Source organism: Oreochromis aureus, linkage group 19, assembly GCF_013358895.1.
Source record: "Oreochromis aureus strain Israel breed Guangdong linkage group 19, ZZ_aureus, whole genome shotgun sequence".
Classification (NCBI taxonomy): Eukaryota; Metazoa; Chordata; class Actinopteri; order Cichliformes; family Cichlidae; genus Oreochromis; species Oreochromis aureus.
Window position 1 is genome coordinate 12,521,350 of NC_052960.1, and position 287,555 is coordinate 12,808,904.

The following is a 287,555-nucleotide window of genomic DNA, read 5'->3' on the forward strand; positions in this document are numbered from 1 at the left end:
TGTTGTCCTAACTAAGATTTTCTAGCGAGCATAACAAAGATTATCAACTTTTGAGTAGATTTTTTGAGTCGAGGTTGGGAACGGTGGGAAACCCGTAGGTGACTGGCACACGCGTCGTGGTCTGAATAAGTTTGAACTAGACCAAACGAGTCTGAGCAGACTGTGTGATAGTGGTTTGTCGATGTGTTCTGAACTGAAAACCTGCTAAGAAACTTTGAACAAACGTGGCCAAAATTGGATGAAAATTACAATTTTTCGACCATTACAGATTTTACCTGGTCTGAAGTTGGAGTGTATTATTTGACCATTTTTGGACAGGTGCGGGAGCTGCCGCCATTTGCCCTAGCAGGTAAGCTAACGACATCTGTTATTAGGATTTTCTACAAGCGCTAGGCTGCATCCTCCTGAGGACCCAGGAGGGTGGAACGAGTAAAGCACTGAAAAAAGCCAAACCTGCATATTTAAGATCATGTTTAAGCTAGCGAAGGACCGCGGGGGTTGAAAATGATATGCCAGGAGTTCGCTGTTCTCGCTGCACTCGAAGCAGAAAATTTTGCAAAATGTGTTGTCTTAATAAAGAGATATCATTCTCAATTTACACAGCTACATAAAGGCTTTGTAAAAGTTTACTTTGTGACCCAGAAAGAGTAATAAGAGTAATATTAAAACTAAGTGGCTGCCGCCATTGTTGAAACTAAGAATCGGCTGGGCCGCGCTATGAATTCTGGCATAGGGTGGGCCACGAAGGATACACCTGACCCATCCTTCAAAGCTGTGGAAAGTATTGTATTGTTTTGAGAGCCTTTTGTTGGTGGAGTTAAGTATTGATTTTATGTACAATTCCACGCGATCTGTACGGTCCGACTTTGCACGTGCGCAGTCGTGAACATTATATTGAAATGTTTCATTATTGCAAACATTTTCTCAGGCCAATCCAGGAGAGATGACCTGCGCTGTTTTCCTCTGAGGAGGTAAGACTGTCCTAATTTATTTATAATTTAATTATTATTCAAATTGGGCATGATTTATACTTATATTGAAGCAGTACGGTATTTGCTGGGGTAATGCATTGGCCAACTTTATTATCTTGTGCTACCACTCCAGTCAAGGCCCTTGCCAGTGTTATATTGAAATCCTTACCCTGAACATTTCTGCCAGTACAAGAAATTAGAAACAGAAAGGCAATCTCATAATTTTGACAGCATCTAGAAATAGGACTTCTATAGTCTGAAAACTAAGGCAGGTCACAGAATCTGATTGGTCACAGATTTTGGTGCAACTTAGAACATAATATGTATTTTCATATTGATACTGGGTTTTGTGGGAATTCCAGTGCAAAAGACGTATTCATGAGAGATTTTTGAAGTAGGTAGGTTTTGCTGTTGATGGCAGACTGTCCAAGACAGCTACCCAGGAATTTTCTGTGCTGAGTAAATGACAATATTTTGGTGAATGTATTGTTTAGATATCTGAACATTTCATCGGATCACAAGCAAAGACCTCCTGGGGACCTTCAATGCATCCCTTGACAAAGTTGTGCCTGGCCTGCTGAAACTGTTTGGAAGACCTGATTTGGATGAACATGGTGAGTGATTGTGTTCCTTATCCTTTTTAATGTCACTTTTCTTAACAGAAACTGAAAAAGATGTTGACACATAGTAAAAATGTGTAAAAATGGTTCTTTACGTTTTGCGTGTTGCTGGGTCTGACCTGTGCTTTACTCTCATTACTATGAGAGTTCATTTTGCATTGTGTATTTGTTACTTCCATTTAAAATTTTGTTTTCCACTGAACCTCTTTAGACATCCAACACTGTGTCCAACGGGCACTGAGAGGCCTGCCCATTTTCCTCAAGACAAGATGCAACAGAAGTGCTTAGTAAGTACAAAAACTAATGTAAAACTAATTGCTAAGATGTTTTTAAAGGATGAGTTTATCAAAATGGAAATGTACAAGTGCAGTCCAGATAATTTTATAGTGGGATTGCAGTTGTCATAACTCTCACTTTTTTTTCTGCTGAGCAGCTGCTGGGCATTGTTAGTGGTTGTTCCATAGCAGAAAATATACAAAACTCACAAGGTGGCATTAATTAAAAAATAAGCTTTTTCTTTTTTAAAACCTCCATGGGTCAAACGACCAGCATGGTATAGAGGTTAAAGTTAAAATCTTTAGAAATTTGTTTTGTCTTTAGTTTTTCTTAGCTTTCAATAATTCTTATTTTACTTTTCTTCAGGACACTGACATTTTGGAACCAGTGTTGAGCGGTGCATCAGTTGCCATCCTCACCATCCTACAAGATGCGATGCTGATACGTCTGTTTCGTGCTACATAACATTTCTACTGCCCTGGCACACCTCTTTGGCCTTCTGTATGCCCTCAACATTGATTACCCAAAGCAGATGAGTTTTACCTTTGAAGCAATTCAGGCCATCTTATTTGGCCTGGTCGGACAATATGGTGAAGTGGATAAATCATTATTCGAAATGTAAATTTTAGTCAGATGAATCTGTATTGAGAATATATGGTAGTATTTTAAAAGATTTGTTATAGTGTTAGTTTCCTCTTTTACCTTTTAACTTCCAAGTTCAAAGTAAGCCTGTGTAAAATGTCAATGTCAAAGCATAGGCAATAGAACCCTATTTAATGCAATAGTTATGTTCAGCTTTTACAAATAATGCATGGAATTATTAAGTTGCTGGACACTTTTCTTTTTTGGTTCTTTTGACGTTTCTGCTGCTCCAAAAGAAACTCACGTTTTTTGTTTGTTATTTTTTTTTCTTTGGTACTTTTTAGAAATTCACCCTATACCCATATATTTTTACTGAAAAGCAAAATAAATAAGCTTTTAGATAACATTGAATTGTGCTTTGGCCAGTTTTTCAAGTATGACAAAAATTCTGTTGCTCCAAAGTTTGACATAAAACCCTGATTACTGTAACTGAGTTATCCTGACTGTCTTAGAAAAATGCAGAACTTGTAAAAAAGTCAAAATGTGGTGTTGGGTGTCTGCCTAAAGATCTCTGCCCTTAGTGAGGGATCAGAACTTGTAAACAAAGTGTATTTTATCAAAGTAATAGAATATTATGAATAAATAATAATGGAAAAAGTTTCTTTTTTTTGACTGCTTCTTCATTTTATTGTATTTTTTTTCTTTGGTACTATTTATAATTATATATATATTTTTTAAAAAGCACAATAATATTACGACCCCTCTGTGGGCCAGTCTGACAAAAAATTTGTTGGACATAAAAACCTGATTCTGAGTTATGTAAAAAGAATCATGACTTATAAAATTCTATTTTTAAAGTTTGTCACAGTTGGGGAGTTATCCCTGACTGTCTTAGAAAAATGTAAAAAAGAAATGTGGTGGGGTGTCTCCTAAAGATCTCTGCCCTTAGGAGGGATACATGGTTTTATACGAGGTCACAGTTGGGGAGGGGGCGAGGGTATTATTTTCATTAAATAGCTTCAAAAAATAAACTATATTTAATTTAATATTTAAAAACATTTGGGGTCCGTATATTATCCAGAAGAGTCCAGTTGTTGAATAAAGAACAGTAACGCTGTCGTATGACGCTGTTGAGCTGCATTATGGGAAATGTAGAGCCCAGGAGTTATGGAGCTTGGTGCTCCAGACAACTAGAAAGTCATGATACTTTTCCGGTCTTTTAGAAACATCACATCTCTTTCTTTCCCCTCTTGATGAAAGTCCCAAACTGCTGCAGTATCCCTTTAAATGAGCCTAAATGAATACTGTGCTTTTTCCTGTTCAGTGTATAATATTGGGGATTATAATTCAGAGTAACAGCGGTATTAATAATAGTAGTGCGCCTTTAACCAGCGTGCGTGCGCACATGCGTAAAGTGTACTAGTAGGTGGTCGCGCATGGCATCTCCGTGCCTGCTTGTATCTACTGTCCTCTGCCGCTGGGTCGCTGACGATGCCGAGTGGAGCGGGGCGCCTCTACGTTTCTGTGTGCGGCTACAACCGCAGTTGCGAAGACTGAAGTCGGATGAGACGGGAGAGGGGCTTGAAAAACGACGATGGATGGTCCGAGCTGTTTCTCATCGCCCGGACAGCTTTAACATCGGGGGAAACGCGTGGATTTATTAAAGGTGAGAAGTGGGGCTGTCCAGCACGGAGGAAATATCCCCCTTATTCGCCCATAGCCACTTACATCCTCCCTATCTGATGCTGCTGCTGCTGCCACCGATGATGATGATGCTCTAAACACAACCTGCGCGATTTTCCTCCGGTAAAGGCCAATTCCCCGCCATGTATCTTACTTGGCTGTGGAGACACCAGTAGGATTTGAAGAAATGCAGAATTGTCATTGTTTGTTAACCAAAAAAATACAAATTAAAAAAAAATAAAAAATAAATGTATGGACATCACGACACACATTCCCCACTGCGGAAATAAGGTAAATAGGCGGTTAAATCAGCAACATGGCTGCGTTGATGCTCTGCCGTCGCTTCAGAAGTGATTTTTAAGTGTTGCGGTGCTGCTCGGCGTTAGAATTAAGGCTCGTAGAAAGGGAGAAGTGAATGATATCAGCGGCGGAGAGATACTGCAGTAACCGAGTCCTTATGTTGACTCGCGTCAAAGGATGTTGTCATTACCTTGGAGCTGAAGGTGCGGTTACAGTAAAATGCACCTTTCCAGGCCTGTGATGATTACTACACAGTCTGACTTCACTGCAAGCATCTGACATCCAAATTATTACGAGCCTGTGATTGTTTATGGGGAAATGAATACATGGCACTAGCTAGAAATCCCATTGATCGGGACCGGTGAAACAGTGATCGCACCGACTGTGATCTGAATGTGCTGAATTTATTTTGGCATGAATTATTAAAAACTTCCATCAAATAATCAACTTAACCGTTAAACTGTCATCTGCTTACAGGCTCTGATTACACGTCTGTGAACACGAACTGCCAGTGTGCAACCCTTGTTGCATACTCATGAATTTCAGCAGTTACCTCATAGGGGGAATATTTACAATGAACCATTGTGATATTTTGCTGACATGTCTCTGCTGGGTCTTCCACTGCATAACAAATGTTTTTTTAACCATTTCGCCAAAGGGCAGTCGTGCCTCTTTGACATATCTGCTCTAAAAATGCCCCCAAAGCTTTTTTTTCTCTCTATTTAGAATCACAATTATGATATATAATTGGTCTAACTTTATCCAAACTACCGTGCTGTGCCAGCTCCAAAGACATGTGATGGTGTTTATAAGCACTGAAGCTGGTTTTTGACTATTGCACAGAGTGGTTTATTGCTGCTTGTGAAACGAGTGGTTGTTGTCAAAGAGCTGAAGATGAGTCATTCAGTTGCTCAAAAAATTTAATTATTTGGAAAAAATCTGACATTTCGTTTGGTTTTTCAAGCAAACATCAGATTCCCACAACTGGATTTTCTGCTTTACTCAACCCGCTGTTTAGGAAGTGGGAGGTTTTGCTTGTTAGAAAGCCAGGCTGTAGTTAAAGATATCACCCAAAGCTGTCGTATGGCAAAAATATTGATTGAACATTTGAGAAAAATATCAGCAGATTGTTTGATGTTGAGAATAGTCTTTAGATGTGGCTCTTATTATATTAATATCTATTATTTAAAACTTAATTTCAATGAAACGTCCCCTTTAAAAATCTTTGCTGGCTCTTGTAAGCAGCACGGAGAAATGTTCAAGACAAGGGAGAGGTGCAAGTTTGTGACTGGAAATAGGCTCTGTCATAACACTAGAGATCAGTCTGTGTAAAACAAGGTTGGATAGAAGTGAAAGCAAAATAAAAAGGGGTGGGGTGGGGGGGGGCTTCTTGTCTACACACTTCGAACCTTGGCTTCTATGGTTTGCTGATCAGCTGAACGCCCTCAATTCACCATGAGAATAAGTAATCTAAACATGTTTGGGATACTCTTGAGTCCTTGGTCCCAGGGACACCCAGTGCTGATCGCTTATTGGCTATCCCTAATGTGCTCTGTGTCCGTCATCATTAAGTGGTTCCTTTGCAGCTCAGTTGGTGTCATTAGCCCACAGGATGCAGTCACTGCTGAGCGGGATGTCATAGAGAATTATCATTTGCACAGACCACAGGCACTGGAGTGCTCCCTAGCTGGCTCACCAGTATCTCTACAGGAGGCGATGGGAGGGTTTAACAAAAGCACAAAGTGAGAGTTAATAAGTCCTTGAAGGAGGTAGACAAGGGAGGCGTTAATTACTTATTTAAAAGTCTACTACATTTTGTCAGCGTGGAATAGCTCATCTCTCGTAGTAATGGTGGCGTCGAGTCAATATCAAGACACCCTCGCTGACCTTTTTCAATTTGTTTTTCTTTACAGGGTCAACGTTTAGGGCTTCACTTTGTTGACATACAGTGTGCGGCAGGTAAGTACTTTTAAAATCAGTGAGAATCAGTGTGTATATAATATGTCACATGTAAAGCATTTCATATAAGCGCTTGGTAAGCAGGAAAGGATACGGTGTCCATGTGCAAATTGTCTTCACGGTAAATTATTTTTGTCAGATAAGAAAACAAGTCCAAAACAATTGGTGGTAACGGTAAATTAAAATGTGTTTGAGAGAAGTGACACTGTAAAGAAGTGACTGGAATCACAACATTAAAAGCCATGGAGACGCTTTTGAAAAATAGTACAGAGAAAGAAGTGAATGAAGTAATGAAGCCTGTGTTGTTTCAAAGGGGGCTTTTCTTTCCCTGCTGAGCTGAGGAAAAACACACACCAGCAGTGAATCCTGTTTGAAAATGCACAACAGAGTCAACAGTGAAGTTGAATCAGGCAACAACAGTTAAAGATGTTCAATAGGCAGCTCTTCTTTGGTATCAGATAATTATTTGGGGGCATTGAGAAATATTTTTAATCTTATTTACGTGCTCATGAGTTTAGAGCTAAATAGATTTTGTCGTCATATTTTAAAAGATTTGTAGAGAGTGCAATTTCCTTGGCTTCTTGAGATTCTCTTTCGAAGAACTGCAATAGACAGCATACTTTTCTTTAATGCAAAATTTTATTTCCACTAGTAAAGAATTGATAAGATTTAATAATTTTGCCAAACTGCAGTAAGTTACACTTACTCTTTCATTGCTCATACCGAGCCTGATACTGATAGCTTTAGCTTTAGCCATTTTGCCTTTGCTGCCTTTTTAAAATATCCATGTTCAGCTTGGTGAGGGGGATTTAAGTGTCTTATTAAAATTGTTGTTCCATTTTGTGGTGATTTATTTTGGCAAGGTTTGTGTCTTCACCCATTAAGATGCTAGCATATGACTGTTTGCCTATGCCATTGTGGTCTGGCCCATAATAAGCCATATATGTACATGAGGCTGACTGGCCGGTCACCTGTCTGGGCAAAGAACACTGGAAATCAGCTGATTCTGGTCTCTTGTTGGTCAGTTGGCGCATCTCTAGTTATTTCCACTTCCCCCAAGAGTTAGATCACGTAAGTGATCTATACCATTCTTACATTGGTAAGCTAGTATAGCCATAAACTGGTAAAACTGGCTATGCAGAAATACTGGAATACTATATATAAATATCCCATATGCAACCCACCCTAAACTACAACATATTCTGGTAATTAGTGAGTTTTAGAAGCTGGAGAGCAAACCATTTCCACATTTTCAAATCTTTATACTAAGCTAAGCTATTTGGCACCTGATTGTAGCTTCATATTAAACCTACAAATGTGAAAGGATTTTTTTTTAATTTTTCCTTAAATACCCAATGAAAGAAGTAACATTATTCTGACAGTGTTAAACTCTTCCTTTTAATAAAAGTCACCGTTCTGACACGGCTATTCTTTTACCAAGCACACTCTCAGTATAATGTATATGTAATTTCTTTTCAGTTTTCTGTCCCTTCTCAGTAATAGCAATAAACAAGTGAAATTTCAAAGCAAAATCATCTATATAGTTGACCAAGGTTATATTGATGACTAACGCTGTCCTTGGTGCAGAGGGGAAATTGCAAACTTTCTGCTGGTACAGCCCTATTCAAGGGTTCATCTGAGTGTTTCAATAATTCATTATAGCCACATAATGGATCACTTACTGTGTGTCCTCTACTGGTAAAAGTAATTTAGACTTGAACACCAGATCTTTTTCTATTCCGTTTTATCCACAAAAATCATCTATCTGTCCTGTATATATCTGCATTTTCTTTAGTTGTATGCAAGACGTGTAGTTCATTCGAATCCTTCTTAGTCCTATCTCTATGACTTTTGACACTGAAATGAGTTGTGTGTTGCATTTATTACCATGCTGCTGTGCAGTAAGCGCAGTAAGAGTAAGTGCTGCATGCACTGGTGTTTGATGTGCCACAGAATGATCGAGGAAGGCAGTAAACGAGGCAAGGCCATGGTGGAGAAGAGACAGCTCTTCATGGAAATGAGTGAGTGGAGTCGACTGTGAGAGATGTCTTTTCGCTATCTCATGTAATGCACAAACATGCATGGTCCCTCACGTGTAATTCCTCCCACACAGAGCGTATCATTGATTAAATAAACATTCAAAAAGCTTTAAGTGATATTTTTACTTTGATATCAGATTACATTTGTCAGGTATAGATGATTTTTTGAGACTGCGTTTCTCTTATTTTTCAGGAGCTCAAAACTTTGATGTCATCAGACTGTCAACTTATAGGACTGCCTGCAAACTTCGGTTTGTGCAGAAGAGATGTAACCGTAAGAAAAAAATGTCACCTCTTTTCAGCCGTTATAACACCAGCAGAAACATTTGTTTCAACATGAATGCAGACTTGATTGATTGTATTCTGTCTGTTTGCCAACCCCCCTCACAGTTCATCTGGTGGATGTCTGGAACATGATCGAAGCCTTTCGTGACAACGGGCTCAACACATTGGACCACAATGCTGAAATCAATGTGTCACGACTGGAGACTATTCTGTCTTCCATCTACTACCAGCTCAACAAGCGGCTGCCCACCACCCACCAGATCAATGTGGAACAGTCCATTGGGCTCCTGCTCAACTTCATGGTGGCCACATATGATAGGTATGGAATAGGTGCACAACACATGGTGTTGTTTGGATAGAAACAACAAACAACAAAAGAGTAATGGCACAGCTCTTGTTTAGGATCTTTTTAAGATAATATTTACCAAAGGAGGGTGGCACATTGGAGCAGTGGTTAGCACTGTTGCTTCACAGCAAGATGGTTCATGGTTTGAATCTGCAGGCTAATAGCAAATTCAAGATAAGTGTAACTGCAGGAGTGCAAGAAAATATACAAAATGCATGCAGTAAAAAAAATTCAACAAAACAACAAGCAAAGATGAATCTACCATGAGTTTTGCAATAAATTTTAAATAGTTTTTATAAATAGGTTAAAAAGACAAAAAGTGGCTACAGATTACTGGATCAAGTCTACTAATGTAAAACATGTGGAAACCTCACATTGTCACAAAAGAGAAGCTGAAGCCATCAGCTGTTTGACATTGTTGCTTCAAATCAGTTTTTAAGTAATAATCAATTCTTAATCAGTTATAAAATGATTTGCTTGAAAAAAAAGCTTTTTCTTATTTGAAAGAAGCGTAAATGATGATCTATACAGTACTGTGGAAAAGTCTTGTGCCACTCGTCGCTCTCATTTCTTTAGTTGAATTTACCAAAAATTCCAAAGATAAAACAGTTTGGCTGGAATAAAATAGTATTTTTGCACCAACAAGGTGATTCCCAAAGAAAACCTGGCATATCTCATACAGGAGGGAACAAAAAGACCCACCGCCATACGATATTTTCAAAATATTTCACTTACAATACAATTTTATTAAGAAACCACCGAGATTGAAAACAGAACCACTGAGAGACTAACAGCACACAAGGAGGCACAACAAAGCGCAAAGGAAAACACAGGGCTTAAATACACTAGTGAGTAATGAGGGAATGGGAAACAGGAGGGAAACACAGCTGGGACTAATCAAACATAATGTGACAAGGAAAAGCAAAATAAGATACGCTGCACACGGGCCAAGGACTATCAAAAAAATCAGGAAACACAGGACAGGTGCGGACAACGCAGACTTCTCAAGAGGACACGGCTGAAGACAGATGACTAAACATAGATACAGAAAAAAACCTTAAGAATTAGGAATCACAAAGACACAGACTTGACACTGACTGAGGAGACACAGGGAACACGGAGCACAGGAGGAGCACAGAAACCAAGAAACTAGAAATGATAAATTATGAAATCAAAGACTATATAATAATTGAAAATACAAAACACTGGGTCACCGACCCTGGACTGTGACATAAACTTTGTCACCTGCGATCATTCTGTTATCAGTCTGGCAACTACATACTCTATCGAGCTAAGTGTTGGATTTAGTGTAAATTTGTTCGGCTAACATTATCTCAGGATGGTCATGCAGTTGAGTAGTATTCCCAGGCTATTTTCATGTATTTATTATTTATCTATTTATTTTCATTCTTTTAACAAAAAAAAAATATTGATATTTCATGTCCCTGGGTTAATACAGTATCGCCATGCAAAAAATCACAATACTGTGCTGGTTCGATTTTTTTCCCACCACCCCAAATATCTCAGCAATTAAAGTTCAAGAGAAGAAGGGACCGTTCTAAAAATGATCTACAGCAGATCAATGGTGTCGAAAGTCATCCCCTTAATAGAAGAAAAATTAGTAAAAAAAAAAATCCAGCAAAAACCTTACACAGGACCCGAGAGATACACTGGAGCCTGCAGATAATCCACTGTTTGCTAAAGCCTCAAAAGAAATGGTAGGCTGGCTGTCAAGGAAGGGAAACTAGGATAAAAGACTGAGGTGTGCCAAATTACACAAGAACCGGAATGAAAATCAGTGGCAACAGGTCTTGGATTCATATGATTAGTATATATGGAGGAGGTCAGGTACAAAAGTATCTGCAGCGATCTGTAAAACACAGTACAGACTCTGGCATGGTTTGGGTTTGCATTTCAGTCAGTGGTTTTGGGGGATCTTCCATCAAAATTGATGGAATTATGAACGTAGAAAAGTACCACCATGCAATACCATCTAAAATAATCTGATTAGCAACAACTTCATTTTTCAGCATGACAATGATCCCAAACTTGCCAGTAAAAGCATACCTGGATAGAAAAACAGTGGAAAACTATCAGTCATTTGGAGTGGCCTCCCCAGACCCCAAACCTCAGGAGAATTAAACAAAATGGAGCCAACATCCAAAGAAGAACTTAACTTTGAATGTCTTTCGGGAAGTCTGGAGAACTATTCCTGACGACTACTTAAAGAAATGACAAGTAAGAAAGTTCAGGTTGTGTTGACGAATTTAGGTGGTCAAATGAAAAACTGACTTTCAAGCTCATGAATAAATCAATAATTCTCTGCAGCTTTTCCCCCATCTTCTTGGCAAAATCTATAGAAATCTGAGGTGGCTCTGGACTTTTGCACAATGCTTTTTTTGAACCTTTGTTTGCAGTTTTAAAATTCCAACCCATAAATCTTCACAAATCCACATTTCTGACTCTGTGATTTGTCACACTAACAGAAAGACTGCCACCTCCCAAAGATTTGCTTGGCACTTCCAAGTGTTCTCCTTCTGGTTCGTGTTGTGTTATATCTGATTAATATTACCAGGGGAGAACATTTCCTGTAGCTGCTTAACTTTCAGGATGTTAAATAGACACTTATACATGGCTGAGTTATTTCCAAACATAATTAAAATACAGTAAAGCCATTACTGGCACTTAGACGGTCCATGGATCTTGTTTTCAGAAATCCCAGAAATACAGATCGGTGCAGAGGACAGAGTATCAGTGACCCAGCAATTGATGAAGAATGTAAAATGTTATTAACTTCTAGTGGGTTCAAAATCAGGAAATTAGGTAGGTATGGGTGAGGATAACAAAAAGCTAGCTAATAATTAAGATTTTTCATATTTTATGCATATTTACTTTTTTAAAGGACCCTCTCTATGTAGCTTATCAATCATAAATGTTAACATATAAGCTGCCTTGTACCGGTCGACAAAGTCTGGTAACCCTGGAGATGTTTTACGGTATGTCCCTCCTCTTAATATCCGCTCAGTGCTCCAGGGCCCAGACACAGTGCATCCCGAATCAGGGAGGTTTATTATTGACCGTAAAGCACTCTCTCATTATTGTACCTTGTGTACTCAAATTGATTGGCCGCTTGCCCTCTCCATTCAGGGATCCATTCAATTGGTTTACTTTTATCTGTAAAGCCATTCTGGTCCCACTCTGTTGTTATTCATGCTCCCGTATCTCTGTGAAACTTTGTGGAAACGACTTGCTGCAATCACAGGAAGCAGTTTTGCTATCTGTCCCTCAGGTCCAAACTGAATTAGGCAGGAGAGCTTTCATCCACTCTGTTACCTCTGCTCGGAAGCAAGAGCTAAATGAATCTCAGACGAAACAAGCTGGTCTCGCTAGGCAAGTTAAAACGATTTATAAGAAGAATAGAAACCTAATAAACCAGGTGTATAATTATTTGTACGTCCACGATCAACCGTAGTTTAAGGTTTAGTTAAAGATTCTTGACATTTTGTGCACCAAAGGATGCAAAATCAACACTGCAGTCATATTTTTCAATTATATTTTTGTTCGTACTCCTGAATGTTAGTTTTTCCTCTTAAATCACAAATCTTCAGGTTAAATTAAAAAAAAAAAAAAGCATGAAAAGCATAAAAAGCTGCGATCATACAAAAAATTCCTAGTACTGTAGGAGCAGAATAAATAAACAAATGTATATTTTATTCATTTTGAATTCAACTTTCTACTTCTTGGAATGCTTTATTTTTATTTCATAGTATTCATTGAACTGATAACGCTTTCCACTTGCAGTGAAAGCCATGGGAAGTTGACAGTTTTCTCAATGAAAGCCATGCTGGCAACAATGTGTGGAGGGAAGATTGTTGACAAACTACGCTGTAAGTACAATTTTGACTGCTTTTTTTAAAAGCTGATGTCTTGGTTAATTACATATACCAGGGTCTGCATGTAGTTACTCAATTTAAACACACAGGGGCACTGCTGGAACATATATACAATATTCATTTATTTTTAATGCATTAACTTTATGCTGAGTCTGTGTACCTAGGATCAATAGTTTCCATTCACATAAATGTCAAGTGCCGGTTTGCATCCTGTTTTTGTTCAAAAGTAAAATGTGACATTTGCTTTCTCAGATATTTTCTCGCAGATCTCCGACTCCAGTGGCGTCATGGTGTTTGCAAAGTTTGATCAGTTCCTTCGGGAGGTGCTGAAACTCCCCACAGCCGTGTTCGAGGGCCCATCATTCGGCTACACGGAGCACTCAGTGCGGACGTGCTTCCCTCAGCAGGTAGGAAGAGAATTCTGAATCAGTTTTCTCCTTTACTTTTTTCAAAGTCTTCAGTGCTTTACACTTCTTGTTCAATGCATGCATGTGTGTGTTTGTATCTAGAAGAAGATCATGCTGAACACATTTTTGGATGTGTTGATGGCAGATCCTCCCCCACAGTGTCTTGTGTGGCTGCCGCTCATGCACCGACTTGCTAATGTTGAAAATGGTAAGTTTTCCCAAACCAAATTTTCCTTGAGAAAAGAATAATAGTTCACTATTTTTAGACATTTCACTCATGGTAAGATTTTATAAAGTGAGTGAAATATCATGAAAAACCAACAAGGATATCCTGTTATAAGAAAAGCCAAAAGAAATCATGAAACCACCAAAGTTGGCTCCAAGACCAAAATCAAGACCATGACAACAAATTGTGTAAATAAATTATAAATGTACTTTCCCATTGCTTATTTCTCCAAATGAATAAATTTATTATCTCTCTACATTTCATATGCTAATGGGAGGGGGGGGGGTCTTAAAGATGTGTCATAGTGTCAACTTTCTAGCTATTGGTTGTTACAGAAGTGGCGGAGTCAACTCAGAAGATCATTTTTAATTGTCCTTTATCTGTAAAGCATTGACTAATTTCTTAAGTAAATATAGTGGAGTATAAGGTGACATAAAATTGCTATACGTAAAGTATCTGAATCTTTTTATTATTTAAAACAAACCAAATACAGAAGTAGCTCTGAGATTAGCGATGTCACCACTCTGACAGGAAAGTGTCTTTGTTTTCGTGTTTATCCACTCAGTCTTCCATCCGGTGGAATGTTCTTATTGCCGGAGTGAGAGCATGATGGGTTTCCGGTATCGGTGCCAACAGTGCCATGGCTACCAGCTCTGTCAAAGCTGCTTCTGGCGTGGCCATGCTAATGGTCCCCATAGCAACCAGCACCAGATGAAGGAGCACTCGTCTTGGGTAAGGGGAAAAGGCTCTGATTATTTCTAAGTCTTACATTATGCTGTTCCCATTTCCATACAATTGAAAAGTCAATATCTCTTCGGTCTCATCTTGACTGATTTTATGACATAGCAACCATGTCCCCACATTTCTCGTCCTTTCAGACAAATTCAGCAGGGATTTAATGGGGTTTTACTCATCTTGGCAAATAAAATTGTATTGATTGAATTTACTATGTTGCTGCATTCCCCCAAAGCTCAATCATTATGTTATAAATTGAAACATGGGAAGTCGTAGGCACTGGATTCCGAACCCATTTCCCATACCACTTGGATTTTACACAGAGAAGAATGACTGCTCTTGTAGCCTGAGGACTGGAATGACGTGCCGGAGAAAAACAAAACGCTTTTTCTCTGATATAAAAAAAGAAAGAAAATTATAACGTGGGGTAGGTGGATGCATCTGTTTGGGATGTTGTCCTGCTTCCCTGATAAGTTTGTATGATTTGTACGCACATCAGTGAAATTATTTGCTGCATGCCATTTGGTTTGCTGTTGCCATTTGGATGCTTTTTCTGTTCACCTCTGTCCTGATTACCTGGCAGTATTACTGGCTATGTGACAGAAAAAAATGGACGCTCATCCAATTTTCAATTGCTCTCTATCTGCCTCCAAGTGCAGTAAATGTATTTTTCCTATTTTTATTTGTTTGTTAAATCGCAAGTGCAACATTGAATAGGCAAGGACATGCATTTTTATTCCTACACCACATCTCACTACGTTGTGCCAACATTAAGGTTCGTAGCAAGAAAAAGGAGTGCTGTTTACTACAGCGCTGCACGTCGCTCCGATTTTCGAGAACAAGGTTGATGTGCAGAGCTGTAGTAGCTACAGACGGATGTGTTTAATCAGTCACACTAAGAAAATACGGGAAAGAACTTGAACTGTATCATTTTTTTATGTGCATAAAAACAAAATAGCATTTCTGCTTGCCCTAGGGAAAATAAACATGTAGCTCAACATATGAGGACCATAATAAACATTAATAAATAGAATAAACATTGGTCCTTAAAAATATCTGGATCATATAAAACATGGTTAAAAAGCATTTAGAATAAAATCTTTATAGCAGAATAAAATGCTTCTTTACCTTCTTCCTGACTGCAGGTGAGAAAACAGGCTGTGAGATAGATGGCAGGGATCATTTATGATGCTGTCACCTGCTGTTTTCACAATCCGGTTCAGTTTGTGTCTTTCCTCAGACCTGCTGTTTCCAAACCAGCAAGTGATGCAGGACATGATTATGCTCTCGGTGGTGCCTCTGTAATAGACTGTCAGGGGTGGAGTGGTGAGGTCCCGCTTCAGGTTCAATGTCCTCATGTTACAGAGGAGATGGAGACAATGTTTTACCTCCTTAATGAGGGCTGTGGTGTTGTCGCTGGAGTTCAAACCTTCCTTCAGATACACTTCCAAATACTTGGTGCACTTTGCCCGCTCTAATATAGATCCACTGATGGTCAGTGGTGGGACACAACTGGAGGTCGTCCTCCTGACATCCATGATCATGTCCTTAGTTTTGTCTGTGTTCAGAGTGTTGAGGTTATCTGGTAGAGTAGGATCATTAAGACCTGATTGCACAGTGGGTTTATAGCCTTCGGCTGTCTGGAACCCAGCCACAAGCGCTGCATGTCCTTGTTGTTTGTAAAATGATTTGACAGTTTTTCACATAATGCCTGTTTTCAGTTGCTTCTTCGTATGCTATAGGCTGAGATGTTTCCAGATGGTAACTCTGATCCTCAGTGGTGAATAGGCCTCAGTTGTCAGCTGTGGCTTGTCACCAAGTGTCTTGACAGTTCTGATAACAGTCACATCGTCTGTGCATTTGTTTACAAATTTAGTGACAGCATCTGTGTATTCCTAGAGGTCTATACAATTCCCTTGATGTAGCTGTGTCTCTAAAAGTCCACTATGTGCACTCAAAACTGTCCTGCAAGGATGTATTAGCTTCATGATGCCGCTTTCTAATATCTGACTTGCTGGAGGCACTTGGCTCAGTCTTTGATGGTGGTGCAGAACATGAGGGCAGCAACAATAGCGAGGTGTGCATGAGGAGTGACAAGGTGGGGGTGGGATTACATCATGGATCAGGTCTGAGACCCTTCTTGTTTGCAGTGGTGATGGACAGGCTGACAGATGAGGTCAGGCAGGGATCTCCAAGGACTATGATGTTTGCAAAAGACATTGTGATCTGTAGTAAGAGTAGGAAGCAGGTGGAAGAGAGCCTGCAGAGGTGGAGTCATGCTTAGAGAGGGAGGTGAAGTTGAAAGAAGCAGTGAAGGTGCATGAACTTAAATACTTGTGGTTAACCACTGAAAGCAACGGACAGTGCACAAGAGAGGTGAGTGGAGATGAGCGTCAGGGGTGATTTGTGACAGAAGGATAGCAACAAGAGTGAAAAGAAAAGTTTATAAGTTGATACTGAGACCTGCATGGTTTAGAGAAAGTCGGTGAAAAAAAAAAGACATGAGGCAGAGTAGAAGGTAGCTTAAGGTGCTAAGATTTTCATTAGGAGTGATCAGGAGGGACAGGATTAGAAATGAGTACATCAGAGGGACAGCTCAGGATAAGCACTTTGAAGGTAAAGTTAGAGAGGCACTGAGATGGTTTGGACATTTGGAAAAGAGTGATAGTGAATATATTGGACAAAGGATGTTGAACATGGAGCTGCCAGGCAGGAGGAAAACAGGAACACCAAATGATGTAGTGAAGGAGGACATGCAGAGGATTAGTGGGGGCCGAAGAGGATGCTAGAGAGATGAAGGCAAATGATCTGTTGTGGTGACCACCTTGTACCACACTAAAATATGTTAAAAGCTGTTCTAACCTGCCAGTATGAGAAAATATGATATGAGTGACTTCAGTTAAGAAGTTGAAGTATCACTCATCAGAAACATTAGGGATAGTACTGTATACTTTTCCCATATAATTCAGAATTTCCTAAAGAGTGAAATACAAGTGCTGGAAATCATCCTAAACCATTGGTCAGGGTAGCCAAACCTAAATGTATTTGTTATATTTTGAAGCTTCTTCCCTTATTTCTCCTGAATGAAGCATTGCTGTCAAGCTTCACTGCAGTTTTTCAGCCATTAGGATTAAAGAATCCACCAAACCTGCTCAATAGAAGCTTTTACTGAGTATGCAACAAGTACTTCTCATCCCCACTTTTCCCACAGTAAACAAAGTCTTGACCTAGTTATGTAAATGACTTCTAACAGCGCAAAGCTGTTTTCACTACTCCAACACAGTCACAGCAGTCAACAGAACTGCAAAGCTAACCGGTGCATTGTTTGTCATGCCTAACTCACAGAAGTCTCCGGCTAAAAAGCTGAGCCACGCCATCAGTAAATCGCTAGGCTGCGTCCCCATCGGAGAGCCGCCACATCCCGTATTCCCCGAGCAGGCCGAGAGACCACAGGAGCTCACCCACACTGTGTAAGTACTCTTCCCAATGCATTTGTTCCTGCTCTCTCTGTCATTACTGAGGGAACCCCAGCAGATTTGTTGATTAACAGCACGGCAAGGATCAGTATGCTCATGATCTATAGTCTGCTACCGTCATGTAACTGCCTCCATCTTTCCATTTCGCTGTCACCACATGACTGATAGTGCGCCATCCTGCTCAGACATCTCGTCCCTGATTATTTGCTACCATGGAAATGCTGATATACTACACAGATTCAGCCGCTGCTGCCGTTAAGCTCAGTCATCCTCATCAGTCTGTTGGCAATGAAACAGGGACGATGGTATAAATCTCAGATTCCAGGCTTTGAGGCTTTGGGAAATGATTATAGAAAATGCATTATATTCTGCTGGTGTCCTAAACCCCGAAGACTCATTTACATTTCAGCTGAAAAATAGTACTATTAACATAATCAATTCCACCACTGAGATACTTTCACGTAGTCCACAAAACTCGTCATCGTTGTTGCACTGAAACTCTGACGCTTTTTGGTCTCCACCAAGACAACATCTAACTGTGTTTTGAAGTATAAAAACAGTGGTCCATGGTTGTTCTTGTCTATGGCATTAACAGGATTGCAGGAAATCTCTCAACTTTCTTATTTGAGCTTTCGACATTTCCCATAGCACGTTTCATAACAAAATCCCGCTTCATATTCCAGTCACGACCATAAATCTAAGCTGTCTGTATATCCTTTTGCTGCTGGCAAGTGTCAGTAAGTAACTGATAGTGCGCTGCATCACAGGGGAGAAAGGAGCTTCGTGAATACCAAGAAAATTGACACAACGTAAATACATTCACATGATTTCCTGTTTTACCCCGATTCGCTTTTATATCCAGGCTCTGCCCACTGCCAGGAGGCTTTTTCTGCATTGTGCCCAAACTTATGCATTTAAGATGGAGTTTACATTTGCATAAATTTACAATTCATCACAACAGGGGGAGCCAACTGTCGACCCGGATGTTTTCCTCCTACTGAGAGATAAGGCGATTGGATTAGCTTGCACACTATAGGCTGTGTAGCATGAAATTACTTCACACAAGTAGATTAATATTGATAAAAAATAAAATTTGTGGCTAAAATATATTTAGAATTATGTATCTCTAGGCGCCACAGGAAGTCGCAATCCATATCTATATCTATCTTTTTTTTTATGATGTTGATTATTTCAGACAGTGTAGTCACTGAGAATATGGAGTTCTGTCACAGCGAAGCCAGCTGGGGTTTTTGTTTAGAGCTCTAAAACCGGTTTTAATTGTTGAGTATTTTCTGATGCAAACTAAAATTTGTAGTGAGAAAAGGCCCTTTATTAAATAATACTGAATATAATATAGCTTAGAGGAAGTTATACTATGATTATTTCTACTTTTTATAATTTTACTTTTAAGTCTTAATAGCTTATTGGGCTTTAATAAAAATTATGTTTGGCATTCTTTCTTTGAAATTCCAGGAACTTATTGTTACGATCTCCTTTGAGGGTTTTAAACACAAAGTGCATCCTCATGCTCTTGCAGATGGCATTTTCAGGTTGCTGAAACTCTGTGTGCGTGTTTGCTGACTTTTAGGATAATGGATGTGACTGTTGACCCCTTCTTTTTATATCTTTTTGTCTCTATTGTTATGTCAGAAAGGGCATTTACAAAAAAAACATCTATTTTTGGTTCCAGAAATGATTTTATGTTTTGATTTGTGTGGTGATGAAGTAGCGCCTCTCATCAGCTGTGCAATGAAAAGAAGCTTTTAAACCTGACAACCCTTCAAAATATGTATTCATCAGCGACTGTCATTCTCAATTTTGGTTCAGATTAAAAGCTCCAAATTTAACTGTGCAGGTCTTCAAAATAGCAGGCAGATACATCTGCAAAACAACACACAGGGGGAAATAACAGAGTGTTGTTTAGTTCTTTGGAATATGATCCTCAGTATGAAATTATACATTAAACATGACACTTAAGTCTGCTTATCTTTAGATGTGAGAAAAGTACTAGCATGGCTCTATCTAATTATAACAAAATCCAGAACCTCATTAGCATTTTATACGTTACACAATTACTGGACACTTTATTAGGTACACCTTGCTACGACAGGTTTGGATCCACTTTTGCCTTCTCAGCTGCCTTAATTCTTTGTGGTATAGATTCAGCAAGGTGCTGCGAGTATTCCTCTGAGATTTTGGTCCACATTGACGTGATAGCGTAACACAGCTGCTGCAGATTTGTCGGCTGCACATTCATGAAGGGAATCTCCCATTTCACCACATCCAACAGGATTTCTATTGGCGAGATCTGGTGACTATGGCGATCATATGAGTGCAGTGAACTTGTTGCCATGTTTAAGAAATTAGTTTGAGGTGATTCAGTTCAATTCAGGTTCATTTATATACAGATAAGGACAATATTAGCCTCCCTCCCTGAAAATTTCTTAGTTTTAAAGTATTTCCCAAGTGCCTTTAAACAGAACAAGGAATTTTTTAACACAGCTTTTCCAAACATCCCAGTTTTATTTTGTATGCTTACTTTATTTTACCCTGCACACAGAAACATAATCATAATTCAGTAATGTTCACTTTGGTCTTCTGGAGGTAGTTCTTCACCAGGAGTGAGGTATGTTTGGGGTTATTGTGTTGTTGGAAGACAAAGTGATAACTCAGACCCAGTTTTGGTGCTGACTGTTTGAAGTTTTCTTCCAAAATCTACACATATCCTTCTTCTACCTTTCACCTTCCACCTCACAGTTCCAGATGCACTGCAGCATCCCCACAGCATAATACTCCCAACACCATGTTTCACTGTGGGGATGTGGTTCTTTGGGTTGTACACGTCTCATGTCTTTCTCCAAGCACAAACAGTGTCAGTATGACCAAAGAGCTCTAGTTTTGTCTCACCTGATTAAAGGGAGTGCTTCCAGTATTTATAAGTATCTTTCTTGTTGTCCTTAGAATACTTCAGGCTTGAAGATATCTTTTTTGTAGAAATTGAGTTTTTCTTGGTGTGCAACCTTGCAGTATGTTCCTGTGGAGGGTTCAAGTGATTTTCGTCTTTAAGACAACAATTGCCAACTTGGCTAAGTCATTCACTAGAGTCTTGGCAGTTGTTCTGGTGTCTTTTGACGCATCTCTTTATTTCCAGAGTCTTTGAAATCTTTCTCTTCCTGCCTCTGCCAAGCTTGTGCCGTACTGTGTGGCTCTCTTTGAATTTCTTGATGATACTTCTCACTCCAGTTCTTGACACTTGGAAACGCTGCTATAGCTTTGCATATCCATCTCCTGCTTTGTGAGTGCCAACAGTTCTTTTTTTCTCAACTCCAAACCGATTTCTTTTGTTTTTGGCGTGATGCTTTCTCAAGTGACAGCTCAAACCCATGCCGAAGTTTTTATACTGTGTGCAAATTTGGAGATAACCCTCAGTTTTAACTTAATTGTACAACCTTTACAAGATTAAATTTCATCAATACACAGCAGTAGTTTGTGCAGTTGCTTAATAAAAAGGTCAGTTCTCCAGAGTGACAAATAATATTGATCATGGTAATTGGTAGATGTTATTTGTTTTGTTTTTTTCTGAAATAATGTGTCTAAGAAATAATTTCTGGTTTCTAAAAAAAACTAGTATGTATAGAAATTCTATGTTAAAAATCCCTTGCTATGTTAAAAAAAACACTTTCCTCATCTGTAGTGCCAAATCACAATAACAGTCGCCTCAAGGCACTTTATACTGTAAGTTAAAGACCCTACAGACCCCTCCACGAGCAAGCACTATGTGATGGTGGGAAGCAAAAACTCCCTTTCAACAGGAAGAAGCCTCCACCAGAAGCGGCCTCAGGGAGAGGCACTCATCTCCCTCCACCAGTTTGGGGTTAAGTGGAAATAGGGAGACAGGAGAAAGCCAACTAAGAGAGAGAAGGCTAAATAGTAATGACATACTGCACACTGCAGTGGTAAAGAGTGAAAAGAGGTAAGTGGAAAAGAGGTGCTCAGAGTATAAAAATTACAGTTAGTGGCTATGAATAGAGCGGTACTTCAACCATGTTTCTTCAGTAATTATGAAGAAGCAGCTTTAAAACTTAGCTTAACTTAGCATAAATACCAGAAATGGGGGAGCTAGCTAATCTGGCTCCAGATGAAAGTTGAAAGTTTAAAAGCCTCCCAGCACCTCTAGAGCTGATTAATTTACATCTGTGATGTTTAATAAAACATAAAAACTGAAAAATAACAGCTATGCTTTGATGTTATATGATATTTGTTGTTTGGCTGTAAGACAAGGGCAAAATTAAATTGAACTGTACCGTTAAATCCAACATCAAATTGTAAATCTTATGCCCTCGTTGTAGCCATGAGCCATGAGTTCTGCCACTAATGGAATAATTCTATTTTTTAATGGGCAGTTTAATAAAAAAAAAATGATGGGGGAACACAGCAATTATCTGCATACCATTCCGAGTTCCCTGCTGGCTATAGAAATGGATCCCTCAGATAATTAGTCACAGGAAAACTGCCAGGCTTCTAGTTTTATTCTACATTGACTTCATTTTACTGGGGATGCATAAGAGTGAGAGAAATGCAGTGTTGGAATACTAAAACTATTGCAGCTGCTTGCCAATTCTGATGAATGTTATTTGTGAAGAGATGGTGTTTCATATCATAAAAGCAGGGGACATACATCAGTGCGATCTCTTAGGTGTGCGTGTGTGTGCGTGTGTCTGTGATGGCTGACGGAGCTTCTGTGAGTGACTAATAATGGCAGAATCAGGCTAGAGCGTCAAGTTTGATCAAAATGCCCAAATCGAACGGACACGAGTCTCCCAGTTGTCCAAACTCTCATATCATCTTCAGACAAAGTGCATCTATTCTGAAACTATTCTGAAATATTTACTGGCATCTGAAAGCAAAGACCAACAGTGAGCTGAGCTGTGAATTTCTTCTCTCCACTCAAACTGTCAGCGAGATTCTTGGGGATTTGTGTTTTAGAGAGGAGTTATAGGTTTGGGATGCACTGTCTGTCTCAGAAACTTTAAATCTAGGATGCGGCTTCTTACCTTCAGACTTAGCACCGCTTCTGCCAAAAGACTTTAAGCACCAAAACAGACTAAGAGTCAAAAAATAGGCATCTTGCCGTACTTTGCATTTAATGTGGAACACACTCTGTAGGCTCAAATTCTCTCTTCCAATGTTTAATATTTAGTAACCAATTTTCCACTCTCTATATAATCCCTAGAAATCCATTAACATTTTAAAATGCTTTCCTCTGTTTTATGCCTCTTCTTCTTTTTCTTTTTTTTACTCTCCAGGTCAATGAAAATTCCATCAGTGTCATTAAAATGTAGAGAACAGGCATATAATTCACTTCACTGAGAGCGTGATCCATTGGGTTTTTATGGCCGAGGTACTGTCAGCCTCGCGGGAAATAGGAGCACAGCAGGAAAGGATGCTTCACGCTTGCTTATTATTTTTAGCCGACTGAGGACGATTGAAGGCAGCCGTGCATCCGTCCTTTTCAGAAATAAGACGAACGAGTGTGCATGAGGTGCCACTGGACTTAATTTTCCCAGTACCCCCTCCAAAGCCAAGTACAAAGAGCACGTGGTACATTGTCATTCGCTGCACGCAGGTAACACAAAGCTTAGCGCATTGCAGACTTTGATCTCTTAGTGCCTAAATGTTGTGTCAATTCACTGCTGGTTGACCTCTGAGGCGCCGCCCGAATGTCTGGCCTGTGTGTCCTTAATCAGCGTTTAGGGAGTCAGTGAATCACAGCGCTGCAGACACTGATGTGAACGAGTCGGGATGCCTGTTAGAGTTCATTCTAACATTTAGAGGAGAATGAAATACTGCTTTACATAGGAGGAAGTGTTTTTTATGGCACCCTGCTGTTCCACAGGAGTTATATTGGTATGTTCAAAAAGGACTGATGATTACTTATAGAAGGCTAGCTGTGAAGAACTTTGACTTATGTAACTCACTAAAGGTAAGGGGAAGAGTAAGGATATGTAAATGCAATTATAGTAGAAACTAAAATATTTGTGCTTTTTTTTTTGTTTAGAGGTTGCAGAGGAGGTATTTTGAGCAAAAGGCATTTCCCCCTAATTTCCACTGTGTTAGAGAGAGGTGAAGAGAGGAGAGTCAGAGCAGAGAGCTTCAGAGAGGAGAGTGAGCGTGTGCGAGACACACAGAGAGACAGAGAGGGAGAGAGAAAATCTACGTCGTCATGAAGTCACGTGACCGCTGAGTTTCCTTGGAGACAACAGCAGTGTAATAGTGAGATGCTCGCCTGCTCAGTTGAGGGCAGATTAGGCATCTGGCAACAGCAGCAATTGGATGTATTTTGCCAGCCAGACAGGTGCTTTCTCTCCTCACAGAGGTAAGTGTGGCGCCTCGCTTCCTGTCCTCAGTCTGGAGCTCACCTTCAGGGTGGATTCTTGTAATGTGATTAAGAAAAGAGAGGTAAACATTTTTCACATGCGCTGGGATTTTAGCCGGAGTGTTTGTGAGGGAGACTGGAAGGCAGCGCGTGGCCGTTTAAGTAGTCACACTTTTGCTTTCCTGTTTATCCTAATGCGTGATCCAGAAATTAGCAGTGCTGTGGTTGTGCAAACGGCCCCAGAAACAAATACTCGGACTTGCGTCTCTTACGACCCCATTAGGCAACTCTTGAGGGGCATAAACGTCTGAATGAATTAATAATTGCAGTGTGTCTTCAAAAAGAACACGCTGACCCCCTTGAGCACCCACGTTAATGCGAGGAGCATGCATTTAGAAGTACTGCTGCATTTTTTCATATATTTTGTGCTGATTTCTGTTTTTAGTAGCTGAGTAATATACAGAACTGCCTGTGCTGTTGATGCACTTTGTGGGGGGGAAAATGTGGCTTTTTTGCACAATGTAGATATAAATAGTTTGATTTGGAAAAAAGAAAAAAAGAAAAGCTGATTGGACAAATAATCTTAATAAGACACAGTGCTCTACATTGCATTTGCTTTTATGTGGTAATGAGTGTTTTAAATAAAACAGTTACAAAAGAATCAAAGCTGATAACTACACAAAGATACTGGGGATGCGTCGACAAGGATTTGAAAATCAAATGCTTTCCTCTGCTGTTTTCTGTGTCGGATGTGAAGCTGAGAGGACCTGAGATGTGCAGAGTGATATTTCGGCGCGTTAATGAGACTCTGTGGTCCGGGGGTTTGGACTCCGATGAGTTTGCCACTGATTCAGCCGCCAGATGGACCCCACTGCTTTGTTTACTCTCACAAATTACCTCCCACAATGTCACCTTTGCTAGTTTTTCACAGACTTCCAGTTTAATTAGATCTCTTGTCTGCTGCTCTTGCTCTTGCTCATGTTAATTAGGTTTAAGCTAATAGCCCAAAAACATCTAAATCGCTGTTCCCGGAATAGTCAATTATTTTGCAACAATTTTAAGTTAACTGGAGTACAGCATGTTGCTTTTTTTTTCTGCAACACACTCAGTGGTTTATAATGATCCTCCTGCTTCCCTCCTCACCCTCCTGGTACAGTTGGATTAAACTGAAGCCAGGATCGCTGATTCATGATTATTAATAAAATGCAAATGCCCTCTCCTCCATTCCCTGGTGACAAGCACCACAGGCCTCTGCAGCGCAGCATTAAAGACCTCTAATCTTGTCTTTTAGTCAGCCGAAACCAGCGGCCAACAACATGAACGACACAATGCTCATGTCCTCTGGGGCACCTACTCCTACTAAAAGGTAAGCGACCCTCAGGCCTGGTGTCATTTTGAAGGTGCTATTCGTGTAACATCTTTAAAAGATGACCAGACGTCACTTGCAGTTACACACTCTGGCTGTCAGTTCTTCTTAACACAGGATTCAGTTGGTTTCGGGTTTCCTCCCATCAGTGGAAATAACAGAGGGCAGTCACTAAATCAAACTACAGATGTTATGTGTTCCTTCACACTTGACACGCATTTCTTTTTTTTTCTTTTCTTTTTTTTGCATCCGAACAGCATTGCCTTGTGAGTATTTTTAGAGGAAAATTTGTTCCGCTGTCGTGAAGAATATGTGAGCACTCCTACTTAAAGGGCTGATTTGACAAATAGATTATGATAGAACTGGAGCCTTATCATGTAAGCAGATAGCAGGCGAGGGCCCCGTGAAAGCAGCCTAATTGTCCTCTTATTTCTGCCCCTCTCAGTTAAAGGCCACCTCAATTATTATTTACTCACAGTGCTAATGAACCATTGTGGTTATGAATTCAATAACGGAGAGCACTCCGAGGGAGCTGTAATGTATCTGCACTCTCTCCCGCAGGTCTGTGCTGGTTAAATTTTCCTTTTTGTGTTCACAATCTCTTTATCATATCTTTCCAGCAATTTGTGTTTGCAAGACAGGCACATTAGCAGACACGCTACAGTCCACTGTAGAGAATGAATAGAGGCATGAATATCAAACCTATTTAGCATGCGGTGCTTGATTGAACTCTAAAGAATTTATTTAGGAATTCAGTGTGCAGTTTAATGAAGTCCTGTGGATGCTTTTTCTTTTTTTTTAATCCACTTGTGCTTCTCCAGGCTGAGGTATCATACAATACTATGCCAAGGACCCTCGCAGCTGAAGGGCACCTTGTACAAAAGGGTCCAATGATGTGCAACTAGATTTAGCCCTAAACTGTGTTTTTAAAGGGACGTGTTAATATAAGCCTGTTTTTCTGTTTTAAAGATTAGTCACTTCACCTGGTAACAAAGTGTAATTATTTAACCTTGCTAAAAGCAAAGTAGCAATCAATACCGGATTAATTTTCTTTGCAAGATCAACATTTTGTGCAGTGCAGTCTTGTCTATGTGGCTTGATGGTATCGAGATTACAGCTGGTTTGAGGGAAGCCGACAAGATAGGGTCACCCGAGGCTGTAAACAATACCTCACATCCAGACCTGTGGAGGTCAGTGGAAGACATTAGGTTTTGCAGCATGGGCAGGCGGAAGGCGACACTCTCCTGAGATTTGCTTCACTGTGGCAGCATTGAAGAAGCCCGATAACCTTTGTCTTGACATTTTGCTCTGTGAGTCATGGCTGTATGGGAAGATGTCATGCACCAAAGATGCTGTTGCCTCGGAGGGGTCCTAACAACCACAAAGCTGCCATTTTTAGGGCAGGAATTGTGCATTGAGCCATTGTGACGCTTCTAAAATAGGTTGTGTTGTGAGTGGCAGTGAGGATATCAGTAGGCAGGTCAAAGTGGGTTCATATTATTGTATTTGATAATTACGTGGCACTAGCCTGCCTGCTTTCTTACTAAGGATGTACGAGTCAAAGATGTTACTGTTGAATAATGGAAAGCTCCTTGTGGCTCTGCTTCAGTTTGAAAGCCCCAAACTGAAAAGCAGCACCGGTGCAGTCCTTGTTTGTTGACTCTTTCAGATTTTTTACTGCAGGGAAACAAACAAAAGAAAAAACAGAAACAGAACTATAAGATGTCAGGGAGGAGAAAAAAAACAGTGCGTGTTGTGCTCCTAGTCTCCATCACAGTGTGCTCTCTGATACTGTCTGCTCTGCTGACAGGGCATCTGCTCTCTTCCACATCTCCCTCTCACACAGCAATATCTCAGCATAAGCAAGCAAACCAACACCCAGCAATTTAGAACTTATTAGCCATATAGCAGCAAAAAACAAAATGTTGTCTCAGACTCAAAGGGCATTAACTTAGAGTCAACTCACTATTGACCAAACGTCAGTATGAAAGCACTATTGACAAGGCAGCTGTAGTTATATGTGATTTATGAACGGCTATTGCTTGCTTAACACTGAAGTTGAGAATAGTTTTCATGAAGTAGGCTTACCTGGTGTATTTAGTGAGTAAATTTAACAAAACAGATAGAGTTAGGTCCATATGCATTTGGACAAAGGCGCAATTCTTGTCATTTTGCCTCTGTACACCATCGTTGTATTTTTTTAGTCAAGCATTTAAGCATTAGACTGAAGTGCAGATTTTCACCTTTAATTTAAGGGGTTTAAAATGTGTACAGAATAATGGACAGCTTTTTACAGGCTTGAAAGTAATCAGACAAACTAACCTAATTTTAAATAAAAGGATTATTAATGGCTGTCTGAGTTCTTGAACCAGTGGGAATCACCAAATGCTTCATTTCCTCACATGACATGCCCTACCAGGCCTTTGCTGAGTCTCTGTGCATTCAGATTTGTATTTATTAACTAAAAAAACATGTTCTGTTGGGTTGAGATCAGGTGACTGATTTGGTCAGTGAATAATATGCCATTTGTTTAACCTAAACTGTTAGGTTGCTTCTGCAGTTTGCTTTAGGCCATTATCTGTCTACTATAAAACACTGTCCTATTAGGCTGAATCTGAGCCGTGTACACTTAAGAATTCATGCTGATACGTCTACCAGCACTTATATCATCAGTAAACACTGGCAGTTTTACTGGCAGCCATACGTGCCCATGTCATAGGGTGCCTCCACCATGTTTGACAGATGATGGGATATGATTTGGACCCAGAGCTGTTTCTCTTCTTGTCTATACTCTTCTCTGCCCATCACATTCGTACAAGTTCAATTTGGTTTCATCTGTCCAAGGAATTTTTTCTTAGAAGTGTGGAGGCTGTTTTAGACATTTCCTCGCAAAGTGACCTTTTAGTTCTTGAGTGTAACCAGTGGTTTGCATCTTGTTGTGAGCCCTCTGTAATTATATGTGTCTCTTGATTATAGACTTTGACAATAATACACCTTCATCCCTGAGAGTGTTTTTGATGTAGGGTGCGAAATTTTCTTCTCTCTCTGATAGATTTTGATTTTTGGCTGATGATAGACTCCTTGACTTGTATCAGAATCTCTTTGGACCTGATATTGAGATTTCCAGCGAAAAGCGTCCAAGTGTTCAACACTTGGGATTTAGGCGTTAGATCTTTTATCCACTTAGATTGTTGTAAATAACCAGGAAACAGGCCTCACCTAGTCATGAAACTGCTCATAATCCAATTGTCCAATTAATTCTGAGTCTCTGAAAATGGCAAACTATGTATAAATGGCTGAATGTCCTAAACAGCTGATGGAAAGCTTTTATTAAACCCTGTGAATTAAAGCTGAATGTCTTTATTTCAATGACATATTTAGTGTTTGGTTAAAATCCAATGTGATGGTGCCCTAGGTAAAACTACAAACACTGCGTCATTGTTCAAAAACATATTAACGTCACTCTATCGTACTTACAGTGGTTGGCAAATGACCTAATGTAATGTTTTGCTGTTTTTTTTATGGAAATTGATGAATTTACTCTAAATCATATATATTGATATTAGTGCTGTAAACATTTGATATCCAAAATCTGTCACTTTAAAGTCATTCAGTCTTTATTTATAGCAGCATCAAAGAAACCAGGAATCTGAACTCAGGGCCTGCCCACGCTGAGCGGCAATAGGTAAACATGACAGACACAGTGGTGTCTGAGAAATTGTGTTTGAGTAAAAATGCTTACAACTAAAATAAGTATCTGGGAAAGATGCCAGCTTGGAGCGCTTAAAGGTAGTTCATGCATCTCTGTCTGAAACCTGGCTCAGGCCATCAGGTGGTGCCAAGAAACTCCCTGAAGAACAAAACACTGGAGCTGCTTCCAGCCTGAAGATTCACCCCAAACGGCTCCCTGACGTATGTTAATGCACTACTTTAATTCTACAAGAAGCCTCAGACTCTGCCTGTGCTTTGGCCTGAGGACTAGAAGGTAAATTATTTAGAAAGTGCCCCACTTAACAAGACATTTTCAGAGATCTGGCTCAAAATGAATGCTATGACATGTTGGTTGACTGATTTTTCCTCTAGTGGACCAAGTTTAATCTCCTCCAGTCAGGTGACAGTATCTAGAAATATGCCAAATCATACAGTGACTATTTAATGATGTAATCAGTGAAATTATGGGAAAAAAACATTGGAAAAAAATAGCTGAAATGATCTCATTACACTAGCAGCTTTATGTATATAGATAAGATTCAAACACAAATGTTAATTAAGAGGCTGATTATCAGTCCTTTTGAGGCCGTGTGGTTGCTGATGCAGTGGGTTTGAAGCCAGATTGGGTTTAATGGTCTTAATCATCACTTACTCTCAGATAGCGCCCAACTCCATATCAGCTGTCCTTCACTCTTCACTGCAGACCGCCTGCCGAGAAAGAACAGCATATGTCCTGTCATCTGTCCGCACCATATGCCACACCCATGGTCATTTAAAGTCTTGCGCCTTATTTGACATTTCCAGTCAGTGATGAAATGGCCAGAATGGGCATTGGCACAGTCACAAATGCATTTGGCATGCTGCATTCTCTCTTATCCATCACAGTTCATTGTTATGACCAATTATTGTACCTCAGACTGTCTATCAACACTGCAGTCAAAGCCAAGTGTCCTTTGTTAAGGTCACCTTAATTATGAAGTTTTGTTTTCATGCAAATTATTTTATATAATCACTTGCGCCATGCAATTTTTTTTGTTCCTTTCCACTTACATAAGCGCTTTTGACATTTGAGTCACTGTTGCTGTCTATGCTTGTGTGCATGTGTGCACGCGTGCATGATGTGTCTTTCTATCTTTGACTTTGGGCAGTGTCTTGGAGAGTCCCAGCCGGCTAGATGAAGAGCATCGCCTCATCGCTCGATACGCTGCCCGCCTGGCAGCTGAGGCGGGCAACTCCACAGTGAGTATGAGACCCCATGGTGGGCATCAGTCACCCTGTATTTCAGATTTGATGCTTTGAAGTTTTTGTCAGGTTTTCTTCATCAGCACAGGGAACTTGGATTTTGAAACTGAAATGTGAGCTTTTATTTTCCATGACTTGTATTTGTTTTAGAAAGATTTAAGGAATTTTTGCTTTTTGGCAGAGCGCTGTAGAGAAATAGGCAGGGCATGTGGGGCAGTGAGCGGGGAAATATCTCAAGTTGAAGGTCAGCCAAGCTGGGAGTTGAACCTGGGACTTTGCTGTTCGGGGCATTAAAATCTCTAAGCAATGGGAAAAGTGGCCCTTACGTTGATGACTTTTCTAGAAATACAGTGAAGTAAGGAGCACATGTCATCTGATTAAAAGTTCTAATCCTTTCTGTGCTGGAAACATGCTAACAGCAAAGTGTGGCTCAATTATGCAACAAATACTCCTCAAGCCAGATTCCTTATCACAAATACACCAACTGCTGGCTCTGTTTACTCTGCAGCCAAACAAAATCAGGTTCTCTTAATAAAAACTGCTTTCTGATTTTATGCTCCACTAGTCGTGAGCTGGAAGAGTACAACTCTCTCCTTCTTAACTCTTTCATATTCCATTGCTACCTTTTAGAAATTTAAACCAAAACCTCTACAAGAAATGGAAAAAAATATGTTTTGAAGGCACATTTTGGTGAAGAAAAATGGTAACGAGGATGACACATACATGCTTCAAAATAAAAACCGCCCCGCTGGTTTCGCCAGCTGAACTCTTTTGTTGTGAAGCAGCAGCAGTAGATTTCTTTGTTACTGTTTGTTATATATGGAAGGGATAAAGCGACGCTGTGGTTCTTGTTTATGCTGAAACATAATAAGTCTCCAGCAGAGCATCATTACTGCTCGCTGTGGTCAGGCGCGATAGCTGTTTGTATTTAACTTTTGTTCTCCCCACCGTGTTTTTAATACTGTTTTATGATAATTTTGTTTTTCAGCAACAATGTCCTCCAACAGATCTCAGTTTCAACTTTGATGCCAATAAGCAGCAGAGGCAGCTGATTGCAGAGCTGGAGAACAAAAACAGGTACAGCTTATCATGCGACCATTGTTATACATGTGTGACAGGTGAATCATTGATTTGATTTTTTGGCTTGTTGGTGGTAAAGCAGTGATGCATGATTTTGTTGCACTCATTTGCTTTCTGTTACAGCCTTTAGTTGAGATGATGATCACGGTTGTTATATATGTGTGCTAAAAATATTACAACGGTGCACAGCGTGGCTAATCAAGCTGTTCCTTTGAAAGTTTCTCAGCCATCTGTAATATTAAAATGCTGCTTGCATGTGAATGCATCAGCAGTAAACCCATTATTAAATCTTTGTCCTTTGACTCATCTGAGTACAGTATGTAAACGATATGCTTTTCCTTTCACATTTTAAATAATTTCAAATGCAAGTTTTGCATTTAAGGTATTTTTAAACCGACATGTGACAACACTAGCATGAGTAATAAAGCTCACGTTTCATCTCTGCTGTCTGCTATATTCAGAGAGATCCTGCAGGAAATCCAGAGGCTGCGTTTGGAGCATGAACAGGCCTCTCAGCCGACACCAGAAAAAGCCCAGCAGAACCCCACACTCCTGACCGAACTACGACTCCTCAGGTATCGCCCTGCCGACACCGATACATCACATATAACATCATCATTAAGGGGTCAAAAAGATAAATAAATAAAAACAAACAAAACCTCAGGGTGGTTGTACCTTTTTGGACTGAACTCATTCTTTACGTAAAATTAATGTGTGCCTAATTAGGGAGCATTAGCTTCCACAACAGCATGGACATTTGTCATGCTGGCAGGACACCGAGACCCTTGGGTTCAGTTGCTGGGAGAGAGTCACCCTGTGAGGACATGTTACAGCACTTTTTACCTTGAAGGACTCCTAGATTGTGTCAACTGGCCTAAATAATGCATCAGAGGAAACATTGCAAGTCAACAGTTGTGCCAAAGGTTCAAATCACATGTTCTTTTAATGTTTTATAGCTTAACTGTTTAGCTACTAAATTAATCTTTAGTCATTCATCCATTTACATCATGTTTTTTTTTTTTTTTCAGTTTTACTCCCCACACGGACTCTTTTTGGCATGTTAGTGTTGATAATATTTTCATAATATGGTAATTATAAGGTAATTTCTGTCTTATGTCACATAACCACATTGTCTCTTACCATTAAACAGGTTTTCAGATATTAATACGCTCTCTTAGTATGTTTGCTTTAGGGCAGATATCATCAAATGGTAAATATTTAACAGCACAGTGTTCTGTGTGGAGCTGTATTTGGACTGAACAGATGTCATATTGCATTTATACAGCCACAGGATGAAGAACAGATAACCGCTGCTTACAATCTGTAAATGTTTGTAAGTTTCTTATAGGACAACTTTAGCTATACAAATGATTGCTACTGTGCTTTTGTTTTTCAATATACAGTTACATAGTATGGACACCAGGGGGTGATAAAGAGCCAGAAGCATAATTGAAAAGAGGCCACAAACAGTCACAGAGTCATGTTTTTATATGTAAAATAATTATTTTTGGAGCATTTTTTGCGCATGTACTTTATGAAAAGCAGCAAATCAAAACTTTATTCTAAAACAGACCTTGGAACAACAAAGAGCACATGAAGAATAAAAGGGAACACTGGGGCTTAATCATAGCAAGAACAGAAACACACACTAGAGTCCTGTTATTTGGCATCCAGGAGTCTTTGTTTCCTGGATGCCAAAACTTGAAAGAACACATATTCTGTTAGCATAGTTTTAGTATCAGGATGAGGGTTAATGGCTGGATTTGACCTTCATGACTGTAGGTTGGCACACTTTAAGGTGTGACATTAATGTGATTTTTTCAATATTGAGGAAACATATTACCTAATAACGACGGTTATGGTGCACATACTTGATGCAAATGCCGTGGGAGTCTATATATATTAGAGACTGCCTGCTGGAGTGGCTCTAATTGATCCGAGGATTATTGGACCTAAAGGCGAGTCTGTCTCCCAGACACAAAAATAATCCCCTCACTTAGCTGTTGCCAAAATCTTCAGGAAGTGCATAAGTGTATGAAATAATTTGCTAATAGACTTTGATGAAGTCTCTGAAATAGACTTTATCTGAAATGCTTTCAGTTTCAGATGACACCGCCTTCTTTACAGAATATTTTCCAGACATCTTTTGTTGTCTCTTTGGAGTGTAAAGCAAAGCACTGGTGTAAGATTATGCCTTACAAATAAAACAGAAATCCATAAATCTCTTGTTCTCCTCTTTCCTCGGCAGACACAGGAAGGACGAGCTGGAGAGGCGCATGTCAGCCTTGCAAGAGAGCAGACGGGAGTTGATGGTGCAGCTGGAGGGTCTCATGAGGCTGCTAAAGGTAAAACTTTCACCTGCTTGGAGAAGATTTATCTCCAAGTGGGGAAATATAATAACCCAGAACAGAACATAGATATTAACTGTCCTAAATCTGCTGTTATTCTTTTATATTTCGCAGGTTTTATCAATGATATTCTACCTTAAATAATTAGGCTTTATTTGATGAACTGAAAATTTCCTTAAATCTTCAAAACCAAGACTGCAGTAATCTTATGTAAACGTGCCATGTGGTGCATGCAGAAACCCCTTTCTTCTTCTTTTATTGCTTTAATTCTGTTGCTCTCACTCTCCTTGCTCTCTCACTCTCTGCTTACCTTTGCTGGCTGATAGGATGAGGAGCAGAAGCAGGCTGTAAGTTGCCCTTAATTCAGTTTGCAAGGCTCAATACCTGCTCTAGTCACATCACTTAGTCCACTGCTCCCCTCTCCACACAGATGTGATTGAAGGAAGCGTTTATAATAGATTTTAAGACGACTGTTAAGAAAGATGATAGGATTCCACTACCTAACACGATTACACTGATCTAGTTGTCAAACTGATTCTGCTCCACCACTTCCTTGTTAGCTTCATGCCAGAGCGGTAGAGGCACAATCTTTAAAATTAGTTTTCTAAACCAGGCGAGTTGAGAGAACTGTGTTTTTCTTGGTCCAAATGTCAGGGACCTGTTCCTTTCATTGGCGCTAACAAACTCACTTCTAATATGACTGCAGTCTGGCTGGCCATCTGCTGCCTGGCATGGAGCCATCAACCCGGGCCTGCAACAGTCCCAGAGACACACACTGATCCTTTCTCTATGAGATATAGCTCCCAACTCAGCACAAGCCCCACATGCACACCTACGCATGGTTCTCATTAACCCTGTGAATGCAGTAAAGGTGTACTATAGACAGACAAGGTAAAGCCAACCAGTATAGCTTTACCATAAGTTTTTTTTTTGGGGGGGGGGGGTTGTGGCTTTTAGCCAATATTTTGTTTGTTTGTTTGTTTGTTTGTTTGTTTGTTCTCCCAGTAAGGATTAAGTTCTTTTGGTCACATCTGTGTCAAGATTTATTTCATTAGAACTCACCTTTAGAAGCAAAAAGGTTTCCTAAAGCTGCAATCTGTGATTCCAATAGAGCATCATCTATTTAAACTGGTTGTTCAAGAATTTGATTAGTTGATGTTAGGCTGATATTTAGGCTTCTTTGTTTTTTTTCCTCATCTTTCTGTAGATTCACTAAAGGTTAGCAAGCATAGATTCCATGTTTTTCGCTTATTATGCTTCTGGAAGAAGATGCCTGGTGACACTGGTCAGCTAGTGTCTTTGTACCTGCCAGGGTCAAACACATAAATATCAGAAATCAGTCCTGATGTAAATGTAGCCAGTCTCTTCTTTGAGTTTATCTGGTTGTATACCTCTCCAATTTCAACTTTGCTACTATTTTGAGAGCGCTCCCTGGAAGTTGTGCTCTACCCTCTTGCATGTGAACTTTCAGCATGTGGTTCCTACGTTTGGAGGTTAGGTTATGTGCTGAGGATTACCGTACCTATCATAAATGGTTTTATCCATTGCAGTCACAGTCTGGAGGCTCCCCTCACTCTTCTCCCAGCCACGGTGCGGGCTGCTCAATGCCTATGCCCATACGTTCCACCTCGGCTGGGTCCACCCCAACTCACACACCACAGGACTGCCTGGCAGGTGTGGGAGGGGATGTGCTGGAGGCCTTTGCTCAGGGTGCGTCTGAAACCAGTAAAACAAAGAGGATTTGAAGCAGATTATACTTACACAAAGTTACACTCTAAGACTGGTCATTTGATGTGTTCTTCGTTCTCTGTTCCTCAGGTGTACCTAGAAATCTTCGGAATGATCTTTTAGTTGCTGCTGACTCAATCACAAACACCATGTCGTCACTGGTGAAAGAGCTTCACTCAGGTTAGTCTGGACCAAACAGGTTTTTAGCTTTTTTTTTGGCCTTCAGTCCTTTTTTCTTATCTTAAAAAAGGCACTCCTGTCCTCTTTGCATTTTCTGCTATTGCAGCCTTTTGTGCCCAAGTATTTACATAAGAAACTGCTGTCACTGAAATTTAGTTTTTGTTTTTTAAAGTGGACGATGGCGGAGAGGATGAGGAGACCAATATGAGGAATGGTGGAGACAGAGGTGAGTCTAGTAATAGTAATTATAACGATTGGCCAGGATCAAAATATGCAATATTTGGTTTCTTTTTTCAGCTGAAGCAGAGTGAAGACCAAAAGTAGGAATTATAATTATATCACATTATTAAATACATACAGGAGTAGTTGTATGTATGCTTAAAGGAGACAGTGGGATGATTGTTAACTGTCTTGTACAAGTACAATATTTATTCAGTCACCTTGTGTTTCATAGATAAGAAGATAGTAAACTCACATTCATTAAGGCTGTCAGATAAGTCAGATGTTAGCAAATAATTTAGGTTGATGGTGTGCACTGTTGCAACATAAAATCAATCAAAATTTGACAGGAAAATATAAAATTACTGCAAACACAACTGTTTCTTACTCCATAACAGTTGCAGTCGACTTGAGAAACAAGTTTCCTGAAGTACAAGTGCTCCCTGCAAATGGAGAAACAGCAGCTTTTGATGACAATGACTGTGTTGTTTCTTCATTTGTTGGATTTGAATGATTGGCTCCAACTAAATATTTGCACGGCACCTTTATCAGCCAAGAAAAATATACTTGTTTGGCTCTTCGAACTGGGCTCCTTCTGCCACACTCCATCCAAAAGCAGCGATGCACTGTGGCGCATTGCCACGACTTTTTTTTTCTCTTTTTTTTTTTAACTAATTCATCTAGACTCTTCGGGCTGTCAACAAGCTCTTCTGTTTGTGTATCCAGGCACAGTGAGATTACAGAAGCACTGAGGGAAAGAGAACACCATCCCATCCTGTAAGGACATACAGTCATTAACTGGGAAGAATCAGCAACAATAACAACAACAACCCCCCTGGCATTAGCACGTAGAGTAATGCATGCTGTAATCTAACAGGATTTCACTATGTGAAAAAAAAAAAAAAAGTTTCTTCACACCTTGCTGGTAGCAAGATGTGTATAATTAGCAAGTATGTATGTTGTCCTGTAAACAAAAATGCTGTAATTACCCAATGATTTCCCTCATGACTGCTAAGGAATGGCTTGCTGTGCTTTCTCTCTCAACTGTTCCACCGCAGCAGATCATTCTGTATATAAGATTCTGTACACACATGACCTTGGGAATGCCCCGACATGAAGGCGACCTGCTGTCACCACATGTTCCCTGTCATTGCTTTTTGTATGATTAGCACTAGCATTTCTTTTTTTTCTGTTTTGATATTTTTTGCATGACGTTGCACTCGTGTCTTGATAAAGGTACTGTACCACACTATGCCAGCTCTTCGTGGGTTTATGATGACAGCTGGAGTGTCAGAAGTGTCCTGCCTCAGAATTCATGCTGAGTGTGTTTACCTGCACATCTGTATTCTGCCACTCTAGTCTCCAATAGCAAAGACGCTCTATGCTCTAGTCACAGCCTGGAGAAAAGCTTCATATTAAGGAATATTTCATTTCCTTTCTCGTAGTGCTATGAAAGGATTGAGCTGGGACAAAATTAGATTAATCTAGTATAAAAGCTGGAGGAGGGTTAGCGGGTCTGTCTCAGGGAATTTTTTTTCCCTGGGAAATGGCTAACTTAGCTTTGTCTGGGAAAAATAAAATAAAATCACCAGATTGTTTGGTATTTGGTTGTTGTTTCTATTTTTCTTTAAACGAATATTTAAAAGCAAGCATAACCAAGTTAGCTGTTGAGCGCCCGCTTCTAGCCAACAATACTGGCTTAGGTCTGAGTCACACAGGTCTAGAAACCAGTCAATGAGCCCCTGGTTGCTAGCCGAAACTAGTTGCACATAAGGTGATGCATCAAAAACCTTTATCTGGCTACCTGTAGTTTGCACTGAAGATGGTAATTTGTCTGCAAGCAACAGTGACGCTGTGAAAAGTGTGAGAAAAAAAAATCAAAGTTTCCTTATCGTCTGCAACCAACACATTTCAAAAGACTTTTACTTTGATGGCAAAAGTTCCCCATTTTTCTGGTTTCTGTTTTACTATAAACAGTTTCGCTACAGCTTGGTGAGTAGTTTGCAAATGTTTGCAGACAAGTCTTTCATGCAAACTGCTGGTGACCATGGCAACCTTTTAGCGACCATGGCGATTGCAAGGATTGCAGTTGTTCTGCATTTATCTTCCAGACCAGAGTACACATGTGACACTGATTTTGATTTTCTCCTTTTGGCAAGAAAGCAAGCAGATGTAGTCCCCAGAAGGCTGAATTTTTCCTTTAATCATTTCAAAAAAATCTTGGAATGAATAAGGAATAGCATGGAACTATTACCTCTGTTGTTTCCAGAATATCAGGAGCATGTAAACACACTCGCTGAGTCTATACTATTCTGCTGCTAATGTGCTCTCAGTGAGCAAACCCTTGCAAATAAAGAGGGCTGTGCGCTTACAAACCGAGGGGCTGCTCTATACACAATAATGAGCCGAGCCTTGTTTCCTCCCAGTGAAAACTGAACCACCTGAAGGGCATTGTACCGCTCAGCACAGCATGGTGCCTCCTTGCAAATGACACTGACTAGCTGGTAGCCTCAGTATTTATTGTTTAAAGCAGTGTTTCCCAACCACTGTGCCGCGGCACATAGGTGCGCCGTGAGAAATGATCAGGTGTGCCGTGGAAGATTATCTGTTTCCACCCGATTATTACTCTAAGCGACTAGCAGAACTATTACATTCTGTTCCACTAGAGGGCAGTACAACTACCTGCTCTAATTAAATGGGTTGCCCTAGCATGAGTAGTGGTCAGAAGAAAGCAAGAAAGGTATACTGGGGACAAACCAAACCAATATCGCTATGCCCGGTGGCGGGGAAAAATTATCAATATGCTTTTTTGTGACATTTTTGTTTGGTGGTGTGTCGTGTGATTTTTCTAATGGGAAATATGTGCCGTGGCTTCAAAACATTGGGAAACACTGGTTTAAAGTATAGAGAAGCACCTCAGGATGTTAAATAGTAATGAATTAGGCACTGACTTTTAGTTTTGAGTTACAAAATTTGAGGATTTAAGGTTTTAGTGAGCAAGTAGATAATGTTTTAATAGCTTTAGTTATTTCGAGAATATTGACAATGTGTATGTGCAATGAAGGTAGGTGCTCAGGGACTGCAGAGGTAATTTAGGTGAAATGTGATGGTAACATGAAGAAATCTTTTGCCACAAACTAAGACCAGTGTTAATTGAAGATGGAGGATTTAACTGCAGAATAGTGCACATTATATCCACTGTTTAAGTTCTTTGACTTAGTTGTGGTCACTGGTTTTGTTGAAGTTTCCCAAAATAGTTTCACATTTTACCAAGTCAAGTTTGTTTTATTTAAGAAAGAAACTATTCAAGTAATCAGTGAAGAATAACAGACAGCAATTAATTGTGCTGTAAAGGATTTGGATTTGAAGAAGAGGAGATTTCAGTGAAGCATGTCGTTGAATATAGATTGTCTGTGTGTGAATTTGTACTTTTTGTGGAAAAGCAGAGTGATCCGCCTGTTAAGGAGGCAGCTGTTAACATGAAAGGAAGTTTATCCTACGTCACTAGTAGAGCGAGTCTCAGTTAATTTGACATTTTTGTCTAGCTCACTGTTTTGTCCTTCTGAGTACCCATTCATCTCAAATGAAAACAGGCAATGTCGGGTTTTTAAGTAAATGCTTGATTGGTAAACGTTGGTGAGCAGTTTAGGAGGGATGTGTTCAGTCCCAGAAAGAAGCGCAGAGTAAAGTCTGCCTCAGTTGAACTACAAAAAGTGTGATCTATTTATTTACATTTTTTTTTTTTTGCTTTGAGATTTGTAAATTAAGCCTGTGCTATAAGCTAAGTATAGGGTTTGAACAACCTGTTACACTGTGTCAAGAAAAACAACAAAAAGACACTCCTCTGTTATTGTTGTTCTTAATGTGATGTTTTTCATTAAGTTCTCTTTTCTGCTCTGCGTTGTCATTACTGTTATTATGGTTTACAATATTAGTGGAGTATAGTTATTGTAATGATTTTGTTGGAATAAGGATTCACTTGTATAATTGCCCAAATATAATATATAGCAGGTGCCGTAAATTACAATTCTGGGACCCCTGCTGTCAAAATGTTCATCCGGCGTCAAAGGTCCCAAAATTACAAAAATGCAGAGGTAAAAATTTAGCGAGTTACTGTCTTCCCTGTCATTTCAACCATGCATTCCGGTGCAAAACTGAGCTTTCCGTTTGTTCTTTCAGTTCGTGCCTGTAGCTGTTCTGTAGAGTGCTGTACAAAGTAACCATTCAGCAAATACTGTCAGCCTTTATGTCAGTTTTAGCTTTTGATTTTATTTATTTATTATGTTCTGGGGGAAACTTACTCATGCTCAGCCTTTACATTTGTGCCAAACTGTTTGCAGACATTGTGTGTCAAATTCCAGGTATATATCAAAGTATATCTGCATTAGTACGTTGTTGCTCATAGTTTATTCACAGAATGCCTGAAGATGTTCGTATTTAATGATTTCATCCGCTGGGAAAAACAAACAAACAAAAACAAACTCATATTAAATATTTCAGAAAAAAAGATAATTAAAAAAACCACACACACATTCCAGATCTACTGATAGAGAGTCAGTGATGTCATTTTAACCAACGCAGAGGCAATACTGTATGTATATACCCTGTCAGACCTAACTCGGGGTAATACAATTATAACATAGCTGGTCACACAGAGGTGCATACATCGTGATCCTTTTAATGTTTGCAGAGAGACAATGTGTAACGAGGACAACCTCGGCGACAACGCTCCCCTGATGTTATTTATCTATGTATGTGTTCTGTATGGTTATGCTTCTGGTACCCATTGTTTCTCATGTTGATTTTACAAAACAGAGTTTTATGTCACAAAGCCACTGTCTTTTGTAAATAAATCAAATGTGAGATATATTAAAAAGATTTAAAATATGGCTGCGGCTGGTCACGTGTTTTTTATTAATCATCACTGGATGCATACATCAGCTATGAGTGGTGGCAAGTAACATGTACTCACTGGCAAATGCTCATTAACATGCATCTCTAATGAGCCAATCACATGGCAGCAACTTAATGCATTTATGCATGTACACATAGTCAAGATGACGTGCTGAAGTTCAAACTGAAGCGATTTAGGTGACTTGGTTGTTGTTGCCAGGCTGGTTTGAGTATTTCAGAAACTGCTGGCGTGCCGTCTTTTTCTCACACAACCATCTCTAGGGTTTACAGAGAATGGTCAGAAAAAGTGAAAATATCCAGTGGGTGGCAGTTTTCTGGGAGAAAATGCCTTGTTGATGCCAGAGGTCAGAGGAGAAAGGCCAGACTGCTTTGAGGTGACAGTAAAGCAACAGTAGCTCAAGTAACCACTCGTTGCAACTGAGGTATGCAGAAATTTGCATACAGCATGTCTTACCTAGAAGCAGATGGGTTACAGCAGCAGAAAACCACACAGGGTGCCACTCATGTCAGCTAAGAACAGGAAACTGAGGCTACAATTCACGCATAATAGAAGCATCATTCATAGCAACTCTCATCACTACTAATTTATAGTAAAATTTCTTACAAAAATCTCATTTAGTAATTTTAGTTAGCGTTTCATTGCTGAATTTTACATAGCAGTATTATTATTTTTAATTAGACTACTTTTTCCAGCATCACTACTAATAATGCCAATTAAAAGAATAGGGGCAGTAAAAGTCTTAGGTTTAATTGCAACATAGAAACATTAAGATAACTGCTTTTGAATCCTGAAATGTACTTGCAAGTTTGTTGCAGTGCAAATGTTGAGCTGGGTTTCTTTGATTGCTTTTTTTGTCTAGTTTGATGTTCACACTTGTAAATGAGATCATTGTTACACATTTAAAGTTTTACTTCCTTTATTTTAACACATTAGTGGTCAAGACACATGCTGTTATGCTATTTTAACATGTATTTCACTTAATACAGGAAGTATAGAGTTCAAGGAAACAGAGAAACTTTGCAAGTAATGTTGATCACATCCCTTTTATTTAATATGCACTTCATTCATGCAGAGTAGATTAGAAAAAACGTTTACTCCAACGTGTATTTAAGGACAAATCATCACTTGCTGTCTCATGAGTATTTCATCCTTTGTTAATATAGGTAAGTCTACAGTGTAATATCCATCCATCCATATTTTACTTGTTTAACAGACTATTTTCTTTACATCTCAGTTACTGTTTGTTTCTCCAACCTTACACAAGTATTTCCAAGTTGCAGACACAAGAACGTGTGAGTACCCCTGATTTGAATCTTTTGTGTGCGACCACCTTTTCTGCATCTTCTTTTAAACAAGAAGCAGAGAAACAGAATAACCCAGCAAAAAAATGAAGCCCAGCAAACTCTAAATCAAAAAGAGTGTGGCCTTTTTCCCGATACTTAAGGCGTAGATCATATCAAAAGCTATGAAGCTGACATGAGGTCGGGACACTGTGACCTCTCAGTAGCCTCCTCTTGGGGTTTCCACGAATAGGCAAAGGGTGTCCACCAGCCAGCAGCACGCTGCTTATGTCTGTAGGTCATGTGCCATCGTCTTGCTGCTGCTGTCCTCAGATGAACCACTCAGTCCCACTGATTCAATGAGAAAGAGGAGCCATTGCTACTTCCACATCAGTGAACCACATCCGCCTGCTATGCACACATGTCCTCTCTTCCTCATTGCCCCTGAAAAGCCTTCAAGCTGCCCCAAAGGGATTTGTTTGGTGAACATTTAGCCTTCCTGGAATCTGGCATTGAGTGACTCCGATAGATGGTTGTTTGCAATAGTGAGGTAATAAAATGAAAATGATAAAACCACAGACAGATGAAGAATTCTATGTGGACTATAGTCCCAAACATTTTGATATACTGCATGTATTTTTGCTTATTTAATTTAAAATGCATTTGAAATAAAGTGAATCTAGAATGACTGGATATTTAGGGTTTGGCTTAGACCTTTGCACTGTTTTTTTTGTGGGTTTTTTTTGTTTTTTAAACTCAGACCTTTGTCCAGCTTCTCTTTTAATGTGTTGTTTTGCCATCTTAATAAATCCTACTAATGTGACTCTTTACTGCCATATAAAGGATGCTAACTGTTCCCAGGGGGCAAATTAAACAAGGACTTAGAAGTTACTGAGTAAAACCGAGCAAAGATCTCAGATACTAAATGTTAATACCTTTTATATTGTGTACTTCCTTCTCCTTCCTCCTTCAGCTGAGCCTTAAACGCTCATCATGAATTATCCTACTCTTACATCTCTAAACTTATTTTTATTTCCTTTTGTTTGATGTTCTGTTCTTGTAATTTGCATTTAAAAGCCTTTTTATTATTATATTATTATTATGTATTAATGCATAATGTAAATGACTTTAAATTGTCTTTGTGTAAGTAAACTTTATTTTACAGGAAACGTACCAAACTTTTTTCACAGAAATTACTTTTGATTTGTCGCAGCCTCCACTCCAGCGCTTACAGGCATCACAGTGAAACTTTGAACATTTTATTAGTCCCAACTGCGTTTCGCCAGTTGAACTGTCTGCTTCTCTAAAACTGTTGGTTTGACCAAGAAAGGATTGAAGGATACTGTTGTCCTCCCATCCCTGATTAGATACCAGAGACGAAGCATCGCAGGTACCAATTAGTGTACAGAATAAGAAATCTAGGACAAAAAAAGAATGAAAAAGGAGTCATAAATGTCTAAATCTAACAAAAGCACATTTATGAGAAATTTGAAGGGTCTCACACATCTGCACTTACACAAACTATATGAACAGACTGCACAGGGAATGTTACAATCCATAAATATGTAAAAAAAAAAAAAGTGGGGCATTAAAAGAAAAAGTCTACACCAGCGTCAAGAAGTAAAACACACATTGCAGTTTAATTAAAATAGGTATAGATGACACAAGTGTTACTTCACCAGACCCCAAAGCTGGCTTCAGGCATCAGCTAATTACATGGCTGCTTGGGGCCCCACAGCCACCAGGGGGCCCATAAAAGAAACAAAATAAAAACTAGGAAGTCTCTCCAGGTTCCTGTGTGTGTGTGTTTTGTCATTATTTTGTATTACACATAATACTAATTTGAACAAGTTCAAGCCTTTGTGTGTTTCAGTGCCAAATCTAAAAATGCAACAATCATTTTTAAACAGGAAACGGCTTGCATGCTTGGTTGTTTCATTTTTCTCAACTTAGTATTTGTGCATTTTCACACATTTAAGAACTTATCTTGCATATTTTCCCAGTGTGTCGCTTTTACATGCATGGCCTTTCAACAGCTGCTGGTGTTAGCTTTAAATGATCAGGTTCATCAGGTTTTTGACATGTGAGATTTGGACAATCTTTCAAATATGCAATGAGCAGAAAAGGAGATGGGGACTGCACACACACATAAAGGACAAAACCGCTCAGGACTGGTTATGACTGCAAGTGCATATTGTCATTTGGCACAGGCATGCAGAGACTCTCTAAGGGGCAGTGGTGAAAATGTGGATTGGTTTACTGCTTATTTTTACCCTAAGGTCACATCACTGGGGCCAACCAGAGCAGCACTTAGGGGACATCTGGGCCATTAAAATGTCTCTGGTGTAAAATCAGTTTAGAAACTCAGCATAGTATTGTTCCAATTGTGCAATAATGCGTAGACCTGTAAATAAAGTTATAGAGGCATCCCTGCAGCCTTGTGGTCTTCAGTGCACACAGTGTGGTAGCATGAGTCCCAGCCTGAATTATCTTTGTTATACAGGATTCCCCTTTACCGGTCTCATGTTAGAGTATAAGGTAAAGGCCAGAGTTATCAAAGACTTGCATTTCCAATTGAGGTTTTTTTTTAAATTTCACTTTGAGTGTTTGTTTTCAATTCAATTCAGTTTAGTTTCATTTATTGTCCGGGGGGGATTCACAGTCATGTAAACATTACAATGTACACAAATCTCAATAGACGCATTCCCCAAATTTTTGTTTAGTTAATTATAATAGCTTTGGTAAATACTCAAAATAAACAAATGAAGGCATCCCAAATGTTCGGGGGATACATATGGAGTAGGGCTGGGTTTCAATTATCGATTTTCCTATTAAAAGTGATTTTAGCTTGAATAATGCCAGAAACGCCAGAATCTCAGGTTAAAGCTTTCATTTTAACAACCACCAAACAGCTAAAACAGCAAATGAGAGCAGATAAATGGATTCCACACAAAGACGTAAACACAAAGCGCAGACTCGAGGCAGAAAGCTGACACCTCATAGATTTTGATGGTGCAGGTTTCGTCACTCTGACCAAAATTCACTGAACCAGCAGCAAAAGAAGATCAAACTACGCTTTAAAGTTGATAAATATGGTCATTAATTACTCTTATTTTTGCTGTTTTGCTTCCACCACGATAAGATGGGAAACTATTCTTGAACTACACTGTCAGAGAGAGAGAGATGTGCAGGAAGTGTGATTTTAAATCTCAGTTTTCTGCAATATTTTCTTGCTTATTAAGCACCAGTCTATCGCTGTGTACAGTGCTGTCTGTCACTGTTTTTTTTCCCCCCAAAATTGAGAAAGCCTAATTTCTGCTTTTTAGTACAGAAGAAATTATTTTTAAGGTGTTTATCTGAACCATGCCATGGAAAATCTCCTTCATGTTTTTTTTAATGTGTTTTATCCTGTTACTTTGACACAAAGGCACCTGCTGTGATGCTTACACCTCTGATGAAGTCTCAGACGTGTCAGTACTGATAAATGATCAGAATTATAATATTTCTGACTGTCTGAGGCAAAATTTCCCCGATTCAAATCAAATCGAATCGGGACCTTGTGAATCGGAATCTAATCGATTATAGAAATCAGCGACGATACCCAGCCCTAATATCGTGCAAAAATGTAGATATTTGCAAATGTGTTGAGTCCACGATATATGACTGTTTCTAGGACCCAGAGAAAAGCAGGCACACTTCAGGCCCCTGCAGTCAGAGCGGCGCATCTGGAAGAGAGCTGGCCGGCTGGGGAGGTGGAGGACGGGGAGAGAAGAGGAAGGAGGCTCCGGGAGCAAGCGAGACAAAAAGGGTCAGGCCTGGGACTTGGGAAAACCGGGTAATGACACACAGTGACTCACGCATGTAAATTTGTTTAACCCGCCACTAGCAACCACGCAGGAAGGGTAACCTTTATGTGAACAAAAAACGTGAACGACCGGAAGGCGCTCGATGGAAATGGGGAAATAGCGATTTAGGGTTCGCTTTTTGCAGATGTGCTGATTGGACGTCGAGATGTGAACTTGACCGGGTTTGGAGCACGGAACCAGCATCGCGGCTTCTCAAAGCTGTGGCCTCATTAAAGGAAATAACGGGGGGGTTATCCTTCAGTGTCCGTGGCCTGTAAAAGATCCACAATCCCCTGGGTCATATTGCAGACTTCCCCTGCTGTAAAAAGACGTCTAAAACTTTGCAATTTTTAACGCATAGCCGGTTGAATAATATATGCACATCAGTCGATCGTAGTATGGTGTAAGCGTGTGGCCTGATTGCAGGCTGATGGCATGGAAATGCGGTGACACTGAACGCCTGTGTGGCCTTATAATAAATTATTTTTCAACATTAACACGTTCTGGTTGTTGCCTACATTTATTTTTCACGAGCGAGGACGTAAATCCGGTAGTGTGTTTTACATACAGCATGTTTTAAATAAATCACAACCGAGTGTCATCAGTCTCCTTTTAGCCCTTAGATTCAACACATCCTGTATGAATATAGGTTTAGGGTTTTTTTTTTTTTTGTTGTTGTTGTAAATTTCCACGAGTGCAAAACAGTGTAACTGTGGCTTCGCTTTGCGCGTTAGGCAGACCGCTGGAGTAACTTTAACCCAGAGTCTCACGATGGAAATGAAATATTAATGAATTTTGAAAAATATACCCACAAAAATACAAGTATTTTTGCGCTTAGTTTGGAGCATCGCGCTCTTTATTTTCAGGCTGTATGGGCGCACGATGCACCCATGTCGTCTACTGCACAACACACATTCATGTGGCGTAAAGGGGCCTGTAGGCTATAGTGGCCATACAGTATCTATAGAAGCCTGTGAGGGTCCTATAGCTACATGACGTGTACTCAGCAAAGAGAAAGCTGATGCTGGGGGGTAAAACAACTTCATTTTAGAGAAGATACATAAAATATGTCACTGGATTATCTAGTCTGCATGGAACTAAAGAATCAACACATTAAAGACAAACTTGCTGAACAATCTTACCATTGCTTTTCTTCTTTCAACTTCCAGGAGAGCAGGAAGAAGAGGGGATCATCCGTCATTGCTTTATTTTCTTTTAAACTTTTCTTCCTTTTAACGTGAAACGTCCATATCTACACTACCCATCATCAGACATTACCCATAAGCTCATAAGACTCAATGATGCCGTCCAACACTGTCACCAACACCACCACCACTGCTGATTCACCTGGAAACCCAATGGTAAGAAACACGTGCGTGATAACAACAAAAATGCGTCACTTGACACGCTGCGGAATTTAACTCATGATCTGGTGATTTTAAAAAGATGTCGGAAGGGTTTCTGAATCACTTGACTTGAGCTCAAGATTGAATTGGATTTGATCGTCCATCACTGAAAAGTGCTTCTTTTAATGTCTTCGGGAGCACTGATTTAAAAAGACATTATTCATCCCTGAGTTCGTCCTGCAGTGATATAGCATGCACTGCCTGTTTGTATTTTCATATGATCTCGGCACGGAGTATGTGTACATGAATGATATTTTTTATAGTTTTATGACTGTGCTGTTACACAGATAGAGCCTTAAAAATGAAAGGAAGTGGACTGGATTGGTTTCTATAGTCACTTCAGGCCAAAACCAATTCAAATCTTCCTCAATTTTATGATTCCCGTTAATCATTAACCCACACTCACTAATCTGTGCAGTCCAAAGAATTGCTAGAGCAGACCTCACTGCAATGAATTCCTTTATTCAGTGAATAAATAGGCACATTTTTACAGTAGAATCCAACAGCACGTGACGTGCCTTGTCACCTTTCATGATGCAGACGCACTCGTAATTTCAGTCCCTGTGTAACTGCAGCATCACCTGTGTGGCAGCGATAGCAGCGGCACCGAAGAGGCTGTTGCGAGGTGCAGCTGTATTCTGTGACATTTACTGGTATAATGGTGGTTGGTGACGTGGGCGTTGGCTGGTGTAGGTTGAGTTGGAGCTGGAATGGCTCGACAGCTCTTTTGCTGGGGGGATCTGTCCTCTTCTTCTGTGTTCCCATTACACAGTACTGCCCTTAGTCTTGTTGCCTGGCAACAGACATTGCCTTAAATAACTGGCTACCCAGACGGAAATAGTGCAGAGATATTGACAATGTAGTAGGGTTCACTCCAGGCAACAACAAATTATATTCCAGGCTTTTCTGTTGTTTTTCTCAGAAAATATTAGGGTGAAGCTGAGTGTGAAAATGGCGTGTTGTCCTCAGTCGGAGGACCTCAGCCTGAGCTCTCTAACAGAGAACTGGAGGAGCGGTGTGCTGTGCTGTGCTGTCCCTGCAGAGATAGCCAGGCACCACTGAATTGTGTCATCCATGTAAGTGGTTCCCAAATGAGCCTGCACACCAGGCTGCACTCAAAACGTGCTATTATCTATGCAAATTCTGCCGCCCTGGTAGGGAAAAACCGACGCACCAGGCACTCTATTAGTGATCGCACAATGAACTGGAACCATCATCAAAACACATTCTCTTACAAAAGGTTTCAAATCTACGTGTAAAATAACTGTTCAAATGCTTATCTCTAACAAAAATGTCATCATTTTCATTTATTTTATAACCATTTCTTCCAGTTTTAATCCTCTGCCCATCAATCAGAGCATCATTTACCTTAATTATATCTATTTCCTTATGCAAATTAGTTTATCTCCCAGGAGCATTGATGGCTATGGCAGACACTGAGGGCGAAACGTGGCCAGACGGTTGAAATAACTGCCTATAATGATTAAAAACCCTTGCCCTTAAATTATTTAGTAGACCTTGTGGTACTTTTATGGTATTTTTTTTTAACATATCAGTATTTCATCAGCACAGAATCGGATGAGTTGCAGATTTTACTGTAGCACTGACTCAAACCCAGAATGTCACAGCTACCAGGTCCTTAATGAAATATGCTCAACACTAAGGCTACTGTAAAAACTCACTTTGCATACTGCAAGTTTTTTTTTCACATGACAAGATGATTGTTAAAGGGCAGAGTTTGTATGGCTGAGATAAAATTGTTCCTGTTTACATCATTTTCTGAGAAAATGAAGGAAATCCTGTGCATTTTGGTTTAACATATGAGGTTAATTTTTGATTTTCGAGACAGCAGTTGAAAGAATAATTAACTCCAAGGCCCAGTTAGCAGCTTGTAATTTTTTGCCCAAATCAAGAACCCCTTACCCCCAAAGTGTTTAAATTTGAACATTTAATTGACTTTTGAACCCTTTGTGCTGATAAAAGGATATGATTTAATTAGATCTGATGCTGAATGGATCCTGTGGCCTCATTTCCTGTTCTTAAATTCCAGAATAAATTTTGATACTAGAGTATAATCTAAAAGGTAAATGTTTTCATGTAACACCAGGGTGGAAAACCAGATGAAATCAAGCACTGTAAGTAAAAGACGTGCGCATGCACTTTGAAGCAGCTTGTTGGTTTGTGGGCTGCTTAGTCTCATTTTGCTGCTGCCATCTTGTTTTAAAAGAAAATGTAACAGGAGCATATATGGACTCAAATTGCTTTTTTACTTACTATAAGCCTCACCCATTTACATGAACATTCATAGAAGTGCTTTTTTCTATGCCTAAACACTTATGACTTAGCATTCATATCAGAATCAGAATCGTGTTTATTGGCCAAGTATATGTGCAGACACATACAAGGAATTTGGTTCCGGTAGATGGTGGCTCTCAAGCACCGCAATGTAAAACACACACACACACACACACACACACACACACACACACACACACACACACACACACACACACATGTGTCTATATATACATTACACATGCATACACATACATACACAAAGCTGTGTAAACCAACTATAAATAACCAATCTAAACTTACATACATAAAATACAGAAATGAAATGAGGTGGAATGAATACTACAGAATGTACATAAGGTGCAGTTGCAGTCTGGCAGTGGGAGCAGTGAGACAGGTCAACTGTTTAGAAGGGAGATGGCGAGGGGAAAGAAACTGTTCCTGTGTCGGGTGGTCCTGGTCCGCAGGCTTCTGTACCGTCTGCCAGAGGGCAGCAGATCAAAAAGTCTGTGTCCAGGTCTGTATCCAAAGAATACATCTGGAGGAACCTGGGGTTCAGTATCTTGCCCAAGGATGCTTCGAGTTGGAATCAGGGATTAAATCTTCCAAAAAATAGATGACCCACTCTACCTCCTGAGCCACAGCCAATCCCCCCCCAAAATACCACTCTATAGGTCAGCAATAAATCCTAAAGCATACCCTGCTTTATTGTTAATTTACTGTAAATGGAACCATAATTTAAAAAAAATGAACGTCATGCTGTGTTAAACAGCACCCGAAATGAGTGAATGAGGTCATAAACTCAGTAGGAGAGTGTTTACTGAGGTCATAAATTGAGTGAGAAGTAGGCTCACTTACTCATAGATTATACAGCAAGTCTTCTTTTTTGCAACTACAAGAGTCGCCTCCTGCTGGTCATTGTGAAATAATTAAGGTTAAGGCATTTCCACCTTGGATTGGCTTTTCAGTCCCAGAGTTATCATGCATTCTGTTGGAAGCAGGAAGTCAGAAACCCAGAGTTCCCAGTCTCTGAATATTTAGCTGGAATGCCCATTCAAGTCAACGTGCCACTTGGAAAGTTGGAGAATTCATGCCAGCGCCACTTTTTCACATAAACGGAATTGAAATGGCAACTTGTAATCTGTACAATCACTCTTGTGTATTTATGACTCCCTAAATAAGCCATACATAGAAAACCCACCAGGCTCTATCCATGAACGCGTCGCAGCCTTCCACTCCATGTATTGCTGAAGGATTGTGTTCATGGCATCACCTTCTTGATGAAGCGCAGACAGCTCAGGTATGAAATAAATCCCAGCACTGAGATCCAACATCAAAGGTTAAAGGAATGCCATAATTGCTTTTATCTTTAATTGCAGTTTGATACTTCCAAGGGATGGATATGAATATGTCACTAATGGGTCCATAGTCTGCATAGCGCAGTAATTCTGTGTCATATTGAAATACACTAAATCAGACTGCTGTTACTCTGGTTTGCTGCTTCTTGAAGTTATTAATGTTTTACACCACTTTACCTCCGTAATTCAGTAACTCCTCTTGCTAGACTTAACTCCACCCATTATATAAAGACAAAAGCTTGCACTATCTCATAGTAACATTTTATCATGTTGTACTACGCCATCTCACTAGAGATTAGATATACATACACTTATCAACATGTCAGCAGAGGTTGCAGAATGCCTACAGTGGAGAGACCCCGTTTATCTTTGATGGAATTTCACATTCAATTTGATAGAATTTCCCATTCAATACTGAAGGAATTTAATAAGGACCCGGCCCTCCATCCTCCACCCCCCCCACTGCAGCTGTCAGGAATGGCGTTGCACTCTCATTTGCATTCAAACCTGGTACTGGTGGTTCTATTCAGTCAATATTGAAACTCAAAGCATCTACATTAGGATCATCTTTTCTCCCATCAACCCCAGGGGTACTTGGTGATGGCAGACATGGGGCTTTGTTCATGGGGGTAGACAGTTTTATTAATCAAAGGGAAATTGCAGCAGGGGAAGGTGGGGGCCGATCTATGTCTTTGTAACGGTGTCAAGAGGGAATTGTCTGTGGAAGGTCAGCGCTGCGTCCGCGGAGCTTTCACTTCAGCCTAGTTCAAAGGAATGTGTCATTCAGTTTCTATCTGTCTCATTGTCCACTCAATCAAAGACACTGGAGGACCTGCTGCAGTCCTCCCAAATGTTCAAGTGTTTCACTGTAGTGCAGTTGTCTCTGTTTCCTATAGATCTAGTATCACTTGTGCTGCATCTTTGGTGGAGGTGAAACTGCCATCTAGCTGATTGTACACAAATATGCACTAATTAAATCCTTCAGTGTTATGTGCATCTTTACCCAAACAGCTGCAGGTACTCTGTCTAAATTGTGGGATGCTCTTTTTCTTGATAGGGTGAGAGAACAATACTGGACTCGGACCTGATGGAGGAGAAGTCACCTAAAAGTAGCAAGCCTGGAAGAAAACGCAAGCAGTTTTCAGTGAGTGTTGACATGTCTAAACAAATTACATTTGTCCACGCGTGCATACTTGTTTTGCAGTGATTAGGTCTGATTCAACAAACCCAAAAATAGGATTAGAAAAATATTTGCAGATGATGTGCCAGAGGGCTTGTGTAAGTAAATTTAAAGCAGCCTGGAGTTAGTATTAATACCTGGTATAGTAACACTCTACTCCGAATCAAGGCACCTTAGTAAGTGCTTTCACAGCTGTGTGGGGGAATTGACCACATGTACCAAATGCTCAAATGTTCACTGTTGCTGTTGTTGTAATTCATCTCTGAGTGAGACAGCCACTCCTCTTTGTCACATATCAGCCTCCTCGCTGACTTGCGTCGTTTCCTGCCTTCAGTGTCAAATGTCAAAAGAAAAAAAAACCTGCAAAGAAATAAATTTAGAACTCAAAATGGGTACTTCAAAGGTTCAAGCTGTCCAACCACGACTGAAGGCTTGCTGTTTCAGAACTGAAACTACTGAACTGAAACCCTCCTGGAAGGCAGAAGGACAGATGGCTGCCTTTTCACCTTCACATACTGTAGCTGGCCAGTCATCGCGTGAAGTGCTTGTCAGACTGTTGGTTTCAGAAGATTCAGCCCTTTTCCAGCATCGTCAGAACGATGTGTTTAACCATCTTACCAGTTTCAACATGATCGTTCTTGTGAATCCCACCTGGCCATATTCGGTTTCATTCGCTGGTATTTATAAGCTCGATGTACTATGTGAATCTCATCATTTCATTCAAGCAGAAAGATTATAATGGCGGAAATGACTGTGAGGAAAGCCCATCTAAAAATGTGCGATATTATCCGAGTTTGAATTATTATCACATCTTCCCATCGCCGTGTTTTTGCCTCATCGTCAAGTAGTCGTTTATCTGTACGCCACATTATTTTAGGCATGTACCAGTTTATAATGAAAGCTCTTGTTTTGTCTTTGCACATGGCACCTATAAGCAGTTTCAGTAGAAAAACAAGTGTTATTTTACCCTCAGAAATCTGTTAACCTGTAAGACACAACGTGTACTCCTTTGTACTCATGAATAAACATGACATATTCTTGAACCTTGTTTCCAAGATACATGCATGCACTACACTAACACCATTTGCAGTCTGTTTGTGATGCCTTGTGTAGTTAAAAGCTCCGATTTAATAATGACTCTAAGGGCCAACGTGTTTCTGGGTATTTTTTCTTTCCCTGAGATGTTATCATTTGCATAAGCTTCTGTTGAAAATCATCTTAATTAACTCTCACTGTGCAATTAAACAAACCAAAAAGGAAAAAAAGGATTAGACAAATATTTACAGATAATGTATGGTTGGAGGGGATATGCCAGAGGGTTTGTGCCCCTGTATTTAAAGAAGCTGAGGGGTGGTATCAATAACTGATTAAGAAAAGCCGTACGCAGAATCGGGGCGCCTCACTGAGTGTTTTCACAGCTGTGGGGCATTGACCGTGTGTACCAGGCGTTCTGCTCACATAGATGTTTCACAGTTGTTGTTGTTATTCTCTGAATAAAAGAGTCACTCAAATGCCTGATTGGCCAACTTCAAATGCTGTCAGAAAGCCTCTTTTAATTCTTTTGTTTGACTCTTTTGAAAAGAGGCTGACATGGAACATTGGTTTTAAAATGTTGTTTTCCATGCAAATTGTCAAAAGCTGAGTGAAAACAGAAGGTAATTGTTGGAAAGGATAGCGTAAACAAGCCTCTAGCCCTCTTCGTATGTTGCGTTTACCCACATGGACAAAGACAGTGGAGAGAAATTCTCAGAAATGTCCTTTCTACAAAAGTGTATGTATTTTATCAATGCACACTATATGGGTGAAAGTATTGGCTCGAACCTCTTAATCTTTGAATCTTAGCCCCACTGCTTTTGGTGTATAAAATCAAGCGCCTGGCCATGCAATCTGCCCTTACAAACATTTGTGATTGCTCCAAAGTGAACTCGACATATCAGTTCTTGAAATTTCTTCCCTCTGAGATATTCCACAATCACTTGTAAGCTGGAAGCTCTTAGTAACCAAAGCAACTTAGCCGTAGAGCAGGGTCACCGAGCGCTGAGGCGCACGAGTCACAAATGCTGCAGAGTTCTGGCTTTAATATCATAGTTGAGCCTCCAGGTTTCATTTGTAGGTGGCCCGGTACTTTTGTTCTTATTGTGTACATACTCACTCATTCTGATCTTTACATATATTTGCGTTCAGTGTTCAGTGACAAGATTAATATACTAGGTAACAAAGTGAGTATGAAACTAAAGTCATCAGGATGTTAGCATAGCTTAGGAGCTGTACACAGATAGCCATTTATATACTGACTATATTATATGTATAGAATAAGTTTGTATAAGGTGTGTAAAGTCTTTTTGATAAAATACTTGCTATAGCTTAATTCTTATTGTACAGACATGAGAACGTAGCACTTGGCAGGAACGTGAATAAACAGGTTTTGTTTGAAAAGATGTTGAGCTAATCCTTTAGAAAACCTGCCTGAACAAAGTAACATGACTAAGCTCTTTTTTAGGGCACCCAGCTTTTTTATCGCTGCACTGCACTAGTTTCACTTGAACTGATGGATTTCTGAAGTTTCAGGCTAAAATATAAAAAATCCAAACAAAAACTTGCCTGCAAGAAAACGCCTGTTGCCTGTTAAATGTGATGATTAGTTTTCTGTTAAACAGATCAATCACTGGAGTGGTATTAAAAAAAACAGAAAATAAAGAAAAACTCCCATCAACATCTTAATATTTGCTGTTCGGCTAGCTTCAAACAATGATAATAACAAGTAGAAAGGCAGCAAAATCCCTCTATTCATTTAACAGTTTCCAGTTGCTGTTAATAGAATAACGTAAGAAGTTATCAGCCGGTGAAATGAATTATCAGCTCATATTTTCAGGTGTACATCTGCATTTAATTTTGATTTCAATGTGTATTTTTAGAAACCTTTATAATCACATTATTACTGCACCTAGTTCTATGAGGGCGTGTGAGTGTAATGTTGTAGCAGTAAGTTGGTTGAGGTAGTTAGTCTTTTTTTTTCAACCTCTCTCTCTGTCTAAGCTGCCTGATTTATCAACTGTGACTTTTGACCTGTAGCAGGGGCCGCATGTTGTTAACTATGTCACAAATCTGTTGCGTAATTCTTCCACTGTGAGTTATGTGTGTTGCTAGCATCTGAGCATCTGAGCATATGAGTTTTTTGGGTTTTCTTTTCTTTGCTTACTTCTTTTTTTTTTGCATGTGTAATATTTGCTTAACACCCACACACACACACACACACACACACACATACTGTAACCTCGTTTTTTAGTAGTGAACTGAGTCAGAATATTAATAATGTCTGAGCTCTGGGTTGTTTTCATTCATCGTGTCAAGCAGATTTACTGGAGAGCTGTTCTTTGTAGGAGTGCAATTGTTCAGTTTACAGTTAATTTGTTCTCAGTTACTACAATGATGAAGTCGTTTAGAGTTCTGCGGCCTCTGAAGAATGCTTTGAAACCGACTTTGGCTTGCTGTAGATTTGTTTTACGATTCAGAGCAACTTCCACTGAAGCTTTTTTTTTTTTTTTTCTTTTGCCTGTCTGCTACTCATAATTTGCATTGCATCCATTACACAGACATTAAAACTTGATTTAAGTTGTGTTTGCTTATTCAGTCTGTAAGAATCAGATTACGGATTTGATCCTTACCTTCCTGGAGAGGATCTTTGCTCAACGTCGTCCGATGACAGGCAAGCCTCCTGAGGCATTGCTTTCCCCCTTCCTCAAATGCAAACTTCTGTAAATACCTGCAGATGAAAGTTTCAGATACTGTCGTAACTGCTGACAGTCTAATCTCACAAGTCATGCTCCACTTTCTCCCCTCAGTGACCCTGTAGTGGGACTGTCTCACTAACTCTGTTTTTAGGGCTATTTTTAGGCAGTAGCAAAGGCACTATTACATTGCTTCAAACATTTAGGACTTTTCTAGGTCTTCTAAGATAGTTGGTGTTTTATTTAAGGATTGATAACTGAGTTCCTGCCATTGAAACTTATTTCAGCTTCAGGTCAGCTCTATTTGAATTTACTCCGCTTTATAGAATGAAATACTTGACTGGGCGTTCCAAACAGGCCGGAGAAAAAGCCTTCCCATTGTCAAACAGCCAACATTCTCAACATATTTCCGTGCTGCTGTAATGATGAATACATGACTACAAAAAGTGCACTAGTGTACCTGATGAACTGTAATGTAATCCCTTCCCTTCTTGCAAGTTAATGGCTGTACAGCACATTTACTGGCACAGCTTTGAAGTTTATAAGTTTGCCATAATTCACTGATTAATACGTGCGGAGCTGAGCTACATGTTTGATTCTGTCCAGAGAGAGCGGAGGAAATTTAATTAGGCTTGTCTAATATGAAAGAGATGAATGCTTTAATTCACATTCTCTTTGAAAAAGGCCATTTAGCCACCCCTGAAAAGTGCTTATCCTGACACGGATAGTGCCAACTGTTTTATTGTGGTTCGTTCAGATCCACTGGATGATTTGTTGTAAATTCAGAAAGGTTGTGTTTATCTCACAGCCAGCTATCCAGTCATATTTCATGACTGCTGAGGCACAACACTGTTGTACACTTCAAAACATCAATTTGTAGCATACAGCTGTAAGAATCTTTAAGGATGATCGATCATCAGGATGTTAACATTTCAACCTCTCCTTTCCCTTCCTGCAGGTTGAGAGCCGTGGCTCTCTTAAAGACAGTGCGAGTGTAGGCCACAGCTACACTATGGCAATGGCACAGGTCTTCAATGGGGACATGGGCGGGATCAGAGACAGGATGCCTGATGCCTGCTTCCCGAAACAGGAGAAGCGGGAAGTCGAGAATGGGATTCCCAGAGACCCTTCCTCTTGCCGTGCGGAGGACAGCTCTCAGGGCCAGAGCCTGAGTCATCCTCAAGAGAATGGATTCCTGTCCAGCCGGGAAGAACAGGACTTGGAGAAAGCCAATGATGACTGCCTGATGACGCCGCGCAAGAAACGAGGGAGGCGGAAACTGGAGCGCCCAACTAAATGTAAGATTTTGGCCATTTTCATTTGGGGTTTTTTGTTTAGTTTTTAGTTGAGGTTTACTATCTTTTGATCAGTCTTGTGTGGCTCCAGGAAGAAAAAATCCTGGGCGTGTGACAAGTACAAGATGTTGAGTAATGAACTGTAAGTGGATGTCAGACCAAGTAGGTCGACTGATGCTGCCAGGATTAGTAACACTGAGCTAGAAGAGGTGCCTTCATGCTGCTGCAAAGACTAGTCTGCAAAGCAAATCGGTAATGATGTCTGTACTGTTAACATTTATGCGAGACACAATATGCAGAATGTTATGCATGCAATATGTCACTTATTTTGCCTCAGTTTGGGCTACCAAATGCTTTCAGTATGCAGAAGCAGTTGGCATTTAAAAGCTCAGCGTGCTCCATATGACAAAAATGAAATTGCCACTGTAATGAAAAAAGAAAGGGATAATTACCAGATAATGTAGTGAAAAGGAGAGTGGATCACTTTACATTTATTATGCTATCCTCTAAGTTAATTACAATGTGCTGTTTTAGTAGGATATAAAAGAATACAAATTTAATTTACCCCAAAGGATTCGACTCATCCAGCAGTTCATTAAAACATCAAAACGCAGACTACATGTACCAGCAGCTCTGACAGTATGAATTCACAAACTAATCTTGAAGACAACACTTAATTAAAAATTTAGGGAAAATGCCCAGATGTTTAACTTTTTAATAAGACAAGAACAGGCTCTGCTCCGAGTGTGCAGTTTTAGATTAAAGAAGCAATTATTTATTAATCTGTCTGTTCAGTTTTTCTAATAATTTCTCCATGCACAAGTAGTTTCTGCTGCCAGCGTCTCGAGTGCGAGTGTTTGCTGCATTTATTGGACTTTGGGAGGTACAACGTAACAGACAAAATGATTAGTGCATGTAATTTATTACTCTACTCATGTTCATTTTGAAAATATGGTCACATTAACAGTTAAAATTACCAGGATTAAATCGTTTATAATAGAGGGATGCAAGAAAATTAGGACAAAAAGTAAACGTACTGAAGAATGCCTCAAATATTTATTTTTCAGGGAATAATTTGACGAAATAATTATGGCAAATATAATTATTTTGTATAGATCAGATTTTTGTTCTGTTGGACTAAGTCAGCACCAGTCGCAGTGCACCAGGATAAAACAACCATGTAAAAGCGATGTAAATCAGTGGGGCATTGTTGTGAGAAAATACTGCTGACAGGTAGGTTTTAGGCCAAGATGGAGATTAACCATATCACTTAGCCCCCCCAAAACACCCATCACAGCACACATGCACTCCATTTTTTTGTCCTATCTCTCCCTCAGCCACGTGCCTCTCCTGCTCCGCTCTCAGTCGGCAGACACACTGGCTATGACCTTGATGAGTGCAATAAATAAATCGAGGGGAGGAGCAAGTTCTCTCCTGGCAACGGGCCTCTGTTGGGAGCAGGCAGGTCTCTGTTGTGGCCACCTCCCTGTCGGGGGTCCTGCCAGGTGGATGGCTTTGTGCCCAGAACTCTTTACAAACTGAGTCTGCACTCTGCATACACCTGATCTGTGCTTCTAGGATCTGTTACTTCACTTCCAAGCAAAAGGCAGGAATATGCATGTTGGCTGCAGGTGAAAAAGGGTCAGATTTCTTAAAGCTCAGTCCAGTGCCGCTCACCATTAGCATGGGACGCAGATGGCATGGAAATCTACATTTCTACCTTAATGATGGTAATTCTGTGATAAATCATAAAAGTGTTTTGAGCCAACCATTTTCTTCCGCTTATTTGATTCAGGGTCGTGGGGAGAACTAGCCTATCCCAGCTGTCATAGGGCGAGAGCCAAGGTACACCATGGACGGGCTGCCAATTTGGTACAGGGCTAACACAGTGAGACAATTTAATTCCACTGAGTTTTTTATATAGTGCCAAATCACAACAGTTGCTTTAAGGCGCTTTATATTGCAAGGTAAAGACCTCAGAATAATAGAGAGCAAACCCCAACAATTAGACGACCCCCTATGAGCAAGCACTTGGCAACAGTGGTAAGGAAAAACTCCCGTTTAACAGGAAAACAACTCCAGCGTACCAGGCTCAGGGAGGGGCAGCTGTCTGCTGTGACCTGGACAAAAGACAGGATAAAAAACACACTGTGGAAGAGACCCAGAGACGGACAACCATTTACACTCACATCCACAGCTGATTTAGTATTACCGGTTAACCCAGAATGTGTAAACTTCACACAGAAAGGTCCCAGCTGGGACCTTCTTGCTATGAGGTGACAGCGCTAATCAATGCACCGCATCTAATTTTTACAGTGAGGAGAAGCCTTAAAAGTAGACTGTATGAAGTGAAAACTATTAGGGAGTATACTATAAGGGACTGCATGAAGTTAAAACTATTGAAAAGCACTTGACCAGTCTATCAAAAGGCTAATATTACTGTCAGAAAAAGTGTTACTCATGCCTCTGTTCAAAGAATGTGTCTTTTTTGAGTACACCAATTTGAAACCAGTGCAAAGTGCAACATTAAAGCACTGTTTACAACTTTAGTCTAATATAGGAGCATGCTAACTCAGAAAATTAACAGCAGCTTTGTAAATTCCCAGTGTTTCAGTGACAAATGTGTTTCTAATTATTTTTTAAACATAAAGACCACATAAAGAATGACCTAATCTCTAAAATTTTGAAAGGGTTGTCAGCACTCTTTTCCACGATAACCACTTTTAATGAGCCCTGTGCCGTGATAATCTAGAGCGAATTGTTAAATGTGGTAGTTTGCAGGAAACAACCCTTAAGCATTCCTTTCCACTTTAGCTGTGTAACAGAAATGAAAGGTCTCAGCAAAGTTTCCCTCACAAGATAAGACCAGTTGTCGACATGTCACCCAGTTTGTCAGACAGAGGAACTAGGTAGTGTGATAAAGCACCGTTAGCCACAAAGTCAAACAAACAACCTTCACAATCAGATCCTCAGAGTAGAGGTTTGCAAGCACTCTGCAAGTCCTTCAAAATCTGCAGCAGATGTTAGCGACATAGCTGCATCATGGTGTGCACCAGCAGCTATGTGGGATGATACTGCAGAAAGTTTGCTTGAGATTTTAAGATTTTTGTTTATCAACATGGAGAAAGGACGGTCACATTTTACAGCAATGTGAAAGCAGGAAGGGGTTATGCAAATACTCATGCATGCGCATGTATGATGTTAACATTTACCTTATTGCATTATACTCAACAGCATATCAGACTGCAAAAAATCCCAAAACAATCCATGCAGGGGGCTTATTAAGGTTTTAACTAAACATTTAAAATGTGTTATCCTTTTTAGAGTGGAGAGACCTTGGTGGGGGGCACTGTGGTCGATCGATAGTCAGCTAAACAGGGTTTCTGTTATCCATCTGGAGGGTACAGGAAGGACTTTAGCTCCAGCAGGAGTTAAACTGAGCTCCAGCAATACTAGAGCTGGAACCCACTCAAACTGGCAAAGTATACTCTCTGTGGGCAACATTAGCCAGCTCCTCATGCAAACCCACTGACCTTGGCAGTGTGCATGCCTCACCGATTTGTTATATAGTCACTTATTCCCGATGAGGACAAGGAGACCAGTAGAGAGGGGTGGGGTCAGGGTGTGGGGGGGAGGGTGGCGGTGCAGCAAGCTCAGCCACACATGGAACCAACTTGAAGAGGCTGCTAAGAGAGCGGACTATTGTTTGGACAGGTTTGCAGGGTACTTCACTAACAAGCCAGTTTTGGCTGTGCAGAAAACACGCCATCAAAAGTTGTCCTTAACCTCTTAGGACTCAAGTGTTATGATAGTGTTTGGGCTTTAAAACAGCGGCTAGTTATGTGTACTCTGGCTGTGCCATCATGCTAATTCAGGCCACAGCTGCCTCAATGTTGTGTGTATGCTGCCCCGGTGTAATATCACTGAGCCAGGGCGCTTTTAGAAACACGTGCCTTCATTCAGATTAAACATAGTGAAAGTAATACACGAGCTTCTGGTTTGAGCTTCTGTGATGAAGCTGATTTTGGCTTGCTTATCAATGTTTCTGCAGCCACTGTGGCAGAAAAACTTTTCATAAATCATGAATCCCTGCTGCCAGGCTAGTGTTTCAGTTGGGTGATATCCATGCTCACAGGCTAACCTCTCGCTGCTCCGCTGAACACAGGCAAACAATGCCTTTTAAGAATGAATAACATGCCGTTGTTGGTGTGCACCCCCAGACATTAAATCATGGCCAAGTTAATGGGAAATCCCAACTGGAGCTTTTACTGTGTTTGAAACATTTTTATTAGACTGCGGTTTCAGTGCACGTTTCAGCAAATATTTTCAGTGCCATTTTTGACAGCTTTACCCCGCTGCTGTACCTCTCACTTACGGTTTCGCAACTTCCTCTGTACAGTTAGGCACTCTTTCCTGTGCAAAACACTGGACTTGCTGGTACTCTTTAAGCGTCTTGAGCAGTAATAATATATCAGCGGTGGGTAAAGCATGATGATTTCATGTAATTGCGTGAATGTTTTTACAGATTTTTAAAAAGAAGACTAGAATTTTCCAGTAGTAATGTGGGGAGGTTTGCATTTTTGGATCAAAATGCCATAATACAGCGGTTAGAGCTTTTCTTATATGAATATCTCCTCATTTGTTGGCAAAAATAGCACCCTGAAAACATTTGGCTTTTACACTGAGTTTCTGCCCACTTAAACCCACATATATCCATGATTAGTTGTGTTTTTGCTTATAATTGAAGGACTATAGTTGTTAGATTGACTCATCCACTTAAAATCTAAACATTGCTCAAAATTCTTGAACGCTTGCTTGTTTACAAAGATTCTTATTACTATATTATTACTGTAGCTGGTTATAGTTTGACCTACTACTTACATTTGAACTACTTTTTGTGCTGTTGTATAATTTAACGTGTGATATCATATTCTAAAAGCTGTACAGTGGCAATCAGACATTTTTAACTGCTGCATGAATGTGGTCTAGTAAACCGTACTAATAATCTGTAGGAAGTCCCACAGAAATATTATATCAAAACTGGTAATACTCATTTTTCTCATTGCCATGGTTGCATGAGGGATTTCTTGTCTATAGTGTTGGCAGTGTTAAAGCCAGCTTGCAATTTTGGGGTGTCCAAGACGATGGGAATCCCAAAATGGTGGTCTTGTGTTGTACAGCGAGAGGCGTTCAATGTTGGCCATCGTAGAAGTCTTGCAACCGAAGATTATCTGGGACAAAAAAAATCTGACAGTGTCTAATATTTAGGACATTTCTGGCACAGCTTCACCTATTTCCAAGGTGTATGGAGATAAGCAGTAGTTTAGAGAGGTTGACAATCCAGCAAAACGTGTGGTACTTCATTACGTATTGGTCAAGTAAGCACTGGAGCTTCAACCTCTTTAGTGTCTTCCAACCAGCCAGCAGGAATGCATCATGAAGTGATGTGTCTAAATGGTATTAGTGGATTTTAAAATGGGCTAAACCAAATGACTGGGCCAACCAAGAAGGAAAACTAGTTGAGTTGTGGCAGCAGCAGCGTATTTGTATGAAGTGTCCCCCCAGCTGTTATCCTGACTCCATCATGAAGAGTGTAGTGTGGAAAGGAATTAAAAAAAACCCAAACAATATATTTAAAATGGACAACTGAAGATAGGCTTGGAAAGGCGTATCAAACAGAAGTTTATTAAACAGGTGTGTGCAGGTAACCGTGTAAGTGTGTGTGTCTGTGTGTAGGTGTGTGTGTTTATATGTGTGGACAAAGATATGACGCTGCAGTTATTTTTTGGATAATTTAAGATGTCATTTGGACTGCGGCCAGCTGGCCTCAGCCGTCAGGTTTTCTTTTTATTCTTTTTTATTTTTCCATTAAATTGATTCAGTGGGGTTTATTAAAACAGTTCCAAATGTGAAAATAAATCTTTTAAAACTAAGAAAAAAAATAAAAATAAAATAAAAATAAAAACTCCTACCGAATGAACTGTGAGGTGAAACCCTCCTGTTAGCTGTGAAGTCAGGAATGATCTTTGAATGCCCAAACTCAGCTTTGACAAAATTGTACTCAGCTAAGGTACAAAGTAAATTATTCACTCCTCAGCTTTGGTACACAAAATAGGAGGCTGTTTTTTTTCCTTCCAAATAATGTTGACAAGTACTGGCTTTTGTGTCTCCTCACTACATACATCTCCATCTACACAAGACAACTGCAGGGAAATGAGACTCGTGTGTTGATCCATTTCAGGCTTTGGAGATTGGCAGGGAGATTATATACAGCCCCAGAGTCACAGACGTGAAGCAGTGTACTGTTGCCTTCAAAACTCACTCTCAGTAGTTAGGGAGGGGCCATGTTAATGGCAGCCAGCTGTGTTTCTCATGAAGGGGGGATATCAGGTCAGAAACACAACATTTGCAAGTAATCCTGGCCACCCTCCATCCTCATCATAATTTGGACAGGCCCTCCGAATGTTCGGAGTGGCTATGGTATCTTTCAGCAGTTTATTAACTTGACTTTAATTTGATCAAACACGTCATTTATGGGGGTCAGATTAATAAATGTATAATATGGCTCATTGATGGACGAGAGATCACTGAAGCTCAACACTGATACAGCGAAAGCCGATGCCAGCTCCCTCTCTCTTATGAATGATTCAGGCCATCCATTGTGTCACTGTCTTCTCTCTAGATGTGGAGCACAAGGAGGAGGATGGGAGTGATGCATTAAAGACTGAGGTAAGATTTCTGTCCTGTTGTGTCTTTATTCTTTGGTTAATGTAGCTGAGGTGCCTGTCACACGTTGCAGAAGTGTAGCTTCATTTATTGAAGTGGGTGAATTACCTTGCTTGTGTCAAACCAGTTTCAAACCGGTTGGGGTCTGAACTGAACATGGCATTGCGAACTTTTTTAGCAAAAATGAGAAGCTATTCCTTTAAACTTACTCATTAACCTTTTGCCACATGCCTTCCCATAAATGGAGCAAAGAAGCCTACACTGTATCAGCACCATTACACAACTGGAGGCTATTAGTTTTCTTGCCTTTGGACTTATGAAAGAAATGGTACCTAATGGTGTATAAATTTGAAATATCAAATACACTTGGGAGCTTGTAGTATAAGTCGGTATTGTTGGCCTTGGGTCTGTTAGACACGGTGACATCATTTCTTCCTGCCTGACCAATCACCAGCATGCGAGACATCATATTTTTAGCAATGTAGTTAACCCCATCATTTTAAGTTTATTATTACCCAGTTGTTACCTAAATTCTTAATTTGCAGGTTGTAGCGACAGATCAGTCATTTTACTACAAATCTGGATGCTTCCTTATGACAGAAACTCTCAGAAGAAGAATCAAAAACAAATAGCTAACTTTTTTTTTTAACGCCTTAAACAGGGAGGTCGAGGCAGGCTGCGAGGGGGAGTTGGTTGGGAGATCAGCCTTCGTCAGAGGCCCATGCCCAGAATAACCTTCCAGGCTGGTGACCCTTATTACATTAGCAAGCGGACCAGAGAGGAGTTGCTGGCCAAGTGGAAGATGGAGGTGAGTACCCCAGCTCTGTCCCAGCCACCACAGACGGCAGGATGAGTGACAGGCGTTGACTAAAGCCGCCAGGGTAAAAGACAGAGCTCGTAGTGCATTCATGCTCTGCCAAGTGTATTTGATGGGTCATTTGATATCTCATGAAGGTACCATTTATTTCAGTGGATTTCCAGGCCTTTCTGGCTCAGTAGGCTCCTGTGTCTCCTGGCTTAGTTCTTGTGTCTTGCATTTGCAGAGAAGAAATCACACACAGCTGTGTAAATCGCATCCGTTTGGTGTGTTGATATGATTCATGCCTCCTGGATGAAAATGTGTTAAATTTCGATTTGCATCATTCTGACTGCTTTTGGTGTGTTGAAGCGGAGCCAGCCAACGCAGTCTCCTAAGGACAGATTCTCCCTCTGTCTTTGTTAATATCGAATGTACTTTAATTGGTTAGATCAGACTAAGTTCAGATTCAAAAAATGGTGTTTAAAAATTAAAGAAGTCCAGTGTGAGGATGATCTTGTAAGAGTAGTATTTTCAAAGCTTTCGCAGATGCTTATATATGGCACGGGTTCATAATTTAATGGGAAAGGATTCAGGAGTAAAAAAAGTCATTATCAGCATATTAACCCATTTTCTTCCTGTGTATTCAGTCAAATAGAAAAAATTGTGTATTATAGATGCACTTCAAAAAAAATCTAGCAATGTATTTGTAAGGTTGTTAACAACTTGATGTGAAGACACTGTTTGACTCTGCCCACCATCTGCTCAGCTGTGCTGTGTACTCTGCTGTATGTGCTGCAGAACGTATTATAGACAAAGTCAGAGCTCCTCTGCTGGACAAACACCAGCCGACTTTACTGCTTTGAAACGTAATCACAGTAGCAATCATTTCATCTTTCAGCCCAACAGTTGCAGAGTAAACTTAATTTGTATATATAGCTATATGTAGCACTAAATCATAACAACAATCGCCTCAAGGTGCTTTGTATTTTAAAGTAAAGCCCCCCTGACAGTATTGCCAAATCAAACATACTGAGCAACCAGCTGTAGCAATCCCTATTGAATAATGGGGCAGCCGAAAGTAGCTTTTATAGTGGCATGTAAATGCATCATGAGTCGAAAAGAAGCACTCGGTGCATCATGGGAAGTCCCCCAGCAGCTTCAGTTGGTAGCAGCATAACTAAGGCCTCAGTTGCACGCGTCTTGAGACAGGTTGGCAACCCCCTGCCAATCTCCAGTCAGTAGAGAAAAATGTGTATGCCCTGACAGGTTGCTGAGTGGTTCCTCAAGGTTGCTGGCTGTTGCTGGGTGAGATTGGATGCAAAGAAGGTGCTGCATCAAAAACCTAATTGGTTTGTTCAGCAACAGATTGCTGTGGATGTGGTTGCATGGATTTGCAAACATGTGGTTGCAAAACTTGAAAAAGTTCTACTTTTGCAAAGTGCAAAAGTAGAACTTTTGCTATTCAAGTAAAAGTTGTCCCTTTTTGCTGAAACCAATACGCTTCAAAAGACGCAACTTTTACTGTGAAAATAAATGGTTCCCTTTTTATTGTTTGCATTCCACTCTTCACAGACTCCCTATGGTTTAGCATGTAGTTGGAGTGCTTTTAGACAAGTTGACCTCTTCTGTATGGGCGACTGCAGCGAAATACTAGCATCCAAAGCAGTTGTCATCATCTTTTTGACTAATTACATATATATTTTTTCTGACCAGGCGGTCGCCATTCAGTCTGGGGATTAAGGGAAGGTCCAGGGTCACCAAGTACAGCGCTAACTATAAGCTTTATCAAATATGATAGCTAGAGAGCATGTTTGTTTACCAAATGCAAACTGGGAGGTGGTTCCACAGGCAAAGTGCCTGAAAGCTGAGGGGTCTGCCTCCCATTCTACTTTTAGTCTACACTCTGAGAGTGAAATGCTCTAATACAAAAAAATATGTTGGAGGCTGATGATTCAGGACTTTGTAAGTCAGAATAAGGATTTCAAATTCATTCCTGGATTTAGAAGGAAGCCAATAAAGAGAAGCTAAAATAGGAGACATATGATCTGTTTCTATGGTCCCTGATAGTACTCTTGCTGAATCAAACAGCATTTGCAAACCAGGAATTTCCACTTGTCTAATTTTACTGTTGGATGATGTTGCATTGTGGTACAGTTGGCCTTCCTTTTTTTCTTATTTTTGCCAGAACCAGTGGCCACTTTCAAATAAAGGAGGGGATTTTTACGCAGGTTTTATGAAGACCTCTGTGCTACCTGTTAACAGATTTCAAACAATATTTTATATCCATTTACTACACTCAGAACAATCACACAGCTTGCTCTTTTATCTTCTGGCAAATATTTTAGCCTTGATTTTTCTTTTTAGAACATTTATCATCTGTGAATGATGATAGATCATCCTTTATCATTGTAAAATTCTCCACATTGCTTACTTAATCCTCATAGTAATGTGATGGCACGTACCTTCATCTGTTACATAATGGGGAGTCTTCCATTTCTTCTGGTGCTCGCTTCTCCCTCTGCTCTCCTCGGGACCGTAAAAGTGTCTCCAGAGAGAAAATATTGCCAAATTAGTCCTACGAGTGAAATGTCATAAAATACAAAGTGGGTAGTTCACTTTTTCCAAACAGAGGTGGATTCTCTTGAAGAAGTAGCTGTACAAGACAGGGATTTACGGGGATTTGCAAGATGCAAATTTTGAATGTACCTGCTCCCCCCCCCCTTCCCCATCCTTTTCTTATCAGGCTTTTTGCAAGCTTTGAACTCATTTGCATAAAAGGGTGATTTGTTTTGACATAAAAGCCCTTTCTTGATATGATTCATATCCCGTAATTTTGGTTCTGCTCTTGCTACAAAGATCTTTGCTGTTGCATTCTGCTGCAACAGGGGCCATACGGTGTTGAAAGGCTGTCTTGCACTTTCTCCAGGATCTCTGTTTGTTTCATTTGCCCTGTGTTACAGTGGACTTCTCGGTCTCTCCCTCTCCTTTTCCCTGCTCCATTCTTCCAAGGACCCCTCCCCCAGCTATGGAAATGAACTCTGTGCTATGGATATGAGGGTGAAGATGAGGTTTGCAGCAAATTTCCAACCCTGCTTGCAAGAGAGCCTCTTGGCTCCTTGCCAAAATTTTGCAAGTCCTCTCTAGCCAACCAGCGTTCCTGTCGGCAATCACCTGACCCTGAATTCCCAGACAAAGAAATGTTCATGCTTTCTTTTTTTAAGCGATCTCTCCTACGCCAAGAGTGGGGGTGGAAAAAAAAACTTCAGCCCCACACTGGATTATGAGGGTTGCACGCTGGCGTGTATGGGTATGTGCACTGCATTGTTTGTTTGATAACACAGGGGGATAGTGTGCATGTCTGATTAGCCTGCTTACAGCGAGGGGAATATGCTGACTTCAGGTATTTCCACGAGAATTGTTGTGGACCATCTGCTCTGCACGGCTTAAAGGGAAACGTCTCTTTAAAAAGGAAGAGGGAGCAGGGAGCTTTAGCCGTGTTTGGGAAAAAGTTGCTTGCCATGAAAAAAACTTTTTCCCGTGGGTTGAATGCTTGCTCAAACTATTTCCTGCTTCAGAGCAGCAGCTAGAAATGTCAGAATAGCATTGTTTTTAGAGGTGAAGTATATTTAACTTAAAAAAAATGTTTGTTTTTTATTTCCTCGGTGCCGGTATCCTTCACCTTACATAACATGCACCTAGAAAAAGGGTGAAGTGAAGTTGTTGTGTAGGCCTCAAAGCCCTTTGCTTCCTATCTTTGTGCACTTTGTTCTGTTTGACTCCTAACATAGATTACTGTAAAAACTCAATCACTTAGAAATATTTTAAGTGTCTTTAGAGCCTCGTTGGGTTTTTTTTTTTTTAACAACTCCAGTTGTGGATTAAAGGAGAACTTGATTTATGTATTCATGTGTAGCTCTGTAAAATTCCTAATTATCTCTTAAAAGGATGTAATACAATGGGAAACAGATGGCCTTTTTTAAAATGTATTTTTTGGGTGATGTGACCCCCCGCCCCCCCTCTTCCAAGGACACTCATGTTGTGGGGATCAGTGCTAAAATCAGCCTAATGAAAGCAGTAGCCACTAAACATGACATTTGTGCATTTTTGCAAAGTATTTCCATGCTAAAAGCTTTTTCAAAGCTTAGGATCAGATTATTCTCCATTTGGAGTTAACTACACCTGTTGTGGCTTTAGTTTTTATTATTTCGCTGCAGTTCTGCTCAGCAGATAAGCTTAGGTCTTTGCACTGAAAAGACATCTCACTGCATTATCCATCACACAGTCACACAAATGAGTCCCCGCTGTGCCTCCCCTGCCTGTTGCGCATGACAGACTACTGCATTCAAAGGTCACACTCTTTTGTGTTGTTTCAAAGGCTCAGTGTAATTTTTGTGACAGTGTATTTCATCTAATGTTTAGGATACCTGATTGCTTTGACTAAACGGCATTTTTTCTTGAAGTTTTAACACGCTTCTCTCTGTTATCAGATTTGATTTTGTCTTTGTAGCTGGATCATATTATTTTTAACATGCACAGTGCTATTTCATCTCAGCAACTGCACTTTTAAGTCTTTGACCCGTAAATACTGAGAAGTCTATAACTTGTAAAGTTAATAACCATATAATAGACAGTTGCTGACTGCAGCTATGCAGTAAAAGTGACCTTTTTGTTAACAAGTGCTGCCAGATTTGATAGTAAAGTATCATCTGCACACCCCAGAGACCAATATCACTTCTCTTTTTTTTTCTTCCTCCATTGCAGTGCACTCTGTCACCCCTTGAGCCCTCAGGGTATCATGCAGCATAGCCTCTAAGTCCGATTATCCCTTATTGTGCGCCCAACATGTCTCCACAGTCTGCCAGGGACCTGCAGAGCTTCTGTTTTCTCTCTGCTCAAAACAAAGTCCGCAATCACTGGAAGCTTAGTCTTGCATGATACTTTTTAACATTTAACATAGTTTTTGGGAGGGTGGGGGGAGGGGGATTGTGTAGTTGTTTTCAGCACATTTATTTTGCTGTGTTTTTACAACTACAGTATGTCTGCTGTCATTTTTGGTATTGTTGTTCAGCACAGCGTGACAGCGGATATATGGTATTTCTGGTATCTGGTATTTCTAAGCTGTCAGTGACGGGCAGGCGTGTGTAAGTGATAAAGACCGCATTGTGTCTCTGCTACCTCCTTTCGTATTTTCCCCTTTAGACTCTGAGGGCCTGTCTTGCTGGTGGAGCTGCACACACACTGTGAGGCCCCCAAAAGGGGGCAAGACAAATATCTGGTTCTTATAGCCACTGTACTTTCTCTCCTCCCCCCACTGGCATTTTCAGCGTCACTTTCTCATTGGCTACGAGGAGAAGGAGTCATGGAGACAGCCGAGTCCTAAAAACACAAAAAAGAATGCAGGAAAAAGGTGCTTCATTGGCTTTTACAGATAACTCCGTATACCTGCAATTACCAGTCAACAAATATGAAGAAACTCAGTGCCAGTTTAATTCATTAAACCTCCCTTCCAGTTACTCTTAAGTCAGCTCATTTCGTCACACCTACACCAGCAACTACCCTCCTCACTTGCCCATAACAACACAGATTATTCCACCACAAACTATATCAGCTTAACTGGCATTTGGTAGTTTTTGCAGTTTACCAACTGGAACCGCACATTCACGCAGGGCTCTCGAACACTAACTTCAGTGTTCTTGTACTGGAGCCAAGAGGCCTAACACATATGGCCGAGGGCTTTGAACCATCCATCCCACACTACAGTACAGATATTTATAAACCACAGCAGAGCCTCTTGATTGAAGAGCACATGTTTCTACTCTTCTGCGCCGACACCCCTCCCCATGCTCGGCACTACCTCCCCTTAAAGGCGCTATTGTTTACTAGTCACACTGGGGGAGAGGACGGAGCGTTGTGCTATACTCTCTCTCAGCCTCTCTGCTGTTTGACTTTTTTTTCTCCTCTTCCCACAGAGCCTCTGAGTGAGATATGAGAACCTGAGAAACACTTGAGCAAAAGTAAGCACAGCTGTGCAGCACTGCTCTCACGTGGAGCCTATAGTATGACCAGCACGTGTTTACATATGGTACTGCATATATTCTGTGTGTGACAAAGGAAAAGAAAGAAAGGAAGAAGAAAGTTAGCACGTGTTTGCAGTACAGTTCTACTGGGTGTGTGTTTGAGAGAGAGAGAGAGAGAGAGAGAGAGACATCAGAATGAGTGCAGCTGTTGGGGATTTACTGTGAGAGGCTTAAGTCCCGGCTGTGTCTCGTCCTCTCTGATCGACCTAGCGGTTCAGTGTCAGGTACCACAAACCAAGTGAACGCTACACTGCAGGTCTGTACACTATAGAGTTATTGTATACGGTGTTGCTGATGAACAGGTCTCACACACGGAGATAAAGACGTGTTTGCAGAGGCTCCCATTCTGCATTTACACAGCAGAAATGAGGCGTACCTCTTATGTTCTATAGCTAAATGGCTTCAAATCCGTCAGCCTCTGTACGGCTATATCTATATCTGAGGGAAACATTTCATGCATGACCAGATTTATGGAAGACTGGGCTGCGTAACAAATTGTTACCCTTGCGAGTAAAAAAACAGTGTCCATAGAACTTGCTGGCACTTTTACATATTTTTTACCTCTTTGAAATATTGCTTCTATATTTCCTTGAGGTTAGTAAGAACCCCCCCCCCAAAAAAACCCATCACACCACCCCCTATAACCAAGCACTTTGTGACAGTAGGAAGGAAATACACTCTTTTAACATGAGGAAACCTTTAGCAGAAGCAGGATCAGGGAGGGGCAGCCATCTGCTGCGACCGGTTGGGCATGACGGGAGGAAGACAGGACAAAAGATACACGATGGGAGAAATATTTAATCATTAATAAAGATTAAATGTGATTTAGTGATGTATAAACACAGGTAGTGAAAAGAGACTGAATGAGCAACAGGAAGACCCCCTAGCAGCCTAAGCCTGTTGCAGCATTACTAAAGAAGGGTTCAGGCTCACCTGATCCATATCTTGCAATAAGCTTTATCAAAAACGAAAGTTTTTAGCCTAATCTTAAAAATCGTGAGGGTTTCTGTCTCTCCAAGGATTTTTAAGATACGGCGGGACTTCTGCCTGTAATTCAATTCTGAATTTAACAGGCAGTCAACTATGTGAAGCTAAATTTTGAAGAAATATGGTCTATCTTTCTAATCCGTCTACACTCTCGCTCTCCCCTTCTTTCGCTCTAAACTTTTGACCAATCAGAAGTCCCCTTCTTTCTCCTTCTTCCACTCTAGACTTTTGACCAATCATCGATCAGGACGAATTGCACTACAGTATGGTCCATCCCCGCTGCAGCGTTCAGGATCAATTGAAGGCTTTTCAATGAGTTTTTAAAGCAACCTGATTATAACGAATTACAGTAGCTCAGCCTAGAAGTGAGGCACAGGTGACACATCATTTATCTACCTTTGTTTATTTTCAATTAATTTTTTAACTTGAAAATGTCAAACTGTGCCTATTATTGTGGTTTAGGAATGTTGCAAATAGATAAATACTCACTTAAAGGACGTTGGTAAATGATTAAGCTTCAGTTTAACACTTCAGTAGGTTGTCGATCAAACACAAACCACACAGTGTTATCAGGCTAAAGGGTCGCACACCCATGTTTGGCTTCAAAGCGTGGGGGTTTCTGCTCTCATAGCCAAGAGATTTGCTATATGAGGATTTGGTTCAAATAATCTAGATTTTTCAGAGAGTTTTGAGGAATATTGTAGTCAATGAAGTTAAGACAGCAAATATTTGCAATCTTAATGTTTCATCATTGCTTGGCTGATTTTTTTTTTTGCACGTACCTTGGATTCCTGGGTTTCCTGTGCTTCATTATATATCTTGACAAGTTGGTGGGGTATTAGTTAAGTTATTAGCTAGTGCTAACATGCTGAAAAAGACGGCTGCTATAAATAAAGTATCACTCACCAAAACTGGTGCACAGAATTCTTGAAAAGGTACAATTATTTGCACAGCAAGTCAGTATTTGTCACACAGTTGCATGAAAAGACACAAAATGAGAGACGCAGGTGAAGTCTGGAACATAGCTAGCTGTTACAGCTGCGTCCACCTGTGAGTCGCACTGGCCACGTCCCTAATTTTAAAGCTTAATAATATTTAAAACGGAGGTGTAAACAAATCAGATCCTGCACAGCTGGTATGAATTTTTCTATAAATACCAAAACCATGTTTTAACATGTGAGGGTATGGTTATTGAGTTGCTATTGGAGCCAGCCTCAAATGGAAAATCCAGAAAGTGTAGCTTTGTGCTCTTACTGGTTAGCTTCATCACAAGTGGCTTCTTTTTCTTCTTTTTTCACAGTTATTCTTCAGCTGTTTGTATTAATATACATAAGTCTGATTTGGTCACATTTATACATTTTTTTTGTATATTATATATTTTTAAATCCTCTAATAGTGTAAATTCCTGATATCTTGATATCTAGCTTAAACTTACTTAAACTCAGTGACTGCACGCATCATGTCCTCATCTCTGTTATCACTTGGCTTTGTTTCAGGCAGAGAAAAAGGCCAAACAGATGTCAGCAATGAACGCGATGAAGGATCACGAGGATAATGAAACAGAGACCCGGAATGAAGAGGTCTCAATAATCAAACACCCACAGCCTTCAAAGCAGCAGCAGCAGCCGCAGCAGCAGCAGCTGCAGCCGCAGCCGCACACTAAGTCTCAGTCACAGCCTCAGTATCAACAGCAATCGCCGCTGGTGCTGCCACAGCAACAGCAACAACTGCAACATCAGCAGCCACCTCAGCAGCAGCAACAGCAGCAACAGCCTACTGACCCAGCTTCCCCCACTGTGGCCACGACCCCTGAGCCTGTCGCCATCGAAGGAGAAGACAAGACATCCCCCAAGTCTCCAGACACTGAGTCTGAGTATGAGGTAAGATCATTTTGTTTTTCCCACTGACTCGTGTCTGGTTGTAAGCTAACCGGCTGTCTGTACTGGATAAAGGATCCAGTTGACGGTGAGGGTTCATCTTTATCATGCAAGGTAGTCGGTCACGTTCTGGGAATGTATTCATTTCAGATATTTACATAATTTCCTCTGGGATTATTAAGAATTCTGATTTTGACATCTGCAAACTTTAAAGGGCAAACGAAGCATTCAAATAAATGACAGGTTTTTAAATATGCACTAATTTAACGGTTGTTTAGAGTAGATATGTGTAAATCAATTACTTAATTCGCCAAATATTCAGCCTATTTTCATAAGCCATACTTTTTTCACAGTTTTCTCCCACATAAAAATCCCTGGCCTTGTTAAGATATTTTATGGGATAGTGAGTTTAGCTTTCTCAGAAAAAAAAGAAAGTGATTTGTGATGTTGCTACAGTCACGATTTTCATATAAACTTTTTTATCTAAGCGATCTAACCATCCCAAAAGTAAAAAATATCCCTAGACAGGCTGTTGAAAAAAGGTTTCACAACTCTGCCCACAAGTCAAAGCAGAGGAGATGATTTGTCTTTTATTTTGGCTGCAGGACGGTCGTGGTTTTGGCATCGGCGAGCTGGTTTGGGGGAAGCTCCGAGGATTCTCTTGGTGGCCAGGCCGCATCGTATCCTGGTGGATGACGGGACGTAGCAGAGCTGCTGAGGGAACCAGATGGGTCATGTGGTTTGGAGATGGAAAATTCTCAGTGGTGAGTCTCTAGAGCCAACATTAATATTGCTGTTAGGTCATTTTTTTTTTCTTCTTCAAGCAAAACAGACGTCTGTTTATAGTGACAGCCACAGACTTTATAATGAGCTTATTGGTTTTATTTACTCAGCCAGATGATCCTTTAGAATACAAACAGAAAACTCAATGTCCGGAAAGTTTTTTTACCTCAACACGATTTCTTTAAACATGCGGTGTAAATAATCATTTATTTTTATGTGTATTTTCACAGGTTTGTGTAGAGAAACTATTGCCTTTAAGTTCCTTTAACAATGCCTTTCACCAACCAACTTACAACAAGCAGCCCATGTACAGGAAAGCCATCTACGAAGTCTTACAGGTGAGCATGAGAGCAAATTTTAGGGCACAGCTTTCGTTGTAGTTAAACCTTTAAACTTACGCAGGGAATGTGTGTGATATTCATATTTTTCACATGTGTAAAGTAACAGTTTACATTTTTATGACGTGTTTTCAATCTTTCATGTAAAGATTTCAATATCTGCTGTGCTATTAAACCAAGGCCTACTGACACTTAGCTTGGCATAGCATAAAGACTTGAAGCAGGGTTGAAGCAGCTGCAATGGTTCTTTAGAAAGGCCACGAATTGTCTGTTTCATTCAAAAATGTGTGTGTCTTTTTGCAGATATAGAATAAGAAGTAACTTTACTCCATGTTCCCCAGTCTTTCAGGAAGAGGGTCTTTAAGAAGCTTTATGAAAATTGCAGAAACGTTCCTGCAATTACCATAATTTGGAGAGCCAAATGCAAAAAAAAGAAAAGAACTAATTTCAAAATAAGTGCTCTCAATGAGAAATTCAAGAGCAAAATTATCCAAGACGCCCCGCAGGCAGAGCCCTCTCAAATTATCCACCCATTTTAGGCATAGTATTAAACTGAATGGGACTAAAGGATCTTTACTGTAAATATCATAGAATAAGAATACATTTTTGGTGAAAAACATTTTGAATGTGTTTGTAGGTGGCTAGCAGCCGGGCAGGAAAAGCCTTCATGGCCTGCCCTGACAGTGATGAGACAGAGACCTCAAAATCCGTGGAAATGTTAAACAAGCAGATGATTGAGTGGGCTATGACAGGATTTCAGCCCACTGGACCCAAAGGCTTGGAGCCACCAGAAGGTAAGATGACATCACTATTTTAACCCTTTTTATGACCCATCTGGAAGAGTTAAAAATTGCTATATCTAATGGCATAGCAGATGTATTCTATACACTTGGTAATTAAAAACATCCGTAACATTTGCTGCAATATCAATTGTTGCTTCTGTTGTGCACCCCAGAGGAGCGTAACCCATACAAAGAAGTTTATCCTGAAATATGGGTAGAGCCAGAAGCAGCAGCCTATACACCTCCTCCAGCCAAAAAGCCTCGCAAAAGCACAGCAGAGAAACCTAAGGTCAAGGACATCATTGATGAGAGAACACGAGGTAAGGTGCCTCATTTATTGGCTTATATTGGAGTCATGAACTCTTTGTCCGGCTCCTTGGGGAGGTTGCGGCGGTGTTTTACATCACTATAGTGGTCTGGGAGGTAAGGTATGGACAAAAGATCCATTAGCGAGTGATGTGAGAAGGCGAAAAGATTCAGGTTGCTCGAAAGACAATAAGTAGATGCTATCTAGAAAGACGGTGCCCTGTCTTTATTACAAGTATAACTCATCTTCCGTCTATTGTCTCTTCCAAATGACAAAAGAAGAAAAGAAGTGTAATTCAATTCAGTTTTATTTATATAGTGTCAAATCACAACAACAGTTGCCTTAAGGTGCTTTATAATGTGAAATAAAGATCCTATAGTAATACAAAGAAAACAGAGGAAAGTCCAACAATAACATAACCAAATCTGTATTTTGACTGACCCATCAAAAAGTCTGTTAGTTACATTATTTCTTTAACTCTCATGAAAGCATTTGCGCTGTCGGGCATTATCATGATGACTGATACTTTAAGTGGTTTCTGACATGTTTGGCGAAGAAGTTTTATTTGCGCGATACCATCTTAAATTTTAGTTTTATTTATATTTTCCTATATTTTTCTGAATTTACTTCTAAAAAAAATGAAGGAACTAACACAGATTCCTTTACCCTTTATTTCTCTGTGTCAGAGCGACTTGTTTATGAAGTGAGACAAAAGTGCCGCAGCTTAGAGGGTAAGTGAAACATTCTCTGTGTGCTCTTGCTTGTAGCAACCCTGAAGGGCCTCTCGGGAGGCACCGACACACCTCTTATTTGTACCTGTTGTTGACGGGCAAAGCTGATGAAATGCATGCATCTGTGTTCACAAAATAACAATGAGTAAAAATGAGGAAATGGGTTTTCTGTTATTTCATCTACCTTATTAGCAGCTTTGTTTGTTTTCTCATAGCCTGCTAGCCAAACTAACTAGATCTAGACCTACAGTTGTGGTCAGATGTTTACACACTCTTATGGTCATGAATAATAATTTGGGGCTCAAACATATACATACACCCCCACTAACATCTCATTCAATCTCTCTTAGCAAGTTGCAGCTCAACCCTTCTGAGCCATCAGCAAGCTTCTGGAATAATTATGGCTGTATATCTGACTGGTCTTCTAGGTGGTATTGACAGAATTAATTTAAATTTGTTGGTTTTCTGGCACGGACCCATCTTTTAAACACAGTACACAAATTTTCAATAAGGTTCAGGTTGAAGCCTTGGAAAGGCCATTCCAGAAGCTTAATTTTAGCCTGCTTTATTCATTTTAAAATCAGTTTTGATGTGTATTTGGGATTGTTGCCATGCTGGGACATCCAATTATATCAAAGTTTCAACCAGCTGTTGATTTGAGGTGGAGTTAAAGGATTGGGTGACGCTAACACCATGCTTGACAATTACCTGACAGCTGGACAGCGAAGTGTTTCTAGGTTGAAACACTCACCTTTACTACTCTAAACATGCTTCTTGCTGTTGTTGCCTATCCTTTTTTTATGCTGGCAAAGAGATCACTAATGAGAAGCTAACAGGCCTTGTCAAGTTAAAAGACATTACAGAACCTTCAGCACCAGTTATTCAAATATTTAAGTGAGTGTGTGTATACTTCTGACCCTGTTTAGATAAGAGAAAATCCAAAATAAAGTCAAACTTGTGCAAAGATGTATGCTGTGCAATCATCTCACTCTGGAAAAATAACAGGAAATCATTAAAAGTACAAATTACCCTTCGTGTCCCATGATGAGCGTATGGAAACTTATGACCACAACTGTATCTCATACATATTCAAATTGTTTCATAGAGGTGTGAGTTCTGGGTGCTCACTCCTCTCAGAGCTCTGCCTGTTAAATACTAACATGGTGTTTCTCTTACTGCAGACATCTGTATCTCCTGTGGAAGTCTGAATGTTAGCCTTGAGCACCCTCTTTTTGCTGGAGGAATGTGTCAGAGTTGCAAGGTAAGCAAGGCTTAGACTTGGACTCAACTAGGGTGTTATTAAAAGTCACAGCAAATTTCCTAATAAACAACACATATTTTAAGCAGCAACTGATGTGACCACGTGCCTTAGAGTATATTTTGGATATTTTTTGCAGAACTGCTTCCTAGAATGTGCTTATCAATATGACGACGATGGCTACCAGTCATACTGCACTATCTGCTGCGGGGGACGAGAGGTGCTCATGTGTGGGAACAACAATTGTTGTCGGTAAGGTTTCTATCATGAGAGCCTGTGTTACAATTACATGGATGTGCATGGAGTCTGGTAGAACTAGATTTAGTCTACATATACAGCTACACATTACCTGACCTGAGCACAGCCTTTTTTTATAGTTTTGATATGCTAAGTGGTTGAGACAACAGTTGGATTTTTAAAACCATAGCTATGAGGGATTTTCTTGGTGCAAAGTTGACAGGAAGGCAACAGTAACTGAAATAACTGCTCATTACAACCGAGGTATGTAGAAGAGCATCTCTAAATTTGCAACACGTCAAACCTTGAAGCATTAGAAGCCTACAGCAGCAGAAGACCACACCAAGTGGCACTCCTGTGAGCTAAGAACAAGAAACTAAAAATAACTGACCTTCCATAACCTAAATCTACTGTTAGTAGAGTATGAAAGGGTCTTTAAAAAACCTTGCAATCTTTGCAAACTTCTCAAATGCTTTCTTCACATATTTATTACAGGATGTTCAGCCAATTGACGTATTCTCAAATCTCTTTGTCATAAAAATACTCATAAAATTATTGCTTAATGAAGAACATTGTGAAGCTGTGTAGCAAATAACAGCAATATTTTTTATTTTTGAATAGGACAGTGGTTAACATGTACTTGCCTCTAAATTTACAGTTGTTTTTCCAGCACAGATAGCAGGATTGTGCTTTTACTGCTCATATTGGATGCACAATAAAGGCTTTGTGATGGGTCACTAATCTCATAGCAGTGATGTAAGGCAACGTCGTGGCGGTCCAGTGGAGAACTTGCTGATAGCAAATATTTTATAAAGTGTGGTTGCACTGTATTTCTGTTGAATAGGGCATTGTTAAACATAAAGAAACAGACTGGTGTTCTCACACAGTTAGACTGAAGTCTAGAAAAATACCATTGAGAACAGATTGAGCTTTGTCAGAGGCATGCTGGACTGATCAGAAACAATGCTATTTTTGGATGGTGGCGCTTGACATTTGGATGACATTGTTGACGATAACTTGCTGCTTCTCAAAACCCACAAACCCCATAAAAACCTTTTTATCTAGACCTTTTAAATATAAAACAAAGAGTGATAATGAAACTGTGCACCTTTTCTTGACCTATGACTGATAAACTGATATAGAGAGGAGAGACATGTCAGTCATGGTCATATTGTATAATTTTATTTAAAGGACACAGATATTCTCCTACGATCATGACGGTCAGCAAACCCCCTCATACGAGTCCTTGGTACTCATTGGTTGATTTTCTTTTTGATCTCAGCCTGTAATTATTTGGAATTGTATCTTGCCTACTTGATGAAGTATTCAAACCACCTTTGTGGTTGTTCTTATTACAGCAGGTGACTCCAGGGCAACATTTGTCTGTCATAAAACACACACTGATAGCTGGTGACTTTGGAGGCCATGTGAGTACAGTGAAGATGTTGAAGACGCAATTTTGAGATTATTTGTGCTTTATATCAAGGTACATCAGAAGATGGGTACACTATGATCATAAAGGGGGTGGATGAGGTCAGCAAGAGTATTCAAACTGGCTGTAGTGTTAAGACCAAATTCTGACCTTACCATCTGAACGTAGCAGAAGAAATTGAGACTTATCAGACCAGGCAACAGTTCTCCTGTCATCTACTTTCCCATTTTGGTGAGCGTCAGTTTCCTGTTCTTAGCTGACAGAAGTGGCACGCGGTGTGGTCTTCTACCACTCCAGCCCATTAACCTTCAAGGTTTTAAGTGTCGCATGTTGAAAGACGCTCTTCGGCATACCTTGGTTGTAACAAGTGGTTATTTGAGTAACGGTTGGTTTCCTATTAGTGTGAAGCTGTTCTCCTTGGACCTCTGATATCAACAAGGCATTTTTACCCAGAGAACTGCTGCTCAGTGGATATTTCATCTTTTATGAACCATCCTCTGTATTCCTTTCTAATCTGGTAATAAACTATGCCAGATGCATCTGGCTTTGCTTTTGGCTAATAATTACCCTGGCAATCAAATTTTCAACAGAGGCATTGTACCACTCTGTCTTCTGTGTGTGGGGGGCTCTTTCAGTCACAACTTCCTCTTCTAGTTAAACCATTACTGCTAGACCAAACATTTCTCCTTACAGTCCTACTGGCACTAACGAAAGACTTAATAGACTTATTTGTTGAGTTTTTTTAAGCGATTTTTCCTAAAAATGCAAATAACCTGTGTAGTGGAGGTATCAGGGATAGACACAGTTATGGCACTGATTCACTCCTTAGCACTACGGTCACCCTGGTGTGTCAGCCAGAACACCACTTAAGGCCAATTCTCCCAGAGCATGGAAAAAAAAAAGCTTAAGGTTTGGTTTGAGGAAGTTTATTTCCTTCACAGCTCAATTCCCGTGGCTGTAATCATGTGTGTGTGTGTGATTTTCTACAAAAGAAGTACATAATACAAATAAGTGATAAATAAGGTGAAGAGATAAGTGACATATCCAGATATAGTTAACATAACCATACATAAAGAAAGGAGCACAGTACTGTAAGGCAGTAATGCTAAACACAAAAAGGTGTATCTCTACATAAATCTATCCTTTAAATGAGCAGAGCAATGTAGTACACTTCTACTGCTTACACTATGCCAACCAAATAGCATTACTGCAAGGTTAAGTTAACGTCAGTACAGAGGAACTACTTCCGATAGTTGTACAAAATAAAGGCTCCTCCATTATGATCCGCCGTAATGCTTTTATGCTTTTATGCTTTTATTGCGATGGGGAAGTGGGAACATGATACTTCTGGTTGAACTACGACCCGCATTTTAGCGGTGCTCTTAACAAATTGTCCGCTATAAACTCCGTATTTTAAATTAAAGAATCACGAGCACCACATATACCATACAGGGAAGCTCTGGTAACACAGGAATTACTTTAGAAACATTGAGGATCGTACATGTGGCAAACTAAAGCCAAACCAGGATGAAGTAACTGACATCAATTAGCATGTGAAATGAGGCTGAACTCACGCATTGCGTGCGTGGCCTATACCGCTCCAACTATGAACTACATTAGCTCCTAAATGGCAAATATATCACAGTATCAACACAAATAAAGCAAGATGCAACACAGGTTAATACTCACTTACCATTCACACACACATCATATCCCACAGGAATCAGTGCACCCCCATTGGTACAACACTGCTCATCAGACACTAAAACTGCCCACCTTACTAACTGTATGACATCACCTGACGGTGGGCTGGTTCAAACTAACAGGTTAAATGCTAAATGAACAGTATATAAACTCGTATATAAACTTACAAACACCTGTTTAATAATTCAAATAGAATTATCCTATGAACTTTGGGGCCTTTTATACAACCTGGGTGAGCCCCATCAAACATGCAGAAGTGTTTTCACTTGCACGTTAGATTTCCTGCATTTCTATTCTCAGATCAAGACCATTTTAAACAGTTAATAGTTTATTTTGGTCTTCTAATGGAAAATGCAGTCTATCACATTTAGTCACTTAGTCGCTTACTGTACTTAACACTGTGACTGCTTTTAATAGGTAGGGTTAGCTATCATTTTAGAAGTAAATGTCCTTATCCTTGGCGCAGGTGCTTCTGTGTGGAGTGCGTGGACCTTCTTGTTGGTCAAGGAGCCGCCCACGCTGCCATCAAAGAAGACCCATGGAACTGCTACATGTGCGGTCAGAAGAGTGTGTTTGGTCTGCTGGAGCGTCGTAGCGATTGGCCCAGCCGTCTCCAGCGCTTCTTTGCAAATAATCACGATCAAGATTTTGTAAGTAATTGACCTTTAGGCCATAAATCTCAATCACCATCTGACTGAGGAGTCTGTCTCCTTTGTGTCTCACTGTTGCCCCCTCTGCCAATAATTTCAGGATCCACCAAAGCTTTACCCCCCAGTCATGGCGGAGAAGAGGAAGCCCATTCGTGTCCTGTCGCTATTTGATGGCATAGCCACAGGTTAGACAATGTTCCCCAGTTTGTGTTATCAAAAATGAGATGGATTTACTTTCTTCCTTTATTAGTCGGAACGTTGCCATGTATCAGTCACTGCACATGAGAAATTTCATACCATATATAACTAGCTATACTATAACTATAGTAACTAGCGTTACTGCTATTGGGAAGAATTGAACTGAATGTTCATTTTTTGTGTTAGTCATCATAGGATTTATTTATTAGGGATAGCTCCAGTTCTTCAGATCAGATCATTTAAGTGGACAGATTTTTTTAGACTGCCTCCTTCGTTTCTTTAAAAAAAAAAAATCTTTACTACACCCTGCCCAGGACTGCTGGTGCTCAAAGAACTTGGCATCCAAGTGGGTCGCTACGTAGCTTCTGAAGTGTGTGAAGACTCCATCACTGTGGGTATCGTCCGGCATGAGGGTCGCATCATGTACGTTGGAGACGTGCGGAACATCACGCGCAAACATGTGAGTTTATCTTCCTGTTGTGTCTGAGTGTCTTTTTTGCTTTGTTTTATGCTTTACATTTTTCCTATAATGTCCCATGCAAAAAGTATTTCAGACCACTGAAATCAAAGGAAAAATGTATACTTTGTGACATTACCTGGTGACCTAATCTAGGTCCTCCTCATGCTTTCACGCACATACATGCGCTGCATAAGGCAGGTTCTTTTGTTTATACCAGTTATAATAATACAAATGCATTAAAGGTGAATCTAAAGTCACAGAAACTGAAATGGGTTGTTTACCAGATGTACCAATGACCAACAGTGAGACCATGGTTTTCTTTGACACTTTACCTTGTCATATTAAAATCAACAGTGGAGACTAGAAGACAATAAAGACATTATAAAACATTCAAGCTCTAGCATCCGTATAGCTTGTTTTATTAGTATTTACTACTCACTAGGAGTTTGCTGGTTCAGTTCATAACCCTAATCCTGACTCTGACTCTTTTCTCTATACAGATAAACGAGTGGGGTCCTTTTGATCTAGTTATAGGTGGAAGCCCATGCAATGACCTCTCAATAGTCAATCCTGCAAGGAAGGGTCTTTATGGTAAGTTTAAATGAGTCCACTGCTCTTTTGCTTTGCTAATGTATTAGTTGTGAAATTCATTCATATATAAATTCACTGGGCTAAATAAATCACTAGAATATAAGGAGTTTATGTCTTTTGCTTTGCTTCAGCACCTTGTTTAATACCTCTTTCTATCTCACAGAGGGCACCGGACGCCTGTTCTTTGAGTTTTACCGACTGCTCCATGAGGCTCGGCCGAAGCAGGGAGAAGACAGGCCTTTCTTCTGGCTCTTTGAAAATGTGGTTGCTATGGGCGTCAGTGACAAGAGGGACATATCTCGCTTTTTAGAGGTTAATTTCTTTACTGATACCTGTAATCTTTACCTGCTGTAGGCTGTAGCTGTATGATGTGCCGCTGGTGAAGTGGGTATTGTTGGGTTTTGAATGCCCTCTTGTGGCAATAATTCATTATCTTTAGGCAAAAATTATGAGAATGGAGCTCTGACCTCTTGATCTTCATTCAACAGTTTAATATGCCATCTTTAATGCGCTGCAGTCTACTCCTAGATAGTGTTTCTGGTTATCTGTTAGGTGAAGCCCTCATTAGCTGTTAGAATAAAATACTCTCTTTTTTTAAATGACTGGCCACTGAGGAAACTGACAACTTGGAAGTTTAATTTTGACTCTTTTCTGTTATATTAACATTGTGCTATATAATGAAATTGTTGTTGTTGTGCGATTACACTTTTATTATTCTGTATGCAATCACAAGCTTTTTACCTTTGTTGCTTCCTGATTGGTGCTTGTTCTTCCTCGCCTCTGTTTTCAGTGTAACCCAGTGATGATCGATGCCAAGGAAGTGTCAGCTGCCCACCGTGCCCGTTACTTCTGGGGTAACCTTCCTGGCATGAACAGGTTGGTGTATGAATGGTGAGAGAAGAAGTAGTATTTAACAAAAAAAGTAACACTATAAAGGGACTGCATATGTAAAATTATACATTATACGGTCACGTTAAAACGAAGTAAAACCTAAATTCTTTAGTCCTTATCAAGTCTTAAAATTAGGCAAAAACAAACCTGAATGAACAACAACACAGGACATGTTACACTATGTTGTTATTTTTTTTAAAAGTAAGTCAAAAAGAAAAAGTAGTGTGTGAAAAACTAATCACACCCTGTGATTCATTATAACTTTTAGGTGCCATAATTTAAAGTTTTTGTTTTCTGCATGACTTTATCCATCTCTCATGTTGCTGTGGAGGAACTTCCTCCAGTTCATTGAGATTTGCAGGCATTTTTATGGTAAATTTATGTGGTATAGTTTATTTCAGCTGTTTCCTTTTTTAGTTATTCTGTTTTAGATTTGCTGCTGTGCTTGGGATTATTGTCGTGTTGCATGACATCATTTTGGCCAAGCTTCAGTTGTTAAACAGATGGCCTCACATTTCGCTTTAGAAATCTTTGGTATACAAAGACTCAATGACTTCAAGATGCCAAGGTCCTGTGGCTGCAAAACAAGCCCAAACCATCACCCCTCCACCACCGTGCTGACAGTTAGTATGAGGTGTTTGTGCTGATGTGCTGTGTTTGGTTTTGTGCATTATAGCCACACATGTCCACTTTGGTCTCATCTGTCCAAAGGACATTGTTCCAGAAGTCTTGTGGTTTGCTCAGATGCATCTTTGCAAATCTAAGCCATGCTGCAATATTCTTTTTAGAGAGAAGAGGATGTCTCCTGACAACCCTTCCAAGTAAGCCATATTTGTTCAGTGTGTTTTGAATTGTACCGTCTTGAACTGTAGCATTTAACTATCTAATTGAGGCCTGTTGAGGCTGAGACGTAGCTCTTATTATTTTGTAATTTCTCGGAGCATTGCATGGTCGGCCACTGCTGAGATTGGCAGCTGTCTTGAATGTTTTCTGATCGTGAATAATATTTCTCACTGCAGAATGAGAGACCTCAGACTATTTGGAAATAGCTTCTCAGAGTGATGAGCAGCAGCAGTTGATTTTTAAAAATAATTGCTGATGTTTTTCCTCTTTGGCATTGTGTTAACACACATGGGAATGTTCCTGATGAACAAACTGCTTAAACCTTTTGTACTTTAGAGGTGCTTGCTTGCTGATGATCAATTAATCGAGTGAACTTGATTAGCAGCACCTGGTTGCTACTTATTCTCTTAATTCTTGTTGAAGCAGTGTGGAAGAAGAAGTGTGGCCTTAGTTTCTCACTCACTGCTTCTGATTTTTGCTTGTTAAATAGATAGTCACACAGTGTGGTATGTCATGTTTTGTAGGTCCTTTGAGGTTTTATGTATCATATTTTAAGACCTGCTAAAGACCAGATTAGTTTTATTTTTAGTCTGTTTATGGGAAAACAGAATTTCAAGGAGCATACTTTCTTTTTTACTATGACTATAGATAAGAGAGTGATAGTGAGTCATACATACCCAATTGATTTGGCTTCTTTTTTCTTTTTGTTTTTTAAAGAAAACTATTCTTGTCCTGGCAGATTATCTTCTGTTTTCTCTCTGACGAAACATTATAATACTGCATTCAAAGCATGGAACAGCAAATTAGATTAGATTATCTCCAAAATCAATGAATCAAAATGAAGTGCCATTCTGGCATGGACTGAAACTGATTTCAGTGGCTAGATTAGAAGTAATTTCATACTTCCGGCACAGATTTTTTTTTCTTGTTTAAAATTGCAGATAAAGGCCGATGAAGTAGAGACTTGTAGTATAGCAGATCCAATTCAGTCTATTATGCCCTACTTTCACATTTGTAAATGGGACCTTTTACTACCTCCAGCTCCACATTTTTTATTCTTGGACTCTATTAGTGTAGCTTTGCATGATTCACAGTTCAAAATAATAATTTGATATCTTTTTCTGGGCCCCAGTTCCTCCCTTGGCTCAATCCCAATGTCTACATTTACAGACTCAGAGACTTAGGCTATTCCACTGTGACATTATGAAGTGCATGAAGAGCTCTCTGCTAGACATTATCCACAGTTTCACAAGTCTGCATTTCTGTAGACTAAAGACAGTTACTCAGAGTTCATAGCAATGTGGCTACGAAATGCAAGGTTGTAGGGGAGGCCTTAGAAAAAAGGTACAGTTATCAGAGGAATGTAGCATGAGCTTTATTGCACACCTAGTAATGACAAAATTGACTGCTTTTGACTGTTACATTTTGTAACAGTCTGCTACAGACTGTTACATTTTGTAACAGCCTGCTACAGTCTGTTACATTTTGTAGCAGTCTGCAGGGAAAGAGTCCTTTACATTATAGCAATGTCAAAGATTTGCACTCCCCAGGGTTATTTGTACATACACTCACTCCATCCATTTGTTTTCTTCCACTAATCCAATTCAGGGTGGTGGTTGGGCTGGAGTCAGTATGGACAGGTTGTCAGTCTATCGCAGGGCCTTACATGGAGACACGGACACCATTCACACCTATTAACAATTTAGAATCACCAGTGTCTCCCACAGCCCGTGTCTATCTAGAAAGGTCCGTGGCGGCCAGCTGGTGAACTCAAACCCACATCCTTCTTGCTTTGAGGTGTCAGTGCTGACAACCGTGTCACCATACCCTGACCTGTTATGTAATTGTTTGAACCTTAGTCCATGTTTAATGTGAGCATCCACTATTGTAAGTGTACATAGAGAACAGGAAGTAAATTAAATGCATGTTAGATTTAAATAACGTGCTAAAGTGTAAATTGTTCATTCTCTCTTTCAGGCCTTTGACTGCCATGTGCACTGATAGGCTGGAACTCCAGGACTGTTTAGAACATGGCAGAACAGCCAAGGTACTTGCAGCATTTCTTTCAATACACATCGTGCTCGCTCACCGGTGCACACAAAAACTCATGAGTCTGGCAGCTGTAATCTCTGTGATGAATCTGATTCATTCAATTAAAATACAGTAGAATATCCGAGTTGATGGTGTGTGTTTGTAGACACTAAAGCTGGCGTGCCAGAATGTCATACTAGAGGAGGGTTCTTTAGATGCAAGGGGGGAGCAAGCGAGTCAGAAACCCAGGGCACAAAGGTGAAGCAGGTCTGATGAGAAACGGTTTATTCCCAGGCCAGGGAGCAAGAATGACAAACAATTCTAAAAGCCATAAGCAATGAAATGTTGTCAGGGTACTAAAATTCCCAGGAATAAACAAACCCAATATAAAAAAAACCCTTATAAAACGCAATGTTCTATGCGCTCTAAAATCCCACCCCGTCCCACAATGTAACTGTCCCACAGCCAAGGACGAATGTTTGTTAGGTGTGTCACAAGCAGGGCAGAAATCCCTGTTCCAGAGCGGAGTCCATGTGAGCCTTGTCCCAGGAAGACGAGGAGAAGCCTTCTATCCCCCTCTCGTCCCTTTACTTAGCCCTTCACATCCCTGTCCAGCTCGAATTCTGCACTGGAGTCTGTTGCTCGATGCCACCACGGCTCCCCTTGCGTCATCGCCCTGTAAGTAAACAAACAAGGGCCAGAACCATCATCCCGGAAGCTGGCCTTGCTTATAGCCATGGTGACCGTCTCTCAACACGGCTGCACAACGGTGGAGACACTACTCACAAATGCAGCCAGAGGTATACCTCTGCCCTGCTGTCAATCACACACGTTGTCTCCTACTGTCGCCATTCCTGCTGCTGGGACTGGGTCGCCACGTCACGCTGACCGGACTGTCTCCAGATGAGGTGTCGCACCCCCATGATCAGGCAGCGGGTCCCTCTTTACCAGCTGGCCTTCATGTGTTCCTCTCCATATGTGGGGCCTCTCTCCTTCCAGTGCTCAGCTAGCTTCCTTTTAATAGGTCCTTTAAACAGCTGATAGGCCGCCTTTGGACACACCTATGCCTCAGGAGGTGACTGCTATCAGCTAATTTGTCCCATGCCCAGCCAGTCCACAGTGGATTAAAACATGATCGGGAGGTCAGGGGTTCAAATCCACCGAATGGCTACCCTGAGGTACCCCTGAGCAAGGTACCTTCCCTACACACTGCTCCCCGGGCGCTGGATTGGCTGCCCACTGCTTCACTGAATGAATGGGTTAAATGCAGGGAGTAATTTTCTTACAGAGGATTAATAAAGTATAACGTATACAGAAAAAAACATGCAATACAACCAGAATAAAATCGTGCAAATAAAATTTACACTCACAAATAAACACTAAAATCAGAATAAGACCAATATAAAAGATAAATGCAAATTTCCACTGTGGGACATGTTTGGATTTTGTAATACGGTTCATTTGATTCAGGTTGTAAAACTCTGCACACTGGTGGCTCCATGTGGCAGCTAGATGTAATAGTTTCAAATTCAATTCATCCCAAAAAAATCAGCCTTGACATGACTCAGAAACTAAGTTTAAACTAAAAGACAACTTTATTGCAGAGCTTAAACTTCAACAAAGAACAAAGTACTCCATGTCCAAAAAACTAGGAAACAAAACTTTAACGAAAGAAGACACAACCATGAGGAGGTAAACAAACATGGAAACAAGACTGGGCCAGAAAAGGAAACGAGAGGCGGGAATAACCAGGGATTCTTAAACCAGCTTAAAACCAAGAAACCAGAACACAAAAAACAGAGGACTAAAACCAATACAGAATCATGAAATAAAGATCAAATATACAAAGCTGAAGACTCAAAACTCTGGGACCAAGATCCAGGGACAGGTCTTCACACGGGAACCTCATGTTTACCAAATCATCTGATCACGATAACCTGAACATTTTAGAAAAGGTATCTCAGGTTTTGTAAGTTTGTTACGCAGCAAGGACATAAAAATGGCACAAACTAATTTTTTTTAAATTGTCCTCCAGTTTGGCAAGGTGAGGACTATCACTACCAGGTCTAATTCCATCAAGCAGGGAAAGGACCAGCACTTCCCAGTCTACATGAATGAGAAGGAAGACATACTGTGGTGCACTGAGATGGAGAGGTATGTAAACATAATGATTTCAACTACTGTGTAGGCTTTTTTCAGAGGTCAGAATTTCAAAATTTTCTTCCTTTGTCTTCCCCTGTCTGCTCGCTGGTTGCACGTGTGGTGTGGATGGTTGCTCGCATCAGGGTCTTTGGTTTTCCAGTCCACTATACGGACGTATCCAACATGAGCCGACTGGCGAGGCAGAGGCTGCTGGGCAGATCATGGAGCGTCCCAGTTATCCGCCACCTGTTTGCACCACTCAAAGATTACTTTGCCTGTGACTGAGCAGTCAGAAAATTAGCTCAGAACCATTTAGTATGAGGTGCCGTAAGGGGCATTATTACTGAAATGCTCTCACACACACTACTGAAAACCAAGGCATTTCAGCTGAACAGGAAGGTGTTGCAGTGTTGCCAACTTAGCAACTTTGTCGCTATATTTAGCAAGTTTTCAGACCCCCTTTGCGACTTTTTTTCTAAAAAACGACTAGTGACAAAACTGGCGACTTTTGCTGGTGTTATTAGGAAGACTTATGACCACTTTTTTGACGTGAAAGCACATATCGCTCTTAGTCTCAACAAGCAGCGGGTGATGCTGTGGGCACTTCGCCCACGCCAAAGCGCTCACAGGCAGCAGATCGTCCTCACGCAGCAGTCGCCCCTAGCTGCTGTCAGAGCAGGAGATGCTGACCCCTACGCATCCAAACTGCAAATGAATCGCGCATTAGCAAAGCCGCTGCTCCCACCCTGACTGTAACGCAGTCAGTTCTTCTTTTACTCTTACTTTTTGCAAATCACAAGGTTTAAAACTACTTAAACACGCACACACACTTTTTGTGTGTGTGTGTGTGTGTGTAACTCCGCCAGAGTGCCTCTTTTGGGTCACTTTTGCCGGTACCAAGCCCGGATAAAGGAGGAGGGTTAGAATTGTGACATTAAAAAAAAACAATAATTGCTCAAAGAATTTAATTTGTAGTTCTAAATATATTCTAAATGCATTTAGGGTGTTTTTTTACTCACTTTATGTCTCTTCCACAATGATATTGCTCTCTCCTACAACATAGGTTACAATTACATAAGCATGACCAATTATGCAAATTAGGCAATGACATCATTTAGCGACTTCTAGCGACTTTTAGGACAGCTAATAGCGGCTTTCCTTACTGAGGATTTGGCAACACTGCCCTATCCAGCTGAAACGCCTTCCTGTTCAGCTGAAATGCCTTGGTTTTCAGTAGTGTGTGTGAGAGTGTTTCAGTAGTGTGTGTGAGTGCGTTTCAGTAGCATATGTGAGAGATCAAATTTCAGTAGTGTGTGTGAGAGCATTTCAGTAATAATGTCCCTTATGGCACCTCATAATTTAGGAACCACATCTGTATGTTGTGACTAGAAACAAGAGCCTTGATCCTCAAATTATACTCTGGTATAATTTGTAAGCGAAACATTGATATAGATTTCACATTATTTCTTGTATTTGAATTGCAATTCTATTTAATTTTATATATCATTTTACAGTAGAGCCGCTGCAGTGTTATCAAGTATTGTTTATTTGTTTGTGCAAGCTATACTTGAGACTATGCTTTCTTCTCAAGACACGAAGACAGAAGAGTGCTAAATAAGTCTTGTAAGAGAGAGGGATAGGAATACATTGGGAAACATCAGAAAGACAGGAAGTAGGATATTTTTTTCAAGATATGTGAAATGTTTCTGCTGTGTGAGCGTACTGCGAGACTCCCACCTGCAGTGCAGCCATGCTTCCAGCTACTGAGCCTCACAGGGATGTTTCCTTCAGTGTCAAGAGAGCTGTGTCTCTGAGAATCCAAAACACCAGATCACATATACCTCTTTGTTTACAGTTTCTATACACAACTGAAGGTAATAAAGGTACTACTGTAATATGGTTACAATACCATGGTGCTCCAAGATGATATGAAACATCATAGCCCATGTGGCAATGCATTTTTAGACAATACGGAGCGCTTTAACCTGTTGCTGGATTAACTTTTGTTTGACGTTTTTACATTTAACGAAAAAAAAAAAAATGTTGTGAGCCGTTCGGTTGACCGACGTTTGACTGCAAAATAGAGCTTATACTCTTTTCTGCGTTTTTACAGTTATTACACAAGTTTGTACTGGTGCTCTTTTAATCTCTCAGCCTTGCTACACTCAGGCTCACTGTCTGGATCTGCACAAACAGAAAGTGAAGCTAGCCACATGGGAGATGATGTTTTCTGTCATTCAAAAGAAAAAACTTAAGATCGAAGTCTGTGATGAGCTACTTTTTTCTAGTTTCATCATGGCCAATGACATTACTGTACAATTATTAGTAAGCGTGGTCGCTGTGAAGGAGGGAGAGCGACCAGGCCGGGTAACTCTCCTCCTCGGCTTCCACCTCTCTAAACTGAATAACTGTCAGGTGCAAATACTCAACAATATGGTGCCGCTTCACAGAGTTCTTCTACCTTTTTATAGCAATTTTGTGCTGTTTTATCAACATTATCAAGCACTTTTATACGTACACTTTCTTTTTCTTTTTTTAAAAAAAATATTTCTTGTGAATTGGTTTATTTTTCGTTTAGTTTAATGATGTGAACTGATCAATCCTCGTGTAATATTTTTTGTATACAGTAGGGCTGTGCCAATAGAAGTGAAAGAATGGGGTTTTTTTTTTATATGTGAAACCATGTTATTTGACTCGGTGTACAGTAGATGGATTGTCATTTGTAACCTCCAACTCCTTTTCTCACCTTCCATCATCCATATTGTTCTCTGTTTCGAAGCAGCGATACAGTATGTTGCCACGTAAATTCAAGGAATGTCTATTGCTATTAAGATTGTAAAATGTAAGGCAGCGTCAAAGAGCTGTGTTTCCTGCTTTGTAAAATATTTTGTCCCCTGTGAAGGACAGTAGGGCCGCTGCCATTTGCTTGATAAATTCTAGTCGTCATGTTGGCAAATTGTAAGCGCCGATCCAAATTATGGATTACACGCGCAAACTAAATTCTCTTGATTGTAATCCTTAAGCTAAACACAGAGGATTTAGGCTGCAGTTTGTCAAAACAAAAGCCTGACACAGTGTTTGACACGGATGTCAGCACTCAAAGAGTAAAGAATAAGAGCAGATGCTATCGCTTATCTAAATCATATTTAAGATTTGAAATTTAATTTCTTAATGTAATTAATTTCTTAAGTGACCTTATTGCCATCCTTTTTGTCCATGCATGGTTGCTCAATATGAGCTCTCGTGCTTTGTATTTTATCAGATGTTATCCCCCTCTCCACCTTTAATACCTAACGTCACATTCATGGTTGTACATTCTGTACATAGAGTTTTCTGGTTGCTGTTTTCAATTTTTTTCTTTTCTTTTTTTTAATTACAAATGAGATGTACAAATATAATTCTTTGCTAATATATATCATCAAATAGAAAGAAAATCTTAGGTTGAAAATAAAAATCATTGACAAATTTCATTCAAAGCTTCAAGCATTAGATGTAGAGAGATTCCAAGTCCGCTTTTTCTTTTTTTCTTTTTTTTTCGTTTTGATTTGTTTGTTTCAAGTGAATCCAGATTGGATGTTTTGTGATCTTAACATTGGCCTAAAGACAGCTTTAAGATGGACGGTCTAAACTTCACTGCACAGCCCTACACGGTGGTGTTTTTTTAAACTTCTGTTTCTTTTTGTAAGACTTTAAAAAGAGGGATTGTAGGCGTTTCCGATGGTGCTAAACATTTTATCTAATCCAGAAAAATGTATTTGATTGGAAGACAAATAAACATGTCTTGACAATGACTGTTTTAAGTTCCTTGTAGTAATGAAAAATAACTATTATTTCACTCATATAAATATATTAACAAAGGCATTTTAACTTTGTACTTGAAAAAATAAGGATAACAAATAATGAAAGGTTTGCTATATTGTTTTAGACTAGAGATTGCTGTAGTCGGTGCTTATCTGTGGGAAAATTGTGTGAGAAAAAAAATGGTAATAACTTTTACTGTAGCATAATGTATGCTTAATGCGCATTGCTTCTTAATCCTACATTCCATGCCACAATATTCTCCATGTCTGTTTTCCGAATGTTGTTTTGAACTGACGCTTACTTGTTTCTTTGTTTTTAAAAAAAAGAAGAAAAAAAAAATCAGAAACAGCATTTCATTTTACTGGTCAAAGCAGGTCAATACTTCAGTGATACTGTTAACGCTCTGTGTGACTTTCTTTCTGTCATAACTGTTTTATGGCCTGTATGGTTTTCCTCAAGACCAGTTCATACAGCAAATGTAGCAGTCATTCTCTGCCCCATATTTACGTTTAGTGTTCAAAGAGAAGATAAAGGCTTCGTATGTACTTGTGCTGGAGAACACTTGAATAAATGTATTGTTTTTGTGCAAAAAAAGAATCACCATGAGTCTTTCTTCTTTTTTTTTAATTTATTGATATCTTGTAAAATGTATCTCTTGATGTTACACTAAGAAAATATATTTCAGATGTTTCACTTAAGTGTGAAATATGTATCATCACCTTTTTTTTAAAGTTAGACCATTATCTGGCCCAAAACTGAAACTGACTGTGGCTAATTAATGACAAAGGTACTTTAAAATAATATCAGTGTCACATTACAGTTAAACCAGTAGATGTGTTTAGACTTTTAGGATGTCCAAGTAAGTAAGGCACAGGCTGTTGGACATGACAGCCAAAGTGATTCAAAAGTATGAATGATTTTCATTAACCAGACATGGCTTCATTGCTTCATTTGCTAGCATTTGAAGACACACAACACATTTTAGTCTTCCATTGTTAATATTTGTCCATTGATAAACAGTAAGCTGAGTTTGAAAGCCATTGATGTATCTATTGCCATATTAATGTGAAAATGGGCAGCTGAAATTACATGTTAAGTCTGGTGTTCTATGATTATTAGTTGGATACACTCACCGGGACCTTTATTAGGCACTAGTTCTGGATTAGACCTTCTTTTGACTGTCTTAATCATTAATTCTGGCATAGATTCCAGAAATATTCATTTGAGATTTTGCTCCATATTGACATGATAGCATCACAGTTGTTGCAGATTTGTTGGCTGCACATCCATGACACAAATATCCTGATCCATCACATCCAAATCTGTTGACTGTGGAGGCCGTTTGAGTACAGTGAGCTCATTATCATGTTAAAGAAACCAGTTTGAGGTGATTTGAGCCGTGACACGACACAGCGAGCTACTTGAGGTCACAAAGGGCTGGGCATGGTCATCAACAGTACTCAAGTTGGGTGTGACTGTTTAAGCTCAGTTTGTAGTAGAAGACTCAAAGAGTGCCAAGAAGATATCCTTCACACCAGCAGCAACCTGAACTGTTACAACTGTTAAAAGGCAGGGCAGATTGTTTAAGCCAAAAGTTGACCCTACCATCTAAATTAGTGGCTCTCAAACGGTGGTCCCCGGACCACCAGGGGTCCTCGAGACATAGATTAGGGGTCTGCAAAAACATGTTGTCACCTGGCACTTAGTGGCATGTAAATACATGTCCATCATCCAAGGTTGATAATTGTTGCTAATGAGCACAATGGACAAATATTTAAGTCCACTTTGTCCATTTATGAAAATGCATAACTAGCTAAAATTAGAAAGTATGACAACAGTTATATTATTGAGTACCTTACTGAGAATGACAATGGAAGAACAAAATGTGTTGTGTGTCTTCAAGTGTTAGCATATAAAGCAATGAAGCCAGCCAAGCTAAAGCAGCAGGTCATCACAAAGTACCCAGAATGTTATCAGCATGAGGACTATAATTGGGTCCTTGGAAAAATTTTCCCCTCATAAGGGGGTATTTGTTCATTTGTAACTTAATCTGTAATTGTGGTATAGCCTACAATATCTAAATTATGCAGTATAAAATGATAAAAGTATAAATTAAAGTATAATTATAATGTAGTACAATTAGAAAATTATAAGCCTGTGACTGTCAGGAGCCTGTTAGCCCGTGAACATTGATATTCAGATCCAGTTTCCATCCTCCTCCAGCAGAGGATCTCTCTGTGTCTTGGCACCTGAGTTCACTACGACTCACTGCTTTAAATACAGGTGACAGCCTGCAGCTCCCCTTTGATCACATTAAACCTGAACATGCTGCCATTCTCCAGCTTCTAATTCAGCCATCAATCAGAGCTGATGAGTCGCCTGCAGTTACACTTTCTGCTAGTACCATATTCTTGCTTGCAATAGTATTTCTTCTTCTTTTCCCCCCTTTACCTCATTTATAGCTGTGGCAGATGAAGCTGAAGTCGTTGCAAGATAACGCACAAAAGGTAAACGAGCTACTTATACCTCAAGGTGAACCTCATAAAGATACATAATCCTTTAAATCCGTTACATTAGTACTAACTATGAATCCTAAGGGTACTTCAATCAGCCTTACTGTACTGCTGTTTTCATAATCACCCTCTTGATCTGGTAGTGGTACGGCCTCCTCAGAGTGAACACGCCCTAAGTCCAAATTAATTGGGTGCTTGGGCAACCAAGCCTTCACTGAACGCTGCTGATTGGAGCGTCACACAGTCGCACGGCCTGGATGCTGCGAGCTGCGTCAAGTTAATCAAAGAAACACCGGAAGTGTGGTGATATTCCTACAAAATAAAATAAAGTAGCCATAACATCATAGCTAGTTATATTGAATGTATAATTTAGGTAATTTTCATTGAGTTATTTTATGCAAAGACAATATTAGTGCAGTTATTGGTTAGTTATAACTCAAGAGTTTTTTGTCAATCAGTGACAAAAATAAATAAATAAATATTATTATTGAAAAATAATAAAGAAAGAATTACCTCAAATTATTGTCTTCCATCAAAATTTTATTTATTTGATAACATTTGATATAGAGCTATAAAACATGAGCTACTCTAACATATATTCTAACACATTTTTTAACATCAATAAGCAGTCTGCCATATTTCTTCTTTATGTGCAAACATGTAATTGTAGAAGACTCCCTTTCTTTCTTTCTTTATTGAGGTTGATGTTAGGTAGCAGCTGATCAATGATATACAAATCATGGTGAAAATCTACTCTATATTGTCATTACGTTACTAGAAGTTGCATTGGTCTCAACAACTGTTTTATTTTGAAAGTCGCAATAAGAAGTCTTGCTTGCATGTCATTGCTGACTTGACGGTGATGATGCTGCCTCTGATGGTCCCGGACCGGCCAGGAAGGTATCCATCTGGTGTGTGTGTATATCTCCTTGGGAAGTGCCATCCACGGATTGTGTTGAATTGTGTTTCTGTGAGAAAGTATCCAGTGATCTGAGTGGAGCAGCAGCCGGCCCATAGAGGAGGTATGTGGTCCACGTCGTCAGAATTATTAGGTCTGCTAGGCTGCAGTGACTGTGTCTGGGGAGCAAATCCTCTCCTGGAGCACGGAGACTTTGTTTCCATGCCCCTTGGCTATACGTCTGGTCCCTACCTGCTGTTTCTGCCATCCTCCCCGTGATCTATACACACCCTACAAGTGCAGCTGCATCCCTTCACCGTGCATGAGGGCAGTGTGATGATAATGTGAGGCCACTTAGATAGCAGACTGGTGCTCATTGTGGAGGAGGAGAGGAGGGCGGACTGAGAGTTAGGAGGACGCTTTTCTAGGTCGGTAATGAACGCTGTGAAGCCGATCATGCCGGATGGAGACCGGTTTCTTTGTGTCAAGTCGCACAAGTGGAAGTGTCATCATTTCACTGCGTTTACAGTTAATCAGCACAATTGCCATATTTATTGGAATAATCATTGTGGCTGGCGCCAATTTAAAAGCACGTTTGGTTTTTACGAGGGATTTATTACATTTATTTTATGGATGAACAAGAAAAATATCCAATAAAGGGCATTTGAGCAATGGAGCAACGAAAGAAGCCTTGCGTTATAAGTTTGTAATTACCTTTATTTTATATTAAAGATTTAGTTTATCCTTATTTATCGTGCAGTGATTTCATGCAACTCAAGCTCCTATGTTTAATAATAACTAACCGCCGACAACTTCCGTACTGGTAACTGAGCTATAGGCCTCCTGATATAGTAATGACTTTATTATGCCTGTAGCTGTCCCCTCAGGCTTTAGGGGGGTAAAAAAGCACCTGTGAGTATCAATAAATGTATATGCAATAATGGGATATCCATCACATTATCAGATATCAGATGTGGATGTGTAAGGAGTCCATGCCTTGCAGTAAAGTTGCCGCACCCTCATACGCACGCATCCTCCATGCACACATGTACGCAAGCACGCAAGGATGGAAACACACTCACACACTACATCACACCATTAATACAGTGGTGTGGAGGGAAGGGAGGGTGTAGGTCTTAGAGACTGCTTCTTTGTCACCGATGAGCCTTTAATTACTGACAGTAATTATATCTGTACTACCCGACAGCTAATTTCAAGAAAATATTGTGTGTGTTTGTTTGTGACTTTTATGAGTTAAAACGTGTTTAGGACAGAGCAGATAAGAGTGGAGGGGTCTTTAGGACCAAGAGGCCTCGGACAGCCTTACCCAAGTCATAAAAATCTACTATCTAAAACATGTCAGTAAAATAGTCCAATATTGTCTTTGGAGTAATAATTTGTTACTTACTATAAATTAATTTAATTTTACATGAGAAATGCCTAAAACCTTTGGAATTTTTCATCCTGCCTGGAATAAAACTGTGGATTGGTCCAAAAATAACCTGGTTTAAGCATTTAAAACTGGAGTTAGCTGTTAAAATGTGAGGGCTTGCTACACCATCCCATTTACATGTGTGTGTATCTTTATCACAGCATTCACACCTGTGAGCAGTTTAAATCTAAAGGCGACTATTTCATATGATAACATGATTTTAGATAATGTAAGTGCAAAACTGTGCACTTCTAATGTGTACGTACCAACCATCAGTTTAGGAAATGGAGTAGAGGCAATCAAAACCATTCTCAGTTTAAGCTAAACATATTTTTACATGTTTAGCGTAGATTCTTGCAATATAACAATACAGTGAGTGTAAGCAGTGTTATGCTCCTTCGGTCCTTTCAAAAATAATAGTCTCATTGACCCTTGCTTGCCCTATTGTGACCCCTAACTGGACGCAGCTTCTTTCTATTTATTATGACGCCTCTGCACACTGAGCTGTCAGGTCTCAGGCGGTGACTGACACAGCCTACTCAGCCTTGTAGCTGATGTCAGTCACAGTGTGACAGACTGGTCCCAGAGCAGCATTACTGATCCTTCTCTCTCCTCCGTCATCTTATTCTACTGTAAAAATGAGGTACCGTAAACAAGGTTTTTTCATAGAAATGCTGCAGATTACTTTGTCAGGTGGTTATAACTTTTCTTCTGTTTTGATGTACACTGTGGTTGCTTTGAATCAGATTGCCACCCTTTAGTATCTACAAAAAGCAAAAGTATTCAGCTGTATATTTCCCTCTTCCACACAGATCAATAGCCATGTCTTCCAGCTCAGCGATGGTGCGGATCCTGATAAAGGGTGGCAAAGTGGTGAATGATGACTGTACCCAGGAGGCTGACGTTTACATCGAGAACGGCATCATCCAGCAGGTGGGGAAAGAGCTGATGATCCCAGGTGGGGCCAAAGTGATTGATGCCTCGGGGAAACTGGTGCTTCCTGGGGGCATCGACACTAGTGTCCACCTGGAGGAGAGCTTCATGAATGCCACCACAGTAGATGACTTCTACAGCGGTACCAAGGTAAAAGTCTTTTCATATTATCCCAAATTTAGAGAAGCAAAAGAGCAAACGTCATGTTTTATCACCTTTGTCAAAACAGGAAAGATTAAGATTCAGAGACCATTGAATTATTGAAAAAAAAGCTTTCTACTGATGTTAATTTTAGTCACACTGTCAGTGATGGATCATTATTCTGTTTTGATGCTTCTTAATATTTGGAGATCAAATATTTAGGTTATTTTAGGCAGGAATACTTTTGCTGTTAAAGTTAGAACTAAGAAGTCAGACCTCAGACACAAATTTATAGGTCACTCCTCCTTCCCTTAAGAGAGCCAGAAGTAATTTATCTATTACTTTGCAAATAAGCAGAGCACAGAAATTACGTCAAAAACTGGCACATAAAATAGTAACGAAGCATTTAATTATAAGATCACGCTGCAAGCAGAAAAAACGGACAAACCAGCGGTACTAACATTAACAACAGCTGTTACTAAAGATATAAGAAGCATATAGAAAAATAAATGTCACTGGGTTGCATCCAGAGTTTATTTCTCCAAAATTAGACAAAGGTCTTTTGGCAATTTTACTCTTGGCATGGGTGAATGTTGGAGGCTGATACGACCGGGATACCCCACTCTGCTTCAGGGCACCGTGATGACTCATCACTCTGTAGTACTTTCAGCTAATGGGAGCTAAGAGGTGACGATGCTGGGAGCCGGTAGATGCTGGTGACAGACACAATTCTTTGCTGCTCCCCATCTCCGCCACTCATTCCTCTTCTCTGTCTCTCTCCTGGCCCCTCCCTGCCTTCTCCAGTATAAGTCCAGAGAAAAATGCAGATCAGTATCTGTTTCCATGGATACCGGGGTGCTGCTGCAAAGATTGCCGCAAAGCCTTTTCACTCACGCTATTGTGCTGGGAGACAATGGTTCCCAGACCCACGCCCCCCAACACCCATACTCCGTGCACGCCACTCGAGTCTCTAGGGTCAGCTGACAGATGCTCAGTGAAGCATGATTTTCCTTAACTTGTGTCTGAAACATCTAAATCTGCTCGTAGGAGGTTAAAAAGTAGGAAGTGCTGACGCTGTAAAGAAATTATATACTTTGTAGGTTTAAAAAAAAACATGATTACACTGTAAGGAGCACTCAATCCTGTGCTTTAACTGCTGAAGGATTTATATTTCCATCAGCAGGAATGTAAAGATAACCATAAGCATTAATGCTAATTGAAGCTATCACATTTATGCTTAGAGGGCTGTGCTGATTAGTAGGTTAAAGTTGTTTTAGTATTTATAGGCTTCATAAATCAGTCCATTTTGTGCTACTTAATCATTTTTAAAGAACCAAATGATTAAGTTTAAGGATTTATTTAAGGTTGTGTCATATAGTCTCAAATTATTTAAGTCTTAAATTGCAGCTGATGATTCTAAACAAACTGAACAACAGCTTTTAAACTGAAACATCTCAGTGAAAAAAATCAACTATTATAGCAAATGAAAGAATGGCAGAGCAGTGAACACACCAAATCATTTTTTGCCAGTTATTAGACAGAATTAAATTAGACATTATAAGTGACTTCAGAGCTACTGTTTGTTGTTTTTCCAGGCTGCTTTGGCTGGTGGCACCACCATGGTGATCGGACATGTTCTTCCTGAGAAGAATGAATCTTTGCTGGAAGCCTACGAGAAGTGCCGCCACTCAGCCGACTCCAAGGCCTGCTGTGATTACGCTCTGCACATTGGAGTTACTTGGTGGGGACCCAAGGTACTGGAACACTGTCGCTCTATGTCATTGTAATACGTTTCCCCTCCATGAACTGACAATATACCCAGAATCTATTCAGAATACCTGGATTATGTTTTAAAATCATTGTTAAAATTGACTGGCAGCATTACTACATTTATTTTTACCTTGTAGTCATGAACATAATGCTCTTTAGCTGCTAATATGTCAAAGTACAAATATATGCAAAAGACTTGTTATTTTTAAAGAGGACCTGTTATGTTCATTTCCTGCTTCTTATTTTAATTCTAATGTTCTGCTATAATAGCTTTGAATTTACAGTTCAGATTAATCCTTATTCATATATTACTTGCTTATGAACGTCTGAGTTCATCTTTTGCCAGAAACGAGCTGTTTTGGCTCCTTTACCCCACCCTTTAAGACGGCTTTTTCCTTTGATTTGGTTGCCCCTTTACAACCAGTGGGTGGGGCTGTTGTGCTCATAACTCGCTGTGTGCCTGAGATGATAATGCTGACCTCATTCTTTGAATCTTTAGCCATGTTCAATATGAGCCTCCACCACTGTAACAACATAAACAGGACAGTCAAGGTAAAAAGAAAGAGCATCATTTGCCAATTCTAAGGTTTTACACATCAGCACAAAAAATAACAAAACAAAACAAAAAAACCTAAAAACAAAATCAGGTCCTTAGCAGGCGTTAAAATGATGTAACTGTACAATATATTACATATTACACTGTGTCATTATTTATTATATCCTTATTATTATATTTGACAATAATAAGGAAAAGCATAACAGATCCTCTTTAAAATAACTGTTTTTGCTTTCTCCTTAAATCAGGCTGGATTTCATAACTGACTTAAATTAACAAGTAAGAAATTACCCATATTTGCTTTATGACTTCATAATTGTTAAATACAATACTGGAACAAACTATTTAATTTAAAAATACCAAACTTTTTTGTAAAGATAAGAAATCCACTTTGATCCCACCTACTTACAAGAATAAAGACTGTAACGCAAATAACGGCATTAAACACTCAAATTAACTACTTCAGTTTAACCTGTTTTTTCTGGATAAGGTTATTTTGGAGATTGAGGCCACGTTTGAGCTTGTGTCATCGTTCTCCTTGTACAGGTTCGAGCTGAGATGGAGAAGCTGGTGAGAGACAAAGGAGTGAACTCCTTTCAGATGTTCATGGCTTATAAGGACATGTTCATGCTGCGGGACAGTGAACTCTTCCAGGTCCTGCAGCACTGTAAGGACATTGGAGCCATAGCGAGGGTCCACGCTGAGAATGGGGAACTTGTGTCAGAGGTAAGGGATTTACTGGGATTTACAGTGTGTGTACACAAATGAAAATATTGTAAAAATGTATTTAATTACATTTTCTATATATGTTTTAAACATTATTGTTTTTTTGTCAGGGTGCCAAGGAGGCACTGGATCTTGGCATTAGTGGCCCAGAAGGGATTGAAATCAGCAGGCCTGAAGAGGTATAAACATTTATAATTATAACTCTTAATGATATCTAAACTCTGGTCAAGGATATGAGACATTTTTTCTATGACTGAATAAATTCCTTGCTTTGATTTACTGTGATTTCCTTGTAGTTGGAAGCAGAGGCAACCCACAGGGCGATTACCATCGCCAACAGGGTGAGTAGGATGTCAGAAAAATGCAATATAGAAATAAAAATAAGGTCATTATAAACTCTAGGGATGTTAAACATAAAACATTTTAATCATTAATCTTACCACTGCTAACACTGCAATTTAACTCCAATGATTAATCTGCACAGAGCTGTTTTTGTTGGACATTTTTGTGTAAGATTGCCTTTGTGCACAACCACAGTTGATTTTAAAACCAACAATCAAGATGTGATTAAAGAGCAGACTTTAGGCTTTAATTTAAGGGCTTTAACAAAACTATTACATTAGCTGTTTAGCAACCATTTTCATACACAGTGCCCCATTTTCAGAGGCTGAAATCTAACTGGATGGTTGACTGACAAACAGTGTAAGTAGGGATTTTACCCTATAATCTAAAACACCTTAAGACTACAGTTATTATGATTTGGTAATATATAAATAAAACTGAAATGAATTTAATTGAATTGAACTTGAATTGAATCAGTGAGACAACAAAACTCTGGAAGTGGTCAAATCAACAATGTGGCACTTTCTTGGAAATAATGAATGCACCGGCCAGCTCAGGAACACCTAAAAGCCTGAAACACCACAAAAGACAGCTAAAGTGGATGATTGCACTGTTCTTTTCTTGGTTAAGAAAACAACAACCCTTCAAAACATCTAGCCAAGTCAACAACACTCTGGAGGAGGTAGGCGTATCATTGCCAAAGTCTGCAATCAAGAGACGCCTTTATGAATATAAATACACAGAGGCTTTAAAACAGGGTGCAAACCACTGCTTTCACTCAAGAACAGGAAGGCCAGATTAGTCTTTGCCATAAAACATCTCAAAGAGCCTGCATAGCTCTAAAAAACACAGATTTAGCAGATAAAACTCTAAATTAACTTGTACTAGAATGATTGTAAGCAAAAAGTATGTAGAAATTATTTTCATCCATGTAGTTTGTCCAGTTACTGTAATTTTGAGACTTTTGAAAATGTGGATCTATAAATAAAAATAACTGTACTTCTTAAATAGTTAATATAGTGCTTTTGTATTAAAATGTCAAGTCTGTACAAGCACTTGTGGACCTAACTATATAACCTTTATGTTTTCTGTTAGGCCCACTGCCCAATTTATCTTGTGAATGTCTCCAGTATGTCTGCTGGAGATGTAGTGGCTACAGCCAAGATGCAAGGTGAGGCTCTTTATCTTTTATATTTAGTGTTACTATCTTTGAAGCAAGTGATGTGCATTAAGGGAATGTATTTCTTTGATGAGATTTGGTCTACACTTAGAAAATAAAAATGTTACTTAAATGTCTGCTTTGATGATCAGCCCAATGTCCTAAAGTCAACTCAAAATCAGTGTTTGCTTGTCTTTTAAGCTTCTTGCACTATTATTCTAGCTAATATATGTCTTTATTGAAATGTCTGACCACAGGTAAGGTGGTCCACGGAGAAACAACAACTGCCCACACTGTCCTGAACGGTATGCAGTACTATCATCAGGACTGGTCTCATGCAGCTGCCCATGTGACTGTGCCGCCTCTCCGTCTGGACCCCAATACTCCAAATTTTCTAATGAGCCTGCTTGGAAAGTGAGAAAAAAATACTATCACATCTGTCGTTAAGTTCAATTTAATATGAATGTTTCTTGTTTTTTCCACTGATTAAATAATGAATATGACTAAATATGACTTCCTTTGTCCTGCTTCAGCGACACTCTAAATGTTGTGGGGTCTGACCATCGTCCATTCACCGTCAAACAGAAAGCCATGGGCAAGGATGATTTCACAAAGATCCCTCATGGGCTTCCTGGCATTCAGGACCGTATGAGCGTCATCTGGGAGAAAGGGGTGGTATGTGTGGCTCTTTTGTTCCTGTGTGGCTGTCAGAGAACTTCCACAAATAGGACATCTGTTTTGGTGGTTATGAATGTGAGCTTTTAACAAACAGGCAGAACGAGCAGAAGAGGCACAAAAACATCTTGGTCTCCTTTTACTGGGTCAAATGATTTAGTAGCAGTTTGTGTTTTGTGTTTATCCCTAGTATTAGAAATGCATTCAAATGTGTGTGCGTCTTCTTATTTTCAGATTGGAGGTAAAATGGATGAGAATCGCTTTGTAGCAGTCACAAGCTCAAATGCAGCCAAGATCTACAACCTCTACCCGAGAAAAGGCAGGATCATCCCGGGAGCAGATGCTGATGTGGTGGTCTGGGACCCAGAGGGATCCAAGTATGAAACTCAATCCATCCATTTATCGACCGGCTCGTCTCAGTGCAGCTTTTATATCAAAGCTGTAAGGCTGATCCAGCTTTTGCTTTGCTAAACTGGGTCACTTCTGTTTTTCCATCTCTGCCTACAGGATCATTTCTGTGGAAAACCAGGTGCAGGGAGGTGATATAAACCCGTATGAAGGTCTGCGCTGCCACGGTGTACCGATTGTCACCATCAGCCGTGGACGTCTGGTCTACGAAAATGGCATGTTCACGTGCGCTGAGGGCTCCGGAAAGTTTTGCCCACTGAGGACTTTCCCGGATTATCTCTACAAGAAGATGGTTCAGAGAGAAAAGGTATCAGCTTGACCTGAAATACACTTACACAGCATTGGTTACAGTTTTATAAACTTTAATTTTATAATAGGATGATACGGCACAATTGTTTCGTGTATTGTTGCACTCCCAACTGTAATGATTAAACTTCCCATTCTTTATAAAAAAAGTAGCATAATTGACAAAGCAGTACTAAAAAGGGAAATATCATAGAAAAGGTTGAAGGTTGGTTAAAAATAAATCAGAGCTGCACTAATTTAAGTTAATTATATCATAATTTAGAAACATGTATTTTTCACCATATATTTCTCCTTAGTTATATGTATAATTGTAGTTTATTGTGATTTTATGTCTCATCCTCCGTAGTGGAACTACAAAAGATAGAAAGCTAGAAAATCAAAAAACGAATTTGTATATTTAACCAGAGTTGACCAAATAGATGTCAATCAATTGGGATATTCTGTGAGAGGGAAAATGTTGGCGATTGTTGGAGCTTCCACTACAAAGCTCAGTGTTTCCCACTTGATTCTGGAGGTGTAGTTAGCATCCAAGAAATTTTGCAGTGGGGTTGAGAAATATATAGTTGCTAAAACATGCATTGCTTTCAGTGCCCCCTGGTGGAACATAAAGCCCCTGCTAGGGTGTTGAGGACAGCAAGGGGAGTTTGCTGATCCTATTATCATCATATTTTTTTTCCTTTAAAAAAAAAAAAAATCTCAATGATTGATAAGAATTCTTGGATCAGGGTGTTTGAACTTCTTTAGATTCTGAAAAGGGGAAATGCCAGACAAGATTAGAGGATTTGAAGACTGTAATGAGATTAATTTATAAAGTCAATAAAGTAAGTGCTACTTCAACTTATGTTCTCTACACTTTTACAGGAAGCCTGCAGCGTAGTTTGTTGAAAGTATTGTTTTTAAGGAATACTTATTGCTATATGTTTCTGCCAGTGCCAGGCGGTGAAAGCTGTGGAGCGGGAACCCTACACAGGTGAAGTTGTTGCCGTGGCAAATTCTGGAAAAAGAGAGACCGGCTCTTCAGATCTGGACACTCCGACACGCCCCTGCACCCGGCATGGGGGCATGAGGGACCTCCATGAGTCCAGCTTCAGCCTGTCTGGTGAGGACCAGCTGATTCATACACATGGCATTGTGAATTTTATAATTATGTTATAGATACACAAAAGGAGGAATTTCCATGTTAATGGAAGCTACTGGTAGCTTGGGATTTGGTGGCGCTGCTGCTGGTTTTATAAAATGTCTAATGACTGACCTGATGAGGGCGCTATAGTCAAAGTAACTTTGAATAATAGCACTTTAAGTCAGCTAAAGACTATAGTTGTCCCACGTTTGGGATAAAACTTGTTTATTTAGGCCTGCATAATCAGAGCAGTACTTACTGGCAAGCTGCGCAGGTAGAAATGACGAATGACAGGCAGCAAAAAGTCTCAGTAGAAACAGAGTAAAGGTTTCTGACAGAATCTCACCTGCTTCCAAAGTGCATGCTGAAGAACACGTCTGAAAGGGTTAAATCTCCAATAATGATTCTAACTGTGCAACAAGTGTTGCTTTATGCCTGGGAAGTCACTTCACCTGGGAAGATGATAATTGGAGTGTAGTTATAGTGAACATTTATGGTGAAGGAATCCTTGTATTTGTACCTTACATCAAATTACTTACCAATAATTTTATCAAAACCATAAATGCTTTGATTAAATGGAAAGCAAACAAACACTTCTATCCTTTTAGTTATGCTCCATTTCCCAAATCTCCCCAGAACTTAACATAAGCTCTTTAGAGAAGCCTTTACTGTATTACTGCAAAGTATGACTGAGCTTCAAGTAAGTTCTTCAAGGCAATAGCAGTTATTTGTTTTTCACTGCCTAATCCAACGTGATCTTGTCCCCGGTTGCTCCAGGTGCTCAAATCGATGACAACATTCCAAAGAGATCCTCAGCGAGGATCCTTGCTCCTCCTGGTGGAAGATCCAGCGGGATCTGGTAACCAGTCAGAATGCCGCTACGTCAAGCAGAAGAATGATATTCGAGGAAAATGTATGGCCAAGCAAGAAGACTTGTTTTACTTTAGAACATGTGTGGAGTAACGGAGTCATGTTTTCATTTTGAACTCAGTGCTGTTATTTAGAATTGTAAAATTGTATGACGTGGCTGTAATTATACTGCAATACGGCCAGGGAAAAATGATTGCTAAGTGGTGATTGCTACCAAATTCCAGTGAAATGTTAACCAAATATAAGCAGCAGATATAAATTGAGTTGCAGTTGAGTTACTTTGGTTATTGGATCCTGGTAGGGGAAAAATGTTGAGTCTTATTAATAGTATTAGAAATATGAAGGTGAGTCAAGGTTTTTATGATGCGATTGTGTTACCTCACTGTAAAATACGATTTTGCACTTGTATCATGTACTATTTAGATGCCTTTTTACATGATTTCATGTCACAAGTGTCACAAAATGTCTTTTTACTCAGAGCCACGATGAATGAAATGTGACAAATTCCTACGAGGATGTCGACGTGACATTAAAATGTCAGTTGTGAAAGGAAGAGTTGCTATTGATCAAATGATGAGGAATATCATAATTCAAGCTTACTGTTTTTTTGTTATAATTTTTTTATATTGCATTATTTGTTATGTTCTTTTGATGCTACTATGTTGGAATGATTTCACAAATAAGAACATGAAGTCTTTGCTCACTGGTTCATCAAGTTCAACAGCCTTATAGCAGAATAGATTTCTGTTCCACCTCCACCAAATGTGAATGAAGCTATGCTGTGAGTACTGTGCATGTTAGCATAGTTAGAAGAACTTTAACAAGCACGGATACTAAACATGTTAGCATCTTTTCTGATCATATTTATTTCCACAGAGAGCAAACAGTCTCACCCAAATGGCCTTTTTCTCACCTGAGAACACATCATCCCATACCACCGGTGCAGATCATGACATGTTGATTGCTGTACTTTCTTTTAGAGTAGGCACTTTTAACAACTTTGGTTCACTGTGGTCAGGGTGTTAACGGCCATCTGACTGACACGTCTAATGTAGCACACCACTGTGAAGCACATACAGTGCTCAACAAACCTATTAGACCACCACACAGTGTGAGCTTTATACCACTGCTGCCCCAAATTAACTCCTGAATTATCAAATGTACTTTTACAAAAAAAGGAGACGAAATAGTTAAGCACATGATCATTTTTTGATTCAGATGCCAAATTACAGCTATTTACTTACATTCCTCAGTAGAAACATTTATTTTAGTTGTTGAATGTTGTGCTTGAATAATTTCTGACCCAAATTTGTGCCTGCTCAAAATTTGGGTATAAAAAGTATATTTTACTTGCCTAACAAACAATATAATTTTAGTTTTAAGTAAGTTTTTGACAGATTTATAAAATATTTGTGTTTTGTTGTTTTTTATGACAGGTGGTCTGATAAAATTTGTTAAGCTCTGTATAGAAGCGGTGAAGGGATCCACTTTAGTGTTCATAAAGTTGAAATCTTCAGAGGATCAAATGCCTTCTTATGACACTGAAAGTTTGTATGTTTGTTTAGCAACTACAGAAAAGCACTGATACTTTTTCAAGTTCTCTAATACTGTATTTTTACTGTTCATTTTGTAGTTACTACTTGTGAATATTTGTCTCGGTGACTGATTCTCTCTCTTTTTTTGTATTTTGATCATGCATTCAGGATTTAGCTCATTTTAGAATCAGTTATGTTCACAAGATCTTCATGCATGTTCTAGTAAAACTCCTCCATCACTGTTTCTTTTTGGACAGAGTTCACATTTTGCTCCAGTGCATCTTGCTGTGTCTTTTCCCCACCTAACGTACACTGGTGCTGAACAATGTGTCGTCACATTGAATCCTTTTATCTCCTTTTTTTCCCCCCTTGCAGCTCTCTATCACATGATGTGAGTGCAAATAAACAACAATGAAATCAAATCCTGTGACTGATTACTCGATATACTGCACATTCTTTCACATGAAAATTACAATTTTATCCAGTTTTATACTTTTACATTACATTTTTCATACTTCTCTATATTTAGTAGACATTTGCCATTGCTAGTAACTCTTTTGGCTTGTTAGGCTCCTTTGTCACATTTCACCAATAACAATTTTCACTTAATAGGTCAAATGTAAATAACTGAAAACAGATAGCATATATAAATAGACAAAAAATATAAGAGTGCTTTTTCTTCTTTTTCAAAAGGGGTCTGACCACTTGATTGGAAACTGTCAAACTAAATTCACTTTTATACGGTAGATATAATAGATACAGATCACAACTAAAATACTGGACCCACCAGTATTGACAGCAGTTTGCACATTAAATCAACCCAAACAGTTATTTGTAAAAAATGATCACTCCACTTTGTCCGTCGCTCACATATCTTATCCAGCAGCAGATAAAACAGCAACATGTGAAGCCTGACCCCACAAAAACCTTAGTCACTCGCAGGCCTAAGATCCAACCAGACACATCATGTGTCTCTTAGCTGGAACAGGCCAAAGTCCTATTTATAATGAACCTTTAACAGCATGGAGTCGGGCGCACGCGCAGTAGAGGCTGGATTGTTGCAGCCCCAGACAGGGCGGCCCGTTACCAAGCACTGCACCGCGCAGGGTCTGACAACGACGACAGCAACGGGCATTGACATAAGGAATACTGCCAGCGTGATAACAACACAGACGCTCCTGAATACAGTGAGTATCGCCGCATTTACGCCCTGCCGAACCACCCCGCCTCTTAAATCTCTCCTTTTTCTGCGCGTAAAGGGGTTTAACGGAGAGCTGTGCTTTATTCCCATGCAGCGAGGATATTTCCCGTGTGCTGACAGTCCTGAGGTATTCGGGGAGGCCTGTAGAGGGGGCCGCTATGAGAGCAGCACACAGCGTTGCGGCTTTTTTTAACCAAAAGCACCCAGCAAACGGGCACATTTATTGTTCTCAGCTCGGGTTGAAATGTCAGACCCCCGCCCCTTTGCTCTTGCTTGACTTCAGCGGTTTGCACTCAGGATTTTATTTATTTTATTTATTTATTTTTTGCTGCAGTGATTATGGGAGCTTTTTCCAAGGCCCTATAGATTTTTGGAGAATAGATAGACTTCCCTTCTCGAGGCAAGCGCCCTTATTTAATAAATGTACGCCCACTGCGTGGTCTTTTGCTGCTCATGTAGCTGAAACATTGTGATTTTTTCCTCATCCTGGCTAGTAGTTGCTCATAGGGTTAGACGCTACAGCCATGCAATTTCAGTATAGCCAATGGCCCGTGGGAGAATGCGTTGCTGAAGGTGCATTCACAATAGAAGTGTTATCATCAGAAATCACAGCACGATTCAGCAGCAAACTAAAAACTGACAGACGTAGTTTCATTAGTCTTTGGCTGTCAGGTGCAGACAGAGCGGCGTGTGACCTTAAAAAGCATCGTTTTAAAGTCGCCACGTTGCCCGTGTTAATATGCATATTGGTGCAGGAAAGATCTGAGGTGTTACTAGATCATTTGGACATGACACCGCATTAATAGGCAAGCAAAGTGAGCACAGAGAAGGCTGGAGATGCCAGATGTGTAAAGCTGCTGACAAATACTCTGGAATTTTTCTCTCTGTTTAATCAGGGAGGATTATGCTCGAAACACATCTTTAGATTAGAACTGAGAATAAAGATGCTTCTTAGGGACTCTGTTTATGGCTGAAAGTCAAATTTCCTCCCCAAAAGGTTGATATCCCCATTCTCAGTGGGCTTTACAACTGCAACAGACTGTGGCCCAGCCCCAAGATTTACAGTCAGACAGGGGGTGAGAAAATAATTCCTAAAAATTGAAGAAACTGCAGTGCAGTTGTGGAATCTGTCTGTATAGATTATAGGGTTTAATATTAACATGGCCCAACGAAGAAATCCAGGTCAGTACAGTAAAAAAAAAAAAAAAAAAAATGGATTCAGTGAAAGTAGTGCAGTGATGTAGATTCACAAGTTAATGGAGTCAGAAGTTAGTTTAACATTTCCTAATTCCAGCTTCTTGAATGTGTTGCTATCTCTTTATGTTTAACTGAGATAATAATTCAATTAAGCTCAGTTCATTCTTGTTTATATTGCGCCAAATCACAGCAACCTCTGGGTGCTTTGATATTGTAAGGTAAAGAGAGAAAACTCCAACAATCAGTTGACGCTCTATGAGCAAGTGCTTGGTGACAGTGGGAAGGAGAAACTCCCTTTTAACAGGAAGAAGCCTCTGGCAGAACTAGGATTAGGGAGGAGCGGTTGTAGCTGGTTGGGGGTGAGGGGAAAGACAAAAGAGCAGAGGGAAAAGGCACACATGGGAGAAAGCCACAGTTTAAAAACTAATGAGTAATTATTGTTAATTGTTAGTGATTAAAAGCCATAGTGGTGTAGTAGGTAGGTAATGGCATAGTAATCAAGTATAGCAGGTTTATATGTTTTGCAGTCTTTGTATGAGAAAAAGGCACATTGATTTTAGCAAGTAATTAATTGCAATAATAATCATTATTAAAGACCTAAATAAGTCCTGTTTCAGTCTTTCAAATCCGATATAAGAAGCTTTGTAAAAGTTGTATACAGTAGTTGGCAGCTTGGTTAAGGAGCATGTAGGATGCTTGCTTTGCCTAGATTATATAATAAAGATAATCCCTACATTTTTATATTCTTACCTTGCACTGACCAATCAGAGGGATGAATTATTGACCAATATTCTTCCTTCGACTTCCATTTAAGGTTTTCAAATCTTGCTAACAGGAAAATGTAGCTGAGTGGTTGTTTCTCTCTTTTCGACTCAGGGATGGCAGTGAATGTGTACGCAACATCTGTGTCCATTGACAACCTCAGCCGACATGATATGCTGGCGTGGGTCAACGACTCTTTGCATCTCACTTACACCAAGATTGAACAGCTCTGTTCAGGTGAGGCCTGAGGTTATTTTTTCCCCCTGAAATAAGCTGCTGAGGTCATTTTGGGGCAACTCTTGACCGAAATAACGAGATCAATTTGTTGTGTCTTTATGTTTTCAAGGAGCGGCGTATTGCCAGTTCATGGACATGTTGTTTCCGGGGTGCATTCTTCTGAAGAAGGTCAAATTTCAAGCCAAGCTGGAGCATGAATTTATACACAACTTCAAAGTTCTTCAGGCAGCTTTTAAACGGATGAGTGTCGACAAAGTCAGAATCACTTTATTATGGTTTTATTATTTATTTCATTCATGATACCTGAGATAATGAATTGTTTTACCTTTCATACTGTTATACGTGCGTGTGTCAGGTGGAGCTTTTCAACCATTTCCTGTTTCCATTGTCCAGATAATTCCTGTAGAAAAGCTTGTAAAAGGGAAATTCCAGGACAACTTTGAATTTGTGCAGTGGTTCAAGAAGTTCTTCGACGCCAACTATGACGGCAAGGAGTATGACCCTTTACTAGCCAGACAGGGGCAGGACGTGGCCCCTCCCCCCAATCCAGGTGATCACTTTATCCACAAACCAAAGAGAAACCAAGGTAAAGCCCAAAATTTTGCCTTTGCTGCACGGTCTTGCTGAGCTTTGGATGGCTCAAAAGCGCTCCCTGCAAGCAAGTGGTGTGAGCAGCACGATTCACAGAATGACTTCTTTGATCCATCTCACTGCCCAGCATTCGCAAAACCATGACACTTTACAAGTGAGTCATTGGTAATATTCTAGTAATCGTCACACTGCCTAGTGGGATGCAGCGTTAGTTTGGCAGAAAATCCACATTTGTTCTGATCGATCATGATCAATAATGCCCAAACACCTGCAGAAACAGCAAACATAGTTATTTCCCCAGTGTCCTGCATCGAGCGACTGATGCAACACTGTTGCAGCCGTGTCTCTATTAAAGCTGGTTTGATAAACAACAAATTTTTCCCTTTCTACTAACGAGAGTGGTGTCAGCCTCAACAGCCTCGCTCTGTCTCTGTGAAAGCTTATTGCTTGAAGATCATGGCAAACAATCTAATTTAAGCTGTAGTATGTCACAAGCCTGCTTTGTGACTTTGTCACTAGCAAGCAGTGTGTTATAAATGGGAAGAATGATTGCACTTATTTTTAAAACTGAAAATACAATAGACTGTATATAAAAGATGGATGTCACCTATTGTATTGTTAGCTGCTGTTTCGAAGCCTCAAGTCTGGCATTTACCATATTTGAACATGAGCGTCCGGTTTTTGCAGTAGTTAGCCATCTTGGTTAGCCAGGTGCTAATAATGAACAGTTTGAGCAACTTGGAAAACAGGCTTAAAAATGTACGTAGTAGAAAAACTGAACAGCCAGCTGCTTAGCCTGTTGCACCCTGAAGAATAGCAATTATTTTACAATTGCTAGGCCCATAATTTATAAAATGAACATCATTTGTAATGTATCGAAGCAAAGCTATAATCTCACTAGTGAGAATTAAGGGCATTTTTTCACTGACTTGTGCACAGTCCCAAAATCTATTTGCATCCAGGAAAGCCTCCCCATCCTGGCCAGTAAAAAGAAAATAATGATAAATAAAAGTAAGTTTGGCGTTACTTTTAAGACCTGGAAGCCGCTTCCATCTTTTATATACAGCCTGTGGATAATGTGTTCGCATGTTTTGTCTTTGAGTTTATCTGAAACACCTTTGCTTAAGCACTTATAGAGGTTTAGTAGGCAAGAGGTCTTTTCTTTTTAAGATCTTGAGTCAAATTAACACAACCTTTGGTCATTTGTATAAATAAATCGATGATTTGGCTATTTAACCTCAGCACTCTAAATATGTGTCGTTTCTATCAGTTTAGTTGTAAAACAATTTGAAACCTTTTACATGTCAAAGGCATAAAATTCTTCTACAAGATGATTGCATCAGCGCTCTATAATGTGCTATATCCATCGCCACAACTGCTAACAAGCCAAAATAAGTGCAATAAATCTGTCTTAAACGAAACGCTGAACCACTCCCACCATCTCTAACCACTCCAGGACCACAGAGGACATCCCCAACAGTTCCCAAAAACATGCCAACACTGCAGCGGGTCCAGCATAACACTCCAGCCTTGAGGAAGAATCCGACTTTGTCAAGAAATGGGGGCAGTGATGCTGAAATCATGGAGCTAAATCAACAGGTAGAGTTGAACGGCAAGGACAGAAGGCCGTGTGGCTCTTTTGTTCTGATTTCATCCTCCAGACTAGTTTTTGATTACCAGCTTGAGCACCTTTTTCTCTCTTTCTAAGTTGATGGAGTTGAAGTTGACTGTAGATGGCCTTGAGAAGGAAAGAGACTTCTACTTCAGCAAACTACGGGATATCGAGCTGATTTGCCAGGAGCACGAGAGTGAAAACAACCCCATTCTCAGCAGGATAATTGACATTCTCTACGCAACAGAGGTATCTATCCATTATAACAGATATATAACAGATTGCCATACTCTCTCCACTGTTGACAGTTAAAAGCAAGGAAAGCAGAAAACCTGATAAAATATTATCAGGTTTTCTGCTCTCCTTGATTTTAATTCAGTTCAATTCAATTTTATTTATACGGCGCCAAATCACAACATCAGCTGTCTCAAAGCGCTTTATTTTGTAAGGTAGACCCTACATTAATACATACAGAGAAAAACCCAACAATCATATGATCCTCTGTGGATCATATGATTGCACTTTGGTGACAGTGGGAAGGATAAACTCCCTTTTAACAGGAAGAAACCTCCGGCAGAACCAGGCTCAGGGAGGGCTGGCCATATGCCGTGACTGGTTGGGGTGAGGGAAGGAAGACAGGACAAAAGACATGCTGTGGAAGAGAGACAGAGATTAATAACAAGTATGATTCAATGCAGAGAGGTCTATTAACTCATAGTGAGTGAGAAGGGTGACTGAAGAAGAAATACTCAATACATCATCAGAATCAGAAAGGGTTTTATTGTCGTGTTGGGCAGATTTACAACATTAAGAAACTCCTGCGGTACTTTGTGCGAGACATAAGATAAGACAAACACTTAAATAAAACTAAAAAGTGTTAAGCAGATTGATATATACATGAATGCAGGTGATGATCAGTGCAAAAAATGTAACAGGCGCAGAGAATACAATACAGGGTCATGGGAATCCCCCAGCAGCCTACGCCTATTGCACCATAACTAAGGGAGGATTCAGGGTCACCTGATCCAGTCCTAATTATATGCTTTATCAAAAAGGAAGGTTTTAAGCCTAATCTTAAAAGTAGCAATAGTGTGTGTCTCCCGAATCCAAACTGGAAGCTGGTTCCATAGAAGAGGGGCCTGAAAACTGAAGGCTCTGCCTCTCATTCTACTTTTAAATACTCTAGGAACAACAAGTAAGCCTGCAGTGCGAGAGCAAAGTGCTCTAATACGGTGATATGATAATATATATATATTTTTTTCTGTATCTTAGGAAGGCTTTGCACCTCCAGAAGATGAAGACCTCGATGAGCAAGCTCACCTGGACCAGGATGAATACTGAACCCATTGTGTCCCTCCCCTCAAGCATCTCCATCTTTCTTCCCCTCTTCTTTTTTCCCTCATTTATTTTCTCCTCTTTGCACGCTTTCTGTAAATACTCACCATCATCCCAGCTTTCTGTCTGTGTTTTCCTTTCTTTCTCATGTGTATATCTGTTGGTAACCTCCCCCTCCATCCTCCATCCTCCATCCTCTGGCCATCTACACACTCTTCACAACATCTCCGTATCATCATTTGCTGCTCCTCCCTGCCTCCATTTACACAGTAACAATAACAGTAATGTATGACACATCCCAGTTATTTCAGCATGAGTAATGCAGAAAATAGAGCCGAGAGCTGGCTGGCATGGAGGTTGTTATGGCGAACAATTGAGTTTAAGTCTGTAAATATTACCGACATCTTGATTACTGAAGGAACAACGTCTTTGCTCTTTATGGAGTAACTTATTTGCCTTTGGTGCGTTGTTAATACTACTGTTAGAGCACAGAACAACACTGCTCCAATGTGCAATCAGGACACTCCCTGAGCTACTAAAACTGTAACAAAACTGACTTTTTATTAACACTTTATTATTTATTATTTATATTTCATTTAACTTTCTGTAGCAAAATTGGTGCAGACCTACTGTACGTGAACTGAAAGCTGAGGCCATGTGTGTTACTCATATCGGTTTGTGCTTCAGTCAAGCTTTTGGTTTCTGTGATGGTGGGTCCATGGCATGTAGAAATGCTGAAGGAAATTCTTTGGTGTAATGACTCAAGACTTATGATAAGTGCTCTGCAATTATTCATTATTGATCAGCAACATATCTGAGCATGAGAATGTTACACATTGACTGTGAATGAGTGATATTTTGTATGTGTATTTTGTGTGCAGATTTTCTTGGATGTCGCACGATCCTGGTTAATTGCCATTGTATCTTTTTAGGCTGACCTACCGCAGTCTATTTAGGTGTAAAATGTAAAGGTGGAAAGGCACCTGGATTCTGGCAACTTGGTTATCGAGTGTAGCAGATCTAAAGGTTTAACTCTACAATATGACACTGAATTAAAAACAGAGACATTTTCACATGTTTTACTGCTAATCCTGCTGTGTTTATACTTTAAATTTGCTGTAAAGGGTTGCCCAGGGTTTTAGAGGTGTCTCAGAGAAAGTCATTATTTAGAGATCTAAGACCAGTTGACTGGTCATCAAACAAGGAACTCTCCTTGTCCTTCCCTAGCTATTTTTACTTTGCAAACTGGCTGTTATCTACTCTGGAACTTGCATTCATCGACCATATAAACATCTACAGAACACTCATCTTTTGAGTTTTGAATAAATAAACAGTTGTGAAACAAGTTGTTTTTGGTGTATTTGGGGTGATGCATAGTGGTGAATGAATGGGATTATATTAGGAAAGTTAAAATGTGTTAACGTAGCTAAATTAAACCTTGCAAACGATATGTTTTTTTAGACTTTACCTGAAATTAGAAACTAATCAGCCCAGCCGTTAAAGGTGACTGATGAAGTGAATAAAATTGGTCACCTTTCTGTGCTGCTTCGTGACCTGAAATACAGCCCAGGGAAATCACAGTATACGTGTCAGAGATAATTATATCACAAACTGTGCATTGGTTGTATAACTATAAAGCTAGGATGTTGCTAGGATCTTGAAATCTCTTTGCTTCACAAAGGTTGAATTCATAGAATGATCCTGAAATAAAAAAAATCAGTGCAATTTCATGTCTTGGGAGCTTGGAAAGAAAGTCACTGGACTTCTGTAAGTTTGTTGAAGATGAGTTTCCTCTCATCAAAGAAGCTTCTTCAGCTCTAAAACCAAATGGTGGAGAGCCCCAGGTATTTAAACCCTAGTGGGAGTTGTCCCTTAAAAGGTCATGACCTACTATTGATCGTGTGCCTCATCCTCTTGACAGTTAATAGAATTATCCAAAATGTCAATACATAAATATATTTTTTCTATGGCATTTGCCTTTCCAGTCTTTAAAAAAAATCTAATATTTTTTTCCTCAAGTGTAGTAAGTCATACGATCAAATTGTGTGTTAATAAAAGTTAATGTTCATAAGATTATTTTTGCAACATTAAAATGGTAAAACTGATCACCTTCCCACTGATACTTTTACCCCTAAAATAACAGTTCAGTCATTAATCCTAGTGCTTATAATCATTGAGGCATGATGCTACAGTGCATGATAATACATTTACATTTAATAGAATTGAATTGACTGTAGGTGGCACAGTGGTTAGAACTTTTGCCGCACAGCAAGAAGGTCCTGAGTTCAATTCCACCATCAGGCCTGCGTCTTTCTGTGTGGAGTTTGCATGTTCTCCCCGTGTTTGCGTGGGTTCCCTCCGGGTACTCCGGCTTCCTCCCACTGTCCAAAGACATGCAGCTTGTGGGGATAGGTTAATTGGATAATCCAAATTGTCACTAGGTGTGAATGGTTGTCTGTCCCTGTGTGTTAGCCCTGCGACAGACTGGCGACCTGTCCAGGGTGTACCCCGCCTCTCGCCCTATGACAGCTGGGATAGGCTCCAGCGCCCCCCGCGACCCTGAAAAGGAGAAGCGGAAGCGGATGGATGGATGGATGAATGTATCATATAAAAACCAGTAGATGAACATTAGTGAATGTTTCAGAAAGATATAGGGACTCAAAATGGGCACTACCAAGACCGCAAATGAACTGAAGTACAAACAAATTCAGGAATGAAAATATTGATAAATCACAGATTGGTGGATGGAACATTCGTATACGCACGATTTGTGGATATGTAACTATTAGTAAATATGGTCCAGTGACACTATACATTCTTTTAATGGCAGGAAAGAAATCTGCCACATTGTTTTCTAGCTGGTACAAGGAGATATGATTGTGAAAGTATGCACTTTTCACAGCAGATGGCATTTCAGTGATTATTTTAACTATCATTGCTTTCATTAAGATGAGATAATTTCAGGATCCTGGAAGTCTGCAGAACTAACTTCTTAGGAATTCTGGTATAAAATGATAAAGTTAATCCTGTAAAGCCTGAACCACAAAACAATTGCCAGAAAATTCCAATTTGTTTATTTATTTTTGAAAATGGAGTGGTTATTGAATCTTCTGACAAAATAAGTAAATAAATATGTATTTTCCAACAAGTTTTGCTACATTTGGTCATTGGTTGAAGATATATTGTGCAATTTGTTTAGTTTTTTGGGGGGAAAAAATCACTCTGATGATGTAGCGATCTCAAAAACCCTAAAAAACCTGTGTATCAAATAGGATATTTTTGGCATTAGAGGGTAAAGGCTTGCTCAAATCATGTGATTTGTGAGTAGATGTCATAATACAGATGGAAACCAGAAAACTACTGATATCAGAAATCTTGCCTTTGACTACAGATTCTGTGAATTTATATTGAGATATGAGTTTATACTGCTTAGGGTCCCTCTGCTTGGCATAATGGTTGTCACACTCATGGCTAACTGAGGTAAAACTGAGACATCACTAGCGAAATTTATCTCAGTGTGCTTTAGTATCACATGTAGCTCAATAAGGAGACATCATTTGAAGGAACTGAACATGTTTTTTTTGAAATACAGCTATTTAGCAATTACGCCCCCATAGTGCTATGTAGAACAGGAAGTAGAACAGGACCCCTGGAGTCTAGACTAGAGTGATGAATACAGAGTTAAGTTAGACAGCAAGGGAAAAGTGAAAGTGTTGTAAGGAATAGAGAAGCCTGACACCCAGTAATGATGAAAGATGAGTGAATCTTGATCTTCCTTATTAATCTTGTGCATAGATTAATTCTAGGAATATTCAGGTCTTTTGCTTGTAGTCTTTTTTGTGAATGAAACGTTTTCATTTTTTTTAATTGGAAGAAAAATGTTCTGAAGTTCTGCGTTTCAGCCCTCTGGTGGTGGTTGGAGGTGTAGCAGGTTTCTTTTGTATATTTTGTGTAGTGTTCGGTATTTTGAACGGCTCTTACTATGCACACGATTGTTTTATTGGTAAAATGAACACGACAAAAGAGGATTTCAGTTTTTTTTTCAGATTCTTTTTTTTATTCACCAACTCATCTTTGGTTTCCTGAATCACAATATAATGATAACCCTTAGACACATAGTATTATGAAATTAGTGTTTGCTTTCTTGTTTCAATTTCTAGAAACTTTAGACAATCACTGCAAACACTGAAACTTGTTGATGTATTTACACAACAAGTTTCACAAATCCTTATGACACAGTAAAATACATCATTATGTGTTTTTTTAACCAGAACACCTGTTCCAGTTAGAAATATGTGATACTGAAAAGAATAATTTCTGGCATTGAATAAAATTTAGACATGATGTAAATTGTAATTAAAGTTTGCCCTCTGAGATTTGGATCTCAATTAATGAGATGCATGGATAAACTGTTATGTTTAAGTGACATTTTTTGGCTACTCAGAGGTGAAAAATGACCATAAAAGGATGCAATAAAAAGAGGTATGAAACAGGAAAAAATGACTACAAAACACTACAAACAAATATGAGGTGTGAAAAAAAACACCAAAAGGAAATTGTCATGTTAAGCAATGCACAATACTGTAAAATAATGTATGTAAATGCAAAATTGCAAAGAAACACAAACTCTCGACAAAGATCAATATTATTATCAATTATTTTTATTTTTAATATAGATGACTAGAAAGAGGCAGGGCATATTTTTTTTTAAGTCGCTCCTGCAATTTTGTGTCTCTTTCAGAGTCTCTCCGATGTCCAGTCTGCTTTTTGTATCAATTTGGTGGATTTAATTTTGTGTAGTCTCTTTTTATGACACAAGAGGGCACTATTTGTTTTCATATAAACAGAGAGGTATACTTTCCCATGCAGACTCTCCAGGTGCAGGTGTGTTCACTGACCTATGCTGTAATTTGAATATTTGCGATATATCCCATACTATCATCCCAGAAAAAAACATTTTTGAAAAAAAGTTTTTATTATGCGATGATAAAAAAATATCTTAAAATTTAAAAAAAAAATAAAAATATTTTACTGGACTGACAGCTAACCTAGCTCTGATTCTGACACACAATTATCAACGTCTATAAAACAAGGAGATACCGTCTCTCCGAGCTGTACAGTCAGCACAGGTATCTGTAAAGAAATCAGCTCAGTACCTACAGAACTGAAGCTTATCTGTCGGGTTTTCATAGATTTATGCTATCATGAGTTGTGTAGAACTGTATGTCTTTCAGCACATAGAAAAAGATAATATTACATCAGTTTAATATACCTTCCTTTTAACTGATATTCATGTATTTACATTTTCCCAAGTAAATATAGATTAGGTTTGCCAGAACGAGCAAAATGAACCAAATAGTATCGACCAACTAATATGGGCCCTGTTAATGAGACAAATATAATGGAAAGGTTGAATGAGCCTCTTCTCACATGAGCTCTGTGTTTTCTGTTTCATTGGGAGAGGTGGGTGGTTTCCTCCTACAGTGTGTTTTGCACACTTTCATGCATCACTGCTCCTCACAGTTTAAGTTCTGCTGTCACACATGCTCTCATGCACTTCCACTGAAAACTGAGTCAGGATGGTGTTTCCAATGTTGGTGGTTCTTTTGTTAGGCTTTCTGAGTCAGGGTGAGAGAGTTTTGAAAACATTTCTGACATATAAAACAAATTTTATGTTTGGTGACATGTTATCTGCTCTTTCTGTGTACATTGAGTTTGAGAGTTTAAAATGCCTTCCTGATGTTTACTATTTTAAAGTTAAAAGATGCTGTTAAAGTCTTTGTTTTATTTCTTCATTTCAGAGTCATTTGCCAATAATTTTCTGACTCAGACTGATGAAGCCAAGTCTGTCAGTCTTGGTGGGACTGTGACCATCAGCGCCACAGGGAGTTCAAATATTGGTCCTGATCTCAGTTGGTACCTTCAGAAAACAGGAGAGACCCCCAAACTTCTTATATACAAAGCATCAACTCGCTCCTCAGGAACTCCGTCTCGATTCAGTGGCAGTACATCTGGTTCTCAGTACACTTTAACCATCAGTGGTGTTCAGGCTGAAGATGCTGGAGATTATTACTGTCTGGGTGATCATGGTGGTGGAGCACTCACACAGTGATTTAGAGCTGTACAAAAACCTCCTTCAGCAAGACTGAAGGCTGCAGGTGCAGATAGTTGGTGCAGAGGCTGTGATGAGAGTTACTGGCCCAGTGAACACAAAAAGAGCACAAACACAATGAATCTAAATGAAACTGAAGAAACTAAAAGCTTAAATATGCTGATTTAACTCTGCTGAATAACAGTAAATGTAGTATCACAGGGTTGTAATGATGGCTGCATTTTAATGTTTAGTCCTCTAAACTGGCACATTGACTCCTGTGGAGAGACCTTAGCTGCATGTAATCATGCTGGATGACCCTGACCATTCATCCAGCTCTCCTTGCTCAGACTCAGACTGCTGCTGCTGTAGAGTCCACTCTTCTCCTGAGTGAAAGCCAGACCAGATTTTGTTTCTCTTAGTCTGAGAATCCTTTAGATGCCTTTTACTATTTTTCTGTACCCTTCCTCAGAATAAGACTGTAACATACAAAATGTGGAAAGAAGTTGTTCGAAATATGTAAAATGACTACAAAAGGATGGTGTGCACAAACATATGTGCAGATATATCAAATAGTATCAAATAGAAAAAGAAATAATAACAAAACTGATCCATGAGATTTTAAAATAACCACAAAAAGCAGAAAATCATGTAAAAAAATACAAATGACATAAAACAGTATAAGGAGATTTGTGTCTTGGTTAGTGTGTATCATGGTTAAATTAGTACTGATAAAAATGCTAACAGTCATTTTAAGGGTGTTAGTGTGTTTTGACGTCTAGGAGAAGAACTGACCACAAAAGAATGGTGTTCACAGTAAGTCAGTGCAAAGACAATAAACAGGAGTGTGAACCAGGAAAAAACCCCACAACGAAAACATGACAAAAAATATGAAATAACCACAAATAGCCTGCAATTATATAACAAAATGCAAAATGGCATAAAACAATATAAGGAAATGCAAATAAGCAAACTAATAACCAAACAAGCCAAAGTATAAAAACACACTATAAAGAAATACATTGAATGCAAAAGTCACAAAATGACAACTGAGACACAGACAGACAAAAAATGTAAAAAAAAAACCTTAACAGAAATGAATTAAATTTTTTTTTACAATTGGCCAGAAGGAGACAAAGAAAATGTGTTTTTTCAATCATTCGCATGGATGTCCAGTCTGCTTTTTGGATTCATGTATCAGAGTCAATTTATGTGTATTCTCTTATTTTGACATAAGAGGGCACTATTTGTACAGCAGCAATGTACAATTTCCACCCGGACTCCATAGGTGCAGGTGTGTGCTCACTGACCCACGCATTAATTTGAATATCTGTCGTGCACTCTGAATGCAAAATAGTTTTCTATAGTTTCAGTATCACACTGAAATTTTTGTCCTTCTGTAAAATGACAGTTTTAAATGTTTTGCTGGGTGGACAGCTGTCTATAAGTCTATAAGGCCGTCTCTCTGAGCCGTACAGCCAGCACTGAAATCTGTAACCTCAACTCAGAACTTATGAAGACCTAGATTACTGCTGTGTTGAAACATATGTGTGAGAATAAGCACATTAGTTATACTAATATCAAATTAAACTAGGGACCGATGTGTTGCAGCGATGATCTCTCGGAGGAGATTAGAGACAGCACTGTTCCATAGAAACTCCCTGATACTCATTAAGGGGTAGTGAAATTGACATTTGTGCTCCTTTCAGCTTCACACTTCAGTTATGGAAACAGTTTCCTTCTGCAGAAACAAAGGTTGTTCACAGAATCTATAGCTCCAAAGCACAAGGTAATACTAACTCCAGAATACTGAGTTTTTTCTTTGGATTAGATTAATTTCATACCATAGACAGAGACCTGACTTTTTAAGTAAACATGCAGTAACATATACAACCTGCTAGATTAGTAGTTAGTATGTTAAAGCAAAAAAAGTTTTACCTCACAGTCTGAGGATTTGGTCTTTTTCAGCTTCAATAATTATTATCAGATGAGTTTACAATCAAACAGCTCTGTGAGGTCTGAGCAAAAATGCCAACATCATCATGTTAATGCAATAATAATGCAGTTATTTTCAGGAACTCAAAATGCATTTGAAACTGCAGAGTGTGTTATAAAAAAATATAAAACATTAAAATATGTTACTCATTCTTTCTCAGTAAAATTTGAGGTCAAAAAAGGTGGTTCTTTTGTTAGTTAGTTTTTATTTTTTTCTTCATTTCAGGCTCATTTCCCAATAAATTTTTGACTCAGACTGATGAAGCCAAGCAACATTTCAAGCATGATGTGATGCTTTTTCTCTCATTTATTTTTGTTTATAAATGAATGAATTGTTTTCTAAGCTATTACCACTCAATTACCTGTGGTAGTTCCATGTAATAAGCATGCAAAATGCAAAGCTGCCTGTTTCTATATAATAACATATTATTAACCTATTAAAAAACTTAATTGAATGAACTGGAAAAACATATGCAGAATCCTAATAATTAAAATTGAATGAAGAATACACATGAATACATTAGATTCACATATGCATGTAGAGGATACTCTTTCACAGCATAATTAATATCTAGATGACAATACATAAAATGGTAAAAATATTTCAGGTAGGAAAGAAAGTAGAACATATTCAAAATGTCCAATAAACAAAAATAAGATATATAAATTTCCTTCAGTGTTTTGAGAGCAGAGAAATCATTTCCATAGAGAGGAGGCTTTGCATCATCAGCTGATGCTCCAGAGAACTGAGAAGGTTTATAGTCCTGTCAGTTCAACACTGCAGGACTCACATCTGTCAGTCAAAACAGCAGAAAGCACAACCACCATGACTCTCATCACCATCCTCATCTGGACGCTGACCTGCTGCTGTTTTACAGGTTCATTCACTCAGCAACATTTCAAACATGATGTGCTGCTTTTTCTCTCATTGATTTCTGCTGATAAATGAATGATTTGTTTTTGTCTGCAGGATGCAGCGGTCAGGTGACTGTGACTCAACCTCCAGTAGAGACATCGACTCCTGGATCCACTGTGACAGTGGCTTGTAGGACCAGCCAAGCTGTTAAGAGATGGGATGATGGTGACGCCATGTACTGGTATCAACATAAATCTGGACAGGCTCCAAAGCTCCTAATAAAATATGCAAAAACACTTCAGTCAGGAACACCAACTCGATTTAGTGGCAGTGGAAGCAGCGCTGACTTTTCTATGACCGTCAGTGGAGTTCAGGTTGAGGATGCAGCAGTTTACTACTGTCAGAGTGAACATTACATAAACAGTGCTTGGGTGTTCACACAGTGATTTGTAGTCGTACAAAAACCTCCCTCAGTCAGACTGCAGAGACACTGAGCTGTTACAGCAGGAACTGACTGCAGCTAGGAAGAGACTCTGACACAGACCACTGAACACAGACCTCACAGTAACCTCCCTGAGCAATAAACACATTCAAGGGCATTTTAACACAAGGATTTAAATAAATAAACAATTACATTTTTAATGAAAATATTACAACTACTTTTTGGTTAGATTTCCTGACTGTAGTCACAGCAAGAGTAGTCGTTCATATGAACAAATGAAATATATATTTATTACCTTTGTATTCATATCAAGTTTGCTCATTGTGACACAAGAAAACAACAAAAACCAACTGTCTGTTTCAAGTTTTTTACTACTGTGTTATGTCACATCATTTTCATACAATTCCTCACCATTTTCAAGCTATTGACACTCCACCAAGAGAATTATCAATTGAAATAATCTAGTAGATAGTTTTAATTATAAATAATACATTTAACCCATTGTGCTTGTCACTATATCTAAGACCCCCCGCCCCAAACAAACAAAACCTAAGATATCATAAAGAGAAGTTGTGGTTATTGCAAAAAGTTTGTGCTATGTTGACAAGCATGAGTCAACCAGAGATTAAAGGGAAATTTTGGAGGAGGGGGATCCCTAAGAGTGGGTGTTGAGGTGCAGTGTGGGGAAAATAATTACTTAGAAATAAGTCACAACATAATTTGTGTTGTGAGCTCCAGTAGATTGCTTTTGCTTGTGTGTATGTGTGTGTAGCTGTGGTCAGCTGACCTGAACAAAATGTAAGTAGAGAGCCATATGACTGATTTCCAACAATGCGGAGACTATAAATATAATATAAAAGAGAAATTTGCAATAGCACTTTTATTAATAAATGGTGGTAGTAGTAGGATAATAAGGCAGAAAAAGAAAATATCCATCTATCCATTTGCTTCCGCTTATCCTTTTCAGGGTCGCGGGGGGTGCTGGAGCCCATCCCAGCTGTCATAGGGCGAGAGGCAGGGTACACCCTGGACAGCTCGCCAGTCTGTCGCAGGGCTAACACACAGAGACAGACAACCATTCACACTCACATTCACACCTATGGGCAATTTAGAGTTACCAGTTAACCTATCCCCACTAACTGCATGTCTTTGGACTGTGGGAGGAAGCCAGAGTACCCGGGGAGAACCCACACAAACACGGGGAGAACATGCAAACTCCACACGAAACACCCTGGCCTGGTGGAGGAATTGATCTCAGGACCTTCTTGCTCTGCTGCAACATTGCTAAACACCGTTCCACCGTGCTGCTCCCCCCAAAAAGAAAATAATAATGTCATAATTTAAAAGCTATTACCACTCAATTACCTGTGGTAGTTTCTGTGTAATAAGCATGCAAAATGCAACGCTGCCTTTTTCTATATAATAACATATTAATAACGTATTAAAAAACTTAAATGAATGAACTGGAAACAGTTATGCAGAATCCTAATAATTAAGTTTAAATCAAGACTACACATGAATGCATTAGATTCACATATGCGTGTAGAGGATACTCTTTCACGACATAATTAATATCTAGACGACAATACATAATATGGTAAAAATATTTCAGGTAGGAAAGAAAGTAGAACACATTCATAATGTCCAGTAGACAAAAATAGGACATATAAATATAATGAAAAGGTTGAATGATCGTCTCCTCACATGAGCTCTGTGTTTTGTGTTTCATTGGGAGAGGTGGGTGGTTTCCTCCTACAGTGTGTTTTGCACACTTTCATGCATCACTGCTCCTCACAGTTTAAGTTCTGCTGTCACACATGCTCTCAGGCACTTCCACTGAAAACTGAGTCAGGATGGTGTTTCCAATGTTGGTAGCTGAGTCAGGCTGAGAGATTCTCACATTTAAGACACAGACTATTTCATTTTTGATGAAATTTTCTTTGCTATTTTTATGTTTGTGTCTAAAAAACAAACTTGTCATTTTCCCCCTCATTTCAGAGTCATTTGCCAATATTTTTTTGACTCAGACTGATAAAACCAAGTCTGTCAGTCTTGGTGGGACTGTGACCATCAGTGCTACAGGGATTTTAAATATTGGTGCTGATCTCAGTTGGTACCTTCAGAAACCTGGAGAGATGAATCATTAACTCGCTTCTCAGGAACTCCGACTCGTTCCAGTGGCAGTAGATCTGGTTCTCAGTACACTTTAACCATCAGTGGTGTTCAGGCTGAAGATGCTGGAGATTATTACTGTCTGGGTGCCCATGGTAGTGGAGTGTTCACACAGTGATTTATAGCTGTGCAAAAACCTCCTTCAGTCTGGCTGAAGGCTGCAGGTGCAGAGTGACAGACTGCAAACACCATGAATCTAAACAAAACTGAAGGACTGCATTGCTGGGATTATAAAGATTTTTAATTAAATATTCATAAATAAATAAGCCAAATATAAGCAAAAAAATGTTCAGATTGGTTATTAGCATAGGTGCAAAGATAGAAACTATTATATTTTTATATTTACATACATAAAATACTAACATGGTCCATGTTTTCTAATGAAAATGTTATGCTTAATACTATTATATAAAATAAACGATAAACTGTTATATAAGATTTACTGGACTTCAACACTGTCCATATTTTGGATATAAATATGAGGGTTTATTATGCATTTATGTGTAATAAAGTATTGGCAAAAGGATAACAAAAAATATTTTTCAAAATCTTTTATTTTGTTATGACTTGTTTTTTTAAACAGCATATTTTTAAAGCATAATATGGATAAGATTGGTTGGTGAAATCTGCATGCATATTAATAAAGAATCAATTTTTTTCAGAAATATTGCAACAGAGGAAACGCAGTATTATTTGCAGACAGGAAGTGTTGCTGAAGCTCTACTCTGAGCAGTGGTCAGGGTCCAGGGTTTGAGTGACAGGGCTCTGTCCACTCAGACTGGCCTCACAGCTCACTGAGCCCGCCTTCCTCCACTGGTCTGCAGAGAGGCTGAGGGTGCTGCTCCAGCTGTAGTGGCCGTCTGTCCCCAAGACTTCCAGGCTGCTTGACACACCTGAGGATGTGCTGGTGCTCCCCACCTTCCAGCCCAGCTTCCAGTTTGAGGGGAAGCCGCCGGTGGCCAAACAGACCAGAGTGGCACTGCACTGCTTCTCTTCCTCTTTGGATTGAGGGAGGACAGTGAGGGTGGGTCTCACCACACCCACTGGAAGAGAAAGGTGGTGGAGACGGGGAAAACCAGATACAGATGTAAGACTGAAGGCTTGTACAAACATTTGAAAAGGTGAAAGTGACAGTGACGATTGGCAAAACCTTCACTGCTAATAACTCATGTGTAAGTTTGTGTATGTGTTGAGATGATGTAATGATTTTCTTACTGTAGACAGACAGAGCTTAAACACTCTTAATACTACAGTTCAAATTTCCCATCTGTTCGTTTCAGTTCCTTTAATCTATGTAAAATAATTAGTTAAAACTTTACTATCACCAAACATTAGTTTCATTCCATTTTAACTGAAAATATTTATAGAAGCTAATATTACAAAAAAAAAAGAAAAAAGTTTTCAGTAAATTTGGTTCTGTATCCAAAACTAAATAAATAATGATACCTTTAGCGTTACTTCTGAGTTTGTGAGATAAACGTAATAATAAAATGGTCAATAATAAACAATACACTTGATCAAAGTTCTTTTCGGTATTAAAAGAAAATGCTTTATAATGTATTGTGAAAATACAAATGTCTGGTACTCACAGTCAATGATGAGTTTGGTTCCTCCACCAAAAGTGTATCACAGTGATACAAACTCACTAAGTGGCCGTAGAAAAACCTCGTGCACTCTGGACAAACATTTTCTGGTATCAACAGAAATCTGGACAGACTCCAAAGCTCCTAATTAAATTTGCAAAAACGCTTGAGTCAGGAACACCATCTCGATTTAGTGGCAGTGGAAGCAGCTCTGACTTCTCTATGACCATCAGTGGAGTTCAGGCTGAAGATGCAGCAGTTTACTACTGTCAGAGTCAACATGACATAAACAGTGCTCCAGTGTTCGGACAGTGATTTGTAGTTGCACAAAAACCTCCATCAGTCAGACTGCAGAGACACTGAGCTGTTACAGCAGGAACTGACTGCAGCTGCTGAAGAAGAAGAGACTCTGACACAGACCACTGAACACAGAGCTGACAGTAACCTCACCAAGCACTAAATACAACATTAAATTGAGATATTACATGTCTATTGGGGCATTTTGAAATGAGGAAATTAAAAACATCTGCTATGATCAAGTCTTTTTCTGTTTACATTACTTGAAGAGATATGCTGTCTATAAACAGACTAATCATAAATATTTATATTTATATTCATATAAAGAAACAATTTGCAATATAAAGCAAAAAAACCAAAAAAACCCCAACAATCTTTTTTAAGATTTGTCTGAATATAAAACAGATTTTTTCCTTGATCATTGTGAAACTATTGAATCTACAGTTGGAATCTTTTTCATTTCAACTAATTTATCATCAAGACCAAACATAATGTTACTCATCATTAAAAGCTGTATTTGCAGTAATAATCATACTATTACTAATTAAGAACATCCATACCCACCAGCTAAATTACACATCATCTCTCTAAGTTGATGCTGCCAACTCTGTACATCAGGGTTTTTTTTTTAAAACCTTACACCACATATTGCTAAGAGTAGCAGGTTGCTTGTCTCACACTCAACTCCTGTCCTGACCGTTTGTCATCACTGGGGGAGCACAGAGTCCTGCTGGAGGTGACAGCAGAGACAAATGAGGACCCTGTTAGTTCATCTTAGAATAAACACTGAAAATGGATCTGAGGTTTGTCCACCTCTCCCCAAAACTTATAAATAAATAGTTTTAAAGAAAAAGTTTGGCAAGAATGAAAAAATGAAAATTTCATTTGCATTTTTCTCATGTTTTTTTTTTTGTTACTTAAGTGATTTTGTAGAAGAGCGGATTTGAAGGTATAAAATGTCTCTAATGTATTTCTGCTCATCTTTAAACTAAAGTGCAGAATTGCTGAGTCACAGAGAGCTGCTTGGAGGAGGAGAGACCAGAGACAGATGAACATTTGTCCATAACCACAGCAAGATTTAAAGTTCATTAATATTCAGATAGTTGTTCATGTTGCTGGAAGCCAGCAGGACAAGTTGTTGACAAGTTGTGGTTATCACAATAATCACATGACTGAGTATCATTACTGTCAACCTAATGTACGAAAGGAAAAATTCATGTGGTAGGTTAAAGGATCCTGAGGCTACATATGTTTATTTATTTTTATGTTATTCCAGCATCCTTTCTAAGTCTAACAGATAAAATTAATGATGATAAAATTAGATGAATAAATAAATAATTAGTTTTATGCCTTACTACTCCTCTGATTTTAAGGTTTTTTAATGGACTCACACAGAAAACCTCATCAGGATGATTTTTCCAATAATTCTGTCATGTTGGGTTTTCTGAGTTGCTGCAGATTATTAGTGTCTGTGTTGGCATGATGGTGGAGTGTTCACACAGTAATTTACAGCTTTACAAAACACATCGTTCACTTTGACTGAAGGCTGCAGGTGTAGGTTGTTAATGAAGAGACTGATGAGAATAACTGGTCCACTAAAGACAACCAGAGTCATCAAGCAGAAACACAATGAATGAAAGAAATTAAATCAAGTCATGGATTTTAGATGCAGCATTTACTTGAATTTAAATATTTATGTAACTTATGTAAGTTTTTGTTCATGAATAAATTTAACAAACCCGGTAAAGCTGAATAAAAACCTTATTTGTCTGCAAAGATGTTTTAAATAACATGAATGTAACACAATGTTAAAGTGAAAGCAGTGAACTGTTGATTTATTTTGGTGTTAGGTTTTGGCAGACATCATCTATTTATATAGATTTATATAGATTTATATAAGTTCTGATACTTGAGAGTAAATGTCTTGTTGCTGCAGTTATATTCTTGATAGATTTGTGTACATATCACCACTGATGAGTTTGGTTCCTCCACAAAAAGTCCACCACAGTGATTCAAAGTCATTAAGTGGCCGCAAAAAACACCTGCTGGACTCTGAACAAGCATCTAACCACTTTTTTCGAGTAAAGCAAACATTTTACAACCTCTGTGTTGAAAAAAACTGTTTACCACCAAATCATTTTCATTTCTTTTCAAAATGTTTCTATAATATTTCTTAATATTTATTTAATATTTCTTTATGTTATAAAAATGACTTTGAATCCTGATAAAAATACAAAATCATGAGTTAAAATTGAAAACAAGAGAACTAAGAATGTATTGATATTTGTTGACAGAAAAACAGAAACTGTATATGTGCCAACCAAAGTGCCATTTTAATTCAGATGAAAACAAAGTGATTTATTTTACATTGTTCATTCAGGATCTTAAAAATGTGATAATAAAAATGAAATAATACAAATAATGTAATAATAAGAATGATGCAATAATAATTAATGTAAATCTAAATAATATTGTCCTTCAGAGAAATAGTTTGTAGTCCTGAAAATGGAGAAGTTTACTCCTGCAGAGCGACTGGGACTGTCTGTGGTCGTGATGGTTGAACCTCCAACCACTTTCCCAGCTTAGCCTCAGGTTGCTGCTGCTACTGTAGCCGCCGCTCTTCTCCTCTGTACTCGTCAGGACTTGCATTGTCACATCTGGGGATCCGAGGTCCTGCTGGAGAGGAGAGCTTAGTCTGGATGCTGACCTGCTGCCCGTAATTATTAGCCTTTTTCAAGCTCTTCTCCACAGGACGCCTGTCTTTTTCAGGGACAATCTTCATCCACAAATTCATAAAGTCCTTGTGAAGGGCCAGTTTCTTGATGATTGTTTGCCCATGGTACCTGTGGAAGATTACAGTTCTCATTAATTTTCATTAATTGTGTAAACGCTCAGAAAATAAAACAAGACTCGCACATTAATGCACTTCCAAACCCTTTTAAAAGTACCCACCTGGCTTCAGGTGCAGCATCCCCTGCCATTCTAGAGGCAGCAATTAGAAAGCGTTCAGTGAAGCTTCCTGCTTTCAGGATGACGGCTGCTCCAAGTTTGTCAGCCAGCTGGTGCAGGTGTTGAGCCGTGCTATTCCTCACTGCAACACAGCGATGGCTGAGAAAGGACAATATTAGACACACAACTCAGTGAACATGATCTCTCTTTCATGTCTTCTGATAAAATCACTACAGCCTCTTCTCTCCTCTTACTTCAGTCCTGTGTTAAACAGGGCGCTGAGAATCCGTCCATGGCTGCAATTTCCCACCATGGCATCAAGCGCCAGTTTGACCTCCTGATGAATAAAGTTGTTGTTGGTCTGTGCAAGCTTTAGCAATAGAGCTCGGCCTGTTGTTTCAACTTCTGGGTCCATTGTTTTCTGGAGCTGAATGTAGAGCTCATCGATGGTATGTATGGCCTCACAGGCTACTGCTGAGCGTTGGTTTTTCACCTAAAATGTGAGTGATGATCATCAGTTGAGGCTGTAGTATGCACGTGAAGGGAAAGTAACTGCATGAAACACATATAAGAAACATAAAGTGTGCAATACCTCCTCAATGAGGACCAGACACACTTCATGCAGTTTAGTCTTCAGGATGTCTGAGTGGTGCTTTGCCAGAGACTGAATAGTTTGCAACCCCTGTCTTTTCTTTATCCTGTATTTACACGACACAACATTGAACATGACTTCAGGAACACCACAAATAACACAGCCACATTATGCAGCACTGTTTCTGTGCAGTATTTGATGTCACCTTGCTACGTTTCTTACCAGTCGTCTGAAGACAGCAGACTAAAGCTGTGGGACAGGCTCTCTACAGGTGTAGCTAGAGGTGGGAGTTTGACCCTGCCCTCTCTTGGATTCTTCTGACTGCACTGACTGTCTGCTTTCTTGTCTGATAATCAACGAGGTTAGTAAAAAGAAACTGTAATTTCTTCTAATTCAAAGCATTGTACATGATGCAGTGATTAATTGTTCAGAAAAATCTTTTTAAAAAATCCCTTAATTTAAAGTTTGAGTACTCAGCATCTTCTACAGTTACTGAGGAAAACCACTTACCGTCTATAGGGACGACTTTTGGACGGCGCAGCAACGTCCCAGGCCGAGGTCCTTGTTTATGTGCTTTGGGAACTGTTGGAGGTTTTGGACACGAAGGCTTTACTGCAGCAAAGGTTTTTGTTGGTACTGTGTGTCCAGGTGAGGCTACAATCCCATCCTGGAAAAGCTGCAGTTTTTCCAAAATAGGTCCAATTTTGTCTCTTGCTGTTAAGACTCTTGTTCCATGAATGACCTTTGTGTCTGTTTAGACAAAAAAAACAGTAAATAACTACAAATTGACATCTTAGTCAAAAAACAACAATAAACATTTTTCTTCCTGCTTTGTTTTTTTTTTCAAAAAAGCACATTAGAAAATTAATGGATAACAAGAATATGTATAATTTAGCATTAAAACAGATAATCTACAGTGTAAAATTTTAAAATCTCAACTAACAGCAGGTGTAACCACTAAAGAAAAGCATCACCATTCAACTTACCTGCTCCTGAATGTTTAGCAGAGAAAACAGGCAATTGAGATGGACGAGCTGCTCGAGGAGGTGGAGGAACTGGAGTGAGTGGTGTCATCTCAACAGGACTATCAATGGAAGGAATGGCCCTCAGATCACTGGGTGTGTGTGTGTCTGCAGAGCTGCGATGAGCTGCGCATCGCTCAGGTAAAGGTGGGAGTCGCACAGAATAATCCCTGGGTCTCTGTATGATATGCAATGTGTCTGCCTGTTGAAAGAACACATTTGTCTTACTGCTCTGAGCTTTGTGAAAGTCCAGGATCCTGGACTCTGTGGTGAAGCGCTGACAGTTGCTCTGTCTACAGCGACTTACAGTTGACTGTGCAAAGCAGCAAAATATAACACATCTCTCAGAAACATTGACATTTGAACAGCAGAGAAATCAAGAATGAGTATGTTTAGTTACTTACATCTCCACCTGTGCGGTTTCTCTGGATCAAATCCCGAAAGCGATGGACAAAGTTTTTTGATGTCTTTTCAGGCATGACTGAGATAAACAGTGAACAAAATGTTTAGAAATAGAAAGTTTGTGAGTGCTGAAGAATGCTTTCTCAGTGTGTGAGTGACAACTTCTAACTCAGCTGCTCAGTAAATCACTGCCATAGTGATGTGATATGGAACTCACAGAGCATTCTGTGCATTGTTTGAAAATATTCATATATATACACACACACACACACACACACACACACACACACACACACACACACACACACACACACACACACACACACACACACACACACACACACACACACTATTTTGTGTTTTTACAAAAATATCAGACATGTCTAAATCAAAGGCAGCTCATGATCTCTAATTATGATTTTTAATCACCAAATTTAAATCGATGTCCTAATCATGCCCTTCAAAAACAAAATAACACTATACTGATAAATTCATATAAAACAGGAAAAAGGAGATAAAAGCACTGTCATAAATAGAGAAATAAGTACAGTAAATAAATGAATACAGTTTAAAATTAGAAAAAGAATACAGAAAGAAACATGTGTGCCATTTGCTACAACTTCTAGCAGCTTGGACAAAGCTGTTTCTTTAAGCTTCGCCTGCATTTAGGGGCCGCAAAGCTCCGTCTCAAAGGAAGAAGTTGAAATCCTCCAATGAGTGGGAGTCATTTAAAGTAGAGTTACTCATCCTCTACAACTGCCTAGTATTCAAGGGCTGTATGTTAAGCCTCTCTAACATGGTACAGTACCTTCAGATACCCAAACAAATCTCTTAGAGACTGAAAATTAAAGCTCTTCTCAGGAACCTTATCTTGATTCAGTAGAAGTAGATCTGGCTCTCAGTTCACTTTAACTATCAGTGGGTTTCAGTCTGAAGATGTTGGAGATTATTACTGTTTGGGCTGTCGTTGTAGTCGAGTGTTTACACAGTGATTTATAGCAGTACAGGAACCTCCTTCAGTCTGGTTAAAGGCTGCAGGTGCAGCGTGCTGGACTGTGATGAGAATAACTGATCCACTAACACAAGAATCATCAATAAAACTGAAGAAGTATACAACTACATTTATAGTGATTCAACCTTTATATTTATCATTAAATATGAGCAAAAGTTCATGAGCATGTCTTTTTTTAAGTGCAATGACAGAAACTGATATTTATGTATTTCTACATTTTCATAAATTGCATTTTTTATAAAAGTTATAAATTTTCATAGATAAAGAATCAAAAGATAAAACATTAGTGATTTTTCATAAACTGGGATTTTATTGGGTTCCACAGACTTTCTTTTTATAGCATGGTTTGAAAACACAATATGAATAAACAGATGACATCTGCATGCACATCAATAGAGAGTCAAATGTTTGCAGGAAAATTAAAACAAACGAAACATGTAGCTTCATCAACCACATCATATGCAGACAGGAAGTGTTGCTGAAGCTCTACTCTGAGCAGTGGTCAGAGTCCAGGGTTTGAGTGACGGGGCTCTGTCCACTCAGACTGGCCTCACAGCTCACTGAGCCCGCCTTCCTCCACTGGTCTGCAGAGAGGCTCAGGGTGCTGCTCCAGCTGTAGCGGCCGTCTGTCCCCAAGACCTCCAGGCTGGTTGAAACCCCTGAGGATGTGGTGGTGCCCCCCACCTTCCAGCCCAGCTTCCAGTTTGAGGGGAAGCCCCCGGTGGCCAGACACACCACAGTGGCACTCCTCTGTTTGTCTTCCTCTTTGGATGGAGGGAGGACAGTGAGGGTGGGCCTCACCACACCCACTGGAGGAGAGAGAGGGTGAGAGAAGAGCAACCACAGACATAAGAATCAAAGCAGGAAAGAAATACCTACATGGTGTTTAATCATTCATCACTGATGAATATTATTATTTCTGTAATGTTTTACAGTCAATAACTCATCTATGTGATAATTTTTAATGTTACACTCACAGACTTGAAACACTGATGTGCAGTTTAAACTTTCTCATCTGCTTCTTTCACTTCCTTTTAAACTACAAGTACAATCAATCATCCATGAACTCAAAGCTGGTCTGTGTTTACTGACACTTTTTTACTTTTGGAGAATTCCATAAATTAATATTTGAAAAAAGCTATTTTCAAATTAAAAACAATATGGAAATAAATCCACAAACACTATATTTGACAAATAAAGCTTGAATATAACCAAACCTGAAATGTTTTACCTGGAAAATACTTAAAATATATTAATTAACATGTCAGAGAACCTTAAAAATGAAAAGGGAACAAAATATTTTTTGTTTTTTTATTTTTTTTAACTTAAATTCTGATATTTGTAAAACTGAATGAGTTTTGATCTTAGGGAAGTTATTTTTCAGACTGTGAGATCAACTTTGTTGAAAATGATCAACAACAATCACCGAACCTGATCAAATATCTTTTCAAAATTTTATAAAATGTTTTGTAATGCTAGTAGTTGCGAAAATTAAACATTTCTGGTACTTACAGTCAACGATGAGTTTGGTTCCTCCACCAAAAGTGTACCACAGTGATACAAACTCTCTAGGTGGCCGTACAAAAACCTCCTGCTCTCTGAACAAACCTCTAACAACTGAAAATGAACTTTTTTTCATGTAAAACATCACAGTACACCTGATTAAATGCAGAAGATGATTTAACTAAAGTGACTTAAAATTATTTAATGAATTGAAGTCATGATTATCATAATTGTATTTTTAGTATTAAGAACTGAAAGATAAAACTCAATTTTCACATTACACATATTTATTTATTTATTTTAAACACACGTACACAAAACTGTTTAAAACAAGAAAGAGAAACACTTCAAGAAATATTAATTCCGAAACTATGACAAAGTAATAAAGACAGTTTTACAGGTATATTGGATTTGTTGATACCAAAATCAAAAGTAAGTATACAAACCAGAGTGCCATTTTAATCCAGGTGTTAAAAATACATAAATATGTTGCCAATATATTTATCTGTATTCCATAAAATCATTAATGGTATTAGTTTAAAGCAATTTTTCTTTTGATTTTGTGTCACAAAGTTTCCTTCAGTGTGTTGAGAGCAGAGAAATCATTTCCATAGAGAGGAGGCTTTGCATCATCAGCTGATCCTCCAGAGAACTGAGAAGGTTTATAGTCCTGTCAGTTCAACACTGCAGGACTCACATCTGTCAGTCAACACAGCAGAAAGCACAACCACCATGACTCTCATCACCATCCTCATCTGGATGCTGACCTGCTGCTGTTTTACAGGTTCATTCACTCAGCAACATTTCAAACATGATGTGCTGCTTTTTCTCTCATTGATTTCTGCTGATAAATGAATGATTTGTTTTTGTCTGCAGGATGCAGCGGTCAGATGACTGTGACTCAACCTCCAGTAGTGACATCTACTCCTGGATCCACTGTCACTCTGACCTGTAGGGCCAGCCAAGCTGTTGCTGGCTGTGGTGATGGTCAGTGTATGTTCTGGTATCAACAGAAATCTGGACAAACTCCAAAGATCCTAATTCGACATGTGAGCATAAGACATTCAGGAACACCATCTCGATTTACTGGCAGTGGAAGCAGCTCTGACTTCTCTATGACCATCAGTGGAGTTCAGGCTGAAGATGCAGCAGTTTACTACTGTAAGAGTGTCCATGCAATAAACAGTGCTGCAGTGTTCACACAGTGATTTGTAGTCATACAAAAACCTCCCTCAGTCAGACTGCAGAGACACTGAGCTGTTACAGCAGGAACTGACTGCAGCTGCTGAAGAGGAAGAGACTCTGACACAGACCACTGAACACAGAGCTGACAGTAACCTCACCAAGCACTAAATACAACAATAAATTGAGATATTAAATGTCTACTGGGGGCTTTTAGAAGTAAGGATTTTTTGTTTACGTTACATTACTTGACCGTATTCACATAAAGAGTTGTTTCTGTAAAGAGATGAATCATAAATGTTTATATTTATATTTATATTAAGCTTCGTGATCATGATAAAAAATACCCGAATCGGTTTTAAGATTTTTATCGCTGTATGTTGCCACATTTATCATAAATATAAAACAGATATATCACTTACTGATGTGTACAGTAAACCTATGCGTATGGATCAGTATTTAAGGTTTGACTCTCATCATCCACTAGAGCTGGGTGTCATCAGGACGCTACAACACAGAGCGAACACCATCCCCACAGACACAGCAGCCAGGGAAGCAGAAGAACATCAGATCAAGAAGGCTCTGAGTAAATGTGGTTATCCCAGCTGGACATTTGTCAAAGCTGGGAAGACGCCAAAAGAAAGCTCCAGCTGATCCAGGAGAGTAGTGATCCCATACATGTCAGGAGTATCTGAGCAGTTGAGACGCATTTTTTCTAAACACCGGGTCTCTGTGGCTTTTAAACCCCAAAACACGCTGTGCCAAAAATTGGTCGACCCCAAGGATCGGGTCCCCCGACACAAACAGAGTAACACAATGTACGCTGTTAAGTGCCAGGAGGATTGTCAGGATTTATACATCGGGGAAACCAAACAACCTCTGGCGAAGCTGATGGCACAACACAGAAGAGCTACCTCATCAGGCCAGGACTCTGCAGTCTATTTACACCTACAGGCCAGTGGACACTCGTTCAATGATGAGGATGTACACATCCTTTTCACATGTTTTACTGCTAATCATGCTGTGTTTATACTTTAAATTTGCTGTAAAGGGTTGCCCAGGGTTTTAGAGGTGTCTCAGAGAAAGTCATTATTTAGAGATCTAAGACCAGTTGACTGGTCATCAAACAAGGAACTCTCCTTGTCCTTCCCTAGCTATTTTTACTTTGCAAACTGGCTGTTATCTACTCTGGAACTTGCATTCATCGACCATATAAACATCTACAGAACACTCATCTTTTGAGTTTTGAATAAATAAACAGTTGTGAAACAAGTTGTTTTTGGTGTATTTGGGGTGATGCATTGTGGTGAATGAATGGGATTATATTAGGAAAGTTAAAATGTGTTAACGTAGCTAAATTAAACCTTCCAAATGATACATTGTTTTAGACTTTACCTGAAATTAGAAACTAATCAGCCATGCCTTTAAAGGTGACTGATGAAGTGAATAAAATTGGTCACCTTTCTGTGCTGCTTCATGACCTGAAATACAGCCCAGGGAAATCACAGTATACGTGTCAGAGATAATTATACCACAAACTGTGCATTGGTTGTATAACTATAAAGCAAGGATGTTGCTAGGATCTTGAAATCTCTTTGCTTCACAAAGGTTGAATTCATAGAATGATCCTGGAATAAAAAAATCAGTGCAATTTGATGTCTTGGGAGCTCGGAAAGAAAGTCACTGGACTTCTGTAAGTTTGTTGAAGATGAATTTCCTCTCATCAAAGAAGCTTCTTCAGTTCTAAAACCAAATGGTGGAGAGCCCCAGGTATTTAAACCCTAGTGGGAGTTGTCCCTTAAAAGGTCATGACCCAATATTGATCGTATGCCTCATCCTCTTGACAGTTAATAGAATTATCCAAAATGTCAATACATCCACATATTTTTTCTAATATGGCATTTGCCATGTTTCCAGTCTTTTTAAAAAAAATTAATATTTTTTTCCTCAAGTGTGGTAAGTCATAAGATCAAATGTGTGTTAATAACAGTTAATGTTCATAAGATTATTTTTGCAACATTAAAATGTTAAAATTGACCACCTTCCCATTGACACTTTTACCCCTAAAATAACAGTTCAGTCATTAATCCTAGTGCTTATAATCATGGAGTCATGACGCTACAGTGCATGATAATACATTTACATTTAATAGAATTGAATGTATCATATAAAAACCAGTAGATGAACATTAGTGAATGTTTCAGAAAGATATAGGGACTCAAAATGGGCACTACCAAGACCACTAATGAACTGAAGTACAAACAAATTCAGGTATGAAAATGTTGGTAAATCACAGATTGGTGGATAGAACATTTGTATACGCACGATTTGTGGATATGTAACTATTAGTAAATATGATCCAGTGACACTATACATTCTTTTAATGGCAGGAAAGAAATCTGCCACATTGTGTTCTTGCTGGTACAAGGAGATATGATTGTGAAAGTATGCACTTTTCACAGCAGATGGCATTTCAGTGATTATTTTAACTATCATTGCTTTCATTAAGATGAGATAATTTCAGGATCCTGGAAGTCTGCAGAACTAACTTCTTAGGAATTCTGGTATAAAATGATAAAGTTAACCCTGTAAAGCCTGAACCACAAAGCAATTGCCAGAAAATTCTAATTTGTTTATTTATTTTTGTATCAAATAGGATATTTTTGGCATTAGAGGGTAAAGGCTTGCTCAAATCATGCAATTTGTGAGTAGATGTGACAACAGATGGAAACCAGAAAACTACCGATATCAGAAATCTTGCCTTTGACTGCAGATTCTGTGTATTTATATTGAGATATGAGTTTATACTGCTTAGGGTCCTTCTGCTTGGCGTAATGGTTGCCACACTCATGGCTAACTGAGGTAAAACTGAGACATCACTAGTGAAATTTATCTCACTGTGCTTTAGTATCACATGTAGCTCAATAACGAGACATCATTTGAAGGAACTGAACATGTTTTTTTTGAAATACAGCTATTTAGTTTTATGTATTAATTTTATGTGTATTCTCTTTTTATGACACACGAGGGCACTATTTGTTTTCATATAAACAGAGGGGTATACTTTCCCATGCAGACTCTCCAGGTGCAAGTGTGTTCACTGACCTATGCTGTAATTTGAATATTTCCTATATATCCCATATTATCATCCCATAAAAAAAAACATTTTTGAAAAAAAGTTTTTATTATGCGATAATAAAAAAAATTTCTTTAAAAAATATATTTTTTAAATATTTTACTGGACTGACAGCTAACCTGATTCTGACACACAATTATCAAAGAAATCAGCTCAAACCTGCTGGGTTTTCATAGATTTATGCTATCATGAGTTGTGTAGAACTGAACATCTTTCTGCACATAGAAAAAAATAATATTACATCAGTTTAATATACCTTCCTTTTAATTGATATTCATGTATTTACATTTTTTCTAAGTAAATATAGATTTGGTTTGTCAGAATGAGCAAAATGAACCAACCAGTATCTGGCGACCGACTAATATGGGCGCTGTTCCTCACATGACCTCTGTGTTTTCTGTTTCATTGGGAGAGGTGGGTGGTTTCCTCCTACAGTGTGTTTTGCACACTTTCATGCATCACTGCTCCTCACAGTTTAAGTTCTGCTGTCACACATGCTCTCATGCACTTCCACTGAAAACTGAGTCAGGATGGTGTTTCCAATGTTGGTGGTTCTTTTGTTAGGCTTTCTGAGTCAGGGTGAGAGAGTTTTGAAAACATTTCTGACATATAAAACAAATTTTATGTTTGGTGACATGTTATCTGCTCTTTCTGTGTACATTGAGCTTGAGAGTTTAAAATGCCTTCCTGATGTTTACTATTTTAAAGTTAAAAGATGCTGTTAAAATCTTTGTTTTATTTCTTCTTTTCAGAGTCATTTGCCAATAATTTTCTGACTCAGACTGATAAAGCCAAGTCTGTCAGTCTTGGTGGGACTGTGACCATCAGCGCCACAGGGAGTTCAAATATTGGTGCTGATCTCAGTTGGTACCTTCAGAAAACAGGAGAGACCCCCAAACTTCTTATATACAGAGCATCAACTCGCACCTCAGGAGCTCCGTCTCGATTCAGTGGCAGTAGATCTGGTTCTCAGTACACTTTAACCATCAGTGGTGTTCAGGCTGAAGATGCTGGAGATTATTACTGTCTGGGTGCCCATGGTGGAGCATTCACACAGTGATTTAGAGCTGTACAAAAACCTCCTTCAGCAAGACTGAAGGCTGCAGGTGCAGATAGTTGGTGCAGAGGCTCTGATGAGAGTTACTGCCCCAGTGAACACAAAAAGAGCACAAACACAATGAATCTAAATGAAACTGAAGAAACTAAAAGCTTAAATATGCTGATTTAACTCTGCTGAATAACAGTAAATGTAGTATCACAGGGTTGTAATGATGACTGCATTTTAATGTTTAGTCCTCTAAACTGGCACATTGACTCCTGTGGAGAGACCTTAGCTGCATGTAATCATGATCGATTACCCTGACCATTCATCCAGCTCTCCTTGCTCAGACTCAGACTGCTGCTGCTGTAGAGGCCACTCTTCTCCTGAGTGAAAGCCAGACCAGACTTTGTTTCTTTTAGTCTGAGAATCCTTTTGATGCCTTTTACTATTTTTCTGTACCCTTCCTCAGAATAAGACTGTAACATACAAAATGTGGAAAGAAGTTGTTCGAAATATGTAAAATGACTACAAAAGGATGGTGTGCACAAAAATATGTGCAGATATATCAAATAGTATCAAACAGAAAAAGAAATAATAACAAAACTGATCCATGAGATTTTAAAATAACCACAAAAAGCAGAAAATCATGTAAAAAAAATACAAATGACGTAAAACAGTATAAGGAGATTTGTGTCTTGGTTAGTGTGTATCATGGTTAAATTAGTACTGATAAAAATGCTAACAGTCATTTTAAGGGTGTTAGTGTGTTTTGACGTCTAGGAGAAGAACTGACCACAAAAGAATGGTGTTCACAGTAAATCAGTGCAAAGACAATAAACAGGAGTGTGAACCAGGAAAAACCCCCACAATGAAAACATGACAAAACATATGAAATAACCACAAATAGCCTGCAATTATATAAAAAAATGCAAAATGGCATAAAGCAATATAAGGAAATGCAAATAAGCAAACTAATAACCAAACAAGCCAAAGTATAAAAACACACTATAAAGAAATACATTGAATGCAAAAGTCACAAAATGACAACTGAGACACAGACAGACAAAAAATGTAAAAAAAAACCTTAACAGAAATGAATTAAAAAAAAATTACAATTGGCCAGAAGGAGACAAAGAAAATGTGTTTTCAATCAATTTTGTTGTTTTGAGCCCCGCATGGATGTCCTTTTTGGATCCATGTATCAGAGTCAATTTATGTGTATTCTCTTATTTTGACATAAGAGGGCACTATTTGTACAGCAGCAATGTACAATTTCCACCCGGACTCCATAGGTGCAGGTGTGTGCTCACTGACCCACGCATTAATTTGAATATCTGTCATGCACCCTGGATGCAAAATAGTTTTCTATAATTTCAGTATCACACTGAAATTTTTGTCCTAAAATGACAGTTTTAAATGTTTTGCTGGGTGGACAGCTGTCTATAAGTCTATAAGGTCGTCTCTCTGAGCTGTACAGCCAGCACTGAAATCTGTAACCTCAACTCAGAACTTATGAAGACCTAGATTACTGCTGTGTTGAAACATATGTGTGAGAATAAGCACATTAGTTATACTAATATCAAATTAAACTAGGGACCGATGTGTTGCAGCGATGATCTCTCGGAGGAGATTAGAGACAGCACTGTTCCATAGAAACTCCCTGATACTCATTAAGGGGTAGTGAAATTGACATTTGTGCTCCTTTCAGCTTCACACTTCAGTTATGCAAACAGTTTCCTTCTGCAGAAACAAAGGTTGTTCACAGAATCTATAGCTCCAAAGCACAAGGTAATACTAACTCCAGAATACTGAGTTTTTTCTTTGGATTAGATTAATTTCATACCATAGACAGAGACCTGACTTTTTAAGTAAACATGCAGTAACATATACAACCTGCTAGATTAGAAGTTAGTATGTTAAAACAAAACAAGTTTTACCTCACAGTCTGAGGATCTGGTCTTTTTGAGCTTCAATAATTATTATCAGATGAGTTTACAATCAAACAGCTCTGTGAGGTCTGAGCAAAAATGCCAGCATCATCATGCTAATGCAATAATAATGCAGTTATTTTCAGGAACTCAAAGTGCATCTGAAACTGCAGAGTGTGTTATAAAAAATATAAAATATTAAAATATGTTACTCATTCTTTCTCAGTAAAATTTGAGGTCAAAAAAGGTGGTTCTTTTGTTAGTTAGTTTTTATTTTTTTCTTCATTTCAGGCTCATTTGCCAATAACTTTTTGACTCAGACCGATGAAGCCAAGCAACATTTCAAGCATGATGTGATGCTTTTTCTCTCATTTATTTTTGTTGATAAATGAATGATTTGTTTTCTAAGCTATTACCACTCAATTACCTGTGGTAGTTCCATGTAATAAGCATGCAAAATGCAAAGCTGCGTGTTTCTATATAATAACATATTATTAACCTATTAAAAAACTTAATTGAATGAACTGGAAAAACACATGCAGAATCCTAATAATTAAAATTGAATGAAGAATACACATGAATACATTAGATTCACATATGCATGTAGAGGATACTCTTTCACAGCATAATTAACATCTAGATGACAATACATAAAATGGTAAAAATATTTCAGGTAGGAAAGAAAGTAGAACATATTCAAAATGTCCAATAAACAAAAATAAGATATATAAATTTCCTTCAGTGTGTTGAGAGCAGAGAAATCATTTCCATAGAGAGGAGGCTTTGCATCATCAGCTGATCCTCCAGAGAACTGAGAAGGTTTATAGTCCTGTGAGTTCAACACTGCAGGACTCACATCTGTCAGTCAACACAGCAGAAAGCACAACCACCATGACTCTCATCACCATCCTCATCTGGACGCTGACCTGCTGCTGTTTTACAGGTTCATTCACTCAGCAACATTTCAAACATGATGTGCTGCTTTTTCTCTCATTGATTTCTGCTGATAAATGAATGATTTGTTTTTGTCTGCAGGATGCAGCGGTCAGGTGACTGTGACTCAACCTTCAGTAGTGACATCGACTCCTGGATCCACTGTGACAGTGGCTTGTAGGACCAGCCAAGCTGTTCAGAGATGGTCTAGTGGTGACGCCATGTCCTGGTATCAACAAAAATCTGGACAGGCTCCAAAGCTCCTAATAAAATATGCAAAAACACTTCAGTCAGGAACACCATCTCGATTTAGTGGCAGTGGAAGCAGCTCTGACTTCTCTATGACCATCAGTGGAGTTCAGGCTGAGGATGCAGCAGTTTACTACTGTCAGAGTCAACATTACATAAACAGTGCTTGGGTGTTCACACAGTGATTTGCAGTCGTACAAAAACCTCCCTCAGTCAGACTGCAGAGACACTGAGCTGTTACAGCAGGAACTGACTGCAGCTGTTGAAAAAAAGACACTGACACAGACCAGTGAACACAGACCTCACAGTAACCTCCCTGAGCAATAAACACATTCAAGGGGATTTTCACACAAGGATTTAAATAAATAAATAATAACATTTTTAATGAAAATATTACAACTACTTTTTGGTTAGATTTCCTGACTGTAGTCACAACAAGATTAGTCGTTCATATGAACAAATGAAATATATATTTATTACCTTTGTATTCATATCAAGTTTGTTCATCATGACACAAGAAAACAACAAAAACCAACTGTCTGTTTCAAGTTTTTTACTACTGTGTTATGTCACATCATTTTCATACAATTCCTCACCATTGTCAAGCTATTGACACTCTACCAGGAGAATTATCAATTGAAATCATCTAGTAGATAGTTTTAATTGTAAATAATAAATTTAACCCATTGTGCTTGTCACTATATCTAAGACACCCCAAACAAACAAAACCTAAGATATCATAAAGAGAATTTGTGGTTATTGCAAAAAGTTTGTGCTATGCTGACAAACATGAGTCAACCAGAGATTAAAGGGAAATTTTGGAGGAGGGGGATCCCTAAGAGTGGGTGTTGAGGTGCAGTGTGGGGAAAATAATTACTTAGAAATAAGTCACAACATAATTTGTGTTGTGAGCTCCAGTAGATTGCTTTTGCTTGTGTGTATGTGTGTGTAGCTGTGGTCAGCTGACCTGAACAAAATGTAAGTAGAGAGCCATATGACTGATTTCCAACAATGCAGAGACTATAAATATAATATAAAAGAGAAATTTGCGATAGCACTTTTATTAATAAATGGTGGTAGTAGTAGGATAATAAGGCAGAAAAAGAAAATATCCATCTCTCCATTTGCTTCCGCTTATCCTTTTCAGGGTCGCTGGGGGCGCTGGAGCCTATCCCTGCTGTCATAGGGCGAGAGGCGGGGTACACCCTGGACTGCTCGCCAGTCTGTCGCAGGGCTAACACACAGAGACAGACAACCATTCACACTCACATTCACACCTATGGGCAATTTAGAGTTACCAATTAACCTATCCCCACTAACTGCATGTCTTTGGACTGTGGGAGGAAGCCAGAGTACCCGGGGAGAACCCACACAAACACGGGGAGAACATGATGCAAACTCCACACAGAAACACCCTGGCCTGGTGGAGGAATTGATCTCAGGACCTTCTTGCTCTGCAGCAACATTGCTAAACACCGTTCCACCGTGCTGCTCCCCCCAAAAAGAAAATAATAATGTCATAATTTAAAAGCTATTACCACTCAATTACCTGTGGTAGTTTCTGTGTAATAAGCATGCAAAATGCAACGCTGCCTTTTTCTATATAATAACATATTAATAACCTATTAAAAAACTTAAATGAATGAACTGGAAACAGTTATGCAGAATCCTAATAATTAAGTTTAAATCAAGACTACACATGAATGCATTAGATTCACATATGCGTGTAGAGGATACTCTTTCACGACATAATTAATATCTAGACGACAATACATAGTATGGTAAAAATATTTCAGGTAGGAAAGAAAGTAGAACACATTCATAATGTCCAGTAGACAAAAATAGGACATATAAATATAATGAAAAGGTTGAATGATCGTCTCCTCACATGAGCTCTGTGTTTTGTGTTTCATTGGGAGAGGTGGGTGGTTTCCTCCTACAGTGTGTTTTGCACACTTTCATGCATCACTGCTCCTCACAGTTTAAGTTCTGCTGTCACACATGCTCTCATGCACTTCCACTGAAAACTGAGTCAGGATGGTGTTTCCAGTGTTGGTAACTGAGTCAGGCTGAGAGATTCTCACATTTAAGACACAGACTATTTCATTTTTGATGAAATTTTCTTTGCTATTTTTATGTTTGTGTCTAAAAAACAAACTTGTCATTTTCCCCCTCATTTCAGAGTCATTTGCCAATATTTTTCTGACTCAGACTGATAAAACCAAGTCTGTCAGTCTTGGTGGGACTGTGACCATCAGTGCCACAGGGAGTTCAAATGTTAGTGCTGATCTCAGTTGGTACCTTCAGAAACCTGGAGAGATTAATCATTAACTCACTTCTCAGGAACCCCGACTCGTTCCAGTGGCAGTAGATCTGGTTCTCAGTACACTTTAACCATCACTGGTTTTCAGGCTGAAGATGCTGGAGATTATTACTGTCTGGGCTTCCATGGTGATGGAGTGTTCACACAGTGATTTATAGCTGTGCAAAAACCTCCTTCAGTCTGGCTGAAGGCTGCAGGTGCAGAGTAACAGACTGCAAAACAGACTGCAAACACAATGAATCTAAACAAAACTGAAGGACTGCATTGCTGGGATTATAAAGATTTTTAATTAAATATTCATAAATAAATAAGCCAAAAATAAGCAAAAAAATTGTTCAGGTTGGTTATTTGCATAGGTGCACAGATAGAAAATATTATATTTTTATATTTACATGCATAAAATACTAACCTGGTACATGTTTTCTAATGAAAATGTTATGCTTAATACTATTATATAAAATAAACGATAAAGTGTTATATAAGACTTACTGGACTTCAAAACTGTCCATATTTTGGATATAAATATGAGGGTTTATTATGCATTTATGTGTAATAAAGTATTGGCAAAAGGATAACAAAAAATATTTTTCAAAATCTTTTATTTTGTTATGACTTGTTTTTTTTAACAGCATATTTTTAAAGCAGAATATGGATAAGATTGGTTGGTGAAATCTGCATGCACATCAATAAAGAATCAATTTTTTTCAGAAATATTGCAACAATTCAATTCAATTCAATTCAATTTTATTTATATAGCGCCAAATCACAACAAAAGTCGCCTCAAGGGGCTTTATATTGTACAGTAGATAGCACAATAATAAATACAGAGAAAAACCCAACAATCATATGACCCCCTATGAGCAAGCACTGGCGACAGTGGGAAGGAAAAACTCCCTTTTAACAGGAAGAAACCTCCGGCAGAACCAGGCTCAGGGAGGGGCGGCCATCTGCTGCGACCGGTTGGGGTGAAAGAAGAAAAACAGGATAAAGACATGCTGTGGAAGAGAGACAGAGATTAATAACAGACATGATTCGATGCAGAGAGGTCTATTAACACAGAGTGAGTGAGAAAGGTGACTGGAAGGAAAAACTCAATGCATCATGGGAATCCCGGCAGCCCACGTCTATTGCAGCATAACTAAGGGAGGATTCAGGGTCACCTGGTCCAGCCCTAACTATATGCTTTAGCAAAAGGAAAGTTTTAAGCCTAATCTTGAAAGTAGAGATAGTGTCTGTCTCCCGAATCCAAACTGGAAGCTGGTTCCACAGAAGAGGGGCCTGAAAACTGAAGGCTCTGCCTCCCATTCTACTTTAAATACTCTAGGGACAACAAGTAGGCCTGCAGAGCGAGAGCGAAGTGCTCTAATGGGGTGATATGGTACTACAAGGTCATTAAGATAAGATGGGGCCTGATTATTTAAGACCTTGTATGTGAGGAGCAGGATTTTGAATTCAATTCTGGATTTAACAGGAAGCCAATGAAGGAAGTCAAAACAGGAGAAATATGCTCTCTTTCTAGTCCATGTCAGTACCCTTGCTGCAGCATTTTGGATCAGCAGAAGGCTTTTCAGTGAGTTTTAGGACATCCTGATAATAGTGAATTACAGTAGTCCAGCCTGGAAGTAATAAATGCATGAACTAGTTTTTCAGCATCACTCTGAGACAGGATATTTCTAATTTTAGAGATGTTGCGCAAATGGAAGAAAGCAGTCTTACATATTTGTTTAATATGTGCATTGAAGGACATGTCCTGGTCAAAAATGACTCAAGGTTCCTCACAGCATTACTGGAGGCCAAGGTAATGCCATCCAGAGTAAGAATCTGCTTAGATACCATATTTCTAAGATTTTCAGGGCCGAGTACAATAACCTCAGTTTTATCTGAATTAAGAAGCAGAAAGTTAGCGGCCATCCAGGTCTTTATGTCTTTAAGACATTCCTGCAGTTTAACTAATTGGTGTGTGTTACCTGGCTTCATGGATAGATAGAGCTGCGTGTCATCTGCATAGCAGTGAAAATTTATGCTATGTCTTCTAATGATGCTGCCTAGGGGAAGCATGTATAATGTAAATAGAATTGGTCCTAGCACTGAACCCTGTGGAACACCATAATTGACCTTAGTGTGTGAAGAGGACTCTCCATTTACTTGAACAAATTGGAGTCTATTAGACAGATATGATACAAACCACTGCAGTGCAGTACCTGTAATACCTACAGAATGTTCTAATCGCTCTAATAGGATATTATGGTCAACAGTATCGAACGCAGCACTGAGGTCTAGCAGGACAAGCACAGAGATGAGTCCACTGTCAGAGGCCATAAGAAGATCATTTGTAACCTTCACTAAAGCTGTTTCTGTGCTGTGATGAGCTCTGAAACCTGACTGAAACTCTTCAAATAAGCCATTCCTCTGCAGATGATCTGTTAGCTGTTTGACAACTACTCTTTCAAGGATTTTTGATATGAAAGGAAGGTTGGAGATTGGCCTATAATTAGCTAAGACAGCTGGGTCAAGAGAAGGCTTTTTAAGTAAGGGTTTAACTACAGCCACCTTGAAGGCCTGTGGTACATAGCCGATTATTAGAGATAGGTTGATCATATTTAAGATCGAAGAATTAATTAATGGCAGGACTTCTTTGAGCAGTTTTGTAGGAATGGGGTCTAAAAGACACGTTGATGGTTTGGAGGAATTAATTATTGAAGTTAACTCAGAAAGATCAATTGGAGAAAAAGAGTTTAACTTAACATCGATGGTACTAAAAGTAGCTGTAGATAATATTACATCTGTGGGATGATTATTGGTAATTTTTCTCTAATGATAAAAATTTTATTTGTGAAGAAGTTCATGAAGTCATTACTAGTTAACGTTAAAGGGATTGTTGGCTCAGTAGAGCTCTGACTTTTGTCAGCCTGGCTACAGTGCTGAAGAGAAACCTGGGGTTGTTCTTATTTTCTTCAATCAGTGACGAATAGTAAGATGTTCTGGCTTTGCGGAGGGCTTTCTTATAAAGTAGCAAACTATTTCTCCAGGCTAAATGATGATCCTCTAAATTTGTGACACGCCATTTCCTCTCCAGCTTACGAGTTATCTGCTTTAGGCTACGTGTTTGAGAATTATACCACGGAGTCAGGTACTTGGATTTGAGGCCTTAGTTTTCACAGGAGCTACAGTATCCAGAGTCGTACGTAGTGAGGAGGTAAAATTATTAACAAGATAATCGACCTCTGTTGGAGTCGCGTTCAGGTAGCTGCTCTGCTCTATGTTGGTACAGGACATTGAAGATGATAACAGTGGGTGGATTATATTCTTAAACTTAGTTACAGCACTTTCAGAAAGACATCTACTTTGATAAAGTCTACTCTCCACTGCTGTGTAATCAATTATTGTAAATGTAAATGTTATCAGGAAATGATCAGACAGCAGAGGGTTTTCAGGAAACACTGTTAAATGTTCAGTTTCTATGCCATATGTTAAAACAAGATCTAGAGTGTGATTAAAGTGGTGGGTGGGTTCTTTTACATTTTGAGAGAAGCCAATTGAGTCTAATAACAGATTAAATGCGATGTTGAGGCTGTCATTTTTAGCATCTACATGGATGTTAAAATCACCCACAATAATTATTTTATCTGAGCTGAGCACTAAATCAGATAAAAAGTCTGAGAAATCAGAGAGAAACTCTGTGTAAGGCCCAGGTGGATGATAGATGATAACAAGTAAGACAGAGGAAACACATAGTATTCTTTGGACACAGGAAGTGTTGCTGAAGCTCTACTCTGAGCAGTGGTCAGGGTCCAGGGTTTGAGTGACAGGGCTCTGTCCACTCAGACTGGCCTCACAGCTCACTGAGCCCGCCTTCCTCCACTGGTCTGCAGAGAGGCTGAGGGTGCTGCTCCAGCTGTAGCGGCCGTCTGTCCCCAAGACCTCCAGGCTGCTTGACACACCTGAAGATGTTCTGGTGCCCCCCACCTTCCAGCCCAGCTTCCAGTTTAAGGGGAAGCCCCCGGTGGCCAGACTCACGAGAGTGGCACTGCACTGCTTCTCTTCATCTTTGGATCGAGGGAGGACAGTGAGGGTGGGTCTCACCACACCCACTGGAAGAGAAAGGTGGTGGAGATGGGGAAAACCAGATACAGATGTAAGACTGAAGGCTTGTACAAACATTTGAAAAGGTGAAAGTGACAGTGACGATTGGCAAAACCTTCACTGCTAATAACTCATGTGTAAGTTTGTGTATGTGTTGAGATGATGTAATGATTTTCTTACTGTAGACAGACAGAGCTTAAACACTCTTAATACTACAGTTCAAATTTCCCATCTGTTCGTTTCAGTTCCTTTAATCTATGTAAAATAATTAGTTAAAACTTTACTATCACCAAACATTAGTTTCATTCCATTTTAACTGGAAATATTTATAGAAGCTAATACGAAAAAGAAATTAAAAAAATAGTTTTCAGTAAATTTGGTTCTGTATCCAAAACTAAATAAATAATGATACCTTTAGCGTTACTTCTGAGTTTGTGAGATAAACATGATAATAAAATGGTCAATAATAAACAATACACTTGATCAAAGTTCTTTTCGGTATTAAAAGAAAATGCTTTATAAAGACTAAGTATTGTGAAAATAAAAATGTCTGGTACTCACAGTCAATGATGAGTTTGGTTCCTCCACCAAAAGTGTACCACAGTGATACAAACTCACTAAGTGGCCGTAGAAAAACCTCGTGCACTCTGGACAAACATTTTCTGGTATCAACAGAAATCTGGACAGACTCCAAAGCTCCTAATTAAATTTGCAAAAACGCTTGAGTCAGGAACACCATCTCGATTTAGTGGCAGTGGAAGCAGCTCTGACTTCTCTATGACCATCAGTGGAGTTCAGGCTGAAGATGCAGCAGTTTACTACTGTCAGAGTCAACATGACATAAACAGTGCTCCAGTGTTCAGACAGTGATTTGTAGTCGTACAAAAACCTCCCTCAGTCAGACTGCAGAGACACTGAGCTGTTACAGCAGGAACTGACTGCAGCTGCTGAAGAAGAAGAGACTCTGACACAGACCACTGAACACAGAGCTGACAGTAACCTCACCAAGCACTAAATACAACATTAAATTGAGATATTACATGTCTATTGGGGCATTTTGAAATAAGGAAATTAAAAACATCTGCTATGATCAAGTCTTTTTCTGTTTACATTACTTGAAGAGATATGCTGTCTATAAACAGACTAATCGTAAATATTTATATTTATATTCATATAAAGAAACAATTTGCAATATAAAGCAAAAAAACCAAAAAAACCCCAACAATCTTTTTTAAGATTTGTCTGAATATAAAACAGATTTTTTCCTTGATCATTGTGAAACTATTGAATCTACAGTTGGAATCTTTTTCATTTCAACTAATTTAACATCAAGACCAAACATAATGTTACTCATCATTAAAAGCTGTATTTGCAGTAATAATCATACTATTACTAATGAAGAACATCCATACCCACCAGCTAAATTAAACATCATCTCTCTAAGTTGATGCTGCCAACTCTGTACATCAGGGTTTGTTTTTTTTTTTTAAACCTTACACCACATATTGCTAAGAGTAGCAGGTTGCTTGTCTCACACTCAACTCCTGTCCTGACCGTTTGTCATCACTGGGGGAGCACAGAGCCCTGCTGGAGGTGAGAGCAGAGACAAATGAGGACTTTGTTAGTTCATCTTAGAATAAACACTGAAAATGGATCTGTCATGGCTGTGTGCAGGCAGGCACGGAGAAAGGACCCAAAATGCAGGACTCGGGGGCAGACGTGGACTCAAAAACACACAGCTTTATTGCTGGATAGCAACAGAACAGAACTAACCTAAACTGAGAAAATAGAAAATAAACTAAGCAGGCTGGCAGACAGAACACACAGTTAACATGAGGGTTGAAGAGACGTTAACGACGCGACAGAGAACAAAGGAAACACAGGGCTTATATACACATGGCAGTAATCAAGGGATGAGAGACAGGAGGGGAACACACCTGGGAGAAATCAGAGCTGACGGGACAGGGGAAACGTAAACTGAACACACTCACATGAGACGGGGACCTTCAGAATAAAACAAGACGCACACGACAGACAGAGACACAGACGCAGACTCATAAGCAAGCACAATAACATCACGGACAAACAGAGAAGACCAAACACAGGCCACCTAAACTAAACATGAGGGCAAGCTAACAAAACCCAAACCAGAAATACTCATCATCATCGGCAAAGGAATAGAACACAATTACAATCAAAACAGCATCACCAGAGGATAAGAAATGATCCATAAAGCAAAAATAAACCAAAGCATAAGAAACCCAAAATGCTGGGTCGAACCGACCCAGGACCGTGACAGGATCTGAGGTTTGTCCACCTCTCCCCAAAACTTATAAATAAATAGTTTTAAAGAAAAAGTTTGGGAAGAATGAAAAAATGAAAATTTCATTTGCATTTTTCTCATGTTTTTTTTTTGTTACTTAAGTGGTTTTGTAGAAGAGCGGATTTGAAGGTATAAAATGTCTCTAATGTATTTCTGTTCATCTATAAACTAAAGTGCAGAATTGCTGAGTCACAGAGAGCTGCTTGGAGGAGGAGAGAGCAGAGACAGATGAACATTTGTCCATAACCACAGCAAGATTTAAAGTTCATTAATATTCAGATAGTTGTTCATGTTGCTGGAAGCCAGCAGGAGAATTTGTTGACAAGTTGCGGTTATCACAACAATCACATGACTGACTATCATTACTGTCAAACTAATGTACGAAAGGAAAAATTCATGTGGTAGGTTAAAGGATCCTGAGGCTACATATGTTTATTTATTTTTATGTTATTCCAGCATCCTTTCTAAGTCTAATAGATAAAATTAATGATGATAAAATTAGATGAATAAATAAATAATTATTTGTTATGCCTTACTACTCCTCTGATTTTAAGGTTTTTTAATGGACTCACACAGAAAACCTCATCAGGATGATTTTTCCAATAACTCTGTCATGTTGGGTTATCTGAGTTGCTGCAGATTATTACTGTCTGTGTTGGCATGATGGTGGAGTGTTCACACAGTAATTTACAGCTTTACAAAACACATCGTTCACTTTGACTGAAGGCTGCAGGTGTAGATTGTTAATGAAGAGACTGATGAGAATAACTGGTCCACTAAAGACGACCAGAGTCATCAAGCAGAAACACAATGAATGAAAGAAATTAAATCAAATAAATGGATTTTAGATGCAGCATTAACTTGAATTTAAATATTTATGTAACTTGTGTAAGTTTTTGTTCATGAATAAATTTAACAAACCCGGTAAAGCTGAATAAAAACCTTATTTGTCTGCAAAGATGTTTTAAATAACATGAATGTAACACAATGTTAAAGTGAAAGCAGTGAACTGTTGATTTATTTTGGTGTTAAGTTTTGGCAGACATCATCTATTTATATAGATTTATATAAGTTCTGATACTTGAGACTAAATGTCTTGTTGCTGCAGTTATATTCTTGATAGATTTGTGTACATATAATCACTGATGAGTTTGGTTCCTCCAAGAAAAGTCCACCACAGTGATTCAAAGTCATTAAGTGGCTGCACAAACACCTGCTGGACTCTGAACAAGCATCTAACCACTTTTTTCGAGTAAAGCAAACATTTTACAACCTCTGTGTTGAAAAAACTGTTTACCACCAAATCATTTTCATTTCTTTTCAAAATGTTTCTATAATAATTCTTAATATTTATTTAATATTTCTTTATGTTATAAAAATGACTTTGAATCCTGATAAAAATGCAAAATAATGAGTTAAAAATGAAAACAAGAGAACTAAGAATGTATCGATATTTGTTGACAGAAAAACAGAAACTGTATATGTGCCAACCAAAGTGCCATTTTAATTCAGATGAAAACAAAGTGATTTATTTTACATTGTTCATTCAGGATCTTAAAAATGTGATAATAAAAATGAAATAATACAAATAACGTAATAATAAGAATGAGGTAATAATAATTAATGTAAATCTAAATAATATTGTCCTTCAGAGAAATAGTTTGTAGTCCTGAAGATGGAGAAGTTTACTCCTGCAGAGCGACTGGGACTGTCTGTGGTCATGATGGTTGAACCTCCAACCACTTTCCCAGCTTAGCCTCAGGTTGCTGCTGCTACTGTAGCAGCTGCTCATCTCCTCTGTACTCGTCAGGACTTGCATTGTCACATCTGGGGATCCGAGGTCCTGCTGGAGAGGAGAGCTTAGTCTGGATGCTGACCTGCTGCCTGTAATTATTAGCCTTTGTCAAGCTCTTCTCCACAGGACGCCTGTCTTTTTCAGGGACAATCTTCATCCACAAATTCATAAAGTCCTTGTGAAGGGCCAGTTTCTTGATGATTGTTTGCCCATGGTACCTGTGGAAGATTACAGTTCTCATTAATTTTCATTAATTATGTAAACTCACAGAAAAAAACAGGACTCGCACATTAATGCACTTCCAAACCTTTTTAAAAGTACCCACCTGGCTTCAGGTGCAGCATCCCCTGCCATTCTAGAGGCAGCAATTAGAAAGCGTTCAGTGAAGCTTCCTGCTTTCAGGATGACGGCTGCTCCAAGTTTGTCAGCCAGCTGGTGCAGGTGTTGAGCCGTGCTATTCCTCACTGCCACACAGCGATGGCTGAGAAAGGACAATATTAGACACACAACTCAGTGAACATGATCTCTCTTTCATGTCTTCTGATAAAATCACTACAGCCTCTTCTCTCCTCTTACTTCAGTCCTGTGTTAAACAGAGCGCTCAGAATCCGTCCATGGCTGCAATTTCCCACCATGGCATCAAGCGCCAGATTGACCTCCTGATGAATAAAGTTGTTGTTGGTCTGTGCAAGCTTCAGCAATAGAGCTCGGCCTGTTGTTTCAACTTCTGGGTCCATTGTTTTCTGGAGCTGAATGTAGAGCTCATCGATGGTATGTATGGCCTCACAGGCTACTGCTGAGCGTTGGTTTTTCACCTAAAATGTGAGTGAAGATCATCAGTTGAGGCTGTAGTATGCACTTGAAGGGAAAGTAACTGCATCAAAACACATATAAGAAACATAAAGTGTGCAATACCTCCTCAATGAGGACCAGACACACTTCATGCAGTTTAGTCTTCAGGATGTCCGAGTGGTGCTTTGCCAGAGACTGAATAGTTTGCAACCCCTGTCTTTTCTTTATCCTGTATTTACACGACACAACATTGAACATGACTTCAGGAACACCACAAATAACACAGCCACATTATGCAGCACTGTTTCTATGCAGTATTTGATGTCACCTTGCTACGTTTCTTACCAGTCGTCTGAAGACAGCAGACTAAAGCTGTGGGACAGGCTCTCTACAGGTGCAGCTAGAGGTGGGAGTTTGACCCTGCCCTCTCTTGGATTCTTCTGACTGCACTGACTGTCTGCTTTCTTGTCTGATAATCAACGAGGTTAGTAAAAAGAAACTGTAATTTCTTCTAATTCAAAGTATTGTACATGATGCAGTGATTAATTGTTCATAAAAATCTTTTAAAAAAATTCCTTAAATTAAAGTTTGAGTACTCAGCATCTTCTACAGTTACTGAGGAAAACCACTTACCGTCTATAGGGACGACTTTTGGACGGCGCAGCAACGTCCCAGGCCGAGGTCCTCGTTTATGTGCTTTGGGAACTGTTGGAGGTTTTGGACACGAAGGCTTTACTGCAGCAAAGGTTTTGGTTGGTACTGTGTGTCCAGGTGAGGTTACAATCCCATCCTGGAAAAGCTGCAGTTTTTCCAAAATGGGCCCAAGTTTGTTTTTTGCTGTCACAACTCTTATTCCACGAATGACCTTCGTGTCTGTTTAGACAAAAAATAACTAAATAACTACAAATTGACATCTTAGTAAAAACAAAAAAACAACAATAAACATTTTTCTTCCTGATTCTTTTTCAAAAAAGCATATAAAATGAATGGATAGTAAGAATATGTGTAATTTAGCATTAAAATAGATAATCGACAGTGTCAAATTTTAAAATTTAAACTAACTGATTAACAGCAAGTGTAACCACTAAAGAAAAGCATAACCTTTGAACCGACCTGCTCCTGAATGTTTAGCAGAGAAAACAGGCAATTGTGAAGCTGCTCGAGGAGGTGGAGGAACTGGAGTGAGCGGTGTCATCTCAGCAGGACTATCAATGAGAGGAATGGCCCTCAGATCACTCGGTGTGTGTGTGTCTCCAGAGCTGAGGCTACACACACTTCTTTCAAGGTCCTCCTGACTCAAAAAAGGGTCCTCCAACCGGGGACTTAAGTTCCAGCATCTCTGGACTCCCTGTGGAGAGTCTGTGCATTGCTTAAATAAAGGTGGGAGTTGCACAGCACAAACTCTGGGTCTCTGTGCGATATGCGATGGGTCTGCCTGTTGAAAGTACACATTTGTCTTACTGCTTTGAGCTTTGTGAAAGTCCAGGATCCTGGACTCTGTGGTGAAGCGCTGACAGTTGCTCTATCTACAGTGACTTACAGTTGACTGTGCAAAGCAGCAAAATATAACACATCTCTCAGAAACGTTGACATTTGAACAGCAGAGAAATCAAGAATGAGTATGTTTAGTTACTTACATCTCCACCTGGGCGGTTTCTCTGAATCAAACCTCGAAAGCGATGGAAAAAGTTATTTGATGTCTTTTCAGGCATGACTGAGCTCAAAAGTGAACAAACTGTTTAGAAACAGAAAGTTTGTGAGTGCTTCTCAGTGTGTGAGTGGCAAGTTCTAACTCAGCTGCTCAGTAAATCACTGTTATGATGACGTCATATGGAACTCACAGAGCATTCTGTGCATTGTTTGAAAATATTCATATATATACACTATTTTGTGTTTTTACAAAAATATCAGACATGTCTAAATCAAAGGCAGCTTATGATCTCTAATTATGATCTTTAATCAACAAATTTAAATAGGCGTCCTAATCACGCCCAACTAAAGCTAGACAACACTATACTGATAAATTCATATAAAACAGCAAAAAGGAGAGAAAAGCACTGTCATAAATAGAGAAATAAGTACAGTGAATAAATACAGTTTTAAAAAAATAGAGAAAAAAACATGTGTGTCATTTGCTACAACAACAACAACAAAATAGCAGTTTGGACAAAGCTGTTTCTTCAAGCTTCGCCTGCATTTAGGGGCCGCAAACCTCTGTCCCGAAGGAAGAAGCTGAAATCCTCCAATAAGGAGTGGGAGTCATTTAAAGTAGAGTAACTCATCCTCTACAACTGCCTAGTATTCAAGGACTGTAGGTTAAACCTCTCTAACATGGTTCAGTACCTTCAGAAACTCCCAAATTTTTTATATACTGAAAATTAAATCTCTTCTCTGGAACCTTTTCTCAATTAAGTAGAAGTAGATCTGGTTCTCAGTCTTTAACCATCAGTGGGTTTCGTCTGAATATGTTGGAGATTATTACTATTTGGGCTGTCGTTGTAGTCGAGTGTTTCCACAGTGATTTATAGCAGTACAGGAACCTCCTTCAGTCTGGTTAAAGGCTGCAGGTGCAGCGTGCTGGACTGTGATGAGAATAACTGATCCACTAACACAAGAATCATCAACCACAAACGCACTGAATAAAAATAAAACTAAAGAAGTATACAACTGTGTTTATAGTGATTCAACCTTTATATTTATCATTAAATATCAGTAAAAGTTCATGAGCACTTTTTTTAAGTGCAATGACAGAAACTGATGTTTATATATTTGTTGGGGACTTGTAGTAAACTACAAGCACAATCAATCATCCATGAACTGAAATCTGTTCTGTGGTTACTGACACTTTAAATTGTTTTTAGTAGAAATCCATAAATCATTATTTGAAAAAAGTCATTTTCAAAATAAAAACAATAAAGAAATAAATCCACAAACACTTTGTTTGACAATTAATGCTTGAAAATAACCAAAGCTTACTCTGAAATATCTTAATTGGAAAATACTAAAAAGATATGAATTAAATTTAAAAATATCTACATTTCTACATAAAATTAGATATTTGTAAAACTGAATGCGTTTCTAGGGAAGTTATTTGGCAGACTGTGAGATCAACTTTGTTTCATAAATAATGAAAATGATCAACAACAATCACCGGACTTGATCAAATATCTTTTCAAAATTTTATAAAATGTTTTGCAAATGTCCAAAAAGTTGATTCTCTTGATTTGGACGTAGCGTTTTGTGGGAGAAACGTTTCGTCACTCATCCAAATGCAAATGGTCGTAGTTGTGAAAAGTAAACATTTCTCCCTCAGTCAGACTGCAGAGACACTGAGCTGTTACAGCAGGAACTGACTGCAGCTGCTGAAGAGGAAGCAAAACAGTTCAGTGAAGACAAAGCTGACACAAAGTCATGTTCTGCACACATTTCCTGAAAAGAAAATTAAAAGTTGGCTGTAGGAACGGCATTGGTCAGCTGGTGAGTTGTGCCAAATTTCCTCCACGCATGATGTCTGGGATTCAGGCTAAAGCGTTCTTTATTTCATCAGACCAGAGAATTTTGTTTCTCGTGGTCTGAGATTCCTTCAGGTGCCTTTTTCTGGGGAATCACTATCATCGTGTTATTGGCCAGCTTCACGTCTAAGGCCCTGATGTCAGAAAGAGTCATGGTGGTTTCAGTTCTTCAATATTTGGGAGAATGGAGGCCACTGTGCTCTTTGAGATGTTCAATGCTGCAGAAATTTTTCTGTACCCTTCCTCAGAATGAGACTGTAACGTACAAAATGTGGAAAAAAAGGTTTTGACCTCCTAGGTGAAGAACTGAACACAAAAGAAAGGTGTTCACAGTAAGTCACTGCAAAGACAGTAAACAGAAGTGTGAACAAGGAAAAAAAAACCCACAATGAAAACATGACAAAACATACAAAGTATAAAATAACCACAAAAAGCCCACAATTATATAAAAATTGCAAAATGGCATAAAACTATATAAGGAAATGCAAATAGGCAAACAAGCCAAATTATGGAACCGCACTATAAAGAAATACAGCAAATGCAAAAGGCACAAAATAACAAGCGAGACACAGTCACACAAAACATGTTCAAACAGAAATTAATTTTTTAAAATTAAAATTGATCAGAAGGAAAAAAATGTGCCCTGCATGGATGTGCAGTCTGTCTTTTGGATCCATGTATCAGAGTCAATTTTATGTGTATTCTCTTATTTTGACATAAGAGGGCACTATTTGTAAAGCAGCAATGTACAATATCCACACGGACTCCATTGGTGCAGATGTGTGCTCACTGACCCATGCATTAATTTGAATATCTGTCATGCACCCTGGATGCAAAATAGTTTTCTATAGTTTTAGTATCATACAGAAATTATTGTCCTTCTGTAAAATGACAATTTTTAATGTTTTGCTGGGTGGACAGCTGTCTATAAGTCTATAAGGCCGTCTCTCTGAGCTGTACAGCCAGCACAGAAATCTGTAATTACCTCAACTCAGAACTGACAAAATAAGTTAGTGTCAGTTTGGTTTGTTTGTTGTTTCAGCAGAATCAGATCTATGACTGAATTAACACTAACAATCAGTGGAGTTCAGGCTGAAGATCTAGATTATTACTGTGTTGAAACATATGTGTGAGAACAAGCACATTGGTATAGTTAAAACTATTATCAAATTAAACAGGTTAGGGATTGATGTGCTGCAGCGATGATCTCTTGCAGGAGATTAGAGACAGCACTCCAGAATACTGATTTTTTTTTTGGATTAGATTAGTTTCATAACATAGACAGAGACCTGACTTTAAAATTAAACATGCAGTAACATATACAACCTGCTAGATTAGGAGTCAGTATGTTAAAGAAAAACACGTTTTACCTCACAGTCTTAAGATCTGGTCTTTTTGAGCTTCAATAATTATTATCTAATGAGTTTACAATCAAACAGCTCTGTGAGGGTTGAGCAAAATGCCAACATCATCATGTTAATGCAATAATAATGCAGTCATTTTCAGGAACTCAAAATGAATCTGAAACTGAAGATTGTGTTATAAAAAAATATAAAATATTGAAATATGTTACTCAATCTTTCTCAGTAAAATTTGGGGTCATCAAAGTAACGGCAATACAGTCTTTAAGAAAAAAAATAGCTGTGTGCAAGAAATTAGAGGACAAGTCATAACATCATTGGAGAAAAGAGAGGGTTTTTTGTTTTGTTTTTTTTGTAGAAAAGATGTACCTGATATCTGTACATGGTTCAAAATATCAAATACCTGAGTTATGGGTTTTACTATGGAGCATAAACCCCCTTTCTCAGAGTTTTAGAGAGCTGTACAGGACTAAACTATTTAGAGAATTGAATAATGTTAGACCAGGTTGCTATTCATTCCTTTAAACCACTATTCATATATTTCTTTATTTCAAAATAAAGTTCAGTTTGTCAGAATAATCAAAATCAATCAGTGTCTTTAGTGTCAGATGTATGACAGTAGGGGAACCATGCAGCTGTTAATGAGACAAATATAATGAAAAGTTTTAATGACCCTCTCCTCACATGAACTCTGTGTTTTCTGTTTCATTGGGAGAGGTGGGTGGTTTCCTCCTACAGTGTGTTTTGCACACTTTCATGCATCACTGCTCCTCACAGTTTAAGTTCTGCTGTCACACATGCTCTCATGCACTTCCACTGAAAACTGAGTCAGGATGGTGTTTCCAGTGTTGGTGGTTCTTTTGTTAGGCTTTCTGAGTCAGGGTGAGAGATACAAAAAACTAACAATAATATTTCAGGAGAATGTTATTTGGTGAAATTTACTCGGCTCGTTTTATATGTACATTCATTCTGAAGTTTTTGGTGAATAAAAATACATTTTTAAATGTTTTTCCTTTCATTTCAGAGTCATTTGCCAATAATTTTCTGACTCAGACTGATGAAGCCAAGTCTGTCAGTCTTGGTGGGACTGTGACCATCAGCGCCACAGGAAGTTCAAATATTGGTGGTGATCTCAGTTGGTACCTTCAGAAAACAGGAGAGACCCCCAAACTTCTTATATACAGAGCATCAACTCGCACCTCAGGAGCTCCGTCTCGATTCAGTGGCAGTAGATCTGGTTCTCAGTACACTTTAACCATCAGTGGTGTTCAGGCTGAAGATGCTGGAGATTATTACTGTCTGGGCTTCCATGGTAGTGGAATGTTCACACAGTGATTTATAGCTGTACAAAAACCTCCTTCAGTCTGGCTGAAGGCTGCAGGTGCAGAGTGACAGACTGCAATAACTGATCAACTCACCGCCACAAAAGCAAAAACACAATGAATCTAAACAAAACTGAAGAAATACTCATCTTTGTTTATAAAAAAAATTACTTAAATATATCTCAATGAACAAAACATCATGTGCAGGTCTGTCAGGTGCCCTGATAGAAACTAATATGTATAAAGAAATATTTCTGTATTTTTTATATTTACATACATAAAATAAAAAAACTTACTGCACTTCAAAATGTATAAATATCTAAGAGAAATATGGATGTTTGATCAAGTATTTATATGCAAAGTAATGGAAAAACAATTACACAAAAGTGATTTTTCATAAGCTGCGATTTTATTTTGTGATATAGACTTGTTTTTTCTTTCTTACAGCATGGTTTTAAAGCACAATATAATATGAATAACTGATGAATTCTGCATTTAGATTAATCGAGAGTAAAACATCTGCAGAAATATCGCAACAGAGGAGACATGTAGCTTCATCAAGATATAAAACGCTTCACAGGCATGAAATATTGTTGAAGCTCTACTCTGAGCAGTGGTCAGGGTCCAGGGTTTGAGTGACGGGGCTCTGTCCACTCAGACTGGCCTCACAGCTCACTGAGCCCGCCTTCCTCCACTGGTCTGCAGAGAGGCTCAGGGTGCTGCTCCAGCTGTAGCGGCCGTCTGTCCCCAAGACCTCCAGGCTGGTTGAGACCCCTGAGGATGTGCTGGTGCCCCCCACCTTCCAGCCCAAATTCCAGTTTGAGGGGAAGCCCCCGGTGGCCAAACACACCACAGTGGCACTACTCTGTTTGTCTTCCTCTTTGGATGGAGGGAGGACAGTGAGGGTGGGCCTCACCACACCCGCTGGCAAAGAAAAGGTTGAAGATAATCCAAAAAATTGAAAACATAGCAATAAATACATTGTCAGTGATTATTGATCAAATCTTTCTTTTTTTTTTTTTTATAATGTATTACAGTTAATAATTCAACCCTATCATCATTTTCTTGTTTGAAACATTTTTTTCTTCTTTGAGCGCAAAGCTAAAGCACTCATGAGAATACAGTTAAAACTTCACATCTGTTTCTTTCACTTCCTATAAACTTATATTAAAATTGATCAACCATGAACACAAAATTGACCTAAATATACTGACAAAATTATTTTTTTCTAAAAGAAATCCACAAAGAATTATTCAATATTTTTTTCATTTTAAAATTCATAAGTAAAAACAAATTTTAAATCAAAGTGAGCTAAAACTTCACAATCACAACTTTTAAAATCTTAACCACATAATATTTAAAGAAGCAAAATTAACCAAGAAGAATATGAAAAATTGTTTTTCTGTAAGTTCAGTTCTTTCAAAGACTGAATGAGTATTGATTTAAGAAAAGTTTCTTCCCAAATTGTGAGATCAACTTAATAATAATCACTGAATTTGATCACAGTTCTGTTTAGTAGACTTTTAAAAATTCTTATTAAATACTATGTTTTTAAAAAATGACAAATTTCTGGTACTTACAGCCAACGATGAGTTTGGTTCCTCCACCAAAAGTGTACCACAGTGATACAAACTCATTAAGTGGCCGTACAAAAACCTCCTGCACTCTGAACAAACCTCTAACCACTGAAAATGAACCTTTTTTCATGTAAAACATCAAAGTACACCTTATTGAATACAGAAGATGATTTAACTAAAGTGACTTAATATTATTCAATTATTTAAATTATGATTATCATAATTGTATTTTTATTATTAAGAACTGAAAGACAACACTTAATTTTCACATTACACATTAAAAAACAACAACACACGTATACAAAACTGTTTAAAACAGCAAAGAGAAACGCTTCAAGAAATATGAATTCTGAAACTATGACAAAATAATAAAGACAGTTTTACAGGTATATTGTATTTGTTGATACCAAAATCAAAAGTAAGCATACAAACCAGAGTGCCATTTTAATCCAGGTGTTAAAAATGCATAAATATGTTTCCAATATATTTTTCTCTATTCCATAAAATCATTAAAGTTCTTAGTTCAAAACAATTTTTCTTTTGATTTTGTGCCCCACAAAGTTTCCTTCAGTGTGTTGAGAGCAGAGAAATAATTTCCATAGAGAGGAGGCTTTGCATCATCAGCTGATCCTCCAGAGAACTGAGAAGGTTTATAGTCCTGTGAGTTCAACACTGCAGGACTCACATCTGTCAGTCAACACAGCAGAAAGCACAACCACCATGACTCTCATCACCATCCTCATCTGGACGCTGACCTGCTGCTGTTTTACAGGTTCATTCACTCAGCAACATTTCAAACATGATGTGCTGCTTTTTCTCTCATTGATTTCTGCTGATAAATGAATGATTTGTTTTTGTCTGCAGGATGCAGCGGTCAGGTGACTGTGACTCAACCTCCAGTACTAACGTCTACTCCTGGATCCACTGTCACTCTGACCTGTAGGACCAGCCCAGCTGTTCACAGATGGTCTGGTGGTGAGGAGAGTATGTTTTGGTATCAACAGAAATCTGGACAGACTCCAAAGCTCCTAATATATTATGCAACAACACTTGAGTCAGGAACACCATCTCGATTTAGTGGCAGTGGAAGGAGCTCTGACTTCTCTATGACCATCAGTGGAGTTCAGGCTGAAGATGCAGCAGTTTACTACTGTCAGAGTTTCCATGAAATAAACAGTGCTTATGTGTTCACGCGGTGATTTGTAGTTGTACAAAAACCTCCCTCAGTCAGACTGCAGAGAAACTGAGCTGTTACAGCAGGAACTGACTGCAGCTGCTGAAAAAAAAGACACTGACACAGACCACTGAACACAGAGCTGACAGTAACCTCACCAAGCACTAAATACAGATTTACATCTGTATATGAGATATATTTTGGGGAGCATTTTTATGTATTATTTTAGGTTTAGTTTTTCATCATCCAATTTAAACAACACGTGACAAACAAAAAACAAAGTTTTTCAGATCATCAGGAGTCTTCACAGGACACTTTAGCTTGTTCCTGCTTTTCTTTCCCACAAGAAAACAGAAAAAAAGCTACTTTCCGTCATGGAAATAATGTTTTTTTTTTTCCCTAAATAAAGCTCAATGAGAAAAGGATCAACTTACACGTTATATGTACCTGTTCTGTTTCACAACAACAGATGTGTGTTCGCCTATATTTCAAATCAGTTCCATGTCTCTCTCTTATAATGTCTCTGGTGTAATGCAGGACTGAACCTAGCGGTGACCAAGGTTAGCATAAACTGTCCTACAGCAGGCCAACAGAATTCATCAGTGTGAAGTGAAACACAGCACTGCAAATTATCCAATATCTCATTGAAAAACTGACTGAAAAATAATAATAATATAATTATAATATATTAGAACCCTGCATATAAGCTTTGCATTTCTAGTTAAGCAGCCTTTGCCTTAGAAAAGAAATTCTCATCTCATCTTCAAACTAATTCTGTGTCAAATGACACAGAATTAGTTTGTGTTATATATATATCGATCTGGCTGAAACTCTGAATTTGAAATGAGCTGCAATTTCAAAAAAATGTACTCTGATTACACTCAATTTACTTCTAAAGTGAGAACCTAGATTTGATTACTCATTAATTAAGATGGCCTTTATTAGTCCCACAGGTGGGAAATTTGTTTTGTTACAGCAAAAGTGTAAAGTTATGTAGCAGAAATTAGAAAACACTGGAATGCAATAAAATAAAATAAAATAAAATAAAATACTATGTACAATAGAATAAAATAGTATAGAATAATATATACAATAGAATAAAATAGAAATACAAATACTATATACAACTGAGTAGGAAAATACAAAAACACAACTTCGTCAGAAGAAGAATTGCACATATAGCAGTCTTATTGCACATGTGTGGGTTTGTGTGTTTGATCAGCTGCAAAAGTCTTTATTGTAGAGTCTGACAGCAGTGGGGAGGAAAGACCTGCGAAATCTCTCCGTCCCACACCGTGGGTGCCGCAGCCTGCCACTGAAGGAGCTGCTCAGTGCCTTCACAGTCTCATGCATGGGGTGGGAGATGTTGTCCATCAGGGATGACAGCTTAGCCACCATTCTCCTGTCACTCACCACCTCCACTGGGTCCAGAGGGCCTCCCAGAACAGAGCTGGCCCTTCGGATCAGCCTGTTCAGTCTCTTCCTGTCCCCAGCAGAGATGCTGCCTCCCCAGCAGACCACACCATAAAAAATGGCTGAGGCCACCACAGAGTCATAGAAGGTCTTCAGGAGCGGGCCCTCCACTCCAAACGACCTGAATCTCTGCAGCAGGTACAGTCTGCTCTGCCCTTTCCTGTAGAGGGCGTCTGAGTTATGAGTCCAGTCCAGTTTGTTGTTCAGATGAACACCAAGGTACCTGTAGCTGTCCACAGCCGTGATGTCCATACCTTGGATGTTCAGTGGTTGCAGTGGAGGATGCTTGTGCCTGCGGAAGTCTACCACCAGCTCCTTGGTTTTACTGGCGTTGATCTGGAGGTAGTTCAGCTGGCACCAGTCCACAAAGTCCTGAGTCAGTCCTCTGTACTCCTTGTCGTCCCCATCAGTGATGAGGCCGACTATTGCAGAGTCATCAGAGAACTTCTGCAGGAAGCACTGGGTGGAGTTGTGGGAGAAGTCTGCAGTGTAGATGGTGAAGAGGAACGGAGCCAGAACCGTTCCCTGTGGGGCCCCCGTACTGCAGACGACCCTGTCCGACACACAGCCCTGAGTCCTCACATACTGTGGTCGGTCGGTGAGGTAGTCCAAAATCCAGGTAGTGAGGTGATGGTCCACTCCAGAGTTCTCCAGCTTGTCCTTCAGAACTTAAGCTGCTGGTTGTGACTGAAACTTTCTTAAAAATGTTATAATGCAACATAAAACATTCAGAGAAACTGGATATTTCTAATTGTCTGGATATCTTGGCAGTTTTAATTTAAACTGAAGAGTTCAATAAGACTAAGATTTGGAGATATATCAATTGATTTTTTGTGTGTTAGGCACGCGGGTGTAATGGAATTTCTTTCACTTATGTATTAATCACGTTATTGTAATGCCTTGGTGATTTTAACATGTCTGACACTCATACTTAAGACAAATGGTGGGGGTCTAGTTAGGAAGTTGGGGGAAGCAGACAACTCCACAGGAAGAGTCTTTTGTCTCTTCCAGGGAGTGGTGAATCTTAAGGTGTGAAACATCTGTGTACTGCCTTTTGTTCCTGGAGAAGGTATTTAAGTGAGAGCCACACTACTCTCAGTGAGACTCTGCTGACCCTGCCCCGTGGTCATGCAGGCTCTCCATCAAGCTTGGTTTTCTGTTCTGTGTGTGTTTTGATTAAAGAATGTTAGCTACCGCTCACCGCTCATCTGCAGGCTTTATTTAAGTGGAAAAACTTCCACAACACGGGTTAATGTATTGTACCATATGCTCCAATTATCGAGCCAATATATTTCGAAATAAGACAAAAATACTTAATAATATGGATCACTGCAAGCTTTATTGGTAAAAATATTAATTGGCAGTTAATAGGCACACTCACATCCAGCTTCTACATATGTCACTATCTAAGTTGCTGTTATCAAATAATTTCATCTACAAACTTTCAAACTCATATTGATCAGAGCAGCAGGGATGTATCTCCTGCTTCCCAACACTAAGCTCCTGTCCTGGACTTCAGCAGCCCCTCTAGCCCTCACACCGGTTCTTGCGGAAGGACTTGGCCTGCCAGTAGTCATGATGGTTCACCCTGCAGGAGAACACCTCTGCATTCATCCAGTTCTCTTGGCTCAGCATCACGGTGCTGCTGCTGCTGTAGCGACTACTCTTCTCTTCTTCTAAGCTGTTCAGGACCCCCTCTGTCACCTCTGTGCCATCTACTTCCCATCTCACTTCAGCTCCCTGAGGAGAGTAGCCGGTCAGCAGGCAGGCCAGTGTGACTGGGCCTCCAGATATATCTGGATATATCCAACATGGTGTCAAACATTTCAGTGAAATTCCTCATATCATATTTTCAGCGACAGAAAGCTGAGTATTACACAGTTATGATACATGACAGAGATTAACAGCATTGTGGATTAACTGTGTGCATCACATTGTGATCAGACTGAGGAGAGGAGGTTAATAAAACTGTGTTTTCACACTCAATTAAAATCTGTGTAAAAGTTACAATAATAGTAAATGTCTTGTTGTTACAGTTATATTCTTGATGAAAAACAAACAGAGCTGGACTTTGTCATCTGTTTGTTTCACTTCCTTTTTACTACATTAGACTGATAAGCTATTAACTTAGAGATGAAACTGTTAATCTGCAAATAAATAAAAGATCTTTAAGGCAATAATACTTTGATCGTGCTGACTGTTTGTATAAATAACTAAAATTCCTTTTGCTATATTTTCAATCTCAGATTTTGTGAAAATCTGACCCCTGTTCCTGATGAGCACATGGTTGGTCCTGCTGAGCAGGCATTTTGTTCTCAGAATCCTCAGCCACGCCTTTTGCCCAGACAGGAAACAGCCACCGCCCAAAACCAGGTAACTCAAAGAAAGAGAAACATATTTAATATAACAGAAAACATTTTTAGAAAAACCACACAATGCTATTATGCACACGCCTCATAATATCAGTGTTAGGTTTAAATAAATTGATTAATGAATTATATTAATGAGGAAAACTGCAAAACAAACTAATAAAGTGAACAAATGGATGGATTTACCCATTTATTATTTGTTTTCACTCTTATTTATTTATTTTGGGTAATCTTTTTTTTTTTAACTTATTCATGTATCATGTTTGGCATGCCAAGTGTACAGCACTTTGTGTTCAGCTGTGTTGTTCTTAAAGTGCTATATAAATAAACTGCTTGCTTGCTTGTACATGTGGCTGATGCCATCACAACCAGTGATGGCGCATGATCTTGTTGTTTATTGGATACAATTCAAACATAACTGATTTTTGTTACTGAAATTAAATGTCTAAACTGTGTGAAGCACCTGACCCCCCCAGCCTCAATATTTTTAATAAAGTAACATATTTTAATTTCCAGGATCAGATGCCAGTTCATCTGTGACTCAGTCTCCTGTATTTAAGGCTGCTGCTTTGGGACAGATGGTCTCTCTGAGCTGTACAGCCAGTCAAGGAGTTGATGATGATCTCAGCTGCTATCTACAGAAACCTGGACAGCCTCCCAAACTGCTGTTTTACGAAATCAGCAGCCGTGAATCTGATACTCCGAGTCATTTCAGCAGCAGTGGATCTGAGCCTGAGTTCACTCTGACAATCAATGGAGTTCAGGCTGCAGATGCAGGAGATTACTACTGTATGGGAGTGTATGAAGGCCCAGTGTTCACACAGTCGTACAAACACCTCCCTCAGTTACTATTTGCAGTGTTGCAGCTGTGAGCTTCTGATACAGACTCTGACATGCATCACTGGTTCACTGAGTCCACTTTCAGAGGTGGAAACTAAAATATTTATTCATTCCTGATCACATTATTAATAAGATGATGTGACACTGTTTAGAATCTGTAACATATTATGCTTATCTCACTACATTTTGTATTACTTCTAATTTCCTGTGCATAATAAGTTAACATAAAAATAATTTTGTTTGTACAATACATTTTAAAACATAAAGTTATAAGGTGCTTCACATTTTAAATAAAATATAGTTATATGTAATAAGTTTTCATATCACAACATATCACACATAAATACATATTTAGATACAAGTAACTGGTGACAACAAAGGCCAAAATTAAAAAGCTACATAATCAGGATAACTTAAACAAGCAGAAAATGCATAAAAATGTATTTGTTACAGCCTCAAAAGACTTAAAACAGAAACAGATCAGATGATTGGAGAGACTGACTGCAATAACAAGCTGGTAGCAGTGGTGGTGCATAAACAGGGGCCTGACCATGAAAGGCTTTAAATTTAATTAATAACATTTTAAAATTTATTCTATATTTTGTTGGAAGCCCTCAAAGGGAGGCAAGAAAACATCCACAGAAAATACAACTATTGAACCCAGACCCTGTCCACAGTTTTTACTTAAATAAAAATCATCTACTTTGATTTGAATTAGACAATGATTTGGTTTCATGTATCAAAATCTGTCCTGCACCAGTCCAACAGAGTTCATCAGTGTAAACTGCATTTACTGTCTAATAAAAAGTTTGAGTAAAGTGGAATATGTATCATTCAATTTGCTTTCAAAAACATTTTGGAATATGAAAAACCCAGATAACTAACTACATTTTCTTATTACTATTGTTATAAAGAATTACTCATCTCATCTTTCAACTTTTATATTTTCACCCCTGGTTGCAATGATGATTCATATTTTCTTTCTTATATTATTTAAAATTGTTTAATAAACCAAAACTCTCATTTGCTACCATTAAGATAAATAAACAAATAAATGACCAGAAGTTTCTTTCAGTTGATCTGCTAATTATAAAAGATCAATACATATTTGATTTGTCCCATTTTGTGTTTCTTTCTTTCTGTTTTGGATCTTTCATGTGTTGGTAAATAGGTTAACCTACAGTACACTACACTCCAGTTAGTGTATAGCTACTATATTTAAAAAATAATCCATATTTGATAGCTGAACATGAGACAGTTATGATACATGAGAGAGATTAACAGGCCTGTGGATTAACTGTATTATGGTACTGTGATGAAATGGGAGGAATTGAGAAGTGAGAGGATATAAGACTTTACCAAAGTATAACTAATGAGTAAATGTGTCGCTACATTTATTTTCTTATTATAAAAATTAAATGTGTAAAATTTATCATCGGTTCGTTTCACTTCTTTTTCATCACATTAAAATGAAGAAATGTAAACTCATCCATTAAAGTGCATCTGTATGAAAGCAAATTAATTTAGTCAACAACATAAAATGGTATATCCCACACGGTGAGTGTCAAAAAACTTAACATATCAAAATATCTCATATTATATTTTCAGTGTCAGACAGCTGGGCATTAGACAGTTATGTTACATGACAGAGGTTAGCAGCACTGTGGATTAAATGTGTGCACGACACTGTGATCAAACTGAGGAGAGAAGGTGATAAAGATGAAAATGTAAGGTTTTAACAAATGTTACTAAATTGTATTTTCACAGTCAGTTAAAAATCTAAATCTGTTATGATGATACAGAGATACTGGATTTTATCTGTCATGGTCCTGGATCGTTGACTCAATATTTTGGGCAACGCAGTAAGGATATAATATAAACCAGAGTACTGCGGTCTCACACCAGAGGAGTCATTGTACCTGTTTCTGGGATTAGCTGTCTCCCTGCCACCCAGTTCACCCAACAGTTTGTCCCATTAACTAAATGCAAGTGGTTATCTCCGGCGAGCTAATAAAACTGTGTTTCCCACTTTTGAGGTGGCAGGAATTAAAACTGAGTTTCCTGTTTCTGAGCAGGCTAACTATTAAACTGTGCTGCCTAATATTAAAACTGTTTTTTTCTTGTCAACCAGTTAAAAATAAATCTGGGTTTTCTGCTGGTAAGCTGCCTGAAAATAAAATTTATGTTGCTAAAAAAATAAAATAAAACTGTGATTAATCCCATAATTGCAAAGACTGTTTCAATCTTCAGAGACCGAATCATGGCCATTAAGCCTGTTGAGGCTGACACAGATATTGGATTTGATGTTGCCAAAGCTGTTCTGGATGATGAAGAATTTTGTTTAAGACTGAGTTCAGTGTTCTCGCATGTGATCAGTCTGAACCTTTTCATTGTGTACCACCACCTGTTTGCAGAACAGCCTAACTAGTTAACAAAGAGATTGTATTTAGTTTCCCTGAAAAAACACCTGCAGAAATGGCTGCTCCAGTTGGAGCCTCCTGGAGACTGGGTTTTTTGTGGGTTTTTCCAAAGACTGTGGTGCTTCTGAAGACTGATACGGGTTTGATAAAGCATTTATATTTAATAAAGTATTGTGAAAAGGACCAAAGAAAAGTGATTTTTCTTAAGCTGTGATTTTATTTTGTGATTTAGACTTTTTTTACAGCACGGTTTTAAAGAACAACATGGAGAATATTAGCTGATCAAATTAGCATGCACATCAATAGAAAGTCAAATGTTTGCAGAAATATTGCAAGAAAAAAAAACATGTAGCTTCATCAAACTATAAAACACATCATATGCAGGCAGGAAGTGTTGCTGAAGCTCTACTCTGAGCACTGGTCAGGGTCCAGGGTTTGAGTGACGGGGCTCTGTCCACTCAGACTGGCCTCACAGCTCACTGAGCCCGCCTTCCTCCACTGGTCTGCAGAGAGGCTCAGGGTGCTGCTCCAGCTGTAGCGGCCGTCTGTCCCCAAGACCTCCAGGCTGGTTGAAACCCCTGAGGATGTGCTGGTGCCCCCCACCTTCCAGCCCAAATTCCAGTTTGAGGGGAATCCCCCGGTGGCCAAACACACCACAGTGGCACTACTCTGTTTGTCTTCCTCTTTGGATGGAGGGAGGACAGTGAGGGTGGGCCTCACCACACCCGCTGGCAGAGAAAAGGTTGACGATAACCGAAAAAAGACATACAAATGTACAAACATCTGAATAAATATATTGTCAATGATTACTTTTTTTAATCACGTGTTACAGTAAATAACACAACCCTGTGATAATTTTCTTATTTGAAACTGACAAAGCTAAAGCACTCATGAGAATACAGTTAAAACTTCACATCTGTTTCTTTCACTTCCTTTAAACTGAAATTAAAATTGATCAACCATGAACACAAACTTGATCTAAATATACTGAGTTAATTTCTTTTTTCTAACAGAAGTCCACAAAACACGATTCAATATTTGTTTTTATTTCAAAATTCATGAGTAAAAATACATTTTAAATCAAAGTCAGCTAAAACCTACAATCACAACTACAACAAATATTGTAACCGGATAATATTTAAATGAGCAAAAATAACCAAAAAGAACATTAAAAATTGTTTTCTGTAAGTTCAGTTCTTTCAAAAACTGAGTTGGAATGAGTATTGATTTAAGAAAAGTTTCTTCCAAAATTGTGACATCAACTTAATAATAATCACTGAATTTGATCACAGTTCTGTTTAGTAGACTTTAAAAAATGCTTATTAAATACTACGTTTTTAATAAATGACAAATTTCTGGTACTTACAGCCAACGATGAGTTTGGTTCCTCCACCAAAAGTGCACCACAGTGATACAAACTCATTAAGTGGCCGTACAAAAACCTCCTGCACTCTGAACAAACCTCTAACCACTGAAAATGAACCTTTTTTTCATGTAAAACATCACAGTACACCTTATTAAATACAGAAGATGATTTAACTAACATGACTTAGTATTATTTAATGAATTTAAATCATGATTATCATATCTGTAATTTTAGTATTAAGAATTGAAAGACTAAACTTAATTTTCACAATACACATATTCATTTTAAAAAACACAAACAAAACTGTTTTAACACAGCAACCAGAAAGGCTTCAAAAAATAATGAATTATGAGACTATAAAAATATAACTAACAACTTCACTTATATATCAAAAGTTAAGCATACAAACCAGAGTACCATTTTAATCCAGGCGATACAAATACGTAAATATGTTTCCAATATATTTTCATCTATTCCATAAAATCATTAATGGTACTAATCGAAACAATTTTTCTTTTGATTTTGTGTCACAAAGTTTCCTTCAGTCTGTTGAGAGCAGAGAAATCATTTCCATAGAGAGGAGGCTTTGCATCATCAGCTGATCCTCCAGAGAACTGAGAAGGTTTATAGTCCTGTGAGTTCAACACTGCAGGACTCACATCTGTCAGTCAACACAGCAGAAAGCACAACCACCATGACTCTCATCACCATCCTCATCTGGACGCTGACCTGCTGCTGTTTTACAGGTTCATTCACTCAGCAACATTTCAAACATGATGTGCTGCTTTTTCTCTCATTGATTTCTGCTGATAAATGAATGATTTGTTTTTGTCTGCAGGATGCAGCGGTCAGGTGACTGTGACTCAACCTCCAGTACTGACATCTACTTCTGGATCCACTGTCACTCTGACCTGTAGGACCAGCCAAGCTGTTGCCAGAGGTCCTGATGGTGATGAGGGTCTGTTTTGGTATCAACAGAAATCTGGACAGGCTCCAAAGCCTCTAATAAAATTTGCAAAAACGCTACTGTCAGGAACACCATCTCGATTTAGTGGCAGTGGAAGCAGCTCTGACTTCTCTATGACCATCAGTGGAGTTCAGGCTGAAGATGCAGCAGTTTACTACTGTAAGAGTGTCCATGCAATAAACAGTGCTCCAGTGATCACACAGTGATTTGTAGTCGTACAAAAACCTCCCTCAGTCAGACTGCAGAGACACTGAGCTGTTACAGCAGGAACTGACTGCAGCTACTGAAGAGGAAGAGACTTTGAGACAGACCAGTGAACACAGAGCTGACAGTAACCTCACCAAGCACTAAATTCAACAATAAATTGAGATATTAAATGTCTACTGGGGGCTTTTAGAAGAAGGATTTTTTTGTTTACGTTACATTACTTGACCGTTATCACATAAAGAGTTGTTTCTGTAAACAGATGAATCATAAATGTTTATATTTATATTCATGTTAAGCTTCGTAATCATGATAAAAAATACCCAAATCTGTTTTAAGATTTTTATCGCTGTATGTTGCCACATTTATCATAAATATAAAACAGATTTATCACTTACTGATGTGTGCCATAAACCTATGCATATGGATCAGTATTTAAGATTTAACTCCTATCATCCACTAGAGCATAAACTGGGTCTCATCAGGACGCTACAACACTGAGCGAACACCATCCCCACAGACACAGCAGCCAGGGAAGCAGAAGAACATCACATCAAGAAGGCTCTGAGTAAATGTGGTTATCCCAGCTGGACATTTGTCAAAGCTGGGAAGACGCCAAAAGAAAGCTTCAGCCGATCCAGGAGAGAAGGACAACCGCCGCCTAAGCGAAAACCAGTAGTGATCCCGTACGTGTCAGGAGTATCCGAGCAGTTGAGACGCATTTTTTCTAAACACCGGGTCTCTGTGGCTTTTGAAACCCCAAAACACACTGTGCCAAAAATTGGTCCACCCCAAGGATCGGGTCCCCCGACACAAACAGAGTAACACAATGTACGCTGTTAAGTGCCGGGAGGATTGTCAGGATTTATACATCGGGGAAACCAAACAACCTCTGGCGAAGCAGATGACACAACACAGAAGAGCTACCTCATCAGGCCAGGACTCTGCAGTCTATTTACACCTACAGGCCAGTGGACACTCGTTCAATGATGAGGATGTACACATTCTGGACAGGGAGCAACGCTGGTTTGAGCGCAGAGTCAACAAGGCCATTTACGTGAAAAGGGAAAGACCATCTCTGAATCGAAGAGGCTGCAATCACAGCATTCCCCAACTCTCTGTGAATGGTCCTCATGGCCATTGATCAGTGGTCTTTGATCAATGGTCATGAGAATTTGCATATTAATTGTCAGAAACTGACCTTGAGCATTCATCAAGACGTTTTTACTTGATCATTGGCAAACTAATGAATCTACAGTTGGAATCTTTTAATTTCATTTAATTTATATCTGAAACACCAAAGATAATGTTACTCATCTCATTAAAGTTTTATTTTGAGTAATAATCATACTATTACTAATTATGGATATCCATACCCACCAGCTAAGTTACATATCACTCTCTAAGTTGATGTTGCCAACACTGTGCAGCAGTGTTATTTGTTCAAACCTTATAACACATATTGCTAAGAGTAGCAGGTTGCTTGTCTCACACTGGACTCCTGTACTGGGCTTCCAGTACACCATTTGTCATCACTGGGGGAGCACAGAGTCCTGCTGGAGGTGAGAGCAGAGACAAATGAGGACCCTGTTAGTTCAGCTTAGAATAAACAATGGAAATAGATCTGAGGTTTGTCCACCTCTCTCCAAAACTTATAAATAAATAATTTTAAAGAAAAGGTTTAGACAGAATGAAAAAATGAAAATTTCATTTGCATTATTCCCGTAATTTGTGCTGTTTAAGCGGTTTTGTAGAAGAGCAGATTAGAAGGTGTCTATAATGTATTTCTGCTCATCTCATCTAAACTAAAGAGCAGCATTGCTGAGTCACAGAAAGCTTCTTGGAGGAGGAGAGAGCAGAGACACATGAGGAGCCTGTTGTGTCAGTTTAGAGTAAAAATGGAAACAAATCAAACATTTTGCCTAGTTGCCTAGAAGTTGTTGACAAGTTGCGGTTATCACAACAATCACATGACTGACTATCATTACTGTCTGTGACATGAATGTAACACAATGTTAAAAGCAGTGAGCTGTTGACTTATTTTGGTGTTAGGTTTTGGTAGACATCATCTATTTATATCATTATATTTTTCATTTTTTCATGTATTTTCATCTTTAAAAAACAACTATTTATTTTTATATTATTCCAGCATCCTAATAGATAAAATTAATGATGATAAAATTAGATGAATAAATAAATAATTATTTTTATGCCTTACCAGAGTCATCAAGCAGAAACACAATGAATGAAAGAAATTAAATCAAGTCATGGATTTTAGATGCAGCATTTACTTGAATTTAAAAAATCTATTATTGTGTTTAAGTACATGATTATGGTTAATGAAGCCCAGTTGATATAATTTTCATATTATTGGATTTAATTAAATGTTTTACTTTACATATTTTTACCATTACCAGCAAAAACAGTCTAATGTAGAGTGTGATGATGTATTTTATTATTTAGATTTTTTCAGTGTTGATATATAAACTATAAAAATCTACAGACCACATACAATCTAACTATGTAACTTATGTAGGTATGTGTTCATGAATAAATTTAACAAACCCGGTAAAAGATGTTTTCCAAATATGCAGTTGTTTTTTTAAAGTTGCAAAACCTGCACTGTGTACAAAGGAATGGAAGGGAAATGAAAAGTGACCTCACAGTTGACATAGTAGACATCATCTATTATAAATAAATTTTTCATATTTAATTTATTTTCATATTAATAAGAAAAAAGTTCTGATACTTGAGAGTAAATGTCTTGTTGCTGCAGTTATATTCTTGATACATTTGGGTACTTATAATGACTGATGAGTTTGGTTCTGTCACGGCTGGGGAGCAGTCGTGTGGAGTATTGAAAAAAGGATGCAAAATGCAGGTACTGGCTGGGGTGCGAGTGAGTGTTTATTTACAGCGGTGATAAGGTGACAAAAACAGGAAGACCAGAGTGGGGAGTAAACAAACCTAAACAGGGAAAAGTAAAGAACAAAACTTAAACCAGACACTCACAGGAGGACGAGCAAAATGCACAAAGAGAGATGACAGAGAGACGCAGAATGAATACTGGGTAACATAGAATAATGCAGACTGACATGGAATTAAACAGACAACGCGACAGAGAGCACAGGAAAACACAGGGCTTAAATACACAGGGGAGTAATCAGGCAATGGGCAACAGGAGGGAGACACAGCTGGGAGAAATTAGGCTAACGAGACAGGGGAGAGGTAAAACTGAACACACTGACATGAGACATGAACTTTCAGAATAAAACAGGAAACTAACAGACACAGAGAACCAGACAGGACACTGAACTTGACAGGCAGGCTCATGAGCAGACACAGTAACACCATGGACAGACAGAGGGAACACAGGCAGGCATGAAACAAAAACACTAACACATAGCAAACCTAAACAAAAGACAAAACAGAATAAACAAGAACATAGAATAATATAAAGAAACACAAAACACAGAGTCCTCAGACTGAGGACCATGACAGGTTCCTCCAAGAAAAGTCCACCACAAGGATTCAAAGTCATTAAGTGGCCGCACAAACACCTGCTGGACCCTGAAGCTAACATTTTACAACCTCTGTGTTGAAAAAAACTGTTTACCACCAAATCATTTTCATTTCTTTTCAAAATGTTTCTATAATAATTCTTAATATTTATTTAAGAGTTCTTTATGTTATAAAAATGACTTTGAATCCTGATAAAAATACAAAATCATGGGTTAAAAATGAAAACAAGAGAACTAAGAATGTATTGATATTTGTTGACAGAAAAACAGAAACTGTATATGTGCCAACCAAAGTGCCGTTTTAATTCAGATGAAAAAAAAGTGATTCATTTTCCATTGTTCATTCAGGATCTTAAAAATGCGTTAATAATAATGTAATAATAATAACAATGTAATAATATTCATGTAAATCTAAATAATATTGTCCTTCAGAGAAATAGTTTGTAGTCCTGAAGATGGAGAAGTTTACTCCTGCAGAGCGACTGGGACTGTCTGTGGTCATGATGGTTGAACCTCCAACCATTTCCCCAGCTTAGCCTCAGAGTGCTGCTGCTACTGTAGCAGCTGCTCTTCTCCTCTGTACTCGTCAGGACTTGCATTGTCACATCTGGGGATCCGAGGTCCTGCTGGAGAGGAGAGCTTAGTCTGGATGCTGACCTGCTGCCTGTAATTATTAGCCTTTTTCAAGCTCTTCTCCACAGGACGCCTGTCTTTTTCAGGGACAATCTTCATCCACAAATTCATAAAGTCCTTGTGAAGGGCCAGTTTCTTGATGATTGTTTGCCCATGGTACCTGTGGAAGATTACAGTTCTCATTAATTTTCATTAATTATGTAAACTCACAGAAAATAAAACAAGACTCGTGCATTAATGCACTTCCAAACCCTTTTAAAAGTACCCACCTGGCTTCAGGTGCAGCATCCCCTGCCATTCTAGAGGCAGCAATTAGAAAGCGTTCAGTGAAGCTTCCTGCTTTCAGGATGACGGCTGCTGCAAGTTTGTCAGCCAGCTGGTGCAGGTGTTGAGCATCCTCTTCTCCTCTTCTCTCCTCTTACTTCAGTCCTGTGTTAAACAGAGCGCTCAGAATCCGTCCATGGCTGCAATTTTCCACCATGGCATCAAGCGCCAGTTTGACCTCCTGATGAATAAAGTTGTTGTTGGTCTGTGCAAGCTTCAGCAATAGAACTCGGCCTGTTGTTTCAACTTCTGGGTCCATTGTTTTCTGGAGCTGAATGTAGAGCTCATCGATGGTATGTATGGCCTCACAGGCTACTGCTGAGCGTTGGTTTTTCACCTAAAATGTGAGTGAAGATCATCAGTTGAGGCTGTAGTATGCACTTGAAGGGAAAGTAACTGCATGAAACACATATAAGAAACAAAGTGTGCAATACCTCCTCAATGAGGACCAGACACACTTCATGCAGTTTAGTCTTCAGGATGTCCGAGTGGTGCTTTGCCAGAGACTGAATAGTTTGCAACCCCTGTCTTCTCTTTATCCTGTATTTACACGACACAACATTGAACATGACTTCAGGAACACCACAAATAACACAGCCACATTATGCAGCACTGTTTCTGTGCAGTATTTAATGTCACCTTGCTACGTTTCTTACCAGTCGTCTGAAGACAGCAGATTAAAGCTGTGGGACAGGCTCTCTACAGGTGTAGCTAGAGGTGGGAGTTTGACCCTGCCCTCTCTTGGATTATTCCGACTGCACTGACTGTCTGCTTTCTTGTCTGATAATCAACGAGGTTAGTAAAAAGAAACTGTAATTTCTTCTAATTCAAAGCATTGTACATGATGCAGTGATTAACTGTTCATAAAAATCTTTTAAAAAAATTCCTTAAATTAAAGTCTGAGTACTCAGCATCTTCTATAGTTACTGAGGAAAACCACTTACCGTCTATAGGGACGACTTTTGCACGGCGCAGCAACGTCCCAGGCCGAGGTCCTCGTTTATGTGCTTTGGGAACTGTTGGACACAAAGGCTTTACTGCAGCAAAGGTTTTGGTTGGTACTGTGTGTCCAGGTGAGGTTACAATCCCATCCTGGAAATGCTGCAGTTTTTCCAAAATGGGCCCAAGTTTGTCTTTTGCTGTCACAACTCTTATTCCACGAATGACCTTCGTGTCTGTTTAGACAAAAAACAAGTAAATAACTACAAATTGACATCTTAGTCAAAAAACAACAATAAACATTTTTCTTCCTGCTTTGTCTTTTTTTTTTTTTTTTCAAAAAAGCACATTAGAAAATTAATGGATAACAAGAATATGTATAATTTAGCATTAAAATAGATAATCTACAGTGTAAAATTTTAAAATCTCAACTAACAGCAGGTGTAACCACTAAAGAAAAGCATCACCATTCAACTGACCTGCTCCTGAATGTTTAGTAGAGAAAACAGGCAATTGTGAAGCTGCTTGAGGAGGTGGAGGAACTGGAGTGACCGGTGTCATCTCAACAGGACTATGAATGAGAGGAATGGCCCTCAGATCACTGGGTGTGTGTGTGTCTGCAGAGCTGAGGCTACACAGATTTCTTTCAAGGTCCTCCTCCTCCAAAAAAGGGTCCTCCAAAATGGGACTTAAGTTCCACCTTCTCTGGACTCTCTGTGGAGAGTCTGTGCATCGCTTAGGTAAAGGTGGGAGTCGCACAGAATAATCTCTGGGTTTCTGTGTGATATGCAATGTGTCTGCCTGTTGAAAGAATACATTTGTCTTACTGCTTTGAGATTTGTGAAAGTCCAGGATCCTGGACTGTGGTGAAGCGCTGACAGTTGCTCTGTCTACAGTGACTTACAGTTGACTGTGCAAAGGAGCAAAATATAACACATCTCTCAGAAACGTTGACATTTGAACAGCAGAGAAATCAAGAATGAGTATGTTTAGTTACTTACATCTCCACCTGTGCGGTTTCTCTGGATCAAATCCCGAAATCGATGGACAACGTTATTTTCAGGCATGACTGAGAAAAACAGTGAACAAAATGTTTAGAAATAGAAAGTTTGTGATTGCTGAAGAATGCTTTCTCAGTGTGTGAGTGACAACTTCTAACTCAGCTGCTCAGTAAATCACTGTTATGATGATGTCATATGGAACTCACAGAGCATTCTGTGCATTGTTTGAAAATATTCATATATATACACTATTTTGTGTTTTTACAAAAATATCAGACATGTCTTTTTTTTTGTTTGCCTGTCCCATTTGGTTCTTTAGCCGTCAGAATTGTTGTCTGAAGGCCAACAAGGATACCCAATGGATTTACTTTACCAAGTGGATCATCACGGCCTTGCCGTATTGGTCCATTTGATCGACCTTTGTCGTTATTGTTTATTTTATTTTATTTTCAGTTGTTACAGACGGGACAGACATGACTAGGGGATAGGAAAGGGAGAAAGAAGATGAAGGAAAAGAAAAACAGAGGGGAAGAGGGACAGTGAGAAAGGGCACTTAAAAAGAGAAAGAGAGAAAACAAACAAACAAACAAAAAAAACTCCTGGATCACCTGTTGAGAGAAAATGAAGAGAAAACAAGCAAAAAAAAAAGAGCAAAATAATGAACACAACACCATCGCATTTATCTAGCTAAGTGTAAACAGCAGTAAATACTAAATATTGAATGTTGTGGTGCAGCACGCAGGACCGACAGCGCACAATGTGCTTTGAGGTAGCAGCCAAGAAAGGTGTAGTTTATGTCTATGGACAGTGAACACCCGTGTGCACACCTGTGTGGATCAGCGCACTTGTATTCAAAAGGTTTCCCCATGTAACGGTCTGCTAGATGGTGTAGGGAGCCATAGCCCCGTCCCCCAGGGAAATATCAGACATGTCTAAATCAAAGGTAGCTTATGATCTTTAACTATGATTTTTAATCAACAAATTTAAATAGACCATCTGAAGCTAGATAACACTATACTGATAAATTCATATAAAACAGCAAAAAGGAGATAAAAGCACTGTCATAAATAGAGAAATAAGTACAGTAAATAAATAAATACAGTTTAAAATTTAAAAAAGATTACAGAAAGAAACGTGTGCCATTTGATACAACTTATAGCAGTTTGGACAAAGCTGTTTCTTTAAGCTTCGCCTGCATTTAGGGGCCGCAAAACTTTGTCCCAAAGGAAGAAGCTGAAATCCTCCAATAAGGAGTGGGAGTCATTTAAAGTAGAGTTACTCATCCTCTACAACTGCTTAGTATTCAAGGACTCTATGTTAAGCTGCTCTAACATGGTTCAGTACCTTCAGAAACTCCCCAAATTTCTTATATACTGAAAATTAAAGCTCTTCTCAGGAACCTTATCACAGTTCAGTAGAAGTAGATCTGGTTCTCAGTCTTTAACCATCAGTGGGTTTCAGTCTGAAGATGTTGGAGATTATTACTATTTGGGCTGTCGTTGTAGTCCAGTGTTTACACAGTGATTTATAGCAGTACAAGAACCTCCTTCAGTCTGGTTAAAGGCTGCAGGTGCAGCGTGCTGGACTGTGATGAGAATAACTGATCCACTAACACAAGAATCATCAACCACAAACACACTGAATAAAAATAAAACTGAAGAAGTATACAACTGTGTTTATAGTGATTCAACCTTTATATTTATCATTAAATATTAGCAAAAGTTGATGAGCACGTCTTTTTTTAAGTGCAATGACAGAAACTGTTTATGTATTTAATTACTTTCATAAATTGCATTTTTTATAAAAGTTATAAATTGTGATAGATATAGAATAAAAGGTTAAAACATTAGTGATTTTTCATGAACTGGGATTTTATTTTGTGATGCAGACTTGTTTTTTATAGCATGATTTCAAAGCACAACATGAACAAGCAAATGAAATCTGCATGCATAACAACAGAGAGTCAAATGTTTGCAGAAAAATATGAACAAACAAAACATGTAGCTTCATCAAGCACATCATATGCAGGCAGGAAGTGTTGTTGAAGTTCTACTCTGAGCAGTGGTCAGGGTCCAGAGTTTGAGTGACGGGGCTCTGTCCACTCAGACTGGCTTCACAGCTCACTGAGCCCGCCTTCCTCCACTGGTCTGCAGAGAGGCTCAGGGTGCTGCTGCAGCTGTAGCGACAGTCTATCCCCAAGACGTCCAGGCTTATTGAAAGCCCTGGGGATGCTCTGTTTGTTTTCCTCTTTGGATGGAGGGAGGACAGTGAGGGTGGGCCTCAACACACCCACTGGAGGAGCAAGAGGGGAGAAGGGCAACCACAGACATAAGAATGAAAGCAGGAAAAAAATACCTACATGGTCTTTAATCATTGTTGACTGTTGATTATTATTATTTCTATAAAGTTTTACAGTCAATAACTCATCTATGTGATAATTTTCAATGTTACACTCACAGAGTTGAAACACTCATGTACAGTTTAAACTTTGTCATCTGCTTCTTTCACTTCCTTTAAACTACAAGTACAATCAATCATCCATGAACTCAAAGCTGGTCTGTGTTTACTGACACTTTGTTGTTTTTGGAAAAATCCATAAATTAATGTCTGAAAAAAGTTATTTTCAAAACAGAAACAATAAAGAAATAGATCAACAAACACTATATTTCACAATTAAAGCTTGAAAATAACCAAACCTGAAATATCATAACTGGAAAATACTTAAAATATATTCATTAACATTTCAGAGAACCTTAAAAATGAAAAGGGAACAAAATATTTTTTGTTTTTTTTTAACATAAATTCTGATATTTGTAAAACTGAATGAGTTTTCATCTTAGGGAAGTTATTTCGCAGACTGTGAGATGTTTAAGGCTTTTTCTTGATTTGATCTATTACCAATTGAAAGACAAGGGCAGACACAGAATAAAGTTATATTTAAAAAAACAAAAGAAGAAAAACAAAGAAACTGGAAAATGCTTCTAAAGCATGAATTATGAGATTTTGGCAATAGAACAGCTATAGAAATGTAATCTCTGTATGAAGTATGAAGTAAGCTTACCAACCAAAGTGCTCTTTTGATCCAGATATTTAAAATGCTGAATAATATTTTCTTAATATTTTACTCTATTCCATAAAAAGTCAGTGGTATCATTCAAGTTTAATGTATAATGGTATTAGTTCAAACAATTTTTCTTTTGATTTTGTGCCACAAAGTTTCGTTCAGTGTGTTGAGAGCAGAGAAATGATTTCCATAGAGAGGAGGCTTTGCATCATCAGCTGATCCTCCAGAGAACTGAGAAGGTTTATAGTCCTGTGAGTTCAACACTGCAGGACTCACATCTGTCAGTCAACACAGCAGAAAGCACAACCACCATGACTCTCATCACCATCCTCATCTGGACGCTGACCTGCTGCTGTTTTACAGGTTCATTCACTCAGCAACATTTCAAACATGATGTGCTGCTTTTTCTCTCATTGATTTCTGCTGATAAATGAATGATTTGTTTTTGTCTGCAGGATGCAGCGGTCAGGTGACTGTGACTCAACCTCCAGTAGAGACATCTACTCCTGGAAACACTGTCACTCTGACCTGTAGGACCAGCCGAGCTGTTTACAGATATTCTAATGGTGATGCCATGTACTGGTATCAACAGAAATCTGGACAGGCTCCAAAGCTCCTAATAAAATTTGCAAAAACACTTGAGTCAGGAACACCAACTCGATTTAGTGGCAGTGGAAGCAGCTCTGACTTCTCTATGACCATCAGTGGAGTTCAGGCTGAAGATGCAGCAGTTTACTACTGTCAGAGTTACCACAGTGGTAACGTGTTCACACAGTGATTTGTAGTCGTACAAAAACCTCCCTCAGTCAGACTGTAGAGACACTGAGCTGTTACAGCAGGAACTGACTGCAGCTGTTGGAAAAAAGACACTGACACAGACCACTGAACACAGAGCTGACAGTAACCTCACCAAGCACTAAATACAGATTTACATCTGTATATAAGATGTATTCTGGGGAGCATTTTTATTTATTATTTTAGTTTTAGTTTTTCAGCATCCTATTTATACAACACATGTGACAAACAAAAAACAAAGTTTTTCAGATCATTAAGAGCTTTCACAGGACACTTTGGCATGTTTCTACTTTTCTTTCCCACAAGAAAACCGAAAAAAAAGCTGCTTACTTTCGTGGAAAAAAATTGTTTTGTTTTGTTTTCTAAATAAAGCTCAATGAGAAAAGGATCAACTTACACGTTCTATGTACCTGTTCTGTTTCACAACAACAGATGTGTGTTCGCCTATATTTCAAATCAGTTCCATGTCTCTTTCTTATAATGTCTCTGGTGTAATGCAGGACCGAACCTAGCGGTGACCAAGGTTAGCACAAACTGTCCTACAGCAGTCCTACAGAATTCATCAGTGTGAACTGAAACACAGCACTGCAAACTATCCAATATCTCATTGAAAAACTGACTGAAAAATAATAATAATATAATTATAATATAATTAGAACCCTAAATATATGCTTTGCATATGACTCTTGATAAGCAGCCTTTACCTTAGAAAAGAAATTCTAATCTCATCTTCACACTAGTTATGTGTCAAATGACACAGACGTAGTTTGTGTTATATATATCGATCTGGCTGAAACACTGAATTTGAAATGAGCTGCAATGTCAAAAGAATGTACTCTGATTACACTCAATTTACTTCTAAAGTGAGAACCTAGATTTAATTACTCATTAATTAAGCTGCTGGTTGTGACTGAAACTTTCTTAAAAATGTTATAATGCAACATAAAACGTTCAGAGAAATTGGATATTTCTAATTGTGTAGATCTACTGGTAGTTTCAATTTGAAATGGTAAATGGCGTGTATTTGTATAGCACTTTACTAGTCCGTAAGGACCCCAAAGCGCTTTACACATTCAGTCATCCACCCATTCACACACACATTCACACACTGGTGATGGCTAGCTACATTGTAGCCACAGCAGCCCTGGGGCGCACTGACAGAGGCGAGGCTGCAGGATACTGGCGCCAACCGGGCCCTCTAAACACCACCAGTAGGCAACGGGAGAAGTGTCTTGCCCAAGGACACAACGACCGAGACTGTGCGAGCTGGGGCTCGAACTGCCAACTCTTGAGCCACGATCACCCCAGTTTAAACTGAAGAATTAATTTGCTGAATCAAACTCAAGTTTTAAATTTTTCAGTAAGAGTAAGATTTGGAGATACATGAATTGATTTTTCATATGATAGGCAAGCAGGTTCATTTATAGTACCATACGCTCCAATATTAGAGCTACTACATTTTAAAATAAGAGAAAAATACTTAATAATATGGATCACTACAAGCTTTATTGAGAAAAATATGAATTGGGAGGTATTAGGCACACTCACGTCTAGCTGCTACACATGTCACTATCTAAGTTGTTGTTATAATAATAATTTGAAACTCATATTGATCAGAGCAGCAGGGATGTATCTCCTGCTCCCCACACTAAGCTCCTGTCCTGGACTTCAGCAGCCCCTCTAGCCCTCACACCGGTTCTTGCGGAAGGACTTGGCCTGCCGGTGGTCATGATGGTTCACCCTGCAGGAGAACACCTCTGCATTCATCCAGTTCTCTTGGCTCAGCATCAGGGTACTGCTGCTGCTGTAGCGACTACTCCTCTCTTCTTCTAAGCTGTTCAGGACCCCCTCTGTCACCTCTGTGCCATCTACTTCTCATCTCACTTCAGCTCCCTGAGGAGAGTAGCCGGTCAGCAGGCAGGCCAGTGTGACTGGACCTCCAGAGAGCTTCTCAGAGGAGGGTTGAAGCAGAGAGACTGAGGGTCTGACCATGGGGCCAGCTGGAGGGAAGATCACAGACACACAAGGAGCAGATTAACTTCTACTGCAGGACAGAGAGCTGACACGAGACAGTTATGATACATGACAGAGATTAACAGGCCTGTGGATTAACTGCATGATGATATTGTGATAAAACAGAGCAGAGAAACTAAGAAATTGGAGGATATTAGGCTTTGACAAAGAATAACAAATTAGTGAATGTGCTGCTACATTTGTTTACTTGATGATAACATTTAAGTGTGTACAGGAAACGTTAGTTTGTCATCTGTTTGTTTCACTTCCTTTTCATCACATCAGACTAACGAACTGTAAACTCAACCGTTAAAGTGCATCTGTACGAAAACTAATTCATTTAGTCAACAGCATAAAATTTTATATCCAACATGGTGTCAAACATTTCAGTGAAACCCCTCATATCATATTTTCAGTAACAGCTGAGTATTACACAGTTATGATACATGACAGAGATTAACAGCACCGTGGATTAATTGTGTGAATTATACCTTGATCAGACTGAGGACAGGAGGTCAGAAATAGAAGTACATAAGGCTTTAATAAAATTGTGTTTTCACACTCAATTAAAATCTGTGTAAAAGTTACAATAATTTAGAGTAAGTAGAGAAAGTTATTTTCTTGATGGAAAACAAACAGAGCTGGACCTTGTCATTTGTTTGTTTCACTTCCTTTTTTACTATCAGACTAATAAACTATAAAATCAGCGATAAAACCCTAAATCTGCAAAAAAAAAAATAAAAGATCTTTAAGGCAAGAATATTTTTATCCTGCTGACTGTTTGTAGAAATAAATAGAGGTCCTCCTAGTGCTATACTTTCCGTCTCAGAATTTGTGAAAAAAAATATTTATTAACAGATAAATGCAAAAAAAAACCCCTAATTAAAATGGATTAACTCAAAAAATTATTTAAATTTTCAGTACTATATAGCCGTTCAGTCGTGATACTGTATTATAGATTCACACTTTCTGACACCAAGTTTTGAATAACAGCTACTATGACTAAACCCAGTCATATACACATCATGTAAAACACCCAGAATAAAATTCCTTCTCACATTGTTTTGTTGTATGTTGAGAGCAGAGAAATGATTTCCATAGAGAGCAGGCTTTGCATCATCAGCTGATCCTCCAGAGAACTGAGAAGGTTTATAGTCCTGTGAGTTCAACACTGCAGGACTCACATCTGTCAGTCAACACAGCAGAAAGCACAACCACCATGACTCTCATCACCATCCTCATCTGGACGCTGACCTGCTGCTGTTTTACAGGTTCATTCACTCAGCAACATTTCAAACATGATGTGCTGCTTTTTCTCTCATTGATTTCTGCTGATAAATGAATGATTTGTTTTTGTCTGCAGGATGCAGCGGTCAGGTGACTGTGACTCAACCTCCAGTAGTGACATCTACTCCTGGATCCACTGTCACTCTGACCTGTAGGACCAGCCAAGCTGTTTACAGAGATTCTGATGTTTTTGATCTTATGGCGGCTTTGGGTGATGGTGATGATGATGATGATGAATATATATTCTGGTATCAACAGAAATCTGGACAGACTCCAAAGCTCCTAATAAAATATGTGAAAAAGCTTGAGTCAGGAACACCATCTCGATTTAGTGGCAGTGGAAGCAGCTCTGACTTCTCTATGAACATCAGTGGAGTTCAGGCTGAAGATGCAGCAATTTACTACTGTCAGAGTTACCACAAAATAAACAGTGCTTGGGTGTTCACAAAGTGATTTGTAGTCGTACAAAAACCTCCCTCAGTCAGACTGCAGAGACACTGAGCTGTTACAGCAGGAACTGACTGCAGCTGCTGAAGTAGGAGAGACTCTGGTACAGACCACTGAACACAGAGCTGACAGTAACCTCACCAAGCACTAAATAAAGAAATTAATTTAAACACGTCATGTGTATTGAGGCATTCTGAAATAAGAATTTTAAAAACATCTGCTGTGATCAAGTCATTTTCTGTTAACATTACGTTATTTAACTGTATTCACATGAATAGTTTTGCTGTTTGTATAAACAGATGGAGCATAAATGTTTATATTTATATTCATAACAAGGTTCTTGGTCATGATAAAAAACAATTTGTTTTAAGATTTTTATCGTTGTATGTTGCTACCTGTATAATGAATAAAAAACACTGATTTTCTCTTGAGCATTGTCAAAATAATGAATCTACAGTTGGAATCTTTTGATTTCAACAAATTTATACCTGAAAGGCCAAAAATAATGTTACTCATCATTAAAAGCTGTATTTGCAGTAATAATCATACTATTACTAATTAACAACATCCATACCCACCAGCTAAGTTACATATCACTCTCTAAGTTGATGTTGCCAATTTTGTAAACCATTGCTGTCTGTTCAAACCTTACAACTCATATTGCTAAGAGTAGCAGGTTGCTTGTCTCACACTCAACTCCTGTCCTGACCGTTTGTCATCACTGGGGGAGCACAGAGCCCTGCTGGAGGTGAGAGCAGAGACAAATGAGGACTTTGTTAGTTCATCTTAGAATAAACACTGAAAATGGATCTGAGGTTTGTCCACCTCTCCCCAAAACTTATAAATAAATAGTTTTAAAGAAAAAGTTTGGCAAGAATGGAAAAATGAAAATTTCATTTGCATTTCTCTCATGTTTTTCTTTTTTGTTGTTGTTACTTAAGTGGTTTTGTAGAAGAGCGGATTTGAAGGTATAAAATGTCTCTAATTGATTGATTGATATACCTTTATTAGTCCCACAAGGGAGAAATTTCATAAGGCTGCCGACCTATTGCACGCAATGGCGGCGCCATCTTACCCTCCGACCATACATACATTACACAAAACATCACGGGGAAGACAGGTCAGAGGGGTATAACATGGAAAAGCACAACATGAGGAAAGATAAGGAGAAAAAAATAACTCCCCCAGACTGAGCTCCAACAGGGAGATCAGTTTGGGAACAGAAAAAAACACCTCTGCACATAGCACATGAAAAAACTCTTAATACACCAAAGAAACACATGACAAGCAACAGGGGCGGGTAAAGGGTGAGAGACAGCCGATTTAGACAGTACATCCGGGCCTGCAGCCTATGCGCTGGTCTCCATGATCCACCGTCAGCATCGGAAGGAATAAGCGTCGAAGGCGTTTGGAAAGGAGGGGGATGAGTGTGTGCATATCAGTGTATATGTATGTGTGTGCGTGTCCAGAGTTCAGCTGAGACAGTGTCCTTCGCCCTGCCAGGCTAAGTAAACAGTCTTCCAGCCAACCCAGGTGGCCTTGCATAGAATAGGAAGGAACAGACTAAACACAGTCTGTAATCAGGGTGTTGTTGTACAGCTCCAGCCTTGCAACCGCAGCTGGCGCCGAGAAGGTATCCGCATGAAGTGAAGGTGCTTTTTACTTTAGTGCGAACAGCTTATATGAATTTCAAAGCAGTTCTACAGTCCAACACTGGTCTCTCAATCTCCCGATGGAGAGCCGCGAGCTTCGCCATACTTGCGTTCTGTGATGTTGTCATTCTTGTGTTCAAGGAGCCGATTCTGAAAAACTCACGACAGTGTGCCTCCCCGAGATGTCATCCAATTTACGCTCAGAGATGTTATGCCGAGCGAGCCCTTCCGAGATGTAATCCAGTCTGCACTCAGAGATCTTATTCTGAGTATTCACGGCAGCCGTAGCCTTTCCAAGATCTTATCTGTGCTGCACTCAATGAGCCCATTTTGAGAAACTCACACCTCGTCCCATCGTTTCAATTCCAGCGGGCAGCCTTGAGAGGTTTGAACAGCCGGTTCCGCTTTCTTAATTCTTCGATAAGCCAGGGCCAAGCCAGCTCCGATCAGCCAGAACCCTGTTATCATGGTTCCGAATAGGTAGAAATCTTCAGCAGTCAGGCTCACCCAAGCCCAGACTTCTCGTTGAGAAAGGGGTGTCAATTGCATTCAGAGACCAGTTGATCAAATCCATAATGTATGTAATGTATTTCTGCTCATCTTTAAACTAAAGTGCAGCTTTGCTGAGTCACAGAGAGCTGCTTGAAGGAGGAGAGAGCAGAGACACATGAACATTTGTCCATAACCACAGCAAGATTCAAAGTTCATTAATATTCAGATAGTTATTCATGTTGCTGGAAACCAGCAGGAGAAGTTGTTGACAAGTTGTGGTTATCACAACAATCACATGACTGACTTTCATTACTGTCAACCTAATGTACGAAAGGAAAAATTCATGTGGTAGGTTAAAGGATCCTGAGGCTACATATGTTTATTTATTTTTATGTTATTCCAGCATCCTTTATAAGTCTAATACATAAAATTAATGATGATAAAATTAGATGAATAAATAAATAATTATTTTTATGCCTTACTACTCCTCTGATTTTAAGATTTCTTAATGGACTCACACAGAAAACCTCATCAGGATGGTTTTTCCAATAACTCTGTCATGTTGGGTTTTCTGAGTTGCTGCAGATTATTACTGTCTGTGTTGGCATGATGGTGGAGTGTTCACACAGTAATTTACAGCTTTACAAAACACATCGTTCACTTTGACTGAAGGCTGCAGGTGTAGATTGTTAATGAAGAGACTGATGAGAATAACTGGTCCACTAAAGACAACCAGAGTCATCAAGCAGAAACACAATGAATGAAAGAAATTAAATCAAGTCATGGATTTTAGATGCAGCATTTACTTGAATTCAAATATTTATGTAACTTATGTAAGTTTTTGTTCATGAATAAATGTAACAAACCCGGTAAAGCTGAATAAAAACCTTATTTTTCTGCAAAGATGTTTTAAATAACATGAATGTAACACAATGTTAAAGTGAAAGCAGTGAACTGTTGATTTATTTTGGTGTTAAGTTTTGGCAGACATCATCTATTTATATAGATTTATATAAGTTCTGATACTTGAGACTAAATGTCTTGTTGCTGCAGTTATATTCTTGATAGATTTGTGTACATATAATCACTGATGAGTTTGGTTCCTCCACAAAAAGTCCACCAAAGTGATTCAAAGTCATTCAGTGGCCGAACAAACACCTGCTGGACTCTGAACAAGCATCTAACCACTTTTTTCGAGTAAAGAAAACATTTTACAACCTCTGTGTTGAAAAAACTGTTTACCACCAAATCATTTTCATTTCTTTTCAAAATGTTTCTATAATAATTCTTAATATTTATTTAATATTTCTTTATGTTATAAAAATGACTTTGAATCCTGATAAAAATGCAAAATAATGAGTTAAAAATGAAAACAAGAGAACTAAGAATGTATTGATATTTGTTGACAGAAAAACAGAAACTGCATATGTGCCAACCAAAGTGCCATTTTAATTCAGATGAAAACAAAGTGATTTATTTTACATTGTTCATTCAGGATCTTAAAAATGTGATAATAAAAATGAAATAATACAAATAAGGTAATAATAAGAATGATGCAATAATAATTAATGTAAATCTAAATAATATTGTCCTTCAGAGAAATAGTTTGTAGTCCTGAAGATGGAGTAGTTTACTCCTGCAGAGCGACTGGGACTGTCTGTGGTCATGATGGTTGAACCTCCAACCACTTTCCCAGCTTAGCCTCAGAGTGCTGCTGCTGCTACTGTAGCAGCTGCTCTTCTCCTCTTTACTCGTCAGGACTTGCATTGTCACATCTGGGGATCCGAGGTCCTGCTGGAGAGGAGAGCTTAGTCTGGATGCTGACCTGCTGCCTGTAATTATTAGCCTTTTTCAAGCTCTTCTCCACAGGACGCCTGTCTTTTTCAGGGACAATCTTCATCCACAAATTCATAAAGTCCTTGTGAAGGGCCAGTTTCTTGATGATTGTTTGCCCATGGTACCTGTGGAAGATTACAGTTCTCATTAATTTTCATTAATTGTGTAAACTCACAGAAAATAAAACAGGACTCGCACATTAATGCACTTCCAAACCCTTTTAAAAGTACCCACCTGGCTTCAGGTGCAGCATCCCCTGCCATTCTAGAGGCAGCAATTAGAAAGCGTTCAGTGAAGCTTCCTGCTTTCAGGATGACGGCTGCTCCAAGTTTGTCAGCCAGCTGGTGCAGGTGTTGAGCCGTGCTATTCCTCACTGCCACACAGCGATGGCTGAGAAAGGACAATATTAGACACACAACTCAGTGAACATGATCTCTCTTTCATGTCTTCTGATAAAATCACTACAGCCTCTTCTCTCCTCTTACTTCAGTCCTGTGTTAAACAGAGCGCTCAGAATCCGTCCATGGCTGCAATTTTCCACCATGGCATCAAGCGCCAGTTTGACCTCCTGATGAATAAAGTTGTTGTTGGTCTGTGCAAGCTTCAGCAATAGAGCTCGGCCTGTTGTTTCAACTTCTGGGTCCATTGTTTTCTGGAGCTGAATGTAGAGCTCATCGATGGCATGTATGGCCTCACAGGCTACTGCTGAGCGCTGGTTTTTCACCTAAAATGTGAGTGATGATCATCAGTTGAGGCTGTAGTATGCACTTGAAGGGAAAGTAACTGCATGAAACACATATAAGAAACATAAAGTGTGCAATACCTCCTCAATGAGGACCAGACACACTTCATGCAGTTTAGTCTTCAGGATGTCCGAGTGGTGCTTTGCCAGAGACTGAATAGTTTGCAGCCCCTGTCTTTTCTTTATCCTGTATTTACACGACACAACATTGAACATGACTTCAGGAACACCACAAATAACACAGCCACATTATGCAGCACTGTTTCTGTGCAGTATTTAATGTCACCTTGCTACATTTCTTACCAGTCGTCTGAAGACAGCAGACTAAAGCTGTGGGACAGGCTCTCTACAGGTGTAGCTAGAGGTGGGAGTTTGACCCTGCCCTCTCTTGGATTATTCCGACTGCACTGACTGTCTGCTTTCTTGTCTGATAATCAACGAGGTTAGTAAAAAAAAACTGTAATTTCTTCTAATTCAAAGCATTGTACATGATGCAGTGATTAATTGTTCATAAAAATCTTTTAAAAAAATTCCTTAAATTAAAGTTTGAGTATTCAGCATCTTCTACAGTTACTGAGGAAAACCACTTACCGTCTATAGGGACGACTTTTGCACGGCGCAGCAACGTCCCAGGCCGAGGTCCTCGTTTATGCGCTTTGGGAACTGTTGGAGGTTTTGTACACAACGGCTTTACTGCAGCAAAGGTTTTGGTTGGTACTGTGTGTCCAGGTGAGGTTACAATCCCATCCTGGAAAAGCTGCAGTTTTTCCAAAATGGGCCCAAGTTGGTTTTTTGCTGTCACAACTCTTATTCCACGAATGACCTTCGTGTCTGTTTAGACAAAAAATAACTAAATAACTACAAATTGACATCTTAGTAAAAGCAAAACAACAACAATAAACATTTTTCTTCCTGATTCTTTTTCAAAAAAGCATATAAAATGAATGGATAGTAAGAATATGTGTAATTTAGCATTAAAATAGATAATCGACAGTGTCAAATTTTAAAATTTAAACTAACTGATTAACAGCAGGTGTAACCACTAAAGAAAAGCATAACCTTTGAACCGACCTGCTCCTGAATTTTTAGCAGAGAAAACAGGCAATTGTGAAGCTGCTCGAGGAGGTGGAGGAACTGGAGTGAGCGGTGTCATCTCAGCAGGACTATCAATGAGAGGAATGGCCCTCAGATCACTGGGTGTGTGTGTGTCTCCAGAGCTGAGGCTACACACACTTCTTTTAGGGTCCTCCTGACTCAAAAAAGGGTCCTCCAACCGGGGACTTAAGTTCCAGCATCTCTGGACTCCCTGTGGAGAGTCTGTGCATTGCTTAAATAAAGGTGGGAGTTGCACAGCACAAACTCTGGGTCTCTGTGCGATATGCGTTGGGTCTGCCTGTTGAAAGTACACATTTGTCTTACTGCTTTGAGCTTTGTGAAAGTCCAGGATCCTGGACTCTGTGGTGAAGCGCTGACAGTTGCTCTGTCTACAGTGACTTACAGTTGACTGTGCAAAGCAGCAAAATATAACACATCTCTCAGAAACGTTGACATTTGAACAGCAGAGAAATCAAGAATGATTATGTTTAGTTACTTACATCTCCACCTGTGCGGCTTCTCTGGATCAAATCTCGAAAGCGATGGACAAAGTTATTTGATGTCTTTTCAGGCATGACTGAGCTCAAAAGTGAACAAACTGTTTAGAAACAGAAAGTTTGTGAGTGCTTCTCAGTGTGTGAGTGGCAAGTTCTAACTCAGCTGCTCAGTAAATCACTGTTATGATGATGTCATATGGAACTCACAGAGCATTCTGTGCATTGTTTGAAAATATTCATATATATACATTATTTTGTGTTTTTACAAAAATATCAGACATGTCTAAATCAAAGGCAGCTTATGATCTCTAATTATGATCTTTAATCAACAAATTTAAATAGACGTCCTAATCACAGCTTCTAAAACTAGACAACACTATACTGATTCATATAAATTCATATAAAACAGCAAAAAGGAGATAAAAGCACTGTCATAAATAGAGAAATAAGTACAGTAAATAAATAAATGCAGTTTTAAAAAAAGAATACAGAAAAAAACATGTGTCATTTCCTACAACAACAACAACAAAATAGCAGTTTGGACAAAGCTGTTTCTTCAAGCTTCGCCTGCATTTAGGGGCCGCAAACCTCTGTCCCGAAGGAAGAAGCTGAAATCCTCCAATAAGGAGTGGGAGTCATTTAAAGTAGAGTAACTCATCCTCTACAACTGCCTAGTATTCAAGGACTGTAGGTTAAACCTCTCTAACATGGTACAGTACCTTCAGAAACCCCCCAAATTTCTTATATACTGAAAATTAAATCTCTTCTCTGGAGCCTTTTCTCGATTCAGCAGAAGTAGATCTGGTTCTCAGTCTTTAACTATCAGTGGGTTTCAGTCTGAATATGTTAGACATTATTACTATTTGGGCTGTCGTTGTAGTCGAGTGTTTACACAGTGATTTATAGCAGTACAAGAACCTCCTTCAGTCTGGTTAAAGGCTGCAGGTGCAGCGTGCTGGACTGTGATGAGAATAACTGATCCACTAACACAAGAATCATCAACCACAAACACACTGAATAAAAAAATAAAACTGAAGAAGTATACAACTGTGTTTATAGTGATTCAATCTTTATATTTATCATTAAATATGAGTAAAAGTTCATGAGCACCCTTTTAAGTGCAATGACAGAAACTGATATTTATGTATTTCCAAACTTTAATAAATTGCCTTTTTATCTAAAATTTATATATTCTGCTAAATATAGAACAAAAGATAAAACATTAGTGATTTTTCATAAACTGGGATTTTATTGGGTTCCACAGACTTTCTTTTTATAGCATGGTTTGAAAACACAATATGAATAAACAGATGACATCTGCATGCACATCAATAGAGAGTCAAATATTTGCAGGAAGATTAGAACAAACAAAACCTGTAGCTTCATCAAACACATCATATGCAAACAGGAAGTGTTGCTGAAGCTCTACTCTGAGCAGTGGTCAGGGTCCAGGGTTTGAGTGACGGGGCTCTGTCCACTCAGACTGGCTTCACAGCTCACTGAGCCCGCCTTCCTCCACTGGTCTGCAGAGAGGCTCAGGGTGCTGCTGCAGCTGTAGCGACCGTCTGTCCCCAAGGCTTCCAGGCTGCTTGACACACCTGAGGATGTGCTGGTGCTCCCCACCTTCCAGCCCAGCTTCCAGTTTGAGGGGAAGCCCCCGGTGGCCAAACAGACCAGAGTGGCACTGCACTGCTTCTCTTCCTCTTTGAATGGAGGGAGGACAGTGAGGGTGGGCCTCACCACACCCACTAGAGGAGAGAGAGGGGAGATGATCTGTTAGATGGTAAGCATTTTTGATTGGACATGATTTGGGTGTCATAACATAGGCTGTGAATACTTGACATATTTTTTTTTTATCAATTTCAAACAAACGTTTTTTTCTCCACATTGTCACTAAAGAATAGTGTTTTCTTTTTCTTTTTTTCTTTTTTTTACAGAGAGACAGCTGCAGAGGTTCTTGTAGTAGGAGTGACTGAAATTCCACATAATATTGAAAGTCCCAATGAGAAGAATTTACTCCATCGTCCATAAAAGAACAAAGTTAGGAACCACCAGGACTTCCTACAGCTGGCTGCCTGGCCAGTCTGAGCAATTGGGATAGAAGGGTAAGTGACCAAGAACCTGAGAGAGCTTTGTCAGAGGCTATGGAGAGAGAAGCACCTTCTACACCACTCCACCAATCAGGCCTTTATAGGAGAGTGGTCAGATGGCTGATGTGAAGGTTCATCTTCCAACAGGACAATGACCCTAAGAACACAGCCAAGATAACAGGAGTGACTTCAGAACCACTCTATGAGGGTCCTTGAGAGGCCGAGGCCAGAGTCCAGGCTTGAATATCTCTGAAGAGATCTGAAAATGGCTGTGCACTGACAGTACTGATCTAAACTGATTAAACTTCAGGGGAGGAATTTGAGAAACTGCTCAAAAATATTACATCATTACACAAAAAGAGTATTGAGCAAAGGATGTGAAAAATGTACATTTTTAATTTACTTTTTATATTTAAAAAATGAATTTTAATGCATCCTTTTCTCACCTCTTCATGGGGCATTGCTGAGAATTTTAACCCTTTCACACATGAATTATGACAACCTCAATCAGGATTTTTCTCTTAAGTACTTTTAGTCATCTTTAGGCATGAAAAAAAGATTTTTGAACTTCATTTTTTTAAACATGTACTTTCCAAAGAGTTTTTTTTTTTTTTTACATGTCTACTTAGGTGGACAACATACATCTCGACTTATGAATTGGGTATGGAGTGACACATCAGTGTCCAATGTAGTGGTTAATGGGCAAGTATACCATCAACACTGACACAAATACAAGAAAACAGCCTTTGAATAGCTGTCCACTGTAGTAACCACTATGCACGAAAGGGTTAGTGTGAAAATGACAAAATATGGAACTGAAGCACTGAATACTTTCCAGATGCACTCTGACTCTCCAAGCTGTTGTTGTCAACACTATAGTAGTGTTGTACCCTCCACGCTGGCTCATGTAGAGAGACGGTACTTCCTGTGTTCATTTTGGATGCTCCCACAACTACCATCACAGCATTGCTTTTTAATACGTTTTTATTTAAAAAGGATTCACTCAAAGAAGAAGTTAGACCACTGTTTCAACCAAACCAAAATCAACCACAACCTAAAATATCCTGGGAAAAGAAAACAAGATACTTAACCAAGTTACACGTTTACTTCTGCTGCCAGCACAGATTAGTTACTCAGGGTGTAAGACTTTATTTATTTTCTTTATTCTGTCTATGCTGTCCTTTTTTTATTTTATTTCAACTGATGTATTTTCGATTGCTTTTTGTGTGTGGTTTTTTTTGCATAACATTGAATCAGTTTGTTCCTCACTCTGTTCCACAGAGTCATTTGCCAGCAATTTTCTGAACCACAAGCTGTGTCTTGGTGCAAATGTGACTATCACGGCAAAATAAGTGCAAATATTAGCTCTACTCTCAGTTGGTACCTTCAGAAGCCTGGACATATCGCTTCTCCCGAATTCTGTTAAGATGATGTAGATCTGGCTCTCAACAGACTTTATCTATCAATGATGTTTAGGCTGAAGATACTAGATATTATTAATGTCTGGTAGTGGAGAGCTCACATAATCATTTATAGCTGTAACAAAAGCTACTTCAGTATAGCTGATGGCTGCAGATGCAGAGTGTTCAACTGCAATGAGAAAAATTTGTCCACCAACGCAATGCAGCTTCTCACCCAAAAAACTTTATTTCAGCAACAGTGAAAAATTTATGAAGTCAAGTGACATAATAAGTGAGCAATTACCAATGTCCTATTTATTTAATTCTCATTAAGGTGCCATAAAAACATGTTAACTTCAGAGTTACGTAACAGCAACACTTGTGATGGCAAATGATCTTGTTGTTTGCTGGATACAATTCAGACATCACTGATTTTTGTTACTGAAATTAAATGTCTAAACTGTGAAGCAGCTGACCCCCCCCCCCCCGCAAGCCCCACACACACACACACACACACACACACACACACACACACACACACACACACACACACACACACACACACACACACACACACGTGTATTTGTTTGCAGGTTGTGTTTTCAATGCTTGCTGTGTAGAGTTAGTTTATGAACCATGTGCACCCTGCACATGTTGGCCTCATTTTTGGGGGCTATTAGGTTGTCCATGTTTTTTTTTTTACAGTCATTGGTGTCACACTAGTGGCGGCACGGGGATGTACACGCTGCTACACTGCGTTGTACATTATTAAGCAGAGAAAGGGGAGGAGGAGGTCAGCTCCCTTTCTGCATCCCGGTTTACCGAGAACTGCAGTTCCATTTCATGACCGCCCCCGACCAGCTCGGTCTTTTCTCTCTCTCTCTCTCAGTACCTGACCATGACTCGGAAATCCTGTGCCATTTACACCACCGGCTTCGTCTGCGCTCATCTCCTGATAGTGGGGATCGCCCTGGTCATAGCTCTTTACATTATTTCCTCTCATTTGTCGCTCATTACATATGTCACACACGAGAGGTTCAAATGTTCATAGCGTTTGGTCTGCAGTAGCCAATCATGCACCTACAGCATCTCACCTGTGATGGCACATGCAGGGTCACATGACCGACTACATTTTATGGATTGAACTATTCAAGTTATTATGGGATGTTTTTGCTGCATTCTGCCCAATCGGCATTGCAGGATGAACCCAGAGCCTCGCCACCTTCACAAATCCGCAGGATCCGAGGTTTATACATCTAAGTCTGTGGTTTTGAGGTTTTGTGTTTTGTTTTTTTACAACTTGAATAAAGACAGGCGACAGACCGCTGTAGGTAGAAATCCCCTGTAACGCCCACAGTGAGAGGGGAATATGTTGAGGTGAGCCTGTCATGACCTTATCACAGTTCATAGTGATTACCTTAAATATTTTTTTGTTTTGCATCTGTCCCCCTGGATTCAATTTGCTTTTATTAGATAGGGCTGACTTTTAGGGTAAAATTCGCGAAATACATGATCTGTCGTCTTTATATCATTTCATAACCTTTCCAGTACCAGGAAATGACCTGATGGCACATTCATACATTTGATGCATCATATCATTTGTGTATTCACTGTGACTTTTGTATCTGGGTAAAAATGACTCAGTTTTGTGTAGTGATTTTACAAAATAACGTTGACTTGACAAATAAGTCGGGCTAAACATTTATGTATTTTACTGTATTTGGATTCAAATGTAAAATTTGAAACATCTGTTTCAAAAACCTGCTTTCACTATTGGAGTTTTGCAGTAAAGTGTCTGCATGCCTGTGGACTGGTGGGGCATTAGGGGTGAGACATCCTGAACCATAAATGTCTGCTTTTTATTGTACTTTAGGACATGGATGGTGTGATGGAGCGGCTGTGCTGCCAGTTGACACCCTCTCTCATGTCCTACAGATAAACCTGCTGCTCTCTGTCCTTTAAAATCTCTCACTTTCTTCTTACTGACACGAATTGTGTTGAATGCTCTGTGCAAATCATTATCACTTTAAAACCTCTCAGCTTTTTCTTTCCTGTTTGACAAAATTGCATCTTCCTGTCAAGGAGGAAAAAGCCAAAATCAGCTCAGCAGAAAGGCTCAATATTCTGTTTAGTCCAAGTTGGTGGCTCAATAGCAGCTGCCTTATTGACATGGTTTTCCCCTTCTGGGGTTAAATTTGGGTCAGGGCAGGAGATTGTGACACCACACCTCAGCTGTACCTGAAGTTGTTTGGCAATGGTCCAGTTCATTTCAATTTTTCCACCAGTGAAAAAAACCAACCACATTCTGGGTGCACTGGCAAACCTCCCTGTTTGTCCCTCAGCTATCAGCTTTTTCTTTTTCTTCAAAGTTTTTCTGAGAGATAAATAGTGTTAATACAACTTTGATGAAGGACTTTCCAAAGACCTTTGTTCAAGGTTTGGCAAACACAGGGATCCATGCAGGCTAACGTCACAGATGGTCTCATAGAAAAAGCCCAACGTTGACTCAAGCCTCTTTTGATAGTGAGACATTTTGTTTTAAAAGAGAACAAACTGGGTCATTTTTGCTTGTTGTTTAGTGCACAGAGACTTTTTATGATGGTGGCACTCTTTCTCACTTCATGCAGTTTTATTCAAGCTCTTAATTAAGAAACAGATCTTCAAAACTGAAGAAAGTCTCACTACCTCAAGAACAAAACTTGAGGTACGCAAGTTTGGTTCTTCCTCATACTGGAAAGTCATCTGCCTGAGATGTCAGACTGTAAGAGATTATTCAGCTAATTAAAAGGACAACAAATATTTGGATTTACATTTTTTTCTCTCACTAAACTGACCACTTTTTGAGTTTTAGGCTGTTTGTGGGACAAAAAAGGAGTTTTGCAGACGCAATTTTAGGCTCTGGAAAATGAACATTGCAGCATTTTTCACTGAATAAAGACTAATCGGTAAAGAAATTAATTGCAGGTTGTAGTCAGGCTTGAACAGAAGACTAAAAGGGTAAAACCTTTAATGGCATCAGCACCAAATCAGGAATCAGCAGTAAAAGAGGAATTGATTTTCTCTAGTCTCTTCGAGAGAGCTTTGCAGATTATTTTAAGGTCTACATTTATAAGGGATATTGGACGATAGCTTGAGGGATATACAGGGTCTTTGCCTGGTTTTAGCAGGAGATTAATGTTTGCAGAATTCATATTTGATGGAAGTCTGCCATTTTCTTTGATTTCCAACAACGTTCTGTAAAAAACTGGTGCTAGAATCGTCCAGAATTCTTTGTAGAATTCTGCAGGAAAGCCATCTGGGCCTGGAGCCTTATTATTGGGCATACTTATCAGGGCTTCCTGGAGTTCACCTGGTGTCAGTGGCGAATCTAGTGCCATTGCTTGAGTGTCTAATAATTTTGGGAGAGTTATGTTGTCTAAAAACTGATCAATTTCCTTTTTAGATGGGTTTATTTGTGGTGAATACAACGTTTTATAGAAATCCCTGAGAATGTTGTTTATTTGTTTCGGGTCAAATATTGTGTTCCCAGATGAATCTTGAACAGCACATATAGTTGTTTTTTCTTTATTTATTTTTAGCTGGTTTGCTAGAAATTGACCGATTTATTACTATGTTCATAATTTTGTAAGCGTAGTCTTTGTACTAAGAATTTTGTTTTTTATCAATTATCTCATTTAATTCTAGTTTTGTTTTGCGTATTTTGTTCAGTGTTTCCTGATCTTGGTGGTACGCGTAAGCTTCTTCTAGGGATTTGATGGTTTTTTCTAATTCCTGAATATTTTTGTTTTCTTCTTTCTTTTTATGTGATGAGAAAGAAATTATTTTACCTCTCATCACAGCTTTCCTGCTTCCCATAGAACAGAAGCTGATGTTCGGGAGTGTCATTAAAGTCTAAATATGAAGTCCACTCTTTTTAAAATATTTAATAAAGTCTTCATCTTTAAGCAGTGAAGTATTAAATCTCCAGTTTTTACTTGGCGTAGTATTATTCTTGTGCATTAGTGTTAAAGATACAGGAGCATGATCGCTGACAGCTATAGGATGAATCTCAGTGTCTGAAATGTCACTCAGCAGTGAGCTGCTGACCAAAAATAATCCAGACGAGAGTAGGAGTGATGAACATGTGAGAAGAAAGAATATTCCTTACTGTTGGGGTGAAGGGGGCGCCATGCATCGCAAAGACCAAAGTCGCTCATATACTGTTTGATTATATTTGTGGACTGCCAATTACGCTGAGTTCCTGCTGTATTGAGCCTATCCATTTCTTCATTTAGTCCAAGGTTGAGGTCGCCTCGAAGAACAAGTGTGCCATCTAAGTGTTCAGAGAGTGCACTGAAAAAACCGTGAAAGAATGAGGGATCATCAACATTTGGACCATATACACTTACAATACATAGCTTTTTATCACATATAGATAGTTTAATGATTAAGAATCTGCCCTCTGGATCTATAACTGTATCGAGTACTGTGAAATTAATATTTTTATGTATTAAAATTGCTACTCCCCTTTGTCTAGAATTATAACAAGCTGAGAACACATTAGGAAACTCAGGTGTTTTAAGTTCATTCGAACCTTTAAGAGGTCTGTGGGTCTCTTGTAAAAGGACAACATCTGCCTGTAGTTTTTTGAGTTGGTTAAATATTTTTAACCTCTTTTCTCTGGAGCCAGCTCCATTTACATTCCATGTAACGAATCTTAGTTCACCCATAGATATGTTTGTATAACTAGGGGTGTATGCTGTGTGTGTCGCTTAGACAGGTGGAGAGAATACATCACCAGTTCATAAATAAAGAGAGGGAGAGAGAGAAAAAATGCGTGGCGAGATGCTCCCTGAGTCTGATTATGTGTGTGCATATTTACTAATATGAGTAGTACGCTTGACTTAAGTGTGTGTATCCTATACTGTGTGCGCTGTCTGTCTGATGTAAATGTGCTGCAGTTGAGCGCATGATTGTGCGTGATCGTGCTGTGCATATGTGTCGAAATAAAGTTTGTGGATGAGTCTGGAGGCAGGTGATCGAAGCAGTGAAAGAAATAAAGAAAGAAACCAAGTACAAGGGTGAGCAGCATAAAAACAGGAGGGGGAAAAAGAGAGACAAAAAAACGAGAAGGAGAGAAAAACAATAGCAAAAAAACCAAAAACAAACAAACAAACAAACCCGGAAACATTCCAATCATACCGTTGACGGAGAGTGACGGTGTTAATTCTGCTATGAAATTAAGATGAGCCGATTTGATACTGGTAAGTTAAACAGATGTTAATGTTAAGTTAATGCAAGTAGACTAGAGAAAATAACCCCCCTCTTAATTCATCCTGACCAAACTGGTTTCATAAAAGGTAGGCACTCATCAACAAATACACGTAGATTACTTAATTTGATAGACTACTCATACAGTAAAAACCTTGAAACTACAATATTTTCTTTAGATGCAGAAAAAGCGTTTGACAGAGTTAACTGGAAATTTCTATTTGCAACTTTACACAAATTTGGTTTTGGATCTTCTTTCATCAACTGGTTAAAAATATTATATAATTCCCCAACAGCTTGTGTGAGAACAAATGACCAGACATCCTCCAGCTTCTGTCTCCTGAGGGGCACCAGGCAGGGATGCCCACTCTCCCCTTCACTGTTTGCAATTTTTATCGAACCACTAGCAGCAGCAATTAGACAGAATTCAGTAATTAAGGGCATAAAATGCAAGAATGTAGAACATAAAATCAGCCTTTATGCGGATGATGTGTTACTCTTTCTCCAAAATTCACAAACCAATATCTCTGGGGTGATTGAACTGATAAACTCTTTTGCAAGAATATCAGATTACTCAATTAACTGGTCAAAATCTACAGTCCTTCCGATTAATTGCTCCTTCCATAATTCCTCTTCTACTCCACTGCAATCGGGAAATATAAAATATTTAGGTATTAATGTATCTCCCAAGCTTGCAGATCTAACTAAATTAAACCATATCCCACTTTTAAAGAAGGTAGAAGGTGATCTGGCTAGGTGGAAATGTCTACCCATATCACTCATGGGAAGGGTTGCCGCTATAAAAATGATGGTATTACAAAAATAAATTATTTATTCTCAATGATCCCAACTAAACCGCCGCAAGATTGGTTCAGATCTCTAGATTCATATATGTCCAAATTCCTTTGGAAAAATAAGCCCCCACGTATAAGCTTAAAAACACTACAAAAGACCAAGGATAAAGGAGGATTAGAACTACCTAACTTTCAGCATTACTTCTTAGCCAACAGGCTTCAGTTTATCTCAGGATGGCAAAAACATACCCTCTTAGATGAACCTTGGCTAGATGTAGAACAAGCACTTTGCAATAATCTAGAGATTTCAGATCTACCATTTATCAGCTCAAACATCCAACGACATGAATGCTTCAAAAGCATCAACATCAGCTCTTCTCTGACAGCATGGTGGGAGTTTCTGAAGTTGACTGAGTCTTCATTAATCCCATGCAAACGTACACCTATCTGGAACAACCCTGACATATTACAAAACAATAATATGATAAACTTTTCAGATTGGAGTAGTAAAGGAATCAAATACTTAGAACATATACTAGAAGGAACAGAATTTATCTCATTTGACAGACTAGTTACACAATATGGGATCAACAAGAAAAGATTTTTAGAATATCAACAAATTAAATCCATAATAAATAAGAGATTTAAACCGGGTCAAGTTGAACTACAAACGACACCAAGTGTGGTTCAATTTCTTACTCTTAAAACCCCCAAATTACTATCCAAAATATACAGAATGCTTTCTAAAACAGATGAATCAATATCACTTCCTATTGCAAAATGGGAAGCGGATTTATCAGTTAACTTTGACCAAAACTTCTGGTCTCAGATTTGCTTAAAAACCTTTCATCTAATTAGAAATCCCAGTCTTCAATTAATTCAATACAAAATACTACATAGAGTGCACTATACAGGCCATCGGATGTTCAAGATGGGCTTTACGTCTACCAACAACTGCTCACACTGCCAAACCAATTCACCGGACAATTATATCCACGCTCTTTGGTTCTGTCCACCAGTTCAGAAGTTTTGGCGCGAGATATGTGAAGACTTATCAAAGTGTCTGAAATGTAACATTCCAACTTCCCCTTTAGTATGTTTGTTGGGCAGCTTAGATAATGTCACTCCGGAAAAGAATATAGCCCATATGGTTTTCACTGCCCTATGCATAGCCAAGAAAACAGTCCTCATGAACTGGAAAAATAAAAATAATCTTAATTTTAACCAATATAGAAATTATTTATTAGATTACATTAGTCTTGATACAGCCTCTGCCACCACATCAGATCAATTTCTCTGGGCTCCTTTGATCAGCTCCATCACCTAGTGGGGGTGGGGGGTCTTAGTTTGGTCCCACCTTCACTGTTGTGATTGGTGTGGGGGTAGGGACAGGCTTAGGGCATCAGGGGGTTCCCCGGGAGCATCTTCCTTGGGGGGCTCAATCCGGGGTAGCGGTCATGGCCAATTAGGGGCTCTGTTGGCTCTTAGGTGACGGTTTCCTCGTGGCTGCGTGCAGCGGGGCTAGGGGAGGGTCTGTGCTGACGGACGTGGGTTACTGACCTGGTAGCCTGGCTGCCCCTGGGTGGGTCCGGGATGGGCGTGAGGTTCTGGGGGCACTCTGTCTCTGGGCCGGGGCCCTGGCCAGGCCTCAGGGGCTTGGGTCCTGGTTGGTGTGTTGCCGGGGTTGTGGGCGGGTGGGTGTATGGGGGCCCAGTCCTGGCGCGGGGTGCCGCCTGTGCATCGAACCACCTGGGGGGCTCTTCAACTGGTGGGGGAGGTTGTCAAATCCTGCAGGAGATTTCCTCTCTTCAGGAACTCTCTCTGCAGGAGGGGGAGATACAGGAGAGGTGGAGGAAGATCTCAGCCTGGGCGTCTATTGTCTTGTGTAGTCTGGAAGATGAGTGGATGATGGGGTGGGTGCAGTTTTCTCTGTGGTGGGGTCGGGTGGACTGTCCCGGGCTCTGTGGGGCTGGGCGGCGTTGCTGCACTGGGCCCCGGTCCGGATGGGCCTGGGCCCCCCTTTCCCTGGCGGGTTGCAGAGTATGGGGGTGCCTACTGGGGTCAGCGGGGGAGCTGGCCCCAGGGAGGGGTCACTTGCCCCTCCCTTCCTTCCCTCCCCATCTCCAGCTGCCTCCCTCTTCCCGCTCCACCACAATCACCCACACATGCAGGGCCTTGGGGTAGGGGTGTGTCACCAGGGTGCAGAGGAGACATCCCCCCCCTCTGTCCCCTTCTGGCTGCCTCTGCCTCAATTTTATCCCACAACTTAGACATTCACATTACTCACACTCTCATTACACATACATATAGGATCTTGGGGGTGGGCACGCTACACGGATTCCAAATTACCATCAGGGTGTACACCTCACCCCTGGCGTCGTTGCCCACCTCTCAATTTTAAATACACGTAGACATTGAGGGCTAGCAGGAGGGGCTATACGCTTACCTGCTGCTCTGGCAGGTAGCTCCATGCCTCCTGGGTTTTAAATGCACCTTAGAACACACATACATCAACACTACATATGAGCGGGTGGAGGGAGGTTTGAGTCTTCCCACACCCCCGTTCTCTGCGGCCTGCTGGCGCGGGGGCTAGGAGGAGGAGTTGGCCGTCCGACTGGGGTCTGGAATGTGGGGCCTCCCTGCTGCTGCGGAGTCGGGGCAGTCTGCTTCTCCCACCGCAGGGAAAAGGGTAACATCACCTGGGTCTGGGCGCAGTTTCCCCTCCAGGGCAAGGGTACCTAGACCCGGGGCTTAGAGTACGCTTGGGGAGTGTGATTGTGTGTACAGCGTCTCTTTATGTCCGTCTCCACGTTGGGTGAGTGTTGAGTAATTGTATATGAGAGCATGAGGGTGGGAATAGATGTTTGTATCTGTGTGTGCCTGTTTGTCTGTGTCTATATGTCAGGTTGGGTATCAGACCCCACCTCTCTGGGGACATCTCAGGCCCTCCAAGGTTTGAGGCCCATCTCCCCACCACTTCCCCTGCCGGTGGCAGAGCGCCCTCAGACATCGGTGCGTTGGTGGTTCTTTGTGTCCGGGGTGGGCGCCCAGGTACCCACCGCTCACTCCTTGGCGGCTGCTTATCGGGGCCTGGAGCCTGGGGCTCGCTCGGGCCACTGGGATGGGGTGCCTCGGCCCTCGGCCCGGGGCTCGGTCACTCAGGCACAGCTGGCTGCCGGCGGAGCTCACGGGCACGTCACTGCAACCCCCGGCTTCTGCTCGCGGCTGCTGAGTGACCCCTCATCTGGGACTCTCCTCAGCTCTTTCTGGGATAGTGGCGGCTGCCCCTCTGTTGGTCTTCCTTGGTCTCTTGTGTTCTGGGGGCCTCTGGATGTCTGGAGTTTTGATCTCCTCCATACCTGCTTCATGCCCTGGAGGATGGGGCAGTGGCCCCCACACCCTCTAGCAGATCATTACATGAAGGAACCTTTTTAAAAACAAGCGTTCATGCTCACAGGTGTACACACGGGTGATCACACACACAAACTACACCCTTTTTGGCTCCTACCTCAAAGCACACTGTGCGCTGTCGATCTCACGTGCTGCACAGTAATGTTTAATATTTAGTATTTACTGTCATATTCCCATAGATCATTGTGATGTTGTTTATTACTCTCGTTTTCTTCTGCTTGCTTTCTTTTTTCTTAACAGGTGATCCAGGTGATCGATATATGTATTTTTGTCTGCTTATTCTGTTGGTTTTGGTTTTGCCCTTCTCCCCGTCCCTCTTCTCAGCTGTTTTTCTTTCCCTCTTTCTTTCTCCCTTTTCTTTCCACCAGTCAAGTCTGTCCCGTATTCAGCAAGTGAAAATAAAATAAACAATAAAGGTGAATCAAATGGACCATTACGGCAAGGCTGGGATGGTCCATTTGGTAAAGTAAATCCGTTGGGCATCTTTCTTCGCCTTTAGACAATAATTCTGATGGCAAAAGAACCAAACGGGACAGGTTAAAAAAAAAAAAAAAAAAAAAAAAAAAAAAAAAAAGAGGAATTGATGTAAGAAAACTCAGAAAACATTTCTTTTAAGCAAAACAAGATGTTAACCCTAACAGGAAGTGCCAGCAACACCTGAAGCTATAGTTTCACAACAGTAAGTGCCTGTGAGAAGCCACAGAGAGCAATGTAGAGGATCTTTGAAGAGCACCGCTCAGTACTCAGCCGACAAATCATTACAGGAATGAAAGACACAGGAGGAAGTGGGTCGTTTCTCCACACTAAGTTTAGAAAACTGGCAGGAATGGGAGGGAAAAAAGAGTTTGCTTGTACTGCAAGGTCTTCAACTTTCTTTATACAGCTGGCAGCTCAAGTTAATTGTTACCGTTCCTCATGTTCAGCCATGTGGTGTCCAGGTCAATGTGACAGACGGTTTATGTACATAAGACTTTCATGTTTTTAGGTTTTTCCCTATATGAGCTTTTTTGGTCATTTTGTTTTTCTGTATTTTGGCTTCAAATCTTACCTGACATCCTGCATGCAGTATGATGGCTAACACCACTGAGTGCCATGTTTTATCATTCCAATATGTGAGTACCGTGGGTGGACTGAAAAACCCCTGTCAGATTCTTGCTTAGGCTTGCTGAAGTTGGAGACTGTGCACAGGTTTTGCTAAGACTTGCTGGCACTGTTGATGGTTTTTCAGCTGTGAATGATTTTTCTCTGTTTCCCTCTGGGTTTTGAGGTGTTGGCCTGGCACCGGCTAGAAAGGGGCTTTAAAAGCACTCTTAAAATCAAATACAGTGCAGCAACATTCTCATCACTTCATGCTTTGGGAGATAATATTTCTTTTTTGTTTTGAATGTTTTTCTTCTTTTGTTGATAGGAAGTTACTTTAACAGAGAGGGGCCAGGTTTTCGAGTCATGGAAGAATCCACCTCCATCTTATTTGGAGTATTACTTCTTCAATGTGACCAATCCAGAGGTGTTCATGGCAGGTGGGAAGGCATCTGTTAAACAGATTGGACCTTATACTTACAGGTTAGTTTGATGTGAAGAATTTTAAATATGTCTGTAATATGTAATGTTGGGAAAGTGAAATATTTCAGCCATGTTTGCAAAAGCCCTGTTTAAGGAAACTCATCTGAAGTTATTTTGATGTAATGTATTAAAATCAATACAAAAGAAATTTGGAATAACTGAAAATGTCCTGTCCACACCAGGGTACACAGTTCACGGGAAAATGTAACCTTCCTGGAGAATGGCACCAAGGTTTACGCCTTGAACCCAAAGACTTTTGTCTTTGTGCCTGAGAAGTCCGTCGGAGACCCACAGGTTGACATCGTCAGGACTGTCAACATCCCATTAGTGGTGAGCGAGTGGATTGCAATGACTAGAAGCAGAGAGGTCATGTAGATTTTGGCTGACATTCAAACCAATGTTACTAAAAAGACACAGCTAATGACTCAGTGATCTTTTCTATTGTGTGATTGGAGCATTCTCACCTTTTGCCTCCAGCCATCTGATGGTAGCATTGTTCTCTTTGTCCGTCTTTCTTAGACGATAATGAACAAGCTGAAATCCTCCTCCTTCTTCTTGCGGTCTGTGTTTTCCATATACATAAACAGGCTGGATATCAAACTTTTCATGACCCGCACTGTGCACGAGGTTCTGTGGGGCTTTAAAGACCCTCTTCTCACAAAACTCCACTCCACGAAGCCTGAAGTAGATGAATATTTTGGGCTAATGTGGAAGGTAAGCTCAGCTGCCATTTAACTTTTACTCACTTTGTTGTTTCTAGAGAGTTTTTTTCACTTGTTGTTAGGGGTTAGTCACACAAGGAAAAACAAGAGGAAGTCTGGTAATGTCACGTAAGAAATTTCAGAATGCTCACATGCTGGTGGATGACACTTCTATTTCCTGTTTATAGAGCATTGCTTGCAACTTAGCAACGCCACAACCATGTGATCCTGAGTGCAGCATTTAGACTGACTTAAAGAAAATTACTCATTTGTTAGTTTTTTTTGGTAACAGAAAATGTATGTATTTGGCCTTTTTTTTTTTTAACTGAATTTTGATCAGTTTGTTGTTCAAATAAGGAATTACAATGAAGTTTAATCTTGACTTGGTTACTTGTGGTGACGTGTGTTGCACTAAGAACAAATACAAAGCTGAATTAATTTTTTATTTTTTTTGCTGATGTTCTTATAGCAGCAGAACAGTCTGTTTACCATCCTGCACAGCTTTCTGTCACAGCTGACAGCAATTTTACTGTATGTCCAACAGAAAAACGACGCGCTCGAAGGAGAATCTGTGTCCCACAACGGTGAGCAGAACTACTTGGATTATGTTAAGATCGACATGTGGAACGTCCTAAGGTAAAAACTCATACAGGGCACTTTCAATTGTCTTTATAGAAACTGTTTTATTTTCCTTATTTCTTGAATGGCAGGAAACACTTTGTAGTCAGCAACTGTCTTGCTCTTGCTTCCACGCACCTTATTACCATTTGCTACATTATGCAATGTTCGTCCGAAATTCCAGAGGGGAAAGTCTTTGCTCCCTGGCTTTAGGGGGAGAGGGGTTGCAAAATGGATGTTTGGATATCCAAATCAACCTTGCACTTTGAATGTGTGTGTACACAGTACTGTCTGTGCTGAAAAAAGCACTCACTTTCATGCAGCAATACAGAAATACTCTGTTTCTGACACAAAAACGGCCAAACTGTACAGAAATTCCTTGCTTGTACAAAAATGGCTGCTGTTGTGGGGATTCTGTAGGACAGTGGTTATATCCCCTGCTTTCTATTTACTTGCCATATAAGACAGGAATTGTAAGGCAAAATGCCAAAAACATGTCCAAATAATCACAGTTGTGAGTGATATAAAATATTTATGGGGGTTTTCCCCTGTTTATTTCAGCATTTAGGAAGATTGTATTGTTGTAACTGGCGAAGGCTGAGAACTAGTAGCAAAATAATTCTGAGGAAGAATTGGGGGGATGGTTAAATGAGTATAATTTCTTTTAACATTTGCTTTTTTTGTGGAACTGCAGGCTAGAGCGATAGTAATTCTTCTTTTTTGTTTGTTTGTTTGCTTTTTAGTATAAATTTAAGTGAAGCAGTTTTTAATTTCTCCCTGCTGTCATAATTAATATCTGGTTCTTCTTGATCAACAGGGAAATGTCGTGGTCGTCATCCAATCAGAGCAACGGCACCTATGGCACATTTTTCCACCCGCTGACGAACGTGAACGAGTCGCTCTACATCTTCGCTGCTGAGCTCTGCAGGTGTGCATGCTTATGTGGCTTTAAATGTGTTTACACGCAAAGCACCCGGCAGGGTGAGAACAAGAACTTCAACTGAGTGTAATGTAAGGAAATGCCGGCTGAGTCGCACACCGTGTGCTTACAAATACACTGATAAGGACATGTGATATTACAACTTCTGAGAAGGCATCCAGTGGAAACACAAGTGGGAAGAGTTAGGCCCAGACATACCCGGATACCACAGGAAGTGACCGCTATCATTCTTTATTCAGTTTAGAAGATTTATAAATATAAAGAGAACCATTTCCTTCTTGGATGGCACTTGAGGTCTTTATTAAAACCCCTCCCGAAGTCCTCAAGTGATGAGTGCTTTCTTTCTTTCCTCAGGTTTATTCATTTAGCCTATGTGGAAGAGGTGGAGGTGAAAGGGATTCAAGCATACCGCTTTGCACCTCGTGGTAATGTCCTCACGAGCCCCCAAAACAACCCCGCCAACCCGACCAACTGTGTGCCAGCCGGTGAATGTCTCGGCACTGGGGTGCTTAAAGTCAGAGAAGGTAAGGTCAAGAGGGTAGGAGCACCGCCCCATCCCACCATCAGTCTTTCCCTTCATAAATTACCACTGAGCTTGTCCCATGAGGGGTTATTGAACTATTTTATGGCGGTTATTAAGGGGAGTACGGTTGTTCTGATAAACTAAACTTTCGTGTTTGTTCATTTAATTCATTAGTGAAAAAAAACATTGTAAAACTCTTAAATGGGAAATCTGTTTTACGGTTTTATATTAATCTGGTGCTGATTAATAATCAAAAACGATTGGCTGTCGACATCACTTCCTGCTCTTCAAATATAAAGGAAACTCACTGATAAGAAGAAAGAGCTTGATGTTTATATGTAGCAGTGCTGTAACAGTTACAACCTGCCCCTACCTTTTTTTTTTTTTTTTGTCTGTCCCATTTGGTTCTTTAGCCGTCAGAATTGTTGTCTGAAGACCAACAAGGATACCAAATGGATTTATTTTGCCAAATGGATCATCATGGCATTGCCGTATTGGTCCATTTGATCAAACTTTGTTGTTATTATTTATTTTATTTTCAGTTGTTACAGATGGGACAGACATGACTGGGGGATAGGAAAGGGAGAAAGAAAGAGAGGAAGGAAAAGAAAAACAGAAGGGAAAAGGGACAGTGAGAAAGGGCACTTACAAAGACAAAGAGAAAAAAAAAATCTCCTGGATCACCTGTTGAGAGAAAAAGAAGAGAAGACAAGCAAAAAAAACCAAACAAAAACAAAGCAACATACTAAACACAACACCATCACGTTAATCTAGCTAAGTGTGAACAGCAGTAAATACTAAATATTGAAAGTTGTTGTGCAGCACGCAGGACAGACAGCGCACAATGTACTTTGAAGTAGCAGCTAAGAAAGGTGTAGTTTATGTCTATGAACAGTGAACACCTGTGTGCACACCTGTGTGGATCAGCGTGCTTGTATACAAAAGGTTTCCCCATGTAACGGTCTGCTAGAGGGTGTGGAGGCCCATAGCCCCGTCCCCCAGGGCATGAAGCAGGCATGGAGGAGATCCAGGCTCCAGACATCCAGAGGCCCCAGAGTGCGAGAGCCCAAGGAGTACCACCGGAGGGGCATCCGTGCCACCCTCCTGGGAAGGGCTGAGGAGATCCCCAGACGAGGGGTCACCCAGTAGCCACGGAGCAGAAGCCAGAGGGGCTGCACTGGCGTGCCCGCCGGCTCTGCCGGCAGCCAGCTGTGCCAGAGTGAACCGAGTTGCAGGCCCGAGGCCGGAGGCCGAGGCCCCTTTGCCCCGGAAGAGGCCTGACCGGCGACAGGCACCAGGCCCCGCCAAGTAGCCACGGGAGTGAGCTGGTGCATACCTGAGTGCCCAGCCCGGACACCAAGAACCACCAATGCACCAACCCCTGAGGGCATCAGTTACTGGCAGGGAGTGTGGTGAGGGGAGATGAGCCTCCACACTTGGAGGGCCTGGGAGTACCCAGGGAGGTGGAGTCTAAGACCCGACCTGACATATAGACACAGACAAACAGGCACACACACACAGACATAAACATGCTTTCCCACCCTCATGCACACATATACAAACACTCAGCACTCACCCAACGTAGGGATAGACATACATAGACATGTACACACAATCATACTCCCCAAACATACTCTATGCCCGGGTCCAGGTACCCTCGCCCCCAGAGGGGAAGCGGCACCAGACCCAAGAGATGTGACGCTTTCCCCGGGGTAGAGGCAAGCAGACCGCCCAGGCTCCGCAGCAGCAGGGAGGCCAATCGGACAGCCAACACCTCCTCCCAGCCCCCCGCCCCGATGGCTAGTAGAGAACGGTGGTGTGTGAAGACCCCATACCTCCCTCCTCCCGCTCATGTGTAGTGTTGCTGCGTGTTGTTCTAAAGTGCATTTAAAACAAGGGAGGGCATGGTGCTGCTGCCAGAGAGCTGCAGGTGTTAGCACGGCCCCTACCTTTTTAAAATATGTTTGGGTTAGAAACAGCAGCTTTCAAAGGTTACATTAATAAAATAAAAGGAAATTTGTTTAGGCTACATTTAAATGAGATTCAATTCTCAAATCAGATCTTGAGCACAGACTGTCCACGCTGCAAGTGTTCAAGATTTGTGCATGCAGACATCACCAACCCACCTCCATAACTGGAGACTCGGCTTTCCAACATGGCTTCTCTTCCAGCATTTCTTGTACTGACATTTTATCTGCCAGAGTAATAAGGATGTTGCATTTCAAACCACATCTAAATGTTTTTTTTAATCTAATGTGGAGAAATACTTAGTCCTGAACATTTTCTAAAGTCTAAATGTTTTTTTAAAGTGAAAATAAATAAGCCCAGGTTTGTTTTGACTGTCTGAATGAAAAGGACAGTTTATATTTGTCTCCCATAGCACAATGTTTCTGTTTTGCTAATGCATCATTTTTGAATTTGTGGAGACATTTTTATGTCTCCTCTGCTAACAACTGATCACATTTGTTTTCTTGATTTTAAAGAAAAGGGTCATGTTCTCAGCTAATCATTAGCAACATTCATTAGCTATCGTTTCCAGCGCCGTAGCTCCGCAAACGCACATAACGCACACTGCGTAGGGCACCAACTGGCCGGTAGGGCACCAAAAAAATCAGGGTCGTAAAAAAAAAAAAAAGTAAACCATATTAATACTATAAATATCATATGCATTAATATGGTTAAACAATACAAAAGCAACATAAAACAATTTTCCCGAGAAAAGGGGTGAATCTGCTTTGTGCCCTGTCTCCAGTCTCCTCCTGGTGCCCCCCCCCCCCCACTCCCAGTGGTCTGTTCTATAATGCCTCAATTCGGTATTGGTAAACACCTGTTTGAACATGGCCTCGAAACGGCAACAGGAGTCGGGAGCGGAGAAAAGAAAGAAGAAGAGGAAGCGTGATGAAACTCAGGCGTCGCTTGCCGGTAAGGCAATGTTTAAATAATAACAATAAGAAAAAGTTCATTATTGTAGCCCTTGCTTGCACGCTCATGTCCGTCAACTCTGTGATAGCTCCTGTTAGCAGTGTTCATACTGTGTTAACAAATGTTGCAAATGATTGATGTTGGGTAGTTTGTTTACGTTGTGGATATGAATATAGAATGGACTACTAAAAGCAACTCATCATGGTCACTCAATTGACGGTTTTCAGATAACGTTAGCAATCGTGAGACTAGCATTTCCCTCCTCAGGTTGCTAGCTGGCTAACGTCATGCATGCTACTGATTAACCTTAACTTTGGGATAGGTCAGTGATGCAGTCAAGTATTATTATCAGATTAGACAAGATTACTTTGTATGTTGCTGCATTTCAGGATATCTATAAAGACGCATATCTTATTTATGCGGCATAAATAAGATATAGGTTTCATATTACAGTGTAATATGAAACCTATATCTTCAGTAATATAGATTTCCTACTTGCACATTTATATCAAATTATGTACAGCATGTTTATATTGCCATTTGCCATTATGAAAATCTATACATGTAAAATATAGTTAGTAATTTTTAAATGTACCAGTGACTTACTTAATTTATTAGTCTTATAATGCAATTTTTCGTAGGCCTACTGTAGATTCAAAATTGTATTTCTGTAAAATCCCTGAATATTTTCTCTTGTATGCAGGGTCAATGCTTAAATATGTTCAAGGAGGATCTCAAGGACAGGATGAACCATCCAGTAGTAGTGCCATCCCTGGACATCAACCACCAGCCATTGTAGACCCTGCAACAATCCCTAGCCAAGAAGAACAAGAACCATCAACCACCAGTTCAGGTACAGTTCCATACACAAGTACCACTGAGAGTCCTGTCACTGAGAGACTATCAGAAAGTGACACTGTGGAGACATGTGTGCCCCCTTCAACCGATCCTGCTCTTTGGCCAGCTCACATTGTAGATGCTGATCGTGTTGAAATTGTGCGGAGAGGTCCTTTTAATGTCAGCTCTGATTTTAATTTTCCAAAGGGGCCTGAGTATTTATTTGTAACAGTATTTTTAACCTCCTTTAACCTTATTTATTGGTTTAACTGTCATGTTTGTTGTTATTTAATTAAACAAATTCCACTGAGAAATTCAAAAGTATTAATGTTTTTTTTTGTTTTTTTTTAAGTGGCGGGGGGGGGGGCACTAAAGCATTTGTGCTTAGGGCACCCAAATGGCTAGCAACGGCCCTGATCGTTTCTATTATATCATTTACAGACACGGGAACATGTTTACATCACACAAAACACTATCCGTTATCTCACGTTCCTACTTTTATTGTTTTCCCTTGACCCTTGTTGTTTTAATCTCATGATTGAAATATGACTCAACATGTTGTTTTCCTCAAGGCGCTCCCATTGTGGTGTCCTTCCCACACTTTTATCAGGCTGACCCTGCTTACATCAATGCCATTGATGGCCTTAACCCCAACAAGGAGGAGCATGAGACGTATCTTGATCTGCAGCCGGTATGTTGAACAAGCTGTGCTGTTATCGCCATTAAAGATTGTGTAATGAACATCAATCTAGGTGGAAAGACACAGCAATTCTTCTGACGGAGGGGGAGAGGAATATGTATCTATGTGATATCATGCGTACAATAATACAAACAAGGAAAAGAAAGTATTCAAACAATAGTTAAAGTATCATAGTTTGGGAATTATAAACATATACTTGTCTGCCAGTGTCTAACTTTGTTTTTCAGGGGTTTTTTTTATGCTTGTTACTGCAGTTTTCCTTAAAAAGAAAAGAGAAAATTATACCTTCCCCAATTTTTGTCTTCGCTCTCCTCTTCATAGATGACAGGAGTTCCCATTCGTACCAGTAAGAGAGCTCAGCTCAACATGATTCTGAAGAGAGTCACCGGCTTTCCGTAAGTCAGGCTTAAGTCAGGCTTGGACTCTGACCCACTTTACTGTTGCTACATATACTCTGACACTATTTCAGCCACATGTTGAGCCAGATGTCTCCCCCTGACCTCGTCATGCTTGTCTTTCTGTACCACAGCAAAACGAGGAACATCGCTGAGACCATTTTTCCAATCATGTTTGTCAATGAGGTGAGGATCTAATCTTTTAGCACAGCTTAACGTGTTTGACTAACAGCAATTGAACTTCTTAGTCAGCACTGTCATCTTTCCCAACTCTAGATGGCGACTATTGATGATGAGCCAGCAGCCCAGATGAGGTCACTGCTTAGCTTAATACTTCGCAAAACATGAGAAACATAAAGCTGAAATAATTTTGCTTGTAGATGAGTAAATACTTTTATTTCTCTTTGCCAGAAATAAACTGATATGAAAGGAGATGTTCTGTATGAGTGCGATTTCTATTTACAACTAACATTAGTTAACAGTATTACATCGCAAATACATCTTTGTAGACAGTGCAATAACACTAATCTATCTATCTATTAATCAGCTTTGGAAACCCCACAAAAATGAGGCGTTACGTTTGCTGAGTCGTGACGTCTGACAACGTTTTGTTACTCTGTAACTATGGTAACAACATAAGTGCCAGGATGCTTGGGTCGACACACACATGTGAATCAAACTTTTCACACACAAACTTGATAAAAAGCAGCTCTCGTCGTTCACTTCATGATGTGACAATGAGAGGAGGGAGACTGGCCTTCGTCAGTTTCCCAAGAAAGTGAAGATGTTATTGGGCTTTCTTTATGATGGTGGCGGTGTGCAGGTTCCAGGAGAGGTCATCAGATATGTGCACACCCAGGAACTTTTTGATATGGGCGGCATCGTGGTGGTCGTGGCATCACGGGCATCGGCAAAAAAGTTGCTCATACTCATGCTGCCCCAACATCATGCCAGCGCGTTTTGGGGATGTCATAGGCACCGATTGGTTTCTATCACCCATTTGCTGGGAGTAAGAGCGTTACAAGTAACGCGTTACTTTAATCCGATTACTTTTTTCAAGTAACGAGTAAAGTAAGGGATTACTATTGCAAAAATGGTAATTGGATTACTGTTACTTTCCCGTAGGAACGCTGCGTTACTGCATAACTAAAACCGAGATTTTTTTGCAAGAATGTCTCATGACAGTGACGTAAGCTAGTGCGACGTTTGTGACAACAGCTGTGTGCAGATCAACAATGGATAATATATCGAGTGCGGGAGAGAGTATGAGTACTGACCTTACTTTGAGTTTGATTCCATAAAAAGTGACAAAAACATTAGTGTCCGCTGTGCGTGGGAAGAAAACTTCTTTTTACAGTGAAAAAAACCCCTAAACTTCCAAGCAAGCACCGAGTGTGCTACGACGTAGTGGGAAATTTACAGAGAAACTCGCGGATTCTTCCACTGACCGCTGCAGCACACCTGCACCAGGGTAAACCTCCGCCTAACCCACTCCTGCTTTACAGGTGAAAATAGAGCAACAGGACCGCTAGTCTTTGATTTTATTTATTTTCTGCTGTGTTTTACTTGCATCTATTTGAAAGAGTGAGTGTAAACACAAAAAAATATTTTATGTGGTGAAATGCGCAGAAAATAGGTTTAAATGTTAAACAAATTTCTTCCAGTCAGAGAATGTTGCATATAATTAAATTTTTTAAAAGATTAAAACTAATAAAACAAGGTTTAAAAAGAGACGTTTCCATTTGATTACATTTTGTATGATGGATTATGCAGAAAAAGTAGAATTGGGCTGAAAGATCTATCGCTTTATCACCTATTCAGGTTGTAAATCGTGTTTTTAAAAAGTAACTAACTAAGTAATTAATTACATTTGAAAATAAGTAATCAGTAAAGTAACGGGATTACTTTTTGGGGAAGTAATCAGTAATTAGGTACTGATTACTTTTTTCAAGTAACTTGACCAACACTGGTCATCATACAGTCCAGTATATAGAGAGACGAGACAACGAGGCTCCAGTTAAAACAGTGCAAGTAAACAAACAATAAATATAAAAAGAGTAAGAAAATAAGGACCAGTGGTAAAGGCATCAATAACAATTTAAAATTAATCATTTACAGTTTGATGATTTAAAGTCTCTCACACAACCTATCGATAGGGGAGGGGGGCCGGCTGCTTCCAAATAGAGCACATTTCATTCATAATGTTGTAAATCCAAGCCCATTATGTATTCATGATTTGACAAAGCAAATCTGTGAACTAAGGTGTAGGTCTATTAGGTTAGGTTGTGGTGATCCTCGGGTTGGGGGATGGGTGTTCAGCAACAGACTCTAAACAATACGTTATGTTACAGATTTTACACATTTAGGAAATAGCACCCATATATACAGATCACTCAATTATAAATATCAAGGATTAACAGAGGTGATTATAAATAAATATCAAGAAGATTAACAAGAATATTACAGAGTAGAAAAGAGCGTGTGTAGAAGGATGTAACAATTGCAGTGTTGCATGCTAAATATCCTTGTTTTCCAAATATGCAGTTGTTTTTCTAAAACGGCAAAACCTGCATTGTGTCTAAAGGAATAGAAGGGAAATGAAAAGTGACCTCACAGTTGTCAAGTACTTTAAGATAAGATAACCTTTATTAGTCCCACACGTGGGAAATTTGTTTTGTCACAGCAGGAAGTGGACAGTGCAAAAGTTATGAAGCAAAAATTAGAATAAAATAAGATAAGAATAAATACCGTACACAACTGTACAGAATAGAATAAAATAAAATACTATATACAGTAAAATAGAATAAATATACAATAAGATAAAAATAGAATACAAATTGTCACGGCGAGTGAGATACGCCGTGTGGAGATGATAAAGGAGGATCCAATTGCAGGCACTTGTAAAGGTGCGAAGGTGGTTTATTAAACACAAAGCACAAGAGGAAAAACGGCAAACAGGGATCACACTAAACTATACTGGAAACAACTAAACTACAGAATACGAACCAGAACTCAAACATGAAGCAGGCTAGACAACGGTACATGCTGGTGATGGCAGGGAGAACACACGAATGAGACATGGTGGATACACAGATGAAGCAGGGTAGATTCACAGACGGACCAGCAACTACAATGACTGAAGACGTGACTTAAATACACACAGAGAAACACAGGGAGATTACACACAGGTGGTGGACACAGCTGGGAGTAATTAACAAGACGAGACAGAGGTAAAACTGAACACACTCACATGAGACGCAGACCTTCACAATAAAACAGGAAACAAGAACACTACACAAAGACGCAGACCCGACACTGAGAGACACATGGAAAATGACACATGGAACTCAAACAATACATGAAACCATAAATCCTTAAGCACGGATAACAGAAACAAGAACTCTAATAATAATAATCATCATCATCATCACCACCACAAGAACTACAAGAGAATAAGAAAACAATCCATAATACAAAATTAAACCAAAATATAAGAAACTCAAAATGCTGGGTCAACACTGACCCAGAACCGTGACAACAAATGCTGTATACAACTCAGTAAAAATACAACGATGCCAGAAAGAGTATTGCACATTAGTGTTATTGCACATTTGTGGATGTGTGTGTTTGATCAGTTGAAGTCCTTGTTGTGGAGTCTGACAGCAGTGGGGAGGAAAGACCTGCGAAATCTCTCCGTCCCACACCGTGGGTGCCGCAGTCTCCCACTGAAGGAGCTGCTCAGTGCTGTCACAGTCTCATGCATGGGGTGGGAGATGTTGTCCAACAGGGATGACAGCTTAGCCACCATTCTCCTGTCACTCACCACCTCCACTGGGTCCAGAGGGCATCCTAGAACAGAGCTGGCCCTTCTGATCAGCCTGTTCAGTCTCTTCCTGTCCCCAGCAGAGATGCTGCCGCCCCAGCAGACCACACCATAAAAGATGACTGAGGCCACCACAGAGTCATAGAAGGTCTTCAGGAGTGGGCCCTCCACTCCAAACGACCTGAGTCTCCGCAGCCTTATTCACATTCATCAAGTAGTTAAAATGAATTTTCATTTTTGAGCTGAATAAAAACCATATTGGACTGCAAAGTTGTTTTAATTAACATGAAAGTAACACAATGTTGAAGTGTCCTGTTTATTTATTTTGGTGTTAAGTTTTAGCAGACATAATCTATTTATATAAATACATTTTTCATATTTTATTTTCAGATATGTAATAAGAATATAATTCTGATTTTTGAGAGTAAATGTCTTGTTGCTGCAGTTATATTCTTGATAGATTTGGGTACTTATTATAACTGATGAGTTTGGTTCCTCCACAAAAAGTCCACCACAGTGATTCAAAGTCATTAAGTGGCCGCACAAACACCTGCTGGACGCTGAACAAGCATCTAACCACTTTTTTTTTTCAAGTAAAGCTATTTTACAACTTCTGTGTTGAAACAACTGTTTACTGCCAAATCAGTTTGATTTTTTGTGAAAAATGTTCTATAATATTTCTTAATTGGTTATGCTATAAAAGTGACTTTAAATCTTGATAAACATACCAAATCATTTAAAAATGAAAAACAAATGAAAACAAGAGAACTAAGAATGTATTGATTTTTGTTGACACAAAAACAAAAACTGTATATGTGCCAACCAAAGTGCCATTTTAATTCAGATGAAAAAAAAAGTGATTTAATTTCCATCGTTCATTAAGAAACTCTAAAACGTGACAATAACAACAATAATAACGAATAATGTAATAATAATTCATGTAAGTCCTTGCATTGTCACATCTGGGGATCCGAGGTCCTGCTGGAGAGGAGAGCTTAGTCTGGATGCTGACCTGCTGCCTGTAATTATTAGCCTTTTTCAAGCTCTTCTCCACAGGACGCCTGTCTTTTTCAGGGACAATCTTCATCCACAAATTCATAAAGTCCTTGTGAAGGGCCAGTTTCTTGATGATTGTTTGCCCATGGTACCTGTGGAAGATTACAGTTGTCATTAATTTTCATTAATTGTGTAAACGCTCATAAAATAAAACAAGACTCGCACATTAATGCACTTCCAAACCTTTTTAAAAGTACCCACCTGGCTTCAGGTGCAGCATCCCCTGCCATTGTAGAGGCAGCAATTAGAAAGCGTTCAGTGAAGCTTCCTGCTTTCAGGATGACGGCTGCTCCAAGTTTGTCAGCCAGCTGGTGCAGGTGTTGAGCCGTGCTATTCCTCACTGCCACACAGCGATGGCTGAGAAAGGACAATATTAGACACACAACTCAGTGAACATGATCTCTCTTTCATGTCTTCTGATAAAATCACTACAGCCTCTTCTCTCCTCTTACTTCAGTCCTGTGTTAAACAGAGCACTCAGAATCCGTCCATGGCTGCAATTTTCCACCAAGCGCCAGATTGACCTCCTGATGAATAAAGTTGTTGTTGGTCTGTGCAAGCTTCAGCAATAGAGCTCGGCCTGTTGTTTCAACTTCTGGGTCCATTGTTTTCTGGAGCTGAATGTAGAGCTCATCGATGGCATGTATGGCCTCACAGGCTACTGCTGAGCGTTGGTTTTTCACCTAAAATGTGAGTGAAGATGGTAAATAGCCTGTATTTGTATAGCGCTTTTCTAGCCCCTAAGGACCCCAATGCGCTTTACACAACCAGTCATCCACCCATTCACACACACATTCACACACAGATCATCAGTTGAGGCTGTAGTATGCACTTGAAGGGAAAGTAACTGCATGAAACACATATAAGAAACATAAAGTGTGCAATACCTCCTCAATGAGGACCAGACACACTTCATGCAGTTTAGTCTTCAGGATGTCCGAGTGGTGCTTTGCCAGAGACTGAATAGTTTGCAACCCCTGTCTTTTCTTTATCCTGTATTTACACAACACAACATTGAACATGACTTCAGGAACACCACAAATAACAGCCACATTATGCAGCACTGTTTCTGTGCAGTATTTAATGTCTCCTTGCTACATTTCTTACCAGTCGTCTGAAGACAGCAGACTCACAGAGCATTCTGTGCATTGTTTGAACATATTCCTATATATTGTGTTTTTACAAAAATATCAGACATGTCTAAATCAAAGGCAGCTTATGATCTCTAATTAGGATTTTTTAATCACCAAATTTAAATAGACGTCCTAATCACAGCTGCTAAAACTAGACAACACTATACTGATTCATATAAATTCATATAAAACAGCAAAAAGGAGATAAAAGCACGGTCATAAATAGAGAAATAAGTACAGTAAATAAATAAATACAGTTAAAAAAAAAAAAAAAACAAAAGAAACGTGCCATTTGCTACAACTTCTAGCAGTTTGGACAAAGCTGTTTCTTCAAGGTTCGCCTGCATTTGGGGGCCGCAAACTTCTGTCCCAAAGGAAGAAGCTGAAATCCTCCAATAAGGGGTCGGAGTCATTTAAAGTAGAATAATCATCCTCTACAACTGCCTAGTATTGAAGGACTATAGGTTAAGCTGCTCTAACATGGTTCAGTACTTTCAGAAACTCCCCAAATTTCTTATATACTGAAAATTAAAGCTGTTCTCAGGAACCTTTGAGAGGAATAGAAATATTTTCCTGCTATTATTTGCTGCTATTTTTTATAATCAGCATTAACATTTCAGTATTAATAGGGATGTTGCTTTCATAGATGCATTCAGATGTTCAAATATATTGGTAGTATATTAGCCTTTATTACAGGTCCAAAGAAGAACCATTTTAAATGGTTGAGTTGAATCTATAATTTAAATGTTATTAATGCTTTTATGATCTCTGTGTAGAGGGCAGAGACAGGAAAATACTCTCTGTGCCAAAATGAGACAGGAAACGCGTCTGCAGAGCATGTTTTGCAGAAGTGAAACCGAAAGCAGAGTGAGTGCAAGCCAAAGAGCAGGGTGTTATTATGCATGTATCGTTGATTAACACACACTTAGTTAGAGGGATCACTGATAGGGGAAAGTTCAAGTTGCTTAAGTTGAGGTCAACTAAGGTTCAGAAAGCAGATGCAAACTCTGCACGTACAGACAGACAAATAGTGAGAGGTCATGACACGTACGCAGTACACAGCATGCACGCGCCCCTGCACGTGCACACACACACAGATATAAACTCTTACCTACTAAATGAGTTTTAGACTGCAAAGTTGTGCCTGTATGAGTGACATTTTCTACAGGAAGTGCACCTGATGTTCCAGGGAGATAAGCGACAGTGAAGGCGGGCTAACAGGAAGCATCAGCCGTCGACACGAAGATGATGTTCTATGTTAAAAGTCATTGTGGTTTTGGTGTGACGTAAATCTGCCTAGTAACAGAAAAGGGGGGCTGTACAATTCTTAACCCCATAAAACAGTTGTCTGAATATGAGAAAGACAGTTCAACACTGATTGGGTTGTTGAACTCACACATGTGTTCATTAAAATGCCGTCTAAATTGCACACGCCTGGATCTGTGGTTTTTTATGGATTCTTCTCTCAACATTGAACCCTAACATTTGGGGGCTCGTTCCGGTGAGAGAGAGGGAATGTTGGGGTTTTGGTGAGATCCGGGGTTCGTGGTAATTGGACGGGCAGACGGTAATCAGTGGTGAAAGTGAGCAGGCATTCCCCGGGGCATTTGAAGGTAAGACACTGCCTGTTGAAATATATTTCCAAAAGGTGTCACATTGGGCATGTCAAATTAAAAGCCTGGTCACTGTAATTACTGGTGAAGGTCTGTTTTGAGTTTGATGGGAATTTCATGAGCATGCTGGATGAAGTAATGATGAGTGATAAGTAAAAGTACTGGGTTCAAGTCCCAAAGAAATGTAGAAAGTAGGGAAATTGGTCATTTCTGTGGGTTCAAGTCCCGCTGGACATTGGGTCTATCTTGTGATGGTCATCTCGTGGGTTCAAGTCCCCTATGTCCACAAAGGTAGATCTGCCTCAATCTTAATCCTGTTTTGGGCTTGGATTGTTGTTTCAAATTATTGTAAATTTTTCTAGGACGACAGCAGCGTCTGTTAAGAAGCGCATTTTTCTCCTTGGTAACGCTTGCGCCTGGGCAGGACGCTGACCCTTGACCTACCGCTGAGTAGGGATAGTACCGTCGACAGCGGGGGAGAGGTTGGGAAACTCCGAAATTGCTAGGGGATCGATCGAATCCCCTATTTGCGCTTTTTTGGCTACGATAAATTTGGTTAGGGCATTAGCAATCGGGCCACCGTCAGGGACGGAATACTGGCTAAAATTGGTCGCAAAAAAGTCAGGGACTTTTATCGGTTGGACCGTTATGGGTAAATTTGTCGAAATTTATAGGATTTAAGAGGCCTAAAAAAAAAATCTGTGCAGTTGTAATTAATAAGACGTCTGTAATATAAAATATGAGATCTATGAGTAAGATCAGTCTCTGTGTCAGTAATGCACAGCCGGATGTGCACGGATGGTGTGTGTAAATGCAAATGAGCAGCAGTGACGCGCAGAGAGGTGGTTTCAATTTCGAGAGGACTGAGAGCTTTTGCTAAATGCCTGTATATAAGAGGTTGGTTTTGCTTATTATGAGAGTGTAAATACAGTTTGAATATATTAGTGTGGATGTATAGAAAATGATTAGAAAATGACTGAATTTTGATAGATGTATATTTCGGGAGCCATAAATGTTGGTGTGTTTTATTTTTCAGTTATGTGTGTGTGGGGAGAAGCTGCGAGACGATGAGAGGTTTCAGTTTTCTTTTTCTTTTTCTTTTGGCTTGCTCTTTCTGATCATGGAAGGCATGTCCAAAATACTCGTATGAAAGCGTATTTTGTGTGATTTTAACTGTGTGAATGCTGTCAGTATTTGATTTGAGTGACTGGGTGATTTGTCTGAGTAAGTGAAAAGGGGAAGTTTGAGAGAGAAAAGGCAGTGCGTGTGAGACGAGTCATGGCGTCTGAAAGAGGTTAGAGCATTTCAAAGGGGTGTATGAAATAAAGGAGTGTGAAATATATTTCATGTGTGATGAAAAGTAGGATGTGTTAAAGTTTGAAAGTGCTTTTAATTCAAGAAATCCATGAGAGATGTTATGACAGGTTGAGTTTATTTTTTCCGATTGAAAACACATAAGTATATACACTTGGGAAACCCAGTTAAGAGATTATTGGGTGACTGATGCTATAAAACTGACCTAAAGAATGGTCCTGTGTGAGAAGGAGTGTTGATTGTCCTGATGTTTGAAAGAGCTCTATTTAAATGTGTGTGAATGAAATGAAAGTGTATTGTTTTTGGATCAAGATTTAGTAGAATTACTGATTGGTTGTAGACTGTGAAATTTAAGGGGAGACAGAGTCTGCCTGGTGCCTGAAGAAACAGGAAGGTGTGTGTGTGTGACTGATGATGTCAGGGGAGCACCCAGAGAAATAGACAGAGTTAAATTCTAAGAAGATGAAGCGAATGCATGTTTTAAGAAAAAGTAATAAAGTAATAAAATTATATTAATTACAGGTTTTAGAAAAGAGACAGACCGAGAGAAATAAATACAGGAACTAACAATTACATTAATGAATTGAAAATGCACGTACACAAACTGTTACATGTGAAATTATTGTTGGAAAGTTTAATAAAGAAAGCAGTTTACACTCCTTTAATTTCCAGAACCAGTGTGTCCCCTAGATCTGATAACACCCTTGCCCAGTTGGCCACTGTAGTAGGCGGGCATGGAAGGCTGGACAGCCCATGACGGGTAAGATCCCACCTCGAAACCCTGGGACAACCTAAGGCAAGGCGCAGTCACGATTGCTCGAACCTAAGTCCCGGAGTGACCTTGGAGTCACTGGAGGAGACGGGATTTAACAGGTAAGGCCACTGGGCACAGACGAAGGGGAAATGTCATTCACAATGACCAGTGATGAACCAGAGAGAGAAAATACACCCTGTCAAAGGAGTTTGAAACACTGCAAAAGAAACATTTATAAAAATCACACATACAAACAGAAAATGCACTAACCTTACAGAGATAAGCTCATGAAGAGTAATGCATAGATAGTGATTAAAACTTGGCTAAGAACACAAACATATGTAATTAAATCAGCCTGTTAAGTTCATAAGGGTTAAAATGGTGTGAATGTTGAAGAAAATACACTTAAAACACACTTGGATAAAATAGAGTTGTTGTGGAATAACTCAAACGAAGCTGTATGACAAGGGAGTGAGTTATGGAAAAAAAACAAAAACAAAAGAGGAGTAATTACTTAGGAGTGCTCTTGCACTGATTTATCAAAGTAAGTGATTAGTATAGAAAGAAAATGAAAATAATTCAATAATGTGATAAGGTTTAAACATGTATTCCTCTTGTTAAGTTGGCTGTTGAGCTGTGGGTTTATGCAAATTAGCTGGAGCAGAGACACTTCCTGTGTGCGTGTGTGTCGGAGGCTTTCAGTTCAAGAGAGATCGGGGCTGATGAAGAGTATTTGGCGAAATATAATGGTAAAGTATCAGGATAGTTGATTACGGTGGTCAGGTCTGTTCAGAGGGGCAGATTTGGACAGGAAATTTATAATTTAAGGATGATATGTGGTTGACAATTGGTTTTTATCTTGTGCTGAATGAACACATGGCAAAGTGAGGAAGGGTGACATTGTGCAAACGGTCTTTGATCTTTTGACGAGGTTTTCGGTGTGTTGAACGGGTGAAATTTAAGATTGTTTCAGATTTTTGAGGCTGTTGTTTTATTTCAAGAGAGGGAGTTTGATTGGACCTGGATAGGTCTGAGAGGGGCCCAGAGAAAAAATTTTTTGTAGTAGTAAGTGCACTCAGGAAAAAACCTGTCAGGTGATTTTGTTTGGTACTTTGATGAGCTAATAATCAGCTCTCTTTTTTCATTTTTGTTCTAAGCAGGCCTGGAAGACAGCGAACGGACGGCGTTGACAAAATTACCAAGTACGAAAATCAGGTGGGCTTTACAGAATTATAATTGATTACAATCAGAGACTGATTGGCGGCAAGTCTCTGTCTAAAAATGGATTGTATCGATTCAATCCAGTCAAAAGTATAGAGAACTATTTTCCTAAAAAGGAAAACGAATTAAAACAAATGATTGAGCTCATTTTGCTGATGTGGAGCATCTGATGACGTGCGCGGAGGGCTGCAGATCAGCAAAAAATATCATGTGTGGATGAGTGTGAGTGAATGTGAGTGACTGGACTAAGGTGGGAATGAATAAATGTGGACAGATTTATCATGTGAGGAAAAGAAAGGGGATGCTTTGTTTTGCTTTTGCCATAAGCAGGACAAGTGGGAGACTTAAATCTGGGGATGCTGATTTTGGGATATTGATGTTTGTTTCGAGAAAATTATTTACTGGGGTTGGATTATGTTATTACACTATAGAATGCTAAATGCTAAAAGGGGAAACATTGTTTGATGAGATTCAAGTTACCATTAACTGAGGTAACTCAGGATTAATAACTGTTTTGTTTAAGGTTATTTTTGTCATGACACAGACTAGATCATAAAGGGAGAGTTGAGTATGAAATGTAAGGCACAGGTTTTGTTTTCAGGAAATTCCAAGGATCCAGACTTTCCATGGAGCAACGAGTTGGAGGAGATTTGACATGATGATTAAATTGATTTTGTTCCTTAAACACAGGTTTTCAGGGCTGAAGCAAAACACCGGAGAGGAGAATTGCTGAGCGGTTCTGAGAAATGAAAGGACTAACCTTTTTTCCTTTTAATTTCCTAAGCTTGGGTGGAGCATTTTGAGTTTTTTGCCACATGAGATGTGTCAAAAAAGAGAGGGGTTTAAGATTTAATTTGTTTAATTTGAAAGGGGTTTTACTAGGATTTTATAATGATTGGGGTTGTTTGATAATCTAGATATAGTAAAACTGAGGATTTGTTAAAAGAAAGGATTAAAATGAACTGAATTAGGTTTAGGAGATAAATTGCTGGGGTTAATAAGAAGTTGTACACCAAACTTAAAGGGGAAATTGTGGGAATAAAGGATATGCTTTGGGGAAAATAGTGAACATTTGATGAGTAGAAAATGTGGGATTTCTTTTTGATTTTTAGGATAAGTTGTCACAGTGACATAATGTTAGAATGTTGTTATAATGTAGGCTTTAGAAACAGATAGTAAATAGATTTATTTCTAGGGGAGAGGAGAGCTTTTTATGAGGATGTTAAAAGTGTTATGGACTTAAATGAATAATATTGGAGATTATATATGTAGAGATGATTTTTTCTTACACATTGCAATCATGCTCATTAACAGAGTTGAGGTTCGGTCCATTTGAAGGTCATAAGCTTCGATGAGCGTTATGTCTCAGTCGATATATTGTAGGGGACTTGGAGCAACAGAAGGATAAACAGCATTCACGCTTACAAACACATATGGTTTAAACATAGGTGAGGCCTAGGGCCTGAAATTCATTTAGCTTTTAACTGAATTTGAGTTGGCCCGGTAACAAGTGACAGAAAAGAGGAACTGAATAGGAGTTTCGGTGGTAACTAAATGGGGTGACATGTAAAATACGGAGATAACACATGCAGTTCTAAATTAGTCCTCTTATATAAAATGCAGTTACAGAATAACAAATGCTTGTTGAAGTAAAAAAGTTGTTGTTTAAAACAGAAGCAAAGGGAGAAAGCTTATATATTTTGGTTAAGTCTGATAAAGTTTAAGTTAGAAGGAGTCATTACATTAAAAGCAGCAAAATGAAATAAAATGATATATTCAAACAGGTTATCACCCAGGAAATGGGAGTTCAAAATACAGTTAGAGTTCAGCTTTTAGCTATGATGAAGTTTATCTAGGAGCAATTAACTAGGTGCTTACACTTAGTGATTAAAGTGGTTGTTTTTTCTTTGATCCTTTTAGTAGATTAAGCCCTTATAATGATTTTATGATGATTTTGTTTGTGATAGGTGACTTTAGAGGAGAGGTAGGCCCTGGCAGCAGTGACAGTTTTGTGCACAGGATGTTGATGATCAGATAAGGAGCAAAGAGGAAGCACATGCAGAGACGTGCTTCCTTCGATTCTCTTAAAGGCAGTGCTGTGAGAGTTTTACAAATGCTGAGTACGGTTGAATGAGATATAAAATATAAAGTCAAAACCAAATACAAAATTAGGTTCATGTTTTGAGTAATATTAGTTGGAATCAGGTTTGAATAAAGTAGGGAGAAAGTGTTTTCTATCCTTTACAGGAGAAGATTTCCACGAGAGAGGGACCAAGGACGAACCTGACTTTACCCATGGAGTGTTCTTAGGGGGAGCTGGCATTTCTAGAGAGGGTCAGAGTAATGTTATAAGTGTATGGTGACCCTTTTTAAGGGTCACCAAGAGAGGGGATTGAGAGGAATAGAAATATTTTCCTGCTATTATTTGCTGCTATTTTTTATAATCAGCATTAACATTTCAGTATTAATAGGGATGTTGCTTTCATAGATGCATTCAGATGTTCAAATATATTGGTAGTATATTAGCCTTTATTACAGGTCCAAAGAAGAACCATTTTAAATGGTTGAGTTGAATCTATAATTTAAATGTTATTAATGCTTTTATGATCTCTGTGTAGAGGGCAGAGACAGGAAAATACTCTCTGTGCCAAAATGAGACAGGAAACGCGTCTGCAGAGCATGTTTTGCAGAAGTGAAACCGAAAGCAGAGTGAGTGCAAGCCAAAGAGCAGGGTGTTATTATGCATGTATCGTTGATTAACACACACTTAGTTAGAGGGATCACTGATAGGGGAAAGTTCAAGTTGCTTAAGTTGAGGTCAACTAAGGTTCAGAAAGCAGATGCAAACTCTGCACGTACAGACAGACAAATAGTGAGAGGTCATGACACGTCACGCAGTACACAGCAGCGCGCCTGCACGTGCACACACACACAGATATAAACTCTTACCTACTAAATGAGTTTTAGACTGCAAAGTTGTGCCTGTATGAGTGACATTTTCTACAGGAAGTGCACCTGATGTTCCAGGGAGATAAGCGACAGTGAAGGCGGGCTAACAGGAAGCATCAGCCGTCGACACGAAGATGATGTTCTATGTTAAAAGTCATTGTGGTTTTGGTGTGACGTAAATCTGCCTAGTAACAGAAAAGGGGGGCTGTACAATTCTTAACCCCATAAAACAGTTGTCTGAATATGAGAAAGACAGTTCAACACTGATTGGGTTGTTGAACTCACACATGTGTTCATTAAAATGCCGTCTAAATTGCACACGCCTGGATCTGTGGTTTTTTATGGATTCTTCTCTCAACATTGAACCCTAACACCTTATCACAGTTCAGTAGAAGTAGATCTGGTTCTCAGTCTTTAACTATCAGTGGGTTTCAGTCTGAATATGTTAGACATTATTACTATTTGGGCTGTCGTTGTAGCTGAGTGTTTACACAGTGATTTATTGCAGTACAGGAACCTCCTTCAGTCTGGTTAAAGGCTGCAGGTGCAGCGTGCTGGACTGTGATGAGAATAACTGATCCACTAACACAAGAATCATCAACCACAAACACACTGAATAAAACTAAAACTAAAGAAGTATACAACTGTGTTTATAGTGATTCAATCTTAATATTTATCATTAAATATGAGTAAAAGTTCATGAGCACATCTTTTTTTAAGTGTAATGACAGAAAGTGATGTTTACATATTTGTTGGGGACTTTTAGTAAACTTCAAGCACAATCAATCATCCATGAACTCAAAGCTGTTCTGTGGTTACTGACACTTTAAAAAAATTTTTTAGTAGAAATCCATAAATCAGTATTTGAAATAAGTCATTTTCAAAATAAAAACAATAAAGAAATAAATCCACAAACACTTTGTTTGACAATTAATGCTTGAAAATAACCAAAACTTACTCTGAAATATCTTAACTGGAAAATACTAAAAAGATATTAATTAACATTTAAGAGAAATTTAAAAATATCTACATTTTTACATAAAGTTAGATATTTGTAAAAGTGAATGAGTTTCTAGGGAAGTTATTTGGCAGACTGTGAGATCAACTTTGTTTCATAAATAATGAAAATGATCAACAACAATCACCGGACTTCATCAAATATCTTTTTGAAATTTTTTAAAATGTTTTGCAAATGTCCAAAAAGTTGATTCTCTTGATTTGGACGTAGCGTTTTGTGGGAGAAACGTTTCGTTACTCATCCAAGTGCAAATGGTCGTAGTTGTGAAAAGAAAACATTTCTCCCTCAGTCAGACTGCAGAGACACTGAGCTGTTCACGTCTAAGGCCCTTCTACCCTGATGACTGAAAGAGTCATGGTGGTTTCAGTTCTTCAATATTTGGGAGAATGGAGGCCACTGTGCTCTTTGAGATGTTCAATGCTGCAGAAATTTTTCTGCACCCTTCCTCAGAATAAGACTGTAACATACAAAATGTGGAAAAAAAGGTTTTGACCTCCTAGGTGAAGAACTGAACACAAAAGAAAGGTGTTCATAGTAAGTCAGTGCAAAGACAGTAAACAGAAGTGTGAACAAGGAAAAAAACCCCACAATGAAAACATGACAAAACATACAAAGCATAAAATAACCACAAAAAGCCCACATTTATATAAAAATTGCAAAATGGCATAAAACTATATAAGGAAATGCAAATAGGCAAACAAGCCAAATTATGCAACCACACTATAAAGAAATACATCAAATGCAAAAGGCACAAAATAACAAGCGAGACACAGTCAGACAAAACATGTTCAAACAGAAATTAATTTTTTTAAATTAAAATTGATCAGAAGGAAAAAAAAAGGTGCCCTGATTTGATGTCCAGTCTGCTTTTTGGATCCATGTATCAGAGTCAATATTATGTGTATTCTCTTATTTTGACATAAGAGGGCACTATTTGTACAGCAGCAATGTACAATTTCCACCCGGACTCCATAGGTGCAGGTGTGTGATCACTGACCCATGCATTAATTTGAATATCTGTCGTGCACCCTGCATGCAAAATAGTTTTCTATAGTTTTAGTATCATACAGAAATTTTTGTCCTTCTGTAAAATGACAATTTTTAATGTTTTGCTGGGTGGACAGCTGTCTATAAGTCTATAAGCCCACCTCTCTGAGCTGCAGAGCCAGCACTGAAATCTGTAATTACCTCAACTCAGAACTGACAAAATAAGTTAGTGTCAGTTTGGTAGATCTTTGTTGTTTCAGCAGAATCAGATCCATACTTGAATTAACACTAACAATCAGTGGAGTTCAGGCTGAAGATTTAGATTATTACTGTGTTGAAACATATGTGTGAGAACAATCACATTGGTATAGTTAAAACTAATATCAAATTAAACTGGTTAGGGATTATTGTGCTGCAGCGATGATCTCTTGCAGGAGATTAGAGACAGCACTCCAGAATACTGATTTTTTGGGGAAATTAGATTAATTTCATACCAGGGTTCCCCAATCCCAGTCCACGAGGGCTGGTGTCCCTGCAGATTTTAGATCTCACCCTTGGTCAACACACCTAAATCACATGATTAGTTCATTACCAGGCCTCTGGAGAACTTCAAGACATGTTGAGAAGGTAATTTATCCATTTAAATCAGCTGTGATGGATCAAGGACACATCTTAAACCTGCAGGGACACCCGCCCTCGTGGACTGGGATTTGGGACCCCGCCATAGACAGAGACCTGACTTTAAAATTAAACATGCCGTAACATATACAACCTGCTAGATTAGTAGTTAGTATGTCACCTCATAGTCTGAGGATTTGGTCTTTTTGAGCTTCAATAATTATTATCAGATATTATCAGTTTACAATCAAACAGCTCTGTGAGGTTTAAGCAAAATGCCAACATAATGCAGTTATTTTCAGGAATTCAAAATGCATCTGAAACTGAAGAGTGTTTTATAAAAAAATATAAAATATTAAAACATGTTACTGAATATTTCTCAGTAAAATTTGGGGTCATCAAAGTAACAGCAATACAGTCTTTAAGAAAAAAATAGCTGTGTGCAGGAAATTAGAGGACAAGTCATAACACCATTGGAGAAAAGAGAGTCTTTTATTTATTTATTTATTTTTTCAGAAAAGATACAGTTCATCTGTACATAGTTCAAAATATCAAATACCTGAGTTATGGCTTTTACTATGGAGCATAAACCCCCTTTCTCAGGGTTTTAGAGAGCTGTACAGGACTAAACTATTTAGAGAATTGAATAATGTTAGACCAGCTTGTTATTCATTCCTTTAAACCACTATTCATATATTTCTTTTTCAAAATAAAGTTCAGTTTGTCAGAATAATCAAAATCAATCAGTGTCTTTAGTGTCAGATGTATGACAGTAGGGGAACCATGCATCTGTTAATGAGACAAATATAATGAAAAGTTTTTATGATCCTTTTCTCACATGACCTCTGTGTTTTCTGTTTCATTGGGAGAGGTGGGTGGTTTCCTCCTACAGTGTGTTTTGCACACTTTCATGCATCACTGCTCCTCACAGTTTAAGTTCTGCTGTCACACATGCTCTCATGCACTTCCACTGAAAACTGAGTCAGGATGGTGTTTCCAATGTTGGTGGTTCTTTTGTTAGGCTTTCTGAGTCAGGGTGAGAGATCCAAAAAACCAATAAGAATATTTCAGGAGAATGTTGTTTGGTGAAATTTACTCAGCTCGTTTTATGTGTACATTTATTCTTTGGTGAATAAAAATACATTTTTAAATGTTTTTCCTTTCATTTCAGAGTCATTTGCCAATAATTTTCTGACTCAGACTGATGAAGTCAAGTCTGTCAGTCTTGGTGGGACTGTGACCATCAGCGCAACAGGAAGTTCAAATATTGGTGCTGATCTCAGTTGGTACCTTCAGAAACCTGGACAGCCTCCCAAACTACTTATATACAAAGCATCAACTCGCTCCTCAGGAACTCCGTCTCGATTCAGTGGCAGCAGATCTGATTCTCAGTACACTTTAACCATCAGTGGGTTTCAGGCTGAAGATGCTGGAGATTATTACTGTCTGGGTGATCATGGTAGTGGAGTGTTCACACAGTGATTTAGAGCTGTACAAAAACAGAGTGACAGACTGCAATAACTGTTTAACTCGACACCACAAGAGCACAAACACAATTAATCTAAACAAAACTGAAGAAATACACAGCTTTGTTTATTAAAAAAATTACTTAAATATATCTCAATGAACAAAAAATCCTGTGCAGGTCTGTTTGGTGCCCTGATAGAAACTAATATGTATAAAGAAATATTTCAGTATTTTTTTATATTTACATACATAAAATACAAAAAAAAACTTACTACACTTTAAAATGTATATATATCTAAGAGAAATATGGAGGTTTGATCAAGTATTTATATGCAAAGTAATGGAAAAACAATAACACAAAAGTGATTTTTCATAAACTGCAATTTTATTTTGTGATATAGACTTGTTTTCTTTTTCTTACAGCATGGTTTTAAAGCACAATATAATATGAATAGCTGATGAATTCTGCATTTAGATTAATAGAGTCAAACATCTGCAGAAATATCGCAACAGAGGAGACATGTAGCTTCATCAAAATATAAAATGCTTCACAGCCATGAAATATTGTTGAAGCTCTACTCTGAGCAGTGGTCAGGGTCCAGGGTTTGAGTGACAGGGCTCTGTCCACTCAGACTGGCCTCACAGGTCACTGAGCCCGCCTTCCTCCACTGGTCTGCAGAGAGGCTGAGGGTGCTGCTCCAGCTGTAGCGACCGTCTGTACCCTGGGCCTCCAAGCTGTTTGACACCCCTGAGGATGTGCTGGTGCCCCCCACCTTCCAGCCGAGCTTCCAATTTAATGGGAAACCCCCACTGGCCAGACACACCAGAGTGCCACTGCTCTGGTGTGGGAGCACGGTCAGAGTGGGCCTCACCACACCCGCTGGAGGAGAAAAGGTGGAGAAGAGGGGGAAGAAGACAAAGAAGAAAGGAATGAAACCTGGTAAACACATCTGAAAAGTGACAGTGATTGTCAATAAAAACATTACTTTTATGGTCACTAACTGACATGTAGGATAATTTTCTGACTTTTAGCATAAACATGTGAATATGGTTCAAATGTCACATCTGTTTCTTTCACTTCTTTAAATGTAAAATAATTGAACCACAAAGACAAAACTGATCTGAATGCACTGAAAAAATAATTTTAGTTTTTGATATGTTCACAACAGAAATTCACACTTATATACTTAGGGGAGACCGGGGATAGTTGTAACATTTTTGACATTTCTGTCTGTAAATTGGAGCTCTTTTAAGGTAGTGGATTCAAAATGTAATGCAAAGTATTTACATGTCTCTGCTATTAAATAGTGCAGCTATTTTCTCTGCAGCACAATTACCCATTGCATGGTATGGTCTCAAACACAAAGAGTGAAATGTTACAATTAACCCCATAGTCTGGGTTAGTTGTAACATATCATGGGGTGAAATGTAACACAATGAAATAAGGGTACTAACAAAACATTAACATGTAATCTTTGTTTATTCAACACATGAATGCACTTAGAGCCATTTATGTAGCTATGTGTGTGTGACAGAATGCAGAAATCTAGCTTTTGAACATATTCCAACCCCCCAAAAAAGACAAATTATGGAATTTTCTGCAACTGAATATTTCATTAATTTTGGTTGGTCTTCCTTGAGTTTGGCCTCATTGGCTCAGTGGGCATTATAACCTACAACTCTTGCACCAATTTTGAAAATAACAATGAAGCTAAAAAAATGTAGTTGTTCACCAGCATCGCAATTCCATTACTTTTCATCATGGCTGACCTTGGTGTGGTTTGCAAAGTGCTTCAGAAAGATGAGGAAATCTGTTTCTTGCACCCATCCTGATTTATTTCCACTACCAATACTTCCTACTGGTCCATCTCTGACACAGTGGTCTGCATAATGTATGTGTGGGAACACAAACAGTGGAGGAATTGTGTTGCCAATGGCATCAACCGCATATACAAAAGCGACCAGTGAACCTCTCTCTGCTGATGTCGTTGCCCCAACTTGTTTAATATAAGTTAAAGTAATAGTGTGGTAAGTTGTAACATCTGCATTATTGTTACAACTAACTCAGACTGTTGCTGTTACAACTGACCCAGACTCCTATGGCCATGAACTAGCTAACAATACAGCCAACGGCTAAAACATTAGCACTAAAGACCAACACAGAATATATCCCCATAGACATACAAATAACATAATTTAAGTTTGATGAGTTTAACTGCAAAGCACATAATGCTATTAGAAATTGAAATAAAGTAGAAAAACTTACTTTTTGGCATACAAATTACTTTTTTTCGTGTTAAATTGTCTGTGTTTGACAAAATGTGCTGATTTTTCACATGTGATAGCAGAACTGAATTGGGCATGCACAGGATGAGTCACATCATTTGAAACTTAGCCCTACTGACCCACATTACAACTATCCCCGGTCTCCCCTATACTTAAATGGTTTTTAAAATTCATAAGTGAAAATAAAATTAAAATCGAACAGTCATATTTTGAGAGGAACAACTTCACTAACACCAAACATTAGTTTAAAAAATTTAACTTTAAAATAATTATATAAGCACGAACGATAACAAAAAGAATATTGAACATTGTTTTCGGCAACTGACTGAGACTGAATGAATATTGACAGAATTTTATTCTAACAACTTAATAATGAAAAAATGATTAACTATTAATAATAACTTAATTTTAGCAATGTTCTGCTCTGCAAATTTCTTTTAAAGAGCTACTATGTATTGCACAAAGTAAACATTTCTGGTACTTACAGTCAACGATGAGTTTGGTTCCTCCACCAAAAGTGTACCACAGTGATACAAATTCATTAACTGGCCGTACAAAAACCTCCTGCACTCTGAACAATTGTCACACTGCTGAAAATGAACCTTTTCTCAACTAAATCATCACAGTTTAAACCTCATTAAATCCAAAGGAGGATTTAAGAAATTTACTTACATTTTTGATGATTTTAAATCATTTTCATAATTGATTCATTGAACTACTACCAATTGAAAGACAAAGGCAGACATAAAATAAAGTTTTATTAACAAAAAAAAAAAAAAAAGAAAGAAAAGCTAAGGAACTGTAAAATGCTTCTAAAACATGAATTATGAGATTCTGGCAATATACTTAGAACAACAATAGAGCGCAATGTCTGTTACCAAAAGTATGAAGTAAGCTTACCAACCAAAGTGCTGTTTTGATCCAGACATTAAAAATGCAGAATTATATTTTCTTTATATTTTCCTCCATTCCATAAAAAGTCAGTGGTATCATTAAAGTTTGTATAATGTATAATAGTATTAATCCAAATTATTTTTCTTCTGACTTTGTGTCCCTTCTTGCCTTCTGTGTGTTGAGAGCAGAGAAATCATTTCCATAGAGAGGAGGCTTTGCATCATCAGCTGATCCTCCAGAGAACTGAGAAGGTTTATAGTCCTGTGAGTTCAACACTGCAGGACTCACATCTGTCAGTCAACACAGCAGAAAGCACAACCACCATGACTCTCATCACCATCCTCATCTGGACGCTGACCTGCTGCTGTTTTACAGGTTCATTCACTCAGCAACATTTCAAACATGATGTGCTGCTTTTTCTCTCATTGATTTCTGCTGATAAATGAATGATTTGTTTTTGTCTGCAGGATGCAGCGGTCAGGTGACTGTGACTCAACCTCCAGTAGTGACATTTACTCCTGGATCCACTGTCACTCTGACCTGTAGGACCAACCGAGCTGTTCACAGATTTGATGATGGTGATGATGCCATGTACTGGTATCAACATAAATCTGGACAGACTCCAAAGCTCCTAATAAAATATGCAAAAACGCTACTGTCAGGAACACCATCTCGATTTAATGGCAGTGGAAGCAGCTCTGACTTCTCTATGACCATCAGTGGAGTTCAGGCTGAAGATGCAGCAGTTTACTACTGTCAGAGTTACCACAGCGGTGGGGTGTTCACACAGTGATTTGTAGTCGTACAAAAACCTCCCTCAGTCAGACTGCAGAGACACTGAGCTATTACAGCAGGAACTGACTGCAGCTGCTCACGAGGAAGAAACTCTGACACAGACCAGTGAACACAGAGCTGACAGTAACCTCACCAAGCACTAAATACAGATTTACATCTGTATATAAGATGTATTTTGGGGAGTATTTTTATTTATTTTTTTAGTTTCATTTTTTTCAGCATCCTATTTATACAACACATGTGACAAACAAATAACAATGTTTTTCAGATCATTAAGAGCTTTCACAGGACACTTTGGCATAATAATAATAATAATGCATTGGATTTATATAGCGCTTTTCAAGGCACCCAAAGCGCTTTACAATGACATTATTCATTCACGCTCACATTCACACACTATATTCCTGCTTTTATTTCCCAAAAGAAAACAGAAAAAAGCTGCATACTTTCATGGAAAAAACTTTTTGTTGTTGTTGTTGTTTTTTTGTTTTCTGAATAAAGCTGAATGAGAAAAGGATCAACTTACACGTTATATGTACCTGTTCTGTTTCACAACAACAGATGTGTGTTTGCCTATATTTCAAATCAGTTCCATGTCTCTCTCTTATAATGTGTCTGGTGTAATGCAGGACTGAACCTATAATTATAATATAATTAGAACCCTACATATAACCTTTGCCTTTCTAATTACTCAAATGATGCTTGATAAGCATCCTTTGCCTTAGAAAAGAAATTCTCATCTCATCTGCAACTAATTATGTGCCAAATGACACAGAAGTAGTTTGTGTTATATATATCGATCTGGCTGAAACTCTGAATTTGAAATGAGCTGCAATTTCAAAAAAATGTACTCTGATTACACTCAATTTACTTCTAAAGTGAAAACCTATATTTAATTACTCATTAATTAAGCTGCTGGTTGTGACTGAAACTTTCTTAAAAATGTTATAATGCAACATAAAACATTCAGAGTAATTGGGTGTTTCTACTTGTTGGATCGCTTGGTAGTTTCAATTTAAACTGAAGAGTTCAGTAAGAGTAAGATTTAGAGATACATGAATTGATTTTTCATGTAGTAGGCAAACAGTTTAATGTATTGTACAACGTGCTCCAATTATAGACCCACTACATTTAAAAATAAGACAAAAATACTTAATAATATGGATCACTGCAAGCTTTATTGGCAAAAACATGAATCATTAATATGGCAGTTATTAGGCACACTCACATCCAGCTTCTACACATATTACTGTGTAAGTTGTTGTTATCAAATAATTTGTTTTTCAAACTTTCAAACTCATATTGATCAGAGCAGCAGGGATGTATCTCCTGCTTCCTCACACTAAGCTCCTGTCCTGGACTTCAGCAGCCCCTCTAGCCCTCACACCGGTTCTTGCGGAAGGACTTGGCCTGCCGGTGGTCATGATGGTTCACCCTGCAGGAGAACACCTCTGCGTTCATCCAGTTCTCTTGGCTCAGCATCAGGGTGCTGCTGCTGCTGTAGCGACTACTCTTCTCTTCTTCTAAGCTGTTCAGGACCCCCTCTGTCACCTCTGTGCCATCTACCTCCCATCTCACTTCAGCTCCCTGAGGAGAGTAGCCGGTCAGCAGGCAGGCCAGTGTGACTGGGCCTCCAGAGAGCTTCTCAGAGGAGGGTTGAAGCAGAGAGACTGAGGGTCTGACCATGGGGCCAGCTGGAAGGGAGAGCAGGGACACACAAGGAGCAGATTAACTTCTGCTGTAGGACAGAGAGCTGAACATGACACAGTTATGATACATGACAGAGATTAACAGCATCGTGGAAGAAATGGAAAAATAACAATGACAAGTAATGACAAAGTTGTAATTTTACATTTAAAGTTGGAATTTTCCCCTATGTCAAATATCTTTTTTTTTTTCTAAATCTGCCATAAAAGTAATTATATTGTACAGCATCTAGTTCCTACATTTATTTTCTTAACTGAAAGAATAAACCGTCTGTACAGACTGCCATCTGTTTGTTTCACTTCCATTTTACTACCTCAAAGTACTGAACCATAAACTCAGCGATGGAACCGTTAAATTGCATCTAAATAAAACTCTTTTATTTTTTAAGGCAAGAATGTAAAACCTTTTTATCCAGCTAACTGTTTGTACAAATAAATAAAATCAAAGATTCCTCGTGTTATTTTCAGCCTCAGATATTGTCAAAAAATATTTGTTCACATATGAATACAAAAAACTTAGTTAAAATAGATTTATTCAAAATATAATTTGAATTTTCAGAACTATATAAACAATCAGTCATGATACTGTATTATATATTCACACTTTCTGATACCAAGTTTTCAATAACAGCTACTATGACTAAACCCAATTATATACACATCGTGTAAAACACCCAGAATAAAATTTAACACACAATGTTTAAATACATTCTGATGACATATTTCAAAGAGTAATAGTATAATATTTTGTCGTAATGAGAAGATTTAGATACTTACAGTGAATGATGAGTTTGGTTCCTCCACCAAGAGTCCTCCACAGTGATACAAACTCATTAAGTGGCCGTACAAAAACCTCCCACACTCTGATCAAGCATCTAACCACTGAAAATTAACTATTTTCCCCAGTAAACTTCACAGTTTAAATATTTATGATAAAAGTGTTTGTGTTCAAATGGCTTTCTTTTAAAAGAAAATAATTTAGGAATGTTTTCATAGTTTTGCTTCATTCAAAAAGTAAAATCTACGCTTTCCAACTAACCTGCCATTTTAATCCAGATGTTAAAAAGAATCGCTTTTCTGAAGTATTTTCCAGTGTTTTGTTAGAATCATAATCATGTCATGATAATTTCTTTAGTTCTAAAAAGTATTGCTTCTCACATTGCTTTGTTGTTTGTTGAGAGCAGAGAAATCATTTCCATAGAGAGGAGGCTTTGCATCATCAGCTGATCCTCCAGAGAACTGAGAAGGTTTATAGTCCTGTGAGTTCAACACTGCAGGACTCACATCTGTCAGTCAACACAGCAGAAAGCACAACCACCATGACTCTCATCACCATCCTCATCTGGACGCTGACCTGCTGCTGTTTTACAGGTTCATTCACTCAGCAACATTTCAAACATGATGTGCTGCTTTTTCTCTCATTGATTTCTGCTGGTAAATGAATGATTTGTTTTTGTCTGCAGGATGCAGCGGTCAGGTGACTGTGACTCAACCTCCAGTAGTGACATTTACTCCTGGATCCACTGTCACTCTGACCTGTAGGACCAGCCCAGCTGTTTACAGATATGATGATGGTGATGATGCTATGTACTGGTATCAACAGAAATCTGGACAGGCTCCAAAGCTCCTAATAAAATGGGCAAAAACACTTGAGTCAGGAACACCATCTCGATTTAGTGGCAGTGGAAGCAGCTCTGACTTCTCTATGACCATCAATGGAGTTCAGGCTGAAGATGCAGCAGTTTACTACTGTCAAAGTTTTCATGAAATAAACAGTGCTTATGTGTTCACACAGTGATTTGTAGTCGTACAAAAACCTCCCTCAGTCAGACTGCAGAGACACTGAGCTGTTACAGCAGGAACTGACTGCAGCTGCTGACGAGGAAGAAACTCTGACACAGACCAGTGAACACAGTAACTTCACCAAGCACTAAATACTCATCTACACTTCTTTTGGGGAATTTTGAAATATTCACTCACTGTTATCATCTTCAGTGCCCTGTACCAACACAGAGCAGAGCAGATATCTGAACGCTACTCCAACAGAGGTCGATCATCTTGTTAATAATTTTGCCTCCTCACTAAGTATGACTCTGGTTACTGTAGCTCATGTGAAAAAGAGAACCTCAAATCAAAAGTACTTGACTCGCTGTTATAACACTCAAACACGCACCTTAAAGCAGATAACTTATAAGCTGGAGACAAATAGGCGTAAAACAAAGTTAGAAGATCATCATTTAGCTTTAGTTTGCTGCATTATAAGAAAGCCCTCTGTAATGCAAGAACATCTTTCTATTCATCACTGATTAAAGAAAATAAGAACAACCCTAGGTTTCTCTTCAGCACTGTAGCCAGGCTGACAAAAAGTCAGAGAGCTGTTGACTCAACCGTTCCTTTAATGTTAACTAAAAATGACTTCATGAACTTCTTCACAAATAAAATTTGAACCATTAGAGAAAAAAAATACTCATAATCATCTCACAGATGTAATATTATCTACAGCTACTTTCAATACCATTGATATTAATATAGAATCTTTTTCTGCAATCGGTCTTTCTGAGTTAACTTCAGTAACTGCTTCCTCAAACCATCAACATGTCTTTTAGACCCCATTCCTACAAGACTGCGCAAAGAAGTCCCTCCATTGATTAATGCTTCAATCTTAAACATGATCAACCTGTCTCTAGTATTCGGCTATGTACCACAGGCCTTCAGGCTGGCAGTAGTTAAACAGTTACTTAAAAAGCCTTCTCTTGACCCAGCAGTCTTAGCTAATTAGTCTTAGCTTTCTTTCATCTCAAAATTTCTTGAAAGAGTAGTTGTCAAACAGCTAACAGATCATCTGCAGAGGAATGGCTTATTTGAAGAGTTTCAGTCAGGTTTCAGAGCTCATCACAGCACAGAAACAGAATCTGCTTATGGCCTCCAGTGTTGGGGAGTAATGGAATACATGTACCGGGGTCACGTATTTAATACAAAATATGAGTAAATGTATTTTGTTACAGTTACCATTTAAAAAGGTGTGCCTCACCCCAACCAGTCGTGGCAGATGGCTATGGTGTCTGTTTTTGTGCCGCTATTCTGAGCGCACGTAAAAAAAACTTTGCAAGTACAATTGTTGCATTTTGAGGAGAAAATTATTTTGAGCGAAGAAAAGTTTAATTTACAAAATCCATTGCTGTGTGCAAGAAATGTATTTCAGTGTTTGCTATTATCCATTTACACACATAATAACAGCCCCTCTCGCTGAGTTGTTGGCATTTGCTCTTGCTCAGATCTCTGCTCTGTGTGCTCACAGACATCTGCAGACCTAAAAACTAAACAACCTGAAACATGGAAACGTAGCTGGAAAGACACTGGGGAAGATGAACAGGATGAGCAACAGCCATGATACACAGAATGATACGCAGACGCTCCGACGAAGAACAGATGTAACCACGCACTAAATATACACACAAGGTAACAAGAAAATGGCACACAGGAGGGAGACACAGCTGAACCTAATTAGACAAGACAACAGTGAAGCAAAACCCAAAACACTGAACACTAAACACTGGACGTGGGTGTTTTAAAAGAGGTAAAAGAGGAAATACAAGACAGAAAGCCACAATTCCCAGAATAAAACTTAAAACAAAAACAGAAAACACTGGGTCGCAGTGTAACTTCATCAAACTATAAAACACATCAAATGCCAACAGGAAGTGTTGCTGAAGCTCTACTCTCAGCAGTGGTCAGGGTCAAGTGATGTTTCCAGTAACTCTGATTATAATGTTTGGCTTTCTGAGTCAGGCTGAGAGTTTTTTTATTTGTTTGTTTTTAATTCTGATCGTGATGTTCATGTTTCTCTGATTTAACCTGATACATTTTCTGTTGTTCTTTCTTCAAGATTCAAATCATTTTAGTTCTCATTTCAAAGTCATTTGCCAATAGTTTTCTGACTCTGTTAAGCCAAATCTGTCAGGCACTGACAGACACTGGCCATTAGTGCCACAGGGAGCTGCTGGACTTACTTAGTACCTTTAGAAACCTGGACAGCCTCCCAAACTCAGGAACTCCATCTTGACTCCAAGGCAGTAGATCTGGTTCTCAGTACACTTTATCCATCAGTGATATTCAGGCAGTAGATGCTGGAGATTATTACTGTCTGGGTTACCATGGCAGTGAAGTGTTTACACAATGAGTTATGGCTATATAAAAAAAATTCCTTCACTTTGGCTGAAGGCTGCAGGTGTAGTGTTCAACTGCAATGAGAATAACTAGCCCACTTAAACACAACACAAGTGTACCCCCCACCCCCAACCTACAGACTTCATTTCAGCAACGGTGAAAGCTTTAGAAAGCTAAATGAGATAATAAGTGAACAATCAGCAATTTCAAATCAGCTCACAAGTATTTTTCATTAAGGCGATTGCAACTTAAGTTTAATAAATAACCACTGATGAACACTGATCCTGCTGTTTGTTAGAAAAATTACAAACATCCCTGATCTTTTGTTACTGGAAAAATTGAAAAATATCTAAACAGTGTGACGCTCTATAAGCATATCTATTGATTCTGATCCTGTAATAAACTACTGAGATGATGGTCACTAATAACAGTGTTGACAGATTATTTCACTTTGCATCTAACAATCCCCCCAACCCGCCACTCACTCCAGCTCTCTCTCTCTCTCTCTCACACACACACACACACACTCTCTCTCTCTCTCTCTCTCTCACACACACACACACACACCACACACACACACTCTCTCCCTCTCTCTCTCTCTCTCTCTCTCTCTCACACACACACACACACACACACACACACACAGATATTTGTTTGCAGGTTCTGTTTTGAATGCTTGCTGCACTTCACTGATCCTAAACCAGTTTAAGAAGAACCAGCGGGAAACATCTGTGCAGAGTCTCTGACAGTGAGATTAATCATAATGATGATGATGTTGCTGACTCCACTGCTGATCACAATCATGCTCAGACTTCAAGGTGATGAGTGGTGTGGTTCTGTTGTATTCTCTGTTATGTTGTAATTTACATCACACTATCATTTTAACAAAGTAACATATTTTAATTTCCAGGATCAGATGCCAGTTCATCTGTGACTCAGTCTCCTGTGTTTAAGGCTGCTGCTTTGGGGGAGAGGGTCTCTCTGAGCTGTACAGCCAGTAAAGGAGTTGATGATGATCTCAGCTGGTATCTACAGAAACCTGGACAGCCTCCCAAACTGCTGTTTTACCAAATCAGCAGACGTGAATCTGATACTCCGAGTCATTTCAGCAGCAGTGGATCTGAGCCTGAGTTCACTCTGACAATCAATGGAGTTCAGGCTGCAGATGCAGGAGATTACTACTGTATGGGAGCTTATGTAGGCCAGTGCACACAGTGATACAGAGTCGTACAAAAACCTCCCTCAGTTACTATTTGCATTGTTGCAGCTGTGAGCTTCTGATACAGACTCTGACATGCATCACTGGTTCACTGAGTCCACTTTCAGAGGTGGAAATTAAAATATTTATTCATTCCTGATCACATTATTAAGAAGATTTTAAATTAAGTAACACTGTTTAGAATCTGCAACATATTATCCTTATTTCACTACATTTTGTATTATTTCTAATTTGCTGTGGATAATAAGGTAATACGAAAATAATTTTGTTCATACAGTACATTTTAAATCACAAAGTTATAAAGTGTTTCATATTTTAAATAAAATCAAATTCTATGAAATAAGTTTTTGTATCACAGCATACATAAATACATATTTAAAAGTAACTGGTGTCAACAAAGGTCAAAATTAAATAACCAAATGATCAGGATAACTAAAATGAGCAGAAAATGCAGAAAAATGTATTTGTTACAGCCTCAAACGACTGACTGCAATAGCATGCTGTTAGCAGTGGTGATGCCTGGCCATGAAGGGCTTTAAATTTGATTAATAAAATTTTAATATTAATTCTACAGTTTGCCAGAAGGCCAGAAAGGGAGGCAAGAAAACATGTGGTGTTTTTTGATGATACTTTGAGTCAGATTTTTGTAGTGTTAATTCCTTGAGAAAACAAGACTGGATGGGCTTAGAGGTTCAAAATTCAAGTCTTAGTCAATAAACTTGCACAGAAAATTCATCTAGTCATCAAAACCAAATATTGAACCCAGACCCTGTACACAGTTTTGAACTTAAATAAAAATCATCTACTTTGATTTGAACTTAACAATGATTGCATTCCATGCATGAAAATGTTGTTTTTGTTGTTTTATCAGTGTCCTACCACAGGGTTGTAATCAGGTGTTAAAGTTGGATTTGGGAGGTGGGAAGTTCAGCTGTAGCAGGGGAGCAGCGACTTTACATTTTGCAGTATATAAGACAATGTTCCATTTGCCATGATGGCAATTTTCCAACTCCTCACCAGTATAAAGCTAGATTTTAGTTGGTATCTTTATCTTTTGTTTCAAAGGTCAAGCGCGATCGCTCACTTTAATATAAATAATACAAATAAGCTTTTAAAAGCTTCTCCCCAAGAACAAAACAAAAGTGATTTTTCTTAAGCTCTGATTTTATTTTGTGTTTTTACTTTTTTTACACCATGTTTTTAAAGTCAACATGTATAATATTAGCTGATAAACTTAGCATGCACATCATTAGAAAATCAAATGTTTGCAGAAATATCGCAACAGCAGAAACATGTAGCTTCATCAAACTATAAAACACATCATATGCAGACAGGAAGTGTTGCTGAAGCTCTACTCTGAGCAGTGGTCAGGGTCCAGGGTTTGAGTGATGGGGCTCTGTCCACTCAGACTGGCTTCACAGCTCACTGAGCCCGCCTTCCTCCACTGGTCTGCAGAGAGGCTCAGGGTGCTGCTCCAGCTGTAGCGGCCGTCTGTCCCCAAGACCTCCAGGCTGGTTGAAACCCCTGAGGATGTGCTGGTGCTCCCCACCTTCCAGCCCACCTTCCAGTTAGAGAGGAAGCCCCCGGTGGCCAGACACACCACAGTGGCACTGCTCTGTTTGTCTTCCTCTTTGGAGGGAGGGAGGACAGTGAGGGTGGGCCTCACCACACCCGCTGGAGGAGAAAAGGTTGAAGATAAAGACAAAGATAAAGATAAATACCGAAAAAAGACATACAAATGTACAAAAATCTGAATAAATATATTGTCAGTGATTACTGATCAAACCTTTATTTTTCATGATGTGTTACAGTTAATAACTTGACCCTGTGATTATTTTCTTATTTGAAACTGACAAAGCTAAAGCACTCATGAGAATGCAGTTAAAACTTCACATCTGTTTCTTTCACTTCCTTTAAACTTCATTTAAAATCGATCAACCATGAACACAAAATTGATCTTAATATACTGAGTTAATTTCTTTTTTCTAATATAAGTTGACAAAACATAATTCAATATTTGTTTTTATTTTATAATTCATGAGTAAAAATACATTTTAAATTAAAGTGAACTAAAACGTCACTAACACAGCTTTTAATGTTGCAACCAGATAATATTGAAAGAAGCAAAATGAACCAAAAAGAACATAAAAATGTGTTTTCTGTAAGTTCAGTTCCTTCAAAGACTGAATGAATATTGATTTAAGAAAAGTTTCTTCCAAAATGTTCCAAACATCAACTTAATAATAATCACTGAATTTGATCAAAGTTCCTTTTACTAGATTTTTAAAAAATGCTTAATAAATACTACATTTTTCAAAAATGAGAAATTTCTGGTACTTACAGCCAACGATGAGTTTGGTTCCTCCACCAAAAGTGTTCCACAGTGATACAAACTCATTAAGTGGCCGTACAAAAACCTCCCACACTCTGAACAAACCTCTAACTACTGAAAATGAACCTTTTTTCATGTAAAACATCACAGTACACCTGATTAAATGCAGAAGATGATTTAACTAAAGTGACTTAAAATTATTTAATGAAATTAAATCATGATTATCATAATTGTATTTTTAGTTAGAAGAACTGAAAGACAAAACTTAATTTTCACATCACACATTTTTATTTAAATATAAAGAACACTGTTTAACATAGTAACTAGAAAGGATTAAAGAAATAATGAATTATGAGACTATGACAATATAATTAACAACTATACAGCTATATTGTATTTGTTGATAGCAAAATCAAAAAGTAAACATGCAAACCAGAGTGCCATTTTAATCCAGGTGTTAAAAATATGTAAATGTTTCCAACATATTTTCGTCTATTCCATAAAATCATTAATGGTATTAGTTCAAACAATTTTTCTTTTGATTTTGTGCCCCTCGTTTCCTTCAGTGTGTTGAGAGCAGAGAAATCATTTCCATAGAGAGGAGGCTTTGCATCATCAGCTGATCCTCCAGAGAACTGAGAAGGTTTATAGTCCTGTGAGTTCAACACTGCAGGACTCACATCTGTCAGTCAACACAGCAGAAAGCACAACCACCATGACTCTCATCACCATCCTCATCTGGACATTGTGCTGCCATACACTGGAAAGATTTCAGTTCAGTTGTATTTATATAGTGCCAAATGACAACAACAGTCATCTCAAGGTGCTCTGTTATTGTACAGTAAAGGCCTTACGGTAATAAAGAGAAAACCCAAACAATCAAATGACCCCTAAGCAAGCACTTTTCAACTGTGAGAAGGAAAAACACCTTTTCAACAGGAAGACATTAGCAGAAACAAGCTCAGGAAAGGACAGCCAGTTTTTGCGACCAGTTGTCTCCTGCCACCTGTAGGTCCACTCAGTTTGGATACGTTAATATGGGTTTTGGATTGGATTACTTTTTGGATGGATGACGGTGCAGGAGTACACATGTCCTGTCAAAATGCTCTCCCAACTTAGTCTCAGGGTGCTGCTGTACTATTTGCTCTTCTTCTCATCTGATTGGGTTAGTGCCTCCTATGTCACATGTGGATAGGGTACTGCTGAAGGTGAGAGAAGAGATAAATATGGACCCTGTTAATTCAGCTTAGAATAAACATGGGAGATGGATTAAAATTTTGCTCAACTCTTTCCAAAAGTGAATACATCCAACCACAGGAAGCTTGCTAATTACTAATGCTAATTAATGGGAATTGCCAAAGATCAACTCAGACATCTACTAAAGCATACACAGCTTATACTGTTGCTTGGCAGGATATACATGCAGCTCAGAAAGACGTACTAAACCTGCCAGTGTAATCACATTGCATCTAGCTAAAGATAAGGGCCAAATAAAAAGAAAGATGTCAGGAAAATGTTTAACAAACTGGGCTAAAGATGTTTTCCAAATGTAAAACTGTTTTTCTAAAGTGTCAAAACGTGCATTGTATACAAAGGAATGGAAGGGAAATGAAAAGTGACCTCACAGTTGTTAACATGAATGTAACACAATGTTAAAATGAAAGCAGTGACCTGTTGATTTATTTTGGTGTTAAGTTTTTTGCAGACATCATCTATTTATATAACTACATTTTTCACATTTTAATGATTTTTCATATTAATAAAAAAAAGAGTTATACTGATAGTGATACTTGAGAGTAAATGTCTTGTTGCTGTAGTTATATTGTTGATACATTTGGGTACTTATAATGACTGATGAGTTTGGTTCCTCCACAAAATGTCCACCACAGTGATTCAAAGTCATCAAGTAGTCGCACAAACACCTGTTGGACTCAGCATCTAACCACTTTTTTTTTTCTAGTAAAGCTATCATTTTACAACCTCTGTGTTTTCTATAATATTTCTTAATTGGGTATGTTTTTAAAATGACTTTCAAACTCTATAAAAATGCAAAATCGTGGGTTAAATATTAAAACAAGAGAACTATAGATTTTGTATTGATTTTTGTTGATCCAAAAACAAAAACTGTTTATGTGCCGACCAAAGTACCATTTTAATTCAGATGAAACAAAAAAAAACTTTTCAGATTTATGTCTTATTGTTCATTTGGGACCATAATAATGTAATAATAGTAATGAATAATGTAATAATAATTCATGTAAATCCACGTCCCACGGTGTCCTCAGTGTTTTGAGAGCAGAGAAATCATTTCCATAGAGAGGAGGCTTTGCATCATCAGCTGATCCTCCAGAGAACTGAGAAGGTTTATAGTCCTGTGAGTTCAACACTGCAGGACTCACATCTGTCAGTCAACACAGCAGAAAGCACAACCACCATGACTCTCATCACCATCCTCATCTGGACGCTGACCTGCTGCTGTTTTACAGGTTCATTCACTCAGCAACATTTCAAACATGATGTGCTGCTTTTTCTCTCACTGATTTCTGCTGATAAATGAATGATTTGTTTTTGTCTGCAGGATGCAGCGGTCAGATGACTGTGGCTCAACCTCCAGTAGAGACATCGGCTCCTGGAAACACTGTCACTCTGACCTGTAGGACCAACCCAGCTGTTGGGACTTGTGGTGGTAAACCTTGTCTGTCCTGGTATCAACAGAAATCTGGACAAACTCCAAAGCTCCTAATAAGGCAAGGCAGCATAATTCAGTCAGGAACACCATCTCGATTTAATGGCAGTGGAAGCAGCTCTGACTTCTCTATGACCATCAGTGGAGTTCAGGCTGAAGATGCAGCAGTTTACTACTGTTTTAGTGTGCATAATGGAATGTTCACACAGTGATTTGTAGTCGTACAAAAACCTCCCTCAGTCACACTGCAGAGACACTGAACTGTTGCAACAGGAAGTGACTACTGTCACAGCCGGGTGGCCGGTACATGGTGTGAAGCCAGTAGCAGACACTTGAAGCAGGAATAACTTCATGAAAAGCAAGCCATTTATTGATGGCAAACAATATAAACAAAAAGTAAAGAAAAGTAGAACTATGTTAAAAACCAGAAAAGGGAAACGAAAACAATGACATGACTGGATGCAGAGCACAAGGGAATGAGCAACACGGAGGGAAGAGAGGTAGCGACGGGACAAGAACTGAGGTTGAAGAGCTCAGGAAAAGGAGAGGGACATGACTGGCTTGGGAGAACATGCATAAACACATGAGACATGAAATGAGACACAAGGAGGGGGACATGTAAACAGAAAAGGGAGACAAGATACACTGACAAGAAAACATGGAAACAGAAATATAACTAAAGCAAGGACTAAAGTCAATAATAAATGATAGAAAACTGAAACATTACAACACCATAAACTCTAAATGCTGGGTCAAATGACCCAAAACCATGCCAGACTACAGCTAGGGAGGAGACACAGACTACTGAACACAGAGCTGTCAGTAACCCCATCAAGCATTAAATAAAGGTTTACATGGATACATGAGGAAGGATTTTTAAAAATGTGTTTCTCTTACATTTATTGACTGTATTTGCAGCAACAGTTAGCTGTTTATATGACCACAAAAAACAAGATAATTTATAAAATCAATATTCCAATTAATTAAAAATTTTTCTATAGTACTATTTAATGCCACATCTTTTATGAATATAAAAAACAAAGAGATGTTTTATTGATCAGTGTCAAACTACTGAATATTCACCTGAAGAATGATCAGTTAAAATGATTTCTATTGATTTATCTCAAAGACCAAACACATGATAATTTCACATATAATAAAAAGGTTTATTAGCAATAACAACCATACTAATTTTAACCATGGCATTAAACACGTTCACAAGCATGTTGTTGTTGTCAACACTTTAGGACGCAAAAAGACAAGTTGCTATTATAACAATAAGCTTATGATATGTTGACAGACATGAGTATTATGTATGTATCTGTCATGGGGATGGAACAGACTCAGGTGCAGACCAGCTTGTTCAGAATGAAAAGTCAATAGTACAATAGTAATACAAAAACACCAGGTGAAAATATATACAGTGTAAGGGGTTGGGGCTCCAGGGATCCAGGGAAAGAAGGGAAAGAAGAGAAAGAAGGAAACAAGGTCCATGAAACACACTCCACTCACACGCTTTCCACACTCTGCTCCAAACTCCTCTTCCGGCACTCATGCTCCCGCTCCACTCAACTCCAGGCCACACTACCAGACTTGGGAACAGGACAGGAAACAGGGATAGTTTCTGTTGTTGTTTTCTTATGTGATGTAAAATAAATAAACAAGCAAATCTGACAACGTTATCAGCAACAATTCATAAGTAGGTCTGCTATTGGAATAACTGCATGAAAAGAAATAGGTTTTTATTGTATTTTCCATTTATCTGCGTAAAATAATAAACTTGTATACATTCTAATGATTTAGTAATGAAAAATGTTATTATTCATGACCTATACTATACTGATAAAAACTACTTAATAGAATATAGCATAATAGCATTCACTATATTTTGAAAAAAAAAAGTATTTCTGATACCAATATGAGGATTAATCAAGCATTTTAATAAACTGTTGTGAAAAGAACAAAACAAAAGTTATTTTTCATAAGGTGTGGTTTTATTTTATGATGTGGAATTGGTATTCTTCTTTAAAGCACTTCAGCTGCAGAAGCAAGGTGATGCGGCGGGTTTAGGTGGTAATGTTCATCTAATCATGCCTCCCCTATTTTAGTAGCACTCTGGGGTTTGGAGGAGAGAGGAAAACTGAGTGGGCTCTCTGCAAGCAAACAAAAGATTGAGGGATACACAAATTGTACACTGCCAACTGGTTCTGCACTCGAGTCCAGTTCTGCACAGGCCTTCGGCCTCTTTTCACAATAAGATGATCATTTGTAACCTTCACTAAAGCTGTTTCTGTAATGCAATGAGCTCTGAAACCTGAATAAAACTCCTCAAATAAGCCATTTCTCTGCAGATGATTAGTTATCTGTTTTACAAAACAGATTTTCAAGATTTTTGAATATAAAAGGAAGTTGGAGATGGCCTGTAATTAGCTAAGAAAGCTGGGTCAAGAGATGGCATTTTAAGTAATGGTTTAACTACTGCCAGGTAGAAGGCCAGTGTCACATAGCCAGTTATTATAGATAGGTTGATCATATTTAACAATAAAGCATTAATAAAGAAAGAATAAAGGCAGGACTTCTTTCAGCAGTCTTATATGAATGGGATCTAAAAGATACGTTGATGGTTTGGAGGAAGTAACTACTGAAATTAACTCTGTAAGATCGATTAGAGAAAAAGACTCCAAATAATTGTTAGTGGTACTGAAATTAGCTGTATATAATGTTACATCTGTGAGATGCTCATGAGTGTTTTTTCCTCTGATGATTAAAATTTTATTTGTAAAGAAATTCATGAAGTCATTACTAGTTTACATCAAACAATGTTTTTGTCATTCTTGCTACAGTGCTGAAGAGAAACCTAGGGTTCTTCTTATTTCTTTAGTCAATGATGAATAGTAATATGTTCTAGCTTCACATAGGGCTTTCTTATAAAGCAAGCTTTTTCTCCAGGCTAAATGATCATTTTCTAAATGTGTGATGCCATTTCCTCTCCAGCAGAGTTATCTGCTTTAAGGTGCACGTTTGAGAGTTATACCAGGGAGTCAAGTACTTCTGATTTGAGGCTCTCTTTTACAGAGGAGCAGTATCCAGAGTCATATGCAGTAAAGAAGTAAAATTATTAACAAGATAATAGACATGATAATAGATTTCTAGCTAGGGTGGACAAGGCTAAGCATTAGGCTGCCTGGGTCTTTAGTTGATTAATAATGCTGGTGTGGAAAATTGCTGCCACACACCCCCTTGGCCTGTGCTTAGAGGATTCTGAATTTTAGTATGACTTGGGGGTGTTGATTCATTTAAGCCAAAATAATCATCCTGCTGTAACCAGGTTTCTGTAAAGCAGAGTAAATCGATTTGTTGATCAATTATTAAGTCATGTACTAACAGAGACTTGGAGGAGAGAGACCTAATATTTAATAATCCACATTTCATACTCTTTGGTTCAGATGTGGATACAGTATTGTTCTTTCTTTTTGATTTTTTATGTTTAAATTGTTTATTGCTGGTTTTTAGTTTGTGTTTTGTCTGTTTGGGAGCTGACACGGTCTCTATGGAGATGGGTTTTTTGGGGAGTAGCAGGAGGAGAGAAGCTGCAGAGAGGCGTGTAAGACTGCAACTCTGCTTCCTGGTCCCAACTCTGGATAGTCAGATTTTGGGGGGTTTAATAAATTGGTCCATATTTCTAGAAATGAGAGCTGCTCCATCCAAAGTGGGATGGATGCCGTCTCTCCTAACAAGACCAGGTTTCCTCCAGAAGGTTTGCCAATTATCTATGAAGCCCACATCGTTTCTGGGACACCACTCAGACAGCCAGCAATTTAAGGAGAACATGCGGCTAAACATGTCACTCCTGGTCTGATTGGGGAGGGGACCAGAGAAAACTACAGAGTCCGACATTGTTTTGGCAAAGTTGCACACCGATTCAATATTGATTTTAGTGACCTCCGATTGGCGTAACCGGGTGTCATTACTGCCGACGTGAATTATGATCTTACTGTATTTACGTTTACCCTTAGCCAGCAGTTTTAAATTTCCTTCAATGTCGCCTGCTCTGGCCCCTGGAAGACAATTGACTATGGTTGCCGGTGTCTCTAGCTTCACGTGTCTGAGAACAGAATCACCAATTACCAGAGTTTGACCCCCGGCGGGTGTGTCGCCGAGTGGGGAAAAACGGTTAGACACATGAACAGGTTGGTGGTGTACCTGGGGCTTCTGTTTAAGACTATGCTTCTAGTGAGAGCTAGATTTTATTGGCCTAAAATGTCCTCAGTGGTTGAAGAAAAGATTAAGACTTGTGATCGCTGCGTGAAAAGAAAAACTCCACCAGAGAGAGCAGCCCCAATGGTTTCAATAGCGACCACCAGACCATTGGAATTAGTCTGCATGGACTTTCTGAGTGTGGAACCAGATCAAAGTAATACCAAGGACATATTAGTAATAATGGATCATTTTACTAAGTAAGCCCTCGCAATACCAACGCCAAACCAAAAGGCGACTACTGTGGCTAAGTGTCTGTGGGAACATTTTATATCACATTATGGGTTCCCTGAAAAACTCCATAGTGACCAGGGCCCCAATTTTGAGTCCCGTACCATTAAGGAGCCGTGTGAAATGGCAGGAATCCGCAAGACACGGACAACCCCGTACCATCCAAGGGGTAACCCACCCTCTGGAGCGTTTTAACAGAACGCTGCTGCAGATGCTAGGCACTCTAAATAATAAGGACAAGTCCCATTGGAGGGACTATGTTAAGCCTCTTGTGCATGCATACAACTGCACAAAGCATGAAGCCACAGAGTTTGCACCTTCTGAGCTTATGTTCGGGAGACAACCAAGACTCCCAAGACTTAGTTTTCGGGCTTCCTGTTGATGCTCTGCCATTGTCGCATTCACAGTATGTGCAAGGCCTGAAGAACCACCTGAAAGAGAGTTATGAGCTTTCGAGGAGAAATGCTAAGAAATCTGCAGAGCGTAACAAAACTAGGTTTGACCAAAGAGTTACAGGGTCTGTCCTTGAACCAGGTGATCGAGTGCTGGTTCGAGATGTGAGACTGAGGGGAAAGCACAAGCTAGCAGACAAATGGGAGGCAGGTGTGTATGTAGTTGTGTCACATGCTAATGACCTTCCCGTGTATACAGTGCGTCCTGAGGCGGGAAATGGTCCTTTGCGCACTTTACACAGGGACCTCCTGTTGCCCTGTGGGTTTCTGCCCGTAAGTGCTCCTGAAAACCCAGCACCGGCAACAGTGCGAAGGCCAAGAACCCGACAAAACCCAGGTTATGTAAACGAGTGCTTTGATGATGTCATGTCAGACGATGAAGAAGTGTGTCCTTCAAGGGTTGTACTTTTGGATCCAGCTGCCTCTACCATAAGGCCTGAGGTTGACCGCGTGTCATCCGACATTCCACCAGAGCAGCGTGTTACTGACAGTGTGATCCCTCTTAGCAGAGCGGTTGTTCCCGGAGCAGTTTCAGATGAAATTGAGGTGGAAATTCCCATAGAAGCAAGGGAGGAGTCCCCAGCCACAAGCTCACCTCAGGTCAGCTTTCTTGACCTTGAAGAGCCAGGAAGAACTGGAGGTGATGAAAGTGAATCTTCTGGGAAGGATAGTGAGATTTCAGTGCCCCTCATTTCACCTGTTGGGGAATCTCAGCTGCTTGACATTGAAGGTACACAAGATGTTCCTGAAACTGATGACATAGCTAATTTAACCCACATAAAAGAGCCATCAGAGGGGTTAGATGAGGCTGTCAGATGTTCAAACAGGCAGCGAAGTCGACCAAAGAGACTCCATTATGCTAAACTTGGAAACCCTTTAATAGAGGTGGTTCAGTCACTTTTTCACGGTCTGCACCATCGCAATTTTGAAGCACCAGGAGAGCCCATTTTGTTGGTTACTTTGGTCAGGGTTTTTTTTGGGAGTACAGTTCGGTGATGATCCAGTTCAAAGATGGCGAGCCACCCCTCCAGGATCCTTGATATGATTGTTTTAAGAAGAGAACTAAATTCTTTGGACGAGACGTGAACTGTACAACTTCAACTTAAATGGTAGGACAGATTTGCACCTCATTCCTCCTTTGCACATCCTGCAAGGAGAATCTTCATTGCTGGACTCACACTTAAGGGTGTCGGCTGACACGAGAGAGAAACTGAGTCAAATCCCCCGTGTGTGTGTTTTGTTTATTATTTTCCGTGACTTGGGCCCAATTTTTCCTTTCATGTATTGTTATTGTTTTCATTGCATGTATGTGAGATTCTTTAATTGTGAATACAAATAGATCAAACCAAGTTCTCGGAGCGTTTCATTAGTCATCCACTTTGCTCCAGTAGTCGAACCTCAGCTATTGGCCCAACACACAGGTAACCATTTAAATCTGTATCCCAAGTGTTGAAAGGGGTGTTACACAAGTCTGTCAGTTTCGGTGGGACTGTGACCATCAGTGCCACGGTGATTTTAAATATTGGTGCTGATGTCAGTTGGTACCTTCAGAAACCTGGAGAGACTCATCATTAACTCACATCTCAGGAACTCCGACTCGTTCCAGTCACAGCAGATCTGGTTCTCAGTACTCTTTAACCATCAGTGGGTTTCAGGCAGAAGACGCTGGAGATTATTACTGTCTTTGCAACCATAGTGATGGAGTGTTCACACAGTGATTTAGAGCTGTACAAAAACCTCCTTCAGTCTGGCTGAAGGTGGCAGGTGCAGAGTGACAGACTGCAAAACAGACTGCAAACACAATGAATCTAAACAAAGCTGAAGGACTGCATTGCTGGGATTATAAAGATTTTTAATTAAATATTCATAAATAAATAAGGCAAAAACAAGCACACAAATGTTCAGGTTGGTTATTAACATAGGTGCAAAGATAGAAACTATTATATTTTTATATTTACAGCATAAAATGCTAACCTGGTACATGTTTTCTAATGAAAATGTTATGCTTAATACTATTATATAAAAAAAACAATGAACTGTTATATAAGATTTACTGGACTTCAAAACTGTCCATATTTTGGAAATAAATATGAGGGTTTATTATGCATTTATGTGTAATAAAGTATTGGCAAAAGGATAACAAAAAATATATTTTTCAAAAGCTTTTATTTTGTTATGACTTTTTTTTTTAACAGTATATTTTTAAAGCAGAATATGGATAAGATTGAAATCTGCATGCACATCAATAGAGAATTAATTTTTTTCAGAAATATTGCAACAGAGGAAACACATTACTTCAGCAACACTTCCTGTCTGCAAAGTATTATTTGCAGACAGGAAGTGTTGCTGAAGCTCTACTCTGAGCAGTGGTCAGGGTCCAGGCTTTGAGTGACGGGGCTCTGTCCACTCAGACTGGCCTCACAGCTCACTGAGCCCGCCTTCCTCCACTGGTCTGCAGAGAGGCTCAGGGTACTGCTCCAGCTGTAGCGACCGTCTGTCCCCAAGACCTCCAGGCTGCTTGACACACCTGAGGATGTGCTGGTGCTCCCCACCTTCCAGCCCAGCTTCCAGTTTGAGGGGAAGCCGCCGGTGGCCAAACAGACGAGAGTGGCACTGCACTGCTTCTCTTCATCTTTGGATTGAGGGAGGACAGTGAGGGTGGGCCTCACCACACCCGCTGGAGGAGAGACAGGGGAAAAGAGCAACCAAAGACATAAGAATAAAAGCAGGAAAGAAATACCTACATGGTGTTTAATCATTGATCACTGATGAATATTATTATTTCTGTAATGTTTTACAGTCAATAACTCATCTATGTGATAATTTTCAGTGTCACACTGACAGAGTTGAAACTGACACAGTTTAAACTTTGTCATCTGCTTCTTTCACTTCCTGTTAAACTACAAGTACAATCAATCATCCATGAACTCAAAGCTGGTCTGTGTTTACTGACACTTTTTCTACTTTTGGGGAAATCCATAAAATACTGTTTCAAAAACGTTATTTTCAAAATAGAAACAATAAAGAAATAAATCCACAAACACTATATTTGACAATTACAGCTTGAAAATAACCAAACCTGAAATATTTCAACAAAAAAATACTTAAAATATATCAATTAACATTTCAGAGAACCCTTAAATGAAAAGGGAACAAAATATTTTTTGTTTTTTTGTGTTTGTTTTTTTTACATAAATTCTGATATTTGTAAAACTGAATGAGTTCTGATCTTATGGAAGTTACTTTGCAGACTGTGAGATCATCTTTGTTTTATAAACAATGAAAATGATCAACAACAATCACCAAACTTGATCAAAGATCTTTTCAAAATTTTATAAAATGTTTTGTAAATCCTAGTAGTTGTGGAAAGTAAACATTTCTGGTACTTACAGTCAACGATGAGTTTGGTTCCTCCACCAAAAGTCCACCACAGTGATACAAACTCATTAAGTGGCCGTACAAAAACCTCCTGCACTCTGAACAAACCTCTAAGAACTGAAAATTAACCTTTTAACATAAAACATCACAGTACACCTTAATGCAGAAGATGATTTCACTAAAGTGACTTAAAATTGTTTAATGAATTTAAGTCATGATTATCATAATTGTATTTTTAGTATTAAGAATTGAAAACTAATTTTAACATTACACATATTTATTTTAAAAAATAACCTCACACATACACAAAACTGTTTAAAACAGCAAAGAGTAACACTTCAAGAAATCATGAATTCTGAAACTATGAAATTATAATAAAGATGGCTTTACAGGTATATTGTATTTGTTGATACTAAAATCAAAAGTAAGTATACAAACCAGAGGGCCGTTTTAATCCAGGTGTTAAAAATACATAAATATGTGTCCAATATATTTTCCTCTATTCCATAAAATCTTTAATGGTATTAGTTCAAACAACTTTTCTTTTGATTTTGTGCCACAAAGTTTCCTTCAGTGTGTTGAGAGCAGAGAAATCATTTCCATAGAGAGGAGGCTTTGTATCATCAGCTGATCCTCCAGAGAACTGAGAAGGTTTATAGTCCTGTCAGTTCAACACTGCAGGACTCACATCTATCAGTCAACACAGCAGAAAGCACAACCACCATGACTCTCATCACCATCCTCATCTGGACGCTGACCTGCTGCTGTTTTACAGGTTCATTCACTCAGCAACATTTCAAACATGATGTGCTGCTTTTTCTCTCATTGATTTCTGCTGATAAATGAATGATTTGTTTTTGTCTGCAGGATGCAGCGGTCAGGTGACTGTGACTCAACCTCCAGAAGAGACATCTTCTCGTGGATCCACTGTCACTCTGACCTGTAGGACCAGCCAAGCTGTTCGCAGATGGGATGATGGTGATGAGGGTATGTTTTGGTATCAACAGAAATCTGGACAGACTCCAAAGCTCCTAATAAGATATGTGAAAACACTTCAGTCAGGAACACCATCTCGATTTAGTGGCAGTGGAAGCAGCTCTGACTTCTCTATGACCATCAGTGGAGTTCAGGCTGAAGATGCAGCAGTTTACTACTGTAAGAGTTACCACTACATAAACAGTGTTCAAGTGTTCACACAGTGATTTGTAGTCGTACAAAAACCTCCCTCAGTCAGACTGCAGAGACACTGAGCTGTTACAGCAGGAACTGACTGCAGGTGCTGAAAAAGAAGAGACTCTGACACAGACCACTGAACACAGAGCTGACAGTAACCTCGCCAAGCACTAAATACCAAATTGAAAGTTGTTGCTGTTGTTTAAGGGGGCCTTTTGAAATAATGATTTCTAAAATATCTGCTGTGACCAAGTCACTTTCTGTTTATATTACTTGATTAAACTCACATCAAAAGTTTTGATGTTTCTATAAACAGATGAATTACAAATGTTTACATTTATATTCCCATTAACCTTCTTGATCGTGACGAAAAAACAACAAAAAACCCTGCTTTTCAATTTTTTCCCACTGTATGTTGTCACCTTTATTATAAATATAAAACACATGTATTTCTTGATCATTGTCAAGCTTTTAAATCTACGGGAATCATTTGATTTCTACTAATTCATCTCAAAAACTAAAGATAATAATGCTGGTAATATAAATGCTTTATTTGCAGTAATAATCATAATTCCAATTAAAAACATCCATATCCACCACCTGAGCTACGTATCACTCATTGAATGTGTGGAAAAGTGGGAGTCATGTGGAGAACAGAAAAGTTTGAACCCCCAGGAAAGCAGGCAGATAAGTGATGACATCTCTTCCTTACTGAATGCACAACCTTCATATTACTCTCCAAGAAGTTGTTGTTATTACTGTTCCCTCAAACTTTACTATTTACGGAAGTAGCAGGCTGCTTGTTTTATACTGAACTCCTGTCCTGGGCTTCAGGTAAACCATTTGTCATCACTGGGGGAGCACAGAGGCCTGCTGGAGTTTAGAGCAAAGACAAATGAGGACCCTGTTAGTTTAATTTAGAATAAACACTGAAAATGGATCAGAGGCTTGTCCACCTCTCTCCAAAACTTTTAAATAAATATTTTTAAAGAAAAAGTTTAGCCAGAATGCTGAAATGAAAATTCCATTTTCCATTTCCATTTTTGTGTTTTGTTTTTTTTATTTAAGTGGTTTTGTAGAAGAGGAGATTTGAAAGTATAAAATGTCTCTAATGTATTTCTGCTCATCTTTAAATGAAAGTGCAGCTTTGAGTATGGATACCGGGCCTGCAAGGCTACTCAGGTTTTCCAGCTGTCAGAGGAATCAGGGTAGATATTTGGAGGACTTCAGGGCAGTAGTAATGGGCTTATTCCCTCACCCATCGCTCCATTTAAGCTTTATATTACTTCCTGGGTAAGAGTCATACAATTAAAGATTTAGTTAGACTGCGAGCCGATTCAGACACCCTGTACTGGGGTGCTGGCAGTGTTGTTCTGTCACACACAAAGTTTTTCTTTCCTTCTAAAAACTTTGAAACTTATATTGATATTCAATATTCAATATTCAACCAGCTCTACCAGCTTAGCCTCAGTGTGTTACTGTTGCTCTTCTCCTTCAAACTAATCAGGATCCTCTCTCACACATTTGGGGGACCACAGGCCCTACTGGAGGTGAGAGCAGAGAGAAATGAGGAGCCTGCAAATTTAACTCATAATGAACACTAGAAATGGGTAAAAAGCTTAACAACCTTTCACTCAAGAGTCACAGCATTCAACCACTGAAAGATTTAAAATTCATGAATATTTAGATTATTGTTTATGTTGCTGTAAGTCATTAAAAAAACATTAAGGATGCAAAAAGACAAGTTGCTGTCCATGTTCTGTGCTTTTAACTGATGTATTCTCTGCTATTCTTTCCTAAAGACTGAAATAATATTATTTCTTGAAGGGACTCTCACCATCAGCTCAGCAGGGAGTTCAGATATTGATAATGATCTCAGTTGGTACCTTCAGAAACCTGGACACCCTCCAAAACTCCAACCACAAAACTTTGTACATACTTGGCATTAAATTGCTTCTCAGGAACTCCATCTCATTTTCAGTATCATCATTTTCAGCCTGAATATCAGGCTGAAAATGATAATACGGAAAATGCAGCAGATTATTACTGTCTGGGCTGTTACAATGATGGCACATTCACACAGTGGCTTGGAGCTGTGCAAAATCTCTTCAGTTTCACTATTATGTTGAACTGTGACAAAAAGAAAACAAAGAAAGTCACTTTCCTCTTCAGTTCATAAGAAAAATCATCAGACCGTTCATTTCAGCAACATGGAAAGTTTTATAAAGCCAAATAAGAATTTATCAGAAAACATCAACGACCGTTTGGAACTGAAAGAATAATAATAAAATAAATTGTAAAAGATTCTATAGAGTGTGATACTGTAATAAACCTGTGAGCACAGAGGGATGGTTTCACTTTGCATCTCAAATACTTTTTCTCCCCTTACGAACAGAAACACACACACACACACACACACACACACACACACACACACACACACACACACACACACACACACACAGATATTTGTTTGCAGGCTGTGTTTTGAATGCTTGATATGCTTCACTGATCCTAAACCAGTTTAAGAAGAATCAGCGGGAAACATCTGTGCAGAGTGACTGACAGTGAGATTTATCATAATGATAATGATGTTGCTGACTCCACTGCTGGTCACAATCATGCTCAGACTTCAGGGTGAGGAGTGACGTGGTTCTATGTTCTCTGTTACACAGTATTTGACATCACACTGTCATTTTAACAAAGTAACATATTTTAATTTCCAGGATCAGATGCCAGTTCATCTGTGACTCAGTCTCCTGTATTTAAGGCTGCTGCTTTGGGACAGACGGTCTCTCTGAGCTGTACAGCCAATAAAGGAGTTGATGATGATCTCAGCTGGTATCTACAGAAACCTGGACAGCCTCCCAAACTGCTGTTTTACCAAATCAGCAGCCGTGGATCTGATACTCTGAGTCATTTCAGCAGCATTGGATCTGAGCCTGAGTTCACTCTGACAATCAATGGAGTTCAGGCTGCAGATGCAGGAAATTACTACTGTATGAGAGTGTACTCTGGCCCAGTGTTCACACAGTAATACAGAGTCGTACAAAAACCTTCCTCAGTTACTGCTTGCAGTGTTGGAACTGTGAGCTTCTGATACAGACTCTGACATGCGTCACTGGTTCACTGAGTCCACTTTTCACTAATAGGTCACATTATTAAGAAGATGATGTGACACTGTTTAGAATTTGTAGCATATCATGCTTATCTCACTACATTTTGTATTACTTCTAATTTGCTGTGTATAATAAGTTAATATAAAAATCATTTTGTTTGTACAGTACACTTTAAATCACAAAGTTATAAGGTGTGTTATATTTTACATAAAATAAAGTTATATGAAATAAGTTTTCATATCATGATATACCACACATTAATACATATTTGGTGGTGACAACAAAGTGACAACAAAGTGACAACAAAGGCCAAAAATAAAAAGTTAAATGATCAGGATAACTTAAGCAAGCAGAAAATGCAGAAATATGTATTTGTTACAGCCCCAAAAGACTTAAAACAGAAAAGGATCAGATGATTGGAGAGACTGACTGCAATAACAAGCTGGTAGTGTCAGGTTTATATAGTGGATTGTCATTTATGTTTAGAAATATCTACTCATATATGCTTAGAGTTTTATAATCAATGTCATGTTGGTAGAGGTTTGATCCTTAGTAGTCTGTGGAGACTCTGTGTGCCTCCCAGAGCACTCTGGCATGCACACACAACTTAAGGTCAGGTGAGAGGTTATATCTGCTCTTACTGATATATGGTATAGCAAACACACGTGTATCTGTTTAAGTCTAAGTGCCTTTTGTTTAGATGAACTGCTGGACTTCCAGACCAGCAGCTTTAGGGAAGTCTTTATGGGGTCACACTCTGACCCCACACACACACAAACACCACCACAAGCAGTGGTGGTGCATAAACAGGGGCCTGACAATGAAAGGCTTTAAATTTGATTAATAACATTTTACGATCAATTCTACAATTTGCTGGAAGCCCACTAAGGGAGGCAAGAAAAGATGTGGTCTTCTGGACTAACTAAAGACTTGGATGGAGAGGACTATGTACATGAAAGTGAGTTACAGTATAGAGAAGAGAACTAAAATGTGCATTATGCATTATGCAGTGTACAAGAGAAGGATCGAAGACCACTTCAGCAACAACAACTCACGACAGGTATGGCAGGGAGTTCAGCACTTAACCAACTACAAACCTTGCAATACCACGATGACTGAGGGTAACGCAGCGCTTGCGGAGGAGCTGAACCACTTCTTCGCACGCTTTGAGGTGAAGGTACCAGAGGCAGCAGCATCAAAAACATCGGACAGCAGCAGCCCAAGCCTCATAGTGCAGGAAGATCAGGTGAGGCGCAGTGAACCCCAGGAAGGCTGCCGTACCAGATGGGGTAACCGCAAGGGTCCTTAAAGAGTGTGCAGACCAGCTGGCTGGCTTCTTCACTAAGATCTTCAACACTTCACAGTCCCAGTCCTGCATCCCACCGTGCCTAAAGTCAGCCACAATTGTCCCACTGCCAAAGCGTACTAACATTAGCAGCCTCAACAACTACCGACCAGTTGCTCTAACACCTGTTATAATGAAGTGCTTCGAGAAACTGGTCCGACCCCACATCATGTCCTGCTTGCCATCCAACCTCGAACTGCTCCAGTTCGCATACAGAGCTAACAGATCAACTGAAGATGCCATTGCTACAACGCTCCACACCACCATCTCTCACCTGGAAGTGCAGGGCCGTTACGCCAGGCTGCTCTTTGTTGACTTTAGCTCTGCTTTCAATACGATACTCCCGGACAGACTAATAGTTAAACTGCTGGAAATTGGACTTCCTTCTACCACCTGCCGCTGGATCAGAGACTTTCTCTCAGACGGTGTTCAGAGAGTTAGAGTGGGGCCTCATCTTTCCTCAGCCCTCAGCCTTAACACCGGCTCTCCACAAGGCTGTGTGCTGAGTCCCCTACTGTACACTCTGTACACACATGACTGTGTTAGTACCCACCCAGACAATGCAGTCTTCAAGTTTGGAGATGATACCACCGTGGTGGGGCTCATCTCTGGGGGAGATGAGACGGCGTACAGAGCTGAAGTTCAGAGGCTGTCAGATTGGTGTGTAGATAACAACCTGGACCTCAATACCACCAAGACAAAAGAACTGGTAGTTGATTTCAGAAGGAGGAAGTCTGAGCTGCAGCCTGTCAGCATCAACGGGGAGTGTGTGGAAAGGGTCTCCAGTTTCAAGTTTCTGGGTGTGCACATAGACACAGACCTCCAATGGAGCTCTAACATCTCTGCGGTTTTAAAGAAGGCCCAACAGCGTCTCCACTTTCTGAGAATCCTCAGAAAAATGGACCTGAAGAAGGAGCTGCTGACCGTCTCCATTGAAAGTGTGCTGACATATTGCATTGGTGTTTGGTTCTCCAGCTGCACCACAGCACACAGAAAGGCACTTCAGAGGGTCATCAATATGGCCCAAAAAATCATTGGACATCCTCTTCCCTCCCTGAAGGACCTGTACACACTGTAAAAAAAATCCGTAAAAATACTGTACAATCTACCGTTTTTCTATGAAGGAAATTTCCGTTTTGATTTTTCACAGGTTTTTTTCCGTATTTCTTTAATTACGCATTGCATTCTGGGAACAAGAATCGACAAGAAGCGGGAAAATTTACAATCAAGGCATCCATCTTCATGCCCAGGGATTTGGAGACAATTTTGCACCTTTCTCAGGTAAATATCAAATATGTATTTGACATTTTAAAATGTATATCTTAAAAGACTTAATTTTATGTGCTTTTTGTTGAAAATTGTCCTAATAATGGTCATCTCGTGTCTGCCACATCGAAGAATTTGCTGAGTAATCTTGAAGTAAGGATAATTTGTTTAATTTTATTTGTATTGACGCGCTTTTTGGCTGTTAGGCAGAGTTTTCGCTATATAATCACCAGTTTTTATTTGGCAGATATTCGTATAAATAAATGCTTATGGTATGAGTAAGTTTATTCCTGTATCGTATAGTTTATGCTTTGCTAAATGTAGGCCTTCTAGCTAACTAATGAGTTGACGGGAGTTTGATATACTTGGCTAGTTGGAGATTACAGTTGGTGCAAACAACTGGCCCGAAATGAGGAATAATTTGTTATCCGCTTGGTGATGAATTTAAAGACTCTGCGGGGGAAATAGCAGAAAATGGACTGTGCTTAAGAGGCCAACCACAATGTTTGCTAGCTGCGTCGACTGACGTGTGTTTCTGGGGAAATGCACCTTGCATTAAGGTGTGGCAGGGGTCTCAAACTCGCAGCTTGCGTCACCTTTACTTGCGGTCCATATTGACGTGACGTTTAAATATAAAAAAATATATATATTATTCAAAAAAATATTTAACATGAAGACAATATTAGCAGAGTGTTACAAGCATAGCCGTTTAGAACATAGCCCGATGGGGATTGTAGTCCGTGCTTGAATGTGTGGGAAAGCCCCTCCCGTTGTGTGTGCGCGCGCGTTAGTGAGCGCGAGGGAGGGAGAAAAAGGAGATTCGAGAAGTTCTAGTTGTTACCGACGAGAAATAGAAGATGAAAGCATATAATTACAATAATAACCACTGCAGCAAAAAACGAGCCCAGTTGTAAATAGGCTGTTAAGACTCGACTGTACACTGTGTTCGCCGCCTCCGAAACCAGAAAGTTCCGTTGGAGCAGCTCTTCAGCGCCTCTCTCTGTCTCTCGCTAGCAAAGTTTACCGAGACAGTAAAGCTAATTAACGGCTACGAGCCCGACACGGAACCTGACGTTTTAGCCAGAGGTCTCTTTACCACGGTTCAGAGCCGCAGACCTGGCCCAGGTAACAATAGAGTACAAACATGCTGGGGGATTAGCTGTGTTAGTTCAGTGAGAGATTTATTTGGAAAGAAAACAGTTTTCTGTGGCTGCTGATTTGGGGCAGACGGTCTCTCTGAGCTGTACAGTCAGTAAAGGAGTTGAAAATGATCTCAGCTGATATCTACAGAAACCTGGACAGCCTCCCAAACTGCTGTTTCACAAAATCAGCAGATTTGAATCTGATACTCTGAGTCATTTCAGCAGCAGTGGATCTGAGCCTGAATTCTGACAATCAACTGAGTTCAGGCCCCAGATGCAGGAGATTAATACTGTATGGGAGTGTATTCAGACCCAGCATGCACACACTGATATCAAGTAATGGAAAGTAAAGCATATCTTTTCTTCTTTTCAGTTATTAAGAATATTTAAAATGAAGTGGCACTATTTAGGATCTGTATCATTTGATATTGTGGTGGCAGATTTCTTTTCTCATGTATTAATCACATATTTTAATCATATCACTTTAGTATAGCAAGATCACTCCTGTCACCAGTATGCATGCATGTGGAATGTTATCATAAGTGGGCCCCAGGTTTTATTGCACCTTCACAGAGGGTTCGTTGTAGACTTGAAGATCTCCAGACATCCTGGTCTTAGGGAGGTGACGGCTAAGCAGAAAACAAGGTCATAATTCTCCATGTGAGGGAGGGGGTTTAAGGATGGGGCTGATGGTATAGCCCCCCCTGTGAGATGGCCATTTTCATCTCCTCCCAGTCTTGATTTTTCATGTGTTAGGCAAACAGGTTAATGTATAGTACTCGACACTAAAATTATAGAGCAACTATATTTTAAAATAAGACAAAAATACTTAACAATATGGATCACTGCAAGCTTTATTGGCAAAAACATGAATCATTAATATGGCAGTTATTAGGCACACTCACATCCAGCTGCTACACATGTCACTGTGTAAGTTGTTATGAAATAATTTCATCGGCAAACTTTCAACCTCATATTGATCAGAGCAACAGGGATGTACCTCCTGCTCCCCGACGCTAAGCTCCTGTCCTGGACTTCAGCAGCCCCTCTAGCCCTCACACCGGTTCTTGCGGAAGGACTTGGACTGCCAGTAGTCATGATGGTTCACCCTGCAGGAGAACACCTCTGCGTTCATCCAGTTCTCTTGGCTCAGCATCAGGGTGCTGCTGCTGCTGTAGCGACTACTCTTCTCTTCTTCTAAGCTGTTCAGGACCCCCTCTGTCACCTCTGTGCCATCTACTTCCCATCTCACTTCAGCTCCCTGAGGAGAGTAGCCAGTCAGCAGGCAGGCCAGTGTGACTGGGCCTCCAGAGAGCTTCTCAGAGGAGGGTTGGAGCAGAGAGACTGAGGGTCTGACCATGGGGCCAGCTGGAGGGAAGATCACAGACACACAAGGACTAGATTAACTTCTACTGCAGGACACATAGCTGACACGAGACAGTTATGATACATGACAGAGATTAACAGGCCTGTGGATTAACTGTATGATGATATTGTGATAAAACAGAGCAGAGAAACTAAGAAGTTGGAGGATATTAGGCTTTGACAAAGAATAACAAATTAGTGAATGTGGTCCTTTATTTGTTTTCTTGATGATAAAAATGAAATGTGTACAGGAAATGTTAAAGTTTGTCATCTGTTTGTTTCACTTCCTTTTCATCACATCAGACTAACGAACTGTAAAGTCAACCGTTAAAGTGCATCTGTATGAAAACTAATTCATTTAGTCAACAGCATAAAATGTTATATCCAACATGGTGTCAAACATTTCAGTGAAATTCCTCATATCATATTTTCAGCAACACCTAAGTATTACACAGTTATGATACATGACAGAGTTTAACAGCATTGTGGATTGCATGATACTGTGATCAGACTGAGGAGAGGAGGTAATAAATAGCAGAACATAACACTTCATTAAAATTGTGTTCTTACGCTCAATTAAAATCTTTGTAAAGTCCTGCTAAATGTTTGTATAAATAAATAAAATCATAGATTCCTTTTGCTAAATTTTCAGTCTCAGATTTTGTGAAAAAAATATTATTCACAGATAAATGCAAAAAAAACCTTATTTATAGCAGATTAAATCAATACATTATTTCAAACTTCTCTACTACATAAATATGATATATAAACATGATATACTGTATAATAATAATAATAAACTTTATTTATAAAGCACACTTATAAACCAAGGGTATGCCAAGGTGCTTAACAAGTAACATAAGGAATAGAAGGAAGATAATAGAAATAGGACCAAAGCAAGTACTAAGTACTAAGTATGCAAGCAGGTAGCTGTCACTGATACATAGGAAAGCAACAGGTACAGAGCAAACAAGAAATTAAATGAGCATAAAAGTGCATAGTATAAAATCATACAAGAAGTATTAACTAGAGGGAAAGGCAAGATTGAATAAGTGGGTTTTTAGTCTTGATTTGAACAATGCAATGGAATCAGATGCGCGGATATTACTGTATTATACATTTAAACTCTTCTGATAGTTTTCTGAAGTTTTCAGTATCAGCCTCTATGACCAAACCCTATCGCATCAATGTAAAACACCCAGAATAAAATCTTTTTGAAAAAAACATTCTGATGACATATTTAAAATAGTAATAGTATAATATTTTGTAGTAATGAAGAGATTTAGATACTTACAGTGAATGATGAGTTTGGTTCCTCCACCAAAAGTCCTCCACAGTGATACAAACTCATTAAGTGGCCGTACAAAAACCTCCCACACTCTGATCAAGCATCTAACCCTTGAAAATGATCTTTTTTCTCCAGTAAACTTCACAGTTTACAAGGCAAAATTATTTGCTATCAAATACATGTAACTATATATATATTAAACAATTTATGATCATTTTCATCATTTTCCTTCTGCTGGTTGATCCAAGAAAGTAAAATATATACTTACCAACAACTGTGGCATTTTAATCCAGATGTTAAAAAAATGATCTCATCTTTCCTGGACTATTTGTCTGTATTCTGTTACAATCATAATTATATCATAATAATTCAATTAGATATCAAAAGTATTCCTTCTCACATTGTTTTGTTGTGTGTTGAGAGCAGAGAAATCATTTCCATAGAGAGGAGGCTTTGCATCAACAGCTGATCCTCCAGAGAACTGAGAAGGTTTATAGTCCTGTGAGTTCAACACTGCAGGATTCACATCTGTCAGTCAACACAGCAGAAAGCACAACCACCATGACTCTCATCACCATCCTCATCTGGACGCTGACCTGCTGCTGTTTTACAGGTTCATTCACTCAGCAACATTTCAAACATGATGTGCTGCTTTTTCTCTCATTGATTTCTGCTGATAAATGAATGATTTGTTTTTGTCTGCAGGATGCAGCGGTCAGGTGACTGTGACTCAACCTCCAGTAGTGACATTTACTCCTGGATCCACTGTGACTCTGACCTGCAGGACTAATCAAGCTGTTTACAGAGATTGATGGGGATTTCATATTCTGGTATCAACAGAAATCTGGACAGACCACAAAGCTCCTAATAAGATATGCGAAAAAACTTCAGTCAGGAACACCATCTCGATTTAGTGGCAGTGGAAGCAGCTCTGACTTCTCTATGACCATCAGTGGAGTTCAGGCTGAAGATGCAGCAGTTTACTACTGTCAGAGTTTCCACAGCAGTTGGGGGTTCACACAGTGATTTGTAGTCGTACAAAAACCTCCCTCAGTCAGACTGCAGAGACACTGAGCTGTTGCAGCAGGAACTGACTGCAGCTGCTGGAAAAGAAGAGACACTGACACAGACCACTGAACACAGAGCTGACAGTAACCTCACCAAGCACTAAATACAGATTTACATCTGTATATAAGATGTATTTTGGGCAGCATTTTTATTTATTATTTTAGTTTTAGTTTTTCAGCATCCTATTTATACAACACATGTGACAAACAAATAAAGTTTTTCAGATCATTAAGAGCTTTCACAGGACACTTTGGCATGTTTCTGCTTTTCTTTCCCACAAGAAAACAGAAAAAAGCTGCTTACTGTCATGGAAAAAAAATTTTTGTTTTTTTTTTGTTTTGTTTTCTAAATAAAGCTGAAAGAGAAAAGGATCAGCTTACACGTTATATGTACCTGTTCTGTTTCACAACAACAGATGTGTGTTTGCCTATATTTCAAATCAGTTCCATGTCTCTCTCTTATAATGTCTCTGGTGTAATGCAGGACTGAACCTATAATTATAATATAATTAGAACCCTACATAAACGCTTTGCATTTCTAGTTACTCAAATGATGCTTGATAAGCAGCCTTTGCCTTAGAAAAGAAATTCTCATCTCATCTTCACACTAATTCTTTGTCAAATGACACAGAAGTAGTTTGTGTTATATATATATTGATTTGGCTGAAACTCTGAATTTGAAATGAGCTGCATTTTTTAAAAAAATGTACCCTGATTACACTCAATTTACTTCTAAACTGAGAACCTAGATTTAATTACTCATTAATTAAGCTATTGGTTGTGACTGAAACTTTCTTAAAAATGTTATAATGTAACATAAAACATTCAGAGAAATTGGATAATTCTAATTTTCTGGATCTCTTGGTAGTTTTAATTTAACCTGAAGAATTAATTTGCTGAATAAAACTCAGGTTTTAAATTTTTTAGTAAGAGTAAGATTTGGAGATACATGTATTATTTTTCATGTGATAGGCAAAAAGGTTCATTTCTAGTACCGTTCGCTCCAATTATAGAGCTACTACATTTTTAAAATAAGACAAAAATACTTAATAATATGGATCACTCCAAGCTTTATTGTGAAAAAACTTGAATTGGTAGGTATTAGGAACACTCACATCCAGATTTTAAACATGTCCCTATCTAAGTTGTTGTTATAATAATAATTTAATGTGCAAACTTTCAAACTCATATTGATCAGAGCAGCAGGGATGTATCTCCTGCTTCCTCACACTAAGCTCCTGGACTTCAGCATCAGCAGCCCCTCTAGCCCTCACACCGGTTCTTGCGGAAGGACTTGGCCTGCCAGTGGTCATGATGGTTCACCCTGCAGGAGAACACCTCTGTGTTCATCCAGTTCTCTTGGCTCAGCATCAGGGTGCTGCTGCTGCTGTAGCGACTACTCTTCTCTTCTTCTAAGCTGTTCAAGACTCCCTCTGTCACCTCTGTGCCATCTACTTCCCATCTCACTTCAGCTCCCTGAGGAGAGTAGCCGGTCAGCAGGCAGGCCAGTGTGACTGGGCCTCCAGAGAGCTTCTCAGAGGAGGGTTGAAGCAGAGAGACTGAGGGTCTGACCATGGGGCCAGCTGGAGGGAAGATCACAGACACACAAGGAACAGATAAACTTCTACTGTAGGACAGATAGCTGACACAAGACAGTTATGATACATGACAGAGATTAACAAGCTTGTGGATTAACTGTGTGCATCGCACTGTGATCAAACTAAAGCATATATTTTCTTTTTTTCAGTTATTAAGAATATTTATAAGGAAGTGGCACTATTTAGGGTCTGAATCAGTTGATATTGTGGTGGCAGATTTCTTTTCTCATGTATTAATCACATATTTTAATCATATCACTTTAGTATAGCAAGATCACTCCTGTCACCAGTATGCATGCATGTGGAATGTTATCATAAGTGGGCCCCAGGTTTTATTGCACCTTCACAGAGGGTTCATTGCAGACTTGAAGATCTCCAGACATCCTGGTCTTAGGGAGGTGACGGCTAAGCAGAAAACAATGTCATAATTCTCTCTGGGAGGGAGGAGGTTTAAAGATGGGGCTGATGGTATAGCCCCCATGTGAGATGAGCTAACATGTAAGAGTTTGTGGTATGTTTTGTCTGTCTCTGTGTATAAAGGTGCAAGGACGATGGCCAGGATTCAGAGATGATCCTAATGTTCTTGCTGCGATGTTTCTCTGCACATTGCAATGTGTTTATTGAACCCTTTCAAAACGCTCACTGGGTGTGTTGCAGGTTAAAATTTCCATAACAATATTTACCTCACAACATCACTGTACATAATGAGGTAATATAAAAATAAAATTATTTTGTAGAGTAAATTGTATTAATCACATTGTTATAATGAGAAATAAAACATTTGGAATAATTGGGTAGAAGTTGCTGATTTACGTATTTGATTATGAGCACACTAACTAAGATACATTCTACACTGACATTTTTGAGCTTTTATTTTTTAGATCTCTTCATGGTTTTAATTTCAAGCGAAACATTTATTTACTGAATCAAACTCAAGTTATTTATTTTTCCGCAAGAGTAAAATTTGGAGATATTATCTTCCTGCTAAAAGAAGAAAATACATGACCACAAGCTTCTTTCAGCAATTCCCTTAATTTTAAGAGATCGACACATATTTGATTTGTCCCAGATGTTTGGCCAGATGCAACCCTGCCATCTTCATCTCCTCCCAGTCTTGATTTTTCATGTGTTAGGCAAACAGGTTAATGTATAGTACTCGACACTAAAATTATAGAGCAACTATATTTTAAAATAAGACAAAAATACTTAATAATATGAATCACTGCAAGCTTTATTGGCAAAAACATGAATCATTAATATGGCAGTTATTAGGCACACTCACATCCAGCTGCTACACATGTCACTGTGTAAGTTGTTATGAAATAATTTCATCGGCAAACTTTCAAACTCATATTGATCAGAGCAGCAGGGATGTATCTCCTGCTGCCCCACACTAAGCTCCTGTCCTGGACTTCAGCAGCCCCTCTAGCCCTCACACCGGTTCTTGCGGAAGGACTTGGCCTGCCAGTAGTCATGATGGTTCACCCTGCAGGAGAACACCTCTGCGTTCATCCAGTTCTCTTGGCTCAGCATCAGGGTGCTGCTGCTGCTGTAGCGACTACTCTTCTCTTCTTCTAAGCTGTTCAGGACCCCCTCTGCCACCTCTCTGCCATCTACTTCCCATCTCACTTCAGCTCCCTGAGGAGAGTAGCCGGTCAGCAGGCAGGCCAGTGTGACTGGGCCTCCAGAGAGCTTCTCAGAGGAGGGTTGAAGTAGAGAGACTGAGGGTCTGACCATGGGGCCAGCTGGAGGGAAGATCACAGACACACAAGGAACAAATTATCCTCTACTGTAGGACAGAGAGCTGACACGAGACAGTTATGATACATGACAGAGATTAACAGTATTATGATATTGTGATAAAACAGAGCAGAGAAACTAAGAAATTGGAGGATATTAAGCTTTGACAAAGAATAAATAATTAGTGAATGTGCTCCTGTATTTGTTTCCTTGATGATAAAATTGAAATGTGTACAGGAAACGTTAAAGTTTGTCATCTGTTTGCTTCACTTCCTCTTCATCACATCAGACTAATGAACTGTAAAGTCAACCGTTAAAGTGCATCTGTATGAAAACTAATTCATTTAGTAAACAACATAAAATTTTATATCCAACATGGTGTCAAACATTTCAGTGGAATTCCTCATATCATATTTTCAGTAACACCTAAGCATTACACAGTTATGATACATGACAGAGATTAACAGCATTGTGGATTGCATGATACTGTGATCAGACTGAGGAGAGGAGGTAATAAATAGGAGAACATAACACATTAATTAAATTGTGTTTTTACACTCAATTAAAATCTTTGTAAAGTCCTGCTGACTGTTTGTATAAATAAATAAAATCATAGATTCCTTTTGCTATATTTTCAGTCTCAGATTTTGTGAAAAAAGTAAATGCAAACAAAACCCCTTGCTTAAAGCAGATTAACTCAATATATTATTTCAAATTTTTCTACTATATAAACTTGATATATAAACATGATATACTGTATACTTATATGATAATACTGTATTATACATTTAAAAACTTCTGATAGTTTTCTGAAGTTTTCAATATCAGCCTCTATCACCAAACCCAATCACATCAATGTAAAACACCCAGAATAAAATCTTTTTAAAAAACATTCTGATGACATATTTAAAATAGTAATAATATAATATTTTGTAGTAATGAGGAGATTTAGATACTTACAGTGAATGATGAGTTTGGTTCCTCCACCAAAAGTCCACCACAGTGATACAAACTCATTAAGTGGCCGTACAAAAACCTCCCACACTCTGATCAAGCATCCAACCCTTGAAAATGATCTTTTTTCTCCAGTAAACTTCACAGTTTACAAGGCAACAGCATTTGCTACAAAATACATGTAACTACATATGTATATATATATATATATATAGATATATATACATTAAACAATTTATGATCATTTTCATCATTTTCCTTCTGCTGGTTGATCCAAGAAAGTAAAATATATACTTACCAACAACTGTGGCATTTTAATCCAGATGTTAAAAAACTGCTCTCATCTTTCCTGGACTATTTTTCTGTATTCTGTTACAATCATAATTATATCATAATAATTCATTTAGATATCAAAAGTATTCCTTCTCACATTGTTTTGTTGTGTGTTGAGAGCAGAGACATCATTTCCATAGAGAGGAGGTTTTGCATCATCAGCTGATCCTCCAGAGAACTGAGAAGGTTTATAGTCCTGTGAGTTCAACACTGCAGGACTCACATCTATCAGTCAACACAGCAGAAAGCACAGCCACCATGACTCTCATCACCATCCTCATCTGGACGCTGACCTGCTGCTGTTTTACAGGTTCATTCACTCAGCAACATTTCAAACATGATGTGCTGCTTTTTCTCTCATTGATTTCTGCTGATAAATGAATGATTTGTTTTTGTCTGCAGGATGCAGCGGTCAGGTGACTGTGACTCAACCTCCAGTAGTAACATCTACTCCTGGATCCACTGTCTCTCTGACCTGTAGGACCAACCCAGCTATTAACATATTAGTTAATGATGATTATGCTATGTATTGGTATCAACATAAATCTGGACAGACTCCAAAGCTCCTAATAAAATATGCAAAAACACTTCAGTCAGGAACACCAACTCGATTTAGTGGCAGTGGAAGCAGCTCTGACTTCTCTATGACCATCAGTGGAGTTCAGGCTGAAGATGCAGCAGTTTACTACTGTCAGAGTGCACACAGTGGTGGCAGGTTCACACAGTGATTTATAGTCGTACAAAAACCTCCCTCAGTCAGACTGCAGAGACACTGAGCTGTTACAGCAGGAACTGACTGCAGCTGGAAAAAAAGAGACTCTGACACAGACCAGTGAACACAGAGCTGACAGTAACCTCACCAAGCACTAAATACAGATTTACATCTGTATATAAGATATATTTTGGGGAGCATTTTTTTTATTTATTATTTTAGTTTTAGTTTTTCAGATCATTAAGCTTTCACAGGATGCTTTGGCATGTTCCTGCTTTTCTTTCCCACGAGAAAATAGAAAAAAAAGCTGCTTGCTTTCATGGAAAAAAATTTGCTTTTTTTTTCTAAATAAAGCTCAATGAGAAAAGGATCAACTTACACGTTATATGTACCTGTTCTGTTTCACAACAACAGATGTGTGTTTGCCTATATTTCAAATCAGTTCCATATCTCTCTCTTATTATGTCTCTGGTGTAATGCAGGACTGAACCTAGCGGTGACCAAGGTTAGCACAAACTGTCCTACAGCAGTCCAACAGAATTCATCAGTGTGAAATGAAACACAGCACTGCAAACTATCAAATATCTCATTGAAAAACTGACTGAAAAATGAAATAAAACATTAATAATATGCTTTGCATTTCTAGTTACTCAAATGACGCTTGCTAAGCAGCCTTTGCCTTAGGAAAAAAAATGTAATCTCATCTTCAAACTACTTCCGTGTCATTGTAGTTTGTGTTATATATATATATCGGTCTGGCTGAAACTCTGAATTTGAAATGAGCTGCAATTTCAAAAAAATGTACTCTGATTACACTCAATTTACTTCTAAAGTGAGAACCTAGATTTAATTACTCATTAATTAAGCTGCTGATTGTGACTGAAACTTTCTTAAAAATGTTATAATGCAACATAAACATTCAGAGTAATTAGGTATTTCTAATTGTCTGGATCTCTTGGTAGTTTTAATTTAAACTGAAGAATTAATTTGCTGAACAAAACTCAAGTTTTACATTTTTCAGTAAGAGTAAGATTTGGAGATACATGAATTAATTTTTCATGTGACAGGCAAGCAGGTTAATTTATAGTACAGTACGCTCGAATATTAGAGCTACTACATTTTAAAATAAGAGAAAAATATTTAATAATATGGATCACTGCAAGTTTTATTGAGAAAAATATGAATTGGCAGGTATTAGGCACACTCACATCCAGCTGCTACACATGTCGCTATCTAAGTTGTTGTTATAATAATAATTTCATGTGCAAACTTTCAAACTCATATTGATCAGAGCAGCAGGGATGTATCTCCTGCTTCCCCACACTAAGCTCCTGTCCTGGACTTCAGCAGCCCCTCTAGCCCTCACACCAGTTCTTGCGGAAGGACTTGGCCTGCCAGTGGTCATGATGGTTCACCCTGCAGGAGAACACCTCTGTGTTCATCCAGTTCTCTTGGCTCAGCATCAGGGTGCTGCTGCTGCTGTAGCGACTACTCTTCTCTTCTTCTAAGCTGTTCAGGACCCCCTCTGTCACCTCTGTGCCATCTACTTCCCATCTCACTTCAGCTCCCTGAGGAGAGTAGCCGGTCAGCAGGCAGGCCAGTGTGACTGGGCCTCCAGAGAGCTTCTCAGAGGAGGGTTGAAGCAGAGAGACTGAGGGTCTGACCATGGGGCCAGCTGGAGGGAAGATCGGAGGCATACAAGGAGTAGATTAACTTCTACTGCAGGACAGATAGCTGACACGAGAGAGTTATGATACATGACAGAGATTAACAGGCCTGTGGATTAACTGTATGATGAAGAGAAATTTCTCAGAGAAACTAAGAAATTGGAGGATATTAGGCTTTAACAAAGTATATCTAATTAGTGAATGTGCTGCTGTATTTGTTTTCTTGATGATAAAATTTAAGTGTATTCAGGACACGTTATTGTTTGTCATCTGTTTGTTTCACTTCCTTTTCATCACATCAGACTAATGAACTGTAAACTCAACCATTAAAGTGCATCTGTATGAAAACTAATTCATTTAGTCAACAGCATAAAATGTTATATCCAACCTGGTGTCAAACATTTCAGTGAAATTCCTCATATCATATTTTCAGCGACAGACAGCTGAGTATTACACAGTTATGATACATGACAGAGATTAACAGCATTGTGCATCACACTGTGATCAGACTGAGGAGAGGAAGTAATAAATAGGAGAACATAACACTTTAATAAAATTGTGTTTTCACATTCAATTAGAATCTGTGTAAAAGTTACAATAATTTAGAGTAAATGTCTTGTTGTTACAGTTATATTCTTGATGGAAAACAAACAGAGCTGGACTTTTTCATCTGTTTGTTTCACTTCCTTTTTACTACATCAGACTAATAAACTATACACTTAGCGATGAAACCATTAATCTGCAAATAAATAAAAATCTTTAATACAAGAATGTTTTTAATCTGCTCACTGTTTGTATAAATAACTAAAATTCCTTGTGCTATATTTTCAGTCTCAGAATTTGTGGGAAAAAATGTTAATTCACAGATAAATACAAAACTTTAATTAAAATTGATCAACTCAAAACATTATTTACATTTTCAGTACTATATAAACATTCAGTCATGATGCTGTATTATACATTTAAACTCTACCGATACCAAGTTTTCAGTATCAGCCGCTATGACTGTTGGGTCTTAACTCGGACCCCGCTGTATCCAGGACTTATTCCCATGAAAGAAAAACAAGGCAACAGTGTTCGATCGATTACTTGCGCAAGGGAGGCCTCTCATCTGTGTCCAGCACGACAATGACCCCGATGATGGCCTCCTCTCGCTGGCTTTTATTGAGAGACAGTTCACACAAAACACAGCAAAGCAACGCCCCCATGGTTCTAAGGCATTGTATGTTTATGTGTGAACTTCTATATATAGTAAATGTAGGTGTGTGTGTGTGTGTGTGTGTGTGTGTGTGTGTGTGTGTGTGTGTGTGTGTGTGTGTGTGTGTGTGTGTGGGGTAGACCTCCTGCTGACCAAAGGGTCGTAAACGCAGGAAGCTTACATCAAAAGAAGTAGATCCTCCAGATAGGATGTATCTGCAATAAAACATTACAGCCCCCTACCCAGAACCCCGAGAATCTGGGGGTGGAAGGACAGTGGAATCCCTTTCATCAGAGTTGGCAAGCATAAAAATGACAAACATTTACCAATTCACTCTAACAATGACCAAACCCAATCAAATACACACATTATGTAAAACACCCAGAATAAAATCTTGTTTATATACATTCTCAGGACATATTTCAAATAGTAATTGTATAATATTTTGTAGTAATGAGGAGATTTAGATACTTACAGTGAATGATGAATTTGGTTCCTCCACCAAAAGTCCTCCACAGTGATACAAACTCATTAAGTGGCCGTACAAAAACCTCCCACACTCTGATCAAGCATCCAACCACTGAAAATGATCTTTTTTCTCCCCAGTAAACTTCACAGTTTAGAAAATATTTATCATAAAAGTGCTTGTGTTCAAATGGCTTTTTTTTTAAAAACAATTTAAGGTCGTTTTCATCATTTTTATTGATCTAAAAAGTAAAATATACACTTACCAACCAATCTGCCATTTTAATTCAGATGCTAAAAGTTTTGATGTATTTTCCAGTAATTTGTTAGGATCATAATCATGTTATAATAATTCATTTAGTTCTAAAAAGTATTCCTTATCACATTGTTTTCAGTGTGTTGAGAGCAGAGAAATCATTTCCATAGAGAGGAGGCTTTGCAACGTCAGCTGATCCTCCAGAGAACTGAGAAGGTTTATAGCAGAAACCACAACCAACTTGACTCTTCACCACCCTCATAGGTGCTGGATTGGTGTATTAATGTCAGGATTAGTACCGGACACCTATCCTATCCCAACTTATTATGTTCATACTGTTGAATGCACAAGGCATTCAGATTCATATCTGAATATGAATTTTTTTTTTTAATATTTGTGGAATTAATCCAGAAAGATTTCAGTTGAAATAATTTGATTTCATCCAGAGAATATCTAGTTCAAAACCATGCCAATTACCATGATGGCACTTAGGTCCATTACACTTGAAACAGACATGTCATCCAGAGTGTAAAACAAACTAGTTACTGACAGCTATATGAAACAGACTTTAAATAGAAGAACCAATTTAATTCCAAATGAAGACGAGTCCAGAGAATCACCAATTCATATGTGCACACACACACACACACACACACACACACACACACACACACACACATGCAGGTCAAACCAAGGGTACATAAGTAATCACAGCACATGGAAGATCCCACCAAAAAGTCCCCCAGTCCCCCCCCCCCACACACACACACACTTTAGGCCTTCAGCTTCTGAATAAAGAAAACACAAGATACATATATTTTTCCAAAATGTGAAAAACAATCAAATACACCCCTTGGAGTTAACCCTACTGCAGAAATACACCGATGATCTGCAGCTAATAACAGGGCCAATTAAGAATTGAAAAATCAATCATTCAGAAATCAAACATGCAGACACCAAATAGATTAAATCTTCAGTTTAGAGCAGTTGACCTATTTATTAGTATTGTGAAGATGTTATAGAAACAAACTGCCCCAAATAACTCAATGCATCAAAAGCACATTATTAGGCTTCCATATAACCCATAAATGTCTTGAACACTATTATAAAAAAAAAGGCGACTTAAAAACCCAAGTAATGCACAAAGATTAAACATTGCAGGTCACCACTAAATCCAAGTCAACTGTTCTTGGGGACACCATGTTCCTGCTTTTTCAGGCCATGGGGAAAAAAACAAAAGTGATATGATATTGTGAAGACCAACATTTTTTTCCCAACTAAAGCTCAGTGATTGTGAGCAGGTGATAAAAACTGCTGTGCCAACTCTACCTTTTCTGCTTCACATGAACAGATGTGTGTTTACCTCCTTAAATGTGTTTTGCATGATTTTTATGCCTCACTGCTCCTCAGAGTTTAAATTCTTCTGCTACTGAGAGTCTGAACTGTTTGTTCACTCACACTGAAAACTGCATCAGGATGATTTCTCCAATAACTCTGATTATTATGTTCGGTTTTCTGTGTCAGGGTGAGAGATTTTTATTTTTGTTTTATTTTTTAATTCTGTCTGTGCTGTTCATGTTTCTCTGATGTAAAAAGATCAATTTTCTGTTTTTCATTTTTCAAGACTGAAATCACTTTATTTTTCATTTCAGAGTCGTTTGCCAACAATTTTCTGACTCAAACAGATAAAGCGAAGTCTGTCAGTCTTAAAGGGACTGTGACCATCAGCGCCACAGGGAGTTCAGATATTGGTGCTGATCTCAGTTGGTACCTTCTGAAACCTGGACAGCCTCCCAAACTTCTTATATATGATGCATCAACTCGCTTCTCAGGAACTCCGTCTCGTTTCAGTGGCAGTAGATCTGGTTCTCAATACACTTTATCCATTAGTGATATTCAAGCTGAAGATGCTGGAGATTATTACTGTCTGGGCCTCCATAGTGATGGCACATTCACACAGTAGTTTATAGTTGTACAAAAACCTCCTTCAGTCTGGCTGAAGGCTGCAGCTGCAGAGTGTTGGAGAATATCTGGTTCACTAAACACAACATGAATCATCAACCACAAACACAATATATCTAAACAAAACTACACAGCTTTGTAGTTTTAACTCAAATTTATATATTTGCTACAGCCTCTAAATGTTTGGCTTAAAGGAACCCAGCATTTAAAACTGCTGCCATTTAATAGCCTTTTAATAATTGTAACATAGTTATTCACAAAGGACAGACTGTAACAGAAAGATGACCATGAACCAACCGTGCAATGGGCCATCGGATTCAGTCTACTCCCATTAACAAGTTCTAGAAAACTAGACTAATAGGTGTAGGATCTCTAAGTCGATCAGCGACAGCAGAAAAGTTTTTACAGAAGCCCACAATGCCCAAAAACCAATGCAGCTCACGCCTGGATGAGGGCTGGATACGGCACACATTTTAACATTGGATACCCTTCCTGACGCACCCTTCCTTATTCAGGGATTTGTGCTACACAATCTTGAGCTACACTGTGGTACAACTATAAATCATACAGCCAATATATTAAACCACATTAAACCAACTACAAGTTGTTGTCAATACTTTACAGGTGTGTTTTCTCATGCACAAAGTTTTAGCTTCATTTCAAATATTAAAACTCACATTGATCAGCACATTAACTGTGTAATGATACTGTGGTCAGAGAGATTGAAGTGAGAAATTAGAGTATACTGTGATAATTTACACCAAATGTGTTGTTACATTTACTTCTGTGATGAAAACAAAATGTGTACAGGAAAAGTTAAGTTTTCCCATCTGTTTGTTTCACTTTCTTTTTGCTACTTAAGACAGACGTATTGTAAATTCCTTTAAAGTGCATCTGTTTGAAAATTCATTTTTTCAGTCTAACAGCCTGAATGTCAAAGATTTCAGTCAGATTCCTCAGATAGATTCAGTGTCAGAGAGCTAAACCCTAGACAGCTATAATATATATAACCGTGTGAATGACACTATGAGGAGGAGGTCATAAATAGGATAAAGAACATAAAACTTAAAAAAAAATCTAAAAATTGTATTTCCACATTTACAGTCAATTTAAACTTTAAATCTGTGTGTCAGCTGGATGCGGTCTGTGACTTTACCAACCTCCACTATGGATACTGGCTGAAACATAGGGAGTGGGATTGCAGGAGTAAGTACAGTAAAGTAAAATTTTATTTGTATAGCACCTTTCAAGACAAAAATCACAAAGTGCTTCACAGAAAAACTAAAACAGAAAAACAGAAATATACCTCTTCTTCTTCTTCTTCTTAGCCTCAGGGTGCTGCTGCTGCTGTAGAAGATGTGTGTTTGTCTCCATAAATGTGTTTTGCATAACTTCTTATGCCTCACTGCTCCTCAGAGTTTAAATTCTGAGAGTCACTGAGAGTCTGAACTGTTCATTCACTCAAACTGAAAACTGCATCATGATGATGTTTCCAACAACTCTGGTTGTCATATTCAGTTTTCTGAGTCAAGGTGAGAGACTTTGTTGTTTTTTTGTCCAAGTTACTCTGACTGTAACTGGTATATTTTATGTTGCTCTGTTGTCTTTATTTCAGAGTCATTTGCCAACAATTTTCTGACTCAGACTGATAAAGCCAAGTCTGTCACTCTGGGAAGGAATGTGACCATCAGTGCCACAGGGGGTACAAATATTGATAATGATCTAAGCTGGTACCTTCAGAAACCTGGACAGCCTCCCAAACCTCTTATATACTGGGCATCAACTCGCTTCTCAGGAACTCCGTCTCGTTTCATCGGCAGTAGATCTGGTTCTCAGTACACTTTATCCATCAGTGATATTCAGGCGGACGATGCTGGAGATTATTACTGTCTGGGCTTCCATGATGATGGCACGTTCACACATTGAATTATAGCTGTACAAAGACCCCCTTCATTCTGACCGATAGATGCAGGTCCAGAGTGTTGGACTGCAATGAGAATGACTGGTCCATTAACCACAACACAAGCGTCCCCCCACCTGTACAACACATACAGTACATAAACACACTAGTGACAACAAAGGTCAAATGTTCTGGATAAATAAACCAATCAGAAAATGTTTGAAATTAAAATTTCTAAATTTACTGGATGATACTTTAAGTTTGAATTTCAAAAAACGAATTACATTAAAAACACAATTGCTGGGACTGTTCACAAAACATCAATAGAAAATACTTTTTAAAAATGAATATTGATCTCAGACCCTTTGCACAATGTAGATGAAGTCAGAGTTAGAGAATCGATCAATCTATTTGATGCTGTTCATGATTATTCAGATGGAGGTACCAGCAGAAATCTAGACAGGCTGCAAGGCTCCGCATAAAATATGCACACAAAAAACCCTTTCCAGTTTTAATTTTCTTCACCACTATGTAATGCCACCTGTATTATGATTTGATCATTTTAACAGTATTATATCTTCACCAATTATTTTGGGAAAATTTTTCAATTTAGGGCTGCTCCTAATTGTGGCCAGTGGGATTAATGTGTACACAGTTCTATGAAATCCAAAATCCAAAACACTTTAATAATATTGACTTGAATACTGAGAGGAAGGAAAATAAAAAACAACATAATCAGTTCATTTCAATGTTAAAACATTAATATTGATGGCAAGAGAAGAATGGTGTACATGCTTGGTATGCCCAGGTATATACTGAGGGTGTGCTGTGTAGCAGAGACCTCAGTCAGTAAGATCTTTGACTCCCACCTTCAGCGCAAGCTTGACAATAATCCAAGGGAAGCTGGGGATTTTAAATATGAATGGACCCTTTTGGGTACTTCAGTGTAGAACTTCTATCATAGACATGGTGTTAAGTCCCAAAAGGTTGATTCTGTTCATCTGGATGTAACATTTTCAGTGGGAGAAACGTTTCATCACTTATCCAAGTGACTTCTTCAGTCTCAGCTGACTGCAAGTTTCCCCAACCTTGTAAAACAGTACATTTGCACAATGACTGAAACTAGGCCACTGAATGAACAATGGGCTGTCAGGGCAGTTCCTTGATCATTAATGATCATTAAGATTTACTTACCTGGCTGATGGAGCATGCATCAAGACACATGATGTAAAGCACTTTTCACCTCCAGCTGCTGATCTGAGATAGATAGATCAGTCTCTAAGTTAATGTTGTCAGCACTCTCACACAAAAGCTTTGGTTTCTTCTACAGACTTTAAACCTAGTATTGCTCAGAGCAGCAGGTGGGTTCCTCATGCTCTCCAAACAGTGAGCTCCTGTCCTGGACTTCATAAAGCCCCTCCACTGTGCACACTAGCTCTTGCTGAGATTTTGGGTGACCATGATAGGTGACGGTGCAGAACAACCAACATGTTGTTTTTTTCTGTAAAAAAAAATTGTCCTGAACACATTTTTTAACCGTGTGAAAGAAAGTTAAGTTGAGATGATGATGAGTAAACTGACTCAGGGCTATGACAGAATCAAAGTTGAATGCCATCCATCCATCCATCCATCCATCCATCCATCCATCCATCCATCTTCATCCACTTTATCCGAGGCCGGGTCGCGGGGGCAGCAGCCTAAGCAGAGAAGCCCAGACCTCCCTCTCCCCAGCCACCTCCTCCAGCTTATCCGGGGAATACAATGCATTCCCAGGCCAGCCGAGAGATATAATCTCTCCAGCGTGTCCTGGGTCTGCCTCCTCCCGTGGGACATGCCCGAACACCTCACCCAGGAGGCGCCCAGGAGGCATCCTTGTCAGATGCCCGAACCACCTCAACTGGCTCCTTTCGATGTGGAGGAGCAGCGGCTCTACTCTGAGCCCCTCCCGGATGGCCGAACTTCTCACCCTATCTCTAAGGGAGAGGCCAGCCACCCTTCGGAGGAAGCTCATTTCTGCCGCTTGTATCCGCGATCTCGTTTTTTCGGTCACTACCCACAGCTCGTGGCCATAGGTGAGGGTAGGGACGAGATCGACCGGTAAATTGAGAGCTTCGCTTTTACACTCAGCTCCCTCTTCACCACGACGACCGGTGCAGCGTCCGCATCACTGCAGCCGCAGCACCAATCCGCCTGTCGATCTCCGGCTCCCTTCTCCCATCACTCGCGAACAAGATCCCGAGATACTTGAACTCCTCCACTTGGGGCAGGAACTCATCCCCGACCCGGAGTGGGCACTCCACCCTTTTCCGGCTGAGAACCATGGCCTCAGATTTGGAGGTGCTGATCCTCATTCCTGCTGCTTCACACTCGGCTGCGAACCGCTCCAGTGCGAGCTGGAGGCCTTCACCTGATGAAGCCAACAGAACCACATCATCCGCAAAAGCAGAGATGAGATTCTGAGGCCACCAAGTGAAAGCCCTCCGCCACTTGGCTGCGCTTTAGAAATCCTGTCCATAAAAATTATGAACAGAACCGGTGACAAAGGGCAGTTTCTGGCGGAGCCCATCACCCACCGGGAACAAGTCCGACTTATTGCCGGCAATGCGAACCAAACTCTTGCAACGGTTGTACAGGGATCGAATGGCCCGTAGCAATGGGCCAGACACCCCATACTCCCGCAACACCTCCCACAGGACACCCCGAGGACACGGTCAAATGCCTTCTCCAAGTCCACAAAACACATGTAGACTGGTTGGGCAAACTCCCATGCACCCTCAAGTATCCTTGAGAGGATAAAGAGCTGGTCCAGTGTTCGCGACCAGGACGAAAACCGCATTGTTCCTCCTGTATCCGAGGTTCGACTAACGGACGGACTCTCCTTTCCAGCACCCTGGCGTGAGACTTTCCCAGGAGGCTGAGGAGTGTGATCCCCTGTAGTTGGAACACACCCTCCGGTCTCCCCTCTTAAAGATGGGGACCACCACCCCGGTCTGCCAGTCCAGGGTACTGCCCTGATCTCCACGCAACATTGTAGAGGCGTGTCAACCAGGACAGCCCTACAACATCCAGAGCCTTCAGGAACTCGGGCGGACCTCATCAACACCAGGGGCTCTGCCACCAAGGAGTTGTTTAACTGCCTCAGTGACCTCGCCCGAAATTGGCGGGTCACTCTCCTCATCCCCAGACTCTGCTTCCTCCTCGGAAGACGTGTCAGTGGGATTAAGGAGGTCCTCAAGTATTCCTTCCACCGCCTGACAATTTTCTCAGTCGACGCCAGCAGCGCCCGCCAGCACTATACACAGTGCAGGTAGAGCACCGCTTCCCCTCCTGAGACGCCTGACGGTTTGCCAGAATCTCTTCGAGGCAGTCCGAAAGTCTTTTTCCATGGCCTCCGAACTCCTCCCACACCCGAAGTTTTTGCTTCAGCCACTGCCCGAGCCGCATTCCGCTTGGCCTGTCGATACCTGTCGGCTGCCTCCGGAGTCCCACAGGCTAACCAAGCCCGATAGGGACTCCTTTTTCAGCTTGGTGGCTCCCTTCACCTCTGGTGTCCACCATTTGGTTCG

The 287,555-nt window shown here is 39.2% G+C and overlaps 9 protein-coding genes, 1 pseudogene and 30 gene segments (V, D, J or C); 22 read left to right on the plus strand and 18 right to left on the minus strand.

Moving 5' to 3' along the window:
* The first annotated feature begins 3,941 nt into the window (after positions 1–3,941).
* Positions 3,942–40,937, plus strand: dtnbb (dystrobrevin, beta b). 3 transcript variants are annotated; one of them, XM_031727080.2, is made up of 20 exons: positions 3,942–4,115; positions 6,346–6,391; positions 8,345–8,412; positions 8,624–8,704; positions 8,821–9,034; positions 12,863–12,948; positions 13,207–13,361; positions 13,464–13,569; positions 14,153–14,319; positions 17,668–17,792; positions 25,466–25,540; positions 30,400–30,490; positions 31,482–31,570; positions 32,035–32,148; positions 33,822–33,918; positions 34,248–34,268; positions 35,472–35,631; positions 35,740–35,829; positions 36,002–36,055; positions 36,775–40,937. In XM_031727080.2, exons 3-20 carry the CDS (start codon positions 8,346–8,348, stop codon positions 36,798–36,800), a joined length of 1,818 nt encoding a protein of 605 aa, XP_031582940.1. In that variant the 5' UTR covers positions 3,942–4,115; positions 6,346–6,391; position 8,345; the 3' UTR covers positions 36,801–40,937. The 3 variants fall into 3 exon arrangements, with proteins under 3 accessions (XP_031582940.1, XP_031582941.1, XP_031582942.1); XM_031727081.2 differs by lacking the exon at positions 25,466–25,540; XM_031727082.2 differs by lacking the exons at positions 25,466–25,540; positions 34,248–34,268.
* Positions 40,938–45,941: 5,004 nt separating this feature from the next.
* On the plus strand, positions 45,942–90,059 carry LOC116310324 (DNA (cytosine-5)-methyltransferase 3A-like). 4 transcript variants are annotated; one of them, XM_039603759.1, is made up of 23 exons: positions 45,942–46,078; positions 47,258–47,449; positions 52,205–52,291; positions 57,014–57,353; positions 64,033–64,079; positions 64,738–64,884; positions 73,436–73,819; positions 74,422–74,580; positions 74,830–74,937; positions 75,575–75,731; positions 75,893–76,039; positions 76,713–76,757; positions 77,939–78,018; positions 78,155–78,267; positions 81,855–82,038; positions 82,139–82,223; positions 82,551–82,696; positions 83,197–83,287; positions 83,451–83,599; positions 84,078–84,178; positions 86,999–87,068; positions 89,088–89,206; positions 89,338–90,059. In XM_039603759.1, the coding sequence occupies exons 2-23, from the start codon at positions 47,387–47,389 to the stop codon at positions 89,477–89,479; spliced, it is 2,964 nt and encodes a 987-aa protein (XP_039459693.1). In that variant the 5' UTR covers positions 45,942–46,078; positions 47,258–47,386; the 3' UTR covers positions 89,480–90,059. The 4 variants fall into 4 exon arrangements, with proteins under 4 accessions (XP_039459693.1, XP_031582948.1, XP_039459694.1 ...); XM_031727088.2 differs by having other exon boundaries at positions 84,078–84,163; XM_039603760.1 differs by lacking the exon at positions 64,738–64,884.
* Positions 90,060–96,365: 6,306 nt separating this feature from the next.
* On the plus strand, positions 96,366–108,786 carry dpysl5a (dihydropyrimidinase like 5a). Of its 3 annotated transcripts, none has more exons than XM_031727085.2 (13): positions 96,366–96,530; positions 98,651–98,921; positions 100,508–100,666; positions 101,785–101,964; positions 102,075–102,143; positions 102,261–102,305; positions 103,402–103,477; positions 103,723–103,879; positions 103,999–104,140; positions 104,375–104,517; positions 104,648–104,855; positions 105,785–105,953; positions 106,752–108,786. In XM_031727085.2, exons 2-13 carry the CDS (start codon positions 98,661–98,663, stop codon positions 106,835–106,837), a joined length of 1,695 nt encoding a protein of 564 aa, XP_031582945.1. In that variant the 5' UTR covers positions 96,366–96,530; positions 98,651–98,660; the 3' UTR covers positions 106,838–108,786. The 3 variants fall into 3 exon arrangements, with proteins under 3 accessions (XP_031582945.1, XP_039458983.1, XP_039458984.1); XM_039603049.1 differs by lacking the exon at positions 96,366–96,530 and adding an exon at positions 98,426–98,481; XM_039603050.1 differs by lacking the exon at positions 96,366–96,530 and adding an exon at positions 98,426–98,481 and having other exon boundaries at positions 105,791–105,953.
* Positions 108,787–109,413: 627 nt separating this feature from the next.
* mapre3a (microtubule-associated protein, RP/EB family, member 3a) lies at positions 109,414–116,659 on the plus strand. The gene is made up of 7 exons (XM_031727090.2): positions 109,414–109,566; positions 111,654–111,776; positions 111,886–112,031; positions 112,170–112,326; positions 113,824–113,966; positions 114,076–114,228; positions 115,252–116,659. Exons 2-7 carry the CDS (start codon positions 111,656–111,658, stop codon positions 115,318–115,320), a joined length of 789 nt encoding a protein of 262 aa, XP_031582950.1. The 5' UTR covers positions 109,414–109,566; positions 111,654–111,655; the 3' UTR covers positions 115,321–116,659.
* Positions 116,660–120,882: 4,223 nt separating this feature from the next.
* LOC116310326 lies at positions 120,883–121,441 on the plus strand. The segment is given in 2 exon segments: positions 120,883–120,942; positions 121,116–121,441. Coding segments are annotated over 2 exon segments (360 nt in total).
* Positions 121,442–124,205: 2,764 nt separating this feature from the next.
* LOC120434969 lies at positions 124,206–124,702 on the plus strand. The segment is given in 2 exon segments: positions 124,206–124,278; positions 124,371–124,702. Coding segments are annotated over 2 exon segments (384 nt in total).
* A 2,743-nt stretch (positions 124,703–127,445) lies between these two features.
* Positions 127,446–128,490, minus strand: LOC120434708 (the record flags this gene model as incomplete). The annotated part of the segment is given in 2 exon segments: positions 127,446–127,913; positions 128,460–128,490. Coding segments are annotated over 2 exon segments (354 nt in total), but the record flags the coding sequence as incomplete, so codon positions are not given.
* A 2,862-nt stretch (positions 128,491–131,352) lies between these two features.
* Positions 131,353–133,882, minus strand: LOC120434970 (TOG array regulator of axonemal microtubules protein 1-like). Its single transcript, XM_039603654.1, has 8 exons — positions 133,718–133,882; positions 133,278–133,515; positions 132,802–133,041; positions 132,514–132,637; positions 132,292–132,397; positions 131,954–132,192; positions 131,703–131,858; positions 131,353–131,593 (listed from the first exon to the last, which is right to left on the minus strand). Exons 1-8 carry the CDS (start codon positions 133,790–133,792, stop codon positions 131,353–131,355), a joined length of 1,419 nt encoding a protein of 472 aa, XP_039459588.1. The 5' UTR covers positions 133,793–133,882.
* Positions 133,883–135,014: 1,132 nt separating this feature from the next.
* LOC116310310 lies at positions 135,015–136,964 on the minus strand. The segment is given in 3 exon segments: positions 135,015–135,536; positions 136,240–136,344; positions 136,928–136,964. Coding segments are annotated over 3 exon segments (465 nt in total).
* Positions 136,899–137,526, plus strand: LOC116310312. The segment is given in 2 exon segments: positions 136,899–137,014; positions 137,107–137,526. Coding segments are annotated over 2 exon segments (384 nt in total).
* Positions 137,527–141,059: 3,533 nt separating this feature from the next.
* LOC120434707 lies at positions 141,060–141,608 on the plus strand. The segment is given in 2 exon segments: positions 141,060–141,127; positions 141,301–141,608. Coding segments are annotated over 2 exon segments (357 nt in total).
* A 2,661-nt stretch (positions 141,609–144,269) lies between these two features.
* LOC120434986 lies at positions 144,270–144,900 on the plus strand. The segment is given in 2 exon segments: positions 144,270–144,461; positions 144,554–144,900. Coding segments are annotated over 2 exon segments (384 nt in total).
* A 5,778-nt stretch (positions 144,901–150,678) lies between these two features.
* Positions 150,679–151,943, minus strand: LOC120434971. The segment is given in 3 exon segments: positions 150,679–151,114; positions 151,668–151,805; positions 151,889–151,943. Coding segments are annotated over 3 exon segments (516 nt in total).
* A 2,968-nt stretch (positions 151,944–154,911) lies between these two features.
* Positions 154,912–157,814, minus strand: LOC116310321 (TOG array regulator of axonemal microtubules protein 2-like). The gene is made up of 8 exons (XM_039603714.1): positions 157,654–157,814; positions 157,130–157,451; positions 156,650–156,889; positions 156,362–156,485; positions 156,140–156,245; positions 155,801–156,039; positions 155,550–155,705; positions 154,912–155,442 (listed from the first exon to the last, which is right to left on the minus strand). The coding sequence occupies exons 1-8, from the start codon at positions 157,726–157,728 to the stop codon at positions 155,202–155,204; spliced, it is 1,503 nt and encodes a 500-aa protein (XP_039459648.1). The 5' UTR covers positions 157,729–157,814; the 3' UTR covers positions 154,912–155,201.
* A 3,891-nt stretch (positions 157,815–161,705) lies between these two features.
* LOC116315886 lies at positions 161,706–162,344 on the plus strand. The segment is given in 2 exon segments: positions 161,706–161,771; positions 161,914–162,344. Coding segments are annotated over 2 exon segments (360 nt in total).
* Positions 162,345–162,618: 274 nt separating this feature from the next.
* On the minus strand, positions 162,619–164,531 carry LOC120434972. The segment is given in 3 exon segments: positions 162,619–163,135; positions 163,792–163,896; positions 164,474–164,531. Coding segments are annotated over 3 exon segments (486 nt in total).
* A 7,739-nt stretch (positions 164,532–172,270) lies between these two features.
* On the minus strand, positions 172,271–173,551 carry LOC116315903 (the record flags this gene model as incomplete). The annotated part of the segment is given in 2 exon segments: positions 172,271–172,792; positions 173,431–173,551. Coding segments are annotated over 2 exon segments (444 nt in total), but the record flags the coding sequence as incomplete, so codon positions are not given.
* Positions 173,552–173,995: 444 nt separating this feature from the next.
* LOC116316092 lies at positions 173,996–174,683 on the plus strand. The segment is given in 2 exon segments: positions 173,996–174,176; positions 174,269–174,683. Coding segments are annotated over 2 exon segments (387 nt in total).
* Positions 174,684–177,801: 3,118 nt separating this feature from the next.
* Positions 177,802–181,167, minus strand: LOC120434871. The gene is made up of 7 exons (XM_039603410.1): positions 181,020–181,167; positions 180,498–180,819; positions 180,024–180,254; positions 179,736–179,859; positions 179,514–179,619; positions 179,025–179,416; positions 177,802–178,915 (listed from the first exon to the last, which is right to left on the minus strand). Exons 1-6 carry the CDS (start codon positions 181,083–181,085, stop codon positions 179,174–179,176), a joined length of 1,092 nt encoding a protein of 363 aa, XP_039459344.1. The 5' UTR covers positions 181,086–181,167; the 3' UTR covers positions 177,802–178,915; positions 179,025–179,173.
* Positions 181,168–184,284: 3,117 nt separating this feature from the next.
* LOC116315908 lies at positions 184,285–184,861 on the plus strand. The segment is given in 2 exon segments: positions 184,285–184,446; positions 184,539–184,861. Coding segments are annotated over 2 exon segments (375 nt in total).
* Positions 184,862–188,001: 3,140 nt separating this feature from the next.
* On the plus strand, positions 188,002–188,941 carry LOC116316074. The segment is given in 2 exon segments: positions 188,002–188,162; positions 188,255–188,941. Coding segments are annotated over 2 exon segments (429 nt in total).
* Positions 188,942–192,294: 3,353 nt separating this feature from the next.
* On the minus strand, positions 192,295–195,103 carry LOC120434869 (TOG array regulator of axonemal microtubules protein 2-like). The gene is made up of 8 exons (XM_039603409.1): positions 194,943–195,103; positions 194,419–194,740; positions 193,939–194,178; positions 193,651–193,774; positions 193,429–193,534; positions 193,091–193,329; positions 192,840–192,995; positions 192,295–192,730 (listed from the first exon to the last, which is right to left on the minus strand). The coding sequence occupies exons 1-8, from the start codon at positions 195,015–195,017 to the stop codon at positions 192,517–192,519; spliced, it is 1,476 nt and encodes a 491-aa protein (XP_039459343.1). The 5' UTR covers positions 195,018–195,103; the 3' UTR covers positions 192,295–192,516.
* A 1,261-nt stretch (positions 195,104–196,364) lies between these two features.
* LOC116315916 lies at positions 196,365–199,432 on the minus strand. The segment is given in 2 exon segments: positions 196,365–196,687; positions 199,327–199,432. Coding segments are annotated over 2 exon segments (429 nt in total).
* Positions 199,433–206,066: 6,634 nt separating this feature from the next.
* On the plus strand, positions 206,067–217,507 carry LOC116316064 (lysosome membrane protein 2-like). The gene is made up of 11 exons (XM_039603655.1): positions 206,067–206,072; positions 209,293–209,447; positions 209,630–209,777; positions 209,967–210,161; positions 210,693–210,784; positions 211,584–211,694; positions 212,061–212,230; positions 216,561–216,679; positions 217,010–217,083; positions 217,218–217,269; positions 217,360–217,507. Exons 1-11 carry the CDS (start codon positions 206,067–206,069, stop codon positions 217,429–217,431), a joined length of 1,194 nt encoding a protein of 397 aa, XP_039459589.1. The 3' UTR covers positions 217,432–217,507.
* Positions 217,508–234,545: 17,038 nt separating this feature from the next.
* On the plus strand, positions 234,546–235,051 carry LOC116316134. The segment is given in 2 exon segments: positions 234,546–234,605; positions 234,741–235,051. Coding segments are annotated over 2 exon segments (360 nt in total).
* Positions 235,052–235,419: 368 nt separating this feature from the next.
* On the minus strand, positions 235,420–238,541 carry LOC116315935. The segment is given in 3 exon segments: positions 235,420–235,916; positions 237,808–237,891; positions 238,505–238,541. Coding segments are annotated over 3 exon segments (426 nt in total).
* Positions 238,398–239,024, plus strand: LOC116315945. The segment is given in 2 exon segments: positions 238,398–238,591; positions 238,684–239,024. Coding segments are annotated over 2 exon segments (378 nt in total).
* A 1,146-nt stretch (positions 239,025–240,170) lies between these two features.
* On the minus strand, positions 240,171–241,826 carry LOC116315954. The segment is given in 2 exon segments: positions 240,171–240,705; positions 241,495–241,826. A coding segment is annotated over 1 exon segment (312 nt).
* Positions 241,827–241,897: 71 nt separating this feature from the next.
* Positions 241,898–242,515, plus strand: LOC120434973. The segment is given in 2 exon segments: positions 241,898–242,088; positions 242,181–242,515. Coding segments are annotated over 2 exon segments (387 nt in total).
* A 3,117-nt stretch (positions 242,516–245,632) lies between these two features.
* Positions 245,633–246,102, plus strand: LOC120434974. The segment is given in 2 exon segments: positions 245,633–245,702; positions 245,795–246,102. Coding segments are annotated over 2 exon segments (363 nt in total).
* Positions 246,103–247,350: 1,248 nt separating this feature from the next.
* LOC116315963 lies at positions 247,351–248,580 on the minus strand. The segment is given in 2 exon segments: positions 247,351–247,777; positions 248,445–248,580. Coding segments are annotated over 2 exon segments (459 nt in total).
* A 2,161-nt stretch (positions 248,581–250,741) lies between these two features.
* LOC116315972 lies at positions 250,742–251,333 on the plus strand. The segment is given in 2 exon segments: positions 250,742–250,921; positions 251,014–251,333. Coding segments are annotated over 2 exon segments (372 nt in total).
* A 6,626-nt stretch (positions 251,334–257,959) lies between these two features.
* LOC120434975 lies at positions 257,960–260,164 on the minus strand. The segment is given in 3 exon segments: positions 257,960–258,738; positions 259,452–259,556; positions 260,128–260,164. Coding segments are annotated over 3 exon segments (465 nt in total).
* On the plus strand, positions 259,890–260,728 carry LOC116315982. The segment is given in 2 exon segments: positions 259,890–260,214; positions 260,307–260,728. Coding segments are annotated over 2 exon segments (387 nt in total).
* A 5,312-nt stretch (positions 260,729–266,040) lies between these two features.
* On the plus strand, positions 266,041–272,111 carry LOC116316106 (annotated as a pseudogene).
* Positions 268,314–270,377, minus strand: LOC116316003. The segment is given in 2 exon segments: positions 268,314–268,852; positions 270,144–270,377. A coding segment is annotated over 1 exon segment (312 nt).
* Positions 272,112–272,254: 143 nt separating the features above from the next.
* LOC116315992 lies at positions 272,255–273,283 on the minus strand. The segment is given in 2 exon segments: positions 272,255–272,846; positions 273,150–273,283. Coding segments are annotated over 2 exon segments (513 nt in total).
* A 725-nt stretch (positions 273,284–274,008) lies between these two features.
* LOC120434874 lies at positions 274,009–275,705 on the minus strand. The segment is given in 2 exon segments: positions 274,009–274,547; positions 275,503–275,705. A coding segment is annotated over 1 exon segment (312 nt).
* Positions 275,706–277,884: 2,179 nt separating this feature from the next.
* Positions 277,885–279,917, minus strand: LOC116320983. The segment is given in 2 exon segments: positions 277,885–278,216; positions 279,882–279,917. A coding segment is annotated over 1 exon segment (312 nt).
* Positions 279,918–283,572: 3,655 nt separating this feature from the next.
* LOC116320982 lies at positions 283,573–284,015 on the plus strand. The segment is given in 2 exon segments: positions 283,573–283,621; positions 283,705–284,015. Coding segments are annotated over 2 exon segments (360 nt in total).
* Positions 284,016–287,555: the final 3,540 nt, after the last annotated feature.

Excerpts from the sequence above, each read along its gene's own strand:
- LOC120434970 (XM_039603654.1), bottom strand. The coding sequence starts at position 133,792 with ATGCCTGAAAAGACATCAAAAAACTTTGTCCATCGCTTTCGGGATTTG. Across the intron at positions 133,516-133,717 it reads GAAACCGCACAGGTGGAGAT|GCAGACACATTGCATATCAT; the intron begins GTAAGTAACTAA and ends TTCTTTCAACAG. Across the intron at positions 132,638-132,801 it reads AAAAGTCGTCCCTATAGACG|ACAAGAAAGCAGACAGTCAG; the intron begins GTAAGTGGTTTT and ends GTTGATTATCAG.
- LOC116316064 (XM_039603655.1), top strand. Across the intron at positions 212,231-216,560 it reads GGTGCTTAAAGTCAGAGAAG|GCGCTCCCATTGTGGTGTCC; the intron begins GTAAGGTCAAGA and ends GTTTTCCTCAAG. Across the intron at positions 217,270-217,359 it reads CAATCATGTTTGTCAATGAG|ATGGCGACTATTGATGATGA; the intron begins GTGAGGATCTAA and ends TCCCAACTCTAG.
- mapre3a (XM_031727090.2), top strand. The coding sequence starts at position 111,656 with ATGGCAGTGAATGTGTACGCAACATCTGTGTCCATTGACAACCTCAGC. Across the intron at positions 111,777-111,885 it reads GATTGAACAGCTCTGTTCAG|GAGCGGCGTATTGCCAGTTC; the intron begins GTGAGGCCTGAG and ends TATGTTTTCAAG. Across the intron at positions 112,032-112,169 it reads AACGGATGAGTGTCGACAAA|ATAATTCCTGTAGAAAAGCT; the intron begins GTCAGAATCACT and ends TCCATTGTCCAG.
- LOC120434869 (XM_039603409.1), bottom strand. The coding sequence starts at position 195,017 with ATGCCTGAAAAGACATCAAATAACTTTGTCCATCGCTTTCGAGATTTG. Across the intron at positions 193,330-193,428 it reads GTCTGGTCCTCATTGAGGAG|GTGAAAAACCAGCGCTCAGC; the intron begins GTATTGCACACT and ends CTCACATTTTAG. Across the intron at positions 192,996-193,090 it reads CTGTTTAACACAGGACTGAA|CCATCGCTGTGTGGCAGTGA; the intron begins GTAAGAGGAGAG and ends GTCCTTTCTCAG.
- dtnbb (XM_031727080.2), top strand. The coding sequence starts at position 8,346 with ATGATCGAGGAAGGCAGTAAACGAGGCAAGGCCATGGTGGAGAAGAGA. Across the intron at positions 9,035-12,862 it reads ATGGTGGCCACATATGATAG|TGAAAGCCATGGGAAGTTGA; the intron begins GTATGGAATAGG and ends TTCCACTTGCAG. Across the intron at positions 36,056-36,774 it reads GAGGAATGGTGGAGACAGAG|GCACAGTGAGATTACAGAAG; the intron begins GTGAGTCTAGTA and ends TTGTGTATCCAG.
- dpysl5a (XM_039603049.1), top strand. Across the intron at positions 102,306-103,401 it reads CGATTACCATCGCCAACAGG|GCCCACTGCCCAATTTATCT; the intron begins GTGAGTAGGATG and ends GTTTTCTGTTAG. Across the intron at positions 104,518-104,647 it reads TGGGACCCAGAGGGATCCAA|GATCATTTCTGTGGAAAACC; the intron begins GTATGAAACTCA and ends CTCTGCCTACAG.
- LOC116310321 (XM_039603714.1), bottom strand. The coding sequence starts at position 157,728 with ATGCCTGAAAAGACATCAAATAACTTTTTCCATCGCTTTCGAGGTTTG. Across the intron at positions 156,246-156,361 it reads CTGCTGTCTTCAGACGACTG|GATAAAGAAAAGACAGGGGT; the intron begins GTAAGAAACGTA and ends GTGTAAATACAG. Across the intron at positions 155,706-155,800 it reads CTGTTTAACACAGGACTGAA|CCATCGCTGTGTGGCAGTGA; the intron begins GTAAGAGGAGAG and ends GTCCTTTCTCAG.
- LOC120434871 (XM_039603410.1), bottom strand. The coding sequence starts at position 181,085 with ATGCCTGAAAATAACGTTGTCCATCGATTTCGGGATTTGATCCAGAGA. Across the intron at positions 180,820-181,019 it reads GAAACCGCACAGGTGGAGAT|GCAGACACATTGCATATCAC; the intron begins GTAAGTAACTAA and ends TTCTTTCAACAG. Across the intron at positions 179,860-180,023 it reads AAAAGTCGTCCCTATAGACG|ACAAGAAAGCAGACAGTCAG; the intron begins GTAAGTGGTTTT and ends GTTGATTATCAG.
- LOC116310324 (XM_039603759.1), top strand. The coding sequence starts at position 47,387 with ATGATGCCGTCCAACACTGTCACCAACACCACCACCACTGCTGATTCA. Across the intron at positions 64,885-73,435 it reads TGGCCAAGTGGAAGATGGAG|GCAGAGAAAAAGGCCAAACA; the intron begins GTGAGTACCCCA and ends GCTTTGTTTCAG. Across the intron at positions 82,224-82,550 it reads ATTTGATGGCATAGCCACAG|GACTGCTGGTGCTCAAAGAA; the intron begins GTTAGACAATGT and ends CACCCTGCCCAG.